The sequence below is a fragment of the Scyliorhinus canicula genome, chromosome 2, assembly GCF_902713615.1.
Source record: "Scyliorhinus canicula chromosome 2, sScyCan1.1, whole genome shotgun sequence".
Lineage (NCBI taxonomy): Eukaryota > Metazoa > Chordata > Chondrichthyes > Carcharhiniformes > Scyliorhinidae > Scyliorhinus > Scyliorhinus canicula.
Window position 1 is genome coordinate 83,511,508 of NC_052147.1, and position 288,358 is coordinate 83,799,865.

Here is a 288,358-nt window from a genome sequence, read left to right on the forward strand (position 1 = left end):
TTCACCAAATTGGATGCATCACAGGGATTTTGGCAAATCCAGCTGGAAGAGTCCAGCAGAAGGTTCTGCACCTTCAACACGCCTTCTGGCAGATACTGCTACAATCGTATGCCATTTGGCATCATCTCGGCATCGGAGATATTCCATCGCATCCATGGAGCAGATGATGGAGGGCATTGAAGGAGTTTGTGTGTACGTGGATGACTTCACCATATGGTCCACGACCCCTGAACAACATGTGCCCTGTCTCCAGAAGGTATTCCGCTGTGTACATGCCAACGGCCTAAAGTTAAACAGGTCCAAATGTTGTTTTGGACGCTCAAGTTCCGAGGCAACCAGATCTCAAGCATGGTGTGATCAAGCATGGTTTGCCCGGACACAGGCAAAATCAAGACCATCGAGGCAATGCAGGTCCGAGGACAAAAAGGCGCTTTTTGGGTATGGTCAATTTTCTGGGCAAGTTCATTCCAAACGTGGCCACACACACCACAGCCATGCGCAACCTGGTGAAAAAGTCAACTGCCTTTGAGTGGAAGGTGGCACACTAGTCAGAGTGGCTGGAGCTGAAAGCCAAGCTCACCACTGCACCAGTCCTGGCATTCTTCGACCCGGACTGGGAGACAAAGATATCCACAGATGCGAGTCAGGATGGCATCGGTGTGGTGTTGCTTCAACGAGATGACACATCATCCTGGGCACCAGTAGCCTCCGCATCAAGGGCGATGACTCCCACTGAAACTAGATCTGCTCAGATTGAGAAGGAGTGCTTGGGTCTTCTCACCGGCATCCTCAAATTTCATGATTATGTCTGCAGCCTGCCGACATTCACTGTTGAGACGGATCATAGGCCTCTTGTCCACATCATCCAGAAGGACCTGAATGACATGACACCTCGGTTGCAGAGAATCCTGCTGAAACTGAGGAGGTATGACTTCAACTTGGTGTACACACCTGGCAAGGAGCTCATCATCACTGATGCATTGTCCCGCTCCGTCACTTCGCCCAGTCAGCCACTGGAGATCATCCAGCACATCAAATCACAGGCACAGCTGTGTGTTAGCACTCCCCTGGCAACAGATGAGAAGGTAGTTCTCATCCATGATGAGACAGCCAAGGACCCCCTCTTGCAGCGCGTCATCCACAACCTCACTAATGGCTGGCAGAAAGGACAATGATGGTGTCCTCCTCAAGCTGGACAGGATTGTCATTCCACTCAGTCTCCAGAACTTGGTGCTGCGCCAGATTCATTCAGGACACCTGGGCGTCAAAAAGTGCAGACACAGAGCCAGGCAAGCTGTCTACTGGCCCGGCATCAGCCAGGACATCACGAACATGGTCCTGAACTGTGCTACCTGTCAGCGGTTCCAGCCAGCGCAGAGCAAGGATACGCTCCAACAGCATGACATAGTGACCTCTCCATGGTCCAAGGTTGGCATTGACCTCTTTCATGGCAATGATTGCGACTACGTATTGATCATCGACTATTTCTCGAAATACCCCGAGGTGCTGAAGCTCCCGGACCTCACCTTTCGGACCGTCATCCTGTAAGGAGACATTCTGAAGGCATGGCATCCCAATCACCATCATGAGCGACAATGGCCCGTGCTTTACCAGTTGAGAATGGTCCACGTTTGCCAGGTCATACAATTTTGAGCATGTCACCTCTAGTCCGCACTATCCGCAGTCCAATGGAAAAGTCGAGAAAGGGTGCACATTGTGAAACAGCTCATCTGCAAGGCTCTGCTTCCGACATACACCTTGCCCTGCTCACGTACAGGGCGACTCCACTGTCCACTGGCATGTCGCCGGCACAACTCGTGATGAACAGGGACCTGCGGACGACGCTTTCATCCAGACACCTGCCCAACCTGGATCACCTCCTGGTGCTGCAGAAGATGCAGCAGCTCAGAGACTGTCAAAAGCTGGGCTATGATGCCCATGCCACCGATCTGGCTGTGCTATCCCCGGCAGACACTGTCAGGATCAAGATACTGGATGGTGGGTGGTCTGCCCCGGCTGTCGTTGTTCAACAGGCCGCGCCCTGCTCTTATGTCGTATGTATGGCTGATGGCTCAATCGTGCGAAGGAATTGATGGGCACTGCGCAATGTTGCCTGCCTGCAACCACTTTTTCCTCCATTTCCATATGTTGAATTGCCTCCTCCTGATACCTCACACCACGAGGCCACCAATCAGGCTTCCATCCCGCCTGTCATGGCGCCGTCGTCCCCTTCGCCACTTCTCCGGCGGTGTCGACCAGGATCAGACGCAAGCCTCAAAGACTGGACATGTGAACATTTGTTTTGTTTGCTCTGTTCTGTTGTCCTCTGTCAGTCACATTAGACGGACTCATTCACATTTAAATACATTCACATACGCCAACGAAACATAAAAAAAGGGGAAATGTCATGAAATGCAAACATGCAGCTAATGGACACATAGAATAGGACACGACCAATGAGCAGTCAAGACACTTAGGGGTGGTATCTCACACCCTCCCTCTTTCCACAGACCAACATCTACAGAGTGTATCCTCAGCATCACTCCCCAGTACGTGGCTTTGAGCAAGGCTGGTTCAGTTAGATTGAGTTACTACATTTATGTTAGTGTAGAGTCAAACTCATTCGGAACTGTGCTAATAGTTGAAATGAAATGAAAATCGCTTGTCACGAGTCGGCTGACATAGAATTTACAGTGCAGAAGGAGGCCATTCGGCCCATCAAGTCTGCACCGGCTCTTGGAAAGAGCATCCTACCCAAGGTCAACACCTCCACCCTATCCCCATAACCCAGTAACCCCACCCAACACTAAGGGCAATTTTGGACACTAAGGGCAATTTATCATGGCCAATCCACCTAACCTGCACATCTTTGGACTGTGGGAGGAAACCGGAGCACCCGGAGGAAACCCACGCACACACGGGAGGATGTGCAGACTCCGCACAGACAGCGACCCAAGCCGGAATCGAACCTGGGACCCTGGAGCTGTGAAGCGATTGTGCTATCCACAATGCTATCGTGCTGCTTCAAATGAAGTTACTGTGAAAAGCCCCGAGTCGCCACATTCCGGCACCTGTTCGGGGAGGCTGGTACGGGAATTGAACTATGTTGCTGGCCTGCCTTAGTCCACTTTCAAAAACACATTGAACTCACTTCAAAGTCTGGAGCACCTTTTACTCAAAACTGCATCAAGTAGCAGCTTGTGTGATTCCAAATTACACCGCCCATTGTCCCAGCCAGACCCCACTGGTTAACTGGAAATACAGGATACTCCTGTTTATCGATGGTGGTTGAATCAAGACGCATTGTCCTCTGAAATTCCCGTTGCCTGACCAGCCATCAGCTCATTAAGGAGTCTGATGGCTTCTTTTGTCTGTTCCCCGTCCTGCTGCAAAGTTGATCACCTGGGACTGGATGAATAGTAGAATCATAGAATCATAGAATTTACAGTGCAGAAGGAGGCCATTCAGCCCATCGAGTCTGCACCAGCTCTTTGAAAGAGCACCCTACCCAAGCCCACATCTCCACCCTATCCCCATAACTCAGTAATCCTACCCAACACTATGGGCAATTTTGGACACTAAGGGCAATTTATCATGGCCAATCCATCTAACCTGCATATCTTTGGACTGTGGGAGGAAACCGGAGCACCCGGAGGAAACCCACGCGCACACGGGGAGGATGTGCAGACTCCGCACAGACAGTGACCCAGTCGGGAATCGAACCTGGGACCCTGGAGCTGTGAAGCAATTGTGCTAACCACCATGCTACCGTGCTGCTACCATGTTTGTTACATATTCAGAGGGCGCGATTCTCCTTCCCCACGCTGGTGCGGAGAATGGCGAGCCACGCCGGTTTTTCCCGCGACGCCAGTCCGACGCGCTCCCGCTATTCTCCCAAACTCGCAAATTTGTCGCATCGGGTTTCCCGCAGAAAAACTCGGCAAATCGCCCAATACGCCCAAAATGCTGATTATCCGGCCCCCGCTATTCTCCAGCCCGGATGGGCCGAAGTCCCGACGTCGTGACGCCAGGTCACGACCGGGGAAGGCATCCCCGAGAACGCAGCGACCTGTAGGAGAGGGAGGGTTGAGAGGGAGGGGGAGAGGGGGGGAGAGGAGGGGGGGAGAGGAGGGGGGAGAGAGGGATAGGGAGGAGGAGAGGGGGACAGGGAGGGGGAGAGGGGGGAGAGAGAGGCAGAGAGGGAGGGAGAGAGGGGGGAGAGGAGAGGGGGAGAGGAGAGGGGGAGAGAGGGAGAGAGGGAGGGGGGAGAGAGGGAGAGAGGGAGGGAGGGAGGGAGTGACTCGTCCACCCCGGTTACAAAATGTCAGCCGCCCTGCCATGGCATGACGGTCACGAGGACACGGCCGCTGGTTGCCCTGTGGCTTATGGCCACAGGACACTGCCGCACCGGTGAGGAGGACGTAGTTAACTGCCCATTGGATGCAGATAGTGACCAGGGGTTAGGCTGGCCGCGTATCAGCAGCGTGACCAGGCCACCGGAACACACAGGTATCCCGTGGCACACGGCTGCCGAGGTGTTGAATAACCTCCGTCTAACATGTCGTTTCTCTGCCCCCCACAACCCTTCTGTCGGTGACCATAATGTATTCGAACAGAACGGCTATGTTCAGCGCAGTGGTTGGGGCCACTGCACTGCAGTTGGAGATCGAGCAGCATCCACAGCCACAACCCGCAGTGGATGCAGGGCCAGCTGCAGGAGCAGAGAGACCGCACACCCGGCACTGAAGTTTCACCGCTCATCAACCCCAGCGACACTCGGTCACCATCACGATCCCTGTGGCAATGGAAAAATCACACAGTCTTACAAGTTAGGTGCAACAGTGCAACAGTGAGTTTAATGGTTAACATAATGTCCAGATGCCCTAGCCTCTACAACCTGTGCCAACTTACTTTGTGTCCCTCTTCATTGCCTTACGGGCCCTACCACTAAGTCTAAGTGATTCCCCAGATGATACAGCAGGAGGGGAGGAGGACTGCTGCGAATTGCCCCCTTCGACATGTCTCCCCGTCAGCAGTCGTTTCCTGGGGCGACCCGGCCTTGCTGGGCCAGGCTGCTCCGTGGGCGTTTCGGATGACGTTGTGGCACCCTGCTCTGCCCGCTGCCCACCCGATGCACCAGGGATTGGACAGGGGGAGGCCGAGCGTCCAGGGATGTCCCGCGATGGAGTTAATGGGACGGGCCCCAGAACCTCCTCCTCCCTTGGGGAGCCCGGTGGCCCCCGGGCCTCACTGTGGGACAGAGGTGCGAGCGGGGAGGTGCCCCGTCGCCCCACCGACACCTGGCGCTGCCAGTCCTGGAGGCCTGCAACGGTCTGCACCAGGGTCCGAAGGTTCGCAGTGACGGAGTCCAGGGAGTGAGACATTCCCGCCAGGGACTGTGCGACCTCAACCTGTGTGTGCGCGACGCCATCCAGCACGTGTGTCAGTTGGTTGATGCTCTCCGCGACTGACTGCTGGGACTGTGCCATGGCCTGCTGGGACTGGGCCATGGTGTGCTGGGACTGGGCCATGACCTGGTGAGACTCAGCCAGGGCCCGTAGCACGCTGGCAATGTTGTTTTGGCTCTGGCACATTGCTGCCTGTGAGAGGGCAACCCTGTCCAGGGCCATGGATGATGCGTGCACAGTAAGCCCAACGCCTTGCAGAACCTGACCCATGGCCGAAACCGTTTCACCCATTGCCTCGACCGCGGATGCCACCCATGCTGTGTCGGCCTGGGTGGCTGCCATGAGCGGCACCACTCCCTGCTCCTGGACGCGGTTCGACTCCTCTAACTGCGTCTGCAGCTGCTGGAAGACAGCCCTCATCCCGTTATTGTGTCCCTGGGTTTCAAAATGCATCAGTTGTGCGGGTGGGTCAAGTAAATCCAGGAACCCGGGAAACGTCTGGGAGCCAGCTGAATGCTGGGCCTGGGCTGCCCTCCGACAGTCCAGGCCCTCGGCTGCTCCGACCTCCACCTGCTGTACCTGCTCAGCTGTGTTGTGCGAACCAGACCGTGACCCAGGAGCCTCATCAGTTAATTGGCCAACCGAGGTGAGTGTCTCTGGGATGGTGGATGGTGTGGGAGATAGCAGTGCCGCAAGCTCTAGGTCCTCAAGGTCATCGCCCCAATGATGAGCGGCCACAGGGCGTTCGCGGCCCATGTCTGCTTCTCCCTCATGTTCTGGTGTGTGTGTCGCCATCCTCTGTGCCTGCTGCTGCACAGTCTCGCGTTGGGATGATGGCACTCCTGACTGTGTTCCTGGCACCATCTGGCGTGCGGCCCTGGGTGCGGTGGTGATGCAGGATGGTCGTCTTTCCCTCGAAGCAGACAGCCCTGGTTGTTCGGAAGCACGTCCTAGGGAACAGAATAAAATGGGGTTATTTAGAAACGCTTGGCCGGGCGTAGGACGTTCCAGTGGGCAGAGTGTGAAGGGACAGAGGATGGGGGGGGGGGGGGGGGGGTGGAGGTTGTCATGCAGGGTTGTCTCACTTCGTTCTGCACCTCCAACCTCGCATTGCGCGACCTCCCGTGTTCCAGATCCCCCAGCAAGGACCAGTACCAGTACCCTCTGCTCGAACGTGGTCAGGGGATGGAAAATGGGTGAACCCCCTCCGGTCCTGTTGCGCTCACGGTTGTTGTGAGCAGTCTTGTCCTGTTGGGGGAGTTCATAGATAGATCATCAATTCGGCAGGTATCAGGGCGTTCACATATTGGCAAAGGTTGGGGGGGGGAAAGTTGGAACTAAACCATGGCATCTCTCCAGGGAGTCGCAGCGCTCATGTGGGTCTGTGACTACTTGGTTAACCACCCTCCACTCACTCGTGCCCGGGGGGGAGGTGGGGGATTAGGTACATGGGGGGGCGGGGGATTGTTGTGACCCGGGGCACCCTCTTGGCACTTACCCTAGCAGCCCTGGTGAGTTCGTGCAGCTTTTTGCGGCACTGCTCCCCAGACCGAGGGGTCTGCCCCACAGCACTCACTGCAGTGCCCACCTCACGCCAGGCCCGTCGCACAACGCTCGCAGGGTGGCGATGCCCTCTTCTAGGGCACATGATGCCCCTCCTCTGCTCAACCTCATCTAGGAGGGTCTCGAGGTCTGCCTCTCTGAACCTCGGGGCGGCCCTCCGTGGCTCACTCATCCTCTCTTCTTCCTCCGTTGATCTGGCCGCTCGCGCTTTTATGCGCGCGGAACTGCGTCATCGTGTCGTCATTCGGGCGTCGCAGGCTTGTGGAGTCATTTCATACGTGGTTCCCGCGGCCCCGCTCCTAGCCCATTTCCTGGACGTGAATAGCTCGGGAAAGGAGCCGTATTGGGCCGTCATGAAAGTCGGCCGATTTCACGACGGCCATCACGATTTACCGCGGGAGCGGAGAATCGCGCCCATAGACTTGGAGTGGGTGATCACAAAGTCCATATCGCAATAACAGGTGTATGCTTTGACTTGAGTGCAGCCAGTATCGATTCCAGCCAGGGTTTCATGAGACAGTTTCTGTTCCTGGCCCCAGAGTATCTTCTCAGCTTGGTTTCAGTCCCACATTTCGCCCTGTGATCCCACAAGTGTAAATGCATGGGATCATTAATTTGGGCAACCCTATTCCCAGAGTGAGTCAGAAATACATGCTTTCCTTACAATATTCAAAGCTTATTCAATTACATATTTACATATTTAAAAGCCAATTTCTATGTCTCATTATTGACGCCCCATTTTATCAAACTTTCATCTTTTAACATATCATTGTAAATAGCAATAATAACAAAATGCAACATGACCTGTGACCAAGGGTGTATTTCCATTTTTTAAAAATAAATTTAGAGTACCCAATTAGTTTTTTCCAATTAAGGGGCAATTTAGCGTATTCAATCCACCTACCTTGCACATCTTTGGGTTGTGGGGGCGAAACCCACGCAAACACGGGAGAATGTGCAAACACCACACAGACAGTGACCCAGAGCCGGGATCGAACCTGGGACCTCGGCGCCGTGAGGCAGCAGTGCTACCACTGCGCCACCGTGCTGCCCGTGTATTTCCATTTTAAACCCCAATTTCAAATATTGTCCCAATCAAGCTATTTCCTATAAAGTTTTGACTATCATTTCCTAACCCCAGGTGATTAAGTGATTGAAGAAAGCCACCGTCTGTTGCATCTCCATTGACACGCCCCAAATTTAACATTATCTCCCCACCTGTAGATCACTTCACTCATGATCACATAACAGCCCTTATCCTTATACAGAAGGTCATTAATTTCTAAACTATTTGTAGTTAAATATCCAGGATTAAACCAACCGATTTTACACGTTCACGTACCCACTACCTGAGTTAACATTTACTCAGTATTGATAACACACACAAAAACAAATATTACTTCTATAAAATATCCTAGTTTCAAATGGTGACATTGTAAACTGAGAATGTTTAATTTATCTCCTTTCACGCAGTGAGAGGGTTTTGAAACTCAGCTCAGCAACCCTTACAGACCTACTGCCCTTTATTTGTCAAAATTAGAATTTATTTATTATCCTTTCCATATTAGTTATTATTTTCGCTTAATTGCCATGAAAGCTGTAATGAACTCCAATTGTCTTTATTGGTTGGCCAATTGGAGTATGAGCTCCCTCAATGATAGCTCATTGAGGGGGCCCATATAATCACCTGCGTAGGCTTTGTGAGCTGCTAGCAGCACTGTTTGCAGCTGCTCCTGTAATATCGTTATTGTAAATAAATATTGGTGTGGTGACGGAACTCCTTCCTCCCGTGGATTACTACAAAAGCAATTGGATCTCAAGAGTAATTATATCCCGGCATTGTAGTTTTAAGAGAAGTAAAATCATCAGACATTGCAACACTTCACAAACTTGAATTCAAAGGGCAACAGTGAAGCCTGAATAGTTAACCATTTCCACAAATGAAAAATGTCCCCATTATCACTATGATGTTGCAGAACAATCTTGGAATTCTTGAAGCCTCTTGAATCGTTGGCTGTGACTTGTGATATATTTGCATTTAAATAAAAGCACAAACATACACTTGGCCTGGGGCCAAATGAGTTAATTTGGTTCAGATGTATCTGTCAATTTAAAAGAAAATTTTAATCCATTTTACAACTCCCAATTGATTTAAAACTCAGTTTTGCAGAATATAACATGTAAAAAAACTAGAAACACCAAAGGAAATTCACAAATCCTTCAGTAAACACACACACTGTTGACTTCTTTATTTCGATGTGAACCAGAAGTTGTTTCTTATATCTTTTTAAAATTTAGAGTAGCCAATTCATTTTTTCCAGTTAAGGGGCAATTTAGCGTTGCCAATCCACCTAACCTGCTCATCTTTGGGTTGTGGAGGCGAAACCCAAGCATACACGGGGAGAATGCGCAAACTTCACACGGACAGTGACCCAGAGACCGGATCGAACGTGGGACCTCAGCGCCGTGAGGCAGCAGGGCTAACCCACTGCGTCACCGTGCTGCCCGAGCTGTTTCTTATATTGACCGAATGACCCCAAATCCAGTATATTTGTTCAAAGACAGTTTATTAACAAACACAAGAGTTATCGCTATGCAATGATACACGCGGCTACGCGCTAAGCTAAACCTAATAACTAAGATGACCTTTACTTAACTTTGGGGTGACAGGCTCTGTGTGGGAGATAAGGCCTTTATCTGTGTCCACGTGGGTCGGTTGGAAGTCATCAGGTTTGTCTCAGCTGGGCTCTTCCTGCAGGTAGCGATCGTGTGTCCTTGAACTTGGCTGGTTGATATGCTGCAATTGGTCACACAGAGGCCAGTCCAAAAGAGGCCAATCTCTCGGTTCGCAGTTCTTCTTATTCCCCTGGGTTTTTGCGCCCTTTGGGGCGGTCCTAGCTCCAGATCCAATGGATCGATGGGGTTTCGATCACCCTCATTGTTCCTGGTCAATTAGGGGGTGGATACCCCGATGGCTGGGCGGGTCCTCACTGTCATGGTCCCAGGCACGTATGCCTTTCAAAATAAGGGGAAGTGGCACCGGTTAGTCTGCTACTGTTGCCGTTTAGTGACTCGAGTTCTATTGTCCTGGGGAAATGGTAATTGACCTTTAATTCCCATGGTCCACAATTCCCATGGTCCTTTGCAGGTGGCCATTTTAGATGGCTACATTCCGTCCTCTTGATCCTGAATGCGAAGCGTGGTGGATCACAGTATTGATCCCATGTCTGGCTTGTTGGTTTTTGGTCACCCTTTGGCCAGTAAAGGTCCTACGTGTTTTCGGGATCCTTAAGGGGGAGGTGGAGCAGCCCCAAGTCGTGGTCCACAGAGGCACCAACGACATTGGTCAGAAAAGGGAGAGGGATGTAAGGCAGGAATTCAGGGAGCTAGGGTGGAACTAGAACAAACAGAGTTATTATCTTTGGGTTGTTACCCGTGCCACGTGCTAGTGAGACAAGGAATAGGGAGAGAGAGCAGTTGAACACGTGGCTACAGGGATGGTGCAGGAGGGAGGGTTTCAGATACCTGGATAATTGGGACTCATTCTGGTGCAGGTGGAACCTCTACAAACAGGATGGTCTACAGCTGGACCAGAGGGGTACCAATATCCTGGGGGGGGGGGAATTTGTTAATGCTCTTCGGGAGGGTTTAAACTAATTCAGCAGGGGGTTGGGAACCTGAATTGTAGCTCCAGTATACAGGAGGTTGAGAGCAGTAAAGTCATGAGTAAGGTTTCAAGGTTGCAGGAGTGTACCAGCAGGCAGGAAGTTGGTTTAAAGTGTGTCTACTTCAACGCCAGGAGCATCCGGAATAAGAGAGAGAGAGAGAAATACAGCACAGAACAGGCCCTTCAGCCCACGATGTTGTGCCAAAATTTATCCTAGGTTAATCATAGAATTTTGGACACTAAGGGCAATTTATCATGGCCAATCCACCCAACCTGCACATCTTTGGACTGTGGGAGGAAACCGGAGCACCCGGAGGAAACCCACGCACACACGGGGAGGATGTGCAGACTCCACACAGACAGTGACCCAAGTCGAAATCGAACTTGGGACCCTGGAGCTGTAAAGCAATTGTGCTATCCACAATGCTACCGTGCTGCCCTTAAGAAGAAATTAATCTACACTCCATTATTCTACCCTAATCCATGTACCTATCCAATAGCCGCTTGAAGGTCCCTAACATTTCCGACTCAACTACATCCACAGGCAGTGCATTCCATGCCCCCACTACTCTCTGGGTAAAGAACCTACCTCTGACATTCCCCCTACATCGACCACCATTTATCTTAAATTTATGTCCCCTTGTAATGGTGTGTTCCACCCGGGGAAAAAGCCTCTGACTGTCTACTCTATCTATTCCCCTGATCATCTTATAAACCTCTATCAAGTCGCCCCTCATCCTTCTCTGTTCTAATGAGAAAAGGCCGAGCACCCTCAACCTTTCCTCTGAAGACCTACTCTCCATTCCAGGCAACATCCTGGTAAGTCTCCTTTGCACCTTTTCCAAAGCTTCCACATCCTTCCTAAAATGAGGTGACCAGAACTGCACACTACTCCAAATGTGGCCTGACCAAGGTTTTGTACAGCTGCATCATCACCTCACGACTCTTAAATTCAATCCCTCTGCTAATGAACGCAAGCACACCATAGGCCTTCTTCACAGCTCTATCCACTTGAGTGGCAACTTTCAAAGATCTATGAACATAGACCCCAAGATCTCTCTGCTCCTCTACATTGCCAAGAACCCTACCGTTAACCCTGTATTCCGCATTCATATTTGTCCTTCCAAAATGGACAACCTCACACTTGTCAGGGTTAAACTCCATCTGCCACTTCTCAGCCCAGCTCTGCATCCTATCTATGTCTCTTTGAAGCCGACAACAGCCCTCCTCACTATTCACAACTCCACCAATCTTCGTATCATCTGCAAATTTACTGACCCACCCTTCAACTCCCTCATCCAAGTCGTTAATGAAAATCACAAACAGCAGAGGACCCAGAACTGATCCCTGTGGTATGCCACTGGTAACTGGGCTCCAGGCTGAATATTTGCCATCCACCACCACTCTCTGTCTTCTATCGGTTAGCCAGTTCGTTATCCAACTGGCCAAATTTCCCACTATCCCATGCCTCCTTACTTTCTGCATAAGCCTACCATGGGGAACCTTATCAAATGCCTTACTAAAATCCATGTACACCACATCCACCGCTTTACCTTCATCCACATGCTTGGTCACCTCCTCAATGAAGTCAATAAGACTTGTAAGGCAAGACCTACCCCTCACAAATCCGTGCTGACTATCCCTAATCAAGCAGTGTCTTTCCAGATGCTCAGAAATACTATCCCTCAGTACCCTTTCCATTAATTTGCCTACCACCAAAGTAAGACTAACTGGCCTGTAATTCCCAGGGTTATCCCGATTCTCTTTTTTGAACAGGGGCACGACATTCGCCACTCTCCAATCCTCTGGTACTACCCCTGTTGTCAGCGAGGATGAAAAGATCATTGCCAACGGCTCTGCAATTTAATTTCTTGCCTCCCATAGAATCCTTGGATATATCCCGTCAGGCCCGGGGACTTGTCTATCCTCAAGTTTTTCAAAATGCCCAACACATCTTCCTTCCTAACAAGTATCTCCTCGAGCTTACAAGTCTGTTTCACACTGTCCTCTCCAACAATATGGTCCCTCTCGTTTGTAAATAGTGAAGAAAAATACTTGTTCAAGACCTCTCCTATCTCTCCAGGCTCAATACACAACCTCCCGCTACTATCCTTGATCGGACCTCCCCTCGCTCTAGTCATTCTCATATTTCTCACATATGTGTAAAAGGCCTTGGGGTTTTCCTTGATCCTACCCACCAAAGATTTTTCATGCCCTCTTAGCTCTCCTAATCCCCTTCTTCAGTTCTCTCCTGGCTATCTTGTATCCCTCCAGCGCCCTGTCTGAACCTTGTTTCCTCAGCCTTTCATAAGTCTCCTTCTTCCTCTTAACAAGACATTCAACCTCTCTTGTCAACCATGGTTCCCTCACTCGACCATCTCTTCCCTGCCTGACAGGGACATACATATCAAAAACACGCAGTACCTGTTCCTTGAACAAGTTCCACATTTCACTTGTGTCCTTCCCTGATAGCCTATGTTCCCAACTTATGCACTTCTGTTCTTGTCTGACAGCATTGTATTTACCCTTCCCCCAATTGTAAACCTTGCCCTGTTGCACACACCTATCCCTCTCCATTACTAAAGTGAAAGTCACAGAATTGTGGTCACTACCTCCAAAATGCTCCCCCACTAACAAATCTATCACCTGCCCTGGTTCATTACCAAGTACCAAATCCAATATGGCCTCCCCTCTGGTCGGACAATCTACATACTGTGTTAGAAAAGCTTCCTGGACACACTGCACAAACACTACCCCATCCAAACTATTTGATCCAAAGAGTTTCCACTCAATGGGCGCGATTCTCCGGACTCACGACGCGTCGGAGAATAGCGGGCGGCGCAAATTTTTACGGCCACGCTGGTCCGACGCCCTCCCACTATTCTCCCCCCCTCCACGGCCGCCCCCCGACACGAATCGCTGCTCGCCGTTTTTTTACGGTGAGCAGCGATTCTCCCCTGGGCGATGGGCCGATTTCCAAGGCCTTTACGGCCGTTTTTACGAACTAAAAACACACCTGCTCTCACCGTTCGTAAAAACGGCCGTAAAGTGCCGTTCTGGGGAACCATGGCACCGATTGGCACGGCCGCACCACGGCACCGCCGGGCACCGATCGCGGGCAGCGGGTACTTACCCCGCGCACTCTTTCTTACTCCGCCGCCCTGATGGATCTGTCCGCGGGGCTTCTGAGGGGCATAACAGCCCGCACATTCGTGGGTTTCACGCATATGCGTGATGACGTCATCCGCGCATGCGCGGGTTGGAGTCGTCCAATCCGCGCATGCGCCGCTGACGTCATCATTCGCGTCAGCCGTCGCTACCTTTGGCGCGTGGGCTTATCGAAATTCGTTAAGCCCGCGATGCCGGAGTTCACGGCCGCGCGATGCTAGCCCCGACCGGGGAGCAGAATCAGTTCCCGGTCGGGGGCGCGGAGGCTGCCGTCAAACACGGCCGGTTTCACGGCAGCCTTCACGACTCTCCGCATTTGCGGAGAATCGCGACCAATGTTTGGGAAGTTGAAGTCACCCATGACTACTACCCTGTGACTTCTACACCTTTCCAAAATCTGTTTCCCAATCTGTTCCTCCACATCTCTGCTGCTATTGGGGGGCCTATAGAAAACTCCCAACAAGGTGACTGCTCCTTTCCTATTTCTGACTTCAACCCATATTACCTCAGTAGGCAGATCCCCCTCGAACTGCCTTTCTGCAGCTGCTATACTATCTCTAATTAACAATGCCACCCCCCCCCCCCCCCCCTGCCCCCCCCCACCTCTTTTACCATCCTCCCTAATCTTGTTGAAACATCTATAGCCAGGGACCTCCAACAACCATTTCTGCCCCTCTTCTATCCAAGTTTCTGTGATGGCCACCACATCGTAGTCCCAAGTACCGATCAATGCCTTACGTTCACCCACCTTATTCCTGATGCTTCTTGCATTGAAGTATGCACACTTCAACCCACCTCCTTGGCTGCAAGTACTCTCCTTTGTCAGTGTTACCTTCCCCACTGCATCACTACGTGCTTTGGCGTCCTGAATATCGGCTTCCTTAGTTGCTGGACTACAAATCCGGTTCCCATTCCCCTGCCAAATTAGTTTAAACCCTCCCGAAGAGTACTAGAAAACCTCCCCCCCAGGATATTGGTGCTCCTCTGGTTCAGATGCAACTCGTCCTGCTTGTACAGGTCCCACCTTCCCCAGAATGCGCTCCAATTATCCAAATACCTGAAGCCCTCCCTCCTACACCATTCCTGCAGCCACGTGTTCAACTGCACTCTCTCCCTATTCCTAGCCTCGCTATCACGTGGCATCGGCAACAAACCAGAGATGACAACTCTGTCTGTCCTGGCCTTTAACTTCCAGCCTAACTCCCTAAACTTGTTTATTACCTCCACATCCCTTGTCCTACCTACGTTGTTGGTACCAATGTGCACCACGACTTCTGGCTGCTCACCCTCCCCCTTCAGGATCCTGAAGACACGATCCGAGACATCCCTGGCCCTGGCACCCGGGAGGCAACATACCTTTCGGGAGTCTCGCTCGCGACCACAGAATCTCCTATCTATTCCCCTAACCATTGAATCACCTATTCCTATTGCTTTTCTATGCTCCCCCTTTCCCTTCTGAGCCCCAGAGCCAGACTCAGTGCCAGAGACCTGGCCGCTAGGGCCTTCCCCCGGTAGGTCATCCCCCCAACAGCATCCAAAACAGTATACTTGTTTTGAAGTGGAACGGCCACGAGGGATCCCTGCACTGTCTGCCTGTTAGTTTTATTTCTCCTGACTGTAACCCAGCTACTCTTGTCCAGTACCTTGGGTGTGGCTACCTCCCTGTAGCCACTCTTCTCGATAACCCCCTCTGCTTCCCGAAGCTAATCCAGCTCCAGCTCCAGTTCCCTAACACGGTCTATGAGGAGCTGGAGTTGGGTGCACGTCCCGCAGGTATAGTCAGCGGGGACACCAGTGGTATCCCTCACCACCCACATCCTACAGGAGGAGCATGCAACTGCCCTAGCCTCCATCCCCTCTTACTTTACAGAATTAGCTGCCCCGTAGACCAACTGGACCTCCACCCTCCGACTCTGCTTCCAGTCAGCTGTACTCTAAACTCCTGGCTCCCTTCACGCTCTTTGATAAATAGGAAATGAAATGTAAGGAGCACCTTACTCCCTCCTCACCTAACTCCCTCAGTCACCAAACTCTCACTGTAGCACTCAAATGCAACTGGCTCAGCACTCCAGTGCAAACTGAATAAGGTGGGTGAAGTTGCAGCATGGGTTGGTACCTGGGACTTCGATGTTGTGGCCATTTCGGAGACATGGCTAGAGCAGGGACAGGAATGGTTGTTGCAGGTTCTGGGGTTTAGATATTTCAGTAAGCTCAGGGAAGGTGGTAAAAGAGGGGGAGGGGTGACATTGTTAGTCAAGGACAGTATTACGGTGGCAGAAAAAAATTTGTTGAGGACTCGTCAACTGAGGTAGTATCGGCTGAGGTTAGAAACAGGAAAGGAGAGGTCACCCTGTTGGGAGTTTTCTCTCGGCCTCTGAAAAATTCCAGAGATGTAGAGGAAAGGATTGCAAAGATGATTCTGGATAGGAGCGAAAGTAACAGGGTAGTTGTTATGGGGGACTTTAACTTTCCAAATATTGACTGGAAACGCTACAGATGGGTCCGTTTTTGTCCAATGTGTGCAGGAGGGTTTCCTGACAGTATGCAGATAGGCCAACAAGAGGCGAGCCCACATTGGATTTGGTACTCGGTAATGAACCAGGTGCTAGATTTGGAAGTAGGTGAGCACTTTGGTGATAGTGACCACAATTCAGTTATGTTTACTTTAGCGATGGAAAGGGATAGGTATATACCGCAGGGCAAGAGTTATAGCTGGGGGAAAGGCAATTATGATGCAATGAGGCAAGACTTAGGATGCATAGGATGGGGAAGGAAACTGCAGGGGACGGGCACAATTGAAACGTGGAGCCCGTTCAAGGAACAGCTGCAGTGTGTCCTTGATAAGTATGTACCTGTCGGGCAGGGAGGAAGTGGTCGAGCGAGGTAACCGTGGTTTACTAAAGTAGTTGAATCAGGAAGAGGAAGAAGGAGGCTTATGTAAAGATCAGACATGAAGGTTCAGTTAGGGCGCTTGAAAGTTACGAGTTAGCTAAGAAGGACCTAAAGAGAGAGCTAAGAAGAGCCAGGAGGGGACATGAGAAATCTTTGGCAGGTAGGATCAAGGATAACCCTAAAACTTTCTATCGGTATGTCAGGAATAAAAGAATGATGAGTGTAAGAGTAGGGCCAGTCAAGGGCAGGCGTGGGAAGTTGTGCGTGGAGTCCGAGGAGATAGGAGAGGTGCTAAATGAATATTTTTCATCAGTATTCACGCAAGAAAAAGACAATGTTGACGAGGAGAATACTGAGATACAGGCTACTAGACTAGTAGGGCTTGAGGTTCATAAGGAGGAGGTGTTAGCAATTCTGGAAAGTGTGAAAATAGATAAGTCCCCTGGGCCAGATGGGATTTATCCTGGGATTCTCTGGGAAGCTAGGGAGGAGATTGCTGAGCTTTGATGTTTATGTCGTCATTGTCTACAGGAATAGTGCCAGAAGACTGGAGGATAGCAAATGTTGTCCCCTTGTTCAAGAAGGGGAGTAGAGACAACCCCGTGAACTATAGACCAGTGAGCCTTACTTCTGTTGTGGGCAAAGTCTTGGAAAGGTTTATGAGAGATAGGATTTATCATCATCCAGAATGGAATAATTTGATTAGGTATTGTCAATACGGTTTTGTGAAGGGTAGGTCGTGCCTCACAAACCTTATTCAGTTCTTTGAGAAGGTGAGCAAACAGGTGTACGAGGGTAAAGCAGTTGATGTGGTGTATATGGATTTCAGTAAAGCATTTAGAACATAGAACATAGAACATAGAACAGTACAGCACAGAACAGGCCCTTCGGCCCTCGATGTTGTGCCGAGCCATGATCACCCTACTTAAACCCATGTAACCCGTATACCCGTAACCCAACAATCCCCCCATTAACCTTACACTACGGGCAATTTAGCATGGCCAATCCACCGAACCCGCACATCTTTGGACTGTGGGAGGAAACCGGAGCACCCGGAGGAAACCCACGCACACACGGGGAGGACGTGCAGACTCCACACACGCAGTGACCCAGCCGGGAATCGAACCTGGGACCCTGGAGCTGTGAAGCATTGATGCTAACCACCATGCTACCGTGAGGCCCCTAAGGTTTGATAAGGTTCCCCACTGTAGGCTATTGCAGAAACTACGGAGGCATGGAATTCAGGGTGATTTAGCAGTTTGGATCAGGAATTGGCTCACTGTAAGAAGACAGAGAGTGGTGGTTGATGGGAAATGTTCAGCCTGCCGTTCAGTTACTAGTGGTGTACCACAAGGATCTGTTTTGGGGCCACTGCTGTTTGTCATTTTTATAAATGCGTAGAAGGATGGGTGAGTAAATTTGCAGATTACTAAAGTCGGTGGAGTTGTTGACAGTGTGGAAGGATGTTGCAGGTTACAGAGGGACATAGATAAGCTGCAGAGCTGGGCTGAGAGTGGCAAATGGAGTTTAATGCAGAAAAGTGTTAGGTGATTCATTTGGAAAGAGTAACAGGAAGACAGAGTACTGGGCTAATGGCAAGATTCTTGGTAATGTGGATGAGCAGAGAGATCTCGGTGTCCATGTACATAGATCCCTGAAAGTTGCCACCTAGGTTGATAGGGTTGTTAAGAAGGCGTACGGTGTGTCAGCTGTTATTGGCAGAGTTTTGGACCCATAAGATCATGCTGCAGCTGTACAAAACTCTGCTGCGGCCGCATTTGGAGTATTGTGTGCAGTTCTGGTTGCCACATTATAGGAAGGATGTGGAAGCATTGGAAAGGGTGCAGAGGGGATTTACCAGGATGTTGCCTGGTATGGAGGGAAGATCTTATGAGGAAAGGCTGAGGGACTTGAGGCTGTTTTCGTTAGAGAGAAGAAGATTAAGAGGTGACTTAATTGAGGCATACAAGATAATCAGAGGATTAGATAGGGTGGACAGTGAGAGCCTTTTTCCTCGGATGGTGATGGCTAGCACGAGGGGACATAGCTTTAAATTGAGGGGAGATAGATATAGGACAGATGTCAGAGGTAGGTTCTTTACTCAGAGAGTAATAAGGGCGTGGAATAACCTGCCTGCAACAGTAGTGGACATGCTAACATTAAGGGCATTTAAATGGTCATTGGATAAACATATGGATGATAAGGGAATAGTGTAGATGGGCTTTAGAGTGGTTTCACAGGTTGGCGCAACATCGAGGGCCGAAGGGCCTGTACTGCACTGTAATGTTCTATGTTCTATATTCTACTCTGCTCTGTCCAAAAGCCATTGCCCAATCTCATCTAATTGAAAATGAAATGAAAATGAAAATGAAATGAAAATCGCTTATTGTCACGAGTAGGCTTCAATGAAGTTACTGTGAAAAGCCCCTAGTCGCCACATTCCAGCGCCTGTCCGGGGAGGCTGGTAATAAATTCATTATTACATACATTCATTAAATCAATTCACTACTCATGGCTATTTCATTTCTAAAATTAGATTCATATAAAATATTTTAACTTAGAACTCATATAAAACAGTTGATTTCTACCTAAACTTTCTACACTATACTCATGCTGCTGCTTCTACATAAAGAACTTATTTACAACATAAATTTAAACAACAGCAGCACCACACTCCTTCTCCTTATCGTATTTCACAATATGAAAGGCACGGTAGAGGCACGAATGGCCCATTCTAGCAGCGGCTGTTACAGTTGATTGTAAGTTATACATTCTTATGATAGCTTTATTGGATTCGAAAGAAGGGGGTTCGAACGGTGTATATAGGGGCCGGGAGACTTTTGCTTTCCATTTAGGAGTCGGAATGTGAGGATGACAATATATATTATCGGAATCAGGAGCAGGGTCTCTACTATGTATGAGAGTGGGTTCCTTTTTACAATGTCTTCCCATCAGGTGGGGGTTCCGGTCTCGATCTCTTACAGTTGCTGGGTGGTATCTTGACTGGAGGGGGTCTGTTGTGTGGTGGCATTTGGGACTGGCTTATGTCCTACTTTAATTATGTGTATTACCAAGTTACCTTTCGTGGTGTCTTGGGGCAATTTTGTCCGATACCTACTGTGTTCCCTGCACTACTCTTTAAACATCCAATTTCGGGACACCCTTCATGAGTGCGTTCCTACCAATCTCTTTTCCCAGTTGTGCTAATGTAACATTCTAATGTGGTCCCTTTGGGCTTTCTATAAATTGTCCTTTGGTTATTACACCCAAATAGGATGCCCCTGTTGGGTTTCACCCATAAAATACTGTCCTTATATTCCCCTGCATCTGGGGGTTTATACCACAAGCCGCCGGGCTGTGGAGAGTCTTTGGTGTTTTGCGCTCAGAGTTCGATAAGTCCAGCGATGATCAGTGTGAAGAATAGTTGTCCTGGATTCATCCTGCGGTGTGTCTGTTTTCCATGTGATCCTAGGGAATCAAGCATAGTGTCATGTCATTGTCGTTGGTTAATATCCATGTGTATTAGTCTTTCTCTCTTAGTTTCAATTACCCTTTATGATTGTCACCATGTGTGACTCCCCCATTTTATTTATTTTTTTAATTTTGAGAGATACTAATCCAAGTGCCACAATTCAATCATGCAAGTGTCTCACAGCGAGGAGTGGGCGATGCTTCTTTGACCAGTCTCCATCTTCACTAACAACCATGGGAGGTTGAGGCTTTGGTTGACCAGCCAAATTTCAGGGCGGCCAGTTTCATAAAGTTCCATCCCAGGGTTCAACAGTAGCTGTAGTGTTAAACAACCATTGTGTCTTTAAGTGTAAATAGCAGGTAGGAGTGACCAAAGGCATCTGAAGAAAAGTGAATGAAGGTTTTAGGTTGTGGAGCGAAAGGAAGATTCAAGACATGCCCAAATCAGTGAAGCGTGTAGTAAACCATTCCAGGGAACATGAGGTGTGTGTGGGCCGCCGCGGGAGAAGAATGGGTGGGATCCCCAGGTAGGGACGGGGGAAATGCCGTTTCTCCACTACCTGAGCTGTACTTGACCGGATAATTCTGGGGCTCTCAGGTAGTGCAGGGATTAGTGCCATTTCTCCTTACCTGGGTGACCGAAATGTGCGGGAAGAATTTGTAGTTGTATGAATCCTTGCATCATATGAATTCGATGCGGTGTGCCTGTGCACACAGAGCATGCTTTTAACTGCCATTGGTCAGTATACTGCATGTTGTGGCTCTGTGAGAAGAGTAATTATGACTGCATAAAGAAATCTGGTGTCGGGCTGATAGAAATTAAAACCATGTATTGAAAAGAAACATGAGGAAGAAGAAGACGAAGAGTGCGGACAGGCTCCATCAGAAATTTGGACACCTTAATTATCATCTGGACACCTCAGATATGCGCGTGCATCAGTTCCATTAAATCGTTTCCCAAAAGGGGCTCATTGCTTGAATCATCAACTGCTCCTGGTTGCCAGACTCGTGTATGCAGATTTTGGGCGATAGCCGTGTAGGCCTGTGGATGGTCCGATTCGTCATGTCTTACCAACCTGCAGGAATTGTCACGGTGCCTGTCATGTGAGGGTAACTTCAAGAAATGGGTGTTTATAAATGGGTGTGTATATAAATATCTGTTGTGAGAGTATCTTCAAGAAATGGATGTTTATTACTGCAGATGTCAGAGAGTGGGTGGAGCAAGGCTGTCTGTCAGTTTTTTACTTTCGCTTTAGGCTTTTTGTTGCAGGGTGGTTTGGTTTCATTTTAGTTTTGGAGAAGCTGCAATCACAGCAGGATATGTGAATCTCTGCAAGCTTATGAATGTTCATTTGCTGATTTCAAGGTGGTAACTGTTCTCAGTAGTGAATTTAAATCTGAGGTGTTTCTGTTAAAAGGTTTTGTTTTAAGTCTTACGGATGTTTAAAAGGAAAGTTCAAGGATTATTTAGTGTTGTATTTTTGGGGGTTGTATTTGAATTGATGGTTGCTAAGGTGTTCACTGCATGTTTTAAAAAGGTTAACTTGAGTTCATAGAATAAACATTGTTTTGCTTTAAAAAATACTTTTCCATTTCTGCTCTACCACACCTGTAGAGTGGGCCGTGTGCTCCCCATATCACAATCTATTAAAAGTTGTGGGTCAGGACTTCCGGTGGCGGCGATGTCCGGGTGAGCCGCACATTCGGTGGGCTCTCACTCCGGCCGGCTGGAACAGCTGTTTCCCCGCGATAGCGGGACCACGGAGGCGGCAGAAAGGCTGCCTGGAACAGAGGAGGAGAGCGGGCTGCAGATGATGTAAGTGTGGGAGGCCAGCAGGTGAGGAAGAAGGAGAGAGAGAGAGAAGGAGGAAGCTGACCTGCAGGGTAAGATGGCGGACCCACGGACCTTCCTTCCTCCAGGACAAAGGGAAAAAAAAGTTTGGAGTTGCTGAGGAGGGACAGCTTGGACCCACTTCAGATGCCCAGGAGGTAAAATTGAAGGAGCTGGGCGAAGGAAAGCGGCAGCGGAGGCGCTGAGGAGCGGGCTGCGGCACATGGAACAGCGGGATTCCAGAAGGCAGAAGAAGAAGGAGAAAAAGGGACAGAGACAAGGACCGGAAGAAAATTACCTGGGACCTAAGATGGCGGACACACGGAACCCGGACTCAGCAATCCAGCTGGCGCTGGATAACATGCTCCAGGTAATGAAGTCCAGTTTTGAAGCGCTGAAGCGGGACAGCTTGGACCCAATCCAGAAAGCGGTGGATCAGCGGAACCAGAGGCTGGACGCCCAGGATGTTAAAGTTAAGGAGCTGGGAGAGGCGGTGGAGGAGCAGGCGGATGCGCAAACGGTTGCAGTGCTAGAAGTGGACGGCCTGAAAGAGCGGCAGAGAAGACTGCTGGACAGAGTGGAGGAGCTGGAGAATAGAGTCCGCAGGAACAATCTGAGGATGGTCGGCCTCCCGGAGGGGGCGGAGGGAGCTGATGCTGCAGCGTTTGTAGCAGACCTGCTGAAGCAGCTGATGGGGGCCGAAGCCTTTCCGCGACCGCTGGAGCTGGAGGGGGCACACAGGGTGCAGGCAAGGCAGGGGCGGCTGGGCGGACCCCCCCCGCCCGATGGTGATTAGGTTCCACAGGTTCGTGGACAAGGAGCGGGTGCTGCAGTGGGCAAAGAGCGCCAGGAGCAGCACGTGGAATAACAGTGTTCTCCGCATCTATCAGGACCTAAGCCAGGAGGTGGCTCGGCGGCGAGCAGCCTTTAAGAATGTCAAGGAGGTGCTGTTCAAGAAGCACGTGAAGTTTGGTCTGCTGTTCCCAGCTCGGCTATGGGTCACGCACCAGGGTCAACACCACTACTTTTCCGAGCCCGAAGAAGCGATGGATTTTGTGAGGGACCTGGGGCTGGTCCCGAAAGGAGGCCCCAAGGACGCGAGTTAGGGCCCGAGGATTTCTGTGGGGAGGAACGCCGAATGTGCCTGGACTGCTGCTCAACGGTTTGCTGGGCTAATGGGGCCAAGCGGAACATTTGAGACTCTTTCCTTTGTTCATGGACATTTATGTGCTTTTTCTCTTTTTTCTATGTTTTTTCCCTTTTTTTTTTCTGTTTGGGCTTTTTGTGCAGCTCGCGGAAGACACTGGAGCCGGCTTGCCCCAGTGGGTGGGGAGGAGGGCGGGGAAACAAGGGGAATGGGACAGGAAGGCGCCGGAGTGTTGAGTCACCGGGCTAGCAGATTGGCTAGTCAAGGAAGTCAGATGGGGGGGGAAGCTACAGCCAGTAGATGGCAGGGGTGGGGGTATCGGGGGATGGGGTTAGGGGAGGGGGGGTTGTTCTGCTGACGGGAGAGGGACTTGAAATAGGCACTGGAAAGGAGGTCGAGGGTGGAGGCAGCTATAGGGCGGGCCAGGAAGGGCGCGACGCACGGGTCAGGGGCCAGCCCGAGAAAGGCTATGGCTGACCGGCGGGGTGGGGGGGGGGGTGGGATGTGCCCCCCGACCAGGCTGATCACCTGGAATGTCAAGAGACTGAATGGGCCGGTTAAGAGGGCACGAGTGTTCGCGCACTTGCGGGCCCTGAGGGTGGACGTAATTATGTTGCAGGAGACACATCTGAAAGTGTCAGACCAGACCAGGCTAAGGAAGGGCTGGATTAGCCAGGTCTTCCACTCGGACTTGGACTCGAAGTCCAGAGGGGTGGCAATCATGATCAACAAGCGCGTGCAATTTGAGGCAGAGGGCATATCCGCAGACAGGGGGGGCAGATACCTGATGGTACGGGGCAGGCTGGAGGGGAGAAGAGTGGTGCTGGTGAATATATATGCCCCGAACTGGGATGACGTGGACTTCATTAAAAGAGTGCTGGGGAAGATCCCGGACTTGGATTCTCGCAGGCTAATAATGGGAGGGGACTTTAACATGGTCCTTGACCCGACTTTGGATCGGTCGTGTCCCAGAACGGGTAGACTTTCAACAATGGCAAGGGAGCTGAAAGGGTTTATGGAGCAAATGGGGGCAGTGGACCCCTGGAGAGAGGGACAGCCAACAGGAAGGGGCTACTCGTTTTACTCGCACGTCCACAAAGTATATTCCAGGATAGATTTCTTTGTGCTAAGCAGGGACTGTAGGGGGGAGGTAAAGAACACGGAATACTCAGCAATTACCATTTCAGACCATGCCCCGCATTGGGTGGACCTGCAGTTCGGGGGAGCGAGTTATCAACGCCCGCAATGGAGGCTAGATGTGGGACTGCTGTCGGAGGAGGGGATCTGCGAGAGGTTTCGGAAATGTATAAAAAATTACCTGCAGGTGAATGACACTGGGGAGGTCTCAGCGGCGACCGTGTGGGAGGCGCTAAAGGCAGTAGTGCGGGGGGAGCTGATTTCAATTGGGGCCCATAGAGCCAAGGCAGACCGGGCAGAGATGGATAGATTGGTCAGGGAAATGGGCCGGATAGATGAAGAGCACGCGGAGTCCCCGGGGGAGGTTTTACTCAGGGAGAGGCAGAGGCTACAGGCGGAACTGGGGGCACTATCCACGAGCAGGGCAGTGGAACAGCTTAGGAAGGCGAGGGGAGTGGTGTACGAGTATGGGGAAAAGGCTAGCAGACTGTTAGCGCAGCAACTTAGGAGGAGGGAGGCGGCCAGGGAAATAGGTAGAGTGAGGGACGAGGGGGGGCACAAAGTGGAGGATCCTGCAGAATTGAATAGGGTATTCCGGGACTTCTATCGTAAGCTGTATACTTCGGAGCCGCCAGAAGAACCGGAGGGGATGAAAAGGTTTCTGGATGGGTTAACATTCCCAACAGTTGGGGGGGGGGGGCGAGTGGAAGAGCTGGGGGCCCCGATTAGAGTAGAGGAGGTATTGGGGGGCCTAAAGGCCATGCAGTCGGGGAAGTCCCCGGGGCCGGATGGATACCCAGTAGAGTTTTATAGGAAGTTCTCGGAGCTGGTGGGCCCGGTCTTGGCGAGGGTTTTCAATGAGGCAAGGGACAGAGGGACCCTGCCGCCGACGATGTCACAAGCCACCATATCTCTGATATTAAAGCGGGGTAAAGACCCGGAGGTGTGCGGGTCCTACAGGTCAATCTCCCTGATTAATGTAGATGCCAAGCTCCTGGCAAAGGTACTGGCGGGTAGAATGGAGGACTGTGTACCGGAGGTGATTGGGGAGGATCAAACGGGGTTCGTGAAAGGTAGGCAGCTGGCGGCCAATCTGAGGAGATTGCTCAATGTGATAATGATGCCCCCGGCGGGTAGAGAGGTGGAGGTAGTGGTGGCTATGGACGCCGAGAAGGCCTTTGACCGGGTGGAGTGGGAATATCTATGGGAGGTGCTCGGACGGTTTGGGTTCGGGGAGGGATTGGTGGATTGGATCAAATTATTATATCAGGCCCCGAGGGCCAGCGTCAGGACCAACAGAGAAGTGTCGGAGTACTTTAGGTTGTACCGAGGGACCAGGCAGGGCTGCCCGCTCTCCCCGCTGCTGTTTGCGCTGGCCATAGAGCCGCTGGCGATTGCGCTGAGAGCCGCAGAGGGTTGGAAGGGGATGGTGAGGGGCGGGGTTGAACACAGGGGTTCTCTTTATGCAGACGACCTGCTCCTGTACGTGTCGGACCCAGTGGCCGGGATGGGAACTATACTGGGAATGCTGAGGGAGTTCGGCCAGTTCTCAGGATACAAATTAAATACGGTCAAGAGTGAAATGTTTGTGGTACAGGCAAGGGGCCAGGAGAACAGATTGAGAGGGCTACCGTTTAGGTTAGTTGAGGAAAATATCCGGTATTTGGGAATCCAGGTGGCACGAGACTGGGGCAGGCTGCATAAGTTAAATTTGGCCAGGGTGGTGGAGCAAATGAAGGGAGAGTTTCGGAGATGGGATGCACTCCCGCTGTCGCTGGCAGGGAGGGTGCAGACTGTAAAGATGACAATCCTCCCTCGATTTTTGTTTATTTTTCAGTGCCTCCCGATCTTTATCCCACAGTCCTTCTTCAAAAGAGTTAACGGGCTGATCATGAGCTTTGTCTGGGCGGGAAAGTCTCCGCGGGTGAAGAAGGCGATGTTGGAGAGGAACCGCAGCGAGGGGGGGCTGGCGTTGCCGGGTCTGGTCAATTATTACTGGGCGGCCAACATCGCTATGATAAGGAAGTGGATGGTGGGTACGGGGTCTATTTGGGAGCGGGTGGAGGCGGCTTCGTGCAGGGGCTCCAGTTTGGAAGCCCTGGTCACGGCTCCTCTACCGCTGCCGCCGGCCAAGTACATCACCAGCCCGGTAGTGGTGGCGACCCTGCGGATATGGGGCCAGTGGAGGAGGCATGTGGGGGAGATGGGGGCGTCTGTCTGGGCGCCAATCTGCGACAACCATCGGTTTGCCCCCGGCAGTATGGATGGGGGGTTCCGAGTATGGCGGCGAGCAGGGGCGGGAAGGGTGGGTGATATGTTCCTGGAAGGGAGCTTCGCGAGTTTGAGGAGCTTGGAGGAGAAATTTGGGTTGGTAAGGGGAAATGATTTTAGATACCTACAGTTGCGGGACTTTGTTCGTAGACAGGTCCCATCTTTCCCGCGCCTCCCGCCAATGGGGATCCTAGACAGAATAGTCTCTGGGAGGGACGAAGGGGAGGGTAGAGTCTCGGGTATTTATAAGGTGCTCATGAGGGAGGAAGGGTCCCAGACAGAGGAACTGAAACTTAAATGGGAGGAGGAGCTAGGCGGGGAAATGGAGGATGGGCTGTGGGCAGAGGCCCTGAGTAGGGTAAACTCGACCGCGACATGTGCTAGGCTCGGGCTGATCCAATTTAAGGTCGTTCACCGGGCCCATATGACGGTGGCTCGGATGAGCAAATTTTTCGGGATAGAGGACAAATGCGCTAGGTGCGCGGGAGGACCAGCGAACCATGTTCACATGTTTTGGGCATGCCCTGAGCTGAGGGGGTACTGGGAGGGATTTGCGGGGGTCATGTCCCAGGTGCTAAAAACAAGGGTGGTGATGAGTCCGGGGTGGCAATTTTTGGGGTTTCGGAAGACCCGGGCGTCCAGGGGGAGAAAGCGGCCGATGTGCTGGCCTTTGCTTCCCTGATAGCCCGGTGACGAATATTATTGGCGTGGAGGGACTCAAAGCTCCCGAAGACTGAGTGGTGGCTTGCGGACATGTCAAGTTTCCTGGGGATGGAAAAAATCAAGTTCGCCTTGAGGGGATCTGTGCAGGGGTTCACCCGAAGGTGGCAACCATTTATTGACTTCTTTGCGGGAGAGTGAGCGTCAGCAGGGGGGTGGGGGGGGGGGGGGTAGAGTAGAGTAGGAGGGAAAATATGGCGGGTAGTACGGGTGGGAGGGGAGCGGGCTTGTGCAATACGGTACGATGGAAGTATTGAAAGTACGTGGATGTTTGCACATTTTTGCCTTTTTTGCTTCCTTTCTGATGATGTCTGTAACTGTTTATAAAGCCAAAAACTACCTCAATAAAATTGTTTATTAAAAAAAAAGTTGTGGGTCAGATGAACTCCATGATACACTTTGGGCTTCTCTAAACCCTGGCCCATAACAGTGCCAAAGAGGAGTATCGGGGTTGTGGTGCGACGGAGGGTAGTAGGAAACTGGTGGACTAGAAAAAAAAAATGAAAATCGCTTATTGTCACGAGTAGGCTTCAATTAAGTTACTGTGAAAAGCCCCTAGTTGCCACATTCCGGCGTCTGTTCGGGGAGACTGGTATGGGAATTGAATCGTGCTGCTGTCCTGCCTTTTTCTGCTTTAAAAGCCAGCGATTTAGCCCAGTGTGCTAAACCAGCCCCTGGCAGTGGAAGTGGAGGCAATGTTGCTGGGGGTGGGGATGGTCATACAAGGGGTTGAATGGATCCAAAGCATCGTTCCGGAGACTAAGGTAGTTGATGGCGGAGAGATTACACCAGTTGCCAGGGATGTTAGTAAAGTCCGGAAGGCTTTCATCAGAGTCAGGTTCGAGGCTGAAACCTGTGACTATGGGTGGAGACGAGGGAAGGGTGTCGTCATGAGGGGGGGGGGGAGGGTTGGAGTGGGCGTTGAGCTGAATTGTCAGTGGGCAGAGCGTCATCCTCTCCCAATGCCAAGGTTAAGTGGTGGGCGGGGCTACATTGTGATCCGTACGCTTTGAGTTGCTTGATGTGGAACCAACCGTAAGAGGGGATGGAGGCTAGGGCAGTTGCATGCTCCTCCTGTAGGATGTGGGTGGTGAGGGATACCACTGGTGTCCCCGCTGACTATACCTGCGGGAAGTGCACCCAACTCCAGCTCCTCAGAGACCGTGTTAAGGTACTGGAGCTGGAGCTGGATGAACTTCGGATCATCCGGGAGGCAGAGGGGGTCATAGAGAAGAGTTACAGGGAGGTAGCCACACCAAAGGTACTGGACAAGAGTAGCTGGGTTACAGTCAGGGGAAAGAAAACTAACAGGCAGACAGTGCAGGGATCCCTCGTGGCCATTCCCCTTCAAAACAAGTATACCGTTTTGGATGCTGTTGGGGGGATGACCTACCGGGGGAAGGCCCCAGCGGCCAGGTCTCTGGCACTGAGTCTGGCTCTGGGGCTCAGAAGGGAAGGGGGGAGCATAGAAAAGCAATAGTAATAGGAGATTCAATGGTTAGGGGAATAGATAGGAGATTCTGTGGTCGCGAGCGAGACTCCCGAAAGGTATGTTGCCTCCCGGGTGCCAGGGCCAGGGATGTCTCTGATCGTGTCTTCAGGATCCTGAAGGGGGAGGGTGAGCAGCCAGAAGTCGTGGTGCACATTGGTACCAATGATGTAGGTAGGAAAAAGGGTGTGGAGGTAATAAACAAGTTTAGGGAGTTAGGCTGGAAGTTAAGGGCCAGGACAGACAGAGTTGTCATCTCTGGTTTGTTGCCGGTGCCACGTGATAGCGAGGCTAGGAATAGGGAGAGAGTGCAGTTGAACACGTGGCTGCAGGAATGGTGTAGGAGGGAGGGCTTCAGGTATTTGGATAATTGGAGCGCATTCTGGGGAAGGTGGGACCTGTACAAGCAGGACGGGTTGCATCTGAACCAGAGGGGCACCAATATCCTGGGGGGGAGGTTTTCTAGTACTCTTCGGGAGGGTTTAAACTAATTTGGCAGGGGAATGGGAACCGGATCTGTAGTCCAGCAACTAAGGTAGACGATAGTCAGGACGCCAAAGCACGTAGTGATGCAGTGGGGAAGGTAACAATGACAAAGGAGAGTACTTGCAGGCAAGGAGATGGGTTGAAGTGTGTATACTTTAATGCAAGAAGCATCAGGAATAAGGTGGGTGAACTTAATGCATGGATCGGTACTTGGGACTACGATGTGGTGGCCATCACGGAAACTTGGATAGAAGAGGGGCAGAAATGGTTGTTGGAGGTCCCTGGTTATAGATGTTTCAACAAGATTAGGGAGGATGGTAAAAGAGGTGGGGGGGTGGCATTGTTAATTAGAGATAGTATAACAGCTGCAGAAAGGCAGTTCGAGGGCGATCTGCCTACTGAGGTAATATGGGTTGAAGTTAGAAATAGGAAAGGAGCAGTCACCTTGTTGGGAGTGTTCTATAGGCCCCCCAATAGCAGCAGAGATGTGGAGGAACAGATTGGGAAACAGATTCTGGAAAGGTGCAGAAGTCACAGGGTAGTAGTCATGGGCGACTTCAACTTCCCAAACATTGAGTGGAAACTCTTTAGATCAAATAGTTTGGATGGGGTAGTGTTTGTGCAGTGTGTCCAGGAAGCTTTTCTAACACAGTATGTAGATTGTCCGACCAGAGGGGAGGCCATATTGGGTTTAGTACTTGGTAATGAACCAGGGCAGGTGATAGATTTGTTAGTGGGGGAGCATTTTGGAGGTAGTGACCACAATTCTGTGACTTTCACTTTAGTAATGGAGAGGGATAGGTGCGAGCAACAGGGCAAGGTTTATAATTGGGGGAAGGGTAAATACAATGCTGTCAGACAAGAATTGAAGTGCAGAAGTTGGGAACATAGGCTGTCAGGGAAGGACACAAGTGAAATGTGGAACTTGTTCAAGGATCAGGTACTGCGTGTCTTTGATATGTATGTCCCTGTCAGGCAGGGAAGAGATGGTCGAGTGAGGGAACCATGGTTGACAAGAGAGGTTGAATGTCTTGTTAAGAGGAAGAAGGAGACTTATGTAAGGCTGAAGAAACAAGGTTCAGACAGTGCGCTGGAGGGATACAAGATAGCCAGGAGGGAACTGAAGAAAGGGATTAGGAGAGCTAAGAGAGGGCATGAAAAATCTTTGGCGGGTAGGATCAAGGAAAACCCCAAGGCCTTTTACACATACGTGAGAAATATGAGAATGACTAGAGTGAGAGTAGGTCCGATTAAGGACAGTAGCGGGAGATTGTGTATTGAGTCTGAAGAGATAGGAGAGGTCTTGAACAAGTATTTTTCTTCAGTATTTACAAATGAGAGGGGCCATATTGTTGGAGAGGACAGCGTGAAGCAGACTGATAAGCTTGAGGAGATACTTGTCAGGAAGGAAGATGTGTTGCGCGTTTTGAAAAACTTGAGGATAGACAAGTCCCCCGGGCCTGACGGGATATATCCAAGGATTCTCTGGGAAGCAAGAAATGAAATTGCAGAGCCGTTGGCAATGATCTTTTCGTCCTCGCTGTCAACAGGGGTGGTACCAGAGGATTGGAGAGTGGCGAATGTCGTGCCCCTGTTCAAAAAAGGGAATAGGGATAACCCTGGGAATTACAGGCCAGTTAGTCTTACTTCGGTGGTAGGCAAAGTAATGGAAAGGGTACTGAGGGATAGGATTTCTGAGCATCTGGAAAGGCATTGCTTGATTAGGGATAGTCAGCACGGATTTGTGAGGGGTAGGTCTTGCCTTACAAGTCTTATTGAATTCTTTGAGGAGGTGACCAAGCATGTGGATGAAGGTAAAGCAGTGGATGTAGTGTACATGGATTTTAGTAAGGCATTTGATAAGGTTCCCCATGGTAGGCTTATGCAGAAAGTAAGGAGGCATGGGATAGTGGGAAATTTGGCCAGTTGGATAACAAACTGGCTAACTGATAGAAGACAGAGAGTTGTGGTGGATGGCAAATATTCAGCCTGGAGCCCAGTTATCAGTGGCGTACCGCAGGGATCAGTTCTGGGTCCTCTGCTGTTTGTGATTTTCATTAACGACTTGGATGAGGGAGTTGAAGGGTGGGTCAGTAAATTTGCAGATGATACGAAGATTGGTGGAGTTGTGGATAGTGAGGAGGGCTGTTGTCGGCTTCAAAGAGACATAGATAGAATGCAGAGCTGGGCTGAGAAGTGGCAGATGGAGTTTAACCCTGACAAGTGTGAGGTTGTCCATTTTGGAAGGACAAATCTGAATGCGGAATACAGGGTTAATGGTAGGGTTCTTGGCAATGTGGAGGAGCAGAGAGATCTTGGGGTCTATGTTCATTGTTCTTTGAAAGTTGCCACTCAAGTGGATAGAGCTGTGAAGAAGGCCTATGGTGTGCTAGCGTTCATTAGCAGAGGGATTGAATTTAAGAGCCGTGAGGTGATGATGCAGCTGTACAAAACCTTGGTCAGGCCACATTTGGAGTACTGTGTGCAGTTCTGGTCACCTCATTTTAGGAAGGATGTGGAAGCTTTGGAAAAGGTGCAAAGGAGATTTACCAGGATGTTGCCTGGAATGGAGAGTAGGTCATACGAGGAAAGATTGAGGGTGCTAGGCCTTTTCTCATTAGAACGGAGAAGGATGAGGGGCGACTTGATAGAGGTTTATAAGATGATCAGGGGAATAGATAGAGTAGACAGTCAGAGACTTTTTCCCCGGGTGGAACACACCATTACAAGGGGACATAAATTTAAGATAAATGGTGGAAGATATAGAGGGGATGTCAGAGGTAGGTTCTTTACCCAGAGAGTAGTGGGGGCATGGAATGCACTGCCTGCGGTAGTAGTTGAGTCGGAAAATTTATGGACCTTCAAGCGGCTATTGGATAGGTACTTGGATTAGGGTAGAATAAGGGAGTGTAGGTTAACTTCTTAAGGGCAGCACGGTAGCATTGTGGATAGCACAATTGCTTCACAGCTCCAGGGTCCCAAGTTCGATTTCGACTTGGGTCACTGTCTGTGTGGAGTCTGCACATCCTCCCCGTGACTGCGTGGGTTTCCTCCGGGTACTCCGGTTTCCTCCCACAGTCCAAAGATGTGCAGGTTGGGTGGATTGGCCATGACAAATTGTCCAAAATTCTATGATTAACCTAGGACAAAAGTTCGGCGCAATATCGTGGGCCGAAGGGCCTGTTCTGTGCTGTATTTCTCTATCTCTATCTCAACCAGTCTTACCGTTAGGGTACGCTATTTTATACACGGAGGGGCTTACTTTGTCTGAAATAGAGTAAGGGCCTGCCAATTTAAGGAATAGGAAGGAAATGGGGTTGTACAAAGAGATCATTACTTGCTGGCCGACTGTATATTCTGAGGGGTGGACCCTTTTGTTGAAGCTGGCTTTATTCTGCTTCTTTCTGGCGCCTACATAGAACAGTACAGCACAGAACAGGCCCTTCGGCCCTCGATGTTGCGCCGAGCCATGATCACCCTACTCAAACCCACGTATCACCCTATGCCCGTAACCCAACAACCCCCCACCCCTTAACCTTACTTTTTAGGACACTACGGGCAATTTATCATGGCCAATCCACCTAACCCGCACATCTTTGGACTGTGGGAGGAAACCGGAGCACCCGGAGGAAACCCACGCACACACGGGGAGGACGTGCAGACTCCGCACAGACAGTGACCCAGCCGGGAATCGAACCTGGGACCCTGGAGCTGTGAAGCATTTATTCTAACCACCATGCTACCGTGCTGGACAGCAGCCAGCCAGTTGTGCCGCTTTAATGTTCTCTGTGACCTGTTGCACTGCCTTTTCGTGGGTGAGAGCGCTTACTGACGAATTGGCCAAATCAAGTCCCAGTAAATACTCAATGCCTTTCATGGGTCTCCCAGTCATAAGTGTGTGGGGGTGAAACCTGTGGAACTGGAAACTGTGTTCCCGATAAACATGAGAGTGAAGGGTAGTACTGTGTCCCAAGTGGTGTTGTTCTGCTGTTCCGTTTTCCTAATAGTCGTTTTTAAAGTGCGGTTCATGCGCCCTACTGTGCCGCTGGACTGGGGGTGGTAGGCTATGTGGAATTTCTGTTTGATTTCGAAAATAGTCATAACGTTTTGCATTACCCTGCCGGTGAAGTGGGAACCTTGGTCTGACTTAATGCTGCGTGGAAGACCCCACCGCGTAAATAGCTGATTGATCAAAATTTTAGCGGTGGCCTTTGCTGTATTTGAACGCGTGGGGAATACTTCGACCCATTTTGTAAATGTATCTGTAACAACCGGCACATACTTGAAACCATTTCTGCAGGGGGGGAGGGGATCAATGTAATCGATTTGCAGATTTGTCCAGGGGGCTTCTGCAGGTCGGGTGTGTTTTAATTGTCCCTTCTTTGCATAATGTTTGGGATTGTTCTGGGGCAAATGAGGCAATTCTCAACATTATGTGTGACATCGCTTTTCAATTCGGTCCACCAACACAAAGGTCTTAAATGGGCAATGGTGGTGTCTATTCCCTGATATCCGTGTCCGTCGTGGAATTGGTAGATTAACTGATTTCTGTCTTGGGTGGGGACCACATCAATTCCGTCCTTTAAAACTATGCCGTTCTGTACTGTGAGCATGTTCTTCCATTTATCATAGGGGGCTGGGGAGGTGCCGTTCAGAACCTGTTTAAGGGAGTCGTCTGCTTTCTGTGCTTGGGATAGATCTTCAATATTGGTTTGCGAACCTTGGATTGAACGCATCTATTCGCCTTCGGGTGGTTGCCAGAAGTGACCATTGCGTGATAAGGACTTGCGATTACCGGGTGGGGAGGTGCGGTGATGGCTTTTTACTGTAATGATGATGTATGTGCGGCCGGCTGCTTCTTTAAGGATATGTTTCAGCAAAGGGGCAGAGTGTAGGGGTTTTAGATAGATAGCTAGATAGAGAAATACAGCACAGAACAGGCCCTTCAGCCCACGATGTTGTGCCGAACTTTTATCCTAGGTTAATCATAGAATTTTGGACACTAAGGGCAATTTATCATGGCCAATCCACCCAACCTGCACATCTTTGGACTGTGGGAGGAAACCGGAGTACCCGGAGGAAACCCACGCACACACGGCGAGGATGTGCAGACTCCACACAGACAGTGACCCAAGTCGAAATCGAACTTGGGACCCTGGAGCTGTGAAGCAATTGTGCTAAGCACAATGTTACCGTGCTGCCCTTAAGAAGAAGTTAATCTACACTCCATTATTCTACCCTAATCCATGAACCTATCCAATAGCCGCTTGAAGGTCCCTAACGTTTCCGACTCAACTACTTCCACAGGCAGTGCATTCCATGCCCCTCTCTGGGTAAAGAACCTACCTCTGACATCCCCCCTATATCCACCACCATTTACCTTAAATTGATGTCCCCTTGTAATGGTGTGTTCCACCCGGGGAAAAAGTCTCTGACTGTCTACTCTATCTATTCCCCTGATCATCTTATAAACCTCTATCAAGTCGCCCCTCATCCTTCTGCGTTCTAATGAGAAAAGGCCTAGCACCCTCAACCTTTCCTCGTATGACCTACTCTCTATTCCAGGCAACATCCTGGTAAATCTCCTTTGCACCTTTTCCAAAGCTTCCACATCCTTCCTAAAATGAGGTGACCAGAACTGCACACAGTACTCCAAATGTGGCCTGACCAAGGTTTTGTACAGCTGCATCATCACCTCACGGCTCTTAAATTCAATCCCTCTGCTAATGAACGCTAGCACACCATAGGCCTTCTTCACAGCTCTATCCACAACAAAAGTTCAGACTCCCATAGGGAAAGGAATTCTGTTAAACTGTTGCAGACATACAGGCTGTCTGAGTGTATGTCCGCAGGCATTGGAAAGGAGTCCGGGTGATCAACTACATAAGCTATGGCTGCCAGTTCGGCTGCCTGTGAACCCAAGTGGCCGGGCAATTTTAAAGATATCTCTTCTAGTGGGCGTCCCTGTGAATCCTCCATATAAATCCCGCACCCTGTGATTCTTACACCATCCTCAACAGTGGAGGAGCCATCTACATAGATTTTAACTGTGTCCCCTGTGTCTTGGGAATCTTGTTTCTCACAGCTCGCATGTGGTTGTAGTGACTTGGGAACAAAGGGTCCTGTGTGGTGTTTGGCTGCAATGATCTGGCATTCATGGGGGATCCCTGTGTATTGCAAATTGTCTGCCAAGAATGTGTGGGACTTGGTGCGTTTAATAGAGATGTCCCTATTTGGGAATCCAGGTGGCACGAGACTGGGGCAGGCTGCATAAGTTAAATTTGGCCAGGGTGGTGGAGCAAATGAAGGGAGAGTTTCGGAGATGGGATGCACTCCCGCTGTCGCTGGCAGGGAGGGTGCAGACTGTAAAGATGACAATCCTCCCTCGATTTTTGTTTATTTTTCAGTGCCTCCCGATCTTTATCCCACAGTCCTTCTTCAAAAGAGTTAACGGGCTGATCAGGAGCTTTGTCTGGGCGGGAAAGTCTCCGCGGGTAAAGAAGGCGAGGTTGGAGAGGAACCGCAGCGAGGGAGGGCTGGCTTTGCCGAGTCTGGTCAATTATTACTGGGCGGCCAACATCGCTATGATAAGGAAGTGGATGGTGGGTACGGGGTCTATTTGGGAGCGGGTGGAGGCGGCTTCGTGCAGGGGCTCCAGTTTGGAAGCCCTGGTCACGGCTCCTCTACCGCTGCCGCCGGCCAAGTACACCACCAGCCCGGTAGTGGTGGCGACCCTGCGGATATGGGGCCAGTGGAGGAGGCATGTGGGGGAGATGGGGGCGTCTGTCTGGGCGCCAATCTGCGACAACCATCGGTTTGCCCCCGGCAGTATGGATGGGGGGTTCCGAGTATGGCGGCGAGCAGGGGGGGGGAAGGGTGGGTGATATGTTCCTGGAAGGGAGCTTCGCGAGTTTGAGGAGCTTGGAGGAGAAATTTGGGGTGGTAAGGGGAAATGATTTTAGATACCTACAGTTGCGGGACTTTGTTCGTAGACAGGTCCCATCTTTCCCACGCCTCCCGCCAATGGGGATCCTAGACAGAATAGTCTCTGGGAGGGATGAAGGGGAGGGTAGAGTCTCGGGTATTTATAAGGTGCTCATGAGGGAGGAAGGGTCCCAGACAGAGGAACTGAAACTTAAATGGGAGGAGGAGCTAGGCGGGGAAATGGAGGATGGGCTGTGGGCAGAGGCCCTGAGTAGGGTAAACTCGACCGCGACATGTGCTAGGCTCGGGCTGATCCAATTTAAGGTCGTTCACCGGGCCCATATGACGGTGGCTCGGATGAGCAAATCTTTCGGGATAGAGGACAAATGCGCTAGGTGCGTGGGAGGACCAGCGAACCATGTTCACATGTTTTGGGCATGCCCTGAGCTGAGGGGGTACTGGGAGGGATTTGCGGGGGTCATGTCCCAGGTGCTAAAACAAGGGTGGTGATGAGCCCAGGGGTGGCAATTTTTGGGGTTTCGGAAGACCCGGGCGTCCAGGGGGAGAAAGAGGCCGATGTGCTGGCCTTTGCTTCCCTGATAGCCCGGCGACGAATATTATTGGCGTGGAGGGACTCAAAGCCCCCGAAGACGGAGTGGTGGCTTGCGGACATGTCGAGTTTCCTGGGGATGGAAAAAATCAAGTTCGCCTTGAGGGGTTCTGTGCAGGGTTTCACCCGGAGGTGGCAACCATTTATTGACTTCTTTGCGGGAGAGTGAGCGTCAGCAGGGGGGGGGGGGGGGGGGGGGGGGTTAGAGTAGAGTAGGAGGGAAAATATGGCGGGTAGTACCGGTGGGAGGGGAGCGGGCTTGTGCAATATGTTACGGTGGAAGTATTGAAAGTACGTGGATGTTTGCACATTTTTGCCTTTTTTGCTTCCTTTCTGATGATGTCTGTAACTGTTTATAAAGCCAAAAACTACCTCAATAAAATTGTTTATTAAAAAAAAAAATAGAGATGTCCCTACCTTGTTGTAATAGTGTCCAGCGAGCTGCTCTGACCTGGCTAACTGAACCATCTTTTAGTCTGCCATCTATCAACAGTTGAGTGGGGGTGTGCTCGGTCAAGATCTTGATGGGTTTGAGGCCTGTTATATAAGCAAAATACTGAATTGCCCAAAAGACTGTAAGCAAGTGTCGCTCACAGGCAGAAAATCCTTGTTCTACGGGGTCTAAAACTCTAGAAGCATAGGCTACTGGTCCTAATCGGTCATTGCGTTCCTGCGGGAGCACTCCTGATAGGGTTCAGTCAGTGGCTGAACATCTGATGGACTGGAGCAGGGTTAGCAATTCGGCTAACAGAGCCACATGCTCTTCCTTGGTATCGGTTTACAGGAGCACATTGTCTACATACTGAACTAAGCATTCGGGGCGGGAGAATTTAGAGAAACCAGCAGCTAGCTGTCTGTGGAAAATGGAGGGGGAGTTATGGAACCGTTGTGGGAGACACATCCATGTCTACTGTTGGCCTTGAAAGGTGAACGCAAATTTATACTGACAAGCTCGGTCCAGGGGAATGGACCAAAAATCATTGCTAATATCGAACACGGTGAAATACTTTGCTTGCGCTCCCTGTTGAGCATGGCCGTGGGACTCATGGCAATGGTGGGGGCTGTTAAAGGGGTAAATTTATTCAATTCACGATAGTCAATTATGAGTCGCCATGAGCCATCTGGTTTGTTTACTGGCCAAATTGGGGCATTGTTAGTGGAAGTTATGGGTTGAATCACTCCTTTTTTTAACAGACTGTTAATGACTTTTAAAATTTCACTCTCAGCTTGCAGTGGGAATCCGTACTGTTTCTGCGGTTTGCGATCGGGTCCTGAAATCATTACTGTGCCTGGAATCTGCCCACAGTCGTGTTTGTGCTGGGCAAAAGCGCCTTTTGTGTGGTTAGTACCTTTCTGATGGTCGTGTCAGTGCTAATTGCTGAAGAGTTAAACCAATAGTCCCCTACTGAGCAAATCCTATTTTTGTAATCTCCCACAGAGAGCATAGCGGAGGCCCAAGCTACTTGAGATATCTGCCAGACACACTTGTTTACTGGGTCAAAGGAGAGGTTATGAGAATTCATGAAATCGATGCCTAGGATGTGTTCTGTGATTGGGTGCAGGTCGACTAAAACAACATGCTGTTTAGTGGCTACATTTCCTATCGGGACAGGTATAGGGGCTGTAATGTATCCCTCTTGCATGTGCCCTGTGAATCCACTGAGCGTAATGGTATCTGCGGTTGGCCAGGATGTTGTTTGGAACAGGTTTGAGTTTAGTGTGGTTCGGGACCCTACTGTGTCCCAGAGAAAATCAACTGCATGTCCCTGGACTGTGTAAACGAGGTTATCCGAGCGGGCGTTTACGGTATGCATGGGGCGAACGTTCCCTTCTAGCTGTCGTGGCTGGTGCTCGTGATCTGGCCTATTGTTTCTGGATGGGGGGTTGGGCTGTTGCGGTCGTTGATTGTGTGGGGGGTTTGCCTGCAGTCGCGGGCGAACAATTGTAATATGAACCATGTGGTGCATGGGATGGGCCTTGTGCTCTGAGGTGTTGTTCTCAGGGGTAGTGTTCCTCTCTTCTGCCCTCATTTGTACATGTGGGTTCCTGGCTAGTTCTAACTGGGTGCATTGTGGCGTCTAATCCATTCTGATCCACCTGATCCTGTAGGGACTGTTCCCGTGCCCTAAATAGACGTCTGAGTACCCAAATCTCATTGTGTGTGTTATCTGCCGGGTCATAATTTGCACAAGCCCCTTTTCCTGTTTCAGTGGCATGCAAAACTAAAGTATGGGATCATTTAGTGGTGTCTTCCTCATCTAGGTGAGCGCAGTTTAAGTCTCTGTATACTGCATTGAAATGTATCCAGAGGCGACCAGCAAAGGCGATCAGGTGTTCCCCATTCTTCTGTCTGCATTTGTTTACACCCTATAACGGATCCCCTTTGTTGTATCTGATAGCGTCCAATATTGCAGCCTTCATTTCCTCCGGGTTCCTCCTCCTTCGTTTTGGGGTTCTGGCAAAGCTGACCATACGGACTGGCTGAGACCCATTACAATCAATTTCACTTCCTCCCTCTCATCTAACCTGTACATAACCTTTTGTTGGCGCACCTCCTCAAAGAATCTATGCAGGTCTGTGGCGGGCTGCAATGGAGTAATTTTACTGCAAGCGTCCCTTAACTGGGTTCCCGAAAGTGGAGTGGTGTTGATGATAGCCGGGCCTGATTGATCCCTTACCCTTCTTTCTGTCGTGACCGGATTCATAGGTGTTGGGGCAGTTGTGGGGGTTGGTGCGACCTGTGCAGCCAGTGCTGCTGGTGCCTTTCATTTTAGAATGCGTGCGGTTGCTTTTGTCTCTCCGTTCTCTCTACATACATATGCGCGCTTTCATTTAACTCTTCCCAATCTGCCATCTCTTCTTCATCTGCCTCGTCTGTCCCGAACGTACACATGAAACCATTATGAACGGAAAGTAACGACTGGAGCTTATCTATCTTCCGCTGGCATTTAGTGTGGTCAGTGGATCTTTAGTGGATTGGTGGAGCGCTCTTAAAGCTGCCTGCAAATCAGGACATTTTGTAGTTAACTGAGTGACCTGGTGTTCAGTTTCCTGTCTTACCAAGACTGTGTGCTGTGTGTCTTGATAGGCCTTCTGGTACTGGGTCTGAAAGCTGCTAAGGGGTACTATGCAAGACTGGTGGGAACGTTTAAGATTGGCGATTTCCCTGTCTTTAGTGGCTAACTTCTCCCAGAGTTCCTCAATAATTTTCTTGCTTTCCTTACTGTTTCCCTCATTCTCCTCTTCCTTCTCTACTAACTGACTGCTGAGCGCCTGGGTGCCTCGCAACTGTGCCAAGCAGAACACTATTGCCATTGGCTTTCTGAACTTCACTGCGTTTTTCTTATAGGTTTTCACACCAAGTTTGTCCCATCTTTCCTGGACCTGACTCAGTGTTTGCACAAAAATTTTACCAAAGGGGCCATCTTTTCCCATTTAAAGACTTCCTCAACACATCCTCCCATATGGGGCACTGCTCTGATTTGTTGATAACTGCGGCCTCGGTTTGCTGCTGTGGATTCATCATCTTCTCTAACATTTGCGCTGCCATCTCTTCTCTATTTAAAATTTGGAGCAGGGGGAATAAGGAGTGAATAGAATAATGCGTACGGCTTACAGCTTTATTCCGGTTCACAATCCCTCTAGATTTGCATGCAAGTCTAACGAGTTTACTTTACCCTTCCCTGTTAGTTACGCATGCGGTTCGTGCACACTTCCGAAATTCGTTTATTTGGTCGATATGAAACTCGCGCTTGTGGTTTGTTCTCTTTTCCCAATTTGATTCAAAGTTGTGAGATCTCTCGGATGACATCAGAGTCGCCAATAAATGTTGACTTCTTTATTTCTATGTGAACCACATGCTGTTTCTTATATTGACTGAATGACCACACAACTAGTATATTAGTCAGTTTATTTACAAACACAAGTTATCTCTATACAATGATACACACGGCTACACGCTAAACTATACCTAGTAACTAAGATGACCGTTACATAACTTCGGGGTGACCGTCTCTGTGTGGGAGATCAGGCCTTTATCTGTGTCCACGTGGGTCGGTTGGAAGTCAGGTTAGTCTCGGCTGGGCTCGTCCTTCTGGTAGCGATCGCGTGTCCTTGAACTTGGCTGGTCAATATGCTGCAATTGGTCACACAGAGGCCGGTCCAAAAGAGGCCGATCTCTCGGTTCGCACTTCTTCTTACTCCCCTGGGTTTTTGCGCCCTTTGGGGTTGTCCTAGCTCCAGATCCAATGGATCGATAGGGTTTTGATCACCCTCATTGATCCTGGCCAATTAGGGGTGGAGACCTCGATGGCTGGGCGGGTCCTCGCTGTCATTGTCCCAGGCACGTATGCCTTTTAAAATAAGGGGAAGTGGCGCTGGTCAGACTGCGACTGTTGCCGCTTCTTGACACAAGTTCTATTGTCCTGGGGAAATGACCTTTAATAGTGCAAGTTTCTGTCAGGTCTGGCTACTTTGCACAATACACAGAGGCTGTGTACTTGTCTATGCCCCAAGTTGACCACAATTCCCATGGTCCTTTGCAGGTGGCCAATTTAGATGGCTGCACACCCTCATTCGTCCACGGAAGCCTCCATTGAAACAAAAGGAATTCAAAGCATTACTTTCATTCAATCTCAACAAACTGAAAAATAGAGTTTTCAAAGAAAATAAATGAAGCGGATTGGAACAGTCGTCTTCATTGTTCTTTCTTCAAAACTGTAATTCAAAGTCAAAGAAAAGGTACATTTCTCATGAATATATAGTGTAAGTTTAAACTCTTCTGTTCGAACAATTGCACAAATGTTCACATTGACCTCTTTTAAAACTCAAATTACGATACTAACTTCTTAGAAAACTCATATTTCCACACTAACTTCTTAGAAAACGCCTATTTCCACACTAACTTCTTCGAAAACTCCTATTTCCACACTAACTTCTTCTACTTCATATACCAAGACTCACTGGTCTTTTTTTACAGGAAAATCCCAGACTATCCAGAGCACAAATGTTCACACTGACCTCTTTTAAAACTCAAATTTACAAACTGACTTTTTCGAAAACTCATATTTCCATAATGACTTCTTCGAAAACTCATATCCCCCTCCCCACTTTGACACAAAGGATACCTCAAGGACCCTTTTGTCACTGGCCACCTTCCACGAGGTGGTTTGTATTTCCTTTCCTTCTTCCATGACTTTTAGGGGTCCCGGTCTCGTTTGCTAATCTTTCCACTCACTACTCATCAGTACAGATACGGAAAGCACACTGGATTACCATTAATACTCACGAACTTACCGATTACAGGACGGTTAACGGTACCAAACAGTGCAGGAGGGGGGTGGGTAAACCAGCCACCACCCGGTGAAAGGAACGCTGATGCAACTGTGCTGCGCTTTTTAACCTTGAGGGTCCGTATTGTACTTATTGACTTTTGGGTCCCAGACCCTTTCTAATTTGACCCACTTGGGTCACTTCTTACTCTAGGCACTCTGCCATTTCTCTACGCTACTTATTCTCTCGCTCCCCCTAGGTTTTGTCACAGGTGTGGTGGGAATCCTCTGGGTTAGGGGTCCAGCTTTCACTAAATTTCCTCCTAGATTTTAACCAACTCCCTTGACTATCCGAGATCTAAATAAGTAGTTTGTTCACCTCAAACTAGGTTACAGACGACCGGTTAATGCCACAATTTTACTGGTCGAAATTTGTATTAGTCCTTCACTCACTTAAGACTGTCCGTTACTGACCTCTTAATTCAGGCTCAGATGGAGTGTTGGAGAATACTCGATTGAAGGTTCGATTTCGGAGCAACGTATCACTTCTTAGCGAAGGACCGTCTGAGGTGCCAAAATGTTGTACCTTTAAAACCTCTGATATGTTCGACCAGTTTACTTACTCAAAGTTTTACCCAGGTGACATAGAACATAGAACGATACAGCGCAGTACAGGCCCTTCGGCCCTCGATGTTGCACCGACATGGAAAAAAAAAAACTAAAGGCCATCTAACCTACACTATGCCCTTATCATCCATATGCTTATCCAATAAATTTTTAAATGCCCTCAATGTTGGCGAGTTCACTACTGTTGCAGGTAGGGCATTCCACGGCCTCACCACTCTTTGCGTAAAAAACCCACCTCTGACCTCTGTCCTATATCTATTACCCCTCAATTTAAGGCTATGTCCCCTCGTGCTAGCCACCTCCATCCGCGGGAGAAGGCTCTCGCTGTCCACCCTATCTAACCCTCTGATCATTTTGTATGCCTCTATTAAGTCACCTCTTAACCCTCTTCTCTCTAACGAAAACAACCTCAAGTCCATCAGCCTTTCCTCATAAGATTTTCCCTCCATACCAGGCAACATCCTGGTAAATCTCCTCTGCACCCGTTCCAAAGCTTCCACGTCCTTCCTATAATGAGGCGACCAGAACTGTACGCAATACTCCAAATGCGGCCGTACCAGAGTTTGGTACAGCTGCATCATGACCTCATGGCTCCGGAACTCAATCCCTCTACCAATAAAGGCCAACACACCATAGGCCTTCTTCACAACCCTATCAACCTGGGTGGCAACTTTCAGGGATCTATGTACATGGACACCGAGATCCCTCTGCTCATCCACACTACCAAGAATTTTACCATTAGCCAAATATTCCGCATTCCTGTTATTCTTTCCAAAGTGAATCACCTCACACTTCTCCACATTAAACTCCATTTGCCACCTCTCAGCCCAGCTCTGCAGCTTATCTATGTCCCTCTGTAACCTGCAACATCCTTCCGCACTGTCTACAACTCCACCGACTTTAGTGTCGTCTGCAAATTTACTCACCCATCCTTCTGCGCCCTCCTCTATGTCATTTATAAAAATGACAAACAGCAACGGCCCCAGAACAGATCCTTGTGTTACGCCACTCGTAACTGAACTCCATTCTGAACATTTCCCATCAACTACCACTCTCTGTCTTCTTTCAACTAGCCAATTTCTGATCCACATCTCTAAATCACCCTCAATCCCCAGCCTCCGTATTTTCTGCAATAGCCGACCGTGGGGAACCTTATCAAACGCTTTACTGAAATCCATATACACCACATCAACTGCTCTACCCTCATCTACCTGTTCAGTCACCTTCTCAAAGAAAGAAAGACCTTATTTACGAGATGAACAAAGGACAAAACAGGTTCACAGTTAACGCAATTTTATTCACAATTCTATTACTCAAGAAAAAATGACTCAGACTCACAGCTGAGCTTTGGGTTTTACCCACACTTAGTAAAGGAGGCTGGCAGGCTTTGATCACTCGATATTGATGTCTTCTCTGGGTTGAAACCCAGGGTCCTGTCTTCTTGTGCTGGTTGTGCCTGGGCAATTCCCAGGTTCTCGCTCAAGATCTGTTCAATGCTGCTTTCTTATACTGGGAAGCTTGGATTGAGTCATGTATACTCCCACCACCGGCCATTGTCCCAGCCAGACCCCACTGGTTAATGGGAAATACAGGATACTCCTGTTTATCAATGGTGGTTCAATCAAGACCCATTGTCCTCTGAAACTCCCTTTGACTGACCAGCCATCACCTCATTTCGGAGCCTGGTGGCTTCTTTTGTCTGTTCTTCGTCCTGCTGCAAAGTTGATTTATTTGATTAGATTAAATTTGATTTATTGTCACAAGTACCGAAGTACAGTGAAAAGTATTTTTCTGCGACCGAAGGAAAGTACACAGTACGTACATAGCAGCCAAAAAGAATAATCAACAGAGAACATTGACAAATGGTACATCGACAAACAGTGATTGGTTACAGTGCAGAGCAAGGGGCCAAATAAAGCAAATACACGAGTAAGAGCAGCACAGGGCATCATTAATAGTGTTCTTGCAGGAAACAGATCAGTCCGAGGGGGAGTCGTTGAGGAGTCTTAGAACATAGAACAGTACAGCACAGAACAGGCCCTTCAGCCCTCAATGTTGTGCCGAGCCATGATCACCCTACTCAAACCCACATATCCACCCTATACCCGTAACCCAACAACCCCCCCTTAACCTTACTTTTTTTAGGACTCTACGGGCAATTTAGCATGGCCAATCCACCTAACCCGCACATCTTTGGACTGTGGGAGGAAACCGGAGCACCCGGAGGAAACCCACGCACACAGGGGGAGGACGTGCAGACTCCGCACAGACAGTGACCCAGCCGGGAATCGAACCTGGGACCCTGGAGCTGTGAAGCATTTATGCTAACCACCATGCTACCCTGCTGCCCCTGTGGGGAAGAAGCTGTTCCTATGTCTGGATGTGCAGGTCTTCAGACTTCTGTACCTTCTGCCTGATGGACGGGTCTGGAAGAAGCCAATGCCTGGTTGGGAGGGGTCTCTGATAATGCTGTCTGCCTTCCTGAGGCAGGAATGCTGGAATCTATCATTAAGGAAGAAATAGCGAGGCATCTGGATAGAAATTGTCCCATTGGGCAGACGCAGCATGAGTTCATAAAGTGCAGGTCGTGCCTAATTAATTTAGTGGAATTTGTTTGAGGACATTACCAGTGCAGTAGATAATGGGGAGCCAATGGATGTGGTATATCTGGATTTCCAGAAAGCCTTTGACAAGGCGCCACACAAAAGGTTACTGCATCAGAAAAAGATGCATGGCATTAAGGGTAAAGTAGTAGCATGGACAGAGGATTGGTTAATTAATAGAAAGCAAAGAGTGGGGATTAATGGGTGTTTCTCTGGTTGGCAATCAGTAGCTAGTGGTGTCCCTCAGGGATCAGTGTTGGGCCCACAATTGTTCACAATTTACATAGATGATTTGGAGTTGGGGACCAAGTGCAACGTGTCCAAGTTTGCAGACAACACTAAGATGAGTGGGAAAGCGAAAGGTGCAGAGGATACTAGAAGTCTGCAGAGGGATTTGGATAGGTTAAGTGAATGGGCTAGGGTCTGGCAGATGGAATACAATGTTTTTTTTTGGAAATGTTTTCGTTGAGTTTTCATATTTTATATCCAACAAATTACAAATTAGAAAAAAAAAACACGCAAAAATTAACATGTATATTTACAGGTAAGCATCTTCATAATAACAACTGTGGCCACCCCCTTTAACCGGCATACATATTTTACATTCCCCAATATGGGCGAGGCACATGTTTATAGGCATTTATTTACAATTTGGTTTTGGGCCTTAGCTTGCCATCAGACTGTCGCTTGCGGCTTTGTCCTTCCTTTTTTTTGGAATAATTTTTATTCAAGTTTTCAACAACAAATTTTATCACAACAGAGAAAAACAGTAACCCCTCCCCTCCAATACAAAAACAAGAAATTAACAAGAAAAATAAGCGTAAAACCATGGGACAAAACCCCCATAATGAACCCGTAGCCCCCCCCCCCCCCGGGCTACCTTCCCCCGATTCCCGTCCATTTTCCCCTGATTCTTGGCCATCCGACTATTCTTCCTCTTGTTCGTTGGCCACAAACAGGTCCCGGAACAATTGCATGAATGGCTCCCACGTTCTGTGGAAGCTGTCGTCTGACCCTCAGATGGTGAATTTGATTTTCTCCATTTGGAGAGATTCCGAGAGGTCCGACAGCCAGTCTGCAGCTCTGGGGGGTGCTGCTGACCACCAGCCAAACAGGATTCTACGGCGGGCGATCAGGGAGGCAAAGGCAAGGGCGTCCGCCCTCCTCCCCAGGAATAGATCTGGCTGGTCTGAAACCCCGAAGACCGCCACTATCGGGCATGGCTCCACCCTCACCCCCACCACTTTGGACATTGCCTCGAAGAAGGCTGTCCAGTACTACACAAGTCTGGGGCAAGACCAGAACATGTGGGCGTGGTTGGCCAGGCCTCTTTGGCACCGTTCACATCTGTCCTCCACCTCTGGGAAGAACCTACTAATACGGTTTCTTGTTAAGTGGGCTCTATGTACCACTTTTAGTTGCGTCAGGCTGAGCCTTGTGCGCGTGGAGGTGGCGTTGACCCTATGCAGTGCTTCGCTCCAGAGTCCTCACCCTATCTCAATCCCCAAGTCGTCCTCCCATTTCTTTCTTGTTGCGTCCAGTACGGTGTCGTCACTTTCTACCAGTCGGTCATACATGTCGCTACAGTTCCCTTTCTCTAGGATACTTGCGTCCAGTAGGTCTTCCAGTAGTGTCTGTCGTGGCGGTTGTGGGTACGTCCTTGTCTCCATTCATAAGAAGTTTTTGAGCTGCAGATACCGTAGCTCATTCCCACTGGCTAGCCGAAATTTCTCTGTCAGTTCGTCCAGTGTTGCGACACTGTCAGTGTCCCTCCGTCCTGCCTCCACCTTTTGAAGGTGGCGTCAGTCAGTGCTGGTGTGAACCTAAGGTTGTTGCAGATGGGAGCCTTGTCCAACATTTTGGTCAGGCCAAATTGCTGCCGCAGTTGGTTCCAGGATTTGAGGGTGGCTGTCACCACTGGGCTGCTGGAGTGTTTTTTAGGTGGGGTGGGAGTGCTGCCATGGCAAGGGCCCGGAGGGAGGTCCCCATGCAGGAGGCCTCCTCTGCGCGCACCCACTCGGCCTCTGGCTCCTGGATCCATCCCCTTACTCGCTCGGCTGTTGCCGCCCAGTGGTAGAATTGTAGGTTCGGGAGGGCTTTGTTTTTTGTAGGACTTTCTTTGGGATCCTAGCATTTTTACCCCCCATATGAACGCCATGATACGTTTGTCCAGCGCTTTGAAAAAGGCCTTGGGGATGTAGATCGGAATGCATCTAAACAGGAAGAGGAACCTGGGCAGTACGTTCATTTTGATCGTCTGGACTCTCCCCGCGAGGGAGAGTGGGAGTGTGTTCCATCTTTGCAGGTCCTTTTTTACTTCCTCCGTCAGACAGGTGAGGTTCCATTTGTGGATCCCTTTCAAGTCATGGGCTATTTGGATCCCCAGGTAGCGGAATTTGTGTTGGGCTTGTTTGAACGGCAGCCCCTTTAGTGCTGCCCCCCCCCCCCCCCCCCCCCACCCCACCTCCTTTGCGGGTGTACTGGGAAGATCTCGCTATTGCTCATGTTGAGTTTGTAGCCCGAGAAGGCTCCAAACTCTTTCAGGAGCGCGATGATTCCGTCCATGCTGCTCTGTGGGTCCGAGGTGCAGAGGAGCAGGTCATCTGCATCGAGTGAGACTCTGTGCTCTCTGCCTCCCCTTTGCATCCCCCTCCAATTTTTTGCTGCCCTGAGCGCGATTGCTAGCGGTTCGATTGCTAGTGCGAACAGCAGCGGGGACAGTGGGCATCCTTGTCTGGTGCCCCTGTGCAGCTGGAAGTATTGGGAGTTGGTATTGTTGGTCCGTACGCTCGCCATGGGAGCATTGTATAGGAGCTTTACCCAAGCTGTGAACCCTGTTCCAAGCCCAAACCACTCTAGTACCTCTATGAGGTATTTCCATTCGACTCTGTCGAAGGCCTTTTCTGCGTCCAGGGAGACGATCACCTCTTGTGTTCTCTCCCCGGAGGGGGTCATTATCACGTTCAGCAGGCGCCTGATGCTCGAGGTAAGCTGTCTACCTTTGACGAAGCCCGTCTGGTCCTCTGTGACCACCTCAGGTACACAGTCTTCTAGCCTCTTGGCTAGGATTTTGACCAGTATTTTGGCATCTGCGTTCAGCAGAGATATGGGTCTGTATGACCCACATTCCGTTGGGTCTTTGTCTTTCTTAGCTATCAGCGAGATTGAGGCCTGTGCTAGTGTGGGTGGCAGTATGCCCCTAGCTAGCGAGTCTGTGAACATCTCCCGCAGGTGCGGGGCCAGCGCTGTCGCAAGTTTTTTGTTGAAGTCCGCTGGGAATCCGTCCGGTCCCGGCGCCTTCCCCGTCTGCATGGAGCTGATACTGTCCATGATCTCTCCCAGTGCTAGTGGTGCTTCCAGGTCCCGTTTTCTGCCCTCTCCCACGACTGGTATGTCCAATCCATCAAGGAACCGGTTCATCCCAGCCTTCCCCGTTGGGGGCTCTGAGGTGTACAGCTCTTGGTAGAAGGCCTTGAAGGTTTCGTTAATCCTCTCTGGTTCTGTTTCCAACGTGCCTCCGGTACCCCTGATTTGCGCAATTTCTCTGGTGGCTGCCTGCTTTCTCAGCTGCTGTGCCAACAGGCGGCTGGCTTTGTCTCCGTGTTCGTACAGGGTCCCGCGCGTCTGGCGGAGTTGGTGCACTGCTTTCCTGGTGGAGAGCAGGTCAAAATTCCTTTGTAGTTCTTTCCTCTCCGCCAGGTGCTCTATGGTTGGGGCCTCCGAGTATTTACGGTCTACCTCCAGTCTGGACTCGACCAGCTTCTGCCTAGCCACCCTTTCTTCCCTATCTCTTTGTGCTTTGAAGGCAATGATTTCCCCTCTTAATACAGCCTTAAGCACTTCCCAGAACGTGGCGGGTGAGACCTCCCCGTTTTGGTTGTTCTCCGTGTACTCTGCTATGGCCCGCGCTATCCTTTCGCTGAAGGCCTTGTCAGCTAGTAAGGCACCGTCCAACCTCCATGTGGGGTGCTGGGCCCTTCCCGTCTCTAGCTGCATGTCCATGTAGTGTGGAGCGTGGTCTGATATCACAATTGCGGAGTATTCCACTTTGTCTATCCCTGGAAGCACCTTTTTCCCCACCACAAAGAAGTCAATTCTGGTGTACACGTTGTGTACTGGGGAGAAGAAGGAGAATTCTTTCTCCCCCGGGTGGGCGAACCTCCAGGGGTCCACTGCTCCCATCTGCTCCATTAAGTGACTGAGTTCCCTTGCCATGCTTGAGGTTTTCCCCGTTTTGGGGTTTGATCTGTCCGTCTTTGGATCCTGTACACAGTTGAAGTCCCCCCCCCCCCATGATTAGTCGATGCGTCGCTATGTCCGGGATTTCTGCCATGGTCTTTTTGATGAAACACGTGTCGTCCCAGTTGGGCGCGTACACGTTGACTAGGACTACCGGCGCCCCATCCAGGGCCCTGCTGACCATGACATACCGCCCCCCTGGGTCTGTAACCGTCTTTGTCGCCCTAAACATTGTCCTCTTGCCGATCAGGATCGCCACCCCCCTGGCCCTTGTCCCATAGAAGGAATGGTAGGTTTGTCCCACCCAGCCCTTTCTTACCCACAGTTGGTCCTGCTCCCTCAGGTGCATCTCTTGGAGGAAGACTATGTCGGCCCTCATGTTTCTGAGGTGGGTGAGGACTCTGGATCTCTTCACTGGGCCGTTAAGTCCCCTTACGTTCCAGGTGATTATCCTGGTGTGGGGCTTCTGCCCCCTCGTTCCTTTGGGATTAACCATATTTATCTGGTGTACGCGACCCTGCCCTCCGGGCTTTCCCTTCGTTAGGGGTCCGTCCAGGATGGCCGCTATCACTGCTCTTCCTATGCGGTCGGGTCTCTGCGCTCCGGGGTTTCCCCTTGTCCCGGGGGCACTTGCCATGGCCGCCCATTGTGTGTCCGCCACGCGGGTAGTCCCCTGCACTCTGGGGGGGCCCCCTTCGCCCACAGACCGTACTGGGTGGGTGCTTGCAGCGGTTCCTTGTTTCGAGCCCTTGGTTGTGGCACTTTGTAGCCCTGTTCCTTTTCTGGCCTTTTTTGTCCCTTCGTCCCTGCATTTCCCCTCCCTGGTCTCTCGCTCCCTGTGTGCCATCCCTGGTCTCTCCCTTTTCCCTCCTCCCCGTATACCCCTCGTTTGCCCCTCTATCCCCTATTCCTGTCCCCGTTTGCTCTCCCGACTTTGACGGGTGTTCCCCCCCTCCCCTGCCTGGCGCCTTCCCCCCTGTTGGAGGTGTGCTGCGGCCCTGCTTTGTTGCGTGCCCCCGGCGCTAGCTTTCCTGCTAGTATGGTGGCTCCCCTCTCGGGGGTTGTTGTCTCGCTTCTCCACTGCCTGGCCTCTACAGTTTTCTGCCCGCTCTTCTCCCATCCTACACTGCCCCTCTCTCGCTTGCTCTCCCTTCTGAATACTCTCGTTCCCTCGTGCTGGGGCCTGGCCTCCCACCTGGAGCATTCCCTTGGGCAGTGGTTTGTTTTTTGTTCTGGGTGTTCCTGCCGGGGGGGGGGGGGGGGGGGGGGGCTGGCATTGCCTCGCTCCTCCCCACCCACCAGTCGGCGTGTCGTTGCCCCTTGCCAGGGGCCCCTCGTCCCTACCCCCCCTTGTTGTTTTCCAGCCCGTGCTCCTCGGCGAACCTATTCGCCTCAGCGGGAGCTGTAAAGAAATATTCCCTGTTTTGGTATGTGACCCAGAGTTTCGCTGGGTACAGCATACCAAAACGCACTCTGCTCCCGTGGAGAGCTGCTTTCGCTCTGTTGAACTCTTAGTTATATCTGCCCCAAGATCCTCATAGATTCGGATGGCGTGCCCTTCCAATTTGCAAGCTCTATTTTCCTTGGCTCAGCGCATGATTGTCTCCCTATCCTGGTACCGGTGCAGTTTAGCTATGACTGCTCTCGGTTGTTCCCCAGCCTTGGGCTTCGGGCGCAGCAACCGATGAGCTCTGTCCATTTCCGGTGGGTTGGGGAAAGTTTTCCTCCCCACTAAGTTGCCCAGCATCTCAGCCACGTATGCTGTGGGGTTTCTACCCTCGATCTCCTCTGGCAGGCCCACTATCCTTACCTTTTGCAGGCAGCACGGTAGCATGGTGTTTAGCATAAATGCTTCACAGCTCTAGGGTCCCAGGTTCGGTTCCCAGCTGTGTGCGTGGGTTTCCTCCGGGTGCTCCGGTTTCCTCCCACAGTCCAAAGATGTGCGGGTTAGGTGGATTGGCCATGATAAATTGCCCGTAGTGTCCTTAAAAAAGTAGGGGGGGGAGTTGTTGGGTTACGGCTATAGGGTGGATATGTGGGGTTGAGTAGGTTGATCATTGCTCGGCACAACATCGAGGGCCGAAGGGCCTGTTCTGTGCTGTACTGTTCTATGTTCTATGTTTTGCTTTCTCGAGCGGTTTTCCTGGTCATCTACTCTGCCCTTCAGGCTCCCCTGTGTTGCGTCCAGTCTTGCCACTTCCCTCTCCAGGGCCGTGACCTGGTCGCTCATGTCGGTCCCTGCTTTCTCCAGCTCCTCCTGGGCTTCCAGTTTCTCCCCTTGGGCATCCAATTTCTCCTCCAGTCTGGTCAGAGCCTGCTGCACCCCTGACATGGCCCTGGCCACTGCTGCCTGCACTGCGGCCTCTGTGTCTGCTTTCACCTCTGCCTTGATTGCCTGCAGCTGCTCCCTCAGCACCTCGGTAAAGACTGCCTTCCAATTCCAGGGGGGGTGTGGGTTGGGTCGGTCTCCGCTGCTCAGTCCCCGCTGCTCCGTTCGGGCTGCCGCACTTCGCACCCCGCGCCCTTCCGGTGGGGGTAGTTAGGTCGCTGGCTGCTGCCGCACCGCTCCTGCTGCCGCCGCCGCCGAACCGCTCCTGCTACCGCTGCCGCCGAACCGCTCCTGCTGCCGCCGCTGCCGAGGATCCTCCGCCGACAGGTTTGTGGGGGGGGGAGGTCCCCTTCCCTGCTCTTGCCGCTGCGGAGAGAAAGGCCCCGACTTCGTTACCCTGCGGGAGCCCCCCTCCGTGCGACCGTTCCGCTCGCCGACCGGAAGTCCAATCGGAATACAATGTTGACAAATGTTAGGTTATCCATTTTGGTAGGAATAACAGCAAACGGGATTATTATTTAAACGATAAAATATTAAAGCATGCCGCTGTGCAGAGAGACTTGGGTGTGCTAGTGCATGAGTCACAGAAGGTTGGTTTACAGGTGCAACAGGTGATTAAGAAGGCAAATAGAATTTTGTCCATCATTGCTAGAGGGATGGAGTTTAAGACTAGGGAGGTTATGTTGCAATTGTATAAGGTGTTAGTGAGGCCACACCTGGCGTATTGTGTTCCGTTTTGGTCTCCTTACTTGAGAAAGGACGTACTGGCACTGGAGGGTGTGCAGAGGAGATTCACTAGGTTAATCCCAGATCTGAAGGGGTTGGATTATGAGGAGAGGTTGAGTAGACTGGGACTGTACTCGTTGGAATTTAGAAGGATGAGGGGGGATCTTATAGAAACATATAAAATTATGAAGGGAATAGATAGGATAGATGCGGGCAGGTTGTTTCCACTGGCGGGTGAAAGCAGAACTAGGGGACATAGCCTCAAAATAAGGGGAAGTAGATTTAGGACTGAGTTTAGGAGGAACTTTTTCACCCAAAGGGTTGTGAATCTATGGAATTCCTTGCCCAGTGAAGCAGTTGAGGCTCCTTCATCAAATGTTTTTAAGGGAGAGATAGATAGTTTTTTGAAGAATAAAGGTATTGAGGGTTATGGTGTTCGGGCAGGAAAGTGGAGCTGAGTCCAAAAAAGATCAGCTATGATATCGTTGAATGGCGGAGCAGGCTCGAGGGGCCAGATGGCCTACTCCTGCTCCTAGTTCTTATGTTCAATGTGAGGGTGGCAAGCTTGTGTGATTCGTTGGGCTGAGTTCACCACACTCTGCAGTTTCTTGCGATCTTGGACCGAGCAGTTTCCATACCAGGCTGTGATGCAGCCGGATAGGATACTCTCTATCGCACATCTGTAGAAGTTTGTGAGAGTCGATGCAGACATGCCAAATTTATTTTGCTTCCGTAGGAAGTAGAACATAGAACTGTACAGCACAGTACAGGCCCTTCAACCCACAATGTTGTGCCAAACTAGTCTCAAACTAAGATGAAATCAACCTACTCCCAATCATTCTAGTGCACTCCATATGCCCATCCAATAACCGCTTGAAAGTTCCTAAAGTGTCTGAGGCGACTACCATAGCTGGGAGTGCGTTCCACGCCCCAACCACTCTCTCAGTAAAGAACCTACCTCTTACATCCCTCCTATATCTTCCACCATGAACCTTATAGTTATGCCCTCTTGTAACAGCGACATCCACCCGAGGAAAATGTCCCCGAACGGCCACTCTATCTATCCCTCTCATCCCTCGCTCCAATGAGAAAAACCCGAGCTCCCTCAACCTTTCCTCATAAGACCCACCCACCAATCCAGGCAGCATTCTGGTAAATCTCCTTTGCACCCTTTCCAATGCTTCCACATCCTTCCTATAATGAGGTGACCAGAACTGCACACGATACTTCAAACGTGATCTAACCAAGGTCTTGTACAGTTGCAGCATAACCTCACGGCTCTGAAACTCAATCCCACTGTTAATAAATGCAACACACTGTAGGCTTTCTTGACGGCTCTCTCCACTTCGGTGGCAACTTTCAGAGATCTATGGACATGAACTCTGAGATCTCTCTGCTCCTCCACATTCTTCAGAACCCTGCCGTTGACCCTGTGATCCACATTCAAATTTGTCCTACCAAAATGAATCACCTCACACTTATCAGGGTTAAACTCCATCTGCCACTTTTCAGCCCAGCTCTGCATCCTATCAATGTCTCTTTGCAGCCTACAACAGCCCTGCACATTATCCACCACTCCACCAATCTTGGTGTCATCAGCAAATTTATTAACCCAACATTCAACTCCATCATCCAAGTCATTGATAAAAATCACAAATAGCAGAGGACCTAGCACTGATCCCTCTGGTACACTGCTGGTGACTGGGCTCCAGGGTGAAAATTTACCATCTGCCACCACTCTCTGTCTTCTATGTGATTGGCAGTTACTGATCCAATCGGCCAAATTTCCCTCTATGCCATGCCTCCTTACTTTCTGCATGAGCTGACCATGGGGCACCTTCTCAAATGCCTTACTAAAATCCATGTATACGACATCAACTGCTCTACCTTCATCTATGTACTTAGTTACCTCCTCAAAGAATACAGTCAAACTTGTGAGGCAAGACTTACCCCTCACTAATCCGTGCTGACTATTCTGGATTAAGCTGTATCTTTCCAAATGAACATAAATCCTGTCCCTCAGGACCCTTTCCAATAATTTACCGATGACCGAAGTGAGACTAATCGGCCTATAATTCCCAGGGTTATACCTATTCCCTTTCTGAACAAGGGGACAACATTCGCCTCTCTCCAGTCTTCTGGCACTATTCCTGTAGACAGTGAGGACATAAAGATCAAAGCCAAAGGCTCTGCAATCTCATCCCTCGCCTCCCAAAGAATCCTCGGATATATCCCATCAGGCCCAGGGGACTTGTCTGTCCTCAGGCTTCCCAAAATTTCTAACAAGTAGAGACGTTGTTGGGCTTTCTTGACTGTTGCATCAACACGAGTGAACCAGGACAGACTGTTGGTGACCCGCAGGAATTTACAGCTATCGACCATCTCCACTTCGGAGCCATTGATGCAGACAGGTGTGCGTGTCGTGCTACGCTTCCTGAAGTCGATGATCAGTTCCTTGGTCTTTCCAACAGATCACCTGTGTCTGGACGTTTGTTACATATTCATAGACTTGGAGTGGGTAATCAAAGTCCATATCACAATAACAGGTTTGAAATGAAAAATGAAAATTGCTTATTGTCACAAGTAGAATTCAAATGAAGTTACTGTGAAAAGCCCCTAGTCGCCATATTCCGGCACCTGTTCGGGGAGGCTGAATGGGAATTAAACCGTGCTGCTGACCTGCTTTCAAAGCCAGCGATTTAGCCCTGTGCTAAACCAGCCCCTGTTTATGCTTTGACTTGAGTGCTTTTGCAGCCAGTATCGATTCCAGCCAAATCACTTTGAAAGCCCTCCACTGTTCCTCAATTGACCCACCATAAAGTCTTTGCTCCCAGTGTACCCTAGCCAACTCCTCCCTCAGCCCATTGTAGTCTCCTTTGTTTCAGCAGAAGACACTGGTATTCGATTTTACCTTCTCACGCCCCATCTGTATTTTAAATTCAACCGCACTGTGATCACTCCTTCCGAGAGGATCCCTAACTATGAGATCATTAATTAAACCAGTCTCATTACACAGGACCCAATCTGGGATCGCTTGCTTCCTCGTGGGAACATACTGTTCGAGGAAACTATCACGATGCATTCTATGAACTCCTCCTCAAGGCTGCACTGACCGACCTGGTTTGAGCAATCGACAGGTCGATTAAAATCCCCCATGATAATTGCTGTCCCATTGTTACATGCATCAATTGTTTCTTTATTAGTGACCACATACTTTTTTATAACAATAGTTTCATGGGCACCATTACTGAGACTAGCTATCAATTCCAGAATTTACTCATTAAATTTTGATTCCACTGTCCATAGTTGAACCCATGCTCCAGAGCATGAGCCTGGACCTCTCATATACTCGTGGTGACCTGACCACTACGCCAGTGTCTGCCTGTCCGTCTGGGGGGTGAGCTGGGCCGCATCTATAGGAGATAACAATATTTAGAAGTGACTGAGAGTACTGTTTTTGGGGTGAGCACAGTAAGAAGTCTTACAACACCAGGCGACTCCTCCGCCGGGACTTGTGAATTCCTACAAACTGTCCTGGTTTGAGACATTTCATACCTATTTAATTTGGGATTACCCCTCTCTCTAGGTTTGTAAAGACTTAATTACCTACAAATGCTCACATTCAAAGTATCATCTTGCATCTTTGACTTTGTCTACATATATGTTTCTGGACCATACCTCTTCATTCACCTGAGGAAGGAGCAGTGCTCCAATAGCTAGTGATTTGAAACAAACCTGTTGGTCTTTGACCTGGTGTTGTAAGACTCCTTACTGTTCTCATCCCAGTCCAAAGCCGGCATTTCCACATATAGGTTGGGGGGGGGGGGGGGGGGGGTATAGGTGCTGATAACTTTAACATGAACGGGGTGATTACTGGAGCTGAATGAACTTCCCAGGCACCAGCTAGTGACGATGCGGATAACGCGACGCAGGGGGCGGTTTCGCAAGAACAAGGTAACGTCGGGTCAGCATGCGCAGGCACACGGTGACGCAGTTGCAGCGTGGGCGGATACAATGCGACGCAGGGGTCAGCGTGCGCGGTCACGAAGTGACGCAGTAGAAATCACTCGCGGGCTTGGGGTGACGCAGAGGGCAGCGTGCGCGGGCACTGTGCGACGCATGGGTAGTCCGCGCGGGAACAATGTGACGCAAGGGGCAGCGTGCGCGGTCAAGAAGTGACGCAAGGGAAATCGCGCGCAAGCACGGGGTGACGCAGGAGCAGTTGTTTGGTGAGCGAGGACATCTTGGAGTCGCCATTCACTCCCAGTCAGAATCTCTGGGTAAGGAGCGTTGTTCGCTTTGGTGAGTCTCGCTGGTGGGGAATTATGGTTCTGGGGCCGCCCAGGGTTTCATAGCCCCTAAGCGGCCTGGCCCTGTCGAGTCCCGGCCTCACAGCGGCTTAAACTGATTGGGCCTGCACCTAGCGTTTCCATCACTGACGCTCTGTCTACTCCATAAGAGGTACAGGGGGAGGAAATTGCCGAGGTTGGGCCTGCGGCTGGAGTTGGAGCTAGGCCTCGGGTTGGGCCTGACCGTGACGTTGGGCCTGTAAATTGCCCGCTACGAACATTGTGTTCGCCCTCCTGCCTTTAGTTCTCAATCAGTGAATGCGGTGGTTTGGAGTCCGCATTTGGAAGCAATGCTACTCCTTGCTGTGGTAATGTTTTAAAATTTTCCAGCATTATTCCACATTATACACTGCGGTGTAAACAGGAAAACACTTTAATCGCCGTCGTTGGCTGATTCTAATTTCTAGCTTTATCCTGTCCCAAGTTGCTAAAATCATTTAATTTTTTTCTAGGAGAAGCTGAGTATTTTCGCCATCTTGTGTCATGTCCCCGGCACAGACCTGCGGGATTCACCGAATCAAATTACACCCAGCTTTGCATTTCCAACGTACTATCTCGTTAACTCAAAAGCTCACTTATGGGTCTCGGTATTATTTAACACATGTACTCTTTAAGAAAAGGCAAAATGTAATTTGAGGCACACACGTCCAATCTTATTCAAGTACAGTACATGGTATCAAGCACACCAATTATGTTACCGTTAAATTTTGGAATTGGAAGAAAAATATTACCACAAAATGGTGGGCATTACAATGAAATGCTTATCTGATGTATGTACCCAAAAATAGGTATGTGATTAGTAAGTTCTCCAGGATTCTGATGGGAAACTAACAAGAGTAACATTTTATTGGTGGTTGTTTCTCAATAAAAGTGAGATTGAGTATCTGATACATTTTTGGATAATTTGCTCATCTTTTAAACCACAAAGCATTGTGTAAAACATGGTAGAAGGATTGTGACATGAATGAAAGGGTAATAATTAGCTTGGGTGGATAAAGGGGAATCTTGTATGAGTGCAGGCGCAAAGTTTAATTTGTAAATTGTTACCTGGATATTTGGAGGGCTGAAGGGCCTGTTTCTGTTCTGTACATGTCTTCTCTTTGAAGTGCAATATTTTCTGGCGTAAATAGTGCTGATGTATATATTTTTGAAGAAACAAATTTCTATCACATGTAAGTAACTATAGGATTCTTCTGTACTGATACCAGTTTCGGTTATATTTTGGGAATTCTACTGTTGATTTTCAATTGAGTCCACAGTGTAGAAGGAGGCTCATTGACCCTCTGATAGAATGCTTTTCCAAAACCCACTCCCCCGACCTATCTCCTTAATCCCACAAAATTCTGTTTAGTAGCAGCTCCCTCAGAATCTCTTGTGGTGTTTGGAATTATGTCTCATTGTTAGTTTACTGCACACCTAAAGGCAACTTTTTGCTGGAAGTAATATGTTCTGTATTTTTGTGATGTACCATCAGGTACATCACTAATCTCAATCTGTCCTTATCGTGGTATTCGCTGTACCTTAATTTAAGGTTCAGAGTTTTTGCCATGGGTCTTCATGTGACTGAACAACGTGTCCTCGACCCATAGATTTGAGTGTATGGACAGGATGTCTCACGGGGTAGCGGGATCTAAAGTACAGAACTTGCTTCCTTTTTTTTTCCTTCTCTGCTGCCGCTCTACCTTCTAATTAGATGGACGAGTTTAGTCATTTTGACCGATTGGTAGCAAATTCCTAAATGTCTGGGGCTGATTTAGCACAGTGGGCTAAACAGCTGGCTTGTAATGCAGAACAAGGCCAACAGCGCGGTTTCAATTCCTGTACCAGCCTCCCCGAACAGGCGCCGGAATGTGGCGACTAGGGATTTTCACAGTAACTTCATTGAAGCCTAGTTGTGACAGTAAGAGTTTTCATTTAATTTAATTTAATTTAATTTAATTAATTATCATCAATGCTGCTGCACTTCCAATGAGAGCTTCACAGTGCCTTTAAAACATATGTCCTCCTTTGGAAAGTTGGTCATCTGAGAGTTGAGAAAACAGGACCTGTCGGGGAAGATGGCTTTTGGCCAAGCAACAATGTCAAGTACAACAGAGATGATTTTGTGCGTGTTTTAGCAGAATTATTGAGGAGCTGGCATCAAGAAGGATGCTTGTACTTAGTTGATCCTCCCATTGAGTTTTGAGGATGCGGCAGAGGCATTGCAATGGAATTTCTCTAGTGCTGGTGCGTGGTCTGGATCTTACTGCAGTGTGGTGTTTACAACTGGTTTATACAATAGGACTTGTGACTTGCAGAGATGTTTGTTTGTCTAGTTTGCAGAGGGCTGAGATGGCTTTGCTGATTCAGGGTGGATCTCCTGTCAATGATAACCTTTTGAGAAAGGTGGTTGTCAAGGTATGGAAAGTGCTTGATAGAATCTCTTTCTCTTTTAAAAAAAAACATTTTACGAAGGCATTTATGATTTTATAACAAACAATACAAATACAAATGGTTCAGCGTGTAATCTATCCCTCCATCTCCCCTTGTTCCCACGTACTCTAAACACAAAATAACTTTCTCCCTAACTGTCGGCAGACAGGTTAGTTTTCTCCCAAGAAGTCGATAAACGGATGCCACCTGCAGACGAACCCTAACGTTGATCCACACAGGGTGAACTTACTTTTCACAACGGAGAAATCCAGCCATGTCGCTAACCCAAACCCCTGATTTTGGGGGCTTTGAGTCCCTCCATGCTAATAAGATCTGTCTCTGGGCTACCAAGGAGGCAAAGGCCAAAATGTTAACCTCTCTCACCCCCTGGACTCCTGGGTCTTCCGACACTCGAAAAATCACCCCTCTGGACTCAGCAACACCATTGTTTTTAGTACCATGAACATGACATCTGCAAATCCCTGCCAGTATCCCCTAAGCTTCGGGCATGCCTAAAATATATGGACATGGTTTGCTGGCCCTCCCGCACACCTCACACACTTGTCCTCTATCCCAGAAAACTTGGTCATGTGGGCCACTGTGATGTGTGCCTAGTGAACTACCTTGAATTGGATCAGGCTGAGCCTGGCACATGATGAGGAAGGGTTGACAATGCATAGACCCGCCTCTACCTCCCCTTCCAGCTCATCTTCCCATTTACGCTTTGGCTCACCTCTGAGTTTCCTCCCACTCCATGAGTTCTTTATAGATATTCAAAACCTTCTACTCCCCCACCCCTATATTTGAAACTATCTTGTCCTGTATCCCCTGTGGCAGAAGAAGCGGAAAGGTCGCAACTTGTCTTTGCGCAAAATCCCTTATCTGCAGACATCGAAACCCATTCCCTCCCAGCAATTCAAACTCCTCCAAAGCCTCTAAACATGGAAAGCTCCCATCAATAAATAGATCCCCCAGCCTCAATCCCTGCTCTCTGCCACCTCCGAAACCCCTCATTTCGACTCCCCGGGACAAACCGGTAATTACCACAGATTGGAGCCCACACCAATGCTCCCTCCACTCCCATATGCTTCTGCCACTGCCCCCAGACTCTCAGGGCTGCCACTACCACCGGGCTTGTGGAGTACCGGCCTGACGAGAACAGCAGTGGAGCCGTTACCAATGCTCCCTCCACTCCCATATGCTTCTGCCACTGCCCCCAGACTCTCGGGGCCACCACTACCACCGGGCTTGTGGAGTACCGGCCTGGCGAGAACAGCAGAGGAGCCGTTACCAATGCCCCCAAATGTGCCCTTGCATGATGCCATCTCTACCCGCACCCTATTCACCCACTTAAAAAAGGCCTTTGGTATGAAGATAGGAAGGCACTGGGAAAACAAATAGGAATCTTGGGAGAATTGTCATTTTTACTGTTTGTACCCTCTCCGCTCGTGACAACGGGAGCATTTCCCACCTCCGGAAGTCCTTCATTTTTCTCAACTAGCCGGGTCAAATTTAATTTATGCAACTGCATAAATTATCCCCGCGTCACCTGAATTCCCAAATATCGGAAACTCCCTCCCACCACTTTAAAGGTCAGCTCCTGCCCCCTCGCCTGGATCACAAAAACCTTACTTTGACCCACATTCAATTTGTATCCCGAGAACCGGCCAAATTCCCTTCAGATCTGCATAATCCCCCATCCCCCCCCTAACAGGTCAGAAATATACAGGAGTAGGTCGTCTGCAAATAATGAGACCCTGTGTTCCAAACCCCCCCACCCCACTGACTAACCCCTTCCAGTCCTTTGATCACAGAATTTACAGTGAAGAAGGAGGCCATTCGGCTCATTGAGTCTGCACCGGCTCTTGGAAAGAGCACCCTACCCAAGGTCAAACACCTCCACCCTATCCCCATAACCCAGTAGCCCCACCCAACACTAAGGGCAATTTGTGACACTAATGGCAATTTATCATGGCCAATCCACCTAACCTGCACATCTTTGGACTGTGGGAGGAAACCAGAGCACCCGGAGGAAACGCACGCACACACGGGGAGGATGTGCAGATTCCGCACAGACAGTGACCCAAGCCAGAATCGAACCTGGGACCCTGGAGCTGTGAAGCGACTGTGCTATCCGCAATGCTACCGTGCTGCCCTCAGCGCCATTGCCAATGACTCTGGCCAAGCAAACAACAGTGGGAAGAGAGGACATCCTTGCCTTGTCCCCTGGTGCAATTTAATGTAGTCCGAACTCAGCTGATTGGTCGGCATACTTGCCACCGGTGCCTGGTATAGCAACCAAACCCAGTCAATAAAGCCCTGCCCTAACCCAAACTGTCCCAGGACTTCCCGCAGATAATTCCAGGGCTTTTCACAGCAACTTCATTTGAAGCCTACTCGTGACAATAAGCCATTTTCACTTCATTTTCATTTTCATTTCATTAGGTGTTCTAAGGAAGGATGTATTAGCAATTTTGAAAAACCTGAGGGTCGACAAGTCCCTTAGGCCAGATGGGATATATCCAAGGATTCTTTGGGAGGCAAGGAATGAGATTGCAGAGCCTTTGGCTTTAATCTTTGGGTCCTCACTGTCCAACGGGATAGACTGGAGAGTGCCGAATGTTGTTCCTCTGTTCAAGAAAGGGAATAGGAATGACCCTGGTAATTATAGGCCAGTTAGTTTTACTTCGGTGGTCGGTAATAGAGCATAGAACAGTACAGCACAGAACAGGCCCTTCGGCCCTCAATGTTGTGCCGAGCAATGATCACCCTACTCAAACCCACGTATCCACCCTATACCCGTAACCCAACAACCCCCCCTTAACCTTACACTACGGGTAATTTAGCATGGCCAATCCACCTAACCCACACATCTTTGGACTGTGGGAGGAAACCGGAGCACCCCGAGGAAACCCACGCACACACGGGGAGGACGTGCAGACTCCACACAGACAGTGACCCAGCCGGGAATCGAACCTGGGACCCTGGAGCTGTGAAGCATTGATGCTAACCACCATGCTACCGTGAGTAAGTTAATGGAAAAGGTCCTGAAGGATAAGATTTATGACCATTTGGAAAGATGCAGGTTTTCCATGGTCGGCTCATTGATCTGAGGTTGGACCGGTCGAGTTCAAGGACAGGTAGGGTCCCAGCCGCGGCAAAAGAGCTAAAGGGGTTTATGGAACTGATGGGGGTGGGGTTAGACCCGTGGAGGTTCGGACGGCCAAGAGCGAAGGAGTTTTCTTTGTATTCCCATGTCCACAAAGTGTACTCGCGGATTGATTTTAAAATTTGAAACAGGGCTTCACTGGCTGGGGTGGTGGATATCGAGGATTCAGCAATTGTTGTGTCGGATCATGCCCCACATTGGGTGGATCTACGGGTGAGCAAAGAAGGGGGTCAGCATCTGCAGTGGGAGATTGGACGTAGGACTGTTAGCGGATGAGGGGGTGTGCAGGTGGGTGAGGGAGGCCATCCAGAATTATTTGAAGATAAATGATACGGGGGATGTTTTGGCAGCAACGGTATGGGAAGCGCTGAAGGCAGTGATTAGAGGGGAGCGGTGGTGCTGAGGACCCGGGTTCGAATCACGACTCTGGGGCACTGTCCGTGCGGAGTTTGCACATTCTCCCCGTGTCCGGGTGGGTTTCACCCTCACAACCCAGAGATGGACAGGGTAGGTGGATTGGCAACGCTAAAGTACCCCTTTATTGAAAAAAAATAATTGGTTACTTTAAATTTATTTTAAAAAATTCTTTGGACACAAAGGTGCATTTAGTGTGGCAAATCCACTAACCTGCACATTTTTGGACAATGAGAGGAAACGAGCACCCTGAGGAAACCCATGCAAACAGACAATGGGAGAAAGTGCGAACTTCGCACAATCATCCATGGCCGGAATTGAACAAAGAACTAGGCACAGCAGTAGGCCATCTGGCCCTTCGAGCCTGCTCCGCCACTCAAAGAGATGGCTGATCTTTTGTGGACTCAGCTCCACTTTCCTGCCCGAACACCATAACCCTTTAGATTTAGAACAGAACAGTACAGCACAGAACAGGCACTTCGGCCCTTGATGTTGTGCCGAGCAATGATCACCTACTCAAACTCACATATCCACCCTATACCCGCAACCCAACAACTTCCCCCTTAACCTTACTTTTTAGGACACTACGGGCAATTTAGCATGGCCAATCCACCTAACCCGCACATCTTTGGACTGTGGGAGGAAACCGGAGCACCCGGAGGAAACCCACGCACACACGGGGAGGACCTGCAGACTCCACACAGACAGTGACCCAGCCGGGAACCGAACCTGGGACCCTGGAGCTGTGAAGCATTGATGCTAACCACTATGCCACCGTGCTGCCTTTATTCCTTTATTCTTCAAAATCTATCTATCTTTATCTTGAAAACACAAAAGAAGGAGCCTCAACTGCTTCACTGAGCAGGGGATTCCATAGATTCACAACCCTTTGGGTGAAGAAGTTGTTCCTGAGCTTAGTCCTAAATCACCACCTCCTTATTTGAGGCTATGCCCTCTGGTTCTGCTTTCAGCCGCCAGTGGAAACAACCTCGCTGCATCTCGCCTATCTATGCCCTTCATAATTTTACCCCCCCCCCCCCCCCCATCCTTTTAAATTCCAACGAGTACAGTCCCAGTCTACTGAATCTCTCCTCGTAATCCAACACTCTCTACTCTGGGATTAACCCAGTGGAGATTCTGCACTGCACACCTTCCAGCGCCAGTGCGTCCTTTCTCGGGTAAGGAGACCAAAACTGAACACAATACTCCAGGTGTGGCCTCACAAGCAACTTGTGTTAAGTAATGGGTTAAGAGACATTCCAATTAGTTTATGTTATGTATCCAATAATTGACACTGAAATGTAAAGAGGCTTCAGGTGGCCTTTTGTGTCAGGTGATGTGATGATAAGAGTTTTGTGCAGAGTCTGTTAAAGTAAAGGTGTTTGTGAAAAGAACCTTTGACACTTTGTGGAACAGCAGCTAAACGTCTAACAAATGGTAGCAGAGGATGGTTGCTGTGCAACTGTGAAGGGTTGAAAGATACAACTTTACCAAACCAAGGAGTGAGTGAGAAGAAAAAAAAAGGATAAATGGCTGAACCTAGGATAAAGATGGCTGGATATGACTATCCCTCCTTATTTTCTGAAGGGGGATTGTACGATCAATGGAGAAGTGCAGTCGTTCTGTGGACTAAGGTCCGAAGCGAAGTGTTTCTTGAGCTGAAATTGGAAGACTTAGACTCAGAAGAAGTTCTGGAGACTCTATTACGTTATATGGATAAGATTTATAAAAAGGATGATTTGTTAAGTGCGTATGAAGCATGGTCGGATTTTGATAGGTTCCGTAAATTAGAGGATTTCTCCATTGAAGACTACATAATGGAATTTGGCAGACTTTATAAAACTCTACAGAAACACAACCGTGGAATTTCCACAGTCTGTGTTGGCCTTTAAATTACTTGACTGCTAGAGTGAGTAACATGGATAGGCCCCTGGTTTTGACAGGAGTTCAGTTTGCGGATAAGGATACCTTATTCGATCAGATGACAAGGTTTAAGAAAGTTCCTGGTGAAACATTCGATTCCAGTGGCTTTGATGACCCAAATAGGTCAGTCTGCAATAAAGCAGAATGTGGAAGATACACTAATAACAGGATGGCGAAATCGTACGGCTATGAACAGGTTCCAAGACTATAGGAGATCGAGACCCAGAAAGTATGAAGGCAGAAACCCAGTTAGAACCTACAATAGGAAGATGAACCCCAGAAATGCACAGGGTATGATAAATCGATGTTTTCGATGTGACTCTCAATACCATTATGCTTTCAACTGTCCCACACATTATAATAGTGTTTGAAGCGACACATGACATGGAAGAGTCAGAAAAGGATAAAGATAGTGACCAGAAAGAAGGTATTGTCCTATTAACAAGCAGTTTTACTCTGGTAATGGGGGTGCTGGTTGCAGAATCCTTCAATTGTGCTGTATTGCACAGTGGCTGCACATCTGTGTGTGGAATTGACTGGTTAAAATGTTACCTGGACTCCTTGAATGCTGAAAATCGTAAAGAGGTTAAGGAATTTGAAAATTCCACAAGTTTCAGGTTTGGGGATGATAATACTCTGAAGTCACTGAAAAGAGTGGTGATCCCTTGCAATATTGCCGGTGTGAATCATTTCATTAGCACGGATGTTATATCAAGTGAGATAGCTCTGCTTTTGAGCAGACCGTCGATGAAGAAAGCACACATGAAACTGGATATGGAACAGGATACGGCAACAGTTTTAGAAAAGACTGACTTACAATTTACAGTCGGGACACGATTGTGTTCCATTACTGATAAATGATATTTCAAGTACAGTTGGTAAGGATGTGTTAATGGCAGTTAAAAATGGAACTTTAGCTGATTAAAACGTTTGTTGTATTAAAACTGCATGGGCAATTTGCGCATCCATCTCCTCGGAGGCTGAAAAATTTATTAATGAATGCAGGGGTAACGGATGAGGACTATACTAAACTGATAGAACAGGTTAGTGATTGCTGTGAAGTCTGCAGGAAGTACAGAAGGACGCCACGACTGATAGTAACCCACCTTTGGGCAGGGAGTTTACTGACATTGTGGCCATGGATCTTAAGATCTGGGATAACGCCAATAATATATTGTGTTTTGCATTTTGTAGATTTAGCAACCAGATTTTGTCAATCAACGATTGTACGAAGTAAAGAAAAGAGAGTAATTCTGGATCAAATCGTTGAAAAATGGACAGGGACAGGAATGGGCCCACCGGCAAAATTCCTTTTGGACAATGGGGGAGAATTTGCTCATGATGAGTTTAGGGATATGTGTGAAAACGTGAATATCACAGTTATGAATACGGCTGCAAAAAGCCCATTTAGTAACGATGTGTGTGTGAAAGAAACCATGCAGTAATAGATGACATGCTCCGGAAAATTTTGGCAGATAGACCAAACTGCAAGCTAAATTCAGCTTTAGCATGGGCGGTACATGCAAAGAATTCATTGCAGAATGTTGGGGGTTGTAGTCCCTATCAATTCAGGCTGTAGTCCCTATCAAATCATGGCAAATCAGGTGGATTGGCCATGATAAATTTCCCTTGGTGTCCAAAATTGCCCTTAATGTTGGGTGGGGTTACTGGGTTGTGGGGATAGGGTGGAGGTGTTGACCTTGGGTAGGGTGCTCTTTCCAAGAGCCGGTGCAGACTCGATGGGCCGAATGGTCTCCGAATGGCACTGTAAATTCTATAATTCGTGTTTGGTAGAAATCCTAAAATTCCGTCCATTTTGGATGACCAGCCTCGAGCTTGGGAAGGGACTACAATTAGCTCTGTCTTTGCTGAGCATTTAAATGCATTACATAGCAGTAGAAAAGCTTCTTTGGAAGACGTCTCTGAAAGAATTTGCAGAGCTTTAAGGCATAAGGTATGGCCATCAAATACAGTTTTTCAGCAAGGAGACATAGTATCCTGTCAGAGAGACAATGTTAATGAAGGGAAAGGCCCAGGGGGAAGATCATGTGCATAGATGGCAAAACAATTATTTTGCAACATGGCAATCAAACTGTTGGGATACATTCATCAAGGATAATGGGTACAGATTACAAATTTTCAAATTTAGACGGAGAAGACAGACATGACGAGGAACCAGGGTCATCTGGTACGCACGTGGACCAGTTAACTGATATCGACAAGGTTTCTGTAGAGGAATACAACACTTCTGATGAATTAAAACAGGTCATTTTTCCAAAAGGACAACTGCCAAAAGTTGGTACAAAAGTGACATACTTGCCTGAATGGAAGAGTCAGTGGAAGAATGATGCAACTGTTATTAGGAAAGAAGGGAAGGCCACTGGAAAGTAGCAACATTGGTTGAATGTCCAGCGTTCAGGGGAGGGAGTCAAGACTATGAGGATAGCAAATGTGGTCCCTTTGTTCAAGAAGGGGAGTAGAGATAACCCCGGTAACTATAGGCCGGTGAGCCTAACATCTGTGGTGGGTAAAGTCTTGGAGAGGATTATAAAAGATACGATTTATAATTATCTAGATAGGAATAATATGATTAGGGATAGTCAGCATGGTTTTGTGAAGGGTAGGTCATGCCTCACAAACCTTATCGAGTTCTTTGAGAAAGTGACTGAACAGGTAGACGAGGGTAGAGCAGTTGATGTGGTGTATATGGATTTCAGTAAAGCGTTTGATAAGGTTCCCCACGGTCGGCTATTGCAGAAAATACGGAGGCTGGGGATTGAGGGTGATTTAGAGATGTGGATCAGAAATTGGTTAGTTGAAAGAAGTCAGAGTGGTAGTTGATGGGAAATGTCCAGAATGGAGTTCAGTTACGAGTGGCGTACCACAAGGATCTGTTCTGGGGCCGTTGCTGTTTGTCATTTTTATAAATGACCTGGAGGAGGGCGCAGAAGGATGGGTGAGTAAATTTGCAGATGACACTAAAGTCGGTGGAGTTGTAGACAGTGCGGAAGGATGTTGCAGGTTACAGAGGGCCATAGATAAGCTGCAGAGCTGGGCTGAGAGGTGGCAAATGGAGTTTAATGAGGAGAAGTGTGAGGTGATTCACTTTGGAAAGAATAACAGGAATAAGGAATATTTGGCTAATGGTAAAATTCTTGGTAGTGTGGATGAGCAGAGGGATCTCGGTGTCCATGTACATAGATCCTTGAAAGTTGCCACCCAGGTTGATAGGGTTGTGAAGAAGGCCTATGGTGTGATGGCCTTTATTGGTAGAGAGATTGAGTTCCGGAGCCATGAGGTCATGTTGCAGTTGTACAAAACTCTGGTACGGCCGCATTTGGAGAATTGCGTACAGTTCTGGTCGCCTCATTATCGGAAGGACGTGGAAGCTTTGGAACGGGTGCAGAGGAGATTTACCAGGATGTTGCCTGGTATGGAGGGAAAATCTTATGAGGAAAGGCTGATGGACTTGAGGTTGTTTTCGTTGGAGAGAAGAAGGTTAAGAGGTGACCTAATAGAGGCATACAAAATGATCAGAGGGTTAGATAGGGTGGACAGTGAGAGCCTTCTCCCGCGGATGGAGGTGGCTAGCACGAGGGGCCACAGCCTTAAATTGAGGGGTAATAGATATAGGACAGAGGTCAGAGGTGGGTTTTTTACGCAAAGAGTGGTGAGGCTGTGGAATGCCCTACCTGCAACAGTAGTGAACTCCAACATTGAGGGCATTTAAAAGTTTATTGGATAAGCATATGGATGATAAGGGCATAGTGTAGGTTAGATGGCCTTTAGTTTTTTCCATGTCGGTGCAACATTGAGGGCCGAAGGGTCTGTACTGCGCTGTATCGTTCTCTATACGAAGTTCAAAAATGGAGGGCACAGAAACGCTGTGCCAGTTCAGATAGTACATTGGATAGCGAACAGGTCTGCAGGAAAAGTTCGAGAACAATTGAAAGGACATCCCACAGCAGAAGGGAAAGATCAAAAAGTAGCAGTACAGAACGAGATACCAGGCGAGAGAGGAGATGTGGTTTATCAAGGTCTTGGAACATGAGTAAGACAACAAATACTAATAGGAGTAGAAGCCCACATGCACGTGAGAATGGCTTTGGTGGCTTCCAATAAATTAGATGACAAAGTTATCAAAGATGCCAAACAGCAAGAACTGCATATTTGGAGTGCATTTGGGGTATACACGGAAGTACCAGATAGGGGACAAAGAGCACTATCCCACAGATGGATTTACATGGAAAAGGTTCTTCCGGATGGAACTTATAAGGCAAAGGTCAGGCTTGTGGCAAGGGGATTTGAAGAAAACTTAGAAGATCAGAATTTAAGGGTAGATTCACCGTCGGCAGGAAAAGTTATTTTAACGATCTTCTTGGCTCTATGAGCCACAAAGGCAGGGGATGCAAATCTATAGATATTAAAGCTGCCTTTTTTCAGGGCTATCAGCTGCAAAGAGACATTTTTCTCCATCCTCCTAACACAGAAGGGGTACTCTGGAAGTTGAACAAATGTGTATATGGATTAAATGATGCGTCGAGAGTCTGGTATTTTTCGGTAAGGTCAGTTTTGTTAAAGTTCAGCTGTTGCCAGTTGAGAGCAGACACGGCAATGTTTAACTGGCATAAAGGAAATCGGTCTAGCATCTTTATGATGCATGTCGATGATTTTTTGTGGGGTGGGACAAGTGATTTCGAAGCTATTGTAATCTCTGTCTTGAGGAAAGAATTCAGGGTTGGAATCAGGCTTCCGGTGCATTTAAATATATTGGACCGGAAATCGGACAGAGTAAGTTAGGGACAACTTTACAAGAGCAATCTTATTTGAAAAGCATCAGCCCAATAGCATTTAGTCATGGCAGGGTTTCACAAAAAGACGCAATGGTTTCAAAGATGGAAAAAGAGCAACTTGCGAAGTTTAATTGGGCAACTGAAATGAAATGAAATTCAAATTGTTTATTGTCACAAGTAGGCTTCAAATGAAGTTACTGTGAAAAGCCCCTAGTCGCCACATTCCGGCACCTGTTTGGGGAGGCTGATACGGGAATCGAACCGTGCTGCTGGCCTGCCTTGGTCTGCTTTCAAAACCAGCGATTTCTGAATTGGTTATGTCGACAGACTAGACCGGACGTGAGTTTTATGTCTTAGAGTTGAGTACAAAAATGAATGATCCCATAGTGAAAGACATAATGAGAGCAAATAAAGCATTGGTCAAACTAAAAATGCAGGAGTGTGTTTTGAGGTTCCCGGTTTTAGGTGACCGTAGGTACTTGAAACTCATAGTTTATAGTGTTGCGTCCTACGCAAATTTATGTGATGGGGTTTGAAGCGCAGGAGGTTTTATAGTTTTCCTTTTGGGGAACAATGGTAAATGTTGCTCTCTTGTGTGGGAAACAAAAAAAATAAGGAACGTGGTTAAAAGAACTTTGGCTGCTGAGACATTAAGCCTTGTCGAGGCGTTGGATATGGCCTTTTATATAATTTCAGATATTGCCAGAAGCTTTGGGATTAGGGGATTTGGGTAATATACCTATTGAATGTCACATTGACAATAAATCCCTGCAGGAAAATATGCACTCTACAAAAAAGTGTCAATGAAAAAAGGTTTAAGGATAGACATCGCAAGTTTGAAGCAGATGTTGGTCAGAGGGGAAATAGCAAAAATTAAATTTCGTCGACAGTACAAAGAAAAAAGAAAATTACAGCACAGGAACAGGCCCTTCGGCCCTCCAAGCCTGCGCCGATCCAGATCCTTTATCTAAACCCGTCTCCTATTTTCCAAGGTCTACTTCTCTCTGTTCCCCACCCGTTCATATACCTGCCCAGGTGCATCTTAAATGATGCTGTCGTACCTGCCTCTACCACCTCCGCTGGTAAAGCGTTCCAGGCACCCACCACCCTCTGCGTAAAAAACTTTCCACGCACATCTCCCTTAAACTTTTCACCTCTCACCTTGAAATCGTGACCCCTTGTAACTGACATCCCAATCTTGGAAAAAGCTTGTTGCTTGTAGCTATCAATTGTCTGACTGTTTTACAAAAAGGGGGGCTAGTTCACAGAAACTTTTGGATATTGTTAATGAAGGGCGCCTGTTTCTGTGACAATTTTTTTCTTACAAAAAATAAAAACAAAAAGGGGGGAAATTGCGTGTGTGTTTGAGTTTGTTGTAATTTTGTTTTCATCCAATTATTTTGTTTCTCCAAGGAAGGGGAGACTGTTAAGAGACATTCCAATTAGTTGTCTCATTTATGTTAAGTATCCAATAATTGAGACTGGTATGACGGGGCTTCAGGTGGCCTTAGAGTTTTGTACAGAGTCTGTTCAAGTAAAATAAAGGTGTTGGTGAAAAGGAGCAGAACCGTTGACTCTTTATACAACAGCAGCTAAATGTCTAACACCGTATACAGTTGCAGCACAGCCTCACTAATCTTAAACTCCATCCCTCTAGCAATGAAGGATAAAGCTCCATTTGTCTTAATCACCTGTTGCACCTGTACACCAACGTTTTGTGACTCATGCACTAGGACACCCAGGTCCATCTGCACAGCAGCATGTTTTAATATTTTATCATTTAAATAATCCCTTTTGCTGTTATTCCTTCCAAAATGGAGAACCTCACTTGGCAACATTATACTCCATCTGTCAGACACTTAACCTATCCAAATCCCTTTGCAGACTTCCAGTATCCTGGAAACCAGTAACCCGGGTCCTTAGCACTGTGAGGCAGCAGTGTTCGCCACTGTGCCACCGTGCTGCTCCATGGCAAACAAACTGACATTTTGGCAGCCGTGGGAACATCGTAACTAACAGCAGGAGAATACCATTTGGTCCCTTGAACCTGTTCTTCAATTTAGTTAGATTATGCTGATTTACCTCGATGCCAATTTCTTGCCCTATCCCTTGGTGCCTTGACTGTCAAGAAATCTATCAATCTCTGTCCTGCATATACTTAGCCCTCCATCGCCCTCTGAGCTGGAGAATTCCAAATAGTTGCCATCCTCTGAAGAAATTCCTTCTCAACCCAGTTCTAAATGGCCTACTTATTGTTCTGAGACTCTTCTCTGGTTCTATTCCTCTCAGTGGAAATATCCTTGTTGAGCCCTGTGTATGTTTCAATGAGATCATCTCTCATTCTTCCAAACTCTAATGAATACAGGCCTATTCTATTCAGTCCCTCATAAGACACTCCCTCTATCCTACAAATCAGTCTGGTGAACCTTTGTTGCACTCCCTCTGCATCAAGCATATTTTTCCTTTGGTAGGGAGACTAAAATTATGTACCAGGTGCGATCTCAACAAGGCTCCATTCAAATCACAGTAAGATGTCTTTACTCCTGTACTCAAATAGAGAGAACGATACAGCGCAGTACAGGCCCTTCGGCCCTCAATGTTGCACCGACATGGAAAAAACTAAAGGCCATCTAACCTACACTATGCCCTTATCATCCATATGCTTATCCAATAAACTTTTAAATGCCCTCAATGTTGGAGTTCACTACTGTTGCTGGTAGGGCATTCCACAGCCTCACCACTCTTTGCGTAAAAAACCCACCTCTGACCTCTGTCCTATATCTATTACCCAATGTTCTTGCAATAAAGGCAAACATACCAATTGTTTTCCTAATTGTTTGTTACACCTGCATTTGACCTTCAGTAACTCATGACCAAAGACACCCAGGACATCAACACTTCCAATCTCTCAGTATTTAAAAAAATACTCTTCGTTTCTGTTTTCCCTACCAAAGTGGTTAACTTATTTTGTTGTATTATTCCATCTGCCATGTTCTTGCCCATTCACCTAACTGGTCTAAATCCCCACAGAACCTCTTTGCATCCCCCTCACAACTCTGATTCCCACCTAGTTTTCTGTCATCAACAAATTTATAAATATTATAGTTGGTCTCCACATCCATATTATTGATCGAGAATGGGGTCCAAGCACTATTCCTTGCCGTACCCTACTCGTCACAGCCTGCCAACCTGAGAATTGTCTCTTTTATGCCGACTGTTTTCTGTCCATTCAGCAATTCCCAATCCATGCCAACCTCTCAACCCAATGTGTCCCAATTTTGTTGACCAATTTCTTATGTGGGACCGTATCAAAAGTTTCCCGAAAAACCAAACACACCACAGCCACTTGTTTCCCCTGTCTCCTGCTACATCTCAATCCATTTTAAAATAAATATATTTTATTACAAACATGTATCAAAAAAGAATATACCAAATAAAACTACATCTTGATGCATGTTGACTGCCCAATCAAGATAATTTTTCTCAAGTGTTCAGTCATCACATTGGGATTCTCACACATTTTCCCTGCTCCTGATGTCAGGCTAACAGGTCTGTAATTCTCACTTTCTTGTGGTTCCTTGGTTGTCTAGTACAGGCATTTTCAAAGTGGGAGTCGTGACTGCGGTGGGTGTCGGGTGGTTGCGGAGCCAGCCATCACGGCGTTCCCGATCGCGAGAATTCATGCGTAACAGTCGCGGCAGCCAGTTTTTAATAATGCTGGCTGCGGGCAGCTTTAAAAATGATGGCCATGACCATCTAAAAAAAATTGCGGGTGCACTGTTGATGCTTGCCCGCTCATCAGTGTGCATGTGGCCTGGGCGTGTTGGGACCTGGGGGGTCAAAGTGCAATAGCGGCATTGCGGCGGTTGACTGCGTGGTGATCACCAATGATGAACAAGGCTATGACCTCGATCTGTTTTGCACCCCTGAACATTACTGTATGGCCTGGAGAAAGTATATATTCCTCATGGTGTAATCATGGACAGAACTGAACATTTGGCAAGGGATATAATGAAAGCCATGGGAAATCATCACATTGTCATCCTCTGTGCACTGAAGGGTGGCTATAAGTTTTTTGTCGACCTTTTTCGACTACACTAAAGCACTGAATCAGAACAGTGACCAGTCAGTCCTTATGACGGTGGACTTCATCCGCTTGAAGAGTTACTGTCATGATCAGTCAACAGGGGAGCTGTTAAGAACTGAGGTACGAAATCCACACTTTCGTCCTCGAGAAATTGTCCTCACTGGCTGGTTCGTTTGCTGACCTAACTTGGATGCTAACTATGCTTTAGCTCTCCTGTGAACCTGATTAGAGTGGGATCATGAGGCCCAAGGAGGCTCGCCTCTCGCATTAAAGGTAAGAGAAAATGGTGGGTCACGAAGGTTGGCCGGTGTGGGGTCCGAAGGCTGGGCGGCACGGGTCCCGAAGGTTGGCCAGTTGGTAAAAATGGGTCCCTGGAAGAAATGTTTGGAAAACACTGGTCTCGTATTCCTGGGAGTTTTTTTGTATCCTATGAAGACAGACATAAAATATTTGTTTAGTTTCTGTGGCATTTCCTTATTTCCCCATTATAGATTTTCCTTGCCTGTCCAATGAGCTCACATTAGTCTGTGCTAGTCTTTTCCTTTTTACATTCCTATAATGTTAGCTTACTTTCCGACTCTATCTTGCTCCTTCGCTGAATTCTAAAAAGCTCCAAACCTCAGAATTTTTTAAGGCAACTGGTTTAGCACACCGTGCTAAATCGCTGGCTTTTAAAGCAGACCAAGGCAGGCCAGCAGCACGGTTCAATTCCCGTACCAGCCTCCCCGGACAGGCGCCGGAATGTGGCGACTATGGGCTTTTCACAGTAACTTCATTGAAGCCTACTCGTGACAATAAGCGATTTTCATTTCATTTCATTTCATTAGCCTCCTCCTTTGATCTAATGCAATCTTTAACTCCTCTTATCCATGGTTGGATCACTTTTCCTGTTGGGACTTTGTGCCCCAAAGGAATGTGTATTGTGTAAATTTTGAAAATGCTGGCCATTGCCTGCCTACTGTAATACCATTTTAATGTAGCTTCCCAATTTTACACAGCCAACTTAGAATCGTAGAATCCCTACAGTTCACAAGGAGGCCCTTCAGCCCATCGAGTCTGCACCAACCCTCGGAAAGAGCACCCTACCCAGACCCACTCCCTGCGCCATTTAACTTTGGACAATTTTACATTCCGCCTCCAGAGATCTTCGATGTCAGAGACTGTCCCCCAATTGTAGTTGTCAATATCCGCCATCTTTCATACCTCACTTGCAGCTATCTTTGCGGTGGATGCCCCAGGAGGTTTATGATCCAGTTGCCAATTCACTGTACAGAAGGTATTTGGGTATAGCTGTCATTCATGCAATGAAAATTGTCAAGGCAGTGTTGGCTAGCTGATTGAATTAGCGTGTTCCCAGACTTGAATGGCACTAGCCTGGATTGCTCACCAAACATATAATTTAATTTTTTCCTCTTTATTTCTATCCTGCTGCTGCCTATTTCATTGTTTCCACGCATTAAACAGTACACAACTGTATTGGCGGAAAATGCAGCCATTTCAAAAATGTGCCGTGAACACACAACCCCACTACAAACCTTCCTCCTGCCTGAAAAACATCCATGAGCCTCAACTCTGTCTTCTATCACTCAGCTAATTTTGAATCCATGTTACTGATGGCCTTTTTAATGAGCTGGGCGTTTGCTCGCCAGTCTGTTGTGTCGCACTATCAAATGTCTTTTGGAAGTCCATGTGCATCACATCAATGATCTCTGTTTCCTCTTCAAAAAATTTCAATTAAACATGATTTTTCCTCAAGAAAATCTTGTTGATTTTCGTTAAATAAATTTTATTTATTTGTGATCATTAGTTTTGTCTGGAATTATTGTTTCTGGAAGTTGCTCCACTAAAGGGCAGCATGGTAAAGGGCAGCACGGTAGCATGGTGGTTAGCATAAATGCTTCACAGCTCCAGGGTCCCAGGTTCGATTCCTGGCTGGGTCACTGTCTGTGTGGAGTCTGCACATCCTACCCGTGTGTGCGTGGGTTTCCTCCGGGTGCTCCGGTTTCCTCCCACAGTCCAAAGATGTGCGGGTTAGGTGGATTGGCCAGGCTAAATTGCCCTTAGTGTCCTAAAAAAATAAGGTTAATGGGGGGTTGTTGGGTTACTGGTATAGGTATACGTGGGCTTGAGTAGGGTGATCATTGCTCGGCACAACATCGAGGGCCGAAGGGCCTGTTCTGTGCTGTACTATTATAATTCTACTGATAAACTTTTACACCCCTTTTTGAACAAGGGGTAACACTTGTAATTCTCCAGTCCTCTGGTACCGCCCCCTCAATCTGACGAAGACAGAAAAATTATGGCCAGTGCCTCTGCAATTTTCACCCTCACTTTCCCCAATATCCTTTGATGTATATCATCTGGTTTCAGTGCCTTATCCACTTAGTACAGATGACCTATCCGAGCTCCTTATCTATTGTAAATTGCCTGGGGAGCATCTTTTCTTTCTTGGTAAAGACAAATGCAAAGTATTTTAAATTTAATAACCTCAGTTATGCCCTCTGCCTCTCTATCTAAATCCCCTTTTTTGTTCGTAATTGGCTGTAAAATCATGCTTGTAGAAGACCCTTCTATGTTAGCTGTCAGACCCTTTTCACACTACCTCTTTGCTTCTTTTATTTAATTTTCCATCTCGCCTCTAATTCTGCCTCATTCTCAATTCCATTTCCTATATGGCATCTGGAATAAGCACATCACCTCGGCATTAGACTGCCTGAATTATCCCTTTGAGGTAACCATTGTTCAGCTGCTGTTTTTCCTGCCAATCTCGGGTGATTTTTTTTTTGATGTTTGAGTTACAATGAATGGCACTTTCACTGTTTAATAATTGACACCCCGTTTCGACTTCACGACGCTGTGCCAGCACTATCATACTTGTGCATCGGTACTACCCTCTATGACTGGACAATGTCACTCCAGCCACTGTACTGTCTTTATTAGAATCATACAATCCCAACAGTGCAGAAGGAGGCCATTTGTCCCATTGAGTCTGCACCGACCCTCTGAAAGAGCACCCTACCAAGGCTCAAAGAACAAACAATCAACAAAGAAAAATAGAACATAGAACAGTACAGCACAGAACAGGCCCTTCGGCCCTCGATGCTGTGCCGAGCAATGATCACCCTACTTAAACCCACGTAAACCGTATACCCGTAACCCAACAATCCCCCCATTAACCTTACACTACGGGCAATTTAGCATGGCCAATCCACCTAACCCGCACATCTTTGGACTGTGGGAGGAAACCGGAGCACCCGGAGGAAACCCACGCACACACGGGGAGGACGTGCAGACTCCACACAGACAGTGACCCAGCCGGGAATCGAACCTGGGACCCTGGAGCTGTGAAGCATTGATGCTCACCACCATGCTACCGTGAGGCCCCAAAAGTATGTGTCAGAAGTGGGATTCGAACCCACGCCTCCAGTTGGAGACCAGAACACCCAGCTTACAATGCAAGGACTTCACTCCTTGAGTCTGGCGCCTTAGACCACTCGGCCATCCTGACACCCGTTAAAAATACAGCACAAAAAAAGGCCCTTCAGCCCTCCAAGCCTGCGTCGACCATGCTGCCCATCTGAACTAAAATCTTCTACACTTCCTGGGTCCGTATCCCTCTATTCCCATCCTATTCATGTATTGGTCAAGATGCCCCTTAAATGTCACTATCGTCCCTGCTTCCACCACCTCCTCCGGCAGCGTGTTCCAGGAACCCACTACCCTCTGTATATAAAAAAAAAAGAAAAAAAAAACTTGCCTCATACATCTCTCAACCTTGTCCCTTGCACCGTAAACCTGTGTCCCCTAGTAGGCCCCCTGAAGGAGCAGAGAACATTATAGCACATTACAGGCCCTTCGGCCCTCGGAGTGGGAGAAGGTGCTTTTTCCCGACTGTTTTGTTCGTTCTCTTTCTTCTGGCCTGTAACTTTTAATCTGCAGGGAGAGAACCAGAGAGCATCTGAGAACCTGGAAATGTAAGTGATTTTTATTTATTTTTATTACCTTTTCAAATTGTGTGGGGGGCGGGGAGGACATCACAGTAAAGCTGTGACCTGATTGGCTGGTTGGGAAGCTACACTAAATTTAAAAATTAAGCATTGTCAAACTAGTTAAACATAATTACTTACTCAATTTAAATTTAGAGGGGTATCAAAGCCAGAGATCGGAGAGTACTGTATTTAGCTTTCACATTTATAGTAGAAATCTAGTGCGAGGAAACAATAGTTAACAGTAACTTTTTTTTTAACTTTAAAATTTAATTTACTAATTAATTGACGCAATGTCAATTAGAGGGGTGCAGTGCTCTGACTGAGATGTGGCATGTCCGGGAGGCTTCCAGCGTCCCGGATGGCTTCATCTGCAGAAAGTGCACCCAACTGGAGCTCCTCACAGACTGCATGGTTCGGTTGGAGCAGCAGTTGGATGCACTTAGGAGCATGCAGGTGGCGGAAAGTGTCATAGATAGCAGTTATATAAATGTGGTCACACCCAAGGTGCAAGCAGAGAAATGGGTGACCACCAGAAAGGGCAGGCAGTCAGTGCAGGAAACCCCTGTGGTTGTGTTGCTTGTTGTGTTCTCTCTTTAATTGGCTCTGTTTATGGCGGTTAATATGGTCGCCTTCCTTAATTCTAATTACGATTGCTGAAGAGTCGCCAGGTATCTTTCGATACCACCACAAGGTCCAAAACCGAATACTGATCAAAGATTCGATACACCAGTTAGTAAGTTCGAAATCAATGCCCATTTATTTACACAGTCAAATATGCTCATGCACAAAACTCATACCAACTAAACTATCACTACTAAAGCCTATACTTAGCTTCGGCTGCCCACTCAGTCAGAGGAACAATGGCCATTGTCCGGTTCTGAGGCTGCTGGGGTTGATCTGTTACGGAATAGTAGCGAGGAGCGTCTGTCTCGTAGCGTGCGTTGACTTTGGACTTGTTCTGGTGCAGCTGCTAGGCAGGTCTCTCCTCGCTGAGAGCCAAGGCCAAGAGAGCGATTCTCTCTTGGGGTCGTCTTCTTATACCCGAAGGGGCTTCGCGAGCTTTTGGGCGGGCCTTGAACTTGGCCCCAATTAATTGGACCGCATCTTGATCATTCCTGTCGATTTACTCCAATAAAGGGGTCGGTGCACTGATTGCTGGGCGTGTCCTAGGTGGCCGATCAGGAATAAGAAGGGTGCAGTCACAATGTTGGGGGTTTACTACAGACCTCACAACAGCCAGCGGGAGATAAAAGAAGATAGGTACACAGATTTTGGAAAAGAGTATAAACAATAGGGTTGTTGTGATGGGAGACTTCAACTTCCCCAATATTATCATAGAATTTACAGTGCAGAAGGAGGCCATTCGGCCCATTGAGTCTGCACCGGCCCTTGGAAAGAGCACCCCACCCAAGGTCAACACCCCCACCCAACACTAAGGTCAATTTTGCATGGCCAATCCACCTAATCTGCACATCTTTGGACTGTGGGAGGAAACCGGAGCTCCCGGGGGAAACCCACGCACACGGGGAGGATGTGCAGACTCTACACAGACAGTGACCCACGCCGGAATCGAACCTAGGACCCTGGAACTGTGAAGCAATTGTGCTATCCACAATGCTACCGTGCTGTCCTTGACTGGGACTCACTTAGTGCTTGGGGCACAGACGGGGCAGAGTTTGTAAGGAAAACCCAGGAGGGCTTCTTTAAACAATATATAGACAGTCCAACTTGGGTAGGGGCTGCACTGGACCTGGTATTGGGGAATGTACCCGGCCAGGTGGTAGAAATTTCAGTGGGGGAGCATTTCGGGAACAATGACCAGAATTCAGTAAGTTTTCAAGTGCTGGTGGACAAGGATAAGAGTGGTCCTAGGATGAATGTGCTAAATTGGGGGAAGGCTAATTCTAACAATATTAGTCGGGAACTGAAGAACCTAGATTTGGGGTGGATGTTTGAGGGTAAATCAACTTCTGACATGTGGGAGGCTTTCAAATGTCAGTTGAAAGGAATTCAGGACTGGCATGTTTCAGTGAGAACAAACCGAGTTTATTCAACAGCTCCTCACTGTTCCTGTGAGGAAGATGGATAAATACGCAAATTTCAGGAACCTTGGATAACCAGAGATATTGTAGGCCTCGTCAAAAAGAAAAAGAAGGCATTTGTCAGGCGCAGAAGTCTGGGAACAGACGAAGCCTGTGTGGAATATAAGGAAAGTAGGAAGGAACTTAAGCAAGGAGTCAGGAGGGCTAAAAGGGGTCACGAAAAGTCGTTGGCAAATAGGGTTAAGGAAAATCCCAAGGCTTTTTACACGTACATAAAAGCAAGAGGGTAGCCAGGGAAAGGGTTGGCCCACTGGAAGACAGGGGAGGGAATCTATGTGTGGAGCCAGAGGAAATGGGCGAGGTGCTAAATGAATACTTTGCATCAGTGTTCACCAAAGAGAAGGAATTGGTGGATGTTGAGTCTGGAGAAGGGTGTGTAGATAGCCTGGGTCACATTGAGATCCAAAAATACGTGGTGTTGGGCGTTTTGAAAGATATTAAGGTCGATGAGTCCCGAGGGCCTGATGGGATCTACCCCAGAATACTGAAGGAGGCTGGAGAGGAAATTGCTGAGTCCTTGATAAAAGTCTTTGGATCCTCACTGTCTTCAGGTGATGTCCCGGAGGACTGGAGAATAGCCAATGTTGTTCCTTTGTTTAAGAAGGGTAGCAAGGATAATCCAGGGAATTGCAGGCCGGTGGGCCTTATGTCAGTGGTAGGGAAATTATTGGAGAGAATTCTTCGAGACAGGATCTACTCCCATTTGGAAGCAAATGGACGTATTAGTGAGAGGCAGCCTGGTTTTGTGAAGGGAAGGTCGTGTCTCACTAACTTGATGGAGTTTTTTGAAGAGGTCACAAAGATGATTGATGCAGGTAGGGCAGTGGGTGTTGTCTATATGGACTTCAGTAAGGCCTTTGATAAAGTCCCTCATGGCAGACTGGTGCAAAAGGTGAAGTCACATGGGATCACGGGTGGGCTGGCAAGATGGATACAGAACTGGCTAGGTCATCGAAGGCAGAGTGTAGCAATGGAAGGGTGCTTTTCTAATTGGAGGGCTGTGACTCGTGTTGTTCCACAGGGTTCAGTGCTGGGACCTTTGCTGTTAGTAGTATATATAAATAATTTGGAGGAAAATGTAACTGGTCTGATTAGTAAGTTTGCAGACGACACAAAGGTTGGTGGAATTGCGGATAGCGATGAGGACTGTCAGAGGATACAGCAGGATTTAGATAGTTTGGAGACTTGGGCGGAGAGATGGCAGATGGAGTTTAATCCAGACAAATGAGGTAATGCATTTTGGAAGGTCTAATGCAGGTAGGGAATATACAGTAAATGGTAGAACCCTCAAGAGTATTGAAAGTCAGAGAGATCTAGGTGTACAGGTCCACAGGTCACTGGAAGGGGCAACACAGGTGGTGAAGGTAGTCAAGAAGGCATACGGCATGCTTGCCTTTATTGGCCGGGGCATTGAGTATAAGAAATGGCAAGTAATGTTGCAGCTGTATAGAACCTTAGTTCGGCCACACTTGAAGTATAGTGTTCAATTCTGGTCGCCACGCTACCAGAAGGATGTGGAGGTTTTACAGAGGGTACAGAAGAGATTTACCAGAATGTTGCCTGGTATGGAGGGCATTAGCTATGAGGAGCGGTTGAATAAACTCTGTTTGTTCTCACTGAAACGACGGAGGTTGAGGGGAGACCTGATAGAGGTCAACAAAATTATGAGTGGCATAGACAGAGTGGATAGTCAGAGGCTATTTTCCTACTTTGCTTCTATTCCACACAGGCTTTGCCTGTTCCCAGCCTTCTGTCACTAACAAAGGCCTCCTTTTTCTTTTTGACGGGGCCTGCAATATCCCTCCTTAACCAAGGATTGTGAAATTCGCCATATTTATCCTTCACGGGAACATGCCGGTCCTGAATTCCTTTCAACTGACATTTGAAAGCCTCCTACATGTCTGATGTTAATTTACCCTCAGACATCTGCCCCCAATCTATGTTCTTCAGTTCCCACCTGATATTGTTATAATTAGCCTTCCCCCAATTTAGCACATTCACCCGAGGACCACTCTTGTCCTTGTCCACCAGCACTTTAAATCTTACTGAATTGTGGTCACTGTTCCCGAAATGCTTCCCAACTGAAACTTCTACCACCTGGCCGGGCTCATTCCCCAATACCAGGTCCAAAACAGCCCCTTCCCTGGTTGGACTATCTAGATATTGTTTTAAGACGCCCTCCTGGATGCTCCTTCCAAACTCTGCCCCTTCCAAGCCCCTAGCACTAGGTGAGTCCCAGTCAATATTGGCGAAGTTCACATCTCCCTGTTGCTTTTTCTCCTTTCCAAAATATGTTTACCTATCTGCTCCTCTATCTCCCGCTGGCTGTTGGGTGGCCTGTAAACCCCCAACATTTTGACTGCACCTTTCTTATTCCTGATCTCTACCCATATAGCCTCGCTGCCATCTGAGGTGTCTTCCCGCAATACAGCTATGATATTCTCCCTAACCAGTAGCGGAACCCCTCCGCTCCTTTTACCTCCCCCTCTATCTCGCCTGAAACATCAAAATCCTGGATTGTTTTGCTGCCAATCCTGTCCTTCCCTCAGGTCTCTGTAATGGCAACAACATCATTGTTCCAAGCACGAATCCAAGCTCTAAGTTCATCTGTCTTACCCTTAATACTACTTGCATTAAAACCTATGCACTTCAGGCCACCAGTCCCGCTATTTTCTGCAACATCTCCCTGTCTGCTTTTCCTCAGAGCCATAGTGGCCCTATTTCCTAGTTCTCCCTCAATTTTTTCACCACCTGACCTATTGATCCAGTGCCCACCCTCCTGCCATACTCGTTTAAACCCTCCCGTGTGACGCTAGCAAACCACGCGGCCAGGATATTTATGCCTCTCCAGTTTAGATGCAACCCGTCCTCCTTATGCAGGTCACACCTGCCCTGGAAGAGCTCCCAGTGGTCCAGATAACTGAAACCCACCCTCCTACACCAGCTGTTTAGCCACATGTTTAACTGCTCTATCTTCATATTTCTAGCCTCACTGGCACGTGGCACAGGGACTAATCCCGAGATTACAACCCTTGAGATCCTGTCTTTTAACTTTCTGCCTAGCTCCCTGAAGTCCTGCTGCAGGACCTCATCCCCCTTCCTGCCTCTGTCATTCGTACCAATATGTACCACGACCATTGCTTTTCTGCTCTCCCCCTTCAGGATGCCTGCTACCTGTTCTGAGACATCCTGGACCCTGGCACCAGGGAGGCAACATACTATCCTGGAGTCTCTTTCACTCCCACAGAAGAGCATATCTGTGCCCCTGACTATAGAGTTGCCTATGACTATTGCTCTTCTGCGCTTTGACCCTGCCTTCTGAACATCAGAGCCAGCCGTGGTGCCACTGCTCTGGCTGCTGCTGTTTTCCCCTGATAGTCTTTTCCCCCTGACAGTATCCAAAGGGGTAGGTATACCTGTTTGAGAGGGGGACAACCACAGGGGATTCCTGCACTGCCTGCCTCTTCTGGTGGTCACCCATTTCTCTGCCTGTACCTTGGGTGTGACCATGTTTATATAACTGCAATCTATGGTGCTTTCCGCCACCTGCATGCTCCTAACTGCATTCACCTGCTGCTCCATGCGGTCTGTGACGAGCTCCAGTCGGGTGCACATTCTGCAGATGAGCCATCCGGGACGCTGGAAGCCTCCTGGACCTGCCACATCTCACAGTCCGAGCACTGCACCCCTCTAATTGACATTGCGTTAATTAATTAGTAAATTAAATTTTAAAAAAATTAACAAAAATTTACTGTTAACAAAACGTTTCCTAGCACTAGAGTTCTACGATAAATGTAAAAGCTTTCCGATCTCTGACTTTGGATTAAGTAATTATGTTTAAATAGTTTAACAAAGTTTAATTTTTAAATTTAGTGCAGATTCCCTATCAGCCAATCAGGTCACAGCTCTATCACTTACCTGTTCCCAAGCTGCTCTCCGGCTCTCTCTTGCTCCCGAAAATGAAGGCCGCTGGAACCTGGGGGTAAGATTTTTATCACCAACCTTTTCAGGATGCTCCCTGGCTTTCTCTCTGCTTCCTGGAATGCGCTCTGGATCTCTCCCTGCTGATTACCAGTTACAAAGCCAAACAAAGGAAACAGAACAAAAAGGGAAACAGCACCTCCTCTCACTCCGTGCCGAGTTACCGCACTGCCCAAATGACCAAGTTCCAATTCCCACTCTGGCTGTGTTTCACTCACTCAGGCTGTGTCTCCTTCACCTGCGCAAAGGCTCACTCCCCACCCTACCCCTGCAACCCCATAACCCCACTTAACATGCAGATCCTTTGACACTCGGGGGCAATTTAACATTGCCAATCCACCTAACCTGCAGATGTTTGGGCTGTTGGAGAAAACCCGGAGGAAATCCATGCAGACATGAGAAGGTTCAAATTCCACACAGGCAGTCACCCAAGGCTGGAATTGAACCCAGTCTCTTGCGTTGTGAGGCAGCCGTGCTGAGCATTGTGCCATCATGTCACTTGGGAAGATTACGTTGAACTGTCTTTTAATTTTAAGCCACTGTAAACTGTCAATTTTATTTTGCATTGCCATCACTACTGTGCTCAATGCATTGTCAATATGTGGCCAGACTCGCGAGTTTACACAGGCAACTGATGTGTGAGCGATGGCTTCACGGGGCAAGAGTTGAGAGCATTTAATATTGTCGGGCACCCCATGAGTATCGTCCAGCTTTTGATTTGGAAATATGTCCCCATTAGTAATGTTGCTATGGGAAATAAGTTCGGACTTGGAAAGTTTTGACTTGCAATGAGGTTTTCGGGAGCCAATTGTGTTGTCAGTCTGAGAACAGCCTGCACAGTGATTGCTTTCTTCTGACACTTGATCTATTTGGCCACATCATCCCCAAGAACCTAGGTCTTGCAGCACATCATTTTCCATTGGATTGGAAACATACTGCTCCAGAAAATGTTCCTGAATGCGCACTCTACTCGTTACATTACTAAAATTCCAATCTATATATGCGCAATTAAAGTCTCCCATTATAACTGTTGGAAACCATTGTTAAAGATGTTATAGCAGGTCACTCGGGCAAATCAACAGTTGCCCAAGTGACTGACAGGGCAAGAGTTGATACATTTAACACCGTCCGGTGCAGTGAAAGGGAAATAGTGTTTAACCAGTTTAATTCTTTGAAGGAGTCACATGTGCAGTGGATAAAGGGAAACCAGTGGATGAACTGTGCTTCGATTTCCACAAGGCATTTGATAAGGTAATTGCTTAAAACAAAAGCTCATGGCCCAGGTTCGATTCCCGGCTGGGTCACTGTCTGTGCGGAGTCTGCACGTCCTCCCCGTGTGTGTGTGGGTTTCCTCCGGGTGCTCCGGTTTCCTCCCACAGTCCAAAGATGTGAGGGTTAGGTGGATTGGCCATGCTAAATTGCCCGTAGTGTAAGGTTAATGGGGGGATTGTTGGGTTACGGGTATACGGGTTACGTGGGTTTAAGTAGGGTGATCATTGCTCGGCACAGCATCGAGGGCCGAAGGGCCTGTTCTGTGCTGTACTGTTTTATGGCGTAGGGGGTAACATAGTGGCATGGATTGAAGATTGGCTAGCTGACAGGAAACTGTTTACATAAATGGGTCTTTTTCTAGTTCCCAGGATTGACGAGTGGTGTGCCATGGGGCCTCAAAACAGCACAGGAACAGGCCTTTCGGCCCTCTCAGCCTGTACCAGTCATGATACCAACCTTTGCCAAAACTTTCAGCACTTCCTTGTGCTGTATCCCTCTGTACCCATCCTATCCATGTTTGTCAATATGCCTTTTTTTCCCTTCATTTTAAAAACATTTTAGAGTACCCAATTCATTTTTTCTAATAAAGGGGCACTTTAGCGTGGCCAATCCACCTACCCTGCACATCTTTGGGCTGTGGGGGCAAAACCCACGCAGACACGGGGATAATGTGCAAGCTCCACATGGACAGTGACCCAGAGCCGGGATCGAACCTGGGACCTCAGCGCCGTGAGGCTGCAGGGCTACCCCACTGCACCACCGTGCTGCCCTGTCAATATGCCTTTTGAACGGCTTTCATTTATCTGCTTCCACAATCTCCCCTAGCAACACGTTCCAGGCACTCGCCACCCTCTGCATAAAAAAACCTGCCTTGCATATTTCCTCGTAATTTTGCCCCACTAACCTTAAACCTATGCCCTCTGGTGATTGACCCCTCCACCCTGGGAAAGAGTGCCTGCCCATCCACCCTATCCATGCCTCTCATAATCTTGTAGACCTCTATCAGGTTACCCCTTAACCTCCATCTTTCTAATGAAAACAGTCCAAGTCTATTCAGCCTCTTCACATAGCTAACACCCTCCAGACCAGGCAACATCCTGGTAAACCTCCTCTGCACCCTTTTAAGGGCAGCACGGTAGTATAGTGGTTATCACAGTTACTTCACAGCTCCAGGGTCCCAGGTTCGATTCCCGGTTGGGTCACTATCTGTGCGGAGTCTGCACGTTCTCCCCATGTCTGCGTGGGTTTGCTCTGGGTGCTCTGGTTTCTTCCCACAATCCAAAGATATTCGGTGGATTGGCAATACTAAATTGCCCTTCGTGTCCAAAAAATGTTAAGTGGGGGTTACTGAGTTATGGGGATATGGTGGGGCGTGGGTTTAAGTAGGGTGAACTTTCCAAGGGCTGGTGCAGACTCGATGGGCTGAATGGCCTCCTGCGCTGTAAATTTATGATTCTATGAAACCCTCTCCAAAGCCTCCACATCCTTCTAATAGTGTAGCGACCAGAATTGTGCAAAATATTCCACGTGCGGCCTTACCAAGGTTCTCTGCAACTGCAGCGTGACTTGCCAGTTTCTGTACTCGATGCCCCGTCCAGTGAAGGTAAGCATTCCGTATACTTACTTGACTACCTTGTCTGCTTGTGTTGCCACCTTCAGGTCGATGGACATGCACGCCCAGGTCTCTCTGACTTTCTATATTCCGAAGAGTTTTGTCATTTACGGTATATTTTTCCTCTGTTAGACCTTCCAAAATGCATTACCTCTCATTTGTCCGGATTAAACTCCATTTGCCATTTCTCTGCCCAAGTCTAAAGGTTATCTATGTCCTGCTATATCTTTTGACAATCCTCAACACCATCTGCCACTCCATCAATCTTGGTGTCATCCGCAAACCTACTAATCAGACAGGCTACATTTTCCTCGAGTGTTTATGTACACTGCAAACAACAGAGGCCCCAGCACAGATCCCTGCGGAACACCACTAGTCACAACCTTCCATTCAGAAAAGCACCCATCTACTGCTACCCTTTGCCTTCTGTGACCGAGCCAGTTCTGTATCCATCTTACCACCTCACCTCTGATCCGTGTGACTTCACCATTTGTACCAGTCTGCCATGAGGCACCTTGTCAAAGGCTTTATTGGTCCATGTAAACAACATCCACCACCCTCCACTCATCAATCATCTTTGTCACCACACCAGCTGGTGTGAGCTGGTTTAGCTCACCAGGCTAATCGCTGGCTTTGAAAGCAGACCAAGCACGCCAGCAGCACGGTTCGATTCCCGTACCAGCCTCTCCGGACAGGCGCCGGAATGTGGCGACTAGGGGCTTTTCACAGTAACTTCATTGAAGCCGACTCGTGACAATAAGCGATTTTCATTTTGATTTTCAAAAACCCGATAAAGTTAGTGAGGCACCCCTTCACAAAACCATGCTGTTTATTGGTAATGAGTCCATTTCTTTCTAAATGGGCATAAGTCCTACCTCTAAGAATTCTCTCCAATAAATTACCTTCTACTGACGTGAGACCGGCCTATAGTTTCCAGGATTATCCCTGCTACCTTTTTTAAACAGTGGTACCACAGTAGCTATTCTCCAGTCCTCTGGGATCTCACTTGTAGCCAATGAGGATACAAAGATGCCAGTCATGGCCCCAGCAATTTCCGCTATTGCTTCCCTCAATATTCTGGGATAAATCCTATCTGGCCCAGGAGACTTATCTACCGTGATATATTTTAAAAGACCCAATACCACCACCATTTCAATGTTAACATGATCCAGACTGTCCACACACCCTACCCAAGAATCATCTTCCACAAAGTCCCTTTCTTCGTTGAACACTGATGCAAATTACTTAACATGAGTTAAGTAAGTGGGAAAAAATCTAACAAATGGCAAATGTCCATTTTGGCATGAAGAATAAAAAAAATAAGCTTTATTATCTAAATGGTGAGAGATTGCAGAGCTCTGAGGTGCAGAAGGATTGGGTGTTCAAATGCATGAATCACAAAAGGCTAGTATACAGGTGCAGCAACAAATTAGAAAACAAATTGAATATTATCATCTATTGTGAGAGGAATTAGTTAAGAAAGTAGGTAGGTTAAGCTTCATTTGTACAGGGCATTGGTGAGACCACATCTGGAGTATTGTGGACAGTATTGGTCTCATTTAAGGAAAGAAGTGGTTCAGAGAAAGTTTACTGGACTAATTTCAGGAATAGGAGGGTAGTCTTAAAAGGAAAGATTGGAGAGGTTTGTTTGTCTCAACTGGAGTTTTGAAGAGTAAGAGGTGAATTGATCAAAGCCTCTTAAGATTCTGAGGAGTGTAATAGGGGTGGTGGGGTCGGTGCGGTTGGGGAGGGGGGGGGGGGGGGCGGGGGGGAAGAGCGAGGCCGGTTAGGGAGCTGGTGCAGTCGGTGACGGGTGGCCGGTGGGGGGGGGAGAGAGGGTGGTGAGTGGGAGGGGGCCCGGCGAGGGTGGGGAGGGCCCAGCGCGGCCGATGAGGGGGCGGGGGGCAGCGCGGCAGGTGAAGGGAGGTGTCGGTGAAGGGGGGCAATGCTGTAGGAAACAGGGTGATGATAGATGGCTACTTAGTGACTGGGCGCCAGCGTCCAGTGGTGTACCACAGGGATTTGTGCTGGGTCCCCTATTATTTGGCATTTATATAAATTACTGGGATGACTATTTGGGAGGTAGGATTACAAGTTTGCAGATGAAACAAAGATAGGCCAGGTGGTTAACAGTTAGGCTGAGTGTTGGTTGCAGGCAGATGTCGACGGATGGGGAAATGGGCAGAAACATGTCAAATGGAATTTAATCCTGACAAGTGTGAGGTGTTACACTTTGGAAGGAGCAATTTGACAAGGAAATATTCAACGAATGGCACCACACTGGGAATTACTGGGAACAAAGAGACCGTGGCATGTTTGGAAATAGATCTTTGAAGGCAGAAGGGCAGGTTAATAGGGTGGCGAAAAAGGCATATATTACACTTCCCTTCATCAATCGTGACATAGATTATAAAAGCAAAGAAGTCATGTTGGAGTTGTGTGGCACATTGGTGAGGCCACAGCTGGAGTACTGTGTGCAGTTCTGGTCGCCACATTATAGGAAGTATGCGATTGCTCTGGAGCAGGTGCAGAGGCGTTTCACCAGGATGTTGCCTGGGATGGAACACTTTAGTTATGAAGAGAGGTTGGATCGGCTTGGATTGTTTTTGCTGAAGCAGAGAAGATTGAGGGGCGACTTGATCGAGATGTACAAGATTGAGGGGCATGGACAGGGTGGTTAGGTAACAGCTGTTCCTCTTAGCTGAAGGGTTGGTTATGAGGAAACACAATTTCAAGGTGAGGGAGGGACAGGAGGTTCAAGGCGGAGTTGAGGAAAAAAGTTTTTACCCAGAGGGTGGTGACGGTCTGGATTGCACTGCCTGGAAGGTAGTACCTGGATGAGCACTCGGCACGTATGAACATTTGAGGCCATAGGCCAAATGCTGGCAAATTGGAGTAGGATTGGCAGATCAGGTACCTTTCATGCAGTGGTGTAGCCTCGATGGGCCAAAAAGCCTTTTCTGCACAGTATTTTTTGTGAACCTGTGAAGTCATAAGGGTCTTCGTTTGCAAGGTCGTTACGTTGACCACCCTCTACTAAAGCGGAACCTGGAGTGTTATCAACACCAGTGTTTAGCTCACTGGGCTAAATCACTGGTTTTGAAAGCAGACCAAGGCAAGCCAGCAACACTGTTCGATTCCCGTAACAACCTCCCCGAACAGGCGCCGGAATGTGGCAACTAGGGGCTTTTCACAGTAACTTCATTTGAAGCCTACTTGTGACAATAAGCGATTTTCATTTCATTTCAAGTTAAGGTCCTTGAGCGCACCCATGTTAGGTGCTGATGTTGAATCCTGGGGATTAAATGAGCTCGGCCAAACCAACTCTGATGTCAGGACATTGAGTCCAGATGCCTGGAAAGCACCTATCCTGGCCTGTTCTCTTCTTCCAGCTTTCCATTGACCAATGTTCTAAGGCTGGCCAAAGGAAAGGTGTAAAGATATGCTCAAAGCTGCGTGAAAAAATGAACACAGTAAGAAGTCTTACAACACCAGGTTAAAGTCCAACAGGTTTGTTTCAAACACGAGCTTTCGGAGCACGGCTCCTTCTTCAGGTGAATCGCACCTGAAGAAGGAGCCGTGCTCCGAAAGCTCGTGTTTGAAACAAACCTGTTGGACTTTAACCTGGTGTTGTAAGACTTCTTACTGTGCTCACCCCAGTCCAACGCCGGCATCTCCACATCATGAAAAAATGAACACCAGTGACCTGGAGGGAGAAAGCTGCTGACCGCTTGGCAAGACTCCACTTGGCAAGCGGCTTGGAGGCCCAAACTGGATAGCAAGACAGAAAGGTGGCGACCGAGGAAGGAGAGGGTAGCAAACCAGGGCGGCTGCGAATTCCACACCCCTGTGCAACAACATACCTCCACTGCAGAATAACCAGTCATTCCAGAATCGGGCTCCTACTTGGTCATCTCAAGTCTCACCAAGCCAGGCAGACGCCATTCTTGATTTTGAGGGCCCCACCATCGCTGATTAACCAGCAGGATCAAACTTGACACCTGCCCCTGCTTAACTCTCAAATATACGAAACAATATACGATCGGCAATAGTTCGAAATGCATTTGCAATGTTTTTGCCCATTTTCTTCTCTCTGGTACTGAAAATGTTGGGGTTTCCTGCAACATAATTCCATATTCTTTTTTGCTTTCCCAATCAAAAGACACTGCAATCTAGATTAATTGTAGCTCCACTTACTGAGATTATCTGACTGGATAAAATGGAATCAGGAATTTCTGGTCACCATCAATTCTTTACACTTAAATTCTTTTTTTATAATTTAAAGTACCCGATTTTTTTCCTCTTAAGGCCACTTTAGTGTGGCCAATCCACCTAACTGCGTATCTTTGGGTTGTTAGGGTGAGAGCCACGCAGGCGCGGGGAGAGTGTGTAAACCCCACAGTGACCTGGGGCTGGGATTGAACCCAGGGCCTCGCCACCATGCTGCTCATGAATTGTGTTTCTACGTTAATTTTTTTAGCCAGTGGAAAGCACCAAGCTATGTACAGCCCATTTATCTTCATTGTTTCTGAGGTTACACTTGCCAAATGTTGCTGCACGTTATGTCTAAAAAGGGAGTTTTCAAGTCCATCTGACACATGCCCAAGGTTATCAGTGACAAGTGGCTGATAAATTGCCTAAAAACAATTGTGATTTGTACAATGCCTCATATCTTAGATGCTTAGTATCCTTCCTCAATTGTATTTTTTTGTGAAACACAATGGGACGGCACATGGGCACAATGGTTAGCACTGCTGCTTCACAGCGCCATGGACCCCGGTTCAATTCCGGCCTCTGGTTACTGTCTGTGTGGAGTTTGCACTTTGTCCCTGTGTCTGCATGGGTTTCCTCCCACTGTCGAAAGATGTCAGGTTAGATGATCCAAAAGCCTTTAGTGACCAAAAGGTTAGATGGGGTTACTAGGTTACGGGAATAGGGTGGAGGTGCTGCCTAAGTAGGGTGCTCTTTCCAAGAGCCAGTGTAGACTCGATGGGCCGAATGGTCTCCTGCACTGTAAATTCTATGGTTCTATGAAAAATATGCGGCTATGGAATAGAGAAATACAGCACAGAACAGGCTCTTCGTCCCACGATGTTGTGCCGAACTTTTGTCCTAGGTTAGTCATAGAATTTTGGACACTAAGGGCAATTTTTCATGGCCAATCCATCCAACCTGCACATCTTTGGACTGTGGGAGGAAACCAGATCACCCGGAGGAAACCCACGCACACGGGGAGGATGTGCAGACTCCACACAGACAGTGACCCAAGTCGAAATCGAACTTGGGACCCTGGAGCTGTGAAGCAATTGTGCTATCCACAATGCTACCGTGCTGCCCTTAAGAAGAAGTTAATCTACACTCCATTATTCTACCCTAATACGTGTACCTATCCAATAGGTGAATTGGGCATTCTAAAATGTCCTTTCGTCTCCAAAGGTGTGTGGGTTATGTGGGATTTGGGTGATTCGGTGGGCTAGTAGGCCTACATACTGTGCTCTGAGGGTCAGTGCAGCCGCAATGGGCTAAATGGCCTCCTTCTGCACTGCAGGAATTATATTCTATTGTCATAGAAACATCGAAAATAGGAATAGGTGGAGGTCATTTGGCCCTTTGAGCCTACTCTGCCATTCATTATGATCATGGTTGATCATCCAACTCAATAGCCTAATCCTGCTTTCTTCCACATCCTTTGATCACCTTCACCCTTAGTGTTGTATCTAACTGCTTCTTGAAAACATAAAATGTTTTGGCCTCAGCTACATTCTGTGGTAACGAATTCCACAGGCCGACCGATCACTCTCTGGGTGAAGACATTTCTACTCTTCTATTCCGTATCTTCAGACTGACTCCTGGTTCTGGACACGCCCATCATTAGGAACATTCTTCCTGCATCTCCCCTTTCCAGTCCTGTTAGAAATTTGGTAAACCTTCGCTGCTCTCACTCCAGAGCAAGAACATCCTTGCTCATGAGGAGACCAAAACTGCACATAATTTGTTGAGTTATGATAAAATAAAATGTTGATTATAGTGGTATCTTTTAAAACTTGTAACTCACCATCTTTTGACCCTTGCACTGTGTTGATATGTTGCTTATCTGACATTTTGCACTGGATGAGTATAAAGGTTTTGCAGTTAAATATTGGGATGGTTGAATACACTCTGCCATGAACTGTGAACCATTACCATTGATTTCCCCCCACGCACCCATGCACTGCTTCTACCATTGGGCCACTATTGCAGACTGAAGAAAGCCTGCCCCTGGGCTGAGCTGAACCCAGATTGTCTCCATTATCAAGGCTGCTGATTGTCACCTGTGTAACAGCATCTGTCTTAGCCCCCCTTCTGTTGAAAGCCTCATCTATGCTTTTGTTATATCCCAAATCTACTATTCTGTTGCTGTCACTCCCAAGTTCCATCCTCTAAATCCTTGAGTTAATCCAAAGCTCTGCTGCCTCTATCCGAATTTGTCATGTCCTGTTAAACCAAAATTTGCTTGCTGACCTGCGGTGGTTCTTGCCTCAAATTTAAGTTTGTCGTTCTTGTGGTCAAACCCCACTTGCTCCTCCCTATGCGTAGCCTTCTCGTGCAAATTTAAGAATAATACGTTCCAACAATTCTGCAATCATTTAAAAAAAAAATTTAGCGTAGCCAATTATTTTTTCCAATTAAGGGGCAATTTAGTGTGGCCAATCCACCTATCCTGCACATCTTTTGGGTTGTGAGGGCGAAACCCACGCAAACACGGGGAAAATGTGCAAACTCCACACGGACAATGACCCAGGGCCGGGATTCGAACCCGGGTCCTCAGCGCCGTAGGCAACAATGCTAACCACTGCCACCGTGCTGCCCCACAATTCTGCAATCATGCCCATTGCCAAACCGGCACGGTGGCACAGCTGTTTCACAGCACCACGGTTCCGGGCTCGATTCCCAACTCGCGTGACTGTCTGTTTGGAGTTTGCATGTTCTCTCCGTGCTGGCATGAGTTTCCTCCGGGAGCTCCGGTTTCCTCCCACAGTCGAAAGATGTGTGGGTTAGATGGATTGGCCATTCTAAATTGCCCCTAAATGTCCAAAGGTGAGGTGGGGGGTTATGGGGATGAAGCAATAGATTGGGCCTGGGTGAAGGTGCTCTTTTGTCCAGGGAGTGGGTGGGGGAGTTGGTGCGGACCCGATGGACTGAATGGCGGCCTCCTACACTACGGATTCTGAACTCTTTGCTTGTTATTGGTAGTGTGCCTCCAGCAGTTTAGGCCTGAGGTCTGAAATTTCTTACCTTGATTCTCTGGGACGATGGATACATGCTGCAGGGTGACCAAGGATAGAAATGGAACATCCACGGGTATGCTGTATTTGGGAAGCTGGTGGGGTTGCAGTGCTGGTTAAAGAGGAAATTGATGCAATAGCGAGGAAGGATATTGGCTCCAATGATGTGGGACCTGTATGGGCAGAGAACACGAAGGGGCAGAAAACATTAATCGTCGTACATGGACCCCAAACTCTAGTGGTGATGTTGGGAATGGCATTAAACAGGAAATTAGAGATACATTTGAAAAAAGATCATCTGTAATTATGAGTGACTTTAATCCCCATATTGAGCAAATCAAATTAATACGCAACAATACCATAGAGGAGGAATTTCTGGCGTATATATGGGATAGTTTTCTGGACTAATATGTTGAGGAACCAACTAGAGAACGAGCCAAGCGAAACTGGGTACTGTGTAATGAGAAAGGAATCATTGGCAATGAAGTTGTGCGAGACCCCTTGGGAGTGAGTGACCACAATAGGGTAGAATTCTTTATCAAGAGGGAGAGTGATGGAGTTGATTCTGAGATTAGGGTCATGATTCTAAATAAAGGAAACTATGATAGCTGGCTTTGATGGTTTGGGGAATGTTATTTAAAGGGATGATGGCGGATGAGCAATGGCAAACATTCAAAGAGCGCATGGGTGACTGCAACAATTGTTCATTGCTGTACAGCGCAAAAATAATATGAAAAGGGTTGCCAAACCCATGGTCCACAAATCAAATTAGCGATAGTATTCGATCCAAGGATGAAGCAAACAAATTGGCTAGAAAAAGCAACAACCCTGAGGATTGGGCGCAAATGAATTCGGCAAAGGAGGACCAAGGGATGATGAGACGGTGAAAATAGTAAGCTTGCAGGGACAAAAAACTGACTGTAAAAGCTTCTAAAGGTATATGAAGAAGAAAGGATTGAAGAAGGCAAATATTCATCCCTTAGTCAGAAACAGGGAAATTTACAATGGGCAACAAAGCTGACCAGCTAAATATGGTTTCATCTTCACAAAGGAGGAGACAAATAACGTACCAGAAATGTTGGTGAACACAGGGTTCAATGAGAGGGAGGAACTGAAGGAAATCAGTATTCGTAGGGAAATGATATTGGGGAAATTGTTTGTATTCAAGGCTGCTAAATCCCTGGGCCTGATAATCGACATCCCAGACTACTTGAAATTTTTGTGGATGCATTGGTGGTCATCTTCCAAGATTTTATAGACTCTGGAACAGTTCTTACAGATTGGAGGATCAGCTCTTGTAACCATACTCTTTAAACAGGGAGGTAAATAGAAAACATGAAATTATAGATCTGTCAGCCTATCGTTAGTAGGGAAAATGCTAGAGTCCATGACACAAGTTTTAATAGCAGAACACTTGGAAAACAGTGGCAGGATTGGGCAGAGACGGGATGGATTTATGAAAGGATAAATGGGTCTTTTTCTGGATGGCAAGATGTAACTAGTGGGGTGCCATAGGGTTCGGTCCTTGGGCTCCAGCTATTTACAATCTATATTGAGGATTGGATACAGGGATAGAAGGTTCTGTAGCCAAATTTGTTGATGATCAAAAATAGGTGGGACAGTAAGTTGCAATGAGGAAATAACCTTACAAATGGTTACAGAAAGGTGAGGAGAATGGGCCAAAGTGTGGCAGATGGAGTTTAACATGGATAAGTGTGAGGTCATGCATTTTGATTAAAAAAAATAGAAAGACAACTTATTATTGAAATGGGGAGAGACTTTGGGGTGCTCCGATGCTGCAGTGGGATCTGGGTGTCCTCATTCATGAGTCACAGAAAAGGAGCATGCAGATGCAGCAGATAGCACGGTAGCATTGCGGATAGAACAATTGCTTCACAGCTCCAGGGTCCCAGGTTCGATTCCGACTTGGGTCACTGTCTGTGTGGAGTCTGCACATCCTCCCCGTGTGTGCGTGGGTTTCCTCCTGGTGCTCCGGTTTCCTCCCACAGTCCAAAGATGTGCAGGTTAGGTAGATTGGCCATGATAAATTGCCCTTAGTGTCCAAAATTGCCCTTACTGTTGGGTGGGGTTACTGGGTTATGGGGATAGGGTGGAGGTGTTGACCTTGGGTAGAGTGCTCTTTCCAAGAGCTGGTGCAGACTCGATGGGCCGAATGGCCTCCTGCACTGTAAATTCTATAATTCTATGATAATAAGGAAAGCAAATGGAATGTTGGCATTTGTAGTGAAAGGAATTGAATATAAAGGTACGGAATTGTTGTTGCAACTGTACAAGGCATTTGTGAGGCCACACCGAGAGTATTTTGCACAGTTTTGGTCCCCTTATTTGAGGAAAAATGTTGTGGCATTGGAGGCTGACCAGAGGCGCTTCACTAGCTTGATTCCAGAGATGAGGGGTTTGTTGTGTGAGGAGAGATTGAACAGTTTAGGCCTGTACTCTCTAGAGTTTAGAAGAATGAGGGGATATCCAATTGAGATATAAAATATATGGATAAAGGAGACATGGAGCTGATGCTTCCTCTTGTAGGGCATTCTAAAACAAGAGGTCAAAATCTTAGAATAAGAGGTAGCAAATTTTAAAACAGATTTGAGGAAAAACTACTTGTCCCGAAGAGTTGTGAATCTGTAGCATTCGCTACCCCAGAATGCGGTGGATGCAGGGACAGTGAGTAAATTTAAGGAGAGTTAGACAGATTTTTAATTGCTAATGGGTTGAAGGGTTATGGAGAACGGGCAGGACAGTGGAGTTGAGGTCAGGATGGGATAGGCCATGATCACATGGAGGATGTTTCGGCTTGGGAGGCTAAATTGCCTACTCTTGCTCCTAGGTCACCTGTTCTAGGGAGAAGATGCTTTGGCTGATTTCGCAATCCAGCTCTTGGTCTGTATCATTGCAGGTAGCAGATGAGGAACATATCAGCTATGATAGAATGGTGGAGCAGACTCGGTGGGCCGAATGACCAAATTCTGCTCCTATATCTTATGAACTTGTGCTTGACAAATGTACTGGAATTCTTCGAGGATGTATTATGTTTACTGAAGTTTTTCTATTTTAACAAATAATATAACAAAACCTCAGGATTGGTGCAGCACAAGAAAAATGTCTCGAGGCATACATAAATATAGACGGGGACAGAAGAGCAACAATACAATTCTGTTTAATCACTCAACTTGGTGTCTCCAGTATATCTGTTGATACATATGGAGATTGAGGGAGAGGCGGATAAGAGCATGAAAGCATGATAAAATGGTGCACACCTTCCCACGTGGTGATTGCTCTCTGAATTCAGGATAAGATCTTTACGCCATGTTTGGGCACGCACCAGAACTTATTTCCCTCAGCCTCAGTCATACCAGAGGCATCAGTAACACACTGTGACGTCCTTTTCTCCGACACCTTGGCAGAAATCAGTCTGTACCTTCGCAGAAATCAGCCACTGATTCTTTAACTCCGCAATCATAAATAAAAGATTACAAAAAGATTGTGAGGGGACTAGTTCTAAAAGGTTATTTTACATATAATCGTCAGATGCAACAAAATCCCCAACTCAAACAGTACAGAACAATCATCATTCCACACATTTGTACAGCGATGAGCAGCAAATATTCATACAGTTCGTTCAGATTGCAGTTAGTGCTGTCAGCGCCTCCGTGCATTCTAACCAGGACAGGATAAAAACAAACTGAGGAGTTTAAGGGTAGTAGGAACCAGCGTACAGCTGTGAGCACATGATCCCCTGGTGTGCAACTGGCAGTCTCAGGAAGAACATGAACTTTTCTCTCTTTTCTCTCTCCTCCTCTCTCTCTCTCTCTCTCTCTCTCTCTCTACCCCCCCCCTTAAAAATGCTAAGGAATACTTCCCAAGCAAATTGTCTCTCTAATGGAGAGAGATACCTGCAGTCCCTCATGAACTATGGCTAATTACCTGTAAATTACCTTGTCCAGCTGGTTAAAACCTGAAAGTAGATATTTAAATGGTGTTGCTAACTTGTACCCTATTCTCCTTTGGCTAACTACTTTGAACCCATAATCAGGCATTTTGGAATTTTCTGCTGATCCAGCTGCCCACTTCCTAAGTTACGAACATGTGAAAAATGCCAGCCAGAAAAGGACCTGGAAGTCCTTTCAGTCTAACCCATACAGTTGTGATGCTGATTGCACCGCAATATGTACTTTCCATACTCTGACAGCAAGAAAGCTTATATTTAGTGCTTTTGATGTAATGAAGGCACTTCACAGGAGTTTTATAAAGCAAGATTAGCCACATAAGGTAATATTGGGACTGATGACCAAAAGCTTGGTCAAAGAGGTATGTTTTAAGGAGTGTCCTAAAGGAAGAAAGAGATGTAGACGGTCAGTTTGGGAGGGAATTCCAGAGCATTAGGATCTTGGTAACGGAAGACAAAGTCATGATCAAGATGCCAGATGCCAGACTTGGATGAGGACAGATACCTCAAGAGGGTTGTGTGATGGAAGGCAGGTAAAGCGATGGGATGGGTGAGGTGGGTGCTTATAAACAAGAATGAGGATTTTTGAAATTGAGACACTGCTTGACTGGGAACCAGTATAGATCACCAACAACAAGGACCAGGACTTTGTACAAGTAAGGAAACAGGTAACAAAGGCACAAATACAGGTCTCAGCAGCAGCTGATGAGCTGAGAAATGTGAAGTCAGTGAAGACTTGAAGGCAGATTGGCCTACTTGTGCACTGTAGGGATCCTACGATTTTAACCCGTGTTATATCCAACAGAATACGGTGGAATTCTCTGCGCCAGAAACTCAAGTGCTGATGCCAGGATTCTATGATTCTAAATATCGCCCACCATATAACAAAAGTAGAACTGGTCAGTTGATGCCGAACCAATTTTGTTCCTTGTAGTTAGTTGTTTTGGAAATTCATCCCAGCACCATAATAAATTATTGTAACAGAGCTTGAAAATTTGGACTGTTGACCTTGTTATTTCTTTCAGGTTGGTGCTGAAGCAATGTCATTTCCACCGCACATGAATCGCCCTCCTTTAGGGATACCTCCGTTGCCACCGGGTATTCCTCCTCCACAGTTTACAGGCTTTCCTCCTTCTGTGCCACCTGGTATGTAAATTGGTTATTGTTTTAAAAGCAATAGAAAGCACCCTGCATTTCAAAATGTTTTTCTAAACGGCTCATTTATTTGTGCAGGTTATGTGCACGTTTCCCTGTAGCTTCATGTACACATACCTCATGATATGCTGAGCTATAGACATTAAAAAATCTCCCCCCTCAATCTGTAGTATGTTGAGTTAGCTGATCTTAACATACTGAGGTTAGGTGTGGGTGCAAAAAAGTTAGCTGAGGATTTCTATTCATGATGTCTGTCCAGCAGTCTTTGTCATTATACATGTAACATTGTACAAGGAGGGGCGCCGCAGTGGGTTCGCCCTGATGCCTCACGGCACCAAGGTCCCAGGTTCGATCCCGGCTCTGGGTCACTGTCCATGTGGAGTTTGCACATTCTCCCCGTGTTTGCGTGGGTTTCGCCCCCACAACCCAAAAAGATGTGCAGGCTAGGTGGATTGGCCATGCTAAATTGCCCCTTAATTGAAAAAAAAAAATGAATTGGGTACTCTAAATTTATTTAAAAAAACATTGTACAAGGACATGAGAGCTTGGAATTCATGCTGACGATTGCTTTCACGTCAAAATCCTTTTGGGCTGGAAATACAACCATAACTTGTCATAAATAAGCAGTTGCATTAAAATAAGGAAGGCAGATAGGTTGGAGTGATGATACATCTGACATTTTCAAAATTATGTTTGCTATTTTTTAGGGGCACCTGTGATTCCTGTACCTATGGGAATAATGACACCTGCCACAACTGTAAGTATGGTCAAGCTCTGATATTTTTCAGCTTTCTGTTTTTTAAAATAAACTCCGAGTAACCAATTATTTTTTTCCAATTGAGGGGCAATTTAGCATGGCCAATCCAATCGACCTAACCTGCACATCTTTGGGTTGTGGGGGTGAAACCCACGCAGACACTGGGAGAATGTGCAAACTACACACAGGCAGTGACCCGGGGCGCGATCGAACCTGGGTGCTTAGCGCCGTAGGCAGCTGTACGAAACAGTGCTGCCCTTCAGATTTTTGTTTTTAGGGTTGATAGATTGTAATGGTACCAGGGAACAAATTATAGAAGCAAATGAAGTTCGTTAGTGGAATTTGTTTTCAAGTTGTGACACTCTGGGCTAGGGCATGGTCAATTCCAGCTCTGACCCAGAGTCGTAACACAATTAAATTAACAAATAATTCTTTGAAAATACCTGAAGGCAGTAACCAAATACCCATTGCACCCAATAATCAAATTGACCAGGTTTGTAAATTTAAACACTATCTCCCAAGCCCTACTCAGCATTCTGTGGATCGCAGCGTTCTTCTTTGTTTCCGCAACATGAAGCCAGTCTCCGTGGTTTTAGTCAAGATGGATGATGCTTGATTGGTTCAGAATCTCTTGTGTCCACATCATGATTAGTTAACTGAGTGCCTCCTCGTGATTCCCTAAAACTCTGTCTGTATTCTTTCAGTATCTTTTATTAGATCTTCACCCTGTTCTTCTGCTGATAGGTTTGCATCTTGGGCTTTAGAACTTCTCTGATATCGTCAAACACTGCCTTGTTTTCACTCTCTTCAAAGCCAAAGGCACCGTGATTCCCTTTGTCAGGTTTCTGGCTGTCCAAATTGAAGAGGGCTCCTTGAATAAGTTTCTTCTGGTTTCTGTCTGTTACGGTCTCGCGGGTTATGCAGCCAGTCTTTTCTGATTATCCAAGAAATGTTTAATAAAATTTTGAGGATCGTCTGCAGCTGAACTACAAGCAATATTGTCAATCCTGAGGGAAATATTTGGTTTAATTTTCATCAGTGAACACTTTTCAATCCCTCCAACTTTCCATTCTCTCTTTTCCATCACATCGTTACTTTCAGCAACACATAAAGCTGAGGGTTCAATCTTCGGAGAGTTGGTTAGCCTTATATGCATCGTCCTTTGTTTTGCCGCTTTTACCTCTTCATCGAAATCTTGGTAATCTCCATTTAGTAATACGGACCTGTAGTAATCTGACTTGTCCAATTTCTGCTTTCTAGATTTCAACTGCTCGTCTTGCAGAATCCGAGGATAGCTTGCAGGTTCCATGAACTTTTTTTTTGTTAATAGTTGTGGTTGCAGAATCACTATGGTTCTTCATCCACCTTCCTCTTCATTTTCGATAGGAATTGATCACTGCTATGTGCTTCCTTTACCTTGAACTGGCACTGTGGGCCATTAAAAATATGTAGGTTACTCAGCTGGTTGCTTGGTGTCACTTCACAGCCATTGCTGTGCTCATCCTGAATAGCTGATGCTATGCTATTATGCATATTTTTCTTCAAAACAGGCATGCTCTGGGAAATATTTGCATCGAAAGTGAATGGCAATGGGTTTACTGCAAGAAAAACACTTCTTCCGATTTGTTGTCGTCTTCCTTAGCTTTGGAAGAATCACTTGCCATTTGTTTAAAATCAGTTTAGTGTCAGGTCTATTAGCAGCAGTTGTTTTATCATTTCTTCATAATCTGAACTGAAATTGGATTCAGAACTCTTGTCTGACTCTTCAGCATGGTTATTACTATTGTGTTTCGACTCCTGGATCACCTTTGCCTTGGAGTTCTCAGAATCTGGTTCTCTAAAACACCGTTGACAAATTTCTGTGAGGAATCATTCTCGTAGAGATTATTTAATCAGTATCAACTGAATCAGACTCAGTACGATTTATCTTTTGATGTGTGATTAATGTCTTTCAACATTTATTTCTTTGTATCATTTAATGCCCTATGAGTTTTCCTAATTCCCATATGTCCTGCCATTGTTATCTCATATGCCATCCACAGTACTTCCTTCGGACTCTAATCGTGGGTGAAGCTACAATCTTCACTCCTGCCAAATCCTTTGCCAAAAGTAAGTCTACTCCATCCACTGGGAAGTTCTGAACCACTCTGACCTTAAATCACACTCCAATTGTACTTCATGCAAAGGAACTGGGACATAATCTCCACCTACCCCATTCACTACTACCTTAGCTTTCTTTGAGCTCTCTGGGGGCAAAACCAAATCGTTCTCCAATAAGAAAGTTTGAGTAACAGCTGCGTCCCTTAAAATAATGGAGTTTGGCTACATCAGTTCAGGAAATTGGGGTGACCATCCCCTTAGACGGAAATTCTGCATAGGATTTTCCTATTTCATTCATCACACCTGCCCCCAGAGCAGTGTATACCACAGGCCTCAAGTCCAGTTCAAGCTACTGCTCTAGTATTATCCACTTTAGTTCCCTTTTTAGAATCGTCCCTCGGAACTCCAAAAAGCTCCATGGCCATCCTTGCAACTTCCAACATGCTGAATGAATGTGTCTCACCTGATGAACATCTGGACCTGAGTCTCATCTTCACCTCCGTACTGGAGCGAAGAAGGAAGGGAGGTGACTTGATAGAGGTGTACAAGGTGATGAAGGCATGGATAGCCAGAGACTTTTCCCCAGGGCGCAGATGGCTGTCACAAGGGAACATAATTTTAAGGTGATTGGAGGAAGATGTCAGAGGTAGGTTCTTTACACAGAAAGTGGTAGATGCGTGGAATACTCTGCCAGCGGAGGTGGTGGAGTCAGTCATTAGGGACATTTAAGTGACTCTTGGACAAGCACATGGGCAGCAGTAAATTGAAGGGGTGTAGGTTAGGTGATCTTAGATTAGGATAAATGATTGGCACAATATCATGGGCCAAAGGACCTGTACTGTGCTGTAATGTCTTCTGAGTATCTACCTTCCTGGTCTGAAGTAGTGGTCTTGGAGCATTTCCAGCTATTCATTCTTTCCTTGCTTCCTGCCTTTCTGTCACTCTCCCACTTTCTACCCTTTTCAAAATTATGGGGGTAATGGAGCAAAGGTTTACATTTATGGATTAACTCATGATTGCCAGCCATAATAGCTACTTGACTAGCAGTCATCGCTGGGTTCTTATTGTAGAAGGTTGGAATGTTCAAATTTCTTTAACAGTTACCTCTCTCGGAGCCCCAGGTAGTTGCAACTCCCATTGCTCGTACTCATCTATCAAGTTTGTTCTGCTTAAGCCACAGGTAAGGAGGAAGGAACTTAAGCAAGGAGTCAGGAGGGCTAAAAGGGGTCACAAAAGTCATTGGGAAATAGGGTTAAGAAATATCCCAAGGCTTCTTACACATACATAAAAAGCAAGAGGGTAGCCAGGGAAAGGGTTGATCCATTGAAGGACAGGCAAGGGAATCTATGTGTGGAGCCAGAGGAAATGGGCGAGGTACTAAATGAATACTTTGCATCAGTATTCACCAAAGAGATGGAATTGGTGGATGTTGAGTCTGAAGAAGGGTGCATAGATAGCATATGTCACATTGAGATCCAAAAAGACGAGGTGTTAGGCGTCTTGAAAAATATTAAAGCAGATAAGTCCCCAGGGCCTGATGGGATCTACCCCAGAATACTGAAGGAGGCTAGAGAGGAAATTGCAGAGGCCTTGACAGAAATCTTTGGATCCTCACTGTCTTCAGGTGATGTTCCGGAGGGCTGGAGAATAGTCAATGTTCTTTTGTTTAAGAAGTGTAGCAAGTATATTCCAGGGAACTACAGGCCGGTGAGCCTTGCGTCAGTGGTAGGGAAATTACTGGAGAGAATTCTTCAAGACAGGATCTACTCCCATTTGGAAGCAAATGGACGTATTAGTGAGAGGCAGCATGGTTTTGTGAAGGGGAGGTCGTGTCTCACTAACGTGATGGAGTATTTTGAGGTCACAAAGATGATTGATGCAGGTAGGGCAGTGGATGTTGTCTATACGGACTTCAGTAAGGCCTTTGACAAGGCCCCTCATGGCAGACTGGTACAAAAGGTGAAGTCACACGGGATCAGGGGTGGGCTGACAAGATGGATACAGAACTGGCTGGGTCATAGAAGGCAGAGAGTAGCAATGGAAGGGTGCTTTTCTGATTGGAGCGCTGCGATTAGTGGTGTTCCAGCAGGGATCAGTGCTGGGACCTATGCTGTTTGTAATATACATATAGAACGATACAGCGCAGTACAGGCCCTTCGGCCCTCGATGTTGCACCGACATGGAAAAAATCTAAAGGCCATCTAACCTACACTATGCCCTTATCATCCATATGCTTATCCAATAAATTTTTAAATGCCCTCAATGTTGGCGTGTTCACTACTGTTGCAGGTAGGGCATTCCACGGCCTCACCACTCTTTGCGTAAAAAAACCACCTCTGACCTCTGTCCTATATTTCTACTTTTTTTAATCCCTCATCCTCTAATTAGAACCAATATATAAATGATTTGGAGGAAAATGTCACTGGTTGGTGGCATTGCGGATGGCGATGAGGACTGTCAGAGGCTACAGCAGGATTTAGATAGTTTGGAGACTTCGGCTGGCAGATGGAGTTTAATCCAGACAAATGTGAGGTAATGCATTTTGGAAGGTCTAATGCAGGTAGGGAATATACAGTGCATGGTAGAACCCTCAAGAGTATTGAAAGTCAGAGAGATCTAGGTGTACAGGTCCACAGGTCACTGAAAGGGGCAACACAGGTGGTGAAGGTAGTCAAGAAGGCATACGGCATGCTTGCCTTTATTGGCTGGGGCATTGAGTATAAGAATTGGCAAGTCATGTTGCAGCTGCATCGAACGTTAGTTGGGCCACACTTGAAGTATAGTGTTCAATTCTGGTCGCCACACTACCAGAAGGATGTGGAGGTTTTACAGAGGGTACAGAAGAGATTTACCAGAATGTTGCCTGGTATGGAGGGCATTAGCTATGAGGAGCGATTGAATAAACTCGTAACGATGGAGGTTGAGGGGCGACCTGATAGAGGTTGACAAGATTATGAGGGGCAGAGACAGAGTGGACAGTCACAGGTATTTCCCCAGGGTAGAGGGGTCAATTACTCGGGGGCATAGGTTTAAGGTGCAAAGGGCAAGGTTTAGAGGAGATGTTTGAGGCAGGTTTTTTTTACACAGAAGGTAGTGGGTGCCGGAGGAGGTGGTGGAAGCAGGGACGGTAGTGACATTTAGGGCACATCTTGACAAATACATGAATGGGATGGGAATAGAGGGATGCGATTCCAGGAAGTGTAGAAGATTTTAGTTTAGACGGGCAGCATGGTTGGCCCAGGCTTGGAGGGCCGAAGGTTTGTTCCTGTGCTGTACTTTTCTTTGTTCTTTTTTGTTTGAATTTGGCATCCGTCTGTCCCGACTGTTCCTAAATTCCGATGCTTTTGCCTATATATTTCGGGAACCAATACGTGTGCACCCTGATTATCCTTTTTTAACTTGTCATAATTCTTTGACTCCCATCTGGCAGGAAGCATAAACTTCCTGTGCCTACTCCATCAATTTACTTTGCATGGGTTATGTCCACATGGTAGTACAAATGGATAGCACTGTGGCTTCACAGCGCCAGGGTCCCAGGTTCGATTCTCCGCTGGGTCACTGTCTGTGCGGCGTCTGCACGTTCTCCCCATGTCTGCGTGGGTTTTCTCCGGGTGCTCCGGTTTCCTCCCACAGTCCAAAGGTGTGCAAGTTAGGTAGATTGGCCATGATAAATTGCCCTTATTGACCAAAAAGGTTAGGAGGGATTATTGGGTTATGGGCAAAGTGTGGAAGCGAGGGCTTAAGTGGGTCGGTGCAGAGCTGATGGGCCGAATGGCCTCCTTCTGCACTGTATGTTCTATATTTCTATGTTTCTTTTAGCCCCTTCATTTGGGTTGCTGTTTTCTCAAAGGCCTAAAAATGGCTTCTATAACTTACGAATTTTGGGAGGACCTGCATAAATTTAAACGTATCACTATTGGGTTCCTTTTTATCATTAGGCTCCCCTTTAGTTCCTGGCAGCTCCCCTCTAATTTCTTTGCCTGAAGCTGGAACACACTCTCTTTTGCTTTTTCCTCTTTCACCAATGCTATTTCCCCTCCCATTAATTTTCCTTTTTGCTGCATCTTAATTTCTTTTTCTACTTTTTTTAATCCCTCATCCTCTAATTAGAACCAATAAAATATGAAATAGACTAACTGGTGGGGTACTGTGCACCAGCTCGACAGCGGCAGCTCTGTGCATCTGGCCGAATTATTTACACCACGTAAGTACGCGACTGTTTGCGGTGGAGTGGGGGAGGAAGAGGGGGCAGGGGTGGCGGGGACTGGGGGGGGGGGGGGGGGGGGCAAATATACATTTGGGTGCCTGGGGGATAACCACAGTGTGCGACACCTGGCCGGGCCGCGTGCCGCTGGCCTCTCCCGGACGGTTCTCGCCGCCGTCCCACGCTCGTCTCCGCTGCTCCTCCCGTCCTCCATCCCCAACCTCCTCGTTCCCCGCTCCTGGAGATGTCATGCACGTTTTGGCACCCCGTGCCTTCCTTCCAGCTCCCGTTTCCCTGCCCACCGCCCCATCCCGCTGGTTCTCCTCTCCTGTACCCCCCCCCCCCTCCCTCCACGGTTTGCCCCTCCCTCCTCAAGTTCAGTTGTCTCCCCCCCCCCCCCCCCCCCCCGTGGTTCGCCTTTCTTTCTTCAGGTTTAGCCCCCCCCCACCCCCTTCCATCCCTCCCAGTCCCCCTCTCCCTTTCATGCCTTGGCTACCCTCCCCTGATTCTTGACTAAGTTCCCCTGATTCTTGGCTACCTGGCTATTCTTCCTCTTGTTCGTTGGCCAAAAACAGGTCCCGGAACAGTCGCGTGAGTGGCTCCCATGTTCTGTGGAAGCCGTTGTCCGACCCTCGGATGGAGAATTTGATTTTTTCCATTTGGAGAGATTCCGAGAGGTCGGAGATATTTCGAGAGGTCGGACAGCCAGTCTGCAGCTCTGGGTGGCAGCCAAACAGGCTGGTTTAGCTCACAAGGCTAAACCGCTGGCTTTTAAAGCAGGCCAGCAGCACGGTTCGATTCCCGTACCAGCCTCCCCGGACAGGCGTCGGAATGTGGCGACTAGGGGCTTTTCACAGTAACTTCATTGAAGTCTACTCGTGACAATAAACGATTTTCATTTCATTTTTCATTTTGTACGGCGGGCGATCAGGGAGGCAAAGGCAAGGGCGTTCGCCCTCCTCCCCAGGAATATATCTGGCTGGTCCGTGACCCCGAAGACCGCCAGTTTCGGGCATGGCTCCACCCTCACTTCCACCACTTGGACATTGCCTCGAAGAAGGCTGTCCAGTACTCCACCAGTCTGGGGCAAGACCAGAACATGTGGGCGTGGTTGGCCGGGCCGACTTGGCACCATTCACATCTACCCTCCACCTGCGGGAAGAACCTACTCATACGGTTTCTTGTTAGGTGTACTCTATGTACCACTTTTAGCTGCGTCAGGCTGAGCCTTGCACACGTGGAGGTGGAGTTGACCCTATGCAGTACTTCGCTCCAGTGTCCCCATCCGATCTCAATCCCCAGGTCCTCCTCCCATTTCTTTCTTGTTGCGTCCAGTACGGTGTCGGTTCTTTCTGTCAGTCGGTCGTAGATGTCACTGCAGTTCCCTTTATCTGGGATACTTGCGTCCAGTAGGTCTTCCAGTAGTGTCTGTCGTGGCGGTTGTGGGTACGTCCTTGTCTCCTTTCGTAAGACGTTTTTGAGCTGCAGATACCGTAGCTCGTTCCCCCTGGCTAGCCGAAATTCGGCAGTTCGTCCAGTGTTGCGATCCTGCCGTCCGTGTATAGGTCCCTGACTGTCAGTGTCCCTTCGTCCTGCCTCCACCTTTTGAAGGTGGCGTCAGTCAGTGCTGGTGTGAACCTATGGTTGTTGCAGATGGGAGCTTTGTCAGACATTTTGGTCAGGCCAAATTGCTGCCGCAGTTGGTTCCAGGATTGGAGGGTGGCTATCACCACCGTGCTGATGGAGTGTTTTTTGGGTGGGGATGGGAGTGCTGCCGTGGCGAGGGCCCGGAGGGAGGTCCCCACGCAGGAGGCCTCCTCTGCGCGCACCCACTCGGCCTCTGGCTCATGTATCCATCCCCTTACTCACTCGGCTGTTGCCGCCCAGTGGTAGAACTGTAGGTTTGGGACGGCTAGCCCCCCCCCTGGGTTTTGTTTTTTGTAGGACCTTCTTTGGGATCCTAGCATTTTTACCCCCCCATACGAACGCCATGATTAGTTTGTCCAGCGCTTTGAAAAAGGCCTTGGGGATGTAGATCGGAATGGATCTAAACAGGAAGAGGAACCTGGGCAGTACGTTCATTTTGATCGTCTGGACTCCCCCCGCAAGGGAGAGTGGGAGTGTGTTCCATCTTTGCAGGTCCTTTTTTTACTTCCTCCGTCAGACTGGTGAGGTTCCATTTGTGGATCCCTTTCCAGTCATGGGCTATTTAGATCCCCGTGTAGCGGGTTTTGTGTCGGGCTTGTTTAAACGGCAGTCCCGTTAGTGCAAAGCCCCCCCCCCCTTTGCGGGTGTACTGGGAAGATCTTGCTTTTGCTCATGTTGCGTTTGTAGCCCGAGAAGGCTCCAAACTCTTTCAGGAGCGCAATGATCCTGTCCAAGCTGCTCTGTGGGTCCAAAATGTAGAGGAGCAGGTCATCTGCATGGAGTGAGACTCTGTGCTCTCTGCCTCCCCTTCAGATCCCCCTCCAACTTTTTGCTGCCCTGAGCGCGATTGCTAGCGGTTCGATCGCTAGGGCGAACAGCAGTGGGGACAGTGGGCATCCTTGTCTGGTGCCCCGGTGCAGTTGGAAGTATTGGGAGTTGGTGTTGTTGGTCCGTACGCTCGCCATGTGAGCGTTGTATAGGAGGTTTACCCAAGAGGTGAACCCTTTTCCAAGCCCCTTGTTTCCAAACTTCCTTTGTTGTAGTTTCCTCTCTGCCAGGAGCTCTATGGTCGGGGCCTCAGAGAAAAGCCCTAGCTCCCTCAACCTTTCCTCAAAAGACCTATCCTGCAAACCAGGCAGCATCCTGGTAAATCTCCTTTGCACCCTTTCCAATGCTTCCACATCCTTCCTATCGTGAGGTGACCAGAACTGCACACACTACTCCAAATGTGATCTCACCAGGGTCATGTACGGTTGCAGCATAACCCCGTCGTTCTTAAACTCAATCCCCCTGTGAATAAACGCGAACACGCTATAAGCCTTCTTCACAGCTCTATCCACTTGAGTGGCAACCTTCAGAGAACTGTGGACATGACCCCCAAGATCTCTCTGTTCCTCCACATTCCTCAGAACCCTGCCGTTGACCCTGTAATCCGTATTCAAATTTTATCTACCAAAATGAATCACCTCGCACTTATCAGGGTTAAACTCCATCTGCCATTTTCCGGCCCAGCTCTGCATCCTATCAATGTCTCTTTGCAGCCTGCAACAGCCCTCCACCTCATCCACTACTCCACCAATCTTGGTGTCATCAGCAAACTTACTGACCCACCCTTCGGCCCCCTCCACCATGTCATTAATAAAAATCACAAAGAGCAGAGAGCCCAGCACTGATCCCTGTGGTACACTGCTGGTAACTGGTCTGCAGTCTGAAAAATTTCCATCCACCGCCACCCTGTGATAGCCAGTTACTTATCCAATTGGCCAAATTTCCCTCTAGCTCACACCTCCTTACTTTCTTCATAAGCTGACCATGGGGAACCTTATCAAACGCCTTACTAAAATCCTTATATACAACATCAATGGCTCTACCTTCATTTACACACTTAGTTACCTCCTTAAAGAATTCACTCAAATTTGTGAGGCAAGACTTGCCCTTCACAAATCCGTGTTGACCAGCCGTGTTAAGCTGCTTCTTTGCAAATGGTCGTAAATCCTATCCTTCACGACCTTTTCCATTAACTTATCGACAACCGAAGTAAGACTAACTGGCCTATAATTACCAGGGTCATTCCTATTCCCTTTCTTGAACAGAGCAACGACATTCGCCACTCCAGTCCTCTGGCACTATCCTCGTGGACAGTGAGCACCCAAAGATCAAAGCCAAAGGCTCTGTAATCTCATCCCTTGCCTCCCAAAGAATCCTTGGATATATCGCATCTGGCCCAGGGGACTTGGCAACCCGAAAGTTTTTCAAAATTGCTGATACATCCTTCCTCAGAACATCTACCTCCTCCAGCCTACCCGCCTGTATCACACACACATCCTCAAAAACATGGCCCCTCTCCTTGGTGAACACTGAAGAAAAGTATTCATTCAACGTCTCTCCTATTTCTTCTGACTCCATGCACAAGTTCCCACTACTGTCCTTGACCGGCCTTAACCTCACCCTGGTCATTCTTTTATTTATCACATGAGAGTTAAAAGCCTTGGGGTTTTCCTTGATCCGACCCGCCAAAGACTTCTCATGCCCCCTCCCAGCTCTCCTAAGCCCTTTTTTTTTAGCTCATTCCTTGCTACCTTGTAACCCTCAAGCGACCCAACTGAACTGTGTTTACTCATCCTTGCATACGCTTCCTTTTTCCTCTTGACAAGACATTCAACCTCTTTTGTGAACCATGGTTCCCTCACACGGCCATTTCCTCCCTGCCTGACACGGACATGCCTATCAAGGGCACGCAGTATTTGTTCCTTGAATAAGCTCCACTTTTCATTTGTCCCTTTCCCTGACAGTTTCTGTTCCCATCTCATGCTCCCTAATTCTTGCCGAACCGCATCATAATTACCCCTCCCCCAATTATAAACCTTGCCCTGCCGTGTGTCCCTATCCCTCTCCAATACAATAGTGAAAGACACCGAATTGGGGAAGCACGGTAGCATTGTGGATAGCACAATCGCTTCACAGCTCCAGGATCCCAGGTTCGATTCCGGCTTGGGTCACTGTCTGTGCGGAGTCTGCACATCCTCCCCATGTGTGCGTAGGTTTCCTCCGGGTGCTCCGGTTTCCTCCCCCATTCCAAAGATGTGCAGGTTAGGTGGATTGGCCATGATAAATTGCCCTTAATGTCCAAAATTGCCCTTAGTGTTGGGTGGGGTTACTGGGTTATGGGGATAGGGTAGAGCTGTTGACCGTGGGTAGGGTGCTCTTTCCAAGAGCCGGTGCAGACTCGATGGGCCGAATGGCCTCCTGCACTGTAAATTCTATGATCTATGAATTGTGGTCACTATCTCCAAAGTGCTCTCCCACAAACAAATATATCACTTGGCCCGGTTCATTAGCCAGTACCAAATCCAATGTGGCCCCCCTCTTGTCGGCCTATCCACATATTGTGTGAGGAAACCCTCCTGCACACACTGTACAAAAACTGCCCCATCCGAACTGTTTGACCTATAGAGGTTCCAATCAATATTTGGAAAGTTAAAGTCACCCATGACGACTACCCTGAGACCTCCACATCTATCCATCATCTGTTTTGCAATTTCTTCCTCCATATCTCTATTACTATTTGGGGGCATTTAGGGGCCTATAGAAAAGTCCAAACAACGTGACCGCTCCTTTTCTATTTGTTACTTCGGCCCATATTACCTCAGTGGGCAGATCCCCTTCGAACTGCCTTTCTGCAGCCGTTAAAGTATCCTTGATAAACAATGCTACTCCTCCACCTCTTTTACCACCTTCCCTACTCTTACTGAAACATCTATACCCCCGAACTTCCAACAACCATTCCTGTCCCTGTTCTAACCATGTCTCTGTAATGGCGACAACGTCGTAGTCCCAAGTACCAATCCACGCTCCAAGTTCACCTACCTTTTTCCGGACGCTCCTTGCATTGAAGTAGACACACTTCAACCCACCTTTCTGTCTGCCAGTACACTCCTGTGACCTTGATACCCTCCTCAGTACCTCACTCCTCTCAACACTGGCTTCTGGACTACAGCTCGTTTTCCCACCCCCCTGACAAATTAGTTTTAATCCCCCTGAAGAGCCGTAGCAAATTTCCCTCCCAGGATATTGGTGCCCCTCTGGTTCAGGTGCAAACCATCCTGTCTGTACAGTTCCCACCTTCCCCAGAATGTGCTTCAATTATCCACGTAACTGAAACCCTCCCTCCGAAACCATCCCTGCAGCCACGTGTTTATCTGCACTCTCTCCCTATTCCTCATCTCGTTAGCACATGGCACCTGCAACAAACCAGAGATGACAACATGGTTTGTCCTGGCTCTCCGCTTTCACCCTAGCTCACTAAATTCCTGTTTTCAATCCCCATCCCTTCTCTTACCTATGTCGTTGTTACCGATGTGTACCACGACTTGTGACTGTTCTCCCTCCCCCTTAAGGATTCTGAAAACACGGTCCAAGATGTGACGGACCCTGGCACGCGGAAGGCAACATACCACCCGCGGGTCTCTTTTGCTTCCACAGAACCGTCTATCTGTCCCTCTAACTATCGAGTCCCCAATAACTATTGCTCTCCTGCTCTTCCTCCTTCCCTTCTGAGCCATAGGGACGGACTCAGAGCTGGAGATCCGTTCACCGTGGCTCACACCTGGTAGGTCGTCCCCCTCAGCAGTATCCAAAGTGGTATACTTGTTACTAAGAGGAACGAGCACAGGGGATCCCTGCACTGACTGTTTCCTCCGAGCCCCTCTCACAGTCACCCATCTATCTTGATTCTTCAGAGTACTACATCCCTGAAGTTACTATCTATGACCACCTCTGCCTCCCGAGTGATCCGAAGTTCATCCAGCTCCAGCTCAAATTCCCTAACGCGGTTTCTGAGGAGCTGGAGATGGGTGCACTCCCCACAGATGAAATCAGCAGGGACACTGATGGCGTCCCTCACCTCAAACATTCTGCAGGAGGAACGTTGTACTGCCTTCTCTGCCATGGTGGTTAGCATAAATGCTTCACAGCTCCAGGGTCCAGGTTCGGTTCCCGGCTGGGTCACTGTCTGTGCGGAGTCTGCACGTCCTCCCCGTGTGTGCGTGGGTTTCCTCCGGGTGCTCCGGTTTCCTCCCACAGTCCAAAGATGTGCAGGTTAGGTGGATTGGCCATGCTAAATTGCCCGTAGTGTCCTAAAAAAGTAAGGTTAAGGGGGGGTTGTTGGGTTACGGGTATAGGGTGGGTACGTGGGTTTGAGTAGGGTGATCATTGCTCGGCACAACATCGAGGGCCGAAAAGCCTGTTCTGTGTTGTGCTGTTCTATGTTCTATCCCCTCTAGATAAAACAAGAAAAAGAAAGAAAGAGCTTACCTGTTATTTACTCTAACCCTTGGGTTAGAGGAAGTGGAAGGGTGGGGACACTAAAAGTGCAGTGTCCAGGGTTTAGGAACCGCCCAACTTAAATACAGGTAAAAATAAAACACAACCAGCAACCACTGCGCCCCGCACGAGAACAGCAATCAGCTGTTAGGGGCCCCGCGCAAACAATTTAAATCTTTACTACTTACCCAGCAGTTACTCTGTCCTCACTCTGAACCGATTCAGCTGGAAACTTCCAACAGTAAGTTTTTTAAAAATTTACTCCCCTGCTCAGCAAGCACTCACTCAGCAACCACTGCGCCCTGAGAACACCTCGGGGAAAAGAAAAACTACTTACCAGTCACCAGCCAATCACTTACCTGCAGGCTGTGACGTCACGGTTCAACGTCCTTCTATTTCTACCTACCCTCGACTCTCCCTCTTGATCTTTACTCGGCTGGGATCCTTAGCGATTGTTTTTTTTTGGTTAGAGGAGGAGGTAGGGAGGGAAACACTGAAGAGGTGTTTAGGGTTTAACTGTCACTTGACAACAGCTCCTCCACAAAAAGAAACCTCTCTAAGTTCTTCCATATCGCTAATCTATCATTTGTGTACAAGTCACTCGCTGTGGACACTTATAATGGTGGTGTCCATTGTTGCTGGCGTGAACCTGTGGTTGTTACAGATGGAGGTCATGGTGGATGTTTTGGTCAGGTTGAATTGCCTCAATTGGTACCATGTCAGGAGTGTGGCTACGACTACTGGACTTTTTGAGTGTTTGGTTGGTGGGGATGGGAGTGCTTTTGTAACTAGGGTTCGGGTGGACCCGTGCTGGAACTCTCCTCCATCACCAGCTCCTTCACCCATCACCTCACTGTCTCTGCTGTGGCTGCCCAGTGGTAGAATTGTAGATAGAACATAGAACATAGAACAGTACAGCACAGAACAGGCCCTTCGGCCCTCAATGTTGTGCCGAGCAATGATCACCCTACTTAAACCCACGTAACCCGTATACCTGTAACCCAACAATCCCCCCATTAACCTTACACTACGGGCAATTTAGCATGGCCAATCCACCTAACCCGCACATCTTTGGACTGTGGGAGGAAACCGGAGCACCCGGAGGAAACCCACGCACACACGGGGAGGACGTGCAGACTCCACACAGACAGTGACCCAGCCGGGAATCGAACCTGGGACCCTGGAGCTGTGAAGCATTGATGCTAACCACCATGCTACCGTGAGGCCCTCTTTTGGGAGATTTGGGAGGACCAGGCCTCACATGCTTCTGTTCCTTTTTAGGACTCTTTTTGGGATCCTTGGGCTCTTCCCTCTCCACCTACATGCACACAAATGCCTTGATCAGTTTGTCTACAGTATTGAAGAAAGCCTTGGGGTTGTTGACTGGTAGGGATCTGAACAGGAAGAGAAACCTGGGCACTACCTTGATCATCTGCACTGTCTCCGCCAGCGAGAGTGGGAGTGTGTCCCACTTCTGCAGGTCCTTTTTTACTTCCTCCACCAGACCTGTCGGGTCCCATTTGTGGATCTGTGTCCAGTTGTGGGAAATTTAGAGTGAGACGCTATGCTCTCTGTCTTCTCTCTGGATGCTCCTCCAAAGTTTTGCCGCTCTGAGCGTGATTGCCACTGGCTCGATTGCCGGGATGGATAAAAGCGGGGACAGTGGGCATCCTCTTTGCAGCTGGAAGCATTCCGAACTGGTGGTGTTAGTCCGCATGCTCTCCATAGGAGCGTAGTGCAGAAGTTTCACCAAGGCAGTGAACCCTGAACCAAGCCCGAATCCCTCCAGTACCTCCGAGGTACTTCCACTCGACTCTGTCAAAGGCCTTTTCGGAGTTAAGGGAAATGATCACTTCTGGTCCCGGATGGGGCCATTAGCACACTCAGCAGGCACCTGATATTCGATGTTAACTGCTTACGCATTCGTTTGGCTCCTCATATTTTGTTTTTTCCCTTATCCTCCCTTTTTCTGTCTGTCTTTTCGTTTTCTCATCTTACTCCTTGTCACTGTGCGGAGTGTGCACGTTCTCCCTGTGTGTGCGTGGGTTTCCTCCGGTTTCCTCCCACAGTCCAAAGATGTGCGGGTTAGGTGGATTGGCCATGCTAAATTGCCCGTAGTGTCCTAAAAAGTAAGTTTAAGGGGGGGGTTGTTGGGTTACGGGTATAGGGTGGATATGTGGGTTTGAGTAGGGTGATCATGGCTTGGCACAACATCGAGGGCCGAAGGGCCTGTTCTGTGCTGTACTGTTCTATGTTCTATGTTTATAGGAGGCCTCCTCCACCTGTACCCACTGAGTTGGGTTTGTGTACCCATCCTCTCACTCTTTCTGTCGTTGCTGCCCAGTGGTAGTATTGTAGATTCGGTAAAGCCAAGCCATCTTTGATTTTCCGTCTTTGCAATGTCGGTTTGGGAATTCTCAGATTCTTTGTCCCTCCACACAAACACCATGATTAGACTGTCTACATTTTGGAAAAAGGCCTTGGGAATGAAGATTGGTATAGATCTAAACAGGAAGAGGAACGTTGGCAGTATGTTCATTTTGATCGTCTGCACTCTCCCCGCCAGGGAGAATGGGAATGAGCCCTACCTCTGCAGGTCCCTTTTTACTTCCTCCACCAGGTTGGTCAGGTTCCGCTTGTGGATCTGTGTCCAGTTTCTGGCTATCTGGATCCCCAGGTAACGGAATATGTTTTGGGCTGTTTTAAACGCGAGCCCCTACAGCTCTGCCTCTCCCCTGTTTAGGTTCACTGAGAATGCCTCACTTTTGCCCAGGTTATGTTTGTAGCCCGAGAGGGTTCCAAACTCTTTCTGGGTCTGCAGTATTGCCTTCAGTCCTTCCTGTGGCTTTGAGACATAGAGGAGCAGGTCATCTGCATAGAGTGAAATTTTGTGCACTCTCTGCCCTGCGGATGTTGGCTTTTAGACTTCTTAAGTGGGCCAAGACTCTGGATCTTTTCACAGGGCCGTTTAGTCCCCTTACGTTCCAGTTAACAATCCTGCTGGGGGATTTCTGATCCCCCGGTCCTGCGGGATCACACATACTTTTCTGTTGGATGAGCCCCTGCACTCCAGGGTTTCTCTTTGTTCGCGGGCCGTCCAAAATCACCAGGGTCGCCGCTCTCGCCACGAGGTCTGGCCCCTGCGCTCCAGTGCTTCCCTTTGTCCAGGGGGCACCCAACATGGCCGCCAACTATGTGAATGCCACGTGGATGCACCCCTGCACTCCGGGTCTCCCTTTGCCCAGGGGCCCTCCAGAGTGGCTACTTGGAGCGCCATCGGGGCTCCTTGTCCTGCTCCATGCCTGCCGAGGCCTGCGTCTGTTCTGTTTCTCGTCCTCAACCTTCCCTTTGTTTCTTTCGGGCAGCGCGGTGGCGCAGTGGGTCAGCCCTGATGCCTCTCGGTGCTGAGGTCCCAGGTTCGATCCCATCTCTGGGTCACTGTCCGTGTGGAGTTTGCACATTCTCCCCTTGTTAGCGTGGGTTTCACCCCCACACAAACCAAAGATGTGCAGGGTAGGTGGATTGGCCACGTTAAATTGCCTGTTAATTGGGGGAAAAAAAATGAATTGGGCACCCTTTGTTTCTTTCCTGTCCTGCCCACCTGTCCATCCGTCCCCTATCGTCCCCCACTTATTCCTTGTCCCCCTGTCCCTCTTTCTCCCCCCCCTCCCCCCCGTTTCTGCCCTGTCTCTCTTCCCCACCCACCCCCCCCCCCCCCCCCCGTTTCTGCCCTGTCTCTTTCCCCCCCCCCCCCCCCCCCCCCCCCCTCCTCCCTCCTCCTCTCCCCGAGAGGTGTGCTGCAAGCCTCCTTGCTTTCTGTCCTCCCGTGTTAGCTCTCCTTGCTAGTTGATGGCTCCCCTCCCAGTGCTTGTCTAGCTCTGGCCCTGTTTTACCCACTCTCTTCCACTTCTTTTCTCACTCCTTTTGCCTGCTTTGCTTATTCTTGCTCCCTTTGGCTTGCTCCCCCTCATCACATTAAGGGGAGAGACAAGCCCAAAAACGAGACAGCACAATCCCGCGTAAGACAAAATTGCACATAGTTTGTGATATTATTGTCTCTGTTTGCGGTCTGTCCTCCGCTCTCGGTTTCTTTTTCTGCCTCTGCAGCTATCATCGCTGTCACGTCCTGCTCTTGTTCCGCTGTTCGATTCACCGGCCATTCCCCCCCTCGTTCGCCTGAGCCTCCGCCTCGCCTTGTGGGGCCGCCTGTCTGCTCGCCGGCTGTTCCTGCTCCTTTCCTTCGCTACGCCACTCTTGATATCTTGCCGTCCCCTCGGTTTATTGTTGCCAGGCATGTTCTTCTCCTGTATCCTTTGTATTCAGGTGGGTTCTGATGGGTTTTTAGGCGGAAATTTCCATTAAATTGACCAAGTTGGGTCCGATTGAGAGTAGAGCCACCTGATGGGTGTCCGCTCAACGCATCGCCATCACCGGAAGTCTTGAATGCTTTTTTGCCTATTCGGATTCGGCTACCAACCTGCCGATATTGTCCCTGATCTGCGCTATTTCCCTCGTGGGTGCCTGCTTTCTCAGCAGGTGAGCCAGCAAGTGGCTGGCTTTGTTTCCATGTTCCAAAAAGGTCCCTGTGTCTGGCGGAGCTGGTGCACTGCTTTCTTAGTGAAGAGCAGGTCAAAATCCATTTGTAGCGTTTTCCTCTCACCCAGCAGTTCTACAGTTTGGGCTTCTGAATACCACTGTTCCACCTCCAGCATGGAGTTGACCAGCTGTTGTCCAGCCACTATCTCCTTCCTATCTCTGCGTGATTTTTAAACGATAATCACTGCTTCTAGCCCCTCCCAGAATATGGAGGATGTAATCTCCCCGTTCTGGTTATTGGTAATGTACCCATCTATGGCCTGTGATATTGTTTCGCAAAATGCCTTATCGGCCAGGAGGGCAGTGTTCGACATCCATAGGCATGGTCCCTCTCCAACCTCACATCCATGTAATGTGGAGTGTGGTTGGAGATTAGAATTGTGGAGTATTCCACTCTTACTACCCCTTGGAAGCACCGATTTGCTGACTGCAAAGAAGTCAATCCGGGTATAAACTTTGTGTTGCTGGAAGAAGGAGAACCCAAGGTGTGTGAACCTCCATCCGTTTCATGAAGAGTCTAGTTCCTTTGCCAAATTTGATGTTTTCCCCAATTTGGGGTTTTTGGTGTCTCGAAAGGTTTCCGCCATGGTCTTCAGTTAGGAGCATACACGTTAACAAGGGCCACCAGTGCCCCGACCATGACACCGTTGACCGTCCTCCTGGGTCCGTAACCATCACTGTTGCTGTAAACATTGTTCACTTATTCAGTAATATGACTACCCCCTGGTCCCGCAGCATGAATGATACGTCTACCCCATCCAGCCCTTTCTTACCTGCTGTTGGTCCTTTGCCTCTTGTGTCTCGAGGGGGAAGACTGTCTGCTTTTATACTTTCCAGGTGGGCGAAGACTCTGATTCTATCCCCCACTCCTGCGGGAGCAATCATACTTAACTTGTGGATGCGCCGAGGTTTCCCTTTGTTAGGGGGCTATCCAAAATAAATGCGGTCACCATACACGCCATGAGGCTGGGTCCCTGCGCTCCTGGGTTTTCCTTTGTCCAGGTGCCACCCAACATGGCCGTAACTGTGTGTACGCCATGTGGTGAGTTCCTGCGCTCTGAGGTTTCCCTTTGTCCAGGTGCAGTTAAGTAGTGTTCTCTGCCCTGGAAGGTGACCCTTTGGCTGGATACAGCATTCTGAACTTCACGCTGTTTTTGTACAGGACTGCTCTCACTCTCTGAAATTCCGCATGGCCAGTTCTGCCCCAGTGCCCTGGTAGATCCTGATCGGATGCCCTTCGCATTTGCTGGACTTTGTCTGCTTGGCCCAGTTCAAGGTTCTTTCCTGGTCATGACCAGCACCACTGCCCAGGAGAACCGCCTGGACATCCAACACGAGTTCAGGTCTTGGCCGAAGCCCGCCTCCTTGTAGCCGCCTCGGGTGGCGGGGATCACTGTCTCCCGACACTAGCTACACAGTAAGAAGTCTAGCAACACCAGGTTAAAGTCCAACCGGCTTGTTTCAAACATTAGTTTTCGGAGCACTGCTCCTTCGGTGAATGTACCCCCCACCCCATGTCACTTTGTTTCACCTTTTGGATCTGCCTGCCCCACTGTCATTGCCCCCCCCACCCCACTCACGCCTCAGGGTGCTAGCTTTCCCGCTAGCATGGTGCCCCCCTTGCGGGGCAGTGCTCCGAAAGCTAGTGTTTGAAACAAACCGGTTGGACTTTAACCTGATGTTGTAAGACATCTTACTGTGCTCACCCCAGTCCAATGCCGGCATCTCCACATCATGGACACTAGCTGCGGTTGTGGAGCTCCACTTGAACCAGACGAAGCCGCTGAGGAAGAGGCAGAGGCTGGCATAGAAGAGCAGGCAAGTCCAACAGAGGGGCGGTCACTAACCTGGGCATGGCGGTGACTGTAACTGTAATTCACCATTCAAACTGCAACACTGCAAACTGGCCACGTTTAGACCGTCAGTGCGAGCAGTGCTGATGAACCACGGGCTTGTACCCGAACGAGGACGGTTGGGGGGGGGGGGGGGGGGTCTCTGATACAACCGCTAATCACACTCCTGCCCAACGGTCAAATATTGTTCTTACAAGGTGCCTTGAAAACAGCCATGTCAAAAACTGTGGCATGTAGTTAATACTGCTGCCTCGTGGCGCCAAGGTCCCAGGTTCGATCCCAGCAGTGGGTCACTGTCTGTGTAGAGTTTGCACATTCTCCCCGTGTTTGCGTGCAGGGTAGGTGGATTGGCCACGCTAAATTGCCCCTTAATTGGTAGCAATGAATTGGGCACTCTAAATTAACTTCCTCCCTACTCAACCTCCCTCTCTTCTCCTCCCCCCCCCCCCCCCCCCCCCCCCCCCCGGCGCGGTCTATTTCAGGCGGTTTGGGGAAGCTGTCTCGCCCCACCAGGTTTCCCAGCATCTGCGCCACGTATTCTTTGGTGTTCCTGCCCTTGGTTCCCTCTGGTAGGGCCACTATCCGCAGGTTCTGGCGCCTCAGTAGATTCTCCTGTTTCTTGATTTTTCCCTTTTTGGGTCACCTGTGCTGTCACCAACCTTGTCATCTCCTATTCCAGTGTGATGATCTGGTTGCTCGTATCCGTTGAGTCCTTCTCCAGGTCCTTTATGGTATTCCAGCTGCTTCTCCACCTTATCCAGGTGCATGGTAATCAGTGCCACTGACAGGCTGATCTTTGGCCTTGTGTCGGCTTTGAGTTCTTGTAATTCCTTTGTGAGGAACTCCCTCTATCCGCCCACAGGTTTAGGGGGAGCTCCATGCACGGCCTGGTGGTCCCTCTTTGTTGGGTGTAGTTGGGTCCTCATCACCTTCTGCGTTCGCTATTTCCTCTGTTTGCTTCTCTAGGCTTTTGTTGTCTCTTTTCGGTCTAGAGTTGCTACTGCTGGACATCATTAGTTCTGCTGTAGTTGGAAGAAGGTGAGTGGTTGCTTTTTCCGCGATTCTGGTGGGTTATTTTCGGTTAGAAGTGCCAAAATCTAAATTCTCAAGAGGAGAGCCACCTTTCGGGTGTCCGTTCGGCACATCCCTGTCACCGGAACGCACAAGATGTTTAACTGATGACAGTGAAGATATTCATAAATTCTACTTTTTCATATTTGAAACTGCAGAAGGCCATTTGGTTATTGCTGTGAATTAGTTGACGGGTATTGGTTGATAAAGGTTCAGATTGAAACTTGGTGGTGTCAGTAAAAGTATAAAATTATTGGAACAAGATATTAAGGATGTATCTTTCTTCGACAAAAGGCAGTCTGGTATCTCACAATTTAAGTGTTAGTTTTCTGAGAGAAGAAGGAAATAAACTAATTACATCGGATTAGTTTAGTTATGGCACAGAAACAGGCCACTCAGTCCAACCAGTCAATGCCAGTGTTTATGCTCCCCTTGAGCCTCCTTCCATTTTTCCTTATCTAAATCTGTCATTGTGAACCTCTATTCTCTTCTCCATCACGTTCTTGTCCAACTTCCCCGAAAATGTATCTGGACTATTCACTTTAATCAATTTCCTAGGGCAGTGAATTCCACCGTCACACAGAAACAAGATGCTGCAGGTGCTGGAAATTTTAACTAATGTCAGAAACTGTTGGAAACATTCATTAGGTTTTACATCATCTGTGGAGGGAGAAACAGAGTTAATGCTTTTCGGTCTGTCGCCTTTCATCAGAACCAAATTCATTTTGAGAATTTCAGTCTGATCCAGATATAGAAATTAAGCAAACAGTACTAATGGTGTCTCCATTTTGAATGTTCATTACAATTACTTTCTTGTTGCAACTGCCAGGATGGTCATTATTCTTGTCTTGTGGGCCACAATTCAGTTATGTGATCAAGAGATACTTGCATGCAATTACAACAGCGAGTTGGAAACCCGTTTCTTAACCCAGAATGTTGAAGTAGTAAACCCATTACTGTTCTGACTGAGTGAGGCTCATTCAGCAGAGAGGGGGATAGGATCTGCTACCTCATAATTGTAAAAATGCATAAGTCATGCAACACCTGAGTAAAATTGATTTTTAAAGGATTGGGTAAAGGTTTTTTAAAATTCATTTATGGGATGTGGGTGTCGCTGGTTAGCATTTCTTGCCCGTGCTCGGTCCTCTACTGCACTCCCGAGACACACATGACTGTGGCAAGATTTAACTCCAACTCAACCTACAGATTTGCGGATGATATGACTGTGGTGGGCCATATCTCAAACAATGACGAATCAGACTACAGGAGGGAGATAAATCACTTTGTTGCGTGGTGTACCGAAAACAACCTTTCTAAATGTTCGAAAGACCAAGGAATTGATCATCGACCAGGAAGCGAAGCACGACACACACACCCGTCTGCATCAATGGCTCTGAAGTCGAGGTGGTCGATAGTTGCAAGTTCCTGGGGATCACCATCACCAACAGTCTGTGCTGGTCCACTCACGTTGATGCAACAGTCAAGAAAGCCCAACAACGTGTCTACTTTCTACGGAAGCATTGACTCTCTCTCACTTCTACAGATGTGCAAAAGAGAGCATCCTATCCGGCTGCATCACAGGTTGGTATGGCAACTGCTCGGTCCAAGATCGCAAGAAACTGCAGTGTGGTGAACTCGGCCCAACGCATCACACATGCTTGCCACCCCCCACATTGATTCTGTATATACCTCCCGCTGCCTCAGGAAGGCAGACAGCATTATCAGAGACCCCTCCCACCCAGGCATTGCCTTATTCCAGACCCTTCCATTAGGCAGAAGTCTGATGACCCCCACATCCAGACATCGGAACAGCTTCTTCCCCACAGCTACAAGACTCCTCAACGACTCCCCCTCGGACTGATCTGTTCCCTGCAAGACCACTATTCATGATGCCCTATGCTGCTCTTGCTCATGTATTTACTTTGTTTGGCCTCTTGTCCCGCATTGTAACCAATCACCGTTTGTTGATGTATGTTCTCATTTGATTATTCTTTTGTCTACTATGTACGTACGGTGTACGTTCCCTCAGCTGCAGAAAAATACTACTATACTTAGGTACATATGACAATAAATCAAATCAAGGTGGTGGTGAGTTGCCTTCTTGAACTGCTGCAGTCCTTGAGATGTAGATACGCCCACTGTGGTGTTAAGGAGGGAGTTCGAGGATACTGTCCCAGCGACAGTGAAGGAAATATTTCCAAGTGAGGATGGTGAGTGACTTGGAGGGGGACCTTCAGGTGGTGGGGTTCCCAGGTATAGATTGCTCGTCCTTCTAAATGGGAGTGGTCATAGGTTTAGAAGGTGCTGCCTGAAGAACCTTGGTGAGTTACTGTAGTGCATCTAGTAGATGGTACACATGGCTGCCACGGTTCGTCGGTGGTGGAGGGAGTGAATGTGGAAGGAGCAGGAATCAAGCGGACTTCTTTTGTCCTGGATGGTGTCTTCCTTCTTGAGTGTTGTTGGAGCTGCACTCATCCAGGCAAGTGGAGAGCATTCCATCACACTCCTGACTTGTGCCTTATAGATAATGAATAGACTTTGAGGGTCAGGAGGTGAGTTACTCACCATAGGGTTCCTAGCCTTTGACCTGCCCTGGTAGCAACAGTATTAATATGGCTAGTCCAGTTCAGTGATGGTAATCCCATTGAATGTCAAGGGGTGATGGTTAGATCCTGTCTTGTCGGAGATGATCGTTGCCTGGCACTTGTGTGCAGCAAATATAACTTGCCAACCCAAGTTGGATATTGTCCAGGTCATGCTGCATTTGGACATGGACTGCTTCATTATTTGAGGAATCGTGAATGGTCCTGAACATTAAGCAGTCATCCACAAACATCCCCACTTCAGACCTTGTGATGGAAGGGAGGTCATTGATGAAGCAATTGAAGATGGTTGGTCCGAGGACTCTACCCTGAGGAACTCCTGCAAGTGATGGCCTGGAGCTGAGTTGATCTCCAACCACCACAACATTTTCCTTTGTGCCAGGTATGACTCCAACCAGCAGAGAGTTTTCGCCCTGTTTCACATTGAATCCAGTTTTATCTAGGGCTTCTTGATGCTGTACTCGGTCAAATGCTATCTTGATGTTCAGGGTAGTCACTCTCACCTCACCTTTGGCATTCAGCTCTTTTGTCCATGTTCGAAGCAAGGCTCTAATGAGGTCAGGAGCTGAAAATGAAAATCGCTTATTGTCACAAATAGGCTTCAATGAAGTTACTGTGAAAAGCCCCTAGTCGCCACATTCCAGCGACTGGGGGAGGCTGGTACGGGAATTGAACTGTGCTGCTGGCCTGCTTTGGTCTGCTTTCAAAGCCAGTGATTTAGCACTGTGCTAACCAGCCCCTGACGACGGAACCTAAATTGAATGCCCATGAGCAGGTTATTGCTGAGTAAGTGCCACTTGATAGCACTGTTGATGACTCATTCCATCGCTTTGCTGGTGATGGAGAATAGATTGGTAAGAGTGGTGCTACTTGTGACAATAAGCGATTTTATTTTCATTTTCATTTTTTTATTGGCTGGGCTGCATTTGTCCTATTTCTTGTGTATAGGACAAACCTGGGCAATTTTCCACATTGCCAGATAGATGCCAGTGTTGTAGCTGTATGGAAGTGTTTAATTAAGATATTTTGTATCTCCAACTAAATAACATCTTGAGGCAAAAAGCATCTTCCTGAATTGAAAGGGCTGACTTGTCGGGGCAGATGCTGTTTCCCCTGGCTGGAGAGTGCAGAACGAGTGAGCCTTTGAAATGCCTGAGGACTGTGCATGCTCAGTTGAACTATTAATTTTTGGTCACTAAGGGAATTGAGGCACATGGGGATCTGGCGAGAAAGTGGAGTTGGAAGACATTGAATGGCAGTGCAAATTTGAGGAGCTGTTCGTCCCACTACCTGTGTTATTAGTGGACAGTTTGCAGTAAAGTCTAGTAGTACAAACTAGTTGGGTGCAAATGTAAGGTTTCGAAAATAGGCATATTTGGGAATATGTGAAAAATGAAGTTGAAATTAGCACAATGGACCTGATTTAAAAATTATAATTTCAATTGTTCTTGAAACGAAACGACACCATTGAAAGCTCTGATTTCCAGTTAAACAGTCATTTACAGCGCAGAACTTGTAAAGTAATTCGAAATTCAGAGGTGTCATTGGAGACAGAGACAATCTCCTTAATTTATAAATGCATGAAAACCAGTTTATAAGAGACTGGGATCAGTTTGGAATAAGAGATACCATTTATAAGACTGTCTTCCATATACTAAAATTTAATCTCATGTTTCTGTAAGATATGTTGTATTTATTACTGTTGTTGTCTCCCTCCCCCTCTCCAGGTCTCCATGCTGTACACCATGAACCGTTGCCCAACAGAGGGCAAACAGGTAACCTGCTCTGGGACGACTGCCAATGGCAGTCCATAACTAAACAATAAGCATTGCATGAAAGCAATTTCTTCCCCCTGTCTCCTCCTTTTCCTCAAGCACTATCTTTTTTCTAGAGGCATACTATTGAAGCTTTTAATCTTGCATTTATCAGGACAGCTATGCAAGATAAATCAGTAAAGAGAGCAACAATTTGTAGTGCATGCAAAGAGAATGTCAGTTCATTGGCAAGTGGACATTAATTGGTAGAGGCATTGTAGCGAGAATGCAGCAGAGAAGTGTTCGCTGCTGAGCTTTTGTTTCAAAATCAAACCAGCCAGGTTGATTGGTCAAGGCATTTCCCTGGGGGATGAACCAGACAACAGGCAAAGTACTGACACCTAACCAGCTCAACTTTTAAAACTCAAAATATACTGTAAAACATTAGATGAGATTCCAAGTTTGGACAACACTTGCGAAACAATCCTGACTGTGCTAAGAATTAGACTGCAAACCAATTAAAGATTCAGTAGGCTTAGCAGTATGCCTCTTAACGCAATTTAGAAGGCTTTGCAGACAGAAGGAGTATGTCCATACATTACACGTTTTCCAACTAATCAAAGGTTTGGGGTGCTGCCATTTCCTGGATCATTCTCCATGGGAATCATAGAATTTACAGTGCAGAAGGAGGCCGTTCGGCCCATCAAGTCTGCACCAGCCCTTGGAAAGACCACCCTTTATCTTACATTGCTGTCATGATGGGTCCAAGACAAAAAGACTTGACGGCATGTCTAATTTTTTTCAGCAGTTCTCCTGTTCTGTACTACCAAACAACGTTTTTAAGCCCACGCCTCCACCCTGTCCTCGTAACCCAGTAACCCCATGTAACCTTTGGACACTAAGGGGTAATTTAGCATGACCAATCTACCTAACCTGCGCATCTCTGGACTGTGGGAGGAAACTGGAGCACCCGAATGAAACCCACGAGAACACAGGGAGCAAGTGCAAACTCCACACAGTCACCCAAGGCCAGACTTGAAACGTGTTGCCGATAGTCAATGCCTTGACCAATCAGAGTTGACCTGCCTGGTTTGAATTTAAAACAAAAATTTGGCAGTAACTGTTCTCTGCATTCTCCATGGCAAGCCTCTACCAATCAGTCCACGTACCAACCAATCAGCATGCCCTTCTCATGCAGTATAAATCATTGTTCCTTTTACTGTAGGTTTATCTTGCATTGGTGTCATGATGGGTCCAAGACAAAAAGACTTGATAGCATGTCTAATTTTGTTAAGCAATTCTCCAGTTCTGTACTACCAAACAATGTTTTTTCCTTAAGTGAAATCCCCAGACCTACTTGCTGAATTTGACAGTTTGCCGATTCTTTGTTAAATTCTGGGCCTTAACTCTCTCCAGATATAAGCAGTAAAAACAGTATATAATTGGAATGTATTACTGGAATTAGTATGATTGCCAACATTAAGATGGCTGATGAAGGAAATGGAAATAAACAGATTTGGCAAGAGGGTAAACAACAAAACGGAATAATTCAGCCAAGTGTACTGTCTGCCCTGATTTCCAGATTCAAGGATGGGATGTGGAAGAATCTTAAGTGCCATATTATAACATGAAGTGTTTTGTAATCACAATCATTTAGACGTTAACTAATCCAAGTGCAACTGAGATTTTAGCACGCTCTAAAAAAAATTTATATTTATTTCAACAAAGCAAAATATTGTTGATGCTGTAAATTTGAAATAAAATTAGAAAATGCTGGAAATAGTTGTAAATAGTAAGTCTGGCAGCATTTGTGATGGCCTTTCATCAAAATGGAGAAGATTAGAATCATAGAATCCCTACAATGCAGAAGGAGGCCATTTGGCCCATCAAGTCTGCACTGACCCTCCGAATAAGCACCCTAAGGAGACCTACTCTCCACCCTAACTGCACGTTCGACTGTCGGAGAAACGGAATCACCTGGAGGAAACCCACTCAGCCACGAGAATGTGCAAACTCCAGACAGTCAGCCAAAGCCGGAATTGAACTCGGTCCCTGGTGCGGTGAGGCAGCAGTGCTAACCATTGTGTCGCTGTGCCAAGGTATTGGTTTTACGCACCTGCAGTAGTAGAGAAAAAGAACTGGTGGTAAGAAATGGGAAAATTCCATTAGAAACACGAGCCGGAGAAGACCAATATGTCCTGTCGAGAAAAGTAAAAGGAAACATGTGCGGGATGGAAAGTGGGAGGGATTAAGTGACAAATGATGGTACATGGCAGAAGGACATTGTGATGTGAAAAATAAAGGAAAATGATGGCGTATAAGAGGTGTGAATGGCTGAACAGCAGAATCATCAGTTTTCTGGAAAAATGGGGTCAGAGGTTACAGTCTGAAATTGCTGAACCAAGTGTTGAGCCCAGAAAGCTATAAAGTGCCTAATTTTAATATGAGGTGCTTGTTCTTTGAGGTTACAGTGGAATAGTGATGTAGGCAAGTCAGAATGGGAGTGGAACAGAATTAACATAACAGGCAATCAGAAATTTGACATCACTTGCTGATTGTATGGATGTCCAGAAAACAGTCTCTATTTGGTCTCCCCAGTATGGAGGAGACTACATTTTGAGCAGCAAATACAATATTCTAAATTGAAGTGCACATATATGCACTAGAGGTGGCAGAAGAGAAGAGTTGAGACCAGCAACGCGAGAAATGAGAATAGTAACGATTGAGTCATAGATGTTTATAGCATGAAAACAGGCCCATTGGCCCAGCTGGTCCATGCCGCCCCGTTTCTATCACTAAGCTAGTCTCACTTGCCTGCATTTGGCCCATTTCCCTCTATACCCACCCTGCCCATGTAACTGTCTTAACTGCTTTTTCAAGGACAAAATTGTACCCGCCTCTACCAGTGCCTTTGGCAGCCCGTTCCAGATGCTCACCACCCTCTGAAGAAATTTCCCCGTTGCACTCTTTTGTATCTCTCTCCTCTCAACTTAAACCTATGCCCTCCAGTTCTCGACTCCACTACCTTTGGGGGAAAAAAAATGTTGACTATCTATCTTACCAATGTTCCTCATTACTTTATAGACCTCGATAAGATCACCCCTCAGCCTCCTACGCTCCAGGGAGAAAAGTCCCAGCCTCTCATAACTCAGACCATCAAGTCCTGGGTGCACCCTTGTAAATCTCTTCAGCGCTCTTTCTAGTTTAACAATATCCTTCTGAGAATAGGGTGACCAGAATTGAATACAGTATTCCATGTGTGGTCTTACCAATGTCTTGTACTTCAACAAGACGTACCAACTCCTGTATTCAATATTCTGACCAATAAAACCTAGCATGCTGAATGCTTTCTTCACCACCCTGTCCACCCATGATTCTGCCTTCAAGGAGCTATGAACCTGTATTCTGAGATCTTTGCTCTGTAACTGTCCCCAACCTTTTGCAACAACCTAAAATAATAATCTTTATTGTCACAAGTAGGCTTACATTGCAATGAAGTTACTGTGAAAAGCCCCTAGTTGCCACATTCTGGCACCTGTTCAGGGACACAGGAAGAATTCAGAATGTCCAAATTAACAAACTAGGCACATCTTTTGTGACTAGTGGGAGGGAACAGGCGCACATTGAGAAAAACTACACAGACACGTGGAGAACGTGCAGACTCCGCACAGACAGTGACCCAGCCGGGAATAGAACCTGGGACCCTGGCATGTTGAAGCCACAGTGCTCACTACTGTGCTGCCAGTACCTACCATGCGGTACCTTGTCAAAGGCCTTGCTAAAGTCCACATAGATGACGTCGACCGCACTGCCCTCGTCTAGCTTCTTTGTTAACCCTTCAAAAACCTCAATGAAATTCGCGAGACATTATTTTCCCCATACAAAGCCATGCTGATTTCCCTAATTAGCCCTTGCCTGTCTAAATGCCTGTAGATCCTGTCTTCAGAATACCTTGTAACAACTTACCCACTACAGAAGTAAGACTCACCGGTCGGTAGTTCCCTGGCTTATCCCTACAGCCCTTGTTAAACAAGGGCACAACATTTGCTACCCTCCAATCTTCAGGCGATGACTTAAATATCTCGGGTAGGAGGCCGGCAATTTCCTCCCTCGCCTCCCACAACGTCCTGGGATACATCCCAGGGATTTGTCTATCTTGATACGCTTTAATACCTCCAGCACCACCTCCTCTGTAATATGTACACTCCTCAAGACATCACTTTTTATTTCCCCAATTTCCATAACATTCGTGTCTTTCTCAACAGTAAATACTGCTGAGAAATATTCATTTCGGACCTCACCCATCCCTTGTGGATCAGCACATAGATGACCCTGTTTATCCTTAAGAGGCCCTACCCTCTCCCTAGTCACCCTTTTGTCCTTTATGTATCTGCAAAAGCTCTTGAGATTGTTTTGGTAGATAAGGCAAAGGAAAATCCAATGTCTCCTTTTTGCCCTCCTGACTTCTCTCTCAAATCTACTCCGAAAAGCCCTATACTCTTCAAGGGATCCACTTGATCCTAGCTGTCTGTGCATGCCATATGCTTCCTTCTTCCTTTTGACCATGGCTTCAATATCCCGAGTTATCCAGGATTAGAGGCAGCACGGTAGCATGGTGGTTAGCATAAATGCTTCACAGCTCCAGGGTCCCAGGTTCGATTCCCGGCTGGGTCACTGTCTGTGCGGAGTCTGCACGTCCTCCCCGTGTGTGCGTGGGTTTCCTCCGGGTGCTCCGGTTTCCTCCCACAGTCCAAAGATGTGCGGGTTAGGTGGATTGGCCATGCTAAATTGCCCGTAGTGTCCTAAAAAGTAAGGTTCGGTTGGGGGGGGGGGGGTTGTTGGGTTACGGGTATCGGGTGGATACGTGGGTTTGAGTAGGGTGATCATTGCTTGGCACAACATCGAGGGCCGAATGGCCTGTTCTGTGCTGTACTGTTCTATGTCAGTGACCAGGGGTGGGATTGAACCCGGGTCCTCGGCGCAGTGAGGCAGCAGTGTTAACACCCCCCCCAATAATTATATGCATGTCAATCATGTGCTCCCATCCGTCTCCTCTGCTCCAAGGAAAAAAAACTATATCCAAACTGTCTTTACAACTAAAATGCTCCAGCCCAGGCAACAGCTTGGTAAATCTCATCTGCACCCTTTTCAGTGCTGACACATTCTCCCTATAATGTGGATTCCAAGACTGCACATATTACTCGAGCTGTGGCCTAACGAATGTTTTATATAATTCTAGCATAACCTCCCTGATCTTAAACTCTGTGCCTCAGTTAATAAAGGCAAGTATATCATATGCTTTCTTAAACACTTCATCCACCTACCCCTGCTATCTTAAGAGACAAGTGTACATGAACACCAACGTCCCTCTGATCCTTGGTGCTTCTCAGGGTCCAGCCATTCGTCGGAAAACACCAAGAGTGCAGAAGGAAGCTAATAAGCCCATGAGACTGCACCAATCCTCCAAAAGCACACTACCTTGGTCCGCTCCCCTGCCCTATCCCTGTCACTCTGCACATTAATCATGGCCAGTCACCTAACCTTTGTACTGTGGGAGGAAACCAGAGCACCCAGAGGAAACCCACACAGAAACTGCGAGTACTTGCAAACCATACAGACAGCCACCCAAGGGTGGAATCAAACCCAGGTACCTGGCACTGTGAGGCAACAGTGCCACTGTGCAATCCTTATCATTTGCCTGTTCTGCCCAAGTGCATTTCATTTGTATAAGCCACAAACAGCAAGAGCCCCAACACTGATCCCTGTGTGATCCCACAGGACACATGCTTCCAGTCAGAAAAACATCTCGACATCTGCTTCCTGTCGCTCATTCTGGATCCAATTTGCCAAATTTCTTTGCATTCCGTGGGCTCTTAACTTCGCTACAGTAGTCCCCCGTTATACCGCGCTCCGCAATACCGCGATATACCGCGGGGGGGGCTTATGGACCCCAACTGTCAGTTGTGTCAATTTCAGCGGCCGGCTGATTATTTCAGTGAGAGCAGCTTCCCTCTCTGGATCAAAGTGAGCCGGCCGCTGAAATTGACACTGCCCGCTGCTCTCTCCCTCCAATCAGAAACATTAAAACTTAAAAGTTGGATTGGAGGGAGAGAGCAGCCGGCAGTGTCAATTTCAGCGGCCGGCTCACTTTGATCCGGAGAGGGAAGCTGCTCTCTCACTGAAACAATCAGCCGGCCGCTGAAATTGACACTGCCGGGGGGGCGGGTGTTGGGGGGGGAGAGGAGGGGGGTGGGTGTGGGGGAGACCCCCCCCTGTGGGTGTGGGGGAGACCCCCCGGGCCCTGCGGGTGTTGTGGGGGAGACCCCGAGGGCCCTGCGGGTGTTGTGGGGGAGAGCCCGAGGGCCCTGCGGGTGTTGTGGGGGAGAGAGGGAGGGCCCTGCGGGTGTTGTGGGGGAGAGAGGGAGGGCCCTGCGGGTGTTGTGGGGGAGAGAGGGAGGGCCCTGCGGGTGTTGTGGGGGAGAGAGGGAGGGCCCTGCGGGTGTTGTGGGGGAGAGAGGGAGGGCCCTGCGGGTGTTGTGGGGGAGAGGGGGAGGGCCCTGCGGGTGTTGTGGGGGAGAGAGGGAGGGCCCTGCGGGTGTTGTGGGGGAGAGAGGGAGGGCCCTGCGGGTGTTGTGGGGGAGAGAGGGAGGGCCCTGCGGGTGTTGTGGGGGAGAGAGGAGGGCCCTGCGGGTGTTGTGGGGGAGAGAGGGAGGGCCCTGCGGGTGTTGTGGGGGAGAGAGGGAGGGCCCTGCGGGTGTTGTGGGGGAGAGAGGGATGGCCCCTGCGGGTGTTGTGGGGAGAGAGGGAGGGCCCTGCGGGTGTTGTGGGGGAGAGAGGGAGGGCCCTGCGGGTGTTGTGGGGGAGAGAGGGAGGGCCCTGCGGGTGTTGTGGGGGAGAGAGGGAGGGCCCTGCGGGTGTTGTGGGGGAGAGAGGGAGGGTCCTGCGGGTGTTGTGGGGGGAGAGAGGGAGGGCCCTGCGGGTGTTGTGGGGGAGAGAGGGAGGGCCCTGCGGGTGTGTGTGGGGGAGAGAGGGAGGGCCCTGCGGGTGTTTGTGGGGGAGAGAGGGAGGGCCCTGCGTGGTGTGGTGGGGGAGAGAGGGAGGCCCTGCGGGTGTTGTGGGGGGAGAGAGGGAGGGCCCTGCGGGTGTTGTGGGGGGAGAGAGGGAGGGCCCTGCGGGTGTTGTGGGGGAGAGAGGGAGGGGCCCTGCGGGTGTTGTGGGGGAGAGAGGGAGGGCCCTGCGGGTGTTGTGGGGGAGAGAGGGAGGGCCCTGCGGGTGTTGTGGGGGAGAGAGGGAGGGCCCTGCGGGTGTTGTGGGGGAGAGAGGGAGGGCCCTGCGGGTGTTGTGGGGGGAGAGAGGGAGGGCCCTGCGGGTGTTGTGGGGGAGAGAGGGAGGGCCCTGCGGGTGTTGGGGGGGGAGAGAGGGAGGGCCCTGCGGGTGTTGGGGGGGGAGAGAGGGAGGGCCTGCGGGTGTTGGGGGGGAGAGAGGGAGGGCCCTGCGGCTGTTGGGGGGGGAGAGAGGGAGGGCCCTGCGGCTGTTGGGGGGGGAGAGAGGGAGGGCCCTGCGGCTGTTGGGGGGGGAGAGAGAGGGAGGGCCCTGCGGCTGTTGGGGGGGGGGGAGAGAGGGAGGGCCCTGCGGCTGTTGGCGGGGGGAGAGAGGGAGGGCCCTGCGGGTGTTGGGGGGGGGAGAGAGGGAGGGCCCTGCGGGTGTTGGGGGGGGAGAGAGGGAGGGCCCTGCGGGTGTTGGGGGGGGAGAGAGGGAGGGCCCTGCGGGTGTTGGGGGGGGAGAGAGGGAGGGCCCTGCGGGTGTTGGGGAGGGAGAGAGGGAGGGCCCTGCGGGTGTTGGGGAGGGAGAGAGGGAGGGCCCTGCGGGTGTTGGGGGGGAGAGAGGGAGGGCCCTGCGGGTGTTGGGGGGGGGGAGAGAGGGAGGGCCCTGCGGGTGTTGGGGGGGGGGAGAGCAGGAGGGTGTGGGGAGAGGGGGAGAAGGAGCGAGCAGGAGGTTGTGGGGGAGAGGGGGCGAAGCGGAGGGTGTGGGGGGAGCGGGAAGCGAGCAGGAGGGTGTGGGGGGAGAGGGGGCGAACGGAGGGTGTGGGGGGAGAGGGGGGCGAGTCGGAGGGTGTGGGGGGAGAGGGGGCGAGTCGGAGGGTGTGGGGGGAGAGGGGGCGAGTCGGAGGGTGTGGGGGGAGAGGGGGCGAGCCGGAGGTGTGGGGGGAGAGGGGGCGAGCCGGAGGGTGTGGGGGGAGAGGGGGCGAACCGGAGGGTGTGGGGGGAGAGGGGTCTAGTTGGAGGATGTGGGGGGCGAGGGGGCAAGCCGGAAGAAAAAAAAAGAAATTGACACTGCCGGCTGCTCTCACCCTCCAATCAGAAACATTAAAACTTAAAAGTTGGATTGGAGGGAGAGAGCAGCCGGCAGTGTCAATTTCAGCGGCCGGCTGATTTCAGTGAGAGCAGCTTCCTTCTCCGGATCAAAGTGAGCCGGCCGCTGAAATTTTAATTAGATTCACGATGGGGGTTTTAAATTTATTTAAAAATCTATGCTAGCGCTTCCCATTGTGAGCCTACGGGGGTCTGACCTCTCCCCCCGCCCCCCCCCAGTCGACTCTCAATGGGAAGCGCATGCATAGATTTTTAAATAAATTTAAAACCCCCATCATGGATATCCGCGGCTCGGATACAACGCGGGTGGCTGTCTTGGACCCCAACACCCGCGTTATAAAGGGGGACTACTGTATCAGTCTCCCATGTGGGACCTTCTCAAACGCTGCTGAAGTCCAAGTAGAGTACATCAAATGCATTGTCTCATCTGCACACCTGGTAACTCTTTGGAAATTCAACAAGTCGGTCAGAAATGACGTGTGTCCCCCCCCCCCCCCCAAAAAAAACACAAAACCATGCTGATTGTTATAGAACATAGAACAGTACAGCACAGAACAGGCCCTTCGGCCCTCGATGTTGTGCCGAGCAATGATCACCCTACTTAAACCCACGTAACCCGTATACCCGTAACCCAACAATCCCCCCCATTAACCTTACACTACGGGCAATTTAGCATGGCCAATCCACCTAACCTGCACATCTTTGGACTGTGGGAGGAAACCGGAGCACCCGGAGGAAACCCACACACACACGGGGAGGACGTGCAGACTCCACACAGACAGTGACCCAGCCGGGAATCGAACCTGGGACCCTGGAGCTGTGAAGCATTGATGCTAACCACCATGTTACCGTGAGGCCCCTAATTGTTCTTGATTAATACTTGCATCCCCAAATGCGGATTAATTCTGTCTTTCAAAAGTGCTTCCAATAGTTTATTCACCACTAAGGTTAGACTGACCAACCAATCCTCCAGTCCTCCAGCCCTTCTGGAGCCAGAGAAGTATTGAAAATTATTGCCAGCGCTCCTATTTCCTTCCCTTGCATTACTCAATAGCTTGGGTTACATTTCATCCAGCCTGAGATTATCTACTTTTGAGCCTGCCAGATCCCTCAGAACCTCCTCTCTGCCAATGTTAATTTATTGAATTTTATCACAGCCCTTCTCCCTGATTTCTAGACCCACATCGTCCCTCTCATTAGTGAACACTGACACAAAGTATTCATTTAGAATCCTACCTACACCCTCCGGCTCCGCACACAAATTGGCACTTCATGGTTCCTTCTCTTTCCTTAGTTATTTTTTTACCCTCAATGTACTTGTGAAGAACTTGGAAGATTTTCCGTTATTTTACCTGCCAGTATCCTTTCATGTCTCTTTTGCTCTCCTATTTTCCTTTTTACGTCCTCTTGCACATTTTATACTCCTCGAGGTTTGCTGTTGTATGAACCCTCTGCATCTGCCATTGACTTCCCTTTTTCACCTCCAAAGTGTCTTTTCCTAGTCTAGTCTGGCAAAATCATATCTGATCTTATTAAAATCAGCCTTCCCTCCATTTAGAACTTTGATTTCAGGCCCATCCCTATCCTTTTCCATAACAATCTTGAAATAACATAGAACATAGAACAGTACAGCACAGAACAGGCCCTTCGGCCCTCAATGTTGTGCCGAGCCATGATCACCCTACTCAAAACCCACGTATCCACCCTATACCCGTAACCCAACAACCCCCCCCTTAACCTTACTTTTATTAGGACACTACGGGCAATTTAGCATGGCCAATCCACCTAACCCGCACATCTTTGGACTGTGGGTGGAAACCGGAGCACCCGGAGGAAACCCACGCACACAGGGGGAGGACGTGCAGACTCCACACAGACAGTGACCCAGCCGGGAATCGAACCTAGGACCCTGGAGCTGTGAAGCATTTATGCTAACCACCATGCTACCCTGCTGCCCGATAACATAGTTATGATTCCTGTCTGTAGGGGCAACACGGAGATGCAGTGGTTTGCACTGATGCCTCACAGCGCCGAGGGCCCGGATTAGATCCCGGGGCACTGTCTGGGTGGATTTTTCACTTTGTGTCTGTGTGGGTCTCATCTCTACAACCCAAATATGTGCAACCCAAAAATGATTGCTGTCTGCAAAATGCTCCGCCACTGATTCCACTGACCTGGCTTCATTACCTAAAATTAAGCCCAGGACCTCTTTTAGAGACCTCTTTCTCTTTTTGCCTTTTTCTCACTCCCTCTATCCATTTCCAAGTAACTTTCCCCTTTTTTGATTTTTTTTACTAACTTTTCTTCATTCCTTCATTACCTTTCTGTTTGCTCATTCTCATGTGTCCATGAGGAGAAACAGCAGTGTTCACACAAGGGATGGTGAAGTGGGGACCATTGACTCTCATTCGAAGGGGTGAAACTTCAGTGTGATTTGCAGATCCTAGCCAATTAAGAGTAACCGCTCTATGGCTGTATTCCATAATAATTTAAATTGAAAACTTTAGATCAATGATTCTTGTGACAAAAGATTTCACAGCAGAATATCAGTCTTTTCCACTTTATATCCCCTTTCTCTAATCTTCATTATTTGCAGTATTCTGCATGGTCTACTGTAGTCTCTAAATTTCATTCTGAACAATTTGATTATATTTAAAGAAATTTGTACATGTGCATACACCCATTTGGACCTTGTGATATCAATAGGTTCACACAACTGGCATCCTTTATTCTTTAATATACTCTCTAACCAACGTGACAACTTAGCACGAAAGTATTGTCTTCAACTTTTTTTATTTTGTGAATAATAGATTCAAACATTCCAGTGTTTCACACAGGTATTGGTACCAACCTCTGTACCTATGGTTGGAAAGCATATTGGACCAAGGAAGGACCATTCTAGTCAGAGGAGTCGTGATAATGATGAAAACAGTGGCCCTACTACAACGGTTTTCGTTGGCAACATATCGGAGAAAGCTTCTGATATGCTAATCAGGCAGTTACTTGCAGTAAGTTTGTATTTTGCAATTCAGTAACGTGTAGAGCACAGTTCATACAAATGATTTTTCTTCTTTACAATCTTCTCCCTGATGAATTGGTGGCTCATGCTGCTTTGAGACAGTGGGTGTTAGCAGTCACCTACCCCAAGTGGTCGTTCTTTATTTATGAGTCCAGATGTTTATTCTTGGTGGGCTATTTGACCATAGTTATCTGACAGTGGAGTGTGATCCTTTTCCTTTCCTCACACCCACCCACCCCATGCCCAAGCCCCATCATCCAATCACATTCTCAATTGAAGTACAGGTCAAGCAGTTACATACGTTAAACTATTAGATGTGCCCCTCAGAACCAGCACGCTAAAACGCAAATTATAATGCCTGAATTTACTGTGATGAATACTTGATCTTTGATTATTTGCAGGTAACACCTCATATTTCAACATAGCTAAATGCTGAATATGAATGGTTTAAGATAAATTAGATCAACATTTAGAATTACAGATCTTGTAGTATTTTCATGTATGCAAGTACACTTTACAATTAAAATTTGCAAGTATGAACAAACAAAATAACGGAGGTAGGCCATTCAGCCCCTCAAGCCATCCGCCATTCAATAAGATCATGGCTGAGTTCCACATTTCCATTTACCCCGATGAACATTACATTCTTTGGCAGGAGAATCAATCTACCTCTGCCTTAAAAGAATTAGTGATGTCACTTTCACTCCCTTCTGAGGCAGAGTTCAATGTTGCACAAATCTCAAGAGAAAAAAATTCTCCTCATCTTTGCTCTATAAGGGTGATCCACAAATTTTAAATCTGTGTCCCTTAGTGCTGGACTCGCCTACAAGAGGGAACATCATTTCCCCATCTACCTTGTCAATACCATTTGGATCTTGTATACTTCAATCAAGTCACCCTTTATTCACCTAAACTGTAGTGGAAACGAGTCCAGCCATTCCAAATTATCCTCATAAGACAAACGTCCGTTTCAGCAGTTAGTCATATAAACCACCTCTGAAACACCCCCTAACTCATTTAGATATTTCCTTAAATAAGGAGTCATACAGCGCACAGTGCTTGAGATGTGGTCTCACCAATGCCTTGTATCACTGAAGCATAACGTCCTTCCGTTTATGTTAAATTCCTCTCGTAATAAAATATAGCATTCCATGAGGCTTCTTGATTTCGTGCTGCATCTGCATTATAACATTTTGTGATTCATGCATAAAAACATCTAAATCCTCCGCCTTGACATCCATCCTGCAGTCTCCATTTAAGTAATACCCTGCTTTTTTTTATTCGTCCTGCCAAAGTGAGCAACTTTACATGTTTCACACATATACTCAATCAGTCAGATTGTTGCCACTGAACCTATTTACATCCATCTGCAAACTCCGTAGGTCTTCACAATATGCTTTCCTACCAATCTATGCTGTCTGGAAATTTAGCTGTCATACCTTTGATCCCTTCATCTCAGTCATTGATGTAAGTTGTAAAATAGTTGTAAATTGAGACCCCAGCACAGATGCTAGTGGGGCTCCACTCGTCATATCCTGCCAATCAGACAAAGATCCATTTACACATACTCTATTTGCTCCCAGCCAAGACTAATACGTTAAGCCCCTACATTACATAATGAACTTTAATTTTTTGCAATAATATTTTTGTAACGCCTTAGCAAATGCTTTCTGGAAGTCCGGTACAGTACATATAGACTCGTTCTATCCACAACCACATGTTACACCTTCAAAAAGCTCAAGTAAATTGGTTAACCATGATTCTCCCAGTGGGTTGTTTCAAATTTATTTTTAAAAAGATACTGTAATCCTCTCCAATTTGCAGAAATGTGGCTTGGTTCTAAGCTGGAAGAGAGTACAAGGGGCTTCAGGAAAGTTGCAAGGTATGTATGTATGATTTATACATCTAATTCTGAGTTGTATATAATGGGCTATAATTCAGCAATTGATATGTTAATTTCATCTGCTCGTAAGTGTGTTCTTATACTTTCCACTGGCATCTATTAACAGGTTTTTGAAGCGCTTAATCATATTTGTTCCAAAATACCATGTCATGCATGGTAACACATGGTGCCTCCCACAGGCAGCTTCCTGTGCATTGTTTCTCTCTTTTGCTGCTAAGGTAATAAATGAGCGGCACGGCAGTAGTGCTTAGCACTGTTGCTTCACACGCCGGGGTCCCAGGTTCGATTCCCGGCTTGGGTCACTGTCTGTGCGGAGTCTGCACGTTCTCCCCATGTCTGTGTGGGTTTCCTCCAGGTGCTCCGGTTTCCTCCCACAGTCCAAAGACATGCAGGTTAGGTGGATTGGCCATGCAAAATTGCCCTTCGTGTCCAAAAAAGGTTAGGAGGGATGATTGGGTTACGGGGATAGGGTGGAGGTGAGGGCTAAAGTGGGTTGGTGCAGACTCGATGGGCCAAATGGCCTCTTTCTGCACTGTATGTTCTATGTTTATTATGTTCTATGGTGCTTTTCACAGAAGAGTGGAGAGATTTTCTGGTGACCAATGCTTCTTCCTCAACTAATGCCAATCAAGTAAAGTTGGTCCAGATTTTCTTGGCAAAATAACGGCGAGGCTAATAGGGCTCTACTTTATGTACAGACAGGTACAGTAACTTCACACAAGGAGCTGAATCACGGTTAATCTAAAATGCCCAAAGGTTGGTCCACTCCATTGTTATCTTTGCAAAGCATTGTAGAATCATCGAATGATGCGCAGGAAGAAACCATTTGACCCACTGTGCCTGTGCTTGTTTGGTAGATTAAATAATCAACTCCCAGCTCTTTCCTCATAGTTGTGTAAATCCTGTACCTTAATGTGTATATCCAATTTCTTCTTGCATGTTACTATTGAAACTGTTGCAAGTGTCCCTTTTCGGCAGTATATTCTAGATCGCGATGACCTCCTGTATCTTCCTTTTTTGGTCAATCACCTTCAGTCTGCATCCTCTTTTGCCACTGGAAACATCATCTTGTTTACTCGTATCAAAACGTTTTCTGATTTTGAACACCTCCAGTAAGTGTCATGGTAACCATATTTGCTTTAAGGGACACAACTCCAGTCTGTCTGGATAACTCTTTTATTCCAGGTTGTGTTCCAATAAAAATCACTTAATTTCCCTTCAAAGATTTGTGTGCATGCACCCCATCATTTCTCATTCTCTCCTGCAACCCCCATCATTTAATTAATTTTGCCTCATTTCCTGACCAAAATATGTTACTTCCCGCTTTGCTTTGTTAAATTCCATCTGTCATCAATCTGCCCAATTGATTAACCTGTTTCTGTCCTCCAGAAGACTGTTACAATCCTCCACAAGTGCCCTGTCATTAGCAAAGTTTAAAATTATACCCTAAATACCCAAGTCCTGATCAGAAGTATATATCAAAACAGCGGTCCTAACACCCTGGGATTACAAGTCTGTGAAAACAATAGTTCACTGCTATTGTCTGCTTTCTATTTCTTGGCCAATGTTCCATTTGTCCTGCAGCTGTTTCTTTAACTTTGCTAATGAATCTTATTAGAACAACATAGAACATACAGTGCAGAAGGAGGCCTTTCGGCCCATCAAGTCTGCACAGACCCACTTAAGCCCTCACTTCCACCCTATCCCAATAACCCCATCTAACCTTCTTTTGGTCGTTAAGGGCAATTTATCATGGCCAATCCACCTAACCTGCACATCTTTGGACTGTGGGAGGAAACCGGAGTACCCGGAGGAAACCCATGCAGACACTGGGAGAACGTACAGACTCCGCACAGATGGTGACCCAGCGGGGAATCGAACCTGGGACCCTGGCGCTGTGAAGCCACAGTGCTATCCATTTGTGCTGCAGTGCTAGCCACTTGTGCTGCAGTGCTAGCCACTTGTGCTGCCGTTGTGAAATGTTACGTTGTCAAGAATCTTCTGTTGTCCTGATGCGTACAAGATGGAAAGCTTGGATAGCATGGCACTTTTTTCCCCCTGTAATTGTGAACATTTTCATGTCTCATTTTAACCTTATTATTTTAGTCATCCTGGGAACTCTGAAAGAATGCCTTTTCTTACTCCTCGTAGAAGTTTAGTTATTCTGTACCTGATCTTGTCATCTTTTGAATGTTCAGGATAGTGTCTTGCCTCACCAATTCTTTTATTGCAGTCCACCTAGGCCAGATCCACTTTTAGTGAAGTTAGCGCTTCTCCAGTTAAGTATTTTTATGCTTGTCTTTACCTTGTCCTTTTCCATTACGGTTCTAAACCCAATGCCATTGTGAATCTTAAAAACACTTCCACTGAAACCATTTTCTCCACTTTATTCCTAGAAGTAGTTCATGCACACACCTTTCTTCATTGGATTGAAACAAACGGAGCAACATTTCAGAAATTTAGCCTGTTACTAACTCAGCCTATATTAGAAAAATTGAAGTGCTTTGTTGTCACAACTCTAGTCTTCGAAACTTGCCGAGAAAGTGATTTTTTTGGAGAGGGGGGGGGGGGGGGGAAGAGAGATAAAAAGTAACTTATTTGTTGAGAAGTGTTTGGAGCTTCCGAAGGAGATATTAGTAAGATGCTGTGCAAAATGCAAGTTCCTCATAATTAGTTCAACTGGCAGTGACTTGGAGCAGAGCTCTTCTTTCAGGGCAGGAAATTATTCATGTGAAGGGGAAAAAAGTACAGTAGATTTTAAAGCAGCTATTCAAGGGCAAATAGAAAAAGATTAAAGTCAAACGGGGCATAGCGAGTTTATTAATAATTATAAAGGTGCCTAAAATATGCTGATTGTGGGTTAAATCCGACATTTTCAAAAAAATTTTTAATTAAACCATTTTCAAAGTACATACATTGCTGTTCGCTTTCATTGTACAGTCACAAATGTTCCTTCTTGGGTTTTCTCAATTACAGGTCTGTTGTCGTCTGGCTCGGCATACAATCCCCCCCCCCCCCCCCCACCCCCCCCCCCCCCCCCCCCCCCCCCCCCCCCCCCCCCCCCCCCCCCCCCCCCCCCCCCCCCCCCCCCCCCCCCCCCCCCCCCCCCCCCGCCCCCTTGCTCTTCCCATCTTCCAGTGTTGTGACCCTACCGTAAGTGTATCGGCCCCTGACCAAAAGTGGTGTCGGTGAGTGCTGGTGTGAATCTGTGGTTATTGCTGATGAGGGCTTTTTCGGACATTTCGGTCACTCCGAATTGCTGACGTAGTTGGATCCATGTCTGGAGGGTGGCTATCACACCGGGCTGCTGGAGTGTTACTTGGGAGGGGATGGGAGTGCTGCCATGGCAAAGGCCTGGAGAGAGGTCCACTGCAGGAGGCCTCCTCAACATGCACCCACTCGGCCTCTGGCTCCTTTATCCATCCCATCACTCTTTCTACTATCCCTGTCCAGTGGTAGAATTGTAGGTTTGGGAGGGCTAACCCTCTCCTGGATTTTGTTTTTTGCAGGACCTTCTTTGTGATCCTAGCATTCTTTCCCCCCCATACAAACGCCATGATTAATTTGTCCAGAGCGTTGAAATAGGCCTTGGGGATATAGATCGGGATGGATCTCAGTAGGAAGAGATATGGGCAGTATTCATTTTGATCGTCTGCACTCTCCCTGCCAGGGACAGTGGGAGTGTGTTCTACCTCTGCAGGTCCTTTTTGACTTCCTCTGTCAGACTGGCCAGGGTCCATTTGTGCATTCATGTCCAGTCATGAGCGATTAGGAAAAGCATACATTTAAGATTTAATGCCCAGTACCTTATTCCTGAAGTGATGAAGCCTAGCTTTTCAGCATCCATATTAGGAATGTGTGTCCAGCAAGATTCGATTATGTACCCAACAGTATATCCTCCTCTGGACCTTTTTGTGAAAATTATCCATTGCACACTTTGCATTTTTGTAAAGTCTACTTTTTCAACAATGTCTGGTGGATACCAAAAGCAGATAAATGAATAGGCGTTGAAATTATTACAGCTTTAGCAATTTTTATATCTAAATGTTAAATGTAATTTAATCAAGCCGTTTTTGTTTTGGTAGCATTTGGTTTTTGTGAGTATAAAGAACCCGAATCTACGCTACGTGCTTTAAGATTGTTGCATGAGCTTCAAGTGGGAGACAAGAAACTACTTGTGAAAGTAGACGCGAAGACCAAAGCCCAGCTGGATGAGTGGAAGGCCAAAAAGAAAGGAGTCAATGGAGTATGTTACAATTCTGTAATCGCCTGAGTGCTTTTATATTCGCAACCTGAAAAAACCTATCCACATTGCATGTAAAATGTAACCACTTACTCGCAGTTCTCAATTAATGTTTGCCCATTTGAAGTATACCAGGCCTTGTTATTGAAGAGTTGTCTTTATTCTGAACTTGGTAGCCATTATAAATTAGGGTAAATTTTACTCCATCACAGCCGATTTATTATTTACCTAAGAAGTTTGGAAGATGAAAAAAATATAATTATTGAGCATTATTTTAAAAATGAAATAATGCCGCGGGGGGGGGGGGGGGGGGGTGGGGTGTGTTCATATCAAACCAGGAACAAAGAAAAGTACAGCACAGCAACAGACCCTTCAGCCCTCCAAGCCTGCGCTGACCATGCTGCCCGTCTAAACTAAAATCTTCTGCACTTCCGGGGTCCGTAACCCTCTCTTCCCATCCTCTTCTTGTATTTGTCAACATGCCCCTTAAACGTCACTATTGTCCCTGATTCCACCACCTTGTCCGGCAGCGAGTTCCAGGCACCCACTCCCCTCTGTGTAAAAAAAAAAGAAAGAAAAACAGGCCTCGTACATCTCCTCTAAACCTTGCCCCTCGCACCTTATACCTATGCCCCCTAGTAATTAACCCCTCTACCCTGGGAAAAAGTCTCTGACTATCCACTCTGTCTATGTCCCTCATAATTTTGTAGACCTCTGTCAGGTCGCCCCCTCAACCTCCGTTGTTCCGGTGAGAACAAAAGGAGTTTATTCAACCTCTCCTCATAGCTAATGCCCTCCATACCAGGCAACATCCTGGTAAATCTCTTCTGCACCCTCTCTAAATCCTCCACATCCTTCTGGTAGTGTGGCGACCAGAATTGAACACTATATTTTGATAGTCCTCATCGCTACCTGCAATTCTACCCACCTTTGTGTCGTCTGCAAACTTACTAATCAGACCAGTTACATTTTCCTCCAAATCATTTATATATACTACGAACAGCAAAGGCCCCAGCACTGATCCCTGCGGAACACCACTCGTCACAGCCCTCCAATCAGAAAAGCACCCTTCAATTGCTACTCTCTGCCTTCTATGACCTAGCCAGTTCTGTATCCATCTTGCCAGCTCACCCCTGATCCCGTGTGACTTCAACGTTTGTACCAGTCTGCCATGAGGGACTTTGTCAAAGGCCTTACTGAAGTCCGTATAGACAACATCCACTGCCCTACCTGCATCAATCATCTTTGTGACCTCAAAATACTCCATCACGTTAGTGAGACACGACCTCCCCTTCACAAAACCATGCTGCCTCTCACTAATACGTCCATTTGCTTCCAAATGGGACTCGTTCCTGTCTTGAAGAATTCTCTCCAGTAATTTCTCTACCACTGACGTAAGGCTCACTGGCCTGTAGTTCCCTGGATTATCCTTGCTACCCTTCTTAAACAAAGGAACAGCATTGGCTATTCGCCAGTCTTCCGGGACATCACCTTAAGGTAGTGAGGGTCCAAAGATTTCTGTCAAGGCCTCAGCAATTTCCTCTCTAGTATTCTCTTCAGTATTCTGGGGTAGATCCCATCGGGCCATGGGGACATATCTAAATTAATATTCTTCAAGACGCCCAACACCTCGTCTTTTTGGAACTCAATGTGACCCAGGCTATCTACACAACCTTCTCCAGACTCAACATTCACCAATTCCTGCTCTTTGGTGAATACTGATGCAAAGTATTCATTTGTACCTCGCCCATTTCCTCTGGCTCCACCAAGTTTCCCTCACCTGTCCTTCAGTGATCCCACCCTTTCCTGGCTACCCTCTTGCTTTTTATGTATGTGTAAAAAGTCTTGGAATTTTCCTTAACCCTCTTAGCCAATGACTTTTTGTGACCCCTTTTAAGCCCTCCTGACTCCTTGCTTAAGTTCCTTGCTTAAGTTCCTTCCTACTTTCCTTATATTCCACACAGGCTTTGTCTGTTCCCAGCCTTCTAGCCCTGACAAATGTCTCCTTTTTCTTTTTGACGAGGCCTACAATACCTCTCGTTTTCTAAGGTTCCCGAAATTTGCCGTATTTATTCTTCTTCCGCACAGGAACCTCTTCGTTGTGAACAGACTTCCGCGTCGGTGGGGGTGGAAGAATATTTATTTCCCAGCCAAATGTAGACTTGAGGCTTCTGAGAGGGCTTTATACAGCTATAATTTTTAGTCCTGATTCTGTTGCGTACTGTCCCAGTGATTGTGGTGAGACAGCACTTGGAAGGGACAAAATTCAATTTACTACTCTGTCCCAGTTGATGTGTTCAGATTTCAGATATGCTCATGCTGTGATGATTTTTGATTGTTGAGCAACCTTCTTTTCCTATATAAGAACATAAGAACATAAGAACTAGGAGCAGGAGTAGGCCATCTGGCCCCTCGAGCCTGCTCCGCCATTCAGTTAGATCATGGCTGATCTTTTGTGGACTCAGCTCCACTTTCCGGCCCCAACACCATAACCCTTAATCCCTTTATTCTTCAAAAAACTATCTATCTTTACCTTAAAAACATGTAATGAAGGAGCCTCAACTGCTTCACTGGGCAAGGAATTCCATAGATTCACAACCCTTTGGGTGAAGAAGTTCCTCCTAAACTCAGTCCTAAATCTACTTCCCCTTATTTGAGGCTATGCCCCCTAGTTCTGCTGTCACCCGCCAGTGGAAACAACCTGCCCGCATCTATCCTATCTATTCCCTTCATAATTTTAAATGTTTCTATAAGATCCCCCCTCATCCTTCTAAATTCCAACGAGTACAGTCCCAGTCTACTCAACCTCTCCTCATAATCCAACCCCTTCAGCTCTGGGATTAACCTAGTGAATCTCCTCTGCACACCCTCCAGCGCCAGTACGTCCTTTCTCAAGTAAGGAGACCAAAACTGAACACAATACTCCAGGTGTGGCCGCACTAACACCTTATACAATTGCAACATAACCTCCCTAGTCTTAAACTCCATCCCTCTAGCAATGAAGGACAAAATTCCATTTGCCTTCTTAATCACCTGTTGCACTTGTAAACCAACCTTCTGTGACTCATGCACTAGCACACCCAAGTCTCTCTGAACAGCGGCATGCTTTAATATTTTATCGTTTAAATAATAATCCCATTTGCTGTTATTCCTACCAAAATGGATAACCTCACATTTGTCAACATTGTATTCCATCTGCCAGACGATAGCCCATTCACTTAACCTATCCAAATCCCTCTGCAGACTTCCAGTATCCTCTGCACTTTTCGCTTTACCACTCATCTTAGTGTCATCTGCAAACTTGGACACATTGCCCTTGGTCCCCAACTCCAAATCATCAATGTCAATTGTGGGCCCAACACGGATCCCTGAGGGACACCACTAACTACTGATTGCCAACCAGAGAAACACCCATTTATCCCAACTCTTTGCTTTCTATTAATTAACCAATCCTCTATCCATGCTACTACTTTACCCTTAATGCCATGCATCTTTATCTTATGCAGCAACCTTTTGTGTGGCACCTTGTCAAAGGCTTTCTGGAAATCCAGATATACCACATCCATCGGCTCCCCGTTATCTACTGCACTGGTAATGTCCTCAAAAAATTCCACTAAATTAGTTAGGCATGACCTGCCTTTAACGAACCCATGCTGCGTCTGCCCAATGGGACAATTTCTATCCAGATGCCTCGCAATTTCTTCCTTGATGATAGATTCCAGCATCTTCCCTATTACCGAAGTTAAACTCACTGGCCTATAATTTCCTGCTTTCTGCCTACCTCCTTTTTTAAACAGTGGCGTCACGTTTGCTAATTTCCAATCCACCGGGACCACCCAGAGTCTAGTGAATTTCGGTAAATTATCACTAGTGCATCTGCAATTTCCCTAGCCATCTCTTTTAGCACTCTGGGATGCATTCCATCAGGGCCAGGAGACTTGTCTACCTTTAGCCCCATTAGCTTGCCCATCACTCCCTCCTTAGTGATAACAATCCTCTCAAGGTCCTCACCTGTCATAGCCTCATTTCTATCAGTCGCTGGCATGTTATTTGTGTCTTCCACTGTGAAGACCGACCCAAAAACCTGTTCAGTTCCTCAGCCATTTCCTCATTTCCCATTATTAAAACTCCCTTCTCATCCTCTAAAGGACCAATATTTACCTTAGCCACTCTTTTTTGTCTTATATATTTGTAAAACTTTTACTGTCTGTTTTTATATTCTGAGCAAGTTTACTCTCATACTCTATCTTACTCTTCTTTATAGCTTTTTTAGTAGCTTTCTGTTGCCCCCTAAAGATTTCCCAGTCCTCTAATCTCCCAGCAATCTTTGCCACTTTATATGCTTTTTCCTTCAATTTGATACTCTCCCTTATTTCCTTAGATATCCACGGTCGATTTTCCCTCTTTCTTCCGTCCTTCCTTTTTGTTGGTATAAACCTTTGCTGAGCACTGTGAAAAATCGCTTGGAAGGTTCTCCACTGTTCCTCAACTGTTCCACCATAAAGTCTTAGCTCCCAGTCTACCTTAGCTAGTTCTTCTCTCATCCCCTTGTAATCTCCTTTGTTTAAACACAAAACACTAGTATTTGATTTTACTTTCTCACCCTCCATCTGTATTTTAAATTCCACCATATTGTCTTTTTAAAAAAATTTTTTTTTTTTATAAATTTAGATTACCCAATTATTTTTTACAATTAAGGGGCAATTTAGCGTGGCCAATCCACCTACTCTGCACATTTTTGGGTTGTGGGGGCGAAACCCACGCAGACACAGGGAGAATGTGCAAACTCCACACAGACAGTGACCCAGAGCCGGGATCGAACCTGGGACCTCAGCGCCGTGAGGCGGTTGTGCTAACCACTTGGCCACCGTGCTGCCCAATTCCACCATATTGTGATCGCTCCTTCCGAGAGGATACCTAACTATGAGATCATGAATCAATCCTGTCTCATTACACAGGACAAGATCTAGGACCGCTTGTTCCCTCGTAGGTTCCATTACATACTGTTCTAGGAAACTATCGCGGATACATTCTATAAACTCCTCCTCACGGTTGCCTTGACCGACCTGGTTAAACCAATCGACATGTAGATTAAAATCCCCCATGATAACTGCTGTACCATTTCTACATGCATCAGTTATTTCTTTGTTTATTGCCTGCCCCACCATCTCGTTACTATTTGGTGGCCGATAGACTACTCCTATCAGTGACTTTTTCGCCTTACTATTCCTGATTTCCACCCAAATGGATTCAACCTTATCCTCCATAGCACCGATGTCATCCCTTACTATTGCCCGGATGTCATCCTTAAATAACAGAGCAACACCACCTCCCTTACCATCCACTCTGTCCTTCCGAATAGTTTGATACCCTCGGATATTTAACTCCCAGTCGTGACCATCCTTTTACCATGTTTCAGTAATGGCCACTAAATCATAGTCATTTAGGATGATTTGTGCCACCAACTCATTACTTTATTCCGAATACTACGAGCATTCAGGTAAAGTACACTTATGTTGGTTTTTTTACCTTTGTTTTGAATCTTAACATCTCCAGTTTTATTCCTTTTGTTATTACTGGGCCTATTCACTGTGCTCCCCTCAGTCACTGTACCTTGTACTGTCGCCCTTATGGATTTCTGACTATGTCTTCTCTGCCTTGCACTTTTCCCCTTACTTCCTTTTGTTTCTGTCCCTGTTTTACTCCCTTCCAACTTCCAGCATTGGTTCCCATCCCCCTGCCACATTAGTTTAAACCCTCCCCAACAGCTCTTTGAGACTCTCAGCTTACCAGTGGACTGAGTGAATTCAAAATCTCCAAATTTTCAAATCCAGAGATGCAGCTTACGCAGCTAATGGCTAATTAAAAAAAAAAGGCAAATTCTGCCTCTTGGTGGAAATACTGAATATAAGCGAATCATGAGAAAGAGAAGTTTTGTTTCAGCTAGAAACTATTCAGCTGCAATCTGTATCGTTTTGTGAGCAATCCTTAATATTCGTTATAATTTTGATTCTTGTTGCATCCTGAAGGATACAAAGACAGAAGATGCATCAGACGACGTTGTAGATGAGGAAACCAAGAGAAGAGATCAGATTGTGAAGGGAGCAATTGAAGGGCTAATAAGAGAGTACTCCAGTGAATTAAATGCACCTTCTCAAGACCAAGATGCACATCCTAGAAAGAAGAAAAAGGAAAAGAAAGAGGAGGTATTTATTTGTGTTATAACTGTGAAATGTATGACACACAAGGAGGCAATTCAGCTCATCTGTCTACTGGCCAAGAAGGAGCTATTTTTGGAAACCCCATCTCCTAGCCCTTGCTCTTGAATCCCTGTCTTGAATCTTATGGGGTTATAAGTGCATATCCATGTGCATTTTAAATGTGATGTGGAGATTTTTCATAGATTTCACAGTGCAGAAGGAGGCCATTTGGCCCATCGAGTCCGTACCGTCTCTTGGAAAGAGCACCCTACCCAAGGTCAACACCTCCACCCTATCCCCATAACCTAGTAACCCCACCCAACACCAAGGGCAATTTTGAACACTAAGGGCATCTTCTTTGACTTGTCTAACTCTCTGCTTTTTTGAACATGCTCAACTGTTCTCTTTACATTGACCTGTCTCCGAACCAGGTCAAAGGGATCAGGTCCAACTAAAAACAGAGTGAAAAAAAGTTGCTTAAGCTCTCTTCAAAATACTGCTGCACGTGCAATCTACTATCTTTTCAGTTGCCTTCACCATAGATAAAGTGGATACAACCCTGAAAGCACCAAGAATGGGAAGTTCACCAGGATAGTAGCACGGTAGTATTGTGGGTAGCACAATCGCTTCACAGCTCCAGGGTCCCAGGTTCGATTCTGGCTTGGGTCACTGTCTGTGCGGAGTCTGCACATCCTCCCCGTGTGTGCGTGGGTTTCCTCCGGGTGCTCCGGTTTCCTCCCCCATTCCAAAGATGTGCAGGTTAGGTGGATTGGCCATGATAAATTGCCCTAGTGTACAAAATTGCCCTTAGTGTTGGGTGGGATTACTGGGTTATGGGGATGGGGTGGAGTTGTTGACCTTGGGTAGGGTGCTCTTTCCAAGAGCCGGTGCAGACTCGATGGGCTGAATGGCCTCCTTCTGAACGGTAAATTCTATAATTCTATGGTCTACCCAGAATTTCTTGGGATTCAGAACCCAAATGGCATCGCTCTCCTCCAATAACCTTGAGACTGGAATAATCCTGAAAGTCTGACACCAGCCCATTATCATTACCATCCTAATGCTTGGAAAACCACCTCAGGATCCTTTATCACAGCTGCTGATCCCCTGATAAGTATTTGCTTTTCTCCTTTATCGCAGCCTCGGATCTGTGCTCTGCTCCTGGCATGTGTGTTTGAATGTTGAATGCATTTCCCATTATATTAAAGACACACAACTTTTGAATTATTTTTGACCAGTTGAATTTCTAGCCATAATTTACATTGTGTATCATTTGTGAATTGGTTACCATGGAAGGGGGACTGTCAATCAGAAGAGTAAAACGTTCAGAATTAGGAACTTGGAAAAAAAGACCTTCATATGTTTCAACAAAGTAAGGGTGGGAGCAGGATATTCAGTTAATGCCATGCATGCTGAAAGACTGAAACTACTGGAAATATGTGAAATATATGTTAAAAGTATGTAGGCCCCTTCAGATCATAAAATGTTAATGTATTAAAATGGAACAAGCCACGTATTTAATGCCAAGGCTGCCTCAGCTACTACCTTGGCTGTTCAGCTCTTGTCAACCATGTGTTTGCAGTTTATTTACAGCAAATCAATGACCTCCAGTTGTTCTACTTTTAAAAGCCGCAGGAGGTGAATGTTATGACTGATAGATCAAAAAATGGAAGTGTTTAAGTCAAGTAAAACTAGTCTAAAATAAGGAGTAAAGTGATGTAACATTGATAAACCTTTTTGGAAATTGATCATCAGATCTGAAGTTCCAAGGGACTTCCGTTAGCGGCCACGGAGGGGTAGGTTGCACATTTGATAGCTCCCGCTTTTAACGGACTTTTGGACCTTTTTCCCCTGGGTTTCTTCGGATTTTATGGGATAAAGCAGTGAAGAGTGAGACAGTAAGGAGAAATCCCCCTCTAGTGTATGGAGAATTGGACCAGAAGTGGCTGTGTGAGAAGACAAAGTCCTGGAAGGTAGACGCAAGCAGAGCAGGTAACACGGGACAGCATGACGGATTGGTTATTTGAGGAGATACTCCAGGTGGACAGGAAATACTCGGAGGCTCCGGACGTGGGGCTACGGAGGGACTGGCGGAGGTTACAGATGGAATTTGGGCTGTTGACCACCAGGAAAGCAGTGGACCAGTTGAGGAAGGCAAGAGGGGTGATCGATGTGTACAAGGAAAAGGCAAGCAGAATGTTAGCGCACCAACTCAGGAAAAGAGATGCGACTAGGTAGATAGGTAAAGTAAAGAGTAGGGATGGTAATACTGTCCTGGACCCAGCGAGGGTGAATGAGGTGTTTAAGGACTTTTATAGTTATATGAGTCGGAACCCCCGGCTGGAGTGGAGGGGATGAGGCAATTTCTGCATCAGTTGAGGTTCCCGAGGGTGGATGAGGACCTGGTGGAGCGGCTGGGTGCCCCAATTGAGATTGAGGAAATAATCAAGGGGCTGGAGGGCATGCAGTCGGGCAAGGCCCCGGGGCCTGACGGCTACCTGGTGGAATTCCACAAGAAGTTTTCTGAGATATTGAGCCCACTGCTAGTGAGGACATTTAATGGAGCAAGAGAGAAGGGAGTCCTCCCCCCAACAATGTTGCAGGCCTCGATTTCATTGATCTTGAAACGGGAGAAGGATCCAGAGCAATGCGTGTCATATAGGCCGATTTCTCTACTGAATGTGGATGCCAAACTGCTGGCTAAGATACTGGCTGCAAGGATAGAGGACTGTGTCCTGGGGGTGATGGGGGAAGATCAGAATAGAACATAGAACATTACAGCGCAGTACAGGCCCTTCGGCCCTCGATGTTGTGCCGATCTGTGAAACTCTAAAGCCCATCTCCACTATTCCCTTATCATCCATATGTCTATCCAATGACCATTTGAATGGCCTTAGTGTTGGCGAGTCCACTACTGTTGCAGGCAGGGCATTCCACGCCCTTACTACTCTCCGAGTAAAGAACCGACCTCTGACATCTGTCCTGTATCTATCACCCCTCGATTTACTATGTCCCCTCATGCTAGACCATCCAAGGAAAAAGGCACTCTATGTCCACCCTATCTAACCCTCTGATCAACTTTATGCCTCAATTAAGTCACCTCTTAACCTTCTCTCTAACGAAAACAGCCTCAAGTCCCTCAGAAGATCTTCTCTCCATACCAGGCAACATTCTGGTAAATCTCCTCTGCACCCTTTCCAATGCTTCCATATCCTTCCAATAATGCGGCGACCAGAACTGCATGCAATACTCCAAATGCGGCCGCACCAGAGTTTTGTACAGCTGCAACATGACCTCATGGCTCCGAAACTCAATCGCTCTACCAGTAAAAGCTAACACATCATACGCCTTTTAAAAAAAATAAATAAATTTAAGAGTACCCAATTATTTTTTTTTCCAATTAAGGGGCAATTTAGCATGGCCAATCCACCTAACTGCACATCTTTTGGGTTGTGGGGGTGAAATGGGGAGACATGGGGAGAATGTGCAAACTCCACACGGACAGTGACCCAGGGCCGGGATTCGAAACTGGGTCCTCAGCGCCGCAGTCCCAGTTCTATCCACTGCGCCACATGCCGCCCGCGTACACCACCTTAACAACCCCCTCAACCTGGGTGGCAACTTTCATGGATCTTTGTACATGGGCACCGAGATCTCTCTGCTTATCCACACTACCAAGAATCTTGGCATTAGCCCAGTACTCTTCCTGTTACTCTTTCCAAAATGAATCACCTCATACTTTTCTGCATTAAACTCCCATTTGCCACCCCTCAGCCCAGCTCTGCAGCTTATCTATGTCCCTCTGTAACCTGCAACATCCTTCCACACTGTCCACAACTCCACCCTGCCCAAGGTTAACACCTCCACCCCATCCCCATAACCCAGTAACCCCACCCAACACTAAGGGCAATTTTGGACACTAAGGGCAATTTATCATGGCCAATCCACCTAACCTGCACATCTTTGGACTGTGGGAGGAAACCGGAGCACCCGGAGGAAACCCATGCACACACGGGGAGGATGTGCAGACTCTGCACAGACAGTGACCCAAGCCGGAATCGAACCTGGGACCCTGGAGCTGTGAAGCGATTGTGCCATCCACAATGCTACCGTGCTGCCAAAGTGAATGTCAGGAATGGGTTTTGACTTTGGCAGCACGGTAGCATTGTAGATGTTCCGGAGTTGGCAGAGGGCAGGAATTAGAAGGATGGGGGATCTATTTATAGATGAGAGCTTTTCCAGCTTGAGAGCTTTGGAGGATAAATTTAAATTGCCAGCAGGGAATGGTTTTAGGTATTTGCAGGTGCGCGACTTCCTGAGAAAACAGGTGCCGGCCTTTCCACTGCTGCTGCCATGGGGTTACAGGATAGAGTAGTTTCCAGTACCTGGGTGGGAGAGGGGAAGGTATCAGATATTTACCAGGAGCTTTCGGAGGCAGAGGATACTCCGGTGGAGGAGCTTAAGGGTAAGTGGGAGGACAAGCTAGGAGGTGGGATAGAGGCGGGTCCATGGGCGGATGTCCTCAGCAGGGTTAATACCTCCTCATCGTGCGCCAGGCTCAGCCCATAGGTTGTTTGAGGTGTGTGAAGATTGGGCTGGGTAGGGGGGGGGGAAATGTTTGTTTTACCATGTTGATGTCAGTGTTTTTGTTACTGTTATAAAAATTTTCAAATCCCTTATTAAAATATTTTAAAAAGATCTGAAGTTCCGAAAGTTCATTCTCAGATCAAGGCATTCCAAAGTTCCCAGGAAGACATTGTGCTACAATTTTCATTGACTTTGGTTGTAATTGTGTAGAATGCCAAAGAGCTAAGTACAGCCAGTCAAAATTGTGTGGGTGTGATTGAGACATTCGTTCAAGAACATCGAACAGTACAGGTCCTTCGGCCCACGATGTTGTGCCGACCATTTATCCTAATTGAAGATCAACCTAACCTGCACCCCTTCAATTTACTGCTGTCTATGCGCCTGTCTAAGAGTAGCTTAAATGTCCCTAATGACTCTGATTCCACCACCTCTGCTGGCAGTGCATTCCACACACCCACCACTCTGTGTAAAGAACCTACCTCTGACATCTCCCCTGTACCTTTCTCCAATCACCGTAAAATTATGTCTCCTTGTGACAGTCGTTTCCGCCTGGGGAAAATTCACTGGCTGTCCACTCTATCCATGCCTCTCATCACCTTGTGCAGCTCCATCGAGTCACCTCTCTTCCTTCTTCGCTCCAGTGAGAAAAGCCCTAGCTCCCTCGACCTTTCTACATAAGATATGGCCCTCGAACTCAATGCCACGTTCCTGCACTCTCCCCAAACCCCGTGATGCCTTAGAAACCTGTCTGTTTCCTTAAATGTATTCAGTGACTTGGCCTGCACAGCGTTCAGTGGTAGAGAATTCCACAGGTTCACCACCTTCCGAGGAAGAATTTTCTCCCCATCTCAGCCCAAAATGGCTTACTCCGTATCTTGAGACTATGGCTGCTTGTTTTAGACCGCTCCCCAGTCCCCCAGCAAGAAGAAACAACATCTCTGCACCCAGGCTGCCCAGCCCGAATTTTCTACGTTTCTATGAGATTCTCTCTCTCTCTCTCTCTCTCTCTCCGCTCTCTCTCTCTCTCTCTCTCTCTCTCTCTCTCTCCCCCCCCCCCCCCCCCCCCCCCCCCCCGCCTCGTTCTTGTAAATTCCAGTGAATATAGGCCCAGTCGACCCAATCTCTCCTCGTATAACAGTCCTGTCATCCCAGGGAACAGCCTAGTGCTGCACTCCCTCTCTGGCCATATATCCTTTATTAGATCAGGAGACCAAAACAACACGCACACTCCAATTGTAGTCCCACCAAGGCCCTGTACAGCTGCAGGAAGACATACTTGTTTCTATACTCAAGACCTCTTACACTGAAGGCCAACATACGATTTCCTTTCCCACTACTTGCTGAATCTGCATGTTTGCTTTCAGTAATTGTGTAGAAGGACACTGGTCCCTTGGTATGCCAACATTTCCCAATCTAGGTGGCGCAGTGTTCAGCCCTGCTGCCTAGGGCGCTGAGGACCCAGGTTAGAGCTCGGCCCTGGGTCACTGTCCGTGTGGAGTTTGTATGTTCTCCCCATGTCTGCGTGGTTTTCACCCCCACAACCCAAAGATGTGCATGGTCGGAGGATTGGCCACGTTAAGATTGCCCCTTAATTAAAAAAATAATAATTGGGTAATCTAAATTTATTAATAAATATTTCCAATCTATCACCATTTAAATAAGAACGAGCAAAAGAAGTAGGAGTAAGCAATTGAGCCCCTCGAGCCCGCTCTGCCATTCAATACGATCATGGCTGATCGCATCTCGGCCTTAGCTCCACTTCCTGTCGCTCCCCATAACTCTTCAACCCATTACTAATTAAAATTCTGTCTATCTCAAATTTACTCAGTCCCGGCGTCCACTGTACTCCAGGATACTGAATTCCACAGATTCACGTCCTTTTCTTCATGGGATAATATTTTATGTTTCTGTTTCTCCATCCAAGGTGGATAACTTCGCACTTATCCACATTATACTGCCATGTATTTGCTCACTCACTCAACTTGTCTAAATCACCTTGAGCCTCTTAACGTCCTCATAATTCATATCAGCATCTCGCTATCAAAATTCTTAAACATTCATTTTACGTTGGCACTTCAAGGAATCTTGGATGAGGCATCAAACCAAGTTCTTGACTGTAGTCGGAACGTCCGACTTGGGAACAGGAATATGCCCTACGAGCCTGTTCCATCACACAAAATGACGAAGGCTGGTCTGGTTATAGTTTCAGCTCCACTTTCCTGTGTGCATTCCATAACCCTTGACTCCCTTGTCCAAGAAAATTATCTAACTCTGTCTTAGGTAGATTTAAGGACCCACTACTTTCTGGAGAAGGGAATTCCAGAGACCCCCTTGAGAGAAAATAAATTTAGTCATTGCTGTCTTATTCTTATTCTCTTCATTGATCTCTTATTCTTGACCCATGTCCTCGAGTTTTAGTCTCCCCCACAAGAGAAAACAGACTTCCACCCTGATGTTGCATGTTTCAATCAGATAATAACTCTCATTCTTATAAAATCCAATGGGTGTAGGCCCAACCTGTTCAACTTCTCTTCAGAAGGTTAAGACCTTCATCCCAGGAGTGAGTCAAATAAACTGTCTCTGAACTGCTTTTAAAGCAGTTAGACCTTCTTTCAAACAAGGAGACCAAAACTGTTCACTGCTCCCGATGTGTTCTTCGCAGGGCCCTGTACAGCTGCAATAGCTTTCCATACTTTTATATTCCATTCTAATTGCAATCATAGAATCCCTACAGTAGCAGCCTACCTAGACTCACTTCCCCGCCCTATCTGTAAATCCGTAGCTCTACCTAACCTGCATATCTTGTGACGCTAAGGGGCAATTTAGCATGGCCAAACGACTGAACCTGCCTCCTCCTGATATTGAGCCTCTGTCAGATCTTCTCTTAGATGCCTTCGCTCCAAGGGGAACAGTCCTCGTCTTTGCTCATAACTCAAATTTCTCATCATAGAATCACCATAGAATCTCTGCAGAGGGAGGCCATTTAGCCCATCGAATCTGCACCCCACCTAAGGCCCACTCCCCTGCCATCTCCCTGCAATTCCACCGAATCTGCTGCAATCCCACCAAATCTGCACATCTTGAGACACTAAGGGGCAATTTAGCATGGCCAATCCACCCAACCTGCAAATATTTGGGCTGTGGGTGGAAACGGAAGCACCCAGTGAAAACCCGTGCAGACATGGGGTGAACGTGCTAACACCACACACAGTCACGCTAGGCGAGAGTTGTATACCTGGGTCCTGTTGTATTATGTAATTTGGAATAACACAAGCTGCCACTTGATGCAGTTTTGAGTAAAAGATGCTCCAGACTTTGAAGTGAGTTCAATGTGTTTTATTGAACTTTTCACACAGTTCTCAATGAGTTCGACTCTCTGCTAATCCAAATGTAGTAACTCAGTCTAACTGAACCAGCCTTGCTTTAAGCTACGTTCAGGGGTGTGATGCTGAGGATACACGCTGTCTCATTCTGTAGATGTTGGTCTGTGGAAAGAGGCGGGGTGTGAGTGCCTCGTCCCTTTTATAGTGAGATACCATCCCTGAGTGTCTTGACTGCTCATTGGTCGTGTCCTATTCTGTGTGTTCATTAGCTGCATGTTTGCATATCATGACATCTCCCCTTTTTAAAATGTTTTGTTGGTGTATGTGAATGTATTTGCATGTGAATGAGTCCGTCTAATGTGACTGACGGAGGACAACAGAACAGAGAAAACCAAACAAATGTTCACATGTCCAGTCTTTGAGGCTTGCGTCTGATCCTGGTCGACACCGCCGGAGAAGTGGCGGAGGGGACGACGGCGCCATGACAGGCGGGATGGAAGCCTGATTGGTGGCCTCGTGGTGTGAGGTATCAGGAGGTGGCAATTCAACATATGGAAATGGAGGAGAAAGTGGTTGCAGGCAGGTAACTTTACGCAGTGGCTGTCGATTCCTTCCCACGATTCAGCCATACGTACGACATAAGAGCAGGGCGCGGCCTGTTGAACAACGACAGCCGGGGCAGACCACCCACCATCCAGTATCTTGATCCTGACAGTGTCTGCCGGGGATAGCACAGCCAGATCGGTGGCATGGGCATCATAGCCCAGCTTTTGACAGTCTCTGAGCTGCTGCATCTTCTGCAGCACCAGGAGGTGATCCAGGTTGGGCAGGTGTCTGGATGAAAGCGTCGTCCGCAGGTCCCTGTTCATCAGGAGTTGAGCCGGCGACATGCCAGTGGACAGTGGAGTCGCCCTGTACGTGAGCAGTGCAAGGTGTATGTCGGAAGCTGAGTCCGCGGCCTTGCAGATGAGCTGTTTCACAATGTGCATCCCTTTCTCGACTTTTCCATTGGACTGCGGATAGTGCGGACTGGAAGTGTCATGCTGGAAATTGTATGACCTGGCAAATGTGGACCATTCTCGACTGGTAAAGCACGGGCCATTGTCGCTCATGACGGTGATTGGGATGCCATGCCTTCAGAATGTCTCCTTACAGGATGACGGTCCGAGAGGTGAGGTCCGGGAGCTTCAGTGCCTCAGGGTATTTCGAGAAATAGTCGATGATCAATACGTAGTCGCAATCATTGCCATGAAAGAGGTCGATGCCAACCTTGGCCCACGGAGAGGTTACTATGTCATGCTGTTGGAGCGTCTCCTTGCTCTGCACTGGCTGGAACCGCTGTCAGGTAGCACAGTTCAGGACCATGTTTGTGATGTCCTGGCTGATGCCGGGCCAGGAGACAGCTTGCCTGGCTCTGTGTCTGCACTTTTCGAAGCCCAGGTGTCCCTCATGAATCCGGCGCAGCACCAAGCTCTGGAGACTGAGTGGAATGACAATCCTGTCCAGCTTGAGGAGGGTACCATCAATCACTGTCTGATCATCCATCACATTGTAAAATTGTGGGCACTGCCCTTTCTGCCAGCCATTGGTGAGGTTGTGGATGACGCGCTGCAAGAGGGGGTCTTTAGCTGTCTCATCACGAATGAGAACGACCATCTCATCTGTCGCCAGGAGAGTGCTAGCACGCAGCTGCACCTGTGATTCGATGTGTTGGATGACCTCCAGTGGCTGACTGGGCGAAGTGACGGAGCGGGACAATGCATCAGTGATGATGAGCTCCTTGTCAGGTGTGTACACAAGGAGTGTAAACTCCCTCCGAAGTTTAAGCAGGATTCTCTGCAACCGAGGCGTCATGTCGTTCACGTCCTTGTGGATGATGTGTACAAGAGTCCTATGAACCGTCTCGACACTGAATGTCGGCAGGCTGTAGACATAATCATGAAATTTGAGGATGCTGGTGAGAAGACCCAAGCACTCATTCTCAATCTGAGCAGATCTGGTTTCAGTGGGAGTCATCACCCTTGATGCGGAGGCTACTGGTGTCCAGGATGATGTGTCATCTCGTTGAAGCAACAGCGCACTGATTCCATCCTGATTTGCATCTGTGGATATCTTTGTCTCCCGGTCCAGGTCGAAGAGTGCCAGGACTGTGCAGTGGTGAGCTTGGCTTTCAGCTCCAGCCATTCTGTCTGGTGTGCCACCTTCCACTCAAAGGCAGTTGACTTTTTCACCAGCTTGCGTAGGGCTGTGATGTGTGTGGCCATGTTTGGAATGAACTTGCCCAGAAAATTGACCATATCCAAGAAGCGCAGCATCGCCTTTTTGTCCTCGGACCTGCATTGCCTCAATGGCCTTGATTTTGTCTGTGTGCACACCATGCTGTGAGATCTGGTCGCCTGGCAACTTGAGTGTCGATGTGCCAAAACAACATTTGGACCTGTTTAACTTTAGGCCGTTGGCATGTACACGGCGGAATACCTAGAGACGTGATACGTGCTCTTCAGGGCTCGTGGACCATATGATGACGTCGTCCATGTACACAGGAACTTCTTCAATGTCTTCCATCATCTGCTCCATGATGTGATGGAATATCTCCGATGCCGAGACGATGCCAAATGGTATGCGATTGTAGCAGTATCTGCCAAATGGCAGAGCCTTCTGCTGGACTCTTCCAGCTGGATTTGCCAAAATCCCTGTGATGCATCCAATTTGAAGCGTGCATGTGCCATCTCACTCGTCAGTTGCTCCCGCTTGATGGGTTAGTGTTCCCGCATGATATTCTTACTGAGATCCTTGGGATCAATGCAAATGCGCAGGTTACCCAAAGGCTTCTTTCTGCACACCATCGAGCTGATGCAGTCAGTCGGTTCGGTGACCTTGGATATAATGCCTTGTTGCTGAAGATCCTTGAGCTGTGCCTTCAGGCGCTTTCTCAGTGGAGCAGGGACACGTTGTGGTGCGTGGACCACTGCCTTGACATCCGGTCATAGCTGAACCCTGTTATCGATACGCCAGCGAGCCCATCCCGTTGAGCACATCTGGATACTGGGCGAGGATGTCGTCGATGCCGGCCTGAAGAGCCACATGGGAGGATGTTGTAGTGTAAACCCTTTGAATGAGATTCAGCTGCTTGCAGGTGTGCGCACCTACTGTCAGGATTTACAATTTGAACGCGTAACAGTGCTTGTGTGTGTGTCGATTGGATACGTGCAGATGGCAGGATCCCAGTGTCGTGATGGCATTCCTATTGTAATCCGGGAGCTTGCAGGCAGCTGGAAGGACCGTGGGGGGCTTCTTAATGCGTCTGAAGTCTGCCTGTGAGAAGATGTTGGCAGAGGCACCTGTGTCCAGCTTGAACTGGAGGGGGCAGTGGTCACTGCTTCATCACTGCTCGCCATTCGTCCTCTGAATACATGGCTAAGATTGACTGGACTTACAATGAGTCTGGTGTCGCATACTCACACGTTGTAATAATGCCCACGGTAAGCATGGTCCAGGCATTCAGCATCTGGATCCGTTGCACTGCAGGGATCAGAATCCTGTAGGCATTGTTGCACACTCCGGATGGAATTGGGAGCGCTGGCTCCTGACTGGTGGTGCAGATCTGCACAGGGCTGTATTGTGGCCTGGCTTCCCGCAGTTGCAACAGCATCTGCCTCTTGCTGGGCAATTTTTCTTTAAATGGGCGGTGCCACACTTCGAACACGTCATGACGTCGGCTTCCTGACGCTCCGTGCGTTGTTGCACATGCACAATTCTCAGATACCTGCGCAGTCTGGGCTTTGGCTGCTTCGTTATCCCGTTTGCGTCGCGCATGCGTCGGGCCCCAGGAAGAGCGCGTGAAATGGCCGCTTTTGTCAATGTTGAGGCACTGCATCTGGGAGATGGCCAACACACTCTGCCTTGTGGGAGGCTAGTTTATCATTTTTTGCCGTTTTGTACTGGGAATAGTGATTTGCAGCGTGCTCATGCACTGCATGTTTCAATCGCGACTGGCAGGGTTATATGCTTGATCTTCAGAAACTGCTCTCTGGATCAGAGTGAACTCCAAAAACGATTTAGTCTCTGATCATGGAGTCAGTGATATCACCGAAGTTACAGGATTGCGCTAGCAGTCTTAAGGTTAGTTAAATATCAGTTGAAGGATTGGTCTTACCTTGCAATCACTGCTTGAATATGTCGCATTCGACGATTTCGTTGGTGTCCACCACACGGTGGCTGTCAATCTTGTCTAGTATGGTCTGAAACTTTGTCTTGTCCTGGGCTTAGGCAAAGTGGAAGGAGTTGAATATTTCCGAGCTATCTTCCGTGCATCAGATGCACCATTGAGGCTTGATGCTTCGACGTAAAGCTGAAATTTCTGCTGGTGAGGTGCCGCAATCTTTTCCATTGTGCCGGTATACATTTGCTGGTCATCACGAATCTTGCTGAGTTGAACTAACGAGATTGAACAGACTCCTGGTATCAAATTATGTAATTTGGAATAACACAAGCTGCCACTTGATGCAGTTTTGAGTAAATGATGCTCCAGACTTCAAAGTGAGTTCAATGTGTTTTATTAAACTATTAGCACAGTTCTCAATGAGTTCGACTCTCTGCTAATCTAAATGTAGTAACTCAGTCTAACTGAACCAGCCTTGCTCTGAGCCACGTGCTGGGGTGTGATGCTGACGATACACCCTGTCTCACTCTGTAGATGTTGGTCTGTGGAAAGAGGCTGGGTGTGAGTGCCTCATCCCTTTTATAGTGTGATGCCACCCCTGAGTGTCCTGAGCCCCCCCCCCCCCCCCCCCCCCCCCCCCGTCCCCACAACCACATTCAAGCCTTTAGACACTAAAGGGAAATTTTGCATGGCCAATCCACCATAACCTGCACATCTTTGGAGTGTGGGAGGAAACCAGAGCACCTGGAGGAAAGCCACGCAGCCACGGCGAGAAAGTGCAAGCTCTACATGGACAGCGACCCAAGGTTGGAATCTAACCTGGGTTGCTGGTGCTGTGAGGCAGCAGTGCTAACCCCACCCTTTGCCCAACGGTGCCACAATGCCACAAACAATCTTTCTATCAGTTTTCCCCTGCTGATTTAAGTTCATCCCTCACTCACGCCTCTTGATTATCAAATATCTTTGGGAACTTTTCTAAGTCTGCCACTAGGAAGCCAAATGCGAAACATTGTTCAACTCCTTTGCTATTTCTTTGTTCTGGAGGACCAATAATAGCTTTAGTTACGCTCTTCCTCTCAGGTGAATGTAAAAGACTGCAAACATTGTTCAAAGATGGACAGTACCTTTTTTAAAAAAAACAAACTATTTATTTGACCACTTAGTTCATTGCTATTTTGTATAACCGTTGCATAAAATGCACGTTTACTTCCATGATTCTCACATTGCAACAGAGAGAGAGAGAGCTGACTGATGGTGATTTAACTTGAGGATCACCACACCTCAGGCGAGGGGCAAGGTTGAGAAGGTGGGTCTTCGTGAATAACAGCTGGTACGGAAATTTAACCGCGCTGTTGGCCTTGCTCTGCATCACACACCAGTTCTCCAGCCAACTGGGCTAAACCGGCCCTCTGTTTATTCTAAATGTATCACTGGTTCAACAAAGGACACTTTGCAATTAAAAGTGTGTGTTGGTAACTTGTGTTTTATTTTGTAGGATGATATAAGTGCCATGGAAATGGAAGAAGACAAACGAGATCTAATTTCTCGGGAAATCAGCAAATTCAGAGATACTCACAAGGTAGTACCAAAATTCACTATTTTTACAAATATAAGCACAGGAACTGCAGGCACTTTCACCTTTTAGAAAGCTGATAGTTCATTAAAATATTTGCTGTCATTTAGTTCTTTTATAAAATTGAAGCAATCAGAATTTTACCTTTACAACCGTAAATATGTAGATCGATGTTACGTTGGGCCCATTTTAAGTTAGAATTACAAGGTAGCAAAACTAGATTATTGTACACTGAATATTTGCTTGTATATCTGATTTTCTCAGGAGTACTTACAAATGAAGTGTATGGGGAAGCATTTTTCATGTGTTATTTAGTAAGAATTAGCTTGAGCATCAATTGATTTAAACTCATGGTTAATTTTGTCTTTTAATCCATTGAGCTTAGTATTGCTTGTCGCACATTTAGCAACCTAGAAAAGGAATCAAATCTAGAAATTTTATGTTAACGCAAATTTGAGAAGAGAGAAGAAAGAATAGAGCCCTGCCCTAGAGCTATTGGCTAGCAGAAAAGTAAGTGGTGTTATGTAGTACTTTTGAACTGTAGGCAAATATTTGAGTATTGAAGAAGCAGCTAAGGCAAGGGGAATCCAAAACAGGTACCATATAACATGCATGGAATAATGTACATGCCCTTAAAGCTAATCTATTCATTGACCCCCACCATTATGATAGAGATCATATGGTGACTAAAGCAAGATGAACTCAGAACTTGTGAAAATGCATGGATAGGATGTAAGTATGAGCTTCAGTTTCTTTTTTATAAAATTCATGGATACCCCCTTAGAAATATGCAAAGGTGCAACTGGTCATTCTTTAAAGTCTAGTTTGTTGTCATGATCCTGAGCAATCTCTTTATTTCAGTACTTGTGATTTAATGCAATCATTTTGAATATTGGGATTCTTTAATACTTGCACAGTCAACCTTTGCATGTTTTGATTCTTTTATATTGTAATGTATTTGCTACAGTCTTTCAGACTGTTGCTGTCAGATGTTCAGTTTAACAGGGGGTGTCCATTTAGAGCACTGATGAGTCTGAAGAATATGAGGTAAGATCCAATAAGCTTATCTTTTCCCTCTCTATTTTGCTATTATTTTCATTTGCTGTAGCATAAAATCTTGTGTTTTAAATGTTTTCATTTAAACGCAATCATTTTGAAACCACAGTGACATAATTTGAAAAGCCACACTAATGTTGAAGTAGCTTTGATCTTGTGTAATGTAAAACAAAAAGTATCAAATAGTAAAGTTAATTGCAATTTAAAAAAATAGTTTAAATGAAAATTGAAGGAATGCCCCATACAATGAAAATTCAAGGAATTAAACAAAATATTCAAAAGTGTAAGGTGATCTAGAATTTGAAGCCTGCCTTTTTACATTTCTTTATCCTTAAATTTAACCTAATAAAATGTACTCGGCTAAGAGGGATTTCAGACTTCTTGTAAGTATGTAGAAGAATATATTTTACTTCACACCAAAATAGTAACCTTTAGGAAATTCGAGGTAAGTTCATGTCCATCCTTATATTTTGTCTCCCGTTAATCGACTACCCATCAAAGCTAGAAATGACCCATTTTTGTAATTTTGTGTTGCGTTTATCAAAATGTTCCAGCATGTTTGTGCTTTGTGTACAGCTGGCACTGTTTAACATAATGCATTCGTAGTTTTAACAATTTAGAATGATCAGAGTTACATCTTAATCATTTCGCAAAAGCATAGACCAGATTGTGCTTCTGCACTTAATTAATTTTGGTATTTTTAAAACATACTTTTGCATCTCTTTCAACATTAATTATGGCGGTTACATCAGTGTATCCGGCAGTGGATGGTGATGATTTTATTTTTGAAGTGTTTTATGTTGCCTTATTCTGCTTGGATAAATTGATGTGTTGTAAAAGTTTTCTTTTCACTATTGTTTGCTGATTTGAGTCATTGGTGACCGATTGAAACCAAAAACCTTGAGGTAAGAACCTGTGTTTATGATTGTTTAATACTTTTGAATTGTTGTATATTGTAATTAAAAAAATTTTTTGTGTTTAATTGCGAAATAGGGATGATGTTGTATGTAATATTTAATTTATACAAGTTATTTTAATGTGTTGGCATCTGCTGGTGCTGACAGATTGGTCATTCTATTACTTGTGAACAATTTACTTGCTCTTCCCAGACACTTAGCTTTTAGGCAGTGTTAATCCAGTCATGACGGTCCAAGTCCTAGCAGACCACTGTAAGTCACATCACTTCCAAGGATGGATTATAGTCTATTGATGCTTTCATTTTCTTGTAGGAATTCTGGACAGTAAAGTTTTCATTAACAATCGTATATTTTAATCAGTAAATGATCATCTAAACTGTCAGTATCTTCCTGTAATTGGCAGGTTCTATGTCAACTTGTGCTTTTTCTGGGCAATAAATATGATCTTGTGATAAATGCACTGTCCTTAACATCATTATAATGTTTCAGATGTTACCTCATGGCTAAGGATTGTTTTGTTAATTTTTAGAAACTAGAAGAAGAAAAGGGAAGGAGGGAAAAAGAAAGGCAGGAAGTTGAAAAGGAAAGAAGAGACAGAGAAAAAGAACGTGAACGGGAAAGGGAAAGGCGTGAGAGAGAGAAGGAGCGTGAAAAAGAAAAGGAGCGGGAACGAGAGCGTGAACGTGAAAGGGAGAGGGAACGTGAGCGAGAACGTGAACGAGACCGAGATCGTGACCGTGATCGTGAAAGAACAAAGGACAAAGAAAGGGAACGAGATCGAGAAAGGGACCGAGAACGGGATAAAGAGAGAGAAAGAAGCCGGGACCGGGAAAGAAGCAAGGATCGTAGTAGATCTAGGTTTGCACTCATAATTTTTGGGATGTATTTTACCATCTGTTTACAGGTTATATTTTGTAATTTCACTCTCTCAATTATCTTCCTTCTCCTTTTACTTGTGTAAGTTGTTGGCCGATATCTCCTTTTTCATTTGCTCATGTGAAAGTAAAATTGGAGAAAATTAATCTCTGCCAAAGCAAAGTTGAAATTTGCTATAATAACGTAGCTGATGTCCTGCAGACAAGCTCCATCATTTAAGGAAGCAATGAGCACAAACCTGAGTCGTGCTGGAAAGGAAGGAAAAGGTTTTCTGAATAGTATTGGCTTTTCCCATCTGGTATTTATAATTTACTTCTTTTCTGGTCTTCTGCATTGAGGGTGTCAGATTAATTTGACCGTAAAAACTATCACAAAGAGCTCAGTTCCATTATTGTGTGCTCAATGAAGTACATATTAAAATGAGTTGCTTGTCCGGACGAATTGTGTCCCAGGTTGCTGTGGGAAACAAAGGAGGAGATCGCAAGGGTCCTGATCCAAATTTTTAATTCTTTGGCCACGGGAGAGGTGCCAGAGAACTGGAGAACCATGAATGTAATCCCACTATTTAAGAAAGGCTGTAGAAATAAACCAGGGAACTACAGGATAGTGAGGTTCATGTCAATGGTGGGGAGCTCATGAAAAAGATTCTGAAGGTGAGAATCTATTTCCACTTGAGGCAAGGTTTGATCAGGGGTAGTCAGCATAGCGTTGTCAGAGGGAGGTCATGTCGAACAAATTTGATTGAATTTTTTTGAGCACGTGACTAGTGTGTAGATGAGGGTAGTGTCGTCGATGTAGTTGAGATGGATTTTAGCATAGCATTTAACAAAGTCTCACATGGGAGATTTGTTAAGAAGGCAAATACACGTGGGATACAGGGTAAATTGATGAGGTGGATTCATAATTGGCTTAGCGGTAGGAGACAGAAGGTGATGATAAGATGGCTGCTTTAGTGTCTCGAAGCCAGTGACCAGTGGCGTACCACAGGGATCCATGCTGGGCCTCTTATTGTTTGTCATTTATATAGATGACTTGGATGACTGTGACGGGAAGAATCAGTAAGTTTGTGGATGACACAAAGATAGGCCAGGTGGTTAAAAGTGAGGCTGGTTGCAGGAAGATGTGAACGGGATGGTTAAATGGGCAGAAACGTGTGACAGATGGAATTTAATCCTGACAAGTGTGAGGTGTTACACTTTGAAAGGAGCAATTTAACAAGGAAATATTCAACGAATTGCACCACACTGGGTAGTCCTGAGTAACAAAAAGACCGAGGCATTTTTGGAAATAGATCTCTGAAGGCGGAAAGGCAGGTTAAGAGGGGTGGTGAAAAAGGCATATGGTACACTTGCCTTTATCAATTGAGGTATAGATTGCAAAAGCAAGGAAGTCATGTTGGAGTTATATGGTAGCCATGATGTGGAGATGCCGGCGTTGGACTGGGGTGAGCACAGTAAGAAGTCTTACAACACCAGGTTAAAGTCCAACAGGTTTGTTTCAAACACGAGCTTTCGGAGCACGGCTCCTTCTTCAGGTGAAGAAGGAGCCGTGCTCCGAAAGCTCGTGTTTGAAACAAACCTGTTGGACTTTAACCTGGTGTTGTAAGACTTCTTACGGAGTTATATGGAACATTGGTGAGGCCACAGCTGGAGTACTGTGTGCAGTTCTGGTCACCACATTAAGGAAGGATGTGATTGCACTGGAGCGGGTGCAGATTTGTTTCACCATGATGTAACATTTTACTTCTGGAGAGAGGGTGGATAGGCTTGGGTTGTTCTCGCTGGAGCAGAGAAGACTGAGGGGCGACTTGATCGAGGTGTACAAGATTGAGGGGCATGGGCAGGGTGGATAGGGGACAGCTGTTCCCCTTAGTTGAAGGGTTGGTTACGAGGAGATACAAGGTCAAGGTGAGGGGCGGGAGGTTTAGGGGTATTTGATGAAAAACAGAGAGTGGTGATGGTCTGGAACGCACTGCCTGAGAGGGTAATAGAGGCGGGTTGCCTCACATCCTTTAAAAAGTACGTGAATGAGTATTTAGCACGTCTTTGCATTCGAGGCGATGGGCTAATTGCTGGCAAATGGGATTAGAATTGCCTTTCGTGTGGCGGTGCAGACTCGATGGCCCAAAGGGCCTTTTCTCCACTATTTGTGATTCTGTGTTTCATCGAAATTTTCAGAGAGAAAAGCCGAGAAAAGGAGAAGAAAAGGGACCGGGAAGAAGATGAGGAAGAAATGTATGAACGTCGGAAACTTGAAAGGAAACTCCGTGAGAAGGAGAATGCTTACCAAGAGGTATAAATTGTGAGATAAAGGAAAGTTCTTGTGGAAGTTCCAATCAACACTGCCATCAATGGTTTTGGAGTTGAGGCGGATGTCTTGGGTTAGAGTTGAGACATATTTACTTTGGTTGTTCTGTATTTTACCGTGGGAGTGGTTGGTTGGCTTTAAATGGTCCCATAATTGGTAGCATCATCTGCTCCCAAAACAGAACAACAGCTCACATTAAAAGTCACATTTTTTTAAGGAAACTCTTTGCAGTCATGTTTTATATCATCTGCGGGAATCAGAGATTTGCCCCGTGGGCGGGGAGGGGGGATGGTTTCGAGGTTGGTAGTAGGCAGGGATCGAGCAGTTTGGGGACCATTTTTGAAGGGGACAGCTTTTCGAGTTTAGTGGAATTGGAAGAGGAGTATGAGCTGCCGAGTGGGAATGGTTTTCGGTACTTAGAGGTGTGGAATTATTTTTAAAAAAAATATTTTATTCACCTTTTTCACATTTTCTCCCAAATTTACACCCACCAACAATAAACAATAATCAGTAATGAATGCAATGTCAATCCCCATATCAATAATATCAATCCCATCCTCCCACCAAATCTCCAAACATTAGCCCGCGTGTTAACATAAACAAATAACAAAAAAGGAATCAGGAATCACCCACAGTCACCATTAACACATACAACTGTAATGTTCGATATAATCCAATTCTCGAAAGTGCATAAAGAATAACGCCCAAGAATTGTAGAACCCCTCCATCCTACCCTTCAGTTCAAATTTGACCTTCTCAGGAGTCAATAATTCCAACAGGTCCCCCCACCATGCCAGGGCACGGGGTGGAGGGGTTGATCTCCATCCCAACAGGATCCGTCTTTGGGTGATCAACGAGGCGAAGGCTACTACATCTGCCTCCGCACCCGTTTCCAACCCCAGCTGTTCTGACACACCAAATATGGCTTCCCAAGGGCCCGGGTCCAGTTTCACGTGCATCACTTTAGACATTACCAGAAATACCTCCTTCCTTGAACCCCCCCCAACATTCACACACATCTTCTACCCCTTCAAAGAGTCGGCTCATCCTTGCCCTTGTGAGGTGTGCTCTATATACCACCTTCAGCTGTATCAGCCCCAACCTCGCCCACGACGTTTGAGGCGTTCACCCAAAGGAGCACCTCATACAGAACCCCCCCTCCATACCTTCTCCCAATTCTTCCTCCCACTTTGCCTTGATCCCATCCAGCGGTTCCTCTTCCAAACTAGCCCCGTAATCCTCCGACACTACCCCCTTCTCCAGTCCCCCTGTCGTCCGCACCTCCTCCATCAATGTGGCCGGCTCCACAGGGAAGCGCTGTATCACTTTTCTGGCAAAGTCTCGAACCTGCATGTATCTAAATATTTCCTGCTACTCCAGCTCATATTTTGCTCCCAGCTCCTTCAATCCTGCAAACCGACCCCCAAGAAAGAAATCTTTTAGTGTCCTAATTCCTTTCTCCTCCCATCTCCGAAAATTTCCATCCCACTTCCCTGGCTCAAATCTGTGATTCTTCCGAATCGGCATTTCCCTTGACCCTGCCCCCAGCCCGTAGTGTTGCGAAGCTGCCTCCAAGTTCTCAACGAAGCTATTATTGTCGGACTCGCTGAGTATTTCCCCGGAGTTGTTGGGTGCGGTGCTGTTGCTCGTGCCTTCAATTCCGACCCCTTACTCAAAATCTCCTTCATTCTGACCCACTGGGAGTCAACCCCTCTGACCCAGCTCTGCACCTTCTCCACATTTGCCGCCCAGTAATAATACATCAGGTTCGGAAGACCCAAACCCCCTGCCTGCCTTCCTCTCTGTAACAGCACCTTTCTAATTCTGGCCACCTTCCCTCCCCATTTGAACGAGGTAATAATCTCTCCAATCTCAGAATGAAAATCAGCAGGCATTGGAAAATAAATAAATCGCGGCAACACATTCATTTTAACCGCCTGTACCCAACCCGCCAGTGACAGAGGGAGACCATCCCACCTTGCAGATCAGTTTCCAGCCTCCCGACCAAACTAGAAATGTTGTACCTAAGGAGCCCCCCCAAAATCCCGAGCAACCTGTACTCCCAGGTATCTAAAGTGTGTCGCTGCCCTACGGAATGGCAGCCCCCCACCACTGCCCCCGGCCGAGGCACCGCAAAATATTCATTCTTGTCTCGATTTAAATTGTATCCCGAGAAAGACCCAAACTCCTGAAGCAGCTCCAGTATTCCCCCTCTTGACACACTCTGTTCCGACACACATAATAACATGTCATCGGCAGAGAAGGACAGCCAGTGCTCTATCTCCCCCTGCACTATCCCTTTCCATACCCCCGAACTTCTTAACGCGATGGCCAATGGCTCAATCGTGAGTGCAAACAACAGGGGGCGCATAGGATATCCCTGCCTAGTCCAAAGGAGGAGAGAAATCTATTCCGAGTTGATGTTATTTGTGCAGACACTCTCCCTCGGCTCCTTATACAGTAGTCCAACTCCAAACCGCTCCAGAACTGCCATCAAGTACCCCCACTCCTATTTGCCTCCATGTACATTGCATCTATTACCCTCTGACGCTCCAACCTCCCCTCGTTGTCTAGCCTTAAACGAGATCACCTCACCCCTCACTACCGCCTTTGGAGACTCCCAGAAAATCGCCTTCGACACCTCACCCATGCAGTTGAAACCTCCATATTCTTCGACTACTTTTGTCACAGACCCTCGGTCCCCCAACAATCACACATCTAATTTCCACTGGTCTCTGTACCACCCTCTTCTCCAGTACCATATCCACCCAATGCGGAGCATGATCTGATATTGCAATTGGGAGTACTTTGACCCCTTAACCTCAACCAGCAGCCCCTTCCCCACCACGAAAAAGTTGACGTGCGCGTATACCTTATCGACTGCTGAGAAAAACAAGTACTCCCGCTCCCTCGGGTGCAGAAACCTCCAAGGGTCCACCTCTCCCATTGCTACCATTAGCCCAGCCAACGCCTTTGCCCCCTCTGACGGGACTGGCGAGTGTGACCTGTCCAAGTCGGGAATGGCCCCACACACCTTTTTGGCAGATCCCACATCGTTACAATTGGGACCATATACACTTACTAGCGTCCCCTCCAGCACCCCTGTTACAATCACTTCTACCCCATGGTCTGCACCCACCTTCTCCGTACCCTTTGCTGACCATTACCGCCACCCCTTGAGCCCTTCCGTCAAATCCAGAGTGAAACACCTGGCTAACCCAGCCCCTTTTTAAGTCTCAGCTGGTCCTTCACCCTCAAGTGAGTCTCCTGCAGCATTGCTACATCAGCCTTCTGGACCTCCCAACCCCCTTGTGTTCCATGTGACTATCCTAACTGCGCGGGGGGGGGGGGGGGGGGGTGTCTCCCTCTCTTTTCTCTTCTCTCTTTTCTCTTCTCTCCTCTTCTCTTTCTCTCTCTTCTCTTTCTCTCTCTCCTTTCTCCCCCCCCCCCCCCTCCAACGCCCCTTTTTATCTACCATCGTCATACCAACGGGCCCTGGCCCAGGAGCCTGACCCGCCGCTATCCATTATTAACATCAACCCACCCCAGAAACAGGTGCGGAATTATGTGAGGAAGTAGGTGATGTCCTTGCCCGACCTGCTGCTCCCCGGGGCTACAGGATAAGGTAGAATCAAAAGCACGAGTGGGTGAGGGTAAGGTGTCCGAGATTTACAAGGAGCTAATGGACTGCGAAGGAGCTCTGACAGGAGAAGTTAAACAGAAGTGGGAGGAGGAGTTATGGGGGGGGGTGGGGGAATGGAGGCTTTGACGAGGGTAAACGCATCTTCCTAGTGTGCTTGGCTTAGCCTTATTCAATTCAAAGTAGTGCATAGAGCTCATATGACGGTGGCCAGGCTGAACAGGTTCTTTAAGGGCAAGGAGGACAGTGCGGATGGTGTGCGGGGAGGTTGCGAATCCTGTTCACTTGTTTTGGGCATATTTGCAGTTGAAGGGGTTCGTGGAAGTTATGTCTGAGGTACTGAAGGTGAAGGTGACCTCGGGTCCAAAAGTGGCAGTTTTTGGAGGGTCTGAAGACCTCTGAGTCCAGGGGGCGAGAGAGGCCGGCACCTTGCTTTTGTCTCCCTTGCAGCCCAGAGACAGATTTTGTTGGATTGGAGGGACTTGGGTTTGTGGTTGAGCGACCTGGTAGAGTTCCTTAGGCTGGAAAAAATTAATTTCACCTTTAAAGGGTCAGTGGATGGGTTTTCCCGGAGATGGAAGCCACTTATTGTCCTCTTCAAGTACAGTTAAGATGCCAGCGGGCTGGTGAGGGAAATGAAGGGTTTAAAATGGTGAAGGCGGGATGGGTGGAGGGGAACGGCAGGGGTGGTGGGGTGTTATTTATTTGTTAATGAGATTTCCTGTTTATTCTTTTGGTTTTGTTTGTGTTTAATGTTTCAATATAAAGGCCTTAATAAAAACCTTTTAAATAAAAGATTTAAAATGCTTAATGATTCAGATGCCTTTGCTGTTAAAAGTGCTATACCATGTGCACAAACATGCTGCAGGTATGTCTGATTAGTTTCTGTCTTGCATGCCATTGAGTTTTGAATTGCTGCTTTTATTAATGTTTGGCCTTTTGATTCAGCGTCTGAAAAATTGGGAAATAAGGGAAAGGAAGAAGGCAAGAGACTATGAAAAGGAAGCTGAAAGAGAGGAAGAGAGAAGAAGAGAAATGGTGAGTGTGGTGATTGGGAACGTGAACTGCATTACGCTAAAGCTCCCAAGTTCCCTCAACAGTGCCAAAGAATGACAACCTGCCCTGCACTTTTATTCAATTTAAACTTGGTTTTACTTTGCCAAGCTTTGGCTTTGTGACATAACGTGGCCTCTCTTTTCCTATATATGATTCCAGTCCTTCCTTTGGCTTTGTGCAAGAGTGTACCAACGCTGGTTCAGAAAAGTTGTGCAGTTGCTACTGGAACTGGTGCCAGGTCAGACACACAAAAGTTGTAGCGGCTTGGTAGAAAGGAACTGGAATGAAAGATAATGTGAGCAGGAAATAGGACATAGACGACTTTTAGAGAGTGGAATAAATAAGGGTCAGAAAGCATGCAAAGTGCAGAAGATTGGAGTTTTTTTTCCCCTTTATTCTGGGTGTGGATATGGGCGTCGCAGGCAAGGCCAGCATTTGTTGCTCTTCCCTAATTGCCCTTGAACTCTGGCATTTAAAAAGAAACTCAACCATGTTGCCAGAATAAATTGAAATGGTAAGGTAGCAGTTAATGATGTGCTTTAAAGGGTTATGGGGAGCGGTTCGGAAGATGTGGGGGGATGTCTGAATTTGAAAACGTAGGAGATGTGTTATCTGGAGTGCAGGTATAGTAAGGACGAGTGAAGGTGTGGAAAATTGTTCCATTGTACCTTCAAGCACCAGGAAATGCAAATTTCAGTCCCGAGCAATTCCCTTAAACAGCATGCTGCAATTATCTGACCCAAAGGATGGAGGAGACTCCTGTACAGGAACGACTCTCCAGGCCCTTGCCACAGCAGCGCTCCCATGCCCGCCAGCAAAACACTCAACAAGCCCAGTGGTGGAAGCTAGTAGCTACTCTGAGAATTTGGGAGACATCAAGCAGCACTTCGGTCTGACCGAAATGCCCATCATAGCCCCCATTTGTGGCAACCATAGGTTCGCACCAGCCATGCTTGACGCTCCCTTTAAGTGTTTGGGGGGGAGGAGGTTTACACTGTTGGTTAGGGACTTTTACATTGTGGATAGACTAACAACCTTAGAGGAACTGACAGAGACTGGAACTGTCAAACGGGAATGAACTCCGCCATCTACAGATCAAAAACTTTCTCTTCAAGGAGACAATAGCATAGCCACCAATCCAGAGAGAGAGAATGCTAGGGGAGTTACTGGATGCGGACAGTCTGGACCTGTATGGACGACTCTTGGAAAGGACGCATTCCCCACTGGACGAGACACTGGAATAATGGGAGGGAGTGATGGGGACAGAAATAGGAGCGAAGTACTATGTGGAGCCAACTCATCCTCATGCGCAAGACTAAGATTTGCACAGCTGGAAGTGGTGCACTGAGCACAGCTGACAAGGACCCAAATGAACAGGTTCTTCCCGGAGGTGGCAGTATGGTAGCACAGTGGTTAGCATAGTTGCTTCACATCTCCAGGGTCACCGGTTCGATTCCCTGCTGGGTCACTCTGTGCGGAGTCTGCACATTCTCCCCGTGTCTGCGTGGGTTTCCTCTGGGTGCTCTGGTTTCCTCCCACAGTCCAAAAATGTGCAGATTAGGTGGTTTGGCTATGCTAAATTGCTCTTAGTGTCCAAAAAAGGTTAGTTGGGGTTACGGGGATAGGGTGGAGGTGTGGGCTTGTGTAGGATACTCTTTCCAAGGGTTGGTGCAGACTCGATGGGCCTCCTTCTGCACTATAAATTCTATGATTCTGTGACTAATGTGAAAGGTGTTAGGGAGGCGCTGTCAACCATGCCCACGTGTTCTGGGCATGCCCCAGACTGGCTGGGTTTTAGACACTCTTCGAGTCAATGTCCAAGATGGTGGGGCTGAGGGTGGAGCTGTGCCCAAGAGTGGCAGTCTTTGGGGTATCAGTGGGGGAGGGGAGTGCACAGCTCACATGTAAATAACAGATAACTCCCATTGCACAGTGAAGGACCCCGAAACAACAAATGGAGGGGGGGGGGGGGGGGGGGGGGGACGTAGGAGGAAAATGACTTGTACTTTGCAACCGAGGCAGTTATCCTTACCGAATGTACAGTGTACAAAATGTAAAAATTTCAATAAAAACATTTTTAAAAAATTATCTGACCCAAAATGAAAGGGAAATAATGCCCTCAATGTTGTGCCGAGCCATGATCACCCTACTCAAACCCACGTATCCACCCTATACCCGTAACCCCCCCCCTAACCTTACTTTTATTAGGACACTACGGGCAATTTAGCATGGCCAATCCACCTAACCCGCACATCTTTGGACTGTGGGAGGAAACCGGAGCACCCGGAGGAAACCCACGCACACACGGGGAGGACGTGCAGACCGTCCGCACAGACAGTGACCCAGCCGGGAATCGAACCTGGGACCCTGGAGCTGTAAAGCATTTATGCTAACCACCATGCTACCGTGCTGCCCGGGTATTCAGGGTAAACCATTTCGGACAGAGATCAGGAGATATTTCTTCAGAGTGGTGAGCCTGTGGAATTCATTACCAGAGGAAATAGTTGATGCTAAAACATTCAATATATTCAGGAGGCGGCTGGATATAGCACTTGGGGAGAATGGGATCAAAGGCTATGGGGAGAAAGCAGGATTAGGCTATTGAGTTGGATGATCAGCCATGATCGTGATGAATGGCGGGGCAGACTCGAAATGCCAAAAGGCCGCCTCCTGCTCCTATCTTCTATGTATCTGTGTAGCTATGTAAGTTACACAAACAGCAATAAATAGGAAAATGAAGAGATTGTATGAAAGACATTGTATACACCATCTTAATATGTAAAAGACTCAGACCGACAATATTAACAATATTTGGAATCCTAGAAGTAAGTCATTCATTTGTGCATGTTAAACTTACAATTCTGTTTGGTAGAGCTTTTGTGTAAATAAATAGAAGTTTATAAATTTAGCAGCTGTTTTTGATTGCTTTGCAAAGCCCGATTAAAAGTGAGTTTTTATTTTACTTACAAATAAAGATCGGACAGAGTCGGCATGGAGATATGAAGGGGAAAATCATGCTTGACACCCATAAACCCTGCCAATTCCCTTGCCATCTCAGAAGCACCCAGAGATCTGGGACGCGATCTGTCCATCCTCTGATCTAATCCGCAATGATTTCCACCAAAATCAACTGATGAGTCATGTTCGGGGATGGCTGCCAGCACCTTTTTGATAAAGTCCGTGTTGTCCCAATTTGATGCATAAAACCACTGGCACACCCGCCAACACCCCACTCACCATAACGCAATGCTCAAAACCCCCCCCCCGCCCGCCGTCAAAATACTGGCGGTTTTAAAACCTTCATTGTTAATCATGATCGCAACTTGTCTAGACCTCCAATCGAAGTTTGAATTGAACATCTGCCCCACCCATCCCTTCCACAGCTTCGTCTGATCACAAACCCTCAAATGCGTCTCTTGCAAGAAGACTGCCTCTGTGCTCAAACTCATCAAAGGGAAAACACCCGGGGCCTATTAACCGGATCATTTACCATTTAACCCCCTAACTTTCTACGTAACCAGCCTGATGGCCTCTGGAATCCCCCCCGCTAGAATCAGCCATAATCCACCTCGCGAGGAACTAGGTCCTAATCTACCTTGAATCCAGGCCTATTCAAGATGGCCACCATGCCCACCCTCACCAGACCCATACACAAAGAAACCTTCATCACTACCATTCTATCCTTGAGGAGGATACCCTTAAATTACAGGCGATATAAGCGGGCAGGTCAGATGAGCTGATCAGTGGCAAATGGAATTCAATCCGTATAAACTGAGGTGATGCACTTGGGCAGGACAAACTAGGCAAGGGAATACATGACATACAGCAGGACCCTGTGAAGCACTGCGGATCAGACGGACCTTGGTGAACTTGTGCCCTGTTCCCTTAAGTTAGCAGGGCTGGTAGATACAGTGCTTAAGAAGGCAGGTGGTATACTTGCTTTTATTAGCTGAGGCATAGAGTTTAAGAGTAGGGAGGTTATGTTGGAACTGTACAAAACATTGGTTAGGCCACAGTTAGAGTATTGTGTGCAGTTTTGGAATCCACATTATCGGAGGGATGTGATAGCACTGGAAAGGGTGCAGAGGAGATTTACCAGATATTGCCTGGGCTGTAGAGTTTTAATTATATAGACTGGTTGTTTTCCTTGGAGCAGAGAAGACTGAGGGGGACATGATTCAGGTGTTTAAAATTGAGGGACTAAGAGTAGATGGGAAGAAACTTTTCCCCTTGATGGAGGGATCAATGACCAGGGGATGTAAGATACTGGGTAGGAGGTTCAGAATGGGTGTGAGGAAACATGTTTTGTCCAGAGGGTGGTAGGAGTCTGGAGCTCTGCCTGAAAGTGTGATGGAGGCAGAGATACTCATAATATTAAACTATTTTGGTATGCATTTGTAATGCCAAAGCATACAAGGCAATGGACCATGTCCTGGAAAATGGAATGAGAATAGTTAGGTGGTTTATTTTTGACAGGCAGATGCGATGGACTAAAGGGCCTTTTCTGTGCTGCAAACCTCTGACTCCAAGTTAATTTTGTTGTCTTATTTTCCATTGCCCTTATCGGCAGAGTTCAAAGATATGCAGGTTAGGTGGATTGGCCATGCTAAATGGCCTCTCGTGTCCAAACGGCTAGGTGGGGTTACTGGGTTACGGGGATAGGGTGGAGGCTTGGTCTTCAGTAGGGTGCTCTTTCCAAGGGCCGGTGCAGACTCGATGGGCTGAATAGCCTCCTGCACTCTAAATTCTATGATTCTTCTGAAATCTACTGGAATTCTTCAAGGATGTAGAATTGATGAAGGGATGCCAGAAGGGGAGCTTGTTCAGAAGGCTTTTGACAAAGTCCCGCATAAAAGATTAGCGTGTAAAATTAAAGCGCTTGGGATTGGAGGTAGTGTATTGAGATGGATAGAGAACTGGTTGGCAGACAGGAAACAAAGAATAAGAAGTAATGGGTCTTTTTCAAACTGTCAGGCAGTCACTCGTGGGATACTGTAGGACCTGCTAGGACCCCAGCTATTCACAATATATATTGATGATTTAGATGAGGGAACAAAATTTCATATCTCCAAATTTGCAGTTGATGCCAAGTTGGGTGTGAGGGTGAGCTGAGGAGGATGTAGAAATTCTTCAGTGCGATTTGGACCAGTTGAGTGAATAGACAAATGAATTGCAGATGCAGTATAATTTGTATAAATGTGAGGCTAAGGGGCTGGTTTAACACAGTGGCTTGTAATGCAGAACAAGGCCAGCAGCACAGGTTCAATTCCCGTACAGCCTTCAAACATGAGGCTGGAATGTGGCGACTAGGGGCTTTTCACAATAACTTCATTGAAGCCTACTTGTGGCAATAAGCGATTATTATTATTATCCACTTTGGTAGCAAAAGCAAGAATGGCCAGAAATTGGGAGAGGGGAACGTGCAATGAAACCTGAGTGTCCTTTTTCACCAGTCACTGAAGGTAAGCATGCAGGGTCAGCAGACGGTGAAGAAGGCAAATTGTATGCCGGCCTTCATCGTGAGAAGATTAGAGTATAGTAACAGGGATGCCTTGCTGCAGTTATGCAGGGGCTTGGTGAGCCCACACCTGGAATATAATGTGCAGTTTTGGTCTCCTTACCTGAGGAAGGATGTTCCAGCTGCAGAGGAAGTGCAGCAAAGGTTTACCAGACTGATTTCTGACATAGCAGGACTGACATACGTGGGCAGCACGGTAGCATGGTGGTTAGCATAAATGCTTCACAGCTCCAGGGTCCCAGGTTCGATTCCTGGCTGGGTCACTGTCTGTGCGGAGTCTGCACGTCCTCCCCGTGTGTGCGTGGGTTTCCTCCGGGTGCTCCGGTTTCCTCCCACAGTCCAAAGATGTGCGGGTTAGGTGGATTGGCCATGCTAAATTGCCCGAAGTGTACTAATAAAGTAAGGTTAAGGGGGGTGTTGTTGGGTTACGGGTATAGGGTCGATACGTGGGTTTGAGTAGGGTGATCATTGCTCGGCACAACATCGAGGGCCGAAGGGCCTGTTCTGTGCTGTACTGTTCTATGTATTCTAAGAGATTGAATCGGTGATGATTGTATTTGCTGGCGTTCAGAAGAGTAAGGGGGAGATCTCACAGAAACCTAGAACATTCTAACAGGACTGGACAGGGTAGATTCAGGAAGGATGTTCCCGATGGTGGGTGTGTCCAGAACCAGGGGTACAGTCTGAGGATACGGGGTAGACCATTTAGGACAGAGGTGAGGAGAAATTTCTTCAGCCAGAGAGTGGTGAGCCTGTGGAATTTGTTGCCAGAGGAATTAGTTGAGTCCACAACATTGTATGGTTTCAAGAAGCAGTTAGATATAGCACTTGGGGCAAAGGGGATCAAAAGATATGGGGGAAAGCGTGATTAGGCTATTCAGTTCGATGATCAGCCATGATTGTAATGAATGGAGAAGTGGGCTTGAAGGGCCGAATGGCCTTCTCTTCCTAATTTTTCCATGTTTTCTATGTTTCTATCCTGTGGCAAGTAACTCGCCACCTGACTCCCCAAGACCTGTGCACTCTTCTACAAGACAAGTCAGGAGTGTAATGGAATACTCTCCACTTGCCTGGATGAATGCAGCTCCAACAACACCAGAAACTTGACAGCATTCAGGACAAAGCAGCCTTCTTGATTGCTACGCCTTGTACAAACATTCAATTCCGTCCACCTCGCATGACAGTGGTAACCATGTGAACAATCTACAAAATGCACTGCAGGAATTCACCAAGGTCCCTTAGGCAGTACCTTTCAAACCCGAGAGCATTACCATCTAGAAGGACAAGAGAGGCAGGTATGTGGGAACACCCACCACCTGGAGGTTCCCCTGCAAGTCACTCACCATCCTGAATTAGAAATATATTGTCGCTCCTTTACTGTTGCTGGGTCAACATCCTGGAACTCCCTCCCAAACAGCACAGTGGGTGTATCTGCACCTCGGGGACTGCAGCAGTTCAAGAAAGCAGCTCATCACCGTTTCAAGGGGAACTAGTAATGGGGATAAATGCTGGTCTGGCCAGCGACATTCACATCCCACAAATTAATTTTTAAAAATAGCAATCCTTTTGGCGATAACTTGTAATCGAATGCAATATTATTCTCCACAGGCAAAGGAAGCAAAAAGACTGAAAGAGTTTTTGGAAGATTATGACGATGACCGCGATGATCCAAAATATTACAGGTAAATTTAGTCCTTCTCAAACCTGTTCACAAAATCAGGTTACGTTATGGTATCTTATGTCTGTGTTACATGAAATAGTTTTCTTTCTTAATCTTAGAGGGAGTGCTTTGCAAAAACGCTTAAGGGATCGAGAAAAAGAAATAGAAGCAGATGAAAGAGATCGCAAGAGAGAGAAGGAGGAACATGAAGAGATTCGACAGCGTTTACTGGCAGAAGGACACCCTGACCCAGATGCCGAGCTTCAAAGGGTAAATCGCAGCTGAATATGAGTCACTGCCTAATTCAATGGGCTATTATAGAACATAGAACAATACAGCACAGAACAGGCCCTTCGGCCCTCGATGTTGTGCCGAGCAATGATCACCCTACTCAAACCCACATATCCACCCTATACCCGTAACCCAACAATCCCCCCATTAACCTTACACTACGGGCAATTTAGCATGGCCAATCCACCTAACCCGCACATCTTTGGACTGTGGGAGGAATCCGGAGCACCCGGAGGAAACCCACGCACACACGGGGAGGACGTGCAGACTCCGCGCAGACAGTGACCCAGCCGGGAATCGAACCTGGGACACTGGAGCTGTGAAGCATTTATGCTAACCACCATGCTACCGTGCTGCCCTTAATTCTGGATATGTAACATAGGAATATTTACAAATCAGCATTTTAATTAAGATATCTTTAATTAAGATATAAAACAGCAAAGCTGTTATCGCATTTTATAACTTGTAATGCTGATTGGAATGCTTGTAAAAGGGATGGCTGGGTGGTGTAGTGGCGCATTCGGCGCTGAGGACCCGGGTTCGATCCCGGCCCCAGGTCACTCACTGTGTGGAATTTGCACATTTACCTGTGTCTGCATGGGTTCACCCCCACAACCCAAAGATATGCAGGTTAGGTGGATTAGCCACGCTAAATTGCCTTTAATTGGAAAAAAAAATTATTGGGTACTCTAAATTTATAATAAAAGTAAAAGGGAGGGATGGCTGAATTTTAACTGAAAATTGGGGAAAATGGTTAATTTACACTGAGTTGCCATTGCAAAATGGATGCCTGGAGGCAGAATTAAGTTGGCAAAGCAATTATTTTAAGAATGTAGCTGATTGATGTAATTCTCTTAAATTTGATCTATAAAGTTTCATCTGAGGAAGCGATACATTTGAATGATGGAACTCCTGCCACCATCACCCCTTCCATAAAGAGCCAACCAATTCACAGTCTTCACATTAGTATGATGGAATCCCTACAGTGCAGAAGGAGGCCATTTGGCAGTTCGAGTTTGCACCGGCCCTCCGAAAGAACCCCGTAACCCCACCTAACATTTAGACACTGAGCGGCAATTTAACATGGCTACTCCACCTAACCTGCATACCATTGGATTTTGGGAGCAAAACTGAGCACCCACACAGGCATGGCGAAAACGTGCAAACTCCACACGGTCACTCCCCCCTCGGCCGGAACTGAATCTGGGCCCCCTAGTGCTGTGAGGCAGCAGTGCGATCCACTCTGCCACCGCGCCACTATATGTTTAACAGACTACCAATAATCAAAAAAGCCTCAAGTCTTTTGAAATCTAGAGAATTTTCTATATCCAAAAAAGTTGGATATTTCCAACTTTATATTAAAAAAGTTGGGTTTGCTGGGTTGCGGGGCTGGGGTGAAGCTATAGGCTTAAGTGGAGTGCTCTTTCCAGGAGCTGGTGCAGGCTCGATGGGCTGAATGACGACCTCCTGCGCTGTAAATTCTAAAAATATTCTTTGAATGTATGACTTACTCCAATGCTAAGGGACATAATGTAGATATAACAAGGCTTAATTTGGCATGGAAGTAGAAGACAAATGAACAGCCCGCAACGTAAGACTTACCAATAGAAATGTTGAATCCTAGTAAGATTAGTCAAATCTATTTGGTTGCTTATTTGAACATTATTAAATGCCTCATTAAGAGGAAGGCAGGTGTAATTGAGTTGCTTCATCTCTATATGAACCATACTACTTGTTCTGCTGTAGCCACTCTGGGCAGACCCAGTGTGCATGAAATCGCCATGGCAAGGCATGTATTTGCACCATTGATAGTGATAGCCATCAGAGTATAAAGCCATCAGAATAAACCCGCTATTTTGTTCCTTAAAAAAAGCGGGTTTATTCTGATGGCTTGGCGAATGTGCCCACTATAGCTTCCACGCAAACATGGAACCTGGTGGGCCCGTTAGCTAATGCCCTTGGGTAGATGTGAAATGTCTGCCCAGGAAGTTAGGTTTCATGATGATGTAATTTGTACATGGTTTGTGGGAGGAGTGGACTTGATGCCAATAACTCTATCTTGTACATGTTATAATTTTATTGTGAACAGATGGAACAGGAAGCAGAGAGGCGGCGGCAACAGCCAATCAAGCAAGAACCAGAATCGGAAGAGGAGGAGGAGGAGGAGGAGAAGCCAGAGAAAGAGGAGCGACTGGATGAAGAGGAGGAAGAGCCAGAACAGAAACCCTGTCTTAAACCCACCTTGCGCCCTATTTGTTCTGTCCCCTCTGTTTCATCAGCGAGCGGAAATGCTACACCTAATACTCCAGCAGATGAATCTCCCTGTGGCATTATCATTCCACATGAGAATTCTCCAGATCAACAGCAAGAGGAGCAGCGGCCTAAAATAGGGCTGAGCCTCAAATTAGGTAAGGCATTATTAATGAACACTATATACAACTGTTGCTGAAGATAACGAGTTTTTCTTGAAATTGCTGTTTCTCATTCATGATCTTTGAAGCATTCATAATCTTTTAAGCATCATTGTTCTTTCACTTTAGGGATCTGGAGTAAATTTGAGCACAGACAAACAAGATAAAGGGCCTTGGTGAGACCATACCTGGCATATTGTGTGCCACTTTGCTCTCCTTATGTGAGGAAGGATGTTCTTGCTATAGAGGAGGTGCAGCAAAGGTTTACCAGACTGATTCCTGGGATGGTGGACCTGGATTATATATGCTGGAGTTTAGAAGAATGGGGGGGGGGGGGGAAATCTCATAGAAACCTATAAAATTATTACAGGGCAAGACAGGGTAGGTGCAGGAAGAATGCTCCTGATAGCAGGGGAGTACAGAAAAATGGAATGGTTCTCCAACTCTGAGGACCTGGTCTCAGGGAGTCCAAATCCAGGGAACACGAGGACTGAGATGAGGAGAAATTTCTTCATTCAGAGAGTGGTGAGCCTGTGGAATTCGCTACCACAGAAAACAATTGAAGTCAAAACATATGTTTTCACGAATGAGTTAGCTATTGGGACTAAATAGATCAAAGGATATGGGGGAGAAAGTGGATTACTGACTTGGATGATCAGCCATGATAATGAATGATGTATCAGACTCGAGGCGCCAAATGGCCTACTCCCAATTTCTGTTTCTATGGGTGCTGCTCAAGTGTAGTGCAGAGTGGATGTAGCTTCATTTGTGTTCTTTATAGCAGTGAGTGCGTGCTTGACATCAAGTCCTCAGTGTGGGCGAACTGTTCAATTTTTCAGTGTGGTGTCCTAAATCTTGAGCTGGAAACTACTCAAGTTGTCCTTGCAGCATGTTCACCAGGGATTTGACAGACTGCTTATATTCAAATATTCAATGTTGAGCAAGTAATTTGACTTAAGGTCTACATTAATGGTAATAAGTAATGGAAGTGATTTGGTCCCAATGAGCAGTGAATTGACTCGTGAATCTGAATGTGATTTTTATCCTTTCTTCTGTTCAGGTGGTTCCAGTAGTCCGAGTCAGACAATTTCAGTCAAAAGAAAGAAACTTCCGGTTGATAGTGTTTTCAATAAGTTTGATGATGAAGATAGTGATGAAGTTCCTCGTAAGCGGAAACTTGTCCCATTGGATTATTCAGAGGACGAAAAGGGTGCCTCCAAGGGAAATGTCAATACTGAAGAGAAACGAAAACACATAAAAAATCTGATTGAGAAAATCCCAACAGCTAAACCAGAACTCTTTGCGTATCCTCTTGACTGGTCTATTGTGGACACGGTATGCTTCTCTGCTTTTATTTGACGGTTTGTAACTGGTAAGCATGATAACGTATCTATTTCCCAAATTGGGGATTATTTGTGAAGAGAGATGTAAGTTGTACAGTTTTGACATTGATGCATAAATGGAGTCAGTGCGTCATTCAATACACAATCTGCTGTTTGCCGTAGTGTTTCAAGGAGCGCATTAGTGTAAAAGTATAAATTCAACAAATCTTGAGAGTGAAAAAGAGAGTGGTGCAATGCACTCTTGTACTACTAGGTACTATCTTGAGCGATGTCAGTGACTGGTTTGATCCCACAATTCGAAAGTTTAATTTCTGCACTCAGCCAAGTTGTTGGGGGATCAAGTGTAAATGCTGGCTGGGAGGATGAAACACCCAGATTTCTTTGCTCAATTGGTTTACAGAATTGATAGTGTTAACCCTCCAGATCGGAAATTCCTATGTGTGATCATGGCCGAGTTGAGTTAACAGATTTCTGCTGTAATGGCAGTAATAAAGCAACAATCATTAGTTCCTCCTGGGGTTGGATAGTGGTACTGAAGTCAGTCAATTTTTCCACTTCTGATTGTTGGTATGATCTTTATTACCTCTGCTACTGTTTGTGAACAATATATCTCAATAATTGATGTGCATATTCCAACAAACTCTAGTACACAGGTAGGGTATGGCCCAAGGAAGATCTGATTATGGGCAGCATGGTACCATAGTGGTTAGCACAGTTGTTTCACAGCTCCAGGGTCCCAGGTTCGATTCCTGGCTTGGGTCACTGTGTGGAGTCTGCACGTTTTCCCCGTGTGCGCGTGGGTTTCCTCCGGGTGCTCCGGTTTCTTCCCACAGTCTAAAGATGTGCAGGTTAGGTGGATTGACCATGCTAAATTGCCCTTAGTGTCCAAAAAAGTTAATTGCATTTACTGAGTTAAAGGGATACCCCATCCCTTACCCCAAAGGAAGTGTGTGCTTGAGTGGGGTGCTCTTTCCAAGGGCCGGTGCAGACTCGATGGGCCGAATGCCCTCCTTCTGCACTGTAAATTCTCTGATTATTTTTTGGCGAAGTTGCTGATCAGGATCCTGGAATTAATTTAAGGACCATTAACATTGAGAGAAAAAAAGCAAATTACTGCGGATGCTGGAATCTGAAACGAAAGAGAAAATGCTGAAAAATCTCAGCAATTATGGCAGCATCTGTCGGGAGAGAAAAGAGCTAACGTTTCGAGTCCGATAACTCTTTGTCAAAACTGTGACAAAGAGTCATCGGACTCGAAGCGTGAACTCTTTTCTCTCCCTACAGATGCTGCCAGACTTGCAGAGATTTTCCAGCATTTTCGCTTTCGATTAACATTGAGAGATCGAGTAAATTTACTTTTTTTCAGACTATTGTGGATTTGTTTAATTTTGAATGTTTTTGAATTTTATGAATTGTCTCAGCAACCAAAATGAGAGAGTTTTAAGAGCAGGTTATTTGATGTGAATTGTCCTGAAGCCGCCTCAGTGAGCTGGAACCTTTTAGTAAAAGTATCTCTCTTTTTTTAGTTTTGTAATTACAAAGCCATCAACCGGGGGCAGCAGGGTAGCATAGTGGTTAGCATAAATGCTTCACAGCTCCAGGGTCCCAGGTTCGATTCCCGGCTGGGTCACTGTCTGTGTGGAGTCTGCACGTCCTCCCCCTGTGTGCGTGGGTTTCCTCCGGGTGCTCCGGTTTCCTCCCACAGTCCAAAGATGTGCGGGTTAGGTGGATTGGCCATGCTAAATTGCCCGTACTGTCCTAATAAAAAAAGTAAGGTTAAAGGGGGGGGGTTGTTCGGTTACGGGTAGAGGGTGGATACGTGGGTTTGAGTAGGGTGATCATGGCTCGGCACAACATTGAGGGCCGAAGGGCCTGTTCTGTGCTGTACTGTTCTATGTTCTATGTTCTATGAAGGAGCTGTGCAATGGTAATAATGTTGGATTCACAGAATGGCAGAGGCACTAAGTGACTTCTTCACTCATTGAATTTGTGGATGCAGAATGAGGACAGAATTAAGTGTGTTTGTTGATGGAAATTCATAATGACCATTGGTAAAGAGAGGGCAGCGAGTTTTCATGGGCCCTGTGTCAATAAGGAGTTGACATGTTCAGACATGGAAGGATGAAGAGAGGTGAGGGTTAAATAATAATTTTAGCTGACAGTTTGTAGGCTGTCAGTGTGGCAAAGCTGTCCACTTGGTACCAAGATCAAGCCTTTGAAATGGATCTTCCAGACTTAAAATGGGCTGAACCACGTTTTCAGTCAAGCCTTGAGATAATGTGTGGCTGAAATTTTTTCCAAGCTTAAATGAGGGGATAGAGTTTTGGGATCACATTAAAAATGGTTTGCATTTATATGACAATCCAAAGAAGTTCAGGTTAGGTGGAATGGCATGCTAAATAGCCCCTTGGTGTCCAAAAGGTGAGGTGGGGTTATACTGGGTTACAGGGATATGGTGGAGGTGTGATCTTAAGTGGGATGTTATTTCCGTGGCAGGTGCATATTTGATTGGCCGAATGGCCTTCTGCATTGCAAATTCTGTGACCTATCAAGTGAGACTGGAAAGGCTGGGGTTGTTTTCCTTGGAGCAGAGAAGGCTGAGGGAGGATCTGATTGGCGCTCACAAAATTAAGGGCATAGATAGGGTTTAATGAAGCGTTCAATAACCAGGGGGCATAAATCTAAGGTCATGGGCAGGAGATTGAGAGGAGATGTGAGGATAACCTTTTTCACTCAGGGTCATGGGAATCTGGAACTCGCTGCTTGAAAGGGTGGTAGGGGCGGCAGCTTTCAAGAAGTATTTAGATGAGCACTTGAAATGCCATTGTGTGAAAGGCTATCGACCAAGCGCTGGAAAATGGGATTAGAGTGCTTGATGGTTGGCATGGACACGATGGACTGAACGACCTCTTTCCATTCTGTAAAAACACTATTAAATGCATTGCCCTCATCTACACATGTGGTCACCTCTTCGATAAATTCAACCAAGTTGGTCAGACATGACATTCTCAAAACCATGCTGTGACTGTTGATTAATCCCTGCTTCTCTAAATGCAAATATATTCTGTGTCTCAGAATTGCTTCTCCGCCATATAAGTTAGACTGAGTGGCTGGTGGTTTCCTAGTTTATTATTAATGGTACCACATTGGCTGTCCTCCCTGGCAACTCTCCTGTGGCCAGAGAGGAATTGAAAATTATTGCCAGTGCCCCTGCTATTTCCTCCCTTGCCTCGCACAGCCTGGGATGTATTTCAGCCCCGGAGATTTATCTACCAGACCACTTGAAACCTCCTCTCTGTCCATGCTAATTTCTTTTATTTTATCACAGTCCTTCTGCCTGATACCTACATCTACCCTCTTTAGTGAACAATGACGTAAAGTATTAATTTAGAATCCTAGCTATGCATTCCGGCTCCCTACACAAATTACCACTATGGTCCTTAAAGGGCCCGACTCTTTCCCTTGTTATCCTTTTACCCTTAATGTACTTGTAAAACAACTTCGGATTTTCCTTTATTTTACCAGCCAGACCCCCTTTTTGCTCTGCTAATTTCTCTTTTATGTTCTCTTCTCGGGCTTTTGCTGTTTTGCGCTCCGATACCTGCCATAAAGCTCTCTTTTTCTCTTCATCCAATGCTGTTTATCCCTCTATCAAGGGGTTCACTGGATTTGTTGGTCTCACGCTTTTTCTTGGAGCATGTTGGCCCTGTACTCCGTAGTTCCTCCTGGAATGCGTCCCACTGTTCTGTCAGATTTACCAAACCATATCTGCTCTTAGTCCACTCTGAACAAATCATATTTCATCTTCCTTTAATTTTAAAATTTTTTTTTAGAATACCCAATTCATTTTCTCCAATTAAGGAGCAAAAAATTTAATGTGGCCAATTGACCTACCCTGCACAGCACATCTTTGGGTTGTGGGGACAATGTGCAAACTCTACACGGACAGTGACCCAGAGCCGTGATCGAACCTGGGGCCTCGGCGCCATGAGGCAGCAGGGCTAACCCACTGTGCCACCTTGCTGCCCTTCATCTTCCTATAATGGACATTCCTCAGTTTGGAACTTTGATTTCAGCCCCATCCATGTCCTTTCCCACAACAATCTTGAATCAGTCTAAAGGAGTTATGATCGTAATCTGCAAAATGCTCCCTCACTGATGCTGCTTGATTGCCTAAAATTAAGTCCAGGACTGCCTCCTCTCTTATGGCAACCACAGTTATATCATATTATCACAAAGAACTAGACTGCAACAGTTCAAGAAAGCATTTTATGGGTATCTAACTTTGAGCAATAATGCTGGCCTTGCTCATGGCCCCACAGCTCAAGAAAGAAGTGGATATTATCATTCAGAACAAGTGTGACTTTGGAGCAACTGTTTGTCACCAGAAATGTCACATTCAATTGGTTAAAATGCTTGAGACATCTGTCAACAAAGATTTTTTTATATAAGTGATAAGTTACATGATCAGTTCTGTAAGAACAAGTAAATTATGTCATGATTTACTTCCTCTATTAGCGTGTAGTGAAAAAGTGTGACTGTGTATTTCCTGTCAGCTGGTTCACATCAAAATCTGGGTGATTTCTGCCACCAATTTAAAAAAAAAACACTCCATTTGCCGATATTTTCCTTTGTGGCATTCAATTAAAAAAAACTGCTGTAAGAAGTTAAATACTGATTTATACTGATTGATACTGATTGAACATTTGGACACTGAGGGGCCATTTAGCATGGCCAGTCCACCCAATCTGTACATCTTTGGACTGAGGGAGGAAACCAAAGCACTGGGAGGAAACCCTGGGAGAACGTGCAAACTGCACACAGACAATCACCCAAGGTCGGAATCGAAAGCAGGTCTCTGGTGCTGTGAGGAAGCAGTGCTAACCACTGTGTTGCATATACTTGGCTGAGAAGTCGGGCAGAAGGGTTGTTGAGATGCGTCCTTCATACTGGTTTGTTAAAAATGCTTCTAGTTTATCTGAGACATTGAGTTGCATGTTATTTCCTCTGCTACTGCTTGACACTCTGGTATAATTGACAACTTGCCACTTTTGAGATTTAAAAAAAAATAAATTGAGTACCCAATTCACTTTTTCTAATTAGGGGCAATTTAGTTATGTAGCGGGGTGCGGGGCTCACTTGTGCCTGACACTGTCGCCTCTCTCCCCCCTCTGGGGGACTCCCTGAATCTGGCACATGATAATTGAAGGGAAGTGTCCTATTGGGCCCCCCTCCACCAACACCCCGACTCCCTTCCTCGGCACCACCCTCCTTTCCCCTCTCTCTCCACCACCCCTCTTCCTTTCCCTTCTGTTGGTACAGAGGCAGGGGTATCTGGTCTCTCCAGTGCAAAGTTTAGTGCTTGTACTATTTGTTTTTTGTAGAAAAACGTTGTGAACTGTTTTAATAATCAGAGTAACCCCCCACCCCCCCTAAAGAACGTTGGTACTGAGGGGCGGGTACCCTGTTTCTCCAAAATAAAATTAGTGTTTGTACCGTTTGGCCTTGTATATATTTTTTACTGTTTTAATGAAAAAATATGGGCAATCCACCTACCTTGCACACCTTGGAGTTGTGGGGGCGAAACCCACGCAAATACTTGGAGAATGTGCTGACTCCACACGGACAGTGTCCCGGAGCTGGGATCGAACCTGGGACCTCGCCACCATCAGGAAGCAGTGCTAACCACTGCGTCACTGCTGCCCTCACTTTTGAGATTTGCGGATCCAAACCCACCACCTACATTTCTATACTGTGTGAATCGATTGTGTTAAAGGGTGTGAGATTAATATTGAACTGATATAATCTCTGACGCGAAAGGGAAAATGCTGGAAAATCTCAGCAAGTCTGGCAGCATCTGTAGGGAGAGAAAAGAGCTAACGTTTCAAGTCCGATGACTCTTTGTCAAAGCTTATCTGTCCAGCATCCGCAGTAATTTGCTTTTATCCAGTGATATAATCTCTGGTTATCATTATTTTGATTGTCGTACCTGCTGACTTTTCTTTTAACAGAATCTGATGGACCGACGCATTAGACCCTGGATCAATAAAAAAATAATAGAATACATTGGTGAAGAAGAAGCAACGCTAGTTGACTTTGTTTGTTCAAAGGTTAGTCATTTCTAGACTTAAAAAAAAAAAAAATGTTAATGTAAATCTCAACCACCACTTTGTGGTACGTGTCTGATGGCCTTGATAAATTTTTTTGAATGGGTGACTAAAGTAGTGGACAGAGAAATGTCTACAATGCCATGTATATGGATTTCCAGAAAGCATTGGATGAAGAAACTGTTCGCTAAAGTTGAAGCTCATGGAATTGAAGTAGAATTATTGAGCTGATTAGAAAATTAGCTGAGTGAAAGTAGACTCGCAAGCAACACCTCGAGGATAATCTGCAGTGTGACCCAGTGTCGCACTCGAGTGAGTGCAGAAATTGAACAGAACAGATGAATTCATGGCTGGAGAGATGGTGCAAGAGGGAGGGCTTTAGAATCCCAGAGCAGCGGGATTGTTCCTGGATGAGGTGTTTCATGCACAAGCCAGACAGGTTGTATTTCAGGATAGGTGGGAGCAATGCTTTCACAGACTTGTTTGCTAGTGCTAAGGAGGATTTTAACTAAAATGGTGTGTAGGCATTGAGATCGGAACCAGGATGTGGTTATACAGAGGATCAGGAGAGACGGATCGAACTGAAATAAGAAATAGTAAGGTATTTAATGAGGAAAGGAATGCAAAGGTCTAGATTAGGTTTGCAGTACATGTATCGTAAATGCACGATATGTGGTTCGTAAGATTAGGGAATTGCAGGCACACATGAGATGTGGGGTGGTGGAGACTTGGTTCAAAACAAAGACAGAATACAGAGGTGTTTAGGAAATATCGGGAAGGAGAGCAGGAGGGGTGGCAGTATTACTGCAGTTTTATACAGGGACTTGGATGAGGCCACACCTGGAGCATTGCAATCAGTTTTGGTCTCCCTACCGAAGAAAATATATACTTGCCATAGAGGGAGTGCAGCAGAGGTTCACTTGGATGATACTGAGGTTGGCGGGACTGTCTCATGAGAGATTGGTTCGAATGGGCCTGTATTCATTCATTCGAATTTAAAAGGATGAGATCAGAATGTGTAGCACAGTGGTTATCGCTGCTGTCTCAGTGCCACTGGCCTTGGGTGACTGTGGATTTTGCACGTTCTCCCAGTGTCTGGGTGAGTTTTTTTCCTGGTGATCCGGTTTCCTCCCACAGACCAAAGAAGTGCAGGTTAGATGAATTGGCCATGATCGATGTGTGGGGTTACAGGGATAGTGCGGGGGAATGAGCCGAGGTAAATTACAATTTTGGGGTGATGCTGCAGAATAGATGGGCCAAATGGACTCCTTCTGCATTGTAGCGATTCTATGGAACACATTAAATACCAACAGAGCTGGACAGATTAGATGCAGGGGGGGATATTTTCCCTGGCTGGGGAATCTAAAACCAGAGGACACGGTCTCAGGATATGGGGTAGACCATTTTGGACAGATGAGGAAAATCTCTTCACTCAGGTAGTGAACCTGGGGAATTCTCTGCCACAGAAGGCTGTGGAGATCAAGGAATGTATTCAAGAAAGATTTTTTTTAGATTTTATTGCCATCAATGGATAAAGGGTGAAAGCCCAAATATGGCATTGAGGTCGAGGATCAGCCTCAAATGGCCTACCACTGCTCCAGGTTTCTGTTTCCCTTCTGTTATAGTGCTGGAGAGAGATGTCCTAGAATGCTCAGGAGCATGATTTGTTTACAGTTAAGAAACAATAAAGATCTCATTACTCTTGCTGTATTCTGTAGACAACCAACAAATGGGAAGATGCAGAGGGGTAAATTTGCAGAGAACTGCAAAAACGATAGTAATGGGGAACTTAAATTTTCCTGATATAGATATCACATTTCTCCTTTTCAGGCAATGATCCAATTTCCTTTTGAATGCCTTGATTGAACTTGTCTCCACCAAACATTCAGTTCTGCTGTAATTTTCTTCATGTCCCCTCCAGTTCTTTTGCTACCTACTTAAACTGGTGTCTGCTGGTTCTTGACCCTTCCACCAATGGGAACAGTTTTTCTCAGTCTACTCTGTCCAGACTCCTCATGATTTTGAACACCTCTTAATAATTTTTTTTACGAGAGAACAGCCCCAGCTTTGTCAATCTAGTCACTTAACTGGATAGTTAATTAGATCTATTATTTCTCTCTGGAACCATTCTCCTAAATCTTTTCAGCACCTCTGAAGTGTGGTGCCCAGAATTGAGGATGAACCATCATTCCATGAAGTTCACCATAATCTTGGGAGCGAGGCGTGGAATTGAAATGAAACATAGAAAATAGGAATAGGAGCTATTCAGCTACCTCAATTTGAAAAACCTCAAGTTATTTATGCAATAAACTCCCAGTTCCTCTTTTAGAATTTATGATCTATTTTATATTGCCTTTCCTTGTTCTTCCTATCAAAATATATTGTTTCACACTTCTGCATGGAATGTCATCTGCACAATCCATCACTATCCTCCTCACAGTTCAGAGGATTTAGAGTTTGGGTCACCTACAAAGTTTGAAATTGTGCCCTGTACACCTGAGTTTAGATCGTTAAAATATGCGAAGAAAAGCAACAGCCTTCTTTTGTGGGATGTCGATGTTGCTGTGGATATTGCTGTCAAGGCCCTCATTTGTTGCCCATCACAGATTGCTCTTGAACTTGTGTAGCTTGCTGCTATTTCAGAGGAAAATTGAGGGTCGACCACACCGCTGTGCCTCTACAGGCCAGACTAGGTAAAGGTGGCAAATATCCTTCCCTGAAGATGTTTTTTTTGTTAATCTAAATTGTGGGTTAGTTCAACATTATCAGACTTTGTGCAAAAGCAAAATTCTGGGAAGCTGGAAATCTGAAGTAAAAATAGAAAATGCTGGAAATATTCACACCTGGTGGCATCTGTGGAGCTGGAAATGGTAACTTTTCAGTTCCATCAAAATTGGGAAAAGTTAGATATATGCTAGGTTTTGAGCAAATGAAAGCCAGAGAGTGGGGAGAACAAAAGAGAAAATCTGAAAGAGTGGAGGGCAGGAAAAATTAAACAACAAAAAGCAGTTGTGGTCAAAGTTAAGTTTCGATGAGGTGTGAATGAGAAGTTAACTGCCAACCAAAAACAAAGTAAAGGAAATAGAGAACATTGAAAAGAAAACTCACCAGCACAAATAAACAAAATTGAGGGAGAGGTTGTGACCTAAAATTGTTGAACTCTGTATTGAGTCCAGAAAGTTTTGGAGTGCCAAGTTGAGCGATGAAGTGCTACTCCTGAAACTTGCAGTGAGCTTCACTGGAATCCTGTAGCAGGCCAAAGGAGAAAGGGGTCAGAGTGGGAGCGAGGCGTGGAATTGAAATGAAACATAGAAAATAGGTTCCTATTCAGCCATCATTATGATCATGACTAATCATCCAACTCAGTAACCTGGTCCCGCTTTTCCCCCCACATCCTTCACTTCAGCCTCAAAACTATACCGAACACCTTTTTGAAACCATTATTTGGCGTCAACCTCTTTCTGTGGTAGCGAATTCCATCGGTGACACTCTCTGGGTGAAGCAATGTCTCATCACAGTCCCTGCCATCGGGAACATTCTTATACATCTACCCTGCCTCATCATGTTAGAATTTTCTAGGTTTCTATGAGATCACCCCTCGTTCTTCTAAACTTTGAATATAATGCTAACCAACTGGATCTCTGCCGCATACGTCAATCTCGCAATCCCAGGAATCAGTCTGGTAAACCTTTGCACCATTTTGTCCATGGCAAGAACATCCTTCCTCTGGTAAGGAGACCAAAACAGCGCACAATATTCCAGATGTGGTCACGCCAAGGCCCTGTATAATTTCAGCAAGACATCCTTGTTCCGGTACTCAAATCCTCTCGCTATGTAGACCAATTTGTCTTTGTTACCGCTTGCTGAACTTGGATGATTACTTTCAGTGACTGGTGTAGGAGGACACCCAGGTCTCATTGCACATTGCTATCTTTCAATCTATAACCATTTGGACAATTTTCCTTCCTGTTTTTGCGATCATATGGAATAACCTCACATTTATCCACATTATACTGCATCTGACATGTATTTCCCCACCTGCTCAACTTGTCGAAATCTCACTGAAACATCTCTGCAACTTCACAGCACACCCTCCCACCCAGCTTTGTGTCATCTGCAAATTTGGAGATATTACATTTAGTTCCCCCATCTAAATCATTAATATATAAAAAGTGAATAACTGAGGTCCTAGCATTGATATCTGCGGTACCACACTCGTCACTGCCTGCCATTTGGAAAATTTATTCCTACTGTTTGTTTCCTGTCTGCCAACCAGTTTTCTATTCTTCTCAATATACTATCCCTAATTCCATGCGCATTAAATTTACATGCTAATATCAAAGACCGTCTGGATGTCCAAATAAACCACATCCACTGGCTCCCCTTTGTTGACTACTAATTACATCCTCGAAGAATTCCAGTAGCTTTGTCCAGCATAATTTCCCTTTCATAAATCCATGCTAACCTCCTCTGTCCGATCCTGCCGCTGTTTTCTAAGTGTTCTGCTGTTAAATATTTTATAATAGACCGTAGCATTTTCCGCAATACTGACGTCAGGCTGACTGATCTATAATTCCCTGTTTTGTCTCCACCTTCCTTTTTAAATTGTGGAGTCACATTAGCTACCCTCCAATCTGTTCTCAGAGTTCATTAGAATCTTGGATGATGATCACCAATGCATCCACACTTTTGAGGGCCATTTCCTTAAATACTCTAGGATGTAGATTATCACGTCGTGGGGATTTGTTGACCGTAATCCCATCAATTTCCCCAACACTATTTCCATACGAATACAGATTCCCTTCAGTTCCCCTCTGTCATTAAACTCTGTATTCTCCAACATTTCTGGCATGTATTTGTGTCCTTTGTGAAGACAGAACCAATAAATTTTAGTTAGTCAACCATTTCTTTGTTCCCCATTATAAGTTCCCCAGTTTCTGTCTTCACTCATTTTTTTCTTCCCATACGGGCAACAGGGTGGCACAGTGGTTAGCACTGCTGCCTCATGGTGCCGAGGTCCCAGGTTCGATCCTGTCCGTGTGGAGTCTGCACATACTCCTTGTGTTTGCATGGGTTTCACCCCCACAACTGAAAGATGTGCAGTGCAGGTGGATTGCCCCATAATTGGAAAAAATAAAATGGGTATTCAAAAAAAAAATGTTTTTCTTCACATACCTATAGAAACTTTTACTGTCGTTTTTTATGTTCCCCGCAATCTAATTCATGTACTATATTTTTCCATTCTTAAACCGCCCCTTGGTCCTCCTTTGCTGAATTCTAAACTGCTCCCAATTCTCAGATCAGCTGTTCTTTTCTGGCCAATTTGTATGCTTTTTCCTTGGATCTAATGCTATCTCTGATTTCCGTTGTAAGCTATGGTTTGGCCATCTTTTTAATTTTATTGTTGTTTTCTTTTTTTTGTAATTTAGAGTACCCAATTCATTTTTTTCTCTAGTTAAGGGGCAATTTAGCGTGTTCAATCCACTTACCTTGCACATCTTTGGGTTGTGGGGGTGAAACCCACGCAAAAGTTTAATTTTATTCTTGCGCAAGACAGGAATGAACAATTTGTGTGTTCGCTCATCTGCTCTTTGAATGTTTGCCACAGCCACCGACATCCCTTTACGTAACATTCCCCAATTGATCAAAGCCAACTCTTGCCTCATACCATCGTAGTTTCATTTAATTAGATTAAGGACCCTAGTCTCAGAATCAACTACATCACTTTCCACCTTGATGAAGAATCCCCAAGCGGCCTTGCACAACTAGATCACCAATTATTCTTTTCTCATTATACAATACCCAGTCAAAGGTTGCCTGCTCTCTAGTTCGTTCGTCAATGTTTTGAGCCATAAAAGCATCCGTGTACACTCCAGGAATTCCTCTTCTACTATATTGTTACGAATTTGGTTTGCTCAATCTGTATGCAGATTAAATCACCCATAATTACAGATGTTCCTTTATTGCATGTGTCTCTAATTTCATGTTTAATGTCATTCCCAATTCCACCACTACAATTTGGGTCTAAATACAACCTCGACTAATTTATTTTGCCCTTTGGTGTTTCTCAGCTCTATCCATACAGATTCCACATTGTTGGAGCTAATATTGTTCCTCACTAATGTGTTAATTTCCTCTTTAACCAGCAATGCCACCCCACTGGAGTGCAGAGGAGATTTAACAGGATGTTGCCTGGGCGGGAGAGTTTCAGTTATGAAGAGAGGTTGGATGGACTTTGATGGACTTGGAACAGAGGAGACTGAAGGGGGACATGATTGTGATGTATAAAATTCCGAGGGGCATAGATAGAGTAGACAGGAACATACCTTTCCCCTTGGTGGAGGTGTCAGTGACCAGGGGGCATAGATTTAAGGTCAGGTGCAGGAGGTATAGAGGGGATGTGAGGAAAACCCAGAGGGTGGTGGGAGATAAGAATTTTCTCCCTGAAAGGGTGGTCGAGGCAGAGACCCTCATAACACTTAATGAAAATGAAATGAAATGAAAATCGCTTATTGTCACAAGTAGGCTTCAAATGAAGTTTCTGTGAAAAGCCCCTGGCCGCCTGTTCGGGACTTGAGTATTAAGATGTGCACTTGTGATCCCAAGGCGTCCAAGCCAATGAGCCAAGTGCTGGAAAATGGAATTAGAATGAGTACAAGAGTTGGGAAATTATGTTGGAGCTATCTTTGGCCCCATTTGGAGTATTGTGTGCAGTTCTGGTCACCACCTTATCAGAAGGACATGGAAGTTTTGGAGAAAGTGCAAAGAAGGTTCACCAGGATGTTGCCTGGTCTCAAGGGTGTTGGCTATGAGGAGAGGTTTATAAACTAGGATTGTTTTCACTGGAAAGATGGAGGCTGAGGTGAGACCTGCTGGCAGTCTACAAAATTGAGAGGTACAGACGGTGAATATTCAAAGACTTTTTCCAAGGGTGGAAGTGTCAAGATAAGGTTCAAGGTGAGAGTGGGAATGTTCAGGGTAAGTTTTTCACACAGAGAATGGTGAGTGCCTGGAACGCGCTGCTAGAGAATGTGGTGGAAGCAGGCACATTAGCAACATTTAACACGCATCATGAATAGGGAGGAAACAGGGGGATATGGACCGAATAAAGGCAGATTTAAAAAAAAAAAATTCAGCACAGGCTTGGAGGGCTGTAGGGCCTATTCCTGTGCTGCATTTTTCTTTGTTCTTTGTAATAATTCATCCACTTTATTGAAAATGTTCCATGCATTAAGGCACAAAGTATTTTCGACATTCTTTGTCCTATTTACATTATTTTTCACTGTGGCCCTGTTGATTCTGCCCTGGATCCTCTGCCTATCACTACTTCTTCCAATTTCTGTCTAGTATTCTTGTCCGTGTTTTCCCCCTCCGTATTTCCCCTTCCATTGACTCATGGAGTGTTCCCATCGCCCTGTCATTATAGTTTAAACCCTCCACAACCACTCGAGCAAATGCTCCCCGGACATCCTGCCAGGTGTAAAATGTCCAATCTGTACTGGTCCCCAGAGAGTAGAATTGCTACAGTGCAAAAAGTGGTCACTCGGCCCATCGAGTCTGCACTGACACTCCTAAAGAGTACCCACCCTAGTCCACTCCCCTGTTCCCCCACCTAACCGACACCTCCGATGACACTAAGGAGCAATTTAGCATTGCCAATCCATCGAACCTGCACATCTTTGTACTGTGGGGAGAAACTGGAGCACCTGGAGGAAACCCACGCAGATGCAGGGAGTGCAAATTCCACACAGACCCACCGCCCCAAGTACCAGTCCCAATCTCCCAGCAATCTGAAAACCTCCCCTTTATACCATCTCTTGAGCCACTCATTAATCTGATATATCCTGCTATTTCTTCTCTGACTCGCACTGAGAATGATCTTAAGATCACGACCTTTGAGGTTCTACTTTTGAACTTCCTAAGTCACTATATTCTGCTTTTAGGACTGATCCATTTTAACCTATGTAATTTCTACCAGTGGATGCCATGGCCACTGGCTCCCACTCCAGAATGTCTTGCAGCCGCTCTCTGACACAGAAATTATGTAGGGTGCTCTTTCCAAGGGCAGGTGTAGATTCAATGGGCCGAATGACCTCTTTTTCTGCACTTTAATTTCTATGAAATTCTAGAATTCCTACAGTGTAGAACGAGGCTATTCGGCCCATCGAGTTTTCCACAATCCTCAAAGAGCTCCCTACCCAGGTCGGTCTCCTGCCCTGTCCCTGTAATCCCACCAAGTCTTTGGACACAGAGACCAATCCATCTAACCTACACATTCTTGACTCTAGCACCAGGGAGGCAGCATAGAATCCTGGAGTCCAGTTTGAGGCCACAGATATGTCTGTCATGTTCCACAATCGAATCTCCCATAACTATTCCATTGCGCATTTTTTGCTCTTTCCCCCTGTGCAGCAGAACCAAACTTGGTGTCACGAATGTGGCATTGCTGCTTTCTCCTGAGAAGCCATTCCTTTCCTCCCCTCGCCAAACAGAATCCAAAGTGGCAAAGCTGTTTTGAAGGGGAATGGCCACAAGAGATTCCTGCAGTGCGTGCCTAGTCCTCTTACTCTGCTTGGTGGTCACCAATTTCTTTATTGCCTGTGGTGTCTTAACCTGCGGTGCGACCACCTCTGTATGTGCTGTCCACTACTCTCTGCCACGTAGATGCTCGACAGTATGTCCAGCTACCGCTCCAGTTATGAAACCCGGGCTTCTAGGAGCTGCAGCTGCAGAAATTTCCTGCACACAAAGGCAGTGGAAATGTTCCTGGCTTCCCACAAAGAGCAGTTGGAACACTCGACGGCTTTGAGTTGTCTTGCCATGACTTACCCCTTTAAAATAAACCTTTTTGAATCAAATAAACATGAATTAATCGAAGGCACTTCTTCCCTGGTCCTCGTTACTATAGAGCCTTTATAAACTATAAACCGCATAATAGCGACCTTGCACCTTATAGAACATAGAACAGTACAGGCCCTTCAGCCCATGATGCTGTGCTGCCCACATCTGCAGTTCTGGTCTCCTTACCTCTGAAAGGATATATTTGTCATAAGGGAAATGCAACGAAGGCTCACCAGATTGATTCCTGGGATAGCAAAGCAGTTACCTGTGAGACCCAATCTGGTATCACCGATGAAGAGCAACCATTGTATAAATTGAAAGAAGTACAAGTAAATTGCTGTTACACTTGGCAGAAAATTATCTACAATGGAACTTTGTACGGTGAGACCATGGGAAACCATGTTGTGCTTCTAGGAAGGAGGGGAAGGGCTAAAAACCAAAGTATATGGGGCAAGGTCATGGTCTCATCAATCACAGTAAGGGTGGGAGGAGTTCAGGGAGAGGTGAGCCTTTGGTTGAGGAAAAAGGAAGATTTAGCATAAGTGCTGGAATGGAAAGTTTCACCATCTGAACAAATGTGATGGAGTTAGAGAAACTGAAGGAATAAGTGCTTGCTGGTGGCAGTGTGTGAGGAAATGTAGCCAAGGTGATTGTGGGAGTCGATGGGGTTTTCCAGAAATTTTTGATTAATTAGGAGAAAAAAAATTTTTTTTAGAGTGCCCAATTCATTTTTCCCAATTAAGGGCCAATTAAGCATGGCCAATCCACCTACCATGCACATCTTTGGGTTGTGGGGCCGAAACCCAAGCAAACACTGGGAGAATGTGCAAACTCCACACGGACAGTGACCTAGGGCTGGGATCAAACCTGGGACCTCGGCATTGTGAGGCAACAGTGCTATCCACTGCGCCACCATGCTGCCAATTAGAGCAATTTTAATAGTGCTTCTAGGCATTCCCTTAGTTTTCGAGTGTTTCCTAATCCACTACCAGCAGTAAAGCCTTTCCTGATGATTCTTCCCTTCTGGCCACACCAGGACAAATCTGGATTCCTTAAGGCTACGGGATGCCTTTTTGATTTCAAACCATTCTCCCTCACAGAATCACAGAATAATAGAGCACCCTTTGGCCCTTCAAGTCTGCACCAATGCACAAGACATACATGACCTGCCTACATAATCCCATTTACCAGTACTTGGCCCATAGCCTTGAATGTTATGATATGCCAAATGCTCAGCCAAATACTTTTTAAAGGATATGAGGCAACCCACCTCTACCACCCTCCCAGGCATTGTATTCTGGACTGTCACCACGGGTAAAAATGTTTTTCCTCAAATCACTACTAAACCTCCTGCCTCTCACCTTGAACATGTATCCCATTGTAACTGACCCTTCAACTAAGGGTAACAGCTGTCCATGCCTCTTAACACTGCAGCAAATAAATACATTCTAGTAAATTAAAGATATTTTTACCTATATTAAGTGTATTTGAAATACCTGGCTTCTACACCCTGATAATCTTGTCCACCTCTATTAGGTTGCCCTCAATTTTTCTCTACTCCAGTAAGAACAACCCAAGCATAACCTCTCTTCAAAATATTCCACCCCAAGCAACATCCTGGTGAATCGCCTCTGCACCCCCTCCAAGTGTTTAATCACATCCTTCCTATAATGTGGCAAGCAGAATTGCACACACTACTCCGGCTGCGATCTCACAAGTTCAATACAACTCCAATAATTACCTCCCTTCTTTTGCAATCTGTGCCTCTATTGATAAAAGCAAGTGTCTCGAGTTTGCACATTCTCCCCGTGTCTTTGTGGGTTTCAAAGCCACAACCCAACTGGGGCAGCAACCCAAGATTGGCTATGCTAAATTGCCGCTTAATTGGAAAAAATAATTGGGTGCTCTAAATGTTGTTTTTTTTTAAAAGCCAAGTTTCCCACACGCCTTCTTGACCACACTATTAACCTGTTCTTCTACCTTCAGAGATCTATGGAAAAATACACCAAGGTCTCTTGGTTCCTCGGAACTTCCCAGTGTCATGCCATTCATTGAATACTTCCTCATCACGTTATCCCTTCCAAAGTGTATCACCGTACACTTTTCAATTGCATCAGCCACATTTGACCACACCGTCTATCTTCCTGTAACCTCAGATATTCAACCTCACTGTTAACCACCCAGCTAATCATCCGCAAACTTACTGATCCTGTCCCCGATTATATCATCTAGCTGTTGTAGTTCGCAAAACAAACCACAGCTTCTCTGCTCATTATGCAAATGTCTGATATTAATTGATTTTAAGGAAAGCATGTTACTTGACCTAAAAAATGGCTTCCTCTGCATCCTTTCTCAGTTCAAGGTGAGAGGGGGAAATGTTTAATGGAGATGCGTGGAGTAAGTTTTTCACCCAGAATGGTGGGTGCCTTGAATGCCCTGCCAAGAGGATGTGGTGAAGGCAGGCACATTAACAACATTTAAGAGACATCTGGATGAATACATGAATAGGGAGGAAATAGAGGGATACGGACCGAGTAAGGGCAGAAGGTTTTTTTTTAGTTCAGGCATCATGATCAGCACAGGCTTGGAGGGCCGAAGGGCTTGCTCCTGTGCTGTACTTTTCATTGTTCTTTCCAAGAGCAGTCTGAATCCCATTGGCTTTGTACTTGCGTAGAAATACTAATTAGCAATTCTTGACCACAAGTATCATTCATAGAACCATAGAAAAGTTACAGAACAGAAGGAGGCTAATTGGCAAGCCCTGTCCATGTCAGCCTGAGGACACCCAGGTGCCCTTTTAAATCCCACCTTCCTGTAGCTCTGTAGCTTATAGCACTTAAGGTGCAGATCCAGATTCCTTTTTGAGTTTAGGATCTTTGCCTCCACCAACAACTCGAGCAGCAAATTCCCGACAACTTCCACACTCGGCAGAAAAATGTTCTTTTTCATGTCTCCACCTTCTGCCACTTGCCTTGAATCGATCTCCCCTGATTCCAGAGTTCCCCACCAATGGAAACAATTTTATCCTATCCACTCGTATCTCTTCCCCTCAATTTTGTACACCTCAATCAAGTCGTCCCTCAGTATCCTTTGTTACAAGGAATTTAACCCCAACATATCCAATCTCTCCCCGTAGCTACGTTTTTCTAGCCCGAGCAACATTCTTTTAAACCTGTTCTGCACTCCTCTCCAGAGCAATTACCTCCTTCCTGTAATGTGGTGATCAGAATTGCACACACTGCTCCAGTTGTAGCCTCACCCCAACATTATATTCTTACATTTATGTTCTATGTCTCTGTCAATGAAGGAGAGCATTCAATATGCCTTCTCTACAACCTTGTCGACCTGAACTGCTGCCTTTTGGGACCTGTGTACGCCGTGATCTCTCACTTCATATCTATCCCTCTTAGTATATTCCCTTTATTGTGTACTCCCGATAACTGTTTGACCTCCCTAAATGCATGACCTCACACTTGCTTTGTGTCAAGATCCATCAGCCACTTTACCGCCCACTCACTCCACCAATCCATCTGTATCGTTTTAGAGATTATTGCTATCCTCTACACTATGCACCACTCACTAATCTCCCTGTATCTTGTTCAAATCGTTAAAATATAACGAACCGTTAGGGTCCCAACACCAAGCCCTGTGGAACACATTACCCTATATCCCATGGGTGTTTACTTTTTTGACCATAGAATTTACAGTACAGAAGGAGACCATTCAGCCCATCGAGTCTGCATCTGTCCTTGGAAAGAGCATTCAACTTAAGCCCACCCCTCCACCCTATCCCTGTAACCCAGTAACCTCACCTAACCTTTTGGACACTAAGGGGCAATTTAGCATGGCCAATCCTCCTAACCTGCAGATCTTTGGACTGTGGGAGGAAATCGGAGCATCGGGAGAAAGTGCAAACTTCACAAAGACAGTCAAATTGAACCCAGGACCTTGGAGGTGTGAGGCAGCAGTGCTTTCCACTGTTGCTCGATCACCATTTGCAGTTATGAGAGTTGACCCTGAGACCTCTGAACGTTACCCTGTGTTTCTGGGTTACTAATGCAATGACAATACCACTACGCCATTTATTGCCTCAGGTATTATTACCAATCTGCCATGTGGGACCATGTCCAACGCCTTGCTAAAATCCAATTTCACAACATCCACTGCACCACCTTAATTATACCTCCTTGTCACTTCTTCAAAGAATTCAATCAAATTTTTGAGGCAAGACCTTCAGTTAACAAATGCATGTGGACGATCCCTGACTAGTCCGTGCCTTTCTCAGGATTCATTCTGCTAATTTGCCCACCCTTGCCATAAGGCTACCTGACCTATAATTGTTTGGCATTTCCGTCAATTCCTTTTTAAACAATGGAACTATGTTTGCATTTCTTTGGTCCTGCAGTACCTCTCCTGCATCTAGTGAGGATTGGGAAACCATTCTCACATCATTGCTATTTCCTCCCTGTCTGTCCTTGTTCGGCAGCCTTGGAAACAATCCATCTGGCCCTGGCGACATATCTTCGAATTAAATGGACAGTTTACAGCATAATTCTTCACAAGCCAATTCTTTCACATTTTTGCAGCTTTGGGACACTCTTGGATTGCTGCCAGTGTCTCCAAATGTGAACACCTTACACTATCACCTCAGTAACACAATTTGGGCCTCTCTTTGATCCTTAACTGTCCCACACTTCAGGTCACATTGCTTCTTGTTTTCGCTTCAGTATTCACTAGAGAGAGGGAGCTTGTTGCTCATGAGACCAGTGTGAACCAGATTAATAGACTCGAACAGGTTGAGGGGCAGCACGGTAGTATTGTGGTTAGCATAAATGCTTCACAGCTCCAGGGTCCCAGGTTCGATTCCCGGCTGGGTAGCTGTCTGTGCGGAGTCTGCACGTTCTCCCCGTGTGTGCGTGGGTTTCCTCCGGGTCCACCGGTTTCCTCCCACAGTCCAAAGATGTGCGGGTTAGGTGGATTGGCCATGCTAAATTGCCCGTAGTGTCCTAATAAAAGTAAGGTTAAGGGGGGGGTTGTTGGATTACGGGTATAGGGTGGATACGTGGGTTTGAGTAGGGTGATCATTGCTCGGCACAACATCGAGGGCCGAAGGGCCTGTTCTGTGCTGTACTGTTATATGTTCTATGAGACTAAGAAGAAGGAGGATATGCTGGAAATTTTGAAAAGCATCAAGATAGATAAGTCCATTGGGCCTGACGGGATATACCCAAGATCACTAAGGGAAGCGAGGATTGCTGTGCCGTTGATCTTTGCATCCTCACAATCCACTGGAGTAGTACCGGATGATTGGAGGATTGGCAAATGTTGTTCCCCTGTTCAAGAAAGGGAATAGGGAAATCCCTGGGAATTACAGACCCATCGTTCTGAGAGATAGGATTTATGATTATTTAGAAAAACAGTTTGATTGAAGGTAGTCAGCATGGCTGTGTGAGGGGCAGGTCGTGCCTCAAGTCTCATTGAATTCTTTGAGGATGTGACATATATACATAGAAGATAGGAGCAGGAGGAGGCCTTTTGGCCCTTTGAGCCTGCTCCGCCATTCATCACGATCATGGCTGATCATCCAACTCAATAGCCAAATCCTGCTTTCTCCCCATAGCCTTTGATCCCATTCTCCCCAAGTGCTATAGCCAGCCGCCTCTTGAATGTATTCAAAGTTTTAGCATCAACGACTTCCTGTGGTAATGAAATCCACAGGCTCACCACTCTGTGAAGAAATGTCTCCTTATCTTTGTCCGAAATGGTTTACCCTGAATCCTCAGGCTGACACCCCTGGTCCTGGACACACCCATCATTGGTAACATCTTCACTGTCTCGTCCTGTGAGAATTTTATAAGTCTCTATGAGATCCCCCCCCTCATTCTTCGAAACTCCAGCAAGAACAATCCCAACCTAGTCAATCTCTCCTCGTGACAGTCCCGCCGTCCCTGGAATCAGTCTGGTAAACGTTTGCTGCACTCCCTCGAGAGCAAGAACTTCCTTCCTCGGAGAAGGAGACCAAAACTGCACACAATACTCCACGTGTGGCCTCACCAACACCCTGTACAATTGCAGCAACACATCCCTGCTTCAATACTCGTAGCCTCTCGCAATGAAGGGGGGCATACCAATAGCCTTTTTTACCGCCTGTTGCACCTGCATCCATTCGGGTAGTAATCTGCCTTCCTGTTTTTGCTTCCAAAATGAATAACCTCACACTTATCCAAATTATACTGCATCTGCCATATGTTTGCCCACTCGACCAACCTGTCCAGATCTTGCTGTAGGATTCCTGCGTCCTTGTCACAATTCACCCTCCCACCTAACTTGGTACCATCTGCAAACTTTGAGATGTTACATTTTGTTCCCTCATCCAAATCATTAATATATATTGTGAAAAGCTGGGGTTCCAGCACCGATCCCTGTGGTACCCCACTGGTTACTGACTGCCAATTTGAAAAGGACCCATTAATCCCTACTCTGGTTCCTCTCTGCCAACCAGTTTTGTATCCTCCTCAATACATTTCCCCCAATCCCATGCACTTTAATTTGGCACAATAATCTCTTTCGTGGGACTTTGTCAAACGTTTTCTGAAAGTCCTAGTATACCACATCAACTAGCTCTCCCTTGTCGACTGCACTGGTCACCTCTTCAAAGAATCCCAACCGATTTGTCAAGCATGATTTTCCCTTCATAAATCCATGCTGACTGACAGATCCTGCCGCTGCTTTCTAAATTTTCCGCCATAAAGTCCTTGATAATGGATTCAAGCATTTTCCCCACTATCGATGTTAGGTTTACTGGTCTATAATTCCCTGCTTCTCTATCTCCCTTTTGGAATATTGGAGTGACATGAGCTACCATCCAATCTTCAGAGACAGTTCCAGAGTCTATAGAATCCCAGAAGATGACCGCCAATGCATCCACTATTTCCAGAGCCACCTCCTTAAGCACTCTGGGATGCCCTGGGGATTTATCCGCCTTCAATCCCATCAGTTTTCCCAGCACCATTTCTCTGCTCATATTGGGGAGGGTTTAAACAAATATGCCAGGGTGATGGGAACCTACGCAATGAGTTAGAGCAAGAGGGAGCAAGGACAAAAGCAAAGGCCCTCATTTCCTTACTCCCTCACTAAATCTTTAATTCTCCAACATTGCTGGGATCTGATTTGTGTCCTCATTTGTGAAGACAGAACCAAAGTACGTACTCAATTGCTCAGCCATTTCTTTATCCTTATTATGTATTTCCCTGTTTCTGTATGTAATGGGCCTATATTTCTCTTTACCAATCTCTTTCTCTTCAAATATCTGCAGACACTCTTAGTGTCAGTCTTTATGTTCCTGCAAGTTTCCTTTCGTACTGTACTTTCCCCTGAATCAATCCTTTTGTCCTCCTTTGCTGAATTCTAAACTGCTCCCAATCCTCAGACCTATTATTTTTCTTGGCCAATCTGGATGCTTCTTGTATCGGATACTATTTTTAATTTCCTTTTGTGAGCCATGGATTGGCCCTCTTGACCCCTTTGCTTTTGTGCCAGACAGGAATGAACAGTCGCTGTAGTTCCTCCATGTGTTCCTTGAATGTTTGCCATTGTCCATCCACTGTCATCCCTTCAAGTAACTCTCCCCAATCTATCAAGGCCAACTCGCGCCTCATATCCTCATAGTTCCCAGCGGGGCTGTTTAGCACACTGGGCTAAATCGTTGGCTTTGAAAGCAGACCAAGGCTGCCAGCCGTGCCATGCCACCACCTTTTCTTTTATGCCTGTCCTTCCTAAATACTGAGAACCCTGGGACATTCAGTTCCCACTCCTGTTCCCCCTGCAGCCATGTCTCCGTAATTCCAATTGTATCATACCCGTTTATATCTATCTGCGCGATTAGTTCATCCACTTTATTGCTAATGCTCCGTGCATTATATAGAAGCCTTCAAGTTTGTCTCTTTCACAATGCTTGTCTTGCTCCTAATATGTTTCTCAACTGCCCTGTTTGAATTTTGTCCTTGGTTTCTCCACCTATGACTTTACTTATTCATTTTTCGACCTTTTGCTTTTGTCCTTGCTCCCTCTTGCTCTAACTCATTGCGTAGGTTCCCATCACCCTGGCATATTTGTTTAAACCCTCCCCAACTGCTGTCGCAAATAGCCCCTCTCGGACATCAGTTCCAGTCCTGCCCTGGTGTAACCCGTCCAATTTGTACAGGTCCCACTTTCCCCAGAACTGGTCCCAATGCCCCAGGCATCTGAAACCCTCCCCCTGTAACCATCTGTTCAGTCACATATTCATCCGATATATCCTGTCATTTCTACTCTGACTACAAAGACCAAAGTACAGCACAGGGACAAGCCCTTCGGCCCTCCAAGCCTGTGCCGACCATGCTGCCCATCTAAACTAAAATCTTTGACCCTTCCTGGATCCGTATCCCTCTACTCCCATCCTATTCATGTATTATTCAAGGTGCACCTTAAATGTCATTATCGTCCATGCACGTTGCCACCCACGTTAGCACAGGCCTCAATCTCGCTGATACCTAAGAAAGACAAAGACCCAACGGAATGTGGGTCATACAGACCCATATCTCTGCTGAATGCAGACGCCAAAATACTGGCCAAAATCCTAGCCAAAAGGCTAGAAGACGGTGTACCTGAGGTGGTCACAGAGGACCAGACGGGCTTTGTCAAAGGTAGACAGCTGACCGCGAACATCAGGCGCCTGCTGAACGTGATAATGACCCCCTCCGGGGAGAGAACACAAGAGGTGATCGTCTCCCTGGACGCAGAAAAGGCCTTCGACAGAGTCGAATGGATATACCTCATAGAGGTACTGGAGCGGTTCGGGCTTGGAACAGGGTTCACCGCTTGGGTAAAGCTCCTGTACAACGCTCCCATGGCGAGTGTACAGACCAACAATACCAACTCCCAATACTTCCAGCTGCACAGGGGCACCAGACAAGGATGCCCACTGTCCCCGCTGCTGTTCGCACTAGCAATCGAACCGCTAGCAATCGCGCTCAGGGCAGCAAAAAATTGGAGGGGGATCCGAAGGGGAGGTAGAGAGCACAGAGTCTCACTCTATGCGGATGATCTGCTCCTCTATATCTCGGACCCACAAAGCAGCATGGACGGAATCATCGCGCTCCTGAAAGAGTTTGGAGCCTTCTCGGGCTACAAACTCAACATGAGCAAAAGTGAGATCTTCCCATTACACCCGCAAGGGGGGGGGGGGGGGGGGGGCAGCACCAAAGGGGCTGCCGTTCAAACAAGCCCGACATAAATTCCGCTACCTGGGGATCCAAATAGCCCATGACTGGAAAGGGATCCACAAATGGAACCTCACCAGCCTGACGGAGGAAGTTAAAAAGGACCTGCAAAGATGGAACACACTCCCGCTCTCCCTCGCGGGGAGAGTTCAGACGATCAAAATGAACGTACTGCCCAGGTTCCTCTTCCTGTTTAGATCCATTCCGATCTACATCCCCAAGGCCTTTTTCAAAGCGCTGGACAAACTCATCATGGCGTTCGTATGGGGGGGTAAAAATGCTAGGATCCCAAAGAAGGTCTTACAAAAACAAAAACCAGGGGAGGGTTAGCCCTCCCGAACCTACAATTCTACCACTGGGCAGCAACAGCCGAGCGAGTAAGGGGATGGATCCAGGAGCCAGAAGCTGAGTGGGTGCGTGCGGAGGAGGCCTCCTGCATGGGAACCTCCCTCCGGGCCCTCGCCACGGCAGCACTCCCATCCCCACCCAAAAAACACTCCAGCAGCCCAGTGGTGACAGCCACCCTCCAATCCTGGAACCAACTGCGGCAGCAACTTGGCCTGACCAAAATGTCGAACAGGGCTCCCATCTGCAACAACCATAGGTTCAAACCAGCACTGACCGACGCCACCTTCAAAAGGTGGAGGCAGGACGGGGGGACACTGACAGTCAGGGACCTATACACGGACGACAGGATCGCAACACTGGACGAACTGACAGAGAAATTTCAGCTAGCTGGGGGGAACGAGCTACGGTACCTGCAGCTCAAAAACTTCCTACGAAAGGAGACAAGGACGTACCCACAACCGCCACGACAGACACTACTGGAAGACCTACTGGACGCAAGTATCCTAGAGAAAGGGAACTGTAGTGACATGTATGACCGACTGGTAGATAGGGACGACACCGTACTGGACGCAACAAGGAGGAAATGGGAGGACGACCTGGGGATGGAGATCGGGTGGGGACTCTGGAGCGAAGCACTGCATAGGGTCAACTCCACCTCCACGTGCGCAAGGCTCAGCCTGACGCAACTAAAAGTGGTACATAGAGCCCACTTAACAAGAACCCGTATGAGTAGGTTCTTCCCGGAGGTGGAAGACAGATGTGAACGGTGCCAAAGAGGCCCGGCCAACCACGCCCACATGTTCTGGTCTTGCCCCAGACTCGTGGAGTACTGGACAGCCTTCTTCGAGGTAATGTCCAAAGTGGTGGGAGTGAGGGTGGAGCCATGCCCGATAGTGGCGGTCTTCGGGGTTTCAGAACAGCCAGATCTATTCCTGGGGAGGAGGGCGGATGCCCTTGCCTTTGCCTCCCTGATCGCCCGCCGTAGAATCCTGTTTGGCTGGCGGTCAGCAGCACCGCCCAGAGCTGCGGACTGGCTGTCCGACCTCTCGGAATCTCTCCAAATGGAGAAAATCAAATTTGCCATCCGAGGGTCGGACGACGGCTTCCACAGAACGTGGGAGCCATTCATGCAACTGTTCCGGGACCTATTTGTGGCCAATGTACAAGAGGAAGAATAGTCGGGAGAAGGTAGCGGGAGGGGGGGGGGGGGGCTTCAGGTTCGTTACGGGGGTTCGATGGCTAGCTAAGGCCCAAAACCAAGCTAAATAAACATGTTGGGGGGGGGGGGGGGGGGCGCAGTTACTACTACGAAGATGCTTACCTGTAAATATGTATGTTAATTTTTGCGTGTTTGTTTTTGTTTTTGTTTTTTTTTTTGTTTCTCTCTCCTAACAATTTGTAATTTGTTCAATATAAAATACGAAAACTGAATAAAAACATTTATTAAAAAAAATTATCGTCCATGCTTCCACCACCTCCTCCAGCAGCGAGTTCCAGGAACCCCCTACCCTCTGTGTAAAAAAAAAAAACTTGCCTCGTACATCTCCTCTAAACCTTGCCCCTTGCACCTTAAACCTATGCCCCCGAGTAATTGACCCCTCTACCCTGGGGAAATACCTGTGACTGTCCACTCTGTCTCTGCCCCTCACAATTTTGTAGACCTCTATTAGGTCGCCCCTCAACCGCTGTCGTTCCAGTGAGAACAAACCGAGTTTATTCAACCGCTCCTCAGCTAATGCCCGCCATACCAGGCAACACCCTGGTAAATCTCTTCTGCACCCTCTCTAAAGCCTCCACATCCTTCTGGTAGTGTGGCGACCAGAATTGAACACTATACTTCAAGTGTGGCCCAACTAACATTCGATGCAGCTGCAACATGACTTGCCAATTCTTATACTCAATGCCCCAGCCAATGAAGGCAAGCATGCCGTATGCCTTCTTGACTACCTTCTCCACATGTGTTGTTCAGGGACCTGTGGACCTGTACACCTAGATCTCTCAAGACTCTTGAGGGTTCCACCATTCACTATATATTCCCTACCTGCATTAGACCTTCCAAAATGCATTACCTCACATTTGTCCGGATTAAACTCCATCTCCCATCACACCGCCCAAGTCTCCAAACGATCTAAATCCTACTGTATCCTCTGACAATCCTCATCGCCATCTGCAATTCCACCAACCTTTGTGTCATCTGCAAACTTACTAATCAGACCAGTTACATTTTCCTCCAAATCATTTATATATACAACGAACAGCAAAGGCCCCAGCACTGATCCCTGCGGAACACCACTCGTCACAGCCCTCCAATCAGAAAAGCACCCTTCCATTGCTACTCTCTGCCTTCTATGACCTAGCCAGTTCTGTATCCATCTTGCCAGTCCATCCCTGATCCCGTGTTACTTTACCTTTTGTGCCAGTCTGCCATGAGGGGCCTTGTCAAAGGCCTTACTGAAGTCCATAGAGACAACATCCACTGACCTACCTGCATCAATCATCTTTGTGACCTCTTTGAAAAACTCTATCAAGTTAGTGAGACACGGCCTCCCCTTTACAAAACCGTGCTGCCTCTCGCTAATAAGTCCAAATGGGAGTAGATCCTGTCTCGAAGAATTTTCTCCAGTAATTCCCCTACCACCGACGTAAGGCTCACCGGACTTTGGTTCCCTGGATTATCCTTGCTTAAACAAAGGAACAACATTGGCTATTCTCCAGTCCTCCGGGACATCACCTGAAGATGGTGAGGATCCAAAGATTTCTGTCAACGCCTCTGCAATTTCCACTCTAGCCTCCTTCAGTATTCTGGGGTGGATCTCATCAGGCCCTGGGGACTTATGTACCTTAATATTTTTCAAGACGCCCAACACCTCGTCTTTTTGGATCTCAATGTGACCCAGGCTATCTACACACCCTTTTCCAGACTCAACATCCACCAATTCCATCTCTTTGGTGAATACTGATGCAAAGTATTCACTTAGTACCTCACCCATTTCCTCTGGCTCCACACATAGATTCCCTTGCCTGTCCTTCAGTGGGCCAACCCTTTCCTTGGCTACCCTCTTGCTTTTTATGTATATGCAAAAAGCCTTGGGATTTTCCTTAACCCTATTTGCCAATGACTTTTGTGACCCCTTTTAGCCCTCCTGACTCCTTGCTTAAGTTCCTTCCTCCTTACCTGTGGCTTAAGCAGAACAAACTTGATAGATGAGTACGAGCAATGGGAGTTGCAACTACCTGGGGCTCCGAGAGAGGTAACTGTTAAAGAAATTTGAACATTCCAACCTTCTACAATAAGAACCCAGTGATGACTGCTAGTCAAGTAGCTATTATGGCTGGCAATCATGAGTTAATCCATAAATGTAAACCGTTGCTCCATTACCCCCATAATTTCGAAAAGGATAGAAAGTGGGAGAGTGACAGAAAGGCAGGAAGCCAAGGTAAGAATGGATAGCTGGAAAGCATGTGGCACTGGTAAGACGAGACACGTTGATGAAGGTCGCGCAGTGGATGTGGTGTATATGGATTTGAGTAAGGTGTTTGATCAGGTTAGCCATGGTCGGCTCATAAGGGGGCATTGGATAGAGGGAAATTTGGCTGTCTGGATACAGAATTGGCTGGCTGAAAGAAGACAGCAAGTGGTGGATGGAAAGTATTCTGCCTGGAGGTCGGTGACCAGTGGTGTCTTCTGGGACCTCTGCTCTTTGTGGTTTTTATAAATGACTTGGATGAGGAAGTGGAAGGGTGGGTTAGTACGTCTGCCAATGACCCAAAGGTTGGGGCAGTTGTAGATAGTGTTGAAGGTTGTTGTAGATTACAACAGGACATTGACGGGATGCAGAGCTAGGCTGAGAAGTGACAGATGGAGTTCAACCTAGATATATGTGAAGAGATTCATTTTGGAAGGTCCAATTTGAATGCTGAATACAGGGTTTTAAAGGCAGGATTCTTGGAACTGCGGAGGAACAGAGGGATCTTGAAGTCCACGTACATAGATCCCTCAAAGTTGCCACCCAGGTCGATAGGGTTGTTAAGAAGGTGCATAGTGTGTTGGCTTTAATTAACAGGGGGATTAATTTTAAGAGCCACAAGATTTTGCTGCAGCTTCATAAAACCCGAGTTGGACCACACTTGGAATATTGTGTCCAGTTCTGGTCGCCTCATAGGAGGGATGTGGCTGCTTTGGAGAGGGTACAGAGGAGATTTACCAGGATGCTGCCTGGAATGGAGGGCATGTCTTATGAAGAATGGTTGAGGGAGCTAGGGCTTTTATCACTGGAGCAAAGAAGGAAGAGAGGTGACTCGATAGAGGTGTACAAGGTGATGAGAGGCATGGATAGAGTGGATAGCTAGAGACTTTTTCCCCAGGGCGGAAATGGCTGTCACGAGGGGGCATAGTTTTAAGGTGATTGGAGGAAGGTATAGAGGAGATGTCAGAGGTTGGTTCTTTACTGTGTGTGTGTGTGTGTGTGTGTGTGTGTGTGTGTGTGTGTGTGTGTGTGTGTGTGTGTGTGTGTGTGTGTGTGTGTGTGTGTGTGTGTGTGTGTGTGTGTGTGTGAGTTGCACTGCCAGCAGAGGTGGTGCAGTCAGCCATCAGGGACATTTCAGTGATTCTTGGACAGTACTGTTCTATGTTTATGTTTCTCTGTTTTACTTGAAATTAAAGACGGTTCCAAAACATAACAGTCTTACAAACCTCTGAATCATAACATGACATTTTGAAAGGTTATCAGTTAAGTTAAAGGTCCATCAGTATCACAAAACCAAATTCACTTTATCTGTCGTAAAACTCCAAAATTATAAGCAAACTACAAATTTATGAATCCGATATGAGAACATCTTGCATTGTTTCATTGATTTTTTTTGTGTGCAGAATTTGTGAATACTGTATCAGGCTGCACTGAAAACTCAGCAGTAGAAGTTTTTGGAACATTGGCTAAGCATTGAATGTGTGCTCTACCAATATTTTGTTAAATTTTAATTTAATTATAAATGTCGCTTGTGACTGAAATAATTTGTTTCCACAGGTCATGGCACACAGTTCACCACAGAGCATTTTAGATGATGTAGCCATGGTAAGTTTTTTCTGGCTTATTTTCTTTTTAGAATCTCTATTCCAGTACACCCTAAGAATGGCATGATTAATGACGGATCAGAAGATTGGACAGAATTTAGAAACCAGCAAATGATGAAAAATTAACAGACAAAGAAAAATAAAAATTGAACAAACCTGGCTGTGAATATAAAAACAGATTGCAAGAGTTTCTGCAAGTGTTTCTAAAGGAAAGGATGAATTGAGTATTAATCCTCAAGAGAGAAAGTTTAGGGAATTAATCGAATATAAGGAAATCGTGAAAGGTTCGCGTAGAAGACACAAATAATATCCCAGAAATACTTGTAAATCAGGAGGTGAAAGAGAGGGAGGATCTTAACAATTCTCATCTTCAGGAAAATAAAACTAATTTGAACTAAAGGCTGGCAAGTCCCCAAGACCTCATGACCTACATCCCAGTCTCTGAAAAGAAGTCACTGCTGAGACAGCAGATGCATTAATTATAAATTTCCAAACATTCCTCAGAATCTGGAAAGGTCCCATCAGATTGGAAAATAGCGGGTGCAACTCCCCTATTCAAAAAAGGAGGGAGACAATATTCAGGAAAATATAGACCAGTTAGTCTAATGTCAGTTGTATGGAAAATGCTGGAATCTATTAAGGAAGTTAAAGCATGCTACGACACCTGGGACCAGTACGTGGTCAATTCCAGCTTGACCTGAGAGAAGCAACACAGTTGAAATTAACTTTTGTTTAAAAGTACCAAGGTCTTTGGCTACCCAATAACTATAGTCACCAGGTTTGTAAATTTATACACCAATAACTTTTTATTATTAGTAGTAAGTATCATTAAATAGTCAACAAATACAACTGGTTAATTACTATCTAATCTCTGAACCCCCCCCCGTCTTTAACTTTTCCTACAATCTACAGGCAAGGCGGGCAAGCACAGAGAAAAAAAGTATGAGTCTCTATTTCAGATGGACGTCTTCCAGTTAGATTCTTTCAGTCATCCAATTGGATGTCTTTCCTTTAAGTCTGTATTGGTTTTCACTGTAAACTCATCAGGGTCTCGACTTCCCTGCAGACTCCGAAATAGTAGACAGGAAACATTTGGAAGAAAGAGAGAGAAAACAACACATAGATGCTGAGAAGAGGAGCTTTCTGCTGGGTCTTCTGAAAAAAATCCCACCTGGCAAGACCCAATCGCTGTCTGTTGCCAGGCAGAACACTGTCCCTGGCCAATCGATTGGCCACAGGACACCAATCCAACCGAGTCCCTCCAATCTCTCTAGTGTCATAAAGTTTGAATTATTCTGTTCAAAATCTAAATCTTGGCACGGTGTACTATTTGGCAACTCGTTTCCCTGCATGACTTAAAGGTACGTCTCCAGGAAAGATCATGGACCAGAAATGATAATGACAAATAAAATAAATAGGAAATAAGGGAATCGACAGGAAGGGCCCTCACAAACAGGACAACTTAAAACTTAATATGATCAAGCAGAGTCAAAATGGTTTTGTGGTAGGGGAGTCATATTTCACTAATTTATGAGAAATCTTTGAGGTAGTAACAAAAATAAGGTGGATAAAGATATGGGGCTGGATTCTCCATCGGCGAATGCTCTTTCTCCGGCAGCGCAATCACACCCACAGATCTTCTGAAGGCATGGGGGTGCCCACAATGGGAAATTCAATTGGCCGTGTGGCACGGTGGAGGATCCTGCTGCTGGTGGGGGCGCGGCGGACCAGGAAACGGGTACGGCGGGATGGTGAATCCCGTCCATGGTTTCCCAAAGGCATTTGATACCAGCTCTTGGTTTTAGGGGTTAACATATTATGGTTAGAGGACTTGTTAGCATACAAATCACCAAGTATGGCAAGTAGGTAGATAGAGCTGGGAAGGTAGTAGATAGTAGGTACCCCATCCACCACTGTAAACATTTACTATATTCTACCACCAAGGCACAGTGGCAGCCATGAATACCATCTTCAGGATGCACTGCAGGAATATCACAAAGGCTCTTGGACAGCACTTTCCAAATCCATGATTTCTACCACAGCTGGAGTACTGTGTGCAATTCTGGTCGTCACATTATAGAAACAATGTGATTGCACTGGAGGAGGTGCAGAGGCAATTCACCAGGATGTTGTCTGGCATGGAACTTTTAAGCCATGAAGAGAGGTTGGATAGGTTTGAGTTGTTTTCGCTGGAGCAGAGAAGATGGAGGATTGATCTGATCGAGATGTGCAAGTTTGAGGGACATGGACAGGGTGGATAGGGAGCAGCTGTTACCATTAGTTGAAGGGTCAGTTACGAAGGAACACAAATTCAACGTGAGGGGCAGGAGATTTGGGGTATTTGAAGGAAAGCTTTTTTTACCCGGAGGGTGGTGACGGTCTGGAATGCACTGTCTGGGAGGGTGGGAAAGGTGGGTTGTCTCACATCCTTCAAAAAAGTACCTGGATGAGTGCTTGGCACGTCATCACATTCAAGACTAGGGGCCAAGTGCTGGCAAATGGGATCAGGTAGGTCGGCAGGTGTGTGTCTATGAGTGAGTGTTTTTGTGTGTATGAGTGAGAGTGTTTTTGTGTGAGTGAGTGAGATAGATCTCCTTCTATATCTCTGTTGCTTGTGTGTGGCACTGAGAGTAATCCATAGAGTACTACTCCCAAGGTTCGTCTTTATCTTCTTCCCCAGCCCCGAAATCTAATATTACAAGCTTCTCTCTGTTCGTACTAAAATGCGCCACAGCTTCTGGCTCACTCCCTTCCTCCGACTGAATATTACGCACCCTCTACATGATGTTGTTTCCTCTATCCATATAACTGCACATCCCTGGACACTGAAGGGCAATTTTCTCATGGCTAATCCACCTCACCTGCACATCTTTGGACTTTGGGAGGAAACTGGAGCACTAGGCGGAAACCTTAGCAAACTCCACAGAGTCACCCAAGACTGGCAATGCCATCATACCACCCCAGATAGAGTTGGAGGATGCTCATGTGGGTGCTCTGCTTCTGCACGTAAATATAATGCAACCTCTGAAACAGTAGTCGGGTGAGGAAATTATCATGGAGGAAGGAATCTTGGCTGAAGGCCATAATTGTTTTCTCACTTTCAAGCACAATTTCATAATTTTTCCGTTGTTTTGGTAAATCCTTTGCGACTAATTAAATGCTAATGCAAACATTTACACAAAATTCAGCACATGGTTTTTCAAATTCCACAAAATATTGCTTTTCTGTTACTATACTATATTGAGCTGGTTAGCAGTCACATTTTTATGTGAATTTGGTTGCTTTAACAGGATTATTGCTCCATTAGCTTTTCCATCTGGTAAATGGACCCATAAAACCAGGTGGTGAAAGATTGAATTGGAGCACACTTTTAGAACCTTTATTGATCAGAAAGACATTTTAAACACATCACCTAATCTTACAATCTCTGTTTCAGACTGTCTACTTAGAGGTTTAAGTGAAGCCCCAGTTAATTCCCACAATCTCCATACAATTAAGCACAGTGACAAGTTGACATACACCGTTTAATTAATTATTCTTAATTGATGCAAATGATGATGTGCATCCAAACTGTGTACACAGAAAACTGACAGGTCTTTATCATCACACACCAAGGAATCTATGAAAGGATGATAGCAACTTGCGCATATTGTGGACAAGAACTTTTAACATCGTGGGTAACACCGGCCGTCTGTTTGGCTTTACTAGATTACGTGCTGGGCTGTCATGAAATACCACTCCAGGTATTGTGGCAGTCCCCAATTCAATTTTCATTTAAATGGTAGCTTGGAACTAGCTCGGTATTTCATTGTCTTGAGATTCCTGTAGCATTACTTATTTCATTATTTTAATCACAAATTAATATTTTAAAGTCTTCTGGCCTAATACTGGAAGGAATGCTATCCTGTCACAGTGTGGTGTATTGTATTTTAAAGAATAACTTTGGCTTCAAGTTTGCAATTGTTTATTTACATGGTTACCGAAAGGAACACAATGACCTGGAAGGCCTGAGATTCAATCCCTGATTTGTCCTGTTTTTTGATGATCACAAGGCAGTGGGATGCTGTGCATACCTTCTTCAATTTAGCCAGAGATTTGGGCTCATCACCATTAATTTATCTGCCCTGAGGGCAGCACGGTGGCGCAGTTGTAAGATTGCTGCCTCACAGCGCCGAGGCCACAGGTTCGATCCCCGCTCTGGGTCACTGTCCATGTGGAGTTTGCACATTCTCCCCGTGTTTGCATGGGTTTCGCCCTCACAACCCAAAGATGTGCAGGCCGGTGGATTGCCTGTGCTAAATTGCCCCTTAATTGGAAAAATTAATTGGGCACGCTAAATTTCGATCTGCCCTGTGTAAATGTGAACAAAGAAAAGTACAGCACAGGAACAGGCGCTGACCATGCTGTCTGTCTAACCTAAAATCATCTACACTTTCGGGGTCCATATCCTTCTATTCCTATCCTCCACCACTAACTCTGGTAGCAAGTTCCAGGCACTCACTACACTCTGTGTGAAACATTTCCCTTGCACATCTCCTCTAAACTTTGTCCCTCACACTGTACGCCTGTGTTCCCTAGTAATTGACTCTTCCACCCTGGGAAAAAGCTTCTGACTATCTACTCTGTCCATGCCCATCATAAATTTGTAGACTTCTATCAGGTCGCCCCTCAACTTCCGTTGTTCCAGTGAGAACAGATCAAATTTATCCAACCTCTCCTCATAGCTGATGCCCTCCATACCAGGCCAACATCCGATAAACCTCTTTTGTACCCTCTCCAAAACCTGCACATCCTTTTGACAGTGGCGACCAGAATTGAAGACTTATATTCCAAGTGTGGCCTAACTAAGGTTCTATACTATTGCAGCATGACTTGTCAATTTTTATACTCATTGCTCTGGTTGATAAAGGCAAGCATGCCCCATGCCAAATACATCTCTGCTTTGAAATCTCTCACAATACTTAGTGACTTTTCATTGTCTTAAAACGTCTCACAATGAGAGGTCATTAGAACAAAGTACCAGAACAAAGCGGCCATGGAAATCTACCCCAGGTTGAATCGGTACCTGGGAAATGAAGGAGGGAACCAAAAAAAGATTATATTAAACTGAATATTATTTCCTCCTCCAGGTACTGGATGAAGAAGCAGAAGTCTTCATTGTCAAGATGTGGAGGTTATTAATATATGAAACGGAGGCTAAAAAGATAGGACTTGTTAAATAGATTGTAATTCATACACATAGGAATATGTCTTTTGGAAACATTTCTTCCATCCTTCAGAATTGTAACTTTCATCTGTCTTCAGAGGCACTTGTGAAGCTTGTATTTTTTATTTTAGAGATAATGTGAAGTCCTGTCCCATTCCTTTGGTTTGTCATATCCCTGAATCATCCCTCTTTATTTCACTAAGATAAATGACTGGTTATTTTTTATAAATTGAATGCTTCATCACCAACACACTGTTCTGTCGGTGTTACGTTTATGGAAGGTTGTGATGTATTGATGCAAGGTATTTGCACTTAATATCCAGGTTGTTCCTGTGATATGGAGGAGCAGGTTTAGAAATAAGATGTTTATACACTTTTTGTTTTGAAACTAGTAATTTTGAGAAGAAGAACTTTGAATGATGCAGAAATGTTTTCTCATCAACATTATGAAAATATTTTAAAGGTTGCATTTAAAATGTTTGCATTTCCAGCAGGTGACAGAATAGGGTTTAAATGGTTTTGAAATAAATAAAAAGGTTTGCCAATGTCTTAGTTGACTTTTTAAAGAGATCTGTATCCCCTTTAGTTGCCAACATAGGTTTAATTGAAAATGTGTTTTGAAATCAAATCTGAACATTTTCCATTTTTTTATACAGCCAAAATTATTTGATGAGAATACAAGCTATTGTTTTTGTCAGCCTCGTGCAATTATTTTGGGGTGAAGTTTTAATAAACTACAATGACCTTTGTTTGTAAAGGGTGTAATGTGTTTTAACTGTAAAATGTTGGCTTCATGGTTGGCTTAGAAATACAATCTATGTAGGCCCATTAAAAGGAATGCTATCTCTTTAATGGATCATTTTGATCTGAAGTAACTGAATCCAGAAGTTGTTTATTTTAATCTGTAATGGTTGCGAGGCTTTACTTCGGAAGTCTTTAATGCAAAATATTAAGCAGCCGAAGTGAGAGATGTGTGGGACTCCAAAATGTGATGAGATTATTTATGACCGATTTGGGAGTGCTCTATTGAGTCCTGACATAATGTGAAGTACATATAGTTTTCCTTTCATTTAAAAAAAAATGATTTTGAAATTCTAGACTTGATAGTGTAGTTGACACACAACTCACAGAAAAAAAGCCGTTCTGATTACAAAAAAGAGAACTATTGTAAACACATGGGTGATTACTAACCGTTACAACAAAGAACGTGAAGTTAATTTTGCGAGTTGGCACTGTCAAAAGAGCATGTATTAGAATTTTGCTTTTAAAATCAATCTGTTTTTATACCCCCGCACCCTAGGCTGAGCTGCTGAGTTATGTCAAATCATGGACTAAATGATCCATCCCATTTGTATATACCTGTTTGGATTTTTTGTTAAAAATGACTTGTGCTTTTTAAAAATAGTGCTGTATATGTCTACTGGTGCTTTGTGGAGAGAGAGAAGCACACCGATTTCCTGGGTCACATCTGGTGTAAAATCCATGTAGAATGAGTATAAGAAAACAAATAGAACATGGAACATACCGTGCAAAAGGAGGCCATTCGGCCCATGGAGTCTGCACTGACCCACTTAAGCCCTGACTTCCACCCTATCCCAATAACCCCATCTAACCTTCTTTTGGTCGTTAAGGGCAATTTATCATGGCCAATCCACCTACCCTGCACGTCTTTGGACTGTGGGAGGAAACCGGAGCACCCGAAGGAAACCCACGCAGACACGGGGAGAACGTACAGACTCCGCACAGACCCAGCGGGGAATCGAACTTGGGACTCTGGCGCTGTGAAGCCACAGTGCTAACCACTTGTGCTACCGTGCTGCCCAATTTGGACAATTCTGTGCAGTGTTTAAAAAAAATAATAATTTTGAACCCAGTTTCTTCAGACTTCAACGGGGCAGGGTCGCATAGTTCAATACAAGAGTACTATTTTACTTACTGCTATGGTTTGGAATAATGATGACCATCTGTTATTAGCCAGAGGAGCACACAACTTTACTCCGATTTCCAATTCTCACAAGGGACTTATGGGTTTCACTGCCACCAATTCACCCCGAGTTATTACTTGTGTTATTACTCGCGCTTTTTTTTAATGAAATGCTGAATAAGTAATCCCAGGGTCATGTAAATCCTATCCTTTCAGGACCAGATTAAACATCTTGTTTTACTTGTTTTCTTAGTCTTGTACTGTGAAAAACTGTCCTGAAATACGATTCAGAGTACATTTTTGCTGAGGATTAGTGTCCACTTGAAACAAGACGGCATTCTGCCATCATGTGAAGTTTTTGCTTCTATTGTACGTTATTATTGAATAGGTTTGAAAGTAATGTCTTTCTAATGGCTTTTAAAATCTTTTTGTTCAGCTTTAAAATTTTACATATAAAACAATGCAAAACAACACAACCCTCTTTTCCCCCCCCCCCCCACTCCACCAACGAACAGCCCAGTAACTCAAAGAAACAGCCCCCCTCCATCCCTCCCCTCAGCAACTGATTGTAATCAACTCTTTAAAGTGTAGAATAAGCAGACCTCATCTCTTGCGAAACCCCACATTGCGCCCCCCCCCCCCCCCAAAGCAAACTTAACTTTCTCCAAATACAAGATCTCCACCAGGTCCCCAAGCCATACTGAGACACAGCGCGGAGAAGCTGACCTCCACGCCAGCAGGATCCTCCTACGTGCAATCAACGAGGCAAAATCTAAAACATCTGCCCCCTGCTCGCTTCTGCAGCTCTGGCAAATCCAACACCCCCAAATATGCCCCCCCCCCCCCCCCCAGGGGATTAGGCTCCAAATCCATGCGCAGGATTGCGACCTCCAAAATGTCTCCAACTTCGAGCAGAATGTCTTTCTAATGGAAGAACACAGGTGATACAGTTCCATCTATGTGCATGCTGTTGAGTTTGGATGAACTTGAGTTTAAGCTTATTTGGTTTAATTTGTCTGCAGAGTACAAGAGTATGCTTCATTTAACACGTTTTCTATAACACTTTTAAGTGGCACAATCTGGTTTTATTAGAGCACCATGAAAATGGAAAACCGGTTTATTTCCGATGTGTGGACGGTTTCTCAGACGAATACTTTATCATAGATGGAAAATATTTTTCTGGGCAGCACCTAAGTTATCTGGCTTTAAGTTACAGTTGCATTTGTTTCTGTTATTCCTCTTCACTGACCTTTTCAACTGTACCGACAAGAAAGGATACCTCTTATACTTGCAGTTCCCGGTGGGTTTGATTCCGACCCATGGGTGACTGGAGTCTGCTCGTTCTCCCCTGTGAGAGGTTCCTCCGGGATTTGCGATTTCCTCCTACAGTCCAAAGATATGCGGGTTAGGTGGAGTTACGGGGGTAGGGTGATCGCCAGAGGTATAACACAACTAGGAGCAGGAGTAGGCCATCTGGCATCATGGCTGATCTTTTGTGGACTCAGCTCCACTTTCCCGCCCGAGCACCATAACCCTTTATTCCCCCCTCCTTCAAAAAATCTATCTTTATTTGAAAACATTTCATGAAGGAGCCTCAACTGCTTCACTGGACATGGCATTCCATAGATTCACAACCCTTTGGGTGAAGAAGTTGTTACTAAATTCAGTCCTAAATCTACTTCCCTTATTCTGAGGCTATGCCCCCTAGTTCTGTTTTCACCCGCCAGTGGAAACAACCGCCCCAGATCTATCCAATCTATTCCCTTCATAATGTTATACGTTTCCAGAAGATCCCCGATCCCCCGCCGCCCGCATCCTTCTAAATTCCAACGAGTACAGTCCCAGTCTAATCAACCTCTCCTCGTAATCCAACCTCAATTCTGGGATTAGTCTAGTGAATCTCCTCTGCACACCCTCCAGCGCCAGTACGTCCTTTCTCACGTAAGGAGACCAAAGCTGAACACAGTACTCCAGGTGTGGCCTCGCTCACACCTTATATAGTTGCAGCATAACCTCCCTAGTCTTAAATTCCATTCCTTTAGCAATGAAGGACAAAATTCCATTCGCCGCCTTAATCACCTGTTGCACCTGTAAACCAATTTTTGCGACTCGTGCACTAGGACACCCAGGTCCCTCTGGACAGTAATATGTTTTAATATTTTATCATTTAAATAATAATCCCTTTTGCTGTTGTTCCTACCCAAATGGATAACCTTACATTTGTCAACATTGTATTCCATCTGCCAGACGATAGCCCATTCACTTAACCTATCCAAATCCCTCTGCAGACTTCCAGTATCCTCTGCACATTTTGCTTCACCACTCATCTTAGTGTCGTCTGCAAACTTGGACACGTTGCACTTGGTCCCCAACTCCAAATCATCTATGTAAATTGTGAACAATTCCCAATACTGATCCCTGAGGGACACCACTAGCTACTGATTGCCAACCAGAGAATCACCGATTAATCCCCACTCTTTGCTTTCTATTAATTAACCAATCCTCTATCCATGCTACTCCTTTACCCTTAACGCCATGCATCTTTATCTTATGCAGCAACCTTTGGTGTGGCACCTTGTCAAAAGCTTTCTGGAAATCCAGATTTACCACATCCATTGTTTCCCGTTGCCTACTGCAGTGTTAATGTTCTCACAAAATTCTTCTGAATTAGTTAGGCACGACCTGCCCTCCATGAACCCAAGCTGTGTCTGTCCAATGGGGCAATTTCCATCCAGATGCCTTGCTGTTTCATCTTTGATAGATTCCAGCATCTTCCCTGCTACTGAAGTTAAGCTAACTGGCCCATAATTACCCGCTTTCTGTCTATCTCCTTTTTTAAACAGTGGTGTCACGTTTGCTAATTTCCAATCCACTGGGACCACCCCAGAGTCTAGTGAATTTTGATAAATCATCACTAGTGCATTTGCAATTTCCCCCAAGCCATCTCTTTTAGCACTCTGGGATGCATTCCATCAGGGCCAGGAGACTTGTCTACCTTTAGCCCCATTAGCTTGCCCATCACTATCTCCTTTGTGATAGCAATCGTCTTAAGGGCCTCACCTGTCATAGCCTCATTTCCATCAGTCACTGGCATGTTATTTGTGTCTGACTGAAGACTGACCCAAAAAAACCCTTCAGTTCCTCAGCTATTTCCTCATCTCCCATTATTAAATCTTCCTTCTCATCCTCTAGTCTAAAGGATCGTAGCTACATTTATTTGTTTTACATTTTTTTTTGGAAATGGTTTTTATTGAGTTTTTATATTTTATAACTTACAAATTATTAGAAAAAAAAAACACGCAAAAATTGACGTATATTTACAGGTAAGCATCTTCATAATAACAACTGTGGCCGCCCCCTTTAACCGAAATACATATTTTACATTCCCCAATATGGCCAAGGCACATGTTTGTAGGCATTTGTTTACAATTTGGTTTTGGGCCTCAGCTTGCCATCAGATTGTCGCTTGGGGCTTTGTCCTTTTCTTTTTTTTTCGAAAAATTTTTATTCAAGTTTTCAAAAACAAATTTTTATCACAACAAAGAAAAACAGTAACCCCTCCCCTCCAATACAAAAACAATAAACAAGAAAAAGAAATAAGCGTAAAACCATGCGAGCAAACCCCCATAACAAACCTGTAGTCCCCCAACCCGATTCCCGTCCATTTTCCCCTGATTCTTGGCCACCCGACTATCCTTCCTCTTGTTCGTTGGCCACAAACAGGTCCCGGAACAATTGCATGACTGGCTCCCACGTTCTGTGGAAGCCGTCGTCTGACCCTCGGATGGCGAATTTGATTTTCTCCATTTGGAGAGATTCCGAGAGGTCAGACAGCCAGTCTGCAGCTCTGGGCGGTGCTGCTGACCGCCAGCCAAACAGGATTCTACGGCGGGCGATCAGGGAGGCAAAGGCAAGGGCGTCCGCCCTCCTCCCCAGGAGTAGATCTGGCTGGTCTGAAACCCTGAAGACCGCCACTATCTGGCATGGCTCCACCCTCACCCCCACCATTTTGGACATAGTCTCGAAGAAGGCTGTCCAGTACTCAACAAGTCTGGGGCAAGACCAGAACATGTGGGCGTGGTTGGCCGGGCCTCTTTGGCACCGTTCACATCTGTCCTCCACCTCCGGGAAGAACCTACTCCTACGGTTTCTCGTTAAGTGGGCTCTATGTACCACTTTTAGTTGCGGCAGGCTGAGCCTTGCACACGTGGAGGTGGAGTTGACCCCATGCAGTACTTCGCTCCAGAGTCCCCAACCTATTTCGATCCCCAGGTCATCCTCCCACTTCATTCTTGTTGCGTCCAGTACGGTGTCGTCCCTTTCTACCAGTCGGTCATACATGTCTCTGCAGTTCCCTTTCGCGAGGATACTTGCGTCCAGTAGGTCTTCCAGTAGTGTCTGTCGTGGCGGTTGTGGGTACGTCCTTGTCTCCTTTCGTAAGAAGTTTTGAGCTGCAGGTAACGTAGCTCGTTCCCCCCCGGCTAGCCAAAATTTCTCTCCGTTCATCCAGTGTTGCGATCCTGTCGTCCATGTTTAGGTCCCTGACTGTCAGTGCCCCCCCCGTCCTGCCTCCACCTTTTGAAGGTGGCATCAGTCAGTGATGGTGTGAACCTATGGTTGTTGCAGATGGGAGCCTTGTGCGACATTTTGGTCAGGCCAAATTGCTGCCGCAGTTGGTTCCAGGATTGGAGGGTGGCTGTCAACACTGGGCTGCTGGAGTGTTTTTTGGGTGGGGATGGGAGTGCTGCCGTGGCGAGGGCCCAGAGGGAGGTCCCCATGCATGAGGCCTCCTCCGCACGCACCCACTCAGCTTCTGGCTCCTGGATCCATCCCCATACTCTTAGAACAGTACAGCACAGAACAGGCCCTTCGGCCCTCGATGTTGTGCCGAGCAATGATCACCCTACTCAAACCCACGTATCCACCCTATACCTGTAACCCAACAACCCCCCCCCCCCCCCTACTTTTTAAGACACTACGGGCAATTTAGCATGGCCAATCCACCTAACCCGCATATCTTTGGACTGTGGGAGGAAACCGGAGCACCCGGAGGAAACCCACGCACACACGGGGACGTGCGGACTCCGCACAGCCAGTGACCCAGCCGGGAACCGAACCTGGGACCCTGGAGCTGTGAAGCATTTATGCTAACAACCATGCTACCGTGCCGCCCAGTGGTAGAATTGTAGGTTCGGGAGGGCTAGCCCCCACCCCGGATTTTGTTTTTTGTAGGACCTTCTTTGGGATCCTAGCATTTTTACCCACCCATACGAACGCCATGATAAGTTTGTCCAGCGCTTTGAAAAAGGCCTTGGGGATGTTGATCGGAATGGATCTAAACAGGAATAGGAACCTGGGCAGTACGTTCATTTTGATCGTCTGGACTCTCCCCGCGAGGGAGAGTGGGAGTGTGTTCCATCTTTGCAGGTCCTTTTTCACTTCCTCCGTCAGGCTGGCGAGGTTCCATTTGTGGATCCCTTTCCAGTCATGGGCTATTTGGATCCCCAGGCGGAATTTGTGTCGGGCTTGTTTGAACGGCAGCCCCTTTAGTGCTGCCCCCACCCCTCTTGCGGGTGTACTGGGAAGATCCCGCTTTTGCTCATGTTGAGTTTGTAGCCTGAGAAGGCTCCAAACTCTTTCAGGAGCGCGATGATTCCGTCCATGCTGCTTTGTGGGTCCGAGATATAGAGGAGCAGATCATCTCCCCCTCCAATTTTTTGCTGCCCTGAGCGCGATTGCTAGCGGTTCGATTGCTAGTGCGAACAGCAGCGGGGACAGTGGGCATCCTTGTCTGGTGCCCCTGTGCAGCTGGAAGTATTGGGAGTTCGTATTGTTGGTCCGTACGCTCGCCATGGGAGCGCTGTATAGGAGCTTTACCCAAGCGGTGAACCCTGTTCCAAGCCCGAACTGCTCCAGTACCTCTGTGAGGTATTTCCATTCGACTCTGTCGAAGGCCTTTTCTGCGTCCAGGGAGATGATCACCTCTTGTGTTCTCTCCCCGGAGGGGGTCATTATCACATTCAGCAGGCGCCTGATGTTCGAGGTAAGCTGTCTACCTTTGACGAAGCCCGTCTGGTCCTCTGTGACTACCTCAGGTACACAGTCTTCTAGGATTTTGGGTAGTATTTTGGCATCTGCGTTCAGCAGAGATATGGGTCTGTGTGACCCACATTCCGTTGGGTCTTTGTCTTTCTTAGGTATCAGCGAGATTGAGGCCTGTGCTAATGTGGGTGGCAGTGTGCCCCTAGCTAGCGAGTCTGTGAACATCTCACGCAGGTGCGGGGCCAGCGCTGTCGCGAATCTTTTGTAGAAGTCCGTCGGGAATCCATCCGGTCCCGGCGCCTTCTTCGTCTGCATGGAGCTAATGCTGTCCATGATCTCTCCCAGTGGTAGTGGTGCTTCCAGGCCCCGTTTTCTGCCCTCCCCCATGACTGGAATGTCCAGTCCATCAAGGAACCGGTTCATCCCAGCCTTCCCCGTTGGGGGTTTTGAGGTGTACAGCTCTTGGTAGAAGGCCTTGAAGGTTTTGTTAATCCTCTCTGGTTCTGTTTCCAACATGCCTCTGGTACCCCTGATTTGCGCAATTTCTCTGGTGGCTGCCTGCTTTCTCAGCTGGTATGCCAACAGGCGGCTGGCTTTGTCTCCGTGTTCGTACAGGGTCCCGCGCGCCTGGCGGAGTTGGTGCACTGCTTTCCTGGTGGAGAGCAGGTCAAAGTTCCTTTGTAGTTCTTTCCTCTCTGCCAGGAGCTCTACGGCCGGGGCCTCGGAGTATTTACAGTCTACCTCCAGTATGGAGTCGACCAGCTTCTGCCTAGCCACCCTTTCCTCCCTATCTCTTCGCGCTTTGAAGGCAATGATTTCCCCTCTTAATACAGCCTTAAGCGCTTCCCAGAACGTGGAGGGTGAGACCTCCCCGTTTTGGTTGTTCTCTGTGTACTCTGCTATGGCCCGCGCTATCCTTTCGCTGAAGGCCTTGTCAGCTAGTAAGGCACTGTCCAACCTCCATGTGGGGCGCTGGGCCCTTCCCGTCTCTAGTCGCACGTCCATGTAGTGTGGAGCGTGGTCTGATATCACAATTGCGGAGTATTCCACTTTGTCTATCCCTGGAAGCACCGTTTTCCCCACCACAAAGTCAATTCTGGTGAACACGTTGTGTACTGGGGAGAAGAATTAGTCGATGCGTCGCTATGTCTGGGATTTCTGCCATGGTCTTTTTGATGAAACTCGTGTCGTCCCAGTTGGGCGCGTACACGTTGACTACCTGACCATGACATACCGCCCACTGGGTCTGTGACCGTCTTTGTCGCCCTAAACATTGTCCTCTTGCCGATCAGGATCGCCACCCCCCTGGCCTTTGTCCCACCCAGCCCTTTCTTACCCGCAGTTGGTCCTGCTCCCTCAGGTACATCTCTTGGAGGAAGACTATGTCGGCCCTCATGTTTCTGAGGTGGGTGAGGACTCTAGATCTCTTCACTGGGCCGTTAAGTCCCCTTGCGTTCCAGGTGATTATCCTGGTGGGGGGCTTCTACCCCCTCGTTCCTGTGGGATTAACCATATTTATCTGGTGGACGCGCCCTTGCCCTCCGGGGTTTCCCTTTGTTAGGGGGCCGTCCAGGATGGCCGCTATCACTGCTCTCCCCATGCGGTCAGGTCTCTGCGCTCCGGGGTTTCCCCTTGTCCTGAGGGCACCTGCCATGGCCACCCATTGTGTGTCCGCCACGCGGGTCGTCCCCTGCACTCTGGGGGGGCCCCCTTCGCCCACAGACTGTACTGGGTGGGTGCTTGCAGCGGTTCCTTGTTTCGAGCCCTTGGTTGTGGCACTTTGTAGCCCTGTACCTTTTCTGGCCTCTTTTGTCCCTTCGTCCCTGCATTTCTCCTCCCCGGTATCTCGCTCCCTGTGTGGCCCCCCCCCCCAAGGTCTCTCCCTTTTCCCTCCTCCCCCGTATACCCCTCCTTTGCCCCTCTATCCCCTATTCCTGTCCCCGTTTGCTCTCCCGACATTGGCGGGTGTTCACCCCCTCCCCTGCCTGGCGCCTTCCCCCCTGTTGGGGGTGCGCTGCGGCCCTGCTTTGTTGCGTGCCCCCGGCGCTAGCTTTCCCGCTAGTATGGTGGCTCCCCCCTCGGGGGTTGTTGTCTCGCTTCTCCCCTGCCTGGCCTGCACCCCTCTCAACTGCTCTCCCTTCTCCATTGCTCTTGTGCTGGGGCCTGGCCTCCCACCTGGAGCGGTCCCTTGGGCAGTGGTTTGTTTTTTGCTCTGGGTGTTCCTGCCCGGGGTCCGGGGGGGGGCTGGCATTGCCTCGCCCCTCCCCACCCCACCCCACCCCCGCCGACGTGTCGTTGCCCCTTGCCAGGGGCCCCTCGTCCCTACCCCTGCTGGTTGTTTTCCAGCCCGTGCTCCTCGACGAACCTATTCGCCTCAGAAATATTCTCTGTTTTGGTATGTGACCCAGAGTTTCGCTGGGTACAGCATACCAAAACGCACTCTGCTCCTGTGGAGAGCTGCTTTCGCTCTGTTGAACTCAGCCCGTCTCTTAGTTATGTCTGCTCATAGATTAGGATGGCGTGCCCTTCCCAATTGCAAGCTCTATTTTCCTTGGCCCAGCGCAGGATTGTCTCCCTATCCCGGTACCGGTGCAGTTTGGCTATGACTGCGCTCGGTTGTTCCCCTGCCTTGGGCTTTGGGCGCAGCGACCGATGTGCTCTGTCCATTTCCGGTGGGATGGGGAAAGTGTTCCTCCCCACTAAGTTGCCCAGCATTGCAGCCACGTATGCTGTGGGGTTTCTACCCTCGATCCCCTCTGGCAGGCCCACTATCCTTACATTTTGCCTTCTCGAGTAGTTTTCCTGGTCATCTACCCTGCCCTTCAAGCTCCCCTGTGTTGCGCCCAGTCTCGCCACTTCCCTCTCTAGGGCCGTGACCCGGTCGCTCATGTCGGTCGCTGCTTTCTCCAGCTCCTTAATGGTCGCCTCCTGGGCTTCCAGTTTCTCCCCTTGGGCATCCAATTTCACCTCCAATCTGGTCAGAGCCTGTTGCACCCCTGACATGGCCCTGGCCACTGCTGCCTGCACTGCGGCCTCTGTGTCTGCTTTCACCTCTGCCTTGATTGCCTGCAGCTGCTCCCTCAGCACCTCGGTAAAGGCTGCCTTCCAATCCAGCCCCCCTCTGTCCCCAGGGGAGAGGGTACCTGTCTGTTTAGCTCTTTTTGATGCAGTGATACATCCGTTCCGCTGCTTTGTGCGCTGATTCGCTCGCCTGAGCTGGCTTGCCCCTTGTCCCGTCTGCTTCTGGTGCCCCCTCTCCATTGGCTCCCTTCTGGCGTATTTTTATCCCCCTTCCCTTTCATCTTTTCTTCTCCCCTTGTTTTTCTTTTCCGCACCCTATTTTTTATTTATTTTTTTTTGTCTCTTCCTTTTTTTTTTAACCCCCCTCTCTTCCCCTCTTTCCTTTACCACTTTAATTTATTTATTTATTAATTATTCCCCCCCCCTCTCTCTCTTTTATGCAACTCCGCTCAGGTGGGCTTACTTTGAATGGGAGAGTGTAAAAAGAGAGAAAATAGTATATGTACCCCTCCCCCCTCTCTCTTTAACAGTTTTATTTTTTTTAAATAAAAGTCCTTTTTTTTTTCTTCCTTTCCCCACTCACCCAGGAGGGAGAGAGAGAGCGAGAGGCTTTTGCCCAGTCTCTTTGGCCTTGCCTCGTGGTGGTCGCTGCCGGTTGGGGAGGTGGGGGGGGGGGGGGGGGGGGGGGGGGGGGAGAGAGAGGGGGTTGTGTCGGTCCCCGCTGCTCGGTCCCCGCTGCTCGGTCCCCGCTGCTCGGTCCCCGCTGCTCGGTCCCCGCTGCTCGGTCCCCGCTGCTCGGTCCCCGCTGCTCGGTCCCCGCTGCTCGGTCCCCGCTGCTCGGTCCCCGCTGCTCGGTCCCCGCTGCTCGGTCCCCGCTGCTCGGTCCCCGCTGCTCGGTCCCCGCTGCTCGGTCCCCGCTGCTCCGTTCGGGCTCCCGCACTTCACACCCCACGTCCTCCCGGTGCGGGTGGTTAGGTCGCTGGTCGCTGCAGCCAGCTGTGCCCCGCTTCGGTCCTGGCCGCTACCGCTCCTGGCCTGCGTTGGGGGGGGGGGGGGGGGGGGGGGAGGTGGAGGGGGGGGGGGGGGGGGGGGGGGAAGAGGTGGACCTGCCGCCGCCGCCGCCGAAGCCGAACCGCTCCTGCTGCTGCCGCCGAGGATCCTCCGCCGACAGGTTTGTTTGGGGGGGGGGGGCGTCTTCCCTTCCCTGCTCTTTGCCGCTGCGGAGAGAAAGGCCCTGACTTCATTACCCTGCGGGAGCCCCTCTCCGTGTGACTGCTCCGCTTACCGACCGGAAGTCAAAAGCTTGTTTTACATATTTGTACAAACTTTTACTATCCGTTTTTTATATTCTGAGCAGATTACTCTCATAATCCATTTTACTCTTTATAGCTTTTTTAGTAGCTTTCTGTTGTCCCCTAAAGATTTTGTAATCCTCTCGTCTCCCACCAATCTTTGCCACTTTGTATGCTTTTTCCTTCAATTTGATACTCTCCCTTATTTCCTTAGACCTCCACGGTCGATTTTTCCTCTTTCTACTGTTGCCTTTTTTACCTGCTATAAATATGGCAATCAATAAGGTTGCCCCCCTTCCTTTAGATATCAATATTATATTGCTTTTTGAGCCGCCAGGTATCAAATGATACCGCCACAAGGTTCAACCGGGTATCGATCAAAGAGCCAAACTAGTTCAAGATCAGTGGTACTTTTATTTACACACAAGATTAACTTACACATGCAACATAAACACTAAATTAAACTACACCTAACAACTATGACAACCTGTACTTAACTTCAGGTCAGAGGAATAGTGGCCTTTGTTCGAATCTGGATCTACTGGGTCTGGAGAAGTAACTGCTGCTTAGCTGGGCTCATCTTCTGGTAGGGAGTGTTGAACTTGAACCTGGCAGTGCTACAATTGGAGATGGACATTGCCGGAGTGCCAGTTCCAAAAGAGGGCGAACACATGGCAATGTCTTTCTTTATCCTTGGGGAGTTTTGCGCTCTTTTGGGCAGTCCTTAGGTTTGGACCCAATTAATTGGGCAATTCTCGATTTCTTTAGCCCTATTTTAAAGCCTGCTTCACTAAGTGTCTTAATTATCCTGGCCACTCTTTCCACATGTTTGTCCTGATCGTCATCTCCAATTAATATATCATCGATATATACTAAAGCCAAATCACCTTTAATCAGTTCCCTGACTATTGCCTGAAAGTGATTCGGAGAATTAACATATCCCTGTGGCAGTCTACAATATACATAATGCTTAGTTCCGAAGGTGAATGCTGTTTTCTCCCTATTGTCTGGGTCTAATGGAACACTCCAGAATCCATTCGCCAAATCTATACTAGTTAAGTAAGTTTTTCCCGAACTTCCGGTTGCGGTGATGCAGACCTAAGCCGCACGTTCGACAGCTCCCGCTATCAAAGGACTTTCGGGCCTGTTTTAGGGCCCGAAACGGCGCTGTTTCGACGATTCCCAGTGGGGGAAGGTGTTTGGAGGACATTCACAAAATTTATGGTACGCACCCGGAGTGGGGCAAAGGAAAAGGCTGCAGCAGTTCCCCAGAAAAAGCGGGGGAAGGAGGACAAAATGGCGGTCGGCGGAGCACCCGAGGACTGGTGGAAGTGGGCGCAGGAGCAGCAAGCTGCTCTTCTGCGCTGTTTTGCGGAGTTGAAGGCTGGGTTGCTGGACTCCCTGAATGCGACTACCAACAAGCTGCTTGAGACCCAGACAGCCCAGGGGGGCGGCCATTCAGGAGTTGCAGCGGCAGGCTGCTGAGCGGGAGGAGGAGGCCGTGGTCCTCGTGGGGAAGGTGGAGATGCACGAGGCACTTCACAAAAAGTGGCAAGACCGCTTGGAGGAGCTGGACTTTCACACGAGGCGAAAGAATTTGAGGATCCTGGGCCTGGCGGAGGGGCTGGAGGGGTGGGTGCCTTGATAACTGGGCGTGTCCTAAGCTCTCATTGACCTTGCTGTATCTGCTTCCTGAGTAAAGGGAGTGGCGCCGAAATGTCTGGACTTGTATTGGTTACCCGAGTATCAATCCTTTGTCTTACGGAGATGGGCCATTAAAATACTCATCGGTTGGGCGTTTCGATGCTGTCCGATTCTTTGCTCACAAATATACATTCAGGCTCTGTGCCTGCCTGAATCTTACATTGTCCACATTTCCCTTTAGGCTTTGCGAACGTTCATGTTTCTTGTTGTAAATGGTCATCCCAGATGGCTACAGCCTGTCCTCTTGATCCGAAACACGAAGCGTGATGGATCACACTACTGAATCTTCTTCTGTTCTTTGGTGCGCCGTGTACCCTCAATCAAGGACCGGTTCTATCCTGCTCTGTCCTATGGATCGGACGTTCACCTAAGTTTTGTTTTTAATACAACACACATCTATAAAAATTGGAAAGGGGCACTATAGGGCCTCACGGTAGCATGGTGGTTAGCATCAATGCTTCACAGCTCCAGGGTCCCAGGTTCGATTCCCGGCTGGGTCACTGTCTGTGTGGAGTCTGCACGTCCTCCCCGTGTGTGCGTGGGTTTCCTCCGGGTGCTCCGGTTTCCTCCCACAGTCCAAAGATGTGCGGGTTAGGTGGATTGGCCATGCTAAATTGCCCGTAGTGTAAGGTTACTAGGGGGATTGTTGGGTTACGGGTATACGGCTTACGTAGGTTTAAGTAGGGTGATCATTGCTCGGCACAACATCGAGGGCCGAAGGGCCTGTTCTGTGCTGTACTGTTCTATGTTCTATAACATTCAATCATACATTTCAATTTCTTTACACAAAGGGGAAACTCTAACTGTTCTTAGCTAAACTACACTTATGCTGCTATCTAATAACGAAAGGAACTTGTAGTACAGTACAAAATAAACAATAGCAGCATCACATTTCTACTGAATACATGTCAATTTACAGAGAAAGTAATTTTATTAAAAGGGTTCCAAAAGTCTGTGGAGTCTGTTGAAGCCGAGAACAGGGGCTCTGACTGTGTATACTGGAGGGTGGGAGGCTCCTTCGCCATTTCCGAAGTCTAAGTGGATGAAGTCTAAGTTGGAAAATAGGAGACAGGTTTAGATAATGGATCTGGATTGGCACAGGCTGGGAGGGCCGAAGGGCCTGTTCCTGTGCTGTAATTTTCTTTGTTCTTTGACACAGCAAAGTATTGCCATAATCAATCGGGCTTCTACCGTGTGTGAAAGGGAATACCACTTTATGATTATCACACCGTGTGGGGTTATCAGTGGCTGTTTCTATGTGTGGTGTAGTGTCCCAGCTCGGGGTATCATGTTGGGTGGGCCTTCTGTGAAGTGCAAACCTTGGTCTGACTCAATACTACAGGGCAGTCCCCATCTAGTAAAAATCTGCTGGGTTAGAATTTTTGCTATCGCTTTAGCCATGTTTGTCCTGGAAGGAAATGCTTCCACTCATTTTGTGAAGGTGTCGATCACGACCAATCCATTTCTGCAGGGGCGGAGGGGACCAATGTAATCTAATTGCAAGTTCGTCCATGGGCCATTAACAGGGCGAGTGTGTCTTAGCTGACCTTTCTTTGCGTATCTGTCTGGGTTCTGGGAGCAAATCAAACAATTCTCAATGTAGTGGGTTACATCAGTTTTTACATCGGGCCACCAGCAGAGAGGTCTGAGGTGACAAGGGATTCTATCCCTTGGTGACCGTCATGGAATTGGCAAATAATCTGGTTCCTGTCCTGCCATCCTTTAATATGATTCCCTTGTGTACTGTTAAAGTCTCTTTGAACCGATCATAGGGAGCTAGGAAGTCTATTTTTAAAATTTCCTTAAGCGTGTCGTCTTCCTTTTGTGCCTGTGCCAAATCTTGAATATTGGTCTGTGAGACCTGGACCGCGTGTACTGGGGCACCCTCGGTAGGGGGGGGGGGGGAGTGGCCATGTCATGGGCGGATATAAATCCTCTTGATTCCCACAGGGGCAGGAATTCTGTCAAGCTGTTGCAAACATACAAACTATATGTCTGCTGGGGTCGGGAACGAATCTGGGTGCTGCACAATGTATGCAAAGGCTGCTAACTCGGCTGCTGGTGAACCTAAATGTCCAGGCAACTTCAACGAGATTTTCTCTAATGAAATGAAATGAAAAATGAAAATCGCTTATTGTCACGAGTAGGCTTCAATGAAGCTACTGTGAAAAGCCCCTAGTCGCCACATTCCGGCGCCTGTTCTGGGATGCTGGGACGGGAATTTAACTGTGCTGCTGGACTGCCTTGGTCTGCTTTAAAGCCAGCAATTTAGCCCAGTGTGCTAAACCAGCCCCTGCGCTTCCTCTACATAAATGCCACATCCTGTAATCTTTTTTCCCATTCGGAATTGTGGAGGAGCCATCTGCATAAATTTTCAGTGAATTATCTGTGGGCTGGGTTCTCTGTGGTCGGATGCCTGTCTTTCGGCACTGATTTGGGAACAAAGGGTCCTGTATTGTGCTTGGCTGCAATGATTTCACACTCGTGGGGTTCCTGCATATTGTAAATTGTTGGGCAGAAATGTGTGCGTCTTTGTCCTCTTCACCGTAATGTTGCGTCCTTGTAGGAGTAGGGTCGAGTGCGCTGCTCGAATTTGGCTGACTGCGCGTCTTTTAGCCTATCGTCTAACAGTAGCTGTGTCGGGGTGTGCGCGGTCAAAATGGTTACGGGGTTGAGTCCTGTTATGTTTGAGATGTATTGAACAGCCCAAAAATCTGCGAGCAAAGTGCTTTTCGCAGGCTCAAAATCCTTGCTCTACGGGATCTAAAACTCGTGAGGCATAGGCTCCGGGTCCTAAACGATCGTGCCTTTCCTGGAGAAAATCCAGCAGAGTGGAGCTGCTGATTGGCTGTTGCGGGGAAAATTTGCCTCAGTGCATTGCGGTCACTGCATCCATAACGTGTACCTGAGCAAGACACTCTCCTTGTTCAAGTGGAGGAAAACATCCAGCAGAGGGCAGTAGAGTGGAGCTGCTGATTGGCAGTTGCAGGGAAAATTTGCATCAGTGCATTGCGGTCACCGTATCTTGAAGGTGGTTTGTGGAGGAGCTGTTGGCAAGTGACAGTTAAACCCCAAACACTTCTTCAGTGTTTCCCTCCCTACCTCCTCTAACCAAAAAAAACCAATCACTGTAAGGATCCCAGCCGAGTAAAGATAAAGAGGGAGACTCGAGGGCAGGTAGAAGTAGAAAGAAATTGAACCATGACGTCACAGCCTGCAGGTAAGTGATTCGCTGGTGACTGGTAAGTAGTTTTTCTTTTCCCTGAGATGTTATCGTGCGGGGCGCAGTGGTTGCTGAGTGAGTGCTTGCTCAGCAGGGGAGTAAATTTTTAAAAAACTTACTGTTGGGAGTTTCCAGCTGAATCGGGTCGGAGTGAGGACAGCGTGACTGCTGGGTAAGTAGGGAAGATTTAAATTGTTTGCGCGGGCCCATAACAGCTGATTGCTGTTCTCGTGCGGGGCGCAGTGGTTGCTGGTTAAGTGTTTTATTTTTATCTGTATTTAAGTTGGGCAGTTCCTAAACCCTGGACATTACACTTGTAGTGTCACCCACCCTTCCACCTCCTTTAACCTAAGAGGTAGAGTGAATAACAGGCATGCTCTTTCTTTCTTTTTCTTTATTTATCTCGAGGGGATGGCAGGGAAGGCAGTGCAATGTTCCTCCTGCAGAATGTTTGAGGTGAGGGACGCCGTCAGTGTCCCTGCTGATTTCACCTATGGGAAGTTTTACGCAAAGAGTGGTGAGGTCGTGGAATGCCCTACCTGCAACAGTAGTGAACACGCCAACATTGAGGGCATTTAAAAATTTATTGGATAAGCATATGGATGATTAGGGCATAGTGTAGGTTAGATGGCCTTTAGATTTTTCCCATGTCGGTGCAACATCGAGGGCCGAAGGGCCTGTACTGCGCTGTATCGTTCTATGTTCTATGTTCTAAGTGCACCCATCTCCAGCTCCTCCGAAACCGCGTTAGGGAACTGGAGCTGGATGAACTTCGGATCATTCGGGAGGCAGAGGTGGTCATCGATAGTAGCTTCAGGAATGTAGTTACTCCGAAGAATCAAGGTAGATGGGTGACGGTGAGAGGGGCTGGGAGGAAGCAGTCAGTGCAGGGATCCTCTGTGGTCGTTCCCCTCAGTAACAAGTATACCGTTTTGGATACTGTTGAGGGGGACGACCTACCAGGGGGAAGCCATGGTGAACGGATCTCCAGCTCTGAGTCCGTCCCTATGGCTCAGAAGGGAAGGAGGAAGAGCAGGAGAGCAATAGTTATTGGGGACTCGATAGTTAGAGGGACAGATAGACGGTTCTGTGGCAGCAAAAGAGACCCGCGGGTGGTATGTTGCCTTCCGCGTGCCAGGGTCCGTCACATCTCGGACCGTGTTTTCAGAATCCTTAAGGGGGAGGGAGAACAGTCACAAGTCGTGGTACACATCGGTAACAACGACATAGGTAAGAGAAGGGATGGGGATTTAAAACAGGAATTTAGGGAGCTAGGGTGGAAGCTGAGAGCCAGGACAAACATGTTGTCGTCTCTGGTTTGTTGCTGGTGTCACGTGCTAGTGAGGTGAGGAACAGGGAGAGAGTGCAGATAAACACGTTGCTGCAGGGATGGTGTAGGAGGGAGGGTTTCAGGTATGTGGAGAATTGGAGCACATTCTGGGGAAGGTGGGACCTGTATAGACAGGACGGTTTGCACCTGAGCCAGAGGGGCACCAATGTCCTGGGAGGGAAATTTGCTACGGCTCTTAAACTAATTTGTCAGGGGGCTGGGAAAACGAGCTGCAGCCCAGAAGCCAGTGTTGAGAGTAGTGAGGTACTGAGGAGGGTATCAAGGTCGCAGGAGTGTACCGGCAGACAGAAAGGTGGGTTGAAGTGTGTCTACTTCAATGTAAGGAGCATCCCGAATAAGGTAGGTGAACTTGGAGCGTGGATTGGTACTTGGGACTACGATGTTGTGGCCATTATGGAGACATGGTTAGAACAGGGACAGGAAGGGAAGTTCCGGGGTATAGATGTTTCAGTAAGAGTAGGGAAGGCGGTAAAAGAGGTGGAGGAGTAGCATTGTTAATCAAGGATAGTTTAACGGCTGCAGAAAGGCAGTTCGAAGGGGATCTGCCTACTGAGGTAATATGGGCCGAAGTTAGAAAAAGAAAGGAGCGGTCACATTGTTAGGCATTTTCTATAGGCCCCCAAATAGTAATAGAGATGTGGAGGAAGAAATTGTAAAACAGATTATGGATAGGTGTGGAGGTCTCTGGGTAGTTGTCATGGGTGACTTTAACTTTCCAAATATTGATTGGAAATTTTATAGGTCGAACAGTTCTGATGGGGCAGTTTTTGTACAGTGTGTGCAGGAGGGTTTCCTGACACAATATGAGGATAGGCCGACAAGAGGTGGGGGGGGGGGGGGGGGGGGGGGGGGGGGGGCACATTGAATTTGGTACTGGTAATGAACCGGGCCAAGTGTTAGATTTGTTTGTGCGAGAGCACTTTGGAGATTCAGTGCCTTTCACTATTGCAACGGAGAGAGATAGGGCCATACAGCAGGGCAAGGTTTATAATTGGAGGAGGGGTAATTATGATGCGATTAGGCAAGAATTAGGGAGCATAAGATGGGAGCAGAAACTCTCAGGGAAAGGCACAAATGAAAAGTGGAGCTTGTTCAAGGAACAAATACTGCGTGTCCTTGATAGGTATGTCCCTGTCAGGCAGGGAGGAAATGGTTGTGTGGGGGAACCATGGTTCACAAAAGAGGTTGAATGTCTTGTCAAGAGAAAAAAGGAAGAGAATGTCAGGATGAGAAAACAAGGTTCAGTTGGGTCGCTTGAAGGTTACAAGGCAGCAAGGAATGAGCTTAAAAAAAAAAGGGCTTAGGAGAGCTAGGATTTTTAGCATGAGAAGTCCTTGGTGAGTCGGATCAAGGAAAACCCCAAGTAAAAACTCTTATGTGAGAAATAAAAGAATGACCAGGGTGAGGGTAGGGCCGGTCAAGGACAGTAGTGGGAACTTGTGCATGGATTCAGAAGAAATAGAGGCGTTGAATGAATACTTTTCTTCAGTGTTCACCAAGGAGAGGGGCCATGTTTTTGAGGATGAGAGCGTGATACAGGCGGGTAGGCTGCAGGAGTTAGATGTTCTGAGGAAAGATGTATTAGCAATTTTGAAAAACGTGAGGGTCGACAAGTCCCCTCGCCAGATGGGATATATCCAAGGATTCTTTGGGAGTCAAGGGATGAGATTGCAGAGCCTTTGGCTTTGATCTTTGGGTCCTCATTGTCCACGGGGATAGTGCCAGAGGACTGGAGAGTGGCGAATGTTGTTCCTCTGTTCAAGAAAGGGATTAGGAATGACCCAGGTAATTATAGGCCAGTTAGTCTTTCTTCGGTGGTCGGTAAGTTAATGGGAAAGGTCCTGAAGGATAGGATATATGACCATTTAGAAAGATGCAGCTTAATCCGGGATAGTCAACACAGATTCGTGAAGGATATGTCTTGCCTCACAAATTTGATTGAATTCTTTGATGAGGTAACTAAGTGTGTAGATGAAGGTAGAGCAGTTGATGTCATATACATGGATTTTAGTAAGGCGTTTGATAAGGTTCCCCATGGTGGGCTCATGAAGAAAGTAAGGAGGTGTGGGATAGAGGGAAATTTGGCCAATTGGATAAGTAACTGGCTATCACATAGAAGACAGAGGGTGGTGGTGGATGGAAAATTTTCAGACTGGAGACCAGTTACCAACGGTGTACCACAGGGATCAGTGCTGGGTCCTCTGCTATTTGTGATTTTTATCAATGACTTGGAGGAGGGGGCTGAAGGGTGAGTTAGGAAATTTGCTGATGACACCAAGATTGGTGGAGTAGTGGATGAGGTGGAGGGCTGTTGTAGGCTGCAAAGAGACATTGATAGGATGCAGAGCTGGGCTGAAAAATGGCAGATGGAGTTTAACCCTGGTAAGTGTGAGGTGATTCATTTTGGTAGAAAAACATTTGAATGCAGTGGAAACTGAGTCTGCGCTGAGATTTAAAAAGAGCAGTGGGAATTGAGAGTCGGAGCAGAGATTTAAAAAGAGCGGTGGGAGCTGAGAGTCAGGGAGATTTAAAAAGAGCAGTGGGAGCTGAAAGTCTAAAGGTGGCGAAATCACCTGGACCAGATGGACTCCACCCCAGGGTTCCAAAAGAGACATCTGAGGAGATTGTGGAGGCATTGGTGGTGATCTTTCAGGAATCACTGGAGACAGGAAGCGTCCCAGAGGACTGGAAAATGATTAATGTAACACCACTGTTAAAGAAGGCAGAGGAGAAATTATAAGCCGGTTATGAATTTGGTCATTGCTAAGATTTTAGAGTCCATAATTAAAGATGAGATCGCGGAGTACTTCGAAGTGCATGATAAAATAGGACTGAGTCAGCACGGCTTCGACAAGGGGAGGTCATGTCTGACAAATCTGTTGGAGTTCTTTGAGGAAGTAACAAGGAAGTTCGGCAAAAGAGAACCAGTGGACGTGATTTATTTAGATTTCCAGAAGACCTTTGACAAGGTGCCCATGATGTTCAGGCCTGGCATGGATAGAGGATTGGCTGACTGGCAGAAAATGGGGATTAAGGGGTCTTTTTCAGGATGGCAGCCGGTGACTCGTAGTGTGCCTCGGGTCGGTGCTGGGAAGCAACATTTCACAATATATGTGTTTCACAATATATGTTAATGATCTGGAAGAAGAAACCGAGGCACTATTGCTAAGTTTGCAGATGGCAGCACGGTAGCATAGTGGTTAGTACAATTGCTTCACAGCTCCAGGGTCCCAGGTTCGATTCCCGGCTTGGGTCACTATCTGTGCGGATTCTGCACATTCTCCCCGTGTCTGCGTGGGTTTCCTCCAGGTGCTCCGGTTTCCTCCCACAGTCCAAAGATGTGCAGGTTAGATGGATTGGCCATGCTAAATTGCCCTTTGTGTTCAAAATTGCCCTTAGTGTTGGGTGGGGTTACTGGGTTATGGGGATAGGGTGCTCTTTCAGGGAGCTGGTTTGGACCCGATGGGCCGAATTGTAAATTCTGCATTGTAAATTCTGTGAAATGGTACAAAGATCTGTAGAGGGACAGATATTATTGAACATAGAACATAGAACATGTTCTATGTTCAATAATACCTGTCCCTCTACAGATCTTTGTACCATTTCACAGAATTTACAATACAGAATTTACAATTCGGCCCATCGGGTCCAAACCGATCTGTAGAGGGACAGGTATTATTGAGGAAGCAGGAGGGCTGCAGAAGGACTTGGACAGGCTAGGAGTGTGGGCAAACAAGTAGCAGATGGAATACAATGTGGAAAAGTGTGAGGTTATACACTTTGGAAGGAGCAATGCAGCCATCAACTTTTCTTAATGGGGAGATGCTTAGGAAATCAGAAGCACAAAGGGACTTGGGACTCCTTGTTCACGATTCTCTTAAGGTTAATGTGCAGGTACAGTCGGCAGTTAGGGAGGCAAATGAAATGCTGATAGCATTCATGTCGAGAGGGCTAGAATAAAAGACCATGGATATCCTTCTGAGGCAATATACAGCTATGGTCAGACCCCATTTGGAGTATTGTGCGCAGTTTAGGGCCCCGTATCTAAGGAAGGATGTGCTGGCCTTGGAAAGGGTCCAGAGGAGGTTCACAAGAATGATCCCTGTAATGAAGAGCTTGTCATCTGAGGAAAGGTTGAGGACTCCGGGTCTGTACTCATTGGAGTTTAGAAGAATGAGGGGGGATCTTATTCAAACTTAGAGGATACTGCGAGGCCTGGATAGAATGAACATGGAGAGGATGTTTCCATTTATAGGAAAAACTACCAGAGGAAACAATCTCAGACGAAAGGGATGATCCTTTAAAACAGATGAGGGGGAATTCTTTCAGCCAGTAAGTGGTGAATCTGTGGAACCCTTTGCAGCAGAAGGCTGTGGAGGCCAAATCACTGTGTCTTTAAGACAGAGATAGATAGGTTCTTGGTCAACAAGGGGAGCAGGGGTTATGAGGAGAAGGCAGGAGAATGGGGATGAGAAAAATATCAGCCCTGATTCAATGGTGGAGCAGACTGGATGGGCCGAGTGGCCTAATTCTGCTCCAATGTCTTATGGTTTTATGAGATTTAAAAAGAGCAGTGGGAGCTGAGAGTCTGCACTGAGATTTAAAAAGAGCAGTGGGAACTGAGTCAGCGGAGATTTAAAAAGAAGTGGGAACTGAGAGTATGCGTTGAGATTTAGAAAGAGCAGTGGGAACTGAACGTCAACGGAGATTTGAAAAGAGCGGTGGGAGCTGAGAGTCAGCGGTGAGAGTTAAAAGGAGCAGTGGGAGCGGAGAGTCAGCGGAGATTTTAAAAGGGTGGGAGCTGTGAGTCAGAGTGAGAGCGGTGGTTTACAAATACACATAGATTTAAAAAGAGTGGGATCTGAGTCAGCGGAGATTTAAAAAGCAAGAGCAGTGATTTAAAAAGAATGGTAGCTGAGTGCGATACTGGAGCAGCGGGCGAAATTTGAAAAATAATCCAGGACTGACATCATAGGAAAATGGTAAGCTAATGGTAAATAACTGCTGATTTGCATTACCTATTCTCAGTTGCATCTGCAGCAACTATTGGTTGCTTGAGGAACTTTGACTCAGAGTTGATGAGTTGGAGTCTGAGCTTTGGATGCTGTAACACATTAGGGAGGGGGAGCGTTACCTGGATGCTGTGTTTCAAGAGACAGTCACACACCTTGTATTAACTACCTTGAATTCGACCGATGGTCAGGGACAGGAGGGTGTGGCTGCAAGTGAGGTCGGTAGACAAATCTGGACGTAGGGTTGCAGGAGCTTCAGTCCTTGTCCAACAGGTTCAAGATTCTTGCTCCCTGTGTAGATAAGAGTGGGGTCTGTGGGGAGGATGAGCAAACTGACCACAGCACCTTGATACAGGAAACTGTTCAGGTGGGGGAGAGAAAATAAATGTAGTTGTAATTGGGGATAGTACAGTTCGGGACATTGACACTTCTCTGTGATCAGGATAGAGAGTCCTGAAGGTTGTTGCCTACCTAGTCCTCATGTCCAGGATATCTCATCTGGACTGCAGAAGAACTTGGAGTGGGAGGGTAAAGATTCATTTTTTTTGATCCATGTAGGTACCAATGACACAAGATAAAGGTTCTGCTGAAGGGATATGAGCATCAAGGGGCTAAATTAAAAAGCAGAATCAAAAAGGTAATAACCTCTGGATTACTACCTGAGTCATGAGCTGTTTGGAACAAGGCCAATAATACCAAATAATACGTGGCTCAAAGGTTGGTGTGGGAGAAATGGGTTTGAATTCATGGGACATTGGCACCGGTGCTGGGGAAGGAGGGAAGCTGTTCCGAGGGAACGGTCTTCAACTGAATCATGCTGGGACCAGAGTCTTGGCGAATTGCATAACTAGGGCTGTAGATAGGTTTTTAAAGCAGAATAAAGCTATTCAGCTTTAAACTGAATAGTGAGAGGGGTGGGGAGGGTTCAGTTGTATGGAAAATTAGAAAATCAAAGTTAAAGGTAGGAGTGGAGGTTACTAATGAGGTGGATTATCACCAGAAAATAAAAGGAAAGGAGTGAACATGTGAAAGTAATATTGCACCAAGTAATATGACAAGAGTAGGGACATTTTATAATCAAAAAAACTTAAAGACTTTGTGTCTGAATGCACAAAGCATTCTGAACAAAATTAATGAGTTAACAACGTAAATGGATTATTTATGTCTGTTTTCCATTAATATATGTCCAATGCGAGTGAAGCAATATCCAATGTGATGGACTATATATGCAATTGGATTGATCATAACTTTGTATCTCTATCTAATGAGATTGAATCTGTATCCAATGGGAGTGAAAATGTATCCAATGGGAGTGAAACTGTTTCCAATGGGAGTGAGTCTTTATCCATTGAGAGTGAATGCATATCCAATGAAACCAATCTAAATCCAATGGGAATGAATCTAGGTCCAATGAGAGTGAATTTAGATACAAAGAGGTTGAACCTATGTCCAATGAGAGCAAATACATATAAAATGAGGGTGAATCAATTTTCAATGAAAGTGAATCTCCGTCCAATAAGAGCGAAGCTGAATCCAGTGAGGTTAAATCTATATCCACTGAGATTGAATCTGTATTAAATGAGACTGGATCTCTGTCCAATGGATATCCAGTGATAATTAATCTATATTAAAAAGAATTAAAACTATATCCAATCAAAGTGAAACCAAAAAGAAAATGCTGGAAAATCTCAGCAGTCTGGCAGCATCTGTAGGGAGAGAAAAGAGCTAACTTTGCGAGTCCACATGCCCCTTTGTCCAAGCTGAAATTAATCTTTATCAAATGAGGATGAATCAATTTCCAATGAGATTAAAACTATATCCAATGAGGAATCTATATTCAATGAGTGTGGATTTATATCCAATGCTAGTGAACTTGTATCTAATCGGAGTTAATCTATATCCAAAGAATGTAAATCCAAATCCAATGAGTGAATCGATGTCCAATGGGATTGCATTCTATATCCGATAGGAGTGAATCTGTTTACAATGAGATGGAATCTGAATCCAATGGGATTAAATCTATGTTAATCTTTATTGTCACAAGTAGGCTTGCATTAACATTGCAATTAAATTACTGTGTAAAGCCCGTCGTTATCACATTCCAGTGCCTGTTAGAGGGAGAATACAGAATATCCAAATTACCTAACAGCAAGTCTTTTGGGACTTGTGGAAGGAAACTGGAGCACATGGAGGAAACCCCCACACAGAGAGGGAGAACGTACAGACTCTGCAGACAGTGACCCAAGCTTAGAATCGAACCTGGGACCCTGGTGCTGTGAAGCAACAGTGCTAACCACTGCTACCATGCCACCCATATCCAATGGGAGTGAATCTACATCCAGTAGGATTGAATTAAAACACAATGAAAATTAATATATATCCAATGGCATTGCATCTATATACAAAGAGAGTGAATCAGTATCCAATGAGAGTGAAGCTATATACAATGGGAGCGAATAATTCAATGAGACTAAATTTGTATCAGTACAATGGTGGGTGGAGGGTGAATCAAATTCCAATGAGAGAATCAATATCTGAGGAGAGTGCATCCACATCCAATGAGGATGAATTTATAGCCAATTAGAGTATGAAATTAGTGAATCAAGTTCCAATGAGAATAAATCTGTATCCAATATGAGTAATCTACATCTTATGAGGATGATTATATGTCCAATGGCAGTACATCTACATTCAATGAGAGTGAATCTATATTAAATGGGTTGAATGTATATCCAATGAGAGTAAATCTGTATTTAATGATAATTCAATATCCAATGGGATTGAATCTCTATCCAATGCGAGGGAATCTACATCCAATGGGATTAAATCAATATCCAATAAATGTGAACCTTTATCCAATAGGAGTAAATCTACATCCAAATATAGTAAATCTATTATCAATGCGTGTGAATCTCTATCCGGTGGGATTGAATCTATATCTAGTTAGAGTGAATCGTTATCCAATGAGATTGAATTGGAATCCACTGGGATTGAATCGATAGCCCATGGGAGTTCATCTGTATCCAATGGGACTGAATCAATACTCAATGAGAGTGAATATAAATCCAATGGGATTGAAATTTTTTCCAATGAGACTGAATCGATATCCAATGAGAGTGAAGATACAGGCAATGGGAATGAATGTATTTCCAATGAGACTGAATCAATATCCAATGAGAGTGAAGCTACAGACAATAGGAATGAATGTATTTCCAGTGAGACTGAATCTATATCAAATGAAGGTGAATCAAAGTCCCAATAGACTGCATCTTTAGCCAATGGGGGTGAAAGTATATCCAACGAGAGTGATTTTATGTCCAATGGGAGAGAACTTTTATCCAATGGAGTGAATCAATATCCAAATAGAGTGAATCTCCATCCACTGTGAGTGAATCTATATGCAATGGGAGTGAATCTAAATCCAGTAAAAGTGAATTAATAACCAACGTTAGTGCATCCGTATCCAAATAAAATAATTCCATTTCCAATTAGTGTGAATCTATATCCATTGAGATCATCTCGGGGCAGCAGGGTAGCATGGTGGTTAGCATACATGCTTCACAGCTCCAGGGTCCCAGGTTCGATTCCCGGCTGGGTCACTGTCTGTGTGGAGTCTGCACGTCCTCCCCCTGTGTGCGTGGGTTTCCTCCGGGTGCTCCGGTTTCCTCCCACAGTCCAAAGATGTGCGGGTTAGGTGGATTGGCCATGCTAAATTGCCCGTAGTGTCCTAATAAAAGTAAGGTTAAGGGGGGGGGGGGGGGGGGGTTGTTGGGTTATGGGTAGAGGGTGGGTTTGAGTAGGGTGATCATGGCTCGGCACAACATTGAGGGCCGAAGGGCCTGTTCTGTGCTGTACTGTTCTATGTCTATCTGTATCCAATAGGAGTAAATCTAAATCCATTGAGAGAGAATTAGTATCAAAGGAGCTTGTCTCTACATCCAATGAGAGTGAATATATATCCAACGGGTTTGATTCTAGTTCCAATAAGAGGGAGTCTATATCCAGTGAGGGAGAATCTATATCCAATGGCAGTGAAGCTATATCCAAAAGAAGTGAATCTATCTAAAATGAGCGTAAATCTATATCCAATGATAATAAATCTATATCCAATGGGATTGAATCGATACAAAATGAGTTTGAATCAATATCCCATGTGAGTTAATCCACATGGCAGCACTGTTGCTTCACAGCAACAGGGTCCCAGGTTCGATTCCCGCTTGGGGCACTGTCTGTGCGGAATAAGACCATAAGACCATAAGACATAGAAGTGGAAGTAAGGCCATTCGGCCCATCGAGTCCGCTCCGCCATTCAATCATGGCTGATGGGCATTTCAACTCCACCTACCAGCATTCTCCCCGTAGCCCTTAATTCCTCGTGACATCAAGAATTTATCTATCTCTGCCTTGAAGCCATTTAGCGTCCCGGCCTCCACTGCACTCCGCGGCAATGAATTCCACAGGCCCACCACTCTCTGGCTGAAGAAATGTCTCCGCATTTCTGTTCTGAATTTACCCCCTCTAATTCTAAGGCTGTGCCCACGGGTCCTCGTCTCCTCGCCTAACGGAAACAGTTTCTTTTATCCACCCTTTCTAAGCCATGTATTATCTTGTAAGTTTCTATTAGATCTCCCCTTAACCTTCTAAACTCCAATGAATACAATCCCAGGATCCTCAGCCGTTCATCATATGTTAGACCCGCCATTCCAGGGATCATTCGTGTGAATCTCCGCTGGACACGCTCCAGTGCCAGTATGTCCTTCCTGAGATGTGGGGCCCAAAACTGGACACAGTACTCCAAATGGGGCCTAACCAGAGCCTTATAAAGGCTCAGTAGCACATCGCTGCTTTTATATTCCAACCCTCTTGAGATAAATGACAACATTGCATTCGCTTTCTTAATCACAGATTCAACCTGCATGTTTACCTTTAGGGAATCCTCGACTAGCACTCCCAGATCCCTTTGTACTTTGGCATTATGAATTTTCTCACCGTTTAGAAAGTAGTCTATGCTTGGATTCTTTTTTCCAAAGTGCAAGACCTCACATTTTCTCACGTTGAATTGCATCAGCCATTTCCTGCACCACTCTCCCAAACTGTCTAGATCCTTCTGCAGCCTCCCCACTTCCTCAGCACTACCTGCCTGACCACCTAACTTCGTATCATCGGCAAACTTTGCTAGAATGCCCCCAGTCCCTTCATCCAGATCATTAATATATATGGTGAACAGCTGCGGCCCCAACACTGAACCCTGTGGGACACCGCTTGTCACCGGCTGCCATTCCGAAAAAGAACCTTTTATCCCAACTCTGCCTTCTGTCAGACAGCCAATCCTCAACCCATGCCAGTAGCTCACCTCGAACACCATGGGCCCTCACCTTACTCAGCAGCCTCCTGTGTGGCACCTTATCAAAGGCCTTTTGGAAATCCAGATAGACCACATCCACTGGGTTTCCCTGGTCTAACCGACTTGTCACCTCCTCAAAGAATTCTAACAGGTTCGTCAGGCACGACCTCCCCTTACTAAATCCATGTTGACTTGTTCTAATCTGACCCTGCTCTTCCAAGAATTTAGAAATCTCATCCTTAACGATCGATTCTAGAATTTTACCAACAACCGAGGTTAGGCTAATTGGCCTATAATTTTCCATCTTTTGTCTTGATCCTTTCTTGAACAAGGGGGTTACAACAGCGATCTTCCAATCGTCCGGGACTTTCCCTGACTCCAGTGATTTTTGAAAGATCTCAACCAACGCTTCCGCTATTTCTTCAGCCACCTCTCTCAGAACTCTAGGGTGTAGCCCATCGGGGCCAGGAGATTTGTCAATTTTAAGACCTTTTAGCTTTTTTAGCACCATCTCTTTTGTAATGGCAACCATACTCAACTCAGCCCCCTGACCCTCTATAATTTTTGGGATATTACTCATGTCTTCCACTGTGAAGACAGACGCAAAGTACTTATTAAGTTCTCCAGCCATTTCCTCGTCTCCCATCACTAGCCTTCCGGAATCAGTTTGAATTGGCCCAATGTCTACTTTGGCCTGTCGTTTGTTTCTTATGTATTGAAAGAACCTTTTACTATCATTTCTTATATTACTGGCTAGCCTGCCTTCATATTTGATCCTCTCCTTCCTTATTTGTCTCTTTGTTAACTTCTGTTTGTTTTTGTAGCCTTCCCAATCTTCTGATTTCCCAGTGCTTTTGGCCACTTTATAGGATCTCTCTTTTTCTTTGATACATTTCCTGACCTCCTTTGTCAGCCATGGCTGTCTAATCCCTCCCCGGATAATCTTTCTTTTCTTGGGGATGAACCTCTGTACAGTGTCCTCAATTATGCATACAAACTCCTGCCATTTTTGCTCTACTGTCTTCCCCACTAGGGTCTGCTTCCAGTCGATTTTCGCCAGTTCCTCTCTCATGCCCTCGTAATTACCTTTATTTAACTGTAACACCATTACATCCGATTTTGCCTTCTCTCTTTCAAACTGCAGACTGAACTCAACCATATTATGATCGCTGCTTCCTAAGTGTTCCCTTACTTTAAGATCTTTATAAAGTCTGGTTCATTACATAGCACTAGGTCCAGAATAGCCTGCTCCCTTGTGGGCTCCATGACAAGCTGTTCCAAAAAGCCATCTTGTAAGCATTCCATGAATTCCTTTTCTTTGGATCCACTGGCTACGTTATTTACCCAATCCACCTGCATATTGAAGTCCCCCATGATCACCGTGACCTTGCCTTTCTGACATGCCTTTTCTATTTCCCGGTACATGTTGCGCCCCTGGTCCTGACCACTGTTAGGAGGTCTGTACATAACTCCCATTATGGTTTTTTTGCCTTTGTGGTTCCTCAATTCTACCCACACAGACTCCACATCATCTGACCCTATGTCGTTTAGTGCCATAGATTTAATTTTGTTCTTAACTAACAAGGCAACCCCACCCCCTCGGCCCACCTCCCTGTCTTTTCAATAGGTTGTATATCCTTGGATGTTTAACTGCCAGTCCTGAACCCCCTGCAGCTATGTCTCTGTGATGCCTACCACATCATAATCATTCACGATGATCTGTGCCATTAGTTCGTCTACTTTGTTACAAATGCTACGAGCATTCAGGTAAAGTGCCTTAATGCTAACTTTCTTATCATTACAGATATTGGAAGTCCTAAGATGTCCAAAGTTATCCTTCCTTTTTGTTGAATTCCTAGTCTGCCTCAAGCTTAAATCTGCACGTTCTCCCCATGCCTGCGTGGGTTTCCTCCAGGTGCTCCGGTTTAGAACATAGAACATAGAACAGTACAGCACAGAACAGGCCCTTCGGCCCTCAATGTTGTGCCGAGCAATGATCACCCTACTCAAACCCACGTATCCACCCTATACACGTAACCCAACAACCCCCCCTTTTAACCTTACTTTTTAGGACACTACGGGCAATTTAGCATGGCCAATCCACCTAACCCGCACATCTTTGGACTGTGGGAGGAAACCGGAGCACCCGGAGGAAACCCACGCACACACGGGGAGGACGTGCAGACTCCACACAGACAGTGACCCAGCCGGGAATCGAACCTGGGACCCTGGAGCTGTGAAGCATTTATTCTAACCACCATGCTACCGTGCTGCCCATAAGAACTTAAGAACTAGGAGCAGGAGTAGGCCATCTCTGCTCCGCCATTCAATGAGATCATGGCTGATCTTTTGTGGACTCAGCTCCATTTTCCGGCCCGAACACCATAACCCTTAATCCCTTTATTCTTTAAAAACTATCTATCTTTACCTTAAAAACATTTAATGAAGGAGCCTCAACTGCTTCACTGGGCAAGGAATTCCATAGATTCACAACCCTTTGAGTGAAGAAGTTCCTCCTAAACTCAGTCCTAAATCTACTTCCCCTTATTTTGAGGCTATGCCCCCTAGTTCTGCTTTCACCCGCCAGTGGAAACAACCTGCCTGCATCTATCCTATCTATTCCCTTCATAATTTTAAATGTTTCTATAAGATCCCCCCTCATCCTTCTAAATTCCAATGAGTACAGTCCCAGTCTACTCAACCTCTCCTCGTAATCCAACCCCTTCAGATCTGGGATTAACCCTGTGAATCTCCTCTGCACACCCTCCAGTGGCAGTACGTCCTTTCTCAAGTAAGGAGACCAAAACTGAACACAGTACTCCAGGTGTGGCCTCACTAACACCTTATACAATTGGAGCATAACCTCCCTAGTCTTAAACTCCATCCCTCTAGCAATGAAAGACAAAATTCCATTTGCCTTCTTAATCACCTGTTGCACCTGGAAACCAACTTTCTGTGACTCATGCACTAGCACACCCAGGTCTCTCTGCACAGCAGCATGCTTTAATATTTTATTGTTTAAATAATAATCCCATTTGCCAGACCCTAGCCCATTCACTTAACCTATCCAAATCCCTCTGCAGACTTCCAGTATCCTCTGCACTTTTCGCTTTACCACTCATCTTAGTGTCATCTGCAAACTTGGACACATTGCCCTTGGTCCCCAACTCTAAATCATCTATGTAGATTGTGAACAATTGTGGGCCCAACATGGATCCCTGAGGGACACCACTTGCTACTGATCGCCAACCAGAGAAGCACCCAGTAATCCCCATTCTTTGCTTTCTATTAATTAACCAATCCTATCCATGCTACTACTTTACCCTTAATGCCATGCATCTTTATCTTAAGCAGCAGCCTTTTGTGTGGCACCTTGTCAAAAGCTTTCTGGAAATCCAGATATACCACATCCATTGGCTCCCCGTTATCTACTGCACTGGTAATGTCCTCAAAAAATTCCACTAAATTAGTTAGGCATGTCTTGCCCTTTATGAACCCATACTGCGTCTGCCTAATGGGACAATTTCTATCCAGATGCCTCGCTATTTCTTCCTTGATGGTGGATTCCAGCATCTTCCCTACTACCGATGTTAAACTCACTGGCCTATAATTTCCTGCTCTCTGCCTACCTCCTTTTTTAAACAGTGGTGTCAAGTTTGCTAATTTCCAATCCACCGGGACTACCCCAGAGTCTAGTGAATTTTGATAAATCATCACTAGTGCATCTGCAATTTCCCTAGCCATCTCTTTTAGCACTCTGGGATGCATTCCATCAGGGCCAGGAGACTTGTCTACCATTAGCCCCATTAGCTTGCCCATCTCTACCTGCTTAGTTTTTAAAAAAAATTTAGATTAGCCAATTATTTTTTCCAATTAAGGGGCAATTTAGCGTGGCCAATCCACCTACTCTACACATTTTTGGGTTGTGGGGGCAAACCCCACGCAGACACGGGGAGAACTACCTCCTTAGTGATGACAATCCTCTCAAGGTCCTCACTTGTCATAGCCTCATTTCTATCAGTCGCTGGTATGTTATTTGTGTCTTCCACTGTGAAGACCGACCCAAAAAACCTGTTCAGTTCCTCAGCCATTTCCTTATCTCTCTCCCATTATTAAAACTCCCTTCTCATCCTCTAAAGGACCAATATTTACCTCAGCCACTCTTTTTTTGCTTTATATATTTGTAAAAACTTTTGCTGTCTGTTTTTATATTCTGAGCAAGTTTACTCTCATACTCTATCTTACTCTTCTTTATAGCTATTTTAGTAGCTTTCTGTTGCCCCTTAAATATTTCCCAGTCCTCTAGCCTCCCACCAATCTTTGCCATTTTGTATGCTCTTTCTTTCAATTTGATACTCTCACTTATTTCCTTAGATATCCGCGGTCGATTTTCCCTCTTTCTACTGTCCTTCCTTTTTGTGGGTATAAACCTTTGCTGAGCACTGTGAAAAATCGCTTGGAAGGTTCTCCACTGTTCCTCAACTGTTCCACCATAAAGTCTTTGCTCCCAGTCTACCTTAGCTAGTTCTTTTCTCATCCCATTGTAATCTCCTTTGTTTAAACACAAAACACTAGTATTTGATTTTACCTTCTCACCCTCCATCTGTATTTTAAATTCCACCATATTGTGATCGCTCCTTCTGAGAGGATCCCTAACTATGAGATCATGAATCAATCCTGTTTCATTACACAGGACAAGATCTAGGACCGCTTGTTCCCTCGTAGGTTCCATTACATACTGTTCGAGGAAACTATCGCGGATACATTCTATAAACTCCTCCTCAAGGTTGCCTTGACCGACCTGGTTAAACCAATCGACATGTAGATTAAAATCCCCCATGATAACTGCTGTACCATTTCTACATGCATCAGTTATCTCTTTGTTTATTGTCTGCCCCACCATAATGTTACTATTTGGTCGCCGATAGACTACTCCTATCAGTGATTTTTTTCGCCTTACTATTCCTGATTTCCACCCAAATGGATTCAACCTTATCCTCCATAGCACCAATATCATCCCTAACTATTGCCCGGATGTCATCCTTCAATAACAGAGCTACATCTTACCATCCACTCTGTCCTTCCGAATAGTTTGATACCCTCGGATATTTAACTCCCAGTCGTGACCATCCTTTAACCATGTTTCAGTAATGGCCACTAAATCATAGTCATTCACGATGATTTGCGTCATCAACTCATTTACTTTATTCCGAATACTACGAGCATTCAGGTAAAGTACACTTATGTTGATTTTTTTTTACCTCTGTTTTGAATCTTAACATCTCCAGTTTTACTCCTTTTAGTATTACTGGGCCTATTCACTGAGCTCCCCTCAGTCACTGTACCTTACACTTTCGCCCTTTTTGATTTTTGACTATGTCTTCTCTGTCTTGCACTTTCCCCCTTACTTCCTTTTGCTTCTGTCCCTGTTTTACTACCTTCCAACTTCCTGCATCGGTTCACATCCCCCTGCCACATGAGTTCAAACCCTCCCCAACAGCTCTAGTTTCCTCCCACAAGTCCCAGAAGACGTGCTTGTTAGGTGAATTGGACATTCTGAATTCTCCCTCTGTGTACCTGAACAGGCACTGGAATAAGGCAACTAGGGACTTTTCACAGAAACTTCATTGCAGTGTTTATGTAAGCCCACTTGTGACAAAAATAAAATATTATTGTTACATCAAATGAAAGTGAATCTGTATCCAATGTGATTGAATCTACATCCAATAAAAATTAATCCATATCCAATGAGAGGAAATCTATATCCAATAGGAGTATGTCTACATCCAATGAGAGTGAATCTATATCCAATGCGATTTAATAAATATCCAATGGGATTGAATCTGTACCCAATGAAAACCAATCTATGGACATTGGGAGTGAATCTATTTAAAATGACCGTGAATAAGTACATAATGGAAGAGAATCTATAACCAATTGGGTAAATCTAAATCCAATAGGAGTAGATCTATAACCAATGGCATTTAACCAATATACAATGAGATTGGGTTTTGCCGAATGGGTGTAACTCTATATCCAGTGAGTGAACTGATGTCCAATGGGAGTTAATCTCTAATCAGCGAAAGTGAATATATCCAATGAGTAAATCTATATCCAATCAGAGAGAATCTATATCCAATGGGATTGAATGTGTATCCAATAGGAGTGAATCCATATCAAATAAGAGTGAATCTACATACTTTGAAAGTGAATCAATGTCCAATGAGAGTGAATCTATAGCCAATGATAGTGAATCTCTATCCAATTGGAGTGAATCTACCTGCATTGAGAGTAAATCTAGCCCCAATATGAGTGAATCCATATCCAAAGGAGTGAATCTACATCCAATGAGAGTGAATATACATCCAAAATAGATAGAGTATGAGAGTAAACTTGCTCAGAATATAAAACAGACAGTAAAAGTTTTTACAAATATATAAGACAAAAAAGAGTGGCTAAGGTAAATATTGGTCCTTTAGAGGATGAGAAGGGAGTTTTAATAATGGGAAATGAGGAAATGGCTGAGGAACTGAACAGGTTTTTTGGGTCGGTCTTCACAGTGGAAGACACAAATAACATGCCAGCGACTGATAGAAATGAGGCTATGACAGGTGAGGACCTTGAGAGGATTGTTATCACTAAGGAGGGAGTGATGGGCAAGCTAATGGGGCTAAAGGTAGACAAGTCTCCTGGCCCTGATGGAATGCATCCCAGATTGCTAAAAGAGATGGCTAGGGAAATTGCAGATGCACTAGTGATAATTTACCGAAACTCACTAGACTCTGGGGTGGTCCCGGTGGATTGGAAATTAGCAAACGTGACGCCACTGTTTAAAAAAGGAGGTAGGCAGAAAGCAGGAAATTATAGGCCAGTGAGTTTAACTTCGGTAATAGGGAAGATGCTGGAATCTATCATCAAGGAAGAAATTGCGAGGCATCTGGATAGAAATTGTCCCATTGGGCAGATGCAGCATGGGTTCGTTAAAGGCAGGTCATGCCTAACTAATTTAGTGGAATTTTTTGAGGACATTACCAGTGCAGTAGATAACGGGGAGCCGATGGATGTGGTATATCTGGATTTCCAGAAAGCCTTTGACAAGGTGCCACACAAAAGGTTGCTGCATAAGATAAAGATGCATGGCATTAAGGGTAAAGTAGTAGCATGGATAGAGGATTGGTTAATTAATAGAAAGCAAAGAGTTGGGATAAATGGGTGTTTCTCTGGTTGGCAATCAGTAGCTAGTGGTGTCCCTCAGGGATCCGTGTTGGGCCCACAATTGTTCACAATTTACATTGATGATTTGGAGTTGGGGACCAAGGGCAATGTGTCCAAGTTTGCAGATGACACTAAGATGAGTGGTAAAGCGAAAAGTGCAGAGGACACTGGAAGTCTGCAGAGGGATTTGGATAGGTTAAGTGAATGGGCTCGGGTCTGGCAGATGAAATACAATGTTGACAAATGTGAGGTTATCCATTTTGGTAGGAATAACAGCAAACGGGATTATTATTTAAACGATAAAATATTAAAGCATGCCGCTGTTCAGAGAGACTTGGGTGTGCTAGTGCATGAGTCACAGAAGGTTGGTTTACAAGTGCAACAGGTGATTAAGAAGGCAAATGGAATTTTGTCCTTCATTGCTCGAGGGATGGAGTTATGGACTAGGGAGGTTATGTTGCAATTGTATAAGGTGTTAGTGCGGCCACACCTGGAGTATTGTGTTCAGTTTTGGTCTCCTTACTTGAGAAAGGACGTACTGGCGCTGGAGGGTGTGCAGAGGAGATTCACTAGGTTAATCCCAGAGCTGAAGGGGTTGGATTATGAGGAGAGGTTGAGTAGACTAGGACTGTACTCGTTGGAATTTAGAAGGATGAGGGGGGATCTTATAGAAACATTTAAAATTATGAAGGGAATAGATAGGATAGATGCGGGCAGGTTGTTTCCACTGGCGGGTGACAGCAGAACTAGGGGGCATAGCCTCAAAATAAGGGGAAGTAGATTTAGGACTGAGTTTAGGAGGAACTTCTTCACCCAAAGGGTTGTGAATCTATGGAATTCCTTGCCCAGTGAAGCAGTTGAGGCTCCTTCATTACATGTTTTTAAGGTAAAGATAGATAGTTTTTTGAAGAATAAAGGGATTAAGGGTTATGGTGTTCGGGCCGGAAAGTGGAGCTGAGTCCACAAAAGATCAGCCATGATCTAATTGAATGGCGGAGCAGGCTCGAGGGGCCAGATGGCCTACTCCTGCTTCTAGTTCTTATGTTCTTATGTAAAATAGAATGAGATTGAATCAAAACCTCATATTGGATCTCATTGATATCCAATTGGAGCGAATCTATATCCAATGAGAGTAAGTCTATGTCCTACAGGAGTGATTCTACATCAAATAAAAATGGATCTACATCCAATGAGAGTCAATCTATATTCAATGGGAGTCGGATTAAGGGTTATGGTGTTCAGGCCGGAAAGTGGAGCTGAGTCCACAAAAGATCAGCCATGATCTCATTGAATGGTGGAGCAGTCTCGAGGGGCCAGATGGCCTACTCCTGCTCCTAGTTCTTATGTTCTTAAATCAATGCATTCGGACCAGCTCCCAGTACTTCCAGCTGCACAGGGGTGAAAAAGGCTAGGATCCCAAAGAAGGTCCCACAGAAAACAAAATCCAGGGGAGAGGCTAGCTCTCCCAAACCTACAATACTACCAGTGGGCAGCGACAGCAGAAAGAGTGATGGAATTGATAAAAGAACATAGAACATAGGGGGCATCACGGTAGCATTGTGGATAGCACAATCGCTTCACAGCTCCAGGGTCCCAGGTTCGATTCCTGCTTGGGTCACTGTCTGTGCGGAGTCTGCACATCCTCCCCATGTGTGCGTGGGATTCCTCCGGGTGCTCCGGTTTCCTCCCACAGTCCAAAGATGTGCAGGTTAGGTGGATTGGCCATGATAAATTGCCCTTAGTGCCCGAAATTGCCCTTAGTGTCCAAAATTGCCCTTAGTGTTGGGTGGGGTTACTGGGTTCTGGGGATAGGTTGGAGGTGTTAACCTTGTGTCGGGTGCTCCTTCGAGGAGCTGGTGCAGACTCGATGGGCCGAATGGCCTCCTTCTGCACTGTAAATTCTATGTAAACAGTACAGCACAGTTCAGGCCCTTCAGCCCACGATGTGGCCGAGCATTTATTCTAATCTAAGATCAACCTAACCTACACCCTTTCAATTAACGGCTGTCCATGTGCCTGTCTAAGAGTCGCTTAAATGTCCCTAATGACTCTGACTCCACCACTTCCGCTGGCAGTGCATTCCACACACCCACCACTCTCTGTGTAAAGAACCTACCACTGACATCTCCCCTATACCATCCTCCAATCACCTTAAAATTATGTCCCCTCGTGACAGCTATTTCCGCCCTGGGGAAAATCTCTGACTATCCACTCTATCCTCTAATCACCTTGTACACTTCTATCAAGTCATCTCTCTGCCTTCTTCGCTCCAGTGAGAAAAGTCCTATCTCCTTCAACCTTTCTTCATAAGACAGTCCAGGCAACATCCTGGTAAATCTCCTCTGCACCCTCTCCAAAGCACCCACATCCTTCCTAGAATGAGGCGACCAGAACTGGACACAATATTCCAAGTGTGGTCAAACTAGAGTTTTATAAAGCTGCAGCAAAACCTCGTGGCTCTTAAACTTAATCCCCCTGTTAAAATGAAAGCCAACACACCATACGCCTTCTTAACAACCCTATCAACCTGGGTGGCAACTTTGAGGGATCTATGTACGTGGACCCAGGATCCCTCTGTTCCTCCACACTTCCAAGAATCCTGCCTTTAACCCTGTATTCAGCATTCAAATTCGACCTTCCAAAATGAATCACTCCACTTCTGCCGTTCCTCCCATCTTTCTAGAACTAGAACTAGAACAGTACAGGCCCTTCGGCCCTCGATGTTGTGCCGAGCAATGATCACCCCACTCAAGCCCACGTATCCACCCTATATCAGCAACCCAACAACCCCCATTAACCTTATTTTTTAGGACACTAAGGACAATTTAGCCTGGCCAATCCACCTAACCCGCACATCTTTGGACTGTGGGAGGAAACCAGAGCACCCAGAGGAAACCCACGCACACACGGGGAGGACGTGCAGACTCCGCACAGACAGTGACCCAGCCGGGAATCGAACCTGGGACCCTGGAGCTGTGAAGCATTGATGCTAACCACCATGCTACCGCGCTGCTTGTCTTTATTCTCCTTGTTCCATGCTCCTGGAGATGCTATGTTCGTTATTGTATCCCTTCGTTATTGTCTTCCTTCCGGCTCTCAATTCCCTGCCTCCCCCCACCTCCCTGGTTCTCCTCTCTTGTTTCTATCTCTTCACTCTCTCTCCCCCCCCTCCCCCACCACCCTCACGTGGTTCGCCTTTCTTTCCTCTTAGGTTTAGCTGTTCCCCCCCCTCCCGCCGCCCCCACCCCCACCTCCCTCCCGGTCTAAATCTCCCTTTCATGTTTTGGCTACTTTCCCCTGATTCTTGGCTACCTGGCTATTCTTCCTCTTGATCGTTGGCCACAAACAATCGCATGAATGGCTCCCACGTTCTGTGGAAGCCGTCGTTTGACCCTTGGATGGCAAATTTGATTTTCTCCATTTGGAGAGATTCCGAGAGGTTGGACAGCCAATCTGAGGCTTTGGGTGGTGCTGCTGACCGCCAGCCAAACAGGATTCTACGGCGGGCGATCAGGGAGGCAAAGGCAAGAGCGTCTGCCCTCCTCCGCAGGAATAGATCTGGCTGGTCCGAGACCCCGAAGACCGCCACTATCGGGCATGGCTCCACCCTCACCCCCACCCTTACCTCGAAGAAGGCTGTCCAGTAAGTCTGGGGCAAGACCAGAACATGTGGGCGTGGTTGGCCGGGCCTCTTTGGCACCGCTCACATCTATCCTCCACCTCCAGGAAGAACCTACTCATACGGGTTCTTGTTAAGTGGGCTCTACGTACCACTTTTAGCTGCGTCAGGCTGAGCCTTGCGCACGTGGTGGTAGAGTTGGCCCTATGCAGTGCTTCGCTCCAGTGTCTCCACCCTATCTCAATCCACAGGTCTTCCTCCCATTTCTTTCTTGTTGCGTCCAGTACGGTGTCGGCCCTTTCTATCAGTCAGTCATACGTGCCACTGCAGTTTCCTTTGTCTAATATGCTTGCGTTCAGTAGTTCTTCCAGTATTATCTGTCGTGGCGGTTGTGGGTCCGTCCTTGTCTCCTTTTGTAGGAAGTTTTTGAGCTGCAGATACCGTAGCTCGTTCCCCCTGGCTGGCTGGAATTTCTCTGTCAGCTCGTCCAGTGTTGCAATCCTGCCGTCCGTATGTAGGTCCCTGACTGTCAGTGTCCCTCCGTCCTGCCCCCACCTTTTGAAGGTGGCATCAGTCAGTGCTGGTGTGAACCTATGGTTGTTGCAGATGGGAGCTTTGTCCGACATTTTGGTCAGGCCAAATTGCTGCTGCGGTTGGTCCCAGGATTGGAGCGTGGCTATCACCACCGGGCTACTGGAGTGTTTTTTGGGTGGGGATTGGAGTGCTGCCCTGGCGAGGGCCCGGAGGGAGGTCCCTGTGCATGAGGCCTCCTCCGCACGCACCCACTTGGCTTCTGGTTCCTTGATCCATCCCCTTATTCGCTCCGCCATCGCCGCCCAGTGGTAGAATTGTAGGTTTGGGAGCGCTATGCCCCCCCTGGATTTTGTTTTTTTGTAGGACCTTCTTTGGGATCCTCGCATTCCCCCCCACCCCCCCCATACGAACGCCATGATTAGTTTGTTCAGCGCTTTGAAAAAGGCCTTGGGGATGTAGATCGAAATGGATCTAAGTAGGAAGAGGTACCTGGGCATTTTGATTGTCTGGACTCTCCCCGTGAGGGAGAGTGGGAGTGAGTTCCATCTTTGCAGGTCCTTTTTTACTTCCTCCGTCAGACTGGTGAGGTTCCATTTGTGGATCCCTTTCCAGTCATGGGCTATTTGGATCCCCAAGTAGCGGAATTTGTGTCGGGCTTGTTTAAACAGCAGTGCTGTTAGTGCTGCCCCCCTACTTGTGGGTGTACTGGGAAGATCTCGCTTTTGCTCAGATTGAGTTTGTAACCTGAGAAGGCACCAAACTCTTTCAGGAGCGCGATGATTCCGTCCATGCTGCTCTGTGGGTCCGAAATGTACAGGAGCAGGTCATCTGCATAGAGTGAGACTGTGCAGCATAGTCTGCCTCCCCTTCGGATCCCCCTCCAGCTTTTTGCTGCTCTGAGCGTGATTGCTAGTGGTTCGATCGCGAGAGCGAACAGCAGCGGGGTCAGTGGGCATCTGGTGCCCCTGTGCAGCTGGAAGTATCGGGAGTTGGTATTGTTGGTCCTTACGCTCGCCATGGGAGCGTTGTATAGGGGCTTTACTCAGGAGGTGAACCCTGTTCCAAGCCCGAACCGCTCCAGTACCTCTGAGGTATTTCCATTTGACTCTGTCGAAGGCCTTTTCTGCATTGAGGGAGACGATCACCTCTGGTGTTCTCTCCCCGGAAGGGGTCATTATCACGTTTAGCAGGAGCCTGATGTTCAAGGTAAGCTGTCTACCTTTGACAAAGCCCATCTGGTCCTTTGTGACCACCTCAGGTACACAGTCTTCAAGCCCTTTGGCTAGGATTCTGGTCAGTATTTTAGCGTCTGCGTTCAGCAGTGAGATGGGTCTGTATGACCCACATTCTGTTGGGTGTTTGTCTTTCTTAGGTATCAGCGAGATTCTGCTAGCGTGGGTGGCAGTATGCTCCCCCGGGTGGGTGAACCTCCAGGGGTCCATCGCGCACATCTGCTCCATAAAGTGACTGAGTTCCCTTGCCATGCTTGAGGTTTTCCCCGTTTAGGGGTTTGATCTGTCTGTCTTTGGATCCTGTACACAGTTGAAGTCCCCCCCCCCCCCCCCCCCCCCATGATTAGTTGGTGCGTCGCTATGTCTGGGATTTCTGCCATGGTCTTCTTGTTGAAGCTCATGTCGTCCCAGTTGGGGGTGTACACGTTAACCAATACTACCGGTACCCCATTCAGGGGCACCGGTAGTATTACTGACTGCTGACCATGTCGTGCCGCCACCCCCCCCCCCCCCCCCCCCCCCGGTCCGTGACCGTCTTTGCCGCCCTAAACATCGTCCTCTTGCCGATCAATATTGCCACTCTCCTGGCCCTTGTCCCATAGTAGGAATGGGAGGTTTGTCCCACCCACCCCTTTCTTACCCGCAGTCGGTCCTGCTGTCTTAGGTGTGTCTCTTGGAGGAAGAATATGTCGGCCCCCATATTTCTTAGGTGGGTGAGGACTCTGAATCTCCTCACTGGGCCGTTAAGTCCCCTTACGTTCCAGGTGACTATCCTGGTCTGTCTGTCTGTCTGTCTGTCTGTCTGTCTATCGGTCTATGTATTTATCTATCTATCTATCAACCTGTTGATCTCTCTATATAACTATCAATCTATATTGATAGGTCTCTATATTACTATCGATCTGTCTATCTAGCTATCTATGTATCTATCTATCCATATATCTATCTTTCTATTAATCTATCCATCTATCTATTTATCTATCTATCAATCGAGCTGTTTATCTAAATATCTATCTATCTATCTATCTATCTATCTATCTATCTATCTATCTATGTATCTATGTATCTATGTATCTATGTATCTATGTATCTATGTATCTATGTATCTATCTATCTATGTATCTATGTATCTATGTATCTATGTATCTATGTATCTATGTATCTATGTATCTATGTATCTATGTATCTATGTATCTATGTATCTATGTATCTATGTGTCGTGCTGTCGTGCTGTCGTGCTGTCGTGCTGTCTTTGTATCTATCTATCCAGCTATCTATGTCTCTATCTATCGATCTTACATTCTGTCTGTCTGTCTGTCTGTCTGTCTGTCTGTCTAGCTGTCTAGCTGTCTAGCTGTCTAGCTGTCTAGCTGTCTAGCTGTCTAGCTGTCTAGCTGTCTAGCTGTCTAGCTGTCTTGCTGTCTTTGTATCTATCTATCCAGCTATCTATGTCTCTATCTATCTATCTATCTATCTATCTGTCTCTCTATCTATCTATCTGTCTCTCTATCTATCTGTCTCTCTATCTATCTATCTGTCTCTCTATCTATTAATCTAGCGATCTGTCTGTCTGTCTGTCTCTCTATCTATCTATCTGTCTGTCTGTTTATCTATCTATTTATCTATTGATCCATGAATCTATATGTCTATCTATCTGTCTGTCTGTCTGTCTATCTATCTCCCTGTCTATCTTTCTACCTGTCCATCTATCTATCACCTGTCTATCTATCGAAATACATGTCTATCTACCTGTCTATCTATCTATCTACCTGTCTATCTATCTACGTATTTATCTATCTGTCTTTCTATCTATCAAGCTAACAATCTGTTGGTCTGTCTACATAACTATCTATCTAACTATTTATCTATATATAGAGGTCTCTATATTACTACCGATCTGACTATCTATCTAAATATGTATCTATTTATCTATCTATATACCTATCTTTCTATCAATCTATCTATCAGACTATTTATCGATCGATCTCTCTATCTAACTTACCTATATATTCTGTTAATCTATCTATCAATCTATTTATCTGTCTATCTGTCTATCTGTCTATCTGTCTATCTGTCTATCTGTCTATCTGTCTATCTGTCTATCTATTAAGCTGATGATCTGTTGATCTGTCAATGAAACTATCTATCTATCTAACTATCTATCCATAGGTATAGGTCTCCATATTACTATAGATCTGTCTATCTATCTATGCATCTATCTATACAGGGGCTGTTTAGCACACTGGGCTAAATCAGTGGCTTTGAAAGCAGACCAAGCAGACCAGCAGCACGGTTCGATTCCCGTAACAGCCACCCCGAACAGGCGCAGGAATGTGGTGACTAGGGGCTTTTCACATTAACTTCATTGAAGTCTACTCATGACAATAAGTGATTTTCATTTTTTTTCCCATATATATAGCCATCTTTCTATCAAACTATCTATCAATCTATTTATCTATCTATCATTCTATCTGTCTATCTATCCATCTATCGATCTAACAATCAGTGTATCTATCTCTCTATCTCTCTATGTATATATATATATATATATAGTCTATCTATCTATCTAAACATCTATCTATCTTTTTATCTATCTCTCAATCTAACGATCTATGTAACTTGCTGTATAACTATCTATCTAGCAGCTGTTTAATATATGTTTCGATAATACTATCGATCTCTCTATCTATCTATCTGCATCTATCCATCGATATATCTATCTTTCCATCAATCAATCTATCTATTTATTTATCTAACTATCTATCTATAATCTACATATATATATATATATATATATACATCTGTCTATCTGTCTATCTATCTGTCTATCTGTCTATCTGTCTGTCTGTCTGTCTGTCTGTCTGTCTGTCTGTCTGTCTGTCTGTCTGTCTGTCTGTCTGTCTGTCTGTCTGTCTGTCTGTCTGTCTGTCCGTCTGTCCGTCTGTCCGTCTATCCGTCTATCCGTCTATCCGTCTATCCGTCTATCCGTCTATCCGTCTATCCGTCTATCCGTCTATCTGTCTATCTGTCTATCTGTCTATCTGTCTGTCTGTCTGTCTGTCTGTCTGTCTGTCTGTCTGTCTGTCTGTCTGTCTATCCGTCCATCTGTCTATCCGTCCATCTGTCCGTCTGTCCGTCTATCTGTCTATCTGTCTATCTGTCCATCTATCTTTCTATCTGTCCATCTATCTTTCTATCTGTCCATCTATCTTTCTATCTGTCCATCTATCTTTCTATCTGTCCATCTATCTTTCTATCTGTCCATCTATCTTTCTATCTGTCCATCTATCTTTCTATCTGTCCATCTATCTTTCTATCTGTCCATCTATCTTTCTATCTGTCCATCTATCTTTCTATCTGTCCATCTATCTTTCTATCTGTCCATCTATCTTTCTATCTGTCCATCTATCTTTCTATCTGTCCATCTATCTTTCTATCTGTCCATCTATCTTTCTATCTGTCCATCTATCTTTCTATCTGTCAGTCTATCTATCTATCTATCAATCTATCTATCTATCTATCGTTCTATCTATCTATCTATCTACATATCTGTCTATCTATCTACATATCTGTCTATCTATCTGTGTATTTATCTATCTGTCTATCTATCTATAAACCTAACGAACTGTTGATATGTCTATATAACTATCTATCTAACTATCTATCTATATAGATAGGTCTCATTATTACTATCGATCTGTCTATGTATCAATCTTTTTACCTCTCTATCTCTCTATCTCTCTATCTCTCTATCTCTCTATCTCTCTATCTCTCTATCTCTCTATCTCTCTATCTCTCTATCTCTCTATCTCTCTATCTCTCTATGTGTCTCGTTGTCTATATATCCGTCCTGCTCGCTATCTCTGTATCTATCTATCTGTCTGTCTGTCTGTCTATCGACCTATCAATCTATCTCTCTCACATTCAATCTATCTCTCTATCGACCTCTCTATCTACATATCTATCTATCAATCTATTTATCTATCGATCTATCTATCTGTCTATCCATCTATCTATCTATCTGTCTACCTATCTCTCTATCTGTCTACCTATCTGTCTACCTATCTATCTATCTAACGATCTACTGATCTGCCTATATAACTATCTGTCAAACTATCCACCTGTCCACAAAGGAATCTATATTACAGTCGATCTGTCTATCTATCTATCTATGTATATATCTATCTTTCTGTCAATCTATCTATCTGTCTATATATCTATCAATCTACCGATCTGTCTATCCATCTATCTATCTATCTCGCTGTCGATGTATCTATCTATCGACCTATCTATCAATTGATCTATCTCTCTATCCATCTATCTATCTATCTGTCTATCTACCTATCATTCTAGCGGTCTTTCCATCCATCTTTCTAACTATCTATCTATCGATCTATCTATGTCTGTATCTATTCATATAGCTAATATTATATTGACCAATCTATCTATGTATCTATTTGTCTACCTATGTATCTATTCATCTATATATCTATCTTTCTATCAATCTATCTATCTATCTATCTATCTATCTATCTATCTATCTATCTATCTATCTATCTATCTATCTATCTATCTATCTATCTATCTATCTATCTATCTATCTATCTACCTCTCTATCTACCTCTCTATCTACCTCTCTATCTACCTCTCTATCTACCTCTCTATCTACCTCTCTATCTACCTCTCTATCTACCTCTCTATCTACCTCTCTATCTACCTCTCTATCTACTTCTCTATCTACCTCTCTATCTACCTCTCTATCTCTCTATCTCTCTATCTATCTATCTATCTATCTATCTCTCTATCTATCTATCTCTACCTATCTCTCTACCTATCTCTCTACCTATCTCTCTACCTATCTCTCTACCTATCTCTCTACCTATCTCTCTACCTATCTCTCTACCTATCTCTCTACCTATCTCTCTACCTATCTCTCTACCTATCTCTCTACCTATCTCTCTACCTATCTCTCTTTCGATCGATCTATATATCTATCTATATTGATATTGATTGATAGATAGATAGACAGATAGATAGTTACACAGATAGATAGCAGATAGATGGATAGACAGATAGATTGATAGATAGACAAATAGATAGATAGACCGATTGATTGATAGATAGATAGATATATTTTGTTAGAAAGATGGATAGACAGATCGCTAGGTTGATAGATAAATAGATTGATAGATAGATTGATAGATAGATAGGTCGATATATAGATAGATAGCGAGACTGATAGATAGATAGATGGATAGACTGATAGATCGATCGATAGATAAATAGATTGATAGATAGATTGAAAGAGAGAGAGATAGATAGTAGAAAGATAGATAGATAGATATCTCACAGGATGGATACATAGACAGTGCGATAGACAGAAGGATAGATAGATAGACAGTCAGATCGATCTATATATAGATAAATAGTTTGATAGATAGATTGATAGAAAGATAGATATATGCAGAGATACATAGATAGATGGATAGAGAGATAGATAGATGAATAGACAGATTTCTAGATTGTTAGATATATAGATAGGTAGATAGGTAGATAGAGATATAGATTGATTCATCGAGAGATAGGTAGATAGATAGATAGATAGATCGGTAGATATATAGATAGATTGATCGACAGACAGATCGCTAGATTGATAGATGGATAGATAGATACATAGATAGATAGATAGATAAATAGATAGATAGATAGATAGATAGAGAGATGTATAGGCAGATCAGTAGATCGTTATATTCATAGATGGATAGAAAAATAGATAGATGCATAGATGGACAGATAGCTAGACAGATAGACAGATAGATATATAGATAGATAGACAGATAGGTAGATAGATAGATATGTAGATAGATATATAGATCGATCGAGAGATAGATATATTGATAGAAAGATAGATATATAGATGGATAGATACATAGATTGACATATAGATTCATAGATAGATAGCTAGATAAAAATATAGTTATATAGATAGATACATAGATAGATAGATAGATGGATGGAAAGAGCGCTTGATTGGTAGGTAGATAGACAAATAGCTAGATAGATGGATAGACAGATCGATCGATAGATATATAGATTGATAGATAGATTGATTGATAGATAGATTGAGAGATAGCTAGAAAGACAGACAGATAGATTGATAGAGAGATCGATAGATCGATCGATCGATCAATAGATAGATAGATACATAGATAGATACATAGATAGATACATAGATAGATGGATAGAGACAGACAGCTGGAAATATAGATAGATAGATGGATAGACAGATCGCTAGACTGATCGAGAGATAGATACAGTGATAGATCGATAGATAGACAGATAGACAGATAGAACGATAGATAGATAAATCGATTGATAGAAAGGTGGATATATAGCTAGATAGATGCATAGATAGATAGACAGATCAATAGTAATATCTATATCAATAGATAGATAGATAGTTTCATAGACAGATCAACAGATCGTTAGCTTAACAGATAGATACATCAGTAGATCGTTAGATTCATAGATGGATAGAAAGATAAATAGATACATAGATAGATAGATAGACAGATAGATAGATAGGTAGATAGATAGATAGACAGACAGATTGACAGAGAGCTAGATAGATAGATATGTAGATAGATATATAGATCGATCGATAGAGAGATAGGTAGATAGATAGATAGATTGTTCGATAGATAGATACATAGATAGTTAGCTGGATAGATACATAAACAGCGAGATAGATAGATGAATGGATACATAGATAGAAAGATGGATAGTCAGATCGCTAGCTTGATTAATATATAGTCAGATAGATGGATAGATAGACAGATCGATTAAACGATTAGAAATCACAGAAATAAAAGTAACACCTATTGAAACCAAAGCATTTTTTAATCAGATCTGAGAGGTGACGTTATGCCCAAAATGAATAATTAGTTGTATTAAAATGTTTACATCAAAGATACTTTTTAACAATCAAAGTGAAACAAGCTTGGCGGCACGGTAGCAAGGGGCGGCACGGTAGCATGGTGGTTAGCATAAATGCTTCACAGCTCCAGGGTCCCAGGTTCGATTCCCGGCTGGGTCACTGTCTGTGTGGAGTCTGCACGTCCTCCCCGTGTGTGCGTGGGTTTCCTCCCGGTGCTCCGGTTTCCTCCCACAGTCCAAAGATGTGCGGGTTAAGTGGATTGGCCGTGCTAAATTGCCCGTAGTGTCCTAAAAAGTAAGGTTAAGGTGGGGTTGTTGGGTTACGGGTATAGGGTGGATACGTGGGTTTGAGTAGGGTGATCATTGCTCGGCACAACATCGAAGGCCGAAGGGCCTGTTCTGTGCTGTACTCTTCTATCTATCTATCTAAGCTCATTTACAATAAAGTCATTAAAACTTAATAACTCTTCGAAAGAGAATATAAACCCGAAGAAAGGGGACAGCCAGCAGAGCCAGCTCTCACAGCTCGGTACATGGGAAGGATAGGACACAGCAACCGACATCACCAGCGAATACATCTCAAGGAGACCAGATTTTAAAGAAGATTGATTGTCAAGGTGGGCCTGAAGGTCCCTTCAACCAACAGGAAGGATCCAGAAGCAAGACCTTTTTACCTTTCTGTTAAGAGAGTGTTTACAGCTTTAAAAAAAAATTATAATAATAAAATAACTTAAAAGTTTTAACCTGAAACAGTGGTTATTCGCCTACTTTACTTACTTAACAACGCAGGACCCAGGACAGCAATGCTACTGAGGGGTAAGTAGGTAAAATTCTTCGGGGAAGGTATGGGTTATGCCGGGGGATAACTTGAAAATATAGTTTGACCTGAATAGCACCCACCAAAGCCTGCATCGGAGTCAGGGAGTGAGAATCCCAGTTCACCATTTAGAATATCAACCCTTTTTTGGTATAGGGGGAATTCTAAGAATAGTGGTGAGTTTTAACTTCATGGCGCCCAGCATGGAGGCCTAGAATATTAGAAGTTTCTAGTTCCCAAGAAACGGTTGGAATATTAGAATTTTCTAACTGGCACTAAGGCTAGACTATTAGAAATTTCTAGTCCATGTGTGAGTTACCTGCTGAGATTAGTTTGGAAAGTCATGTGTGATTGACTTTTGTAAGGATATTCTGTGGATCAAGGGGACATAAAACTCAGGTTGGGTGTGAAAATCAGTAGACTAGGAGATACTAACCCTGAGAAAAAGTCTGCAAAACATTTTGGTGACAGCACTAAAATCTTGCATCCATTACTGGTAAAAGAGGCCAAAGAATAAATCATCCTCAGAGTAAGGCAGGTTGTGTGGACATTTTCTGGAAAAGAGGGATGCCTAGAATCTTCAGAGACCAATAACCAATCGACCCTTAACTAAAACAGGAAGATAGTGCCTTAGTCAGCCTTCGATAGGGCCCAGAAAGGGTACTTATCCTTAATTTTAGAGTGCACCTGAAAGGGACAACCAGGAACAGAATTTAAAAATCCGAAAAATGGCAATTAGAATAATTCTCTTGCCCTGGAATACAGTCAAGAGAGATGAAGCACTGAAACAAGAATGGGAGAAATTAAAAGAGCTAATAAAATCCTGGAATAGAGAGACGTATCCAGACGGAGACATCTCCTTCTTTGTTAGAGTGCCTAAAGCCCTGCAATATAGAGATCCAGTAGGGATTCTTGAAGCACTTTGTAAATTTGCATTTGAAAAGCTAGCTGAATCACTAATCTTGGGCGAAATTCTCCGAACCCCAGCAGGGTCGGAGAATCGCCTGGGGCCGCCTAAAAATCCTGCCCCCGCCGTGGCAGAGATTCTCCACCACCTGGGAATTGGCAGGGGCGGGAATCTTGCCACTCCGATCGGCGAGGCCCCTGCAGCGATTCTCTGGCCCGCGATGGGCCGAAGTCCCGCCGCTGGGAGGCCTCTCCCACCGCCGAGGTTTGAACCACCTCTGGTGGCGGAGGGATCGGCGGCACGACCAGGCCCCCGGGGTCCTGGGGGGGGGGGCACGGGGCGATCGGACCCCGGGGGGTGCCCCCATGGTGGCCAGGCCCGTGATCAAGGCCCACCGATCGGTGAACAGGCCAGTGCCCTGGGGGTCTCCTCCTAGGTCGCCACGGCGTCCGCCATGGCGGAAGCGGAAGAGAAACCTACAGCGCGCATGCGCCGGTGGTGACGTCAGCGGCAGCTGGCCGCTGACGTCACCGCCAGCGCATGCACGAACCGGCAAAAGCCTTTTGGCCAGCCCCGCTGCCGGGCGGCGGGCCTGAAAGGCCGCTGGCGCTGGTTTTTACGCCAGTCGGCATGGTGCCAACCGCTCCGGCGCGGGGCTAGCCCCCAAAGGTGCAGAGAATTCCACACCTTTGGGGAGGCCTGACCCCGGAGTGGTTGGCGCCACTCCCCTACGCCGGGACCCGCGTCCCGCCGGGTAGGGAAGAATCCCGCCCCTTGTTCGGACACAGAGAGAAGCATGCAGCTGCTCAAGTGGGCAAAGTGTGCTCCAAACTGGTTAAAATCATTGACAGAGAAAACATGAAAGAAATAATACAGATCCCTAGTGAACACAAAAGTAAGTCTGAAGTTGCAAAAAAATATATAAAACAACTGCAGAAAAATGAAGCATTAGAAATGGAAAATGACGAGGAATCAGTCCTAGAATCAGATAGCACAGTAAAAACAGTAGGGTTTCAAACAAATGTGCCAAGTAAAAGTGCAGATGAATGGGAACAGACGAGACTTATTAAAAGATTATACTTAGGAGGCAAGCAGATCCACTTAGTGGAAGGAGACTTTACAAATGCCCTAAAGGATGTACAGGTTAAACCTTCCAATAGAAAAGGGAAATTAGGGGCAGGAATTTCAGGGGTATTGGCTCATAGATACAATCCGGAGTTACAGCTAAAAATGGATGAGGAGGTAGTTCCAAGAGGATAATTTAAAGAAGGGATAGTTAGGGCAGCACGGTGGCCTAGTGGTTAGCACAACCGCCTCACGGCGCTGAGGTCCCTGGTTCGATCCCGGCTCTGGGTTACTGTCCGTGTGGAGTTTGCACATTCTCCCCGTGTCTGCGTGGGTTTCGCCCCCACAACCTAAAAATGTGCAGAGTCGGTGGATTGGCCACGCTAAATTGCCTCTTAATTGGAAAAAATAATTGGGTAATCTAAATTTATTAAAAAAAATTTTTTTAAAGAAGGGATAGTTAGAGCCACAGCTCTGAGCCATGGGACAATGATTATACATGTGGTATCACTAAACAATTCCGGACAGCAGTATAGTATCATGGAGGAGACAAAAGTAAATCAAGCGAACATGGAAGGAATCCTGAGACATAGTGTAGGGAGAGATATTGATATGACATTATTAGGAGACGGAATATTCAAAAATAACTCAAGGGAATCTCTGAGAGCAATAATAAAGACATGTGCATTAACCCCTCCAGCTAGGGCAGGTCAGATAATTAGGATTTGGCAAAAGCAATGGCCACAAATCCTTTTAGACACAGCTGGAACAAGACAGCAATCTGAATCTCAATTCAACCAAATGCCAGCACCCCTGTTTGAGATAGAAAAAACATGTCCCAGTACTTCAGATAGCCAAGAGAATTCGGACCCCATTGAAAATTTCCCAAAGGGATACAATTTTCAATACCCAGACCCAAGTCCGTTTCAGGAAGAAAATTGGCCTGGGCAATCTGCCACACATAAAAAAGGAGCTTTTATCGATTATTTTTTTGAAACACAAGAAAGTGAAGAGGAAAAAAGCCTAGTTGGGATTATTACACCTCCTGCGCTGGGACAGGAAGAATTATCATCCTCATCAGAGAATGAGGAAATATTAAAACCAAGGAGAAGGAATAGAAAAAATTCTAAACCATTAGAAATAGGGGATTATAGTGATTACTGGGAACAACAACAACCTTCCACTTATCGACCAATAATAAGGATTTACCGTATTATATGTATAATCCAGAGGCAAAAATGGTACACCATAGAGATCAGGAAGGATGGGGAAGAGAGGTTATATCTAGGGGACTTAAAATAGGAGAAATATTAGGAGGAAGTCAACAAATTGATTCTACAAAATTACTGGGATTACCAAACGTTACCCCCAAAGCTAAAATTTGGCAAATGAGCAAAGGGTATGATAGTTTCGGAAGAGCCATGAGTAGAGTAAGGAACAATTCAGAAACACAAGGCCAGATAATAGCAGCATTAAGACCACAAGAAAGGATACAGAATCTTCCAAGACCCTGAATAACTGCACCTACTCCCAGGGATAGGGCAAGTTATGCTCCACGGGATAGCCAAGTACCAATTGCAATGTTTGATGAATATATAGAACCGGTGGAAGATTTTGTACAAAATGGTACCCCCTATCTTGAAGAAGAACCGGTACAACGACAAAAACATTTCTCAGAATATAGGAAACCAGATAAAAGTGCCCCTTTAAGAACACCGTGCCCCAGAAGTGAGAAAGTAGTTCAGTCATTTACACCAGGTCCAGAGGAAGGACAAGGGAGGTATGGTACCGTATAAAATAGTAGCAGCATTAATGAAGACAGCAGGCCCAAAGAAACATGGGGAGAGTCGGATTGAGTATTCACAGAGGTTAAAGCAGTTAGCAAAGAAAATGGGGGCATCAGGAGAATCCACCAAATTGATTGGTGGGAGAAATAGTTACAGATGAAGTATCAGATTTAATAAATGAGTTAGATTTGGGAAATGAGAGAGCTAAATTAATGAAAGAAATGATAGAGGCAGCATATGCAGGGGAACACCTCACAACATATGTCGACCGAATATATGAGGTTAATAAGGAAGAGGGGGCTGATGTAGTCAGATTCCTGAGGGAATTAGGACCCAAGATTCCAGGAGGAAATAAATAAGCAATACTGATAACAACCCCCAGAAAAGAAATAGGAAGAGAACTGGTGAAATTTGATTTGGCAGGCAAAGCATTTAAGGATAAACAAACAAAAGGGGAACAAAAAAGAGCAGCAGCTGCCCAAAATAATGTTTCAGCACAAAATGCTCAGACCAGACCACCGAATCGACAGATACCCAACAAATCGGAACAAAATCTAGCCCAACCAGCAATGCCACAACACGGGTATAATCTGCAGCCACAAGGACCACCTCCACCATAAAATCTAAATTACTTACCAAGGGAACAATTCCTAGCCCTCAGTCAGGAGGAAAGAGACAGATTCATTGAGGATAGGAGAAGAAGAGCAGCTGTTCAGGGCATGATTGAGCAAGGTAGATATCAACCACCTTGAGGAGTGTACATATTACAGAGGAGGTGGTGCTGGAGGTATTAAAGCGTATCAAGATAGACAAATCCCTGGGATGTATCCCAGGACGTTGTGGGAGGCGAGGGAGGAAATTGCCGGCCTCCTACCCGAGATATTTAAGTCATCGCCTGAAGATTGGAGGGTAGCAAATGTTGTGCCCTTGTTTAACAAGGGCTGTAGGGATAAGCCAGGGAACTACCGACCGGTGAGTCTTACTTCTGTCTCTTATTGTTTACTGGGTTTGGGGGGGGATTCCGAGGAAGAGGCAGAGGAGGCCCTGGTATAAATTGAACGGATTTGGCTTCTCCCCTTAAACAGGCTATCCAAAATCAAACAACAGAAGCAGAAAAAGGAGATTTAGTAGTAGAATACAGGGAGAAAAGATTTATAGTGGACACAGGGGCTGAGATATTAATGATAAGGGAAGAAGCTGGAAATCTTACAGGAAAAGAATACATAGTGGAAGGAGCATTAGGGAATAAGGATATTAGACCAGAAATTAGATTAGGAGAATTACTTGCAATATCAGGAAATGAGAATCTGATGGCAGGAAAAGATTTAATAAAAATAGATACAGGAAAAATAAGGATATTAAAACCAATTGATAACATGGAGGAAATAAGGAAACAGAAAGAGAAAAGTATTTTAAATGACGAGGCTTGGAAGAAGATGGAAGAAGTATTAATGGGAGCAAACCTAGCGATAGGTAAGAATGACAGGTTTAATTAGCAACTGGTTCCAACACACAATACACGGTGGACAACACAGACCTCAAAAACAGTATCCTTTGACCCGAGGAGCTAAGAGAGAGCTGGAGATAATAATCAAGGAATTGGAGCAGCAGGGGTCACATATGCCTCAACAAATAGTCCACTTCAAGTAGGAAGAAAACCAGATGGTACATTTAGGATGGTAACAAATTACAAAGCTCTAAATAAAGTCACAAAAAAGGACAAGTGATATTTGATAAATCCACAAACTACCTTAGAGCAAGTCGCGGGAAAAACTTACTTTTTAAAAAAATAAATAATTTTTATTTAAATTTTTTACAGAAAATATAACAACAAACAATGACAAGCAATAATAAAACACCATCCTAACTGTAACACCCCCTAAACCGTAGCAACGCATGTATCTCACCCCCCACCCCCCCCCCCAAACCCAGTAAACAATAAGAGACAGAAGTAAGACTCACCGGTCGGTAGTTCCCTGGCTTATCCCTACAGCCCTTGTTAAACAAGGGCACAACATTTGCTACCCTCCAATCTTCAGGCGATGACTTAAATATCTCGGGTAGGAGGCCGGCAATTTCCTCCCTCGCCTCCCACAACGTCCTGGGATACATCCCAGGGATTTGTCTATCTTGATACGCTTTAATACCTCCAGCACCACCTCCTCTGTAATATGTACACTCCTCAAGACATCACTTTTTATTTCCCCAATTTCCATAACATTCGTGTCTTTCTCAACAGTAAATACTGATGAGAAATATTCATTTCGGACCTCACCCATCCCTTGTGGATCAGCACATAGATGACCCTGTTTATCCTTAAGAGGCCCTACCCTCTCCCTAGTCACCCTTTTGTCCTTTATGTATCTGCAAAAGCTCTTGAGATTGTTTTGGCAGATAAGGCAAAGGAAAATCCAATGTCTCCTTTTTGCCCTCCTGACTTCTCTCTCAAATCTACTCCGAAAAGCCCTATACTCTTCAAGGGATCCACTTGATCCTAGCTGTCTGTGCATGCCATATGCTTCCTTCTTCCTTTTGACCATGGCTTCAATATCCCGAGTTATCCAGGATTAGAGGCAGCACGGTAGCATGGTGGTTAGCATAAATGCTTCACAGCTCCAGGGTCCCAGGTTCGATTCCCGGCTGGGTCACTGTCTGTGCGGAGTCTGCACGTCCTCCCCGTGTGTGCGTGGGTTTCCTCCGGGTGCTCCGGTTTCCTCCCACAGTCCAAAGATGTGCGGGTTAGGTGGATTGGCCATGCCAAATTGCCCGTAGTGTCCTAAAAAGTAAGGTTCGGGGGGGGGGGGGGGTTGTTGGGTTACGGGTATCGGGTGGATACGTGGGTTTGAGTAGGGTGATCATTGCTCGGCACAACATCGAGGGCCGAAGGGCCTGTTCTGTGCTGTACTGTTCTATGTTCTATGTTCTAGAACTTGAAAATAAATTTAAATTAAATAAACATAGTCAACACCCCCCCCCCCCCCCCCCCCCCCCCAACCCCGGGTTGCTGCTGCTGCTGACCCAGTACCCTGTCGCTGAGCCAGAAAGTCGAGGAAAGGTTGCCACTGCCTAAAGAACCCTTGTACCGATCCTCTCAGGGCAAATTTGACCTTCTCCAGCTTAATAAATCTCGCCATGCCATTGATCCAGGTCTCCACGCTTGGGGGTCTCACGTCCTTCCATTGTAGCAAGATCCTTCGCCGGGCTACTTGGGACGCAAAGGCCAGCACACCGGCTTCTTTCGCCTCCTGCACTCCCGGCTCCACCCCAACCCCAAAAATCGCGAGTCCCCAGCCTGGCTTGACCCTGGATCCTACCACCCTCGACACCGTCCTCGCCACCCCCTTCCAGAACTCCTCCAGTGCCGGGCATGCCCAGAACATATGGGCATGGTTCACTGGACTCCCCGAACACCTGACACACCTGTCTTTGCCCCCAAAGAACCTACTCATCCTAGACCCGGACATGTGGGCCCGGTGCAGCACCTTGAATTGGATGAGGCTAAGCCGCACACATGAGGAGGAAGAATTAACCCTCTCCAGGGCATTAGCCCATGTCCCATCTTCGATCTGTTCCCCCAGTTCCCCCTCCCACTTAGCCTTTAGCTCCTCTACTGACGCCTCCTCCACCTCCTGCATTACCTTGTAGATATCAGCTATCTTCCCATCCCCGACCCAGACCCCCGAAAGCACCCTGTCACTCACCCCCCTCGCGGGAAGCAAAGGGAATCCCTCCACCTGCCGCCTAGCAAACACCTTTACCTGCAGGTACCTGAACATGTTCCCCGAGGGGAGCCCAAATTTCTCCTCCAACTCCCCCAGGCACGCAAACCTCCCATCAATGAACAGGTCCCTCAGCTGTCTGATGCCCGCTCTGTGCCAACCCTGGAACCCCCCATCAATGTTCCCCGGAATGAACCAATGGTTCCCCCTTAGCGGAGCCTCCATCGAGCCCCCCACTTCCCCCTATGTCGCTTCCACTACCCCCAAATCTTGAGGGTAGCCGCCACAACCGGACTCGTGGTACACCTCGAAGGAGGGAGTGGCAACGGCGCCGTTACCAGGGCCCCCAGGCTTGTGCCTCCACAGGACGCTATCTCCAATCGTTTCCATGCTGCCCCCTCCCCCTCCACCACACACTTGCGCACCATCGACACATTGGCCGCCCAATAATACCCCGAGAGATTGGGTAACGCCAGCCCCCCACCATCCCTACCCCGCTCCAAGAAGACCCTCGGGGTCCCATGCGCCCAAACAAAGCTCATGATGCTGCTAGTCACCCTCCTAAAAAAGGCCCTAGGGATAAAGATGGGCAAACACTGAAAAAGGAACAAGAACCTCGGGAGAACCGTCATTTTGACGGACTGCATTCTACCCGCCAGCGATAGCGGCACCATGTCCGACCTTTTGAATTCCTCCTCCATCTGCTCCACAAGCCTGGTAAAATTAAGCTTGTGGAGAGTCCCCCAACTCCTGGCAACCTGCACCCCCAGGTATCTGAAACTCTTCACTGCCCTCTTAAATGGGAGCCTCCCAATTCCCTCCTCCTGATCACCCGGGTGCACTACAAATACCTCGCTCTTGCCCAGATTCAGGTTATAGCCCGAGAAGCTCCCAAACTCAGCCAACAGCTCCATCACCCCTGGCATTCCCCCCTCTGGGTCCGCCACATACAACAGCAGGTCGTCCGCATACAGCGATACCCTATGTTCCTCCCCACCCCGCACCAGACCTCTCCACCTCCCCGACTCCCTCAGTGCCAAAGCCAGAGGTTCTATCGCAAGTGCAAAAAGCAAGGGGGACGGGGGCACCCCTGCCTGGTCCCACGGTAGAGCCTGAAGTACTCTGATCTCCTTCCATTGGTAACTACACTCGCCATCGGGGCCTCGTAGAGCAACCTCACCCATTTGATGAACCCCTCCCCGAATCCAAACCGCTCCAGCACCTCCCACAGGTACCCCCACTCAACTCTATCAAACGCCTTTTCTGCATCCAGCGCCACCACTATCTCCGCCTCCCCCTCCACCGCCGGCATCATAATAACATTTAACAATCTCCGCACATTCGTGTTAAGCTGTCTTCCCTTGCAAATCCTGTCTGATCCTCGTGTATCACCCCTGGCACACAGTCCTCTAATCTGGTAGCCAGGATCTTCGCCAGCAACTTAGCATCCACATTGAGGAGCAAGATTGGCCTGTATGATCCACACTGCAAGGGGTCCTTATCCCGCTTCAGGATCAGAGAGATCACCGCCCGTGACATTGTCGGGGGCAAAGCCCCCCCCTCCCATGCCTCATTGAAGGCTCGCACCAACAGGGGGCCCACCAGATCCGCATACTTTTTATAAAATTCCACCGGGAACCCATTCGGCCCCGGTGCCTTACCTGACTGCATTTGACCAAACCCCCTGACTAGCTCCTCCAACTCTATCGGCGCCCCAGCCCCTCCACCAGCTCCTCCTGCACCTTTGGGAAGCGTAGCCTGTTCATGAAGCTCTCCATTCCCCCCCCCCCCCCAACCGATGGCTCCAACCGGTATAGTTCCTCGTAAAAGTCCCTGAAGATCCCGTTCACCTCTGCCCCCTTTTGCACCACCTTATCCATCACTCTTCCAATTTCCGTAGCCGCATCTCGCCTGCGGAGCTGACGCGCCAACATCCTGCTCACCTTCTCCCCATATTCATATACTGCGCCCAGCGCCCTCCTCCACTGTGTCTCTGCCTTTCTGGTGGTCAGCAAGTCGAACTTGGCCTGCAAGCTACACCGTTCCCCCAGCAACCCCTCCTCCGGGCCTCCGCGTACCTCTTATCCACATCCAGGAGCTTCCCCACCAGTCTCTCCCTCTCCCTCCTTTCCCTATGGGCCCGGATGGAAATCAGCTCCCCCCGGATCACTGCCTTCAGAGCCTCCCAGACCATCCCCACCCGGACCTCCCCCATGACGTTGGTCTCAAGATACCCCTCAATACTTCCCCGGACCCTCCTACACACCTCCTCATCAGCCAGCATCCCCACATCCAGACGCCACAGCGGGCGCTGGTCCCGCGCCTCCCCCATCTCCAGATCGACCCAGTGCGGAGCATGGTCTGAAATTGCTGTGGCCCAATACTCGGCATCCTGCACCTTCAGGATCAATCCCCTGCTCAGGACGAAAAAATCTATTCGGGAATAAACTCTATGCACATGGGAGAAAAAGGAGTACTCCCGCGCCCTCGGCCTCCCAAACCTCCAGGGATCCACCCCTCCCATCTGATCCATAAACCCCCTCAGTACTTTGGCCGCCGCCGGCCTCCTACCCGTCCTTGAACTGGACCGGTCCAGTGGGGGATCTAGCACCGTGTTAAAGTCTCCCCCCATGATCAGGTCCCCTGCCTCCAGATCCGGAATGTGGCCCAACATACGCCTCGTAAAGCCAGCATCATCCCAATTCAGGGCATACACATTTACCAGCACCACCTTCTCTCCCTGCAGCCTACCCTTCACCATAACAAATCTGCCCTCCTTGTCTGCCACCACCTCAGACGCCTCGAACGCCACCCTCTTCCCCACCAAAATCGCCACCCCCCCAGTTCTTCGCGTCTAATCCAGAGTGGAAAACCTGCCCCACCCACCCCTTCCTCAGACGAACCTGGTCCGCCACCTTCAAGTGAGTCTCCTGGAGCATAACCACGTCCGCCTTCAGCCCCTTCAAATGAGAAAATACCCGAGCCCGCTTAGCCGGCCCATTCAGCCCCCTCACATTCCAGGTGATCAGCCGCACCAGAGGGCACCACTCCCCCCTCTCCCGCAGACTAGCCTTAGCTCATCGACTGCTCGCCCCAGGCCAGCACACCCCGCCCGACCCGTTCCCCATGACGATACGGGGCAGCATGGTAGCATTGTGTATAGCACAATCGCTTCACAGCTCCAGGGTCCCAGGTTCGATTCCGGCTTGGGTCACTGTCTATGCGGAGTCTGCACATCCTCCCCGTGTGTGCGTGGGTTTCCTCCGGGTGCTCCGGTTTCCTCCCACAGTCCAAAGATGTGCAGGTTAGGTGGATTGGTCATGATAAATTGTCCTTAGTGTCCAAAAATTGCCCTTGGTGTTGGGTGGGGTTACTGGGTTATGGGGATAGGGTGGAGGTGTTAACCTTAGGTAGGGTGCTCTTTCCAGGAGCCGGTGCAAACTTGATGGGCCGAATGGCCTCCTTCTGCACTGTAAATTCTATGTTACCGCCTCCCCTCTACCCCCCCGGCCCACACCAGCTCCCTCCTGGCCATTCCAGCAGCAACCCGGTATCCCCATGACGATACGGGGCAGCACGGTAGCATTGTGGATAGCACAATCGCTTCACAGCTACCAGGCTAGGACCCCTGCTAGCCGCGACGCACCCTCTATGGTACTTCCGTGAGTCAGCTGACTACTGCTAACCCCGGCAACTTCCGCCAAAACCCGGCCCCTCCTGACATGGGGTCATACCCCCTCCTGCCACACCTCCTTGGCATCGCTTCAGCTCGGGAAAAAACCAGTAGAGGCCACGCCCCCACCCCCAGCTGGAGGTCCTGCCCCGCAGCACGGGAAACCAGAGAAAGCCCGCGCTTTCACGCTGCCCCACCCCACCTTTCTAACGCCACTCCCAAATTCCAGCTCCACCCCATCCCCCAGCCCCGTACAGAAGAAAAAACATCCCCCAACATTCCCCACATAACACAGAACTGTACCCAACAGCCCCAACAGAGCAAAAACCAGCATAAAAAACACATGTCAAAATTACAAAAACAGCAACAACAAAAACAGCAACGACCGTAGTACACCGGACCCCGCAGCCCCCAGACCCTAGTTCGTGTCCAGCTTCTCCACCTGTACAAAGGCCCACGCCTCCTCCGGGAACTCGAAGTAGTAGTGCCGGTCCTTATATGTTACCCACAGACGCATTCCAAATCTGACCTGCTTGGCATGCAGCACCGCCTTCGTCCGGTTAAACCCGGCTCGCCGCTTAGCCACCTCCGCACTCCAGTCCTGGTAGATTCACACTACCGAATTCTCCCACTTGCTGCTCCTCTCTTTCTTGGCCCAGCGCAGCAAACACTCCCGGCCACTGAATCGATGGAACCGCACCAGCACTGCCCACGGGGGTTCATTCGTCTTGGGCCTCCTGGCCAGCACTCTGTGGGCTCCCTCAAGCTCCAGGGGCAAATGGAAGGACCCCGCCCCCATCAACGAGTTCAGCATCGTGGCCACATAGGACGGAAGATCCGACCCCTCCAGCCCCTCCGCCAGGCCCAGGATCCTCAAATTCTTTCGCCTCGTGTGAAAGTCCAGCTCCTCCAAGCGGTCTTGCCACTTTTTGTGAAGTGCCTCGTGCATCTCCACCTTCCGCACGAGGACCACGGCCTCCTCCTCCCGCTCAGCGGCCTGCCGCTGCAACTCCTGAATGGCCGCCCCCCTGGGCTGTCTGGGTCTCAAGCAGCTTGTTGGTAGTCGCATTCAGGGAGTCCAGCAACCCAGCCTTCAACTCCGCAAAACAGCGCAGAAGAGCAGCTTGCTGCTCCTGCGCCCATTTCCACCAGTCCTCGGGTGCTCCGCCGACCGCCATTTTGTCCTCCTTCCCCCGCTTTTTCTGGGGAACTGCTGCAGCCTTTTCCTTTGCCCCACTCCGGGTGCGTACCATAAATTTTGGGAATGTCCTCCAAACACCTTCCCCCACTGGGAATCGTCGAAACAGCGCAGTTTCGGGCCCTAAAACAGGCCCGAAAGTCCTTTGATAGCGGGAGCTGTCGAACGTGCGGCTTAGCTCTGCATCACCGCAACCGGAAGTTCGGGAAAAACTTACTTAACTAGTATAGATTTGGCGAATGGATTCTGGAGTGTTCCATTAGACCCAGACAATAGGGAGAAAACAGCATTCACCTTCGGAACTAAGCATTATGTATATTGTAGACTGCCACAGGGATATGTTAATTCTCCGAATCACTTTCAGGCAATAGTCAGGGAACTGATTAAAGGTGATTTGGCTTTAGTATATATCGATGATATATTAATTGGAGATGACGATCAGGACAAACATGTGGAAAGAGTGGCCAGGATAATTAAGACACTTAGTGAAGCAGGCTTTAAAATAGGGCTAAAGAAATGTCAATTATTTAGGTTATTCAGTATTGAAGGAAGGTAGAGAGGCCAGTATTGAAATGAGGAAGAAGGTAGCTGAAATTACTGCGCCCGTTTCGAAAAAAGGGGTTCAAAAAATAATGGGAATATTGGGATATTTAAGGCCAGTAGTGAAGGACTTTAGTCTTTATGCTAAACCCATTTATGAAACATTCAAAGGGGATTTTATTTGGACCAGCGAGGCCCAGAGGGGGTTAGATCAGTTAAAGGCAGCAGTTGCGATATCGGGACCATTAGTTGGGAGACAAGAAGAGGATGATTTAAGCATTAAATTAGACATATATAAAAATGGATATGGTATGGTGCTTGCTAATCATAGCAATCAGACACCTATCAAACATCTGACAGGAAACTGGTCGAGAGCAGAAGAAAAATTTTCAGACATCGAGAAATGTCTAGCAGCTATAACAAAAAGAATAGCAGAGATAGAAAACTTGTCGGGTGGTAAGAAAATTTATGTCACAACTGAGTTTTTGGAATTAAAGGAGCTAACCAAGAGACAGATTTGCCAGCAAGGCGCGAATACAGCTCGATGGGAAAGATGGGAAACCATTCTTCTAAACCCTGACTTAATGTTTATTCATAACCAGAAATGGGCCCAGAAATATGCATCTGAGAGTAATGGAATGGCTGAGAGGTCTGTAAGGAAAGTAAAGGATTGGATCATAAAGAATCAGAATGATAAAGGCTGGAATAAAGACATTGAAAGAATCAGTGGCGTGCAGAGGTCTGGTGATGCCCGGGGCAAATCTTGATTGTATGCCCCAAAGACATTAGTTGGGAGACAAGAAGAGGATGATATAAGGCCTAATATACTGAGAAATATTATGAGAAAGGAAAACATTTTGAATATATAAATACAGATGAAACATGAAATAAACGCTTTATTTGATTTTAATATAAATCAATCAAATTTATTAAGTTCTTTTCCCCAAATGATACCTCCTGTCACAAAACACCTGAACTACTTCACTTTTTACATCAGCTGTGAGAAATTCTTTTTCAATGCTTATTAAAGCCAGGTTGGTCAGTCGCTCCTGTGACATAGAAGACCTCAGATATGTTTTTATTAATTTCAGTTTTGAAAATGACCTTTCACAGCTTGTGACTGAAAATGCGATTGTAAGCAGTAATCTGTATGAAACACACAGCGTCGGAAAGACATCCCTCCCATACTGCAGTAAAGACTCCAGAGCATCTTTAGGATCAGGGGGAACTCTATTCCCTCCAGCTCGAAGGAGCATCACAAAATCAATAATTTCGTCATATAACTGAATTGCAACCACATCATTGTCATAATAATTTGCAAAGTCTGAACATTCCTTTTTAATTTCTCTCTTTCTTGTTCATCTTCAATCACTACTGAATTCAAGTTCAGAAGAAAAGAAAATCGGTCACTGAGTCTTTGAAGACGGACACTGCGGTCTTCAATTTCAGTTTTTAATCATCTGTTCACAATCTCTACCATTACTCTATTCATTTCTTCTTGTGCCGTCAGTCCACTATCTCTTGCTGACTCTCCAGGCATTATTCTTCTTCTCCTTGTTCGTGCAATTGGTATTCCCCAATTTTCACAATATTCATTGGCATTGTGGATAATTTCGTCATTCTTCAAATTCAAGATATGAATATGTCCGCTCAGATCACAAGAAGCTTCATGGAACCCCATTTTCGGATCCTGCAAACGTTTTGAAACTTTCTCCACTGATGATAAAACTGAGTACCAAAAATTTAATAAAGCTATAAACGGGAACTGTTGAATAGAGTTCAGTAGCGATCCTGCATCAGATTTAGTTTCCCTTGAAAATTCTCCTCCCAGCAGGTGTTGAAGGCTTGCAATAACGTTGTCACACTCTTCGTGGATTACTTGCACAGCATCATGGCTGGAACTCCATCTTGTGTCACACTGTCTTTTCACACTCCGAGTGACAAATGATTTTAACACTTCCCAACGAGAAGTAGATGAAGAAAAAAAAGTAAAGAGTTTTTCTAGAATGCCAAAAAATGTAACAACAACAGGTTGCACCTCACTTGCATGGACACAGGCCAAATTGAGGCTGTGGTTCTCGCAGTTCACAAACACAGCTTTTGGGTTAACTTCAAGAATTTTTTGTTGAACACCTCCTCTCACTCCAGCCATAACTGCTGTGTTATCATATGCTTGACCACGACAGTCATTCATGGAAATTTTGTCTTCTTCCAATTTTTCCTGAATTTTATTTACCAGGCTGACTGCATCTTTCTTGTTGACTTGAAAAAATCCCAGAAATGTCTCCTTTATTTCTACTTTTCTGTTTTCATCAATATGAACGTAACTCAGAATTTCAGAAACCTGATCTTCGTGGGCAATATCTGGAGTTGAATCCAGCATTATGCGTCCTTAATTTCGGAAATTATATTTTTCTTGACAGTTTCACCAAGAAGATTGATTATTTCGTTTTGAATTCTGTTGGACAAGTAGGTGACACTTTTTGGTTTCTCTTTCCCTCTCTGCAAGTGTTTTGCTAAGATGTCATCATATTTGGCCAAAAGTCTGATTGTTGCTAGAAAGTTTCCTGTATTTTCACTGACTGTCTCCCCTGGCTCTGATAACCCAAATATTCCTTCTCCTCGATGTCCACGATAGGCCAGATTCTGTTTTGCCAGAAAGGATATAACCTCGACAATCCGTTCAGTTATAGCTTTCCATCTTTTCTTTTCAGCAGACATTTGCTGTTGAAGTTCAGCATCTATTGTAGTTGAATGATGGAGTCGAACTACGAGGTTCAGGTATTCCCTCATGTGAGCTCTATGAGAAGGGCTTTTCTCATGGTCAGGTATTCTTGGATTTAATTTTCTCCAAGTGGAGAAACCGTCTTCCTTTCCGAAGTTTGACACAGACGACAAATGCTCCTTTGAAAACAAAAAGCAAACAAAACAGTAGCATGCTTTCCGATATGGAGAGTATAACAACCATTTTCTCTCCACAATTTCTCCGTTTGTGGAAATGTTATCAAACCACTGTTTGGAAAATGATCTCCCATCCTTCTCAGCAAATGGACCACTTTTATTCTGATATCTTTCAGGGCCATGTTGTAATATTGTCATCTTCAAATGATCTGGAATCGGTTTCTTCAAACAGCCAAAATCGCTTCTTTGCAAAAATATGCTAAAATCTTCTTTATTTTCTTCACATGGATCATCATCCTGACAACGAGACTGAGGAGAGAGAGTAGTATGTTCTGACCGAGCTGAATCCGTATCAGAAAAATGCACCCACATCATCTTTTACTTCTCCAGGTTCTCCTACTCCTTCTTTACTTCTTTTTATCCATGCATCTAATGCCCCTCTTTGATGGGACTCTTCTTCGACTCTGGCCCTCTTTTTTTTCCTGTTCTGTGCTCCACTCGGCTGTACACGAAATACTCGTAACATTTCATTTTCTATCTCAAAAACCGTAAGACGCATGAGAAAATGGGAAGAAAATGGTAAACAATGCAGACGGATAAACTATATTTAATTTCTTTGTTCTTTCGTATCAAATTATTTCACACTGATTCTCCACTGATAATTTTGTACAATTTATATCATAGACTTGCAAATTAGTGGTATCTGTATTGGAATATTAGCATGTTAAGGAATAAATGTCTCCTATTCCAAGATTAAATGCCATAGCAGTCCTCTGATCATCCAGGCTTCACTCTTACTACATCCCACATAAATATTTCATTAAGTATCACCAAAAAACCTATTAAAAACATAGTTGCACCCGTTCTAGAACTATTCACTGACCTAAGTAGGAAAAAGAACTAATCTTGGTGCACAAAAAGCTGAAGAAAAGACGAGTTATGACTCGAGGAAACGCAGGAACGAACAGCCACGTCTGCTTGTTGCTTTTGATGGTTGCACCACGTACATCATGCGCATGCATGTGGGGGGATGGGGAGAAGCACCATTTTCTCTAGACAGAAAGGGTACACCATAAAGGGCTAACAACTGCCTCTGCAGAGCGGTGAGCCTCCAAAAATTGATTTATCACCGCTGAAATTTTAAAATTACTATCTTATTTCCTTCTCTGGGGCAGCACGGTGGCCTAGTGGTTAGCACAACTGCCTCACGAAACTGAGGTCCCAGGTCCGATCCCGGCTCTGGGTCACTGTCCATGTGGAGTTTGCACATTCTCCCCGTGTCTGCGTGGGTTTCGCCCCCACAATCCAAAAAATGTGCAGAGTAGGTGGATTGGCCACACTAAATTGCCCCTTAATTGAAAAAAATAATTGGGTAATCTAAATTTAAAAAAATAAATTATTTCCTTCTCTGATTGAATGCCCCCATCCAATGGATGCCCGGGGCCAATGCACCGCCCCCCCCCCCCTCACCCCCTCTGCATGCCACTGGAAAGAATAGTATTTGATCTTAATAGTAATCTCGGAACCTCTGCCTCCCAGGGACAAGGGGACCCAAGTGAATCTGGAAATTATCAAGTAGGAGACGAAGTTTGGGTGAAGCTACCAACTAAGACTGCAGGGAAAATCATCCGTGAAGCCGTAAAATATAAAGAAAAGTTTGTTCAGAATCTGGGTAAACATACAATTGAATTAGAGAAGCATGGTGTCTGGAGCAAAATAAATTGTATCACAATTAAAACACATGGCCCAATGGGCGGGAAGACAGTGAATTAAAACCTGTTAGCGACATTGATTGGACAGATGATAAAGTTAAAATGTCATGTTTGGAACTTACTTTCATTAAATTCCGGTCATAATCAAAATAAAGTAATTAAAGTAAATGCAGTAGCAGTATCCGGAATGTATCAGGGTAAGGTTTTGACCAGATTGGATCACTGGGTGAGCAGAGGAGGAGTTTGAGATTCTTCGAATCTCACTCAGGGGTGCAATGACAGAAGGAGGACGCTTAACAGGCTTTAACTGTATGATGAATATCAATGATAAGGAAAATAAACCAGTTCAAAAAGAAATGGTGGCAAAAGAAATCCGGAAGTCCTGGAGAGGGCACTTCTGGGGAATCCAAATGAAAATAGAAAGTACAAATTAAAGAATAGGGCCCTCTCCACCCTTGATCTGTTCATTTGATTTTTCAGATGGAAAAAATAAATAACAAACCAGTTCACAAGAAGGAAGAGAACTACACTCCAGAAAAGAATGTTTTTAGACAGGATTGGGGGGAAACTAATGATACAATTGGCTACATATTTGAGGGAATTAAATGACAGAGCCCGGAGGAAAACTTTACGGGTTAGAAGCAAATCAAAATATCAAATTATTACTGAATAGTGAAACCTCCGGTCAGACATCTCTAACTGGACATTAGCTGATGGATGATCTGTGGTCTCCACGGGGTATGTACTACACGGTGGAGTTATTAATGGTCTCGGCAGACAGCAGCGACTGACGAGGAACCCCAACATGATAAGTGACAATCGTTTAAGAATTTTTGTAGCTTGATGCCACGGCGGGAAAATTGTTACCAATGCAGCAAACAATATTGCATTGAAGAACTGTAATCGTTATTAAAGAAAGAAATTTCATGTAAATTGGTAGGGACTGCTATATATATATATATGATATGTGTGCCTTTAAAGAATTTGATCCGCATTTCTAAACTGTGTGAATGTTTTAATAGAGGGGGAATAGTCATGGTTTAATGTGTTTTCTTGTTTTAACTGCATAGAACATCACAAGTAATATTGATGTTGTTGTTACGCCATATTTAGTATGTAATAATTATTAGTCCCAAAGCCACAAAGGGATGTGTCGATATTGTATCTTATTTTTAGTATTAAAATTGTGACAACAGTTGAAAATATGTAAAGTTGTAACACAGTCTATTTGTGTGGTTAGGTAATGAGTAATATGTTAAGATGAGACTTAATTTTTTTTTACTATGTATTTAACAATAGGGAGAATTTATTTGGAAAAGTGACAGTTCAATGTGATTTTGCAAATGCTGTAATGGAAAATATACACTTTCATGTTGTAAGGGAAATGATGACAGACGAAAGGGATTTGAAGGAAATTTGTCAGAAAGATATTCTCTCATGTAAACCAGGGGTTGGCAGACATACATGGTTCACGACAATGTATTTTTAAATTTTTTTTAAATAAATTTAGATTACCCAATTATTTTTTCCAATTAAGGGGCAATTTAGCATGGCCAATTCACCTACTCTGTACATTTTTGGGTTGTGGGGGCGAAACCCATGCAGACACGGGGAGAATGTGCAAACTCCACACGGACAGTGACCCAGAGCCGGGATCGAACCTGGGACCTCAGCGCCGTGAGGCAGTTGTGCTAACCACTAGGCCACCGTGCTGCCCTGTTCACGACAATGTTAGACATTAATGTGGAAGTTAGGGATACAAGCAGGATGAATTGAACCTTTTAAATTAATGAAGAAAGGGAATCAGTGGGTGGTACATGATATCATAATTTACCATTCCAATGAGAAATGAAAAGCAATTTGGATGATGGAAAAATGGGACACGTAACAGCCAGTGATGGACAAAAGACCTTTTTGGTTACTGATGGACTGAATTGTGTGCTGTTTTTAAGGGACATGAGGAAACTTCTACGGTGCTGCTACCCCAAGGAAGTAAAATGCTTTGGAGGTAGTGGAACACATGGAAAGCGATTTTGTTACCTTCCTGAGCGGCTATGGCTATGGTTCACGGTAATTGGACTGGAAGGAAAAAACAAAGACTCTTATCGACACTGGTCTGAGATATGGGTACACTAACGAATTGATTTTGGTGCACAATTTAAAATTCCAACACATGCATACAAATGACAAAGATCGGGGATATGTGTTAGTCAGTACAATTGGATTGGGGGGGGGGGGACAATTAACCAGATGATAGTTATGTTTCAAATGTCAAGACGGAGTGTTCTTGAAAATACAGAAAAATGTGTCATTTGAAACATGGAGGTCTGGCAATATCTGGTCTGAGAGGGTACAGGGAAAGATCCCACAGCAGCTGCAAAGAGCAGGATTATAAAATGCAGATTCTTTCTCACAAGCAGGCTAAGCAAACACACAGGATCCATATATTAAGCTAAAACAATGGGTCACACCTTCATAGGATGTAACTATCTTAGGAAGTTTCTGGAAAAGCATGGATGAGAGTTTCAATTGAATTAAGTGACGAATGTTTAAAACAGGCAGGTCTTTCAAGTCATAACCAAGTTAAATTTTAGCATACAGCTAAAAGCAAAGTTTCACACCTTAATTGAAATAAACTCTCTTAGTAAACAGCTGGAAAGGATGGATGATGCTCAGTCGAATTTGGTGTCAATTCTAAATGTAAAATTCTACGAACATCTAGTCAATTAAAAGAAAATTGGAGACCACCTGTTTATGAGGAACATAATTTAAAGTCAAAATCAAAGGCATGAGCTGGGGACAATTGGATAATTAAACGATTAGAAATCACAGAAATAAAAGTAACACCTATTGAAACCAAAGCATTTTTTAATCAGATCTGAGAGGTGACGTTATGCCCAAAATGAATAATTAGTTGTATTAAAATATTTACATTGTAGCCATCTAAGACTGCCACTAACGAACACAAAATGGAAGACTGCAAAGAGTGCAGGGAAAACGGACATGTTAAAGAGCAAACAGCTTGTAGAGCAATTATGCATTGAGACAATTTCAGAAACTGGTTTCCCGACAGCTGCAGGGATCAGGCAGCGTTGTAAATGGAAAGCTGTTAGCATATTAATGAGGTGATACCAGGCCAGTCCCAGATACAATGGACACAAATTAAGTATCAATCGATACATTCTACAGCAGACCAGACACGGTGGAGCCAGAGAAGCCCAGGACAATGAGTCCTAAGAACCGCCCCAGCGATCAAGGAACGGCCCTAGGATTGGGGGGGTACAAACCATATCGATTGGGAAGAGGCCCAATCGATCCCCAGCAG

General features: G+C 46.7%; 1 protein-coding gene and 1 non-coding gene across 7 annotated transcripts; one reads left to right on the forward strand and one right to left on the reverse strand.

The window, feature by feature from the left end:
- Positions 1-56,712: 56,712 nt before the first annotated feature.
- Positions 56,713-219,136, forward strand: rbm25b (RNA binding motif protein 25b). Of its 6 annotated transcripts, none has more exons than XM_038781556.1 (19): positions 56,713-56,858; positions 98,939-99,059; positions 99,776-99,825; positions 124,949-124,996; positions 136,158-136,355; positions 138,191-138,248; positions 142,355-142,515; positions 148,542-148,718; positions 162,280-162,363; positions 164,860-165,188; positions 167,384-167,498; positions 172,102-172,191; positions 179,336-179,409; positions 179,507-179,657; positions 181,768-182,086; positions 183,150-183,424; positions 189,444-189,542; positions 213,013-213,060; positions 218,189-219,136. In XM_038781556.1, exons 2-19 carry the CDS (start codon positions 98,954-98,956, stop codon positions 218,279-218,281), a joined length of 2,475 nt encoding a protein of 824 aa, XP_038637484.1. In that variant the 5' UTR covers positions 56,713-56,858; positions 98,939-98,953; the 3' UTR covers positions 218,282-219,136. The 6 variants fall into 6 exon arrangements, 5 of the variants coding, with proteins under 5 accessions (XP_038637484.1, XP_038637475.1, XP_038637445.1 ...); XM_038781547.1 differs by having other exon boundaries at positions 56,735-56,880; XM_038781517.1 differs by lacking the exon at positions 56,713-56,858 and adding an exon at positions 98,756-98,812.
- Positions 77,120-77,233, reverse strand: trnal-caa. Its single transcript has 2 exons — positions 77,196-77,233; positions 77,120-77,165 (listed from the first exon to the last, which is right to left on the reverse strand). It is a non-coding gene; the product is annotated as a tRNA-Leu (tRNA).
- Positions 219,137-288,358: the final 69,222 nt, after the last annotated feature.

Bases quoted from the DNA above. Each gene is read 5' to 3' on its own strand.
- rbm25b (XM_038781517.1), top strand. From the start codon at position 98,771: ATGATTCTAAATATCGCCCACCATATAACAAAAGTAGAACTG. The intron at 148,719-162,279 runs GTATTTATTTGT...TTTATTTTGTAG, and splicing joins AAAAGGAAAAGAAAGAGGAG to GATGATATAAGTGCCATGGA. The intron at 179,658-181,767 runs GTAAATCGCAGC...TATTGTGAACAG, and splicing joins CAGATGCCGAGCTTCAAAGG to ATGGAACAGGAAGCAGAGAG.